General features: G+C 39.6%; 7 protein-coding genes and 1 long non-coding RNA gene across 46 annotated transcripts in view; 2 read left to right on the forward strand and 6 right to left on the reverse strand.

Moving 5' to 3' along the window:
- Positions 1 to 14,932, reverse strand: part of DLG2 (discs large MAGUK scaffold protein 2) — a 1,039,246-nt gene extending 1,024,314 nt beyond the window's left edge. For 3 of the 6 annotated variants that reach the window (XM_027677513.1, XM_027677512.1, XM_027677530.1), the window contains exons 1-2: positions 14,797 to 14,932; positions 13,035 to 14,107 (exon numbers count right to left, since the gene is read on the reverse strand). In XM_027677513.1, the coding sequence (XP_027533314.1) occupies positions 13,035 to 13,053 (19 nt within the window). In that variant the 5' untranslated portion in view covers positions 13,054 to 14,107; positions 14,797 to 14,932. The remainder of the gene's footprint in view (positions 1 to 13,034; positions 14,108 to 14,796) is intronic. The other 3 variants (XM_027677518.1, XM_027677515.1, XM_027677514.1) reach the window with 1 other exon arrangement.
- LOC113964824 (transmembrane protein 126A-like) lies at positions 14,421 to 21,810 on the forward strand. Of its 6 annotated transcripts, none has more exons than XM_027677542.1 (6): positions 14,421 to 14,521; positions 15,390 to 15,549; positions 17,050 to 17,174; positions 20,105 to 20,298; positions 20,848 to 20,962; positions 21,562 to 21,810. In XM_027677542.1, exons 3-6 carry the CDS (start codon positions 17,059 to 17,061, stop codon positions 21,761 to 21,763), a joined length of 627 nt encoding a protein of 208 aa, XP_027533343.1. In that variant the 5' UTR covers positions 14,421 to 14,521; positions 15,390 to 15,549; positions 17,050 to 17,058; the 3' UTR covers positions 21,764 to 21,810. The 6 variants fall into 6 exon arrangements, with proteins under 6 accessions (XP_027533343.1, XP_027533340.1, XP_027533341.1 ...); XM_027677539.1 differs by lacking the exon at positions 14,421 to 14,521 and adding an exon at positions 15,058 to 15,174 and having other exon boundaries at positions 15,385 to 15,549; XM_027677540.1 differs by lacking the exon at positions 14,421 to 14,521 and adding an exon at positions 15,058 to 15,174.
- On the reverse strand, positions 18,049 to 29,022 carry CREBZF (CREB/ATF bZIP transcription factor). Of its 11 annotated transcripts, none has more exons than XR_003533297.1 (4): positions 28,001 to 29,022; positions 27,274 to 27,351; positions 25,855 to 25,925; positions 18,049 to 18,162 (listed from the first exon to the last, which is right to left on the reverse strand). XR_003533297.1 is itself a non-coding variant. In XM_027677537.1 (3 exons), the coding sequence occupies exons 1-2, from the start codon at positions 28,903 to 28,905 to the stop codon at positions 27,303 to 27,305; spliced, it is 954 nt and encodes a 317-aa protein (XP_027533338.1). In that variant the 5' UTR covers positions 28,906 to 29,022; the 3' UTR covers positions 24,907 to 25,925; positions 27,274 to 27,302. The 11 variants fall into 11 exon arrangements, 2 of the variants coding, with proteins under 2 accessions (XP_027533338.1, XP_027533337.1); XR_003533299.1 differs by lacking the exon at positions 18,049 to 18,162 and adding an exon at positions 20,883 to 20,977; XR_003533294.1 differs by lacking the exon at positions 18,049 to 18,162 and adding exons at positions 20,897 to 20,977; positions 23,129 to 23,234 and having other exon boundaries at positions 25,855 to 27,351.
- A 2,703-nt stretch (positions 29,023 to 31,725) lies between these two features.
- Positions 31,726 to 35,548, reverse strand: CCDC89 (coiled-coil domain containing 89). 2 transcript variants are annotated; one of them, XM_027677535.1, is made up of 2 exons: positions 34,187 to 35,548; positions 31,726 to 32,946 (listed from the first exon to the last, which is right to left on the reverse strand). In XM_027677535.1, the coding sequence occupies exon 2, from the start codon at positions 32,927 to 32,929 to the stop codon at positions 31,910 to 31,912; it is 1,020 nt and encodes a 339-aa protein (XP_027533336.1). In that variant the 5' UTR covers positions 32,930 to 32,946; positions 34,187 to 35,548; the 3' UTR covers positions 31,726 to 31,909. The 2 variants fall into 2 exon arrangements, with proteins under 2 accessions (XP_027533336.1, XP_027533335.1); XM_027677534.1 differs by lacking the exon at positions 34,187 to 35,548 and adding an exon at positions 33,966 to 34,057.
- A 114-nt stretch (positions 35,549 to 35,662) lies between these two features.
- Positions 35,663 to 85,939, reverse strand: SYTL2 (synaptotagmin like 2). Of its 9 annotated transcripts, none has more exons than XM_027677503.1 (21): positions 85,858 to 85,939; positions 84,651 to 84,708; positions 71,635 to 72,058; positions 63,039 to 63,187; positions 60,940 to 61,081; positions 56,009 to 56,081; positions 55,350 to 55,440; positions 53,417 to 54,301; positions 49,041 to 52,709; positions 47,494 to 47,595; positions 46,488 to 46,541; positions 44,945 to 44,992; positions 43,759 to 43,853; positions 41,957 to 42,076; positions 40,816 to 40,985; positions 40,275 to 40,377; positions 39,662 to 39,832; positions 38,914 to 38,992; positions 37,906 to 38,005; positions 36,987 to 37,192; positions 35,663 to 35,990 (listed from the first exon to the last, which is right to left on the reverse strand). In XM_027677503.1, the coding sequence occupies exons 3-21, from the start codon at positions 71,733 to 71,735 to the stop codon at positions 35,845 to 35,847; spliced, it is 6,504 nt and encodes a 2,167-aa protein (XP_027533304.1). In that variant the 5' UTR covers positions 71,736 to 72,058; positions 84,651 to 84,708; positions 85,858 to 85,939; the 3' UTR covers positions 35,663 to 35,844. The 9 variants fall into 9 exon arrangements, with proteins under 9 accessions (XP_027533304.1, XP_027533310.1, XP_027533305.1 ...); XM_027677509.1 differs by lacking the exons at positions 84,651 to 84,708; positions 85,858 to 85,939 and adding an exon at positions 80,416 to 80,520 and having other exon boundaries at positions 49,041 to 50,238; positions 50,434 to 52,709; XM_027677504.1 differs by lacking the exon at positions 84,651 to 84,708 and having other exon boundaries at positions 85,858 to 85,934.
- Positions 85,940 to 89,946: 4,007 nt separating this feature from the next.
- LOC113964825 lies at positions 89,947 to 90,491 on the reverse strand. Its single transcript, XR_003533304.1, has 2 exons — positions 90,378 to 90,491; positions 89,947 to 90,067 (listed from the first exon to the last, which is right to left on the reverse strand). It is a non-coding gene; the product is annotated as an uncharacterized LOC113964825 (long non-coding RNA).
- CCDC83 (coiled-coil domain containing 83) lies at positions 90,363 to 112,251 on the forward strand. Of its 3 annotated transcripts, none has more exons than XM_027677531.1 (11): positions 90,363 to 90,403; positions 93,674 to 93,778; positions 96,595 to 96,679; positions 99,030 to 99,198; positions 99,832 to 99,999; positions 102,784 to 102,875; positions 104,042 to 104,110; positions 106,562 to 106,683; positions 107,709 to 107,791; positions 109,239 to 109,420; positions 111,218 to 112,251. In XM_027677531.1, the coding sequence occupies exons 1-11, from the start codon at positions 90,366 to 90,368 to the stop codon at positions 111,401 to 111,403; spliced, it is 1,299 nt and encodes a 432-aa protein (XP_027533332.1). In that variant the 5' UTR covers positions 90,363 to 90,365; the 3' UTR covers positions 111,404 to 112,251. The 3 variants fall into 3 exon arrangements, with proteins under 3 accessions (XP_027533332.1, XP_027533333.1, XP_027533334.1); XM_027677532.1 differs by lacking the exon at positions 90,363 to 90,403 and adding an exon at positions 90,522 to 90,620; XM_027677533.1 differs by lacking the exon at positions 90,363 to 90,403 and adding an exon at positions 90,729 to 90,910.
- Positions 112,252 to 116,614: 4,363 nt separating this feature from the next.
- On the reverse strand, positions 116,615 to 186,623 carry PICALM (phosphatidylinositol binding clathrin assembly protein). 8 transcript variants are annotated; one of them, XR_003533305.1, is made up of 24 exons: positions 186,202 to 186,623; positions 157,576 to 157,718; positions 155,360 to 155,435; positions 154,041 to 154,143; positions 151,762 to 151,855; positions 151,142 to 151,253; positions 149,755 to 149,861; positions 148,506 to 148,547; positions 147,721 to 147,806; positions 146,323 to 146,446; positions 145,836 to 145,972; positions 143,396 to 143,496; positions 138,459 to 138,608; positions 136,478 to 136,558; positions 133,800 to 133,907; positions 132,766 to 132,897; positions 132,646 to 132,676; positions 131,705 to 131,804; positions 129,924 to 129,947; positions 127,848 to 127,907; positions 125,532 to 125,636; positions 119,614 to 119,716; positions 118,371 to 118,666; positions 116,615 to 117,200 (listed from the first exon to the last, which is right to left on the reverse strand). XR_003533305.1 is itself a non-coding variant. In XM_027677544.1 (23 exons), exons 1-22 carry the CDS (start codon positions 186,329 to 186,331, stop codon positions 119,624 to 119,626), a joined length of 2,139 nt encoding a protein of 712 aa, XP_027533345.1. In that variant the 5' UTR covers positions 186,332 to 186,623; the 3' UTR covers positions 117,227 to 118,666; positions 119,614 to 119,623. The 8 variants fall into 8 exon arrangements, 7 of the variants coding, with proteins under 7 accessions (XP_027533345.1, XP_027533346.1, XP_027533347.1 ...); XM_027677544.1 differs by lacking the exon at positions 116,615 to 117,200 and having other exon boundaries at positions 117,227 to 118,666; XM_027677545.1 differs by lacking the exons at positions 116,615 to 117,200; positions 129,924 to 129,947 and having other exon boundaries at positions 117,227 to 118,666.
- Positions 186,624 to 235,464: the final 48,841 nt, after the last annotated feature.

The raw sequence follows: 235,464 nt of genomic DNA on the forward strand, positions 1-235,464 counted from the left end.
GTACTTTTTCTTTTGGGTCTGACAGCTACAAAACCTAAAATACTGTTTGGCTTCAAGAATGGACTGCCTGGACTGCAGCACAATAGTCAAATAAGAACCATATTCCCTGCCACCCAAATTAAATGGAAGTTTCTTAATCTGAATTCCCACATATTCTTTTCATCAAGAAGAATGGGAGATTGGTGGCTTTCAAGAGAGATTGGATCACTGTATGTATGGGATTACAATATCCAATGAAGCACACAGTTAATTTTTAGCAGCCAAAATAAGTCCTGTACCTTACAGTTGGAGTATATCATAAAGGAACCAAAAAATCTTTGTTCTATGATACACTATTCTTCAGTGTTGATACCAAAACCAAATTCAAGTAAGAACATAAATCCACTGAACACACGATTTAATATCCCGAGTGGTGGGGCTCTGTGTGGATACTGAGTAGGTCCTTTGTCTGTGAACAAAAGACCACTGAAAAGTCAATATCAGCTGTGCCCCATGAGATGTGCTGAACAAAGTTTTAGGGCTTTTTTACTGCTTATTATGACACTAATTTTTAAGTGATCCTACTGACTTTGAAAGATGATTTTGTCAAGAACCATTCAGAGGATACAGTCCTACCAAAACTCACACATATTCTAGACAGTAAATGCATTATTATTTAAATAAATCATACTCAAAATATCTTAATATTATTATAAGAAAGATTTCTTTAGGAATAAAACAGCTTTTATGGTCCTACAGTATCTTGTCCAAGAGGTTATCAGTTAACCCAAACTAACTAATAATTCTGTAAATTTTATTGCTTTATCGCTCTATAATTTTTTAACCAGTTCAGGAATGTTTGTGGTTTATGTTACTGATCAGGGAATGGTTAATTGCCACAATACGGCAAATCAGAAACATGTAACACAAACAAAACTGTAGAGCAGTAACTTTGCCTATTGGATTTCTTTGGAAAACTTTTCTTCCTCTCTTAATCTAAAGTTTTACCACACAAGAAATTACTTAATTTTTCTTCTATAGAATGAGTGTCTGCTTAATATAATGTATTTATTTATGTAAGAATCAAAAAAAGGTAGATCCTTTCCTTGGAGTTACTATTCTAGAAGGGGACATTAGAGAATACTCAACATTTTATAGTCTCCACACTGTATAGACACAAACTTTCTGTGATATCAATTTTTAAAGTTCCATAAGTAAACATTTATGCTATAGAACAAAAAAAACTGTTGAGGCAATGTTTATACATCTGATGAAACAAATACAAAAACTGTATAGAAAATCCATTCTTAATACAACCCAAGTTATATTTTAACCAAATGTAGCTTTCAGTATATCTTACAGACAAAAAGTTTTCCAGGGATACTGTCATCAGCAAATGAAGCCATACATACAAGCCTATACAGAGTAAGGTGCACTATATATCAGGAAAAATTAAATTATCACCAATTAAAAATTGTTTCTTAAAGCATTGCTCTTAAAATGTTAAGTTCACATAAGAAAGACTAAATTTGATAATCACACATATTTAAATTAATTCTGCAAATAATTTCCTATCTACTTTAATAAAATGATGTCAAAATCAATTCTATCTACTTCTCAGGGTCCATATCCAAGATCTGAAAGCCCTTGCAATACTAACCAGTACCTTTAAGCAGAAAGATTCCCTTCCTCTGCCGGTTTGTTTCTGGGTCTTTGCCATGCTCTCATGTTTTGCAAGCACATTTTAGAATCACTGGAACTCCATATAGGCAAGGAGACAAAAAAAATTGAGCTTCACTTTTTTCAGTAAGAGTGTAACAGGTGAGCACTTATTTTTTGATGAAGGTGTTTAGATGGCTGGAAATCTTACCGGATTTATGTATACAGAACCTGAGTTAAAGGCTTACATTGTGCAGGTGCTTGTGAGGACACCCATACAACTGCCAAGTAAGGAAAAGCATGCAAATGATGTGAAATCAAAATGTCAGTATTTGAAGCACACTTTTTACACTGGTCTAAAAAACTCCACAGCTGCAGCACTACAGAGGAACAAGTTCTGTGGTGCACTTTGAGTTAGTTACCTGTACATTAGTTTGACTGCAGACCCAGTGCTCAACTAGTTACTTAAGGAAAACATAAACTCCTCTGGAGCTGCACTTGCTTGAAGGTAGCAGGATTGCAGGTCACTTATGTGCTATTTGAGTTCCTCTAACTATACTCACTACAGCATTTACAGTATACCCCTGGTACAGCTGAAACACTGCAGCTCTGCTGGTGTGGAGACTGTGTTGATTAAAAAATCTTTGATATGTACTGTGCCTTCGTATGGGACTGAGGATGACAAAACACATGGCAGGTCACACAGCATGCCATCTATGGGAACAGTTATAGGACACAGGAAACAGTTTTCCTAAATATCTCCCAGATGTTATTCAAACCGTTTATCCTTCAGATGAACTAAAGATATCATATCTGAAGAGAATATAGGTTTATACATAAATTTCAATAATTAATTTGGAAAAGAATTGACTAACAGGATTAATTGAAACTATACAAGAAAGATAAAAGTGATTCAAAACCAGTCTCCTAGCAGCTCCATTTTCAAAACTCCTCAGACCAGGGTATGTTGAATGATGATGACTCAAACCAAAGAAACAGATAATGGAAGTTCTAGCTAATTCAGGCAGATGCTGCTATGCCTATATATATGAATATATGGCTATTTTCAAGATATTGGAGCTCCTTCCAGCCAAAATAAAGCCATATAGGCTGAACTCTATATGGACCCATATATGAAATCAGCCAGGACCAGTCACTGATTTTGCACGCAAATTGTTATTCTTTGAATAGCCACAGTCTGCTGAGATCTGATACTACTTTCCATGGGAGTATGATCCTGTCAGCCAACTCCTGCTATAAAGCAAGGTAGCTCAGAAGATGGAGAGAAAAAAATGAAAATATGATTCCAAACTCAGCAAGTTCAGCCTTCTACTTGGAAGAAATCACAGTCAGCTGATTAACAGTGTCCTGCACCAGCACAAGGCAGTATCAAGCAGCCAGTGGCTCTCGGGGAATCAAGGCTACCACAGTCTGTCAGTAAGTTTAGGATGACATTTACATTTCTTTCCCCCTATTGACATTTGTGAGTGAAAAGACTTTCGGGGTGCAATAATATGGAAAAATGTTGACTTACATGAAAAAAATCATTGTTTCTTCAATGAGAGATGTTTAACATTAGTTCAGATCTAAACCCTAACTGAGTTGATAAGATGAAAGGGTTTGGTATTTCAATTTATCTTTTTTTTTCTTCCATAATTTTATCTGCTCCCTTTCCTAAGACGTGTTTTTATTATTTTCTGACTTGCAAAGTATGCTGCATAGGTGACTTTTAAAAGAAAAACCCACCAACACATTTCAGGAGACCCTTTCTGGGTTTTTGACAACTAGAGTTGGGAAAATGTAGGGCACTGAAGCTGGAAAAGGCATGAAGGATGGGAGAGATAAACCACAGAAGCCAGAACAGAAGTGAGAAATGGAACCAGAGCACCACAAAAGAGAGCAAGGGAAGTGTTCTCAGTGAATTTTGATAACTTTAGAAGAAAAGGATCTCAAAAACTACTTTTGGAGAGTTCACATCTTTGTTTAGATGATCACTGACAAAAAAGCCAGACGTTTGAATAAATGCTGTTCCCTGCCTCTATTTTTAAGTTGTCTTGATTTGATTCTCTGCTCCGGAAAGCTCAAAAAATTAAAACAAGTTGCTACACATAAGCAGGAGGGGATGCAGTAGTTTATAAGAAATTTCAAGGCAACCTGCATTGAGACTGATCCAAGCCAAAGCCATCAGTAACTCATTTACCTTTCCTAATCTTCACACACAACAGCAAACATAACGGAATAAATGTTGCTAATATGCAATGCTCTGTACACACAGAGGAGGTGCAAAAAAGCCAATTAAATGTTAGAAAGAAATGCAAGAAATAGTACTCTAAGACAGTTGAGAAAAACACAAGCTGTAGGCTCCCATGCTTCAAAAGGCTTGAGAACTATCAGACAAACGACAATCATAAAATATTTACATATAAACATCAACATGAGACACAAATTAATCTAGCAGACTATACAGAGGGAAAGCAGGCAGGGAATGTGTGTCCCTGTACAAACCAGAAAGCTCCCAGCACCTCGGGCCCTTCATATCTGCAATAGGACTTTAAGGAACTATGAAGAAAAGGCAGCATATGGTTATGCAACCTTCAGGAAAAAACATAAGGCATTACATATGTGACAATCACCCGGTGTGAGGAGCATTCACAACAAACAAGCAAAAGGGTTAAAAATAACAGCTCCTGAGACTATGCATGACACCTAAACCCATCTTCTATCCTGCTAGGGAAAACAGAGGGACAAAAAAAGGAAGGGTTAATAATTTAAGGGATTACCAGGTAGGCTTGTTTCTGGGGTTTCAGCTTTTAGCAACTAGATTGGCACACAGGGGAGGCCAACACATTGTGAAGATTAATCTTGGGCCAATGGAGAGTCTTTCAAGGAACGATATTTAAAGTAAAGGTTGTATTCTGAGTTGCCCTTGCTTTCCATTAACTGTAAAATGTGTGACATCCCTAAATTAACTGTAGCCTTGGTAAATTCTCTGCACAGACTGCTTTCCTGCAAAACACAAATTTAGGAACAGTTCAGTTGTGGTGTTATTCTAGACCTCTATGCTGTTAGCAGACAAGAAATGGGCCAGACAGTATGAGAGAGCTCCTATGCAAGTACAACAGCAAATTTCTCAGAACAAGGCTATATTATATGTTCAGGTATGTTAAGGGAAAACCAGACATGCAAATGTCAAGGAAAACGGGACTAAAATAAGGAGGACAGGCAGCTGCACTAAACAGTGTTAACCTGCAGTTCTGTTACTGCAGGTCTCTGGGCTCCAAATAGCTCATGCAAAAGGCTGCCACTGAACCACAGAAGTTGCACAGCAGTCTCTTGTTCCAGAAGATTGACTTGTGTAGACTATGCAACGCAGAGGGCTAAATGCTCTGCAAGCCAGATTGCTTTGAAGGGCAGGAGTTAAGCCATGATGTGTCAGCTGAATTCTCTGAGAAGCAGAACAGACAGACACAGGGAGCCTGGAGGAGCCCTAATAGGTTTTCAGTTCACCTCTGTGCTGCGTAGGACCCAGGCTTACACCCATCGCACAGATGCCTGTCTACCTGCACTGATAACCTCTCACATCCACAAGATCTCTCACCATCCGATTTCAGTGCTTGAAGGTTCTAGCAGCTTTTTCTACTACATAATTCCCATCTTTTTTTGTTATAAATCAAGACAACTGCTTGTCTTCCAGATGTCAATGTGTAAAGCAAACCACAATTATTCCCTTTACAGCCTCTTCTATACTCTGTGACTTGTCATGTCCCTCCCCTGCTCAGTCTCCTTTTTCACAGTTCCAGCCGCTGCAACTTTTGTACACTGTTTACATTTTCAAAGCCTCTTATTCTCTTTTTGGAATTAAATTTGCCTTAAAGCACAACCTATAAACACAGGCTGGACACCCAGTACTGTTACAGAACACTGACTGGTGAATGAAGCTGGACAGTAGTACCATCAGTTTTATGAAACACCACACACACACACACACACACACACACACAAATGACCAGGGAAGTGATGATAATAAAACAGTGCTTAGGTTCTTTTTTTTCCTATTTGTTAAGAATCAGACTTTTTATCTAATTTGCTATAAGGAAAACTAGTTCCTTAAGAAAAATTTTAGTTATCAATGATGATTAGCTACAATGTAAGTTTGTTATCCATGTATTTTTACAGTTAGTTTTACAACATATAATCACACATCTATTCTGTTAAATTGCTGCTTTTACACATTTTTTAAATATATTCCTCTAAACTTGACTAACTGTACTTATCCAAGGAATAGGATAACTACATAAAGATCAGTGACTGGTTCAGCATAAAAATCACAAACTTTTCTTCAGCCTTTCATGTATGATCTGTTAATCTTATGCATCATACCTTACTATAATAAGGCAGAGCCCACGTATTATCAGCGGCTCACTCTCAGACTTGGATTCCCCCTACCCTCCTTTAAGGGAGCACAGAAGGGCTTTAGCCAATCATCCCACCAGGATCATTCATTTTTTCCAGGGAGCTCTTTTTTCCCAACTACGTTGAAAGTAATGTGGGGACTGCTTGTTGGTGATCCTTTCTCAAATTTGGTGACCTATCCACACAGGACCAGTTTGTGTTTCAGATATTAGAACGAGCAGCATCTAGGGCCCTGAGACTCCTTCCAAAACTTCAAAAATCCTGCAGTTATAAGTAGCTTTACCTGAACTTCTTCTTTCTGTCTTTCAAGTGTCACGATGTTAAAATCTAGATGTACAAATGCTAATGTTAAATCAACAATGCAAATATGAAGACAGAATGAAATATGAAGCCACAACCCCCAAAATTATGTAGCACCAAATGAAACCCTCTTATTTATACAGCTGAATAAATGTAAATTGACATCTTAATAGTGTAAAATTGTTGGAGCACCCTGCTTTGAACAGCTTACAATCTAACTGTATGCAATACACAAAACTAGTGGAACTTGATGCATAGTGGCAAGAGTAAAAACCAGGAGTTATACACTTAATAAAGCAGCCGTGTACTTTTTTTTTCTTTAAAAGAACATTCAGTATCAAAATTAACATAAATGTGAAAACTGAAATGAGACAGAAAGCTAACAAAAAGATGTCTGGTCAGTAATTAATAATTCCAAACTCATACAAAAGAATATTGTATAACATGAAAGAAAACAATGTGGAATTACAAAAATTCCCATCTAATTCAATAACACGAATGTCTTTTTAATGATGCAAAAAAAATGAAATGGAATGAGATCAAATTATCTTTATTTATTAGCAAAACAGGCATTATGGTCTTACATTTTCTCACATTCACGTTGGAATATTTAATTTAAGAACCTTTGTATTATACTACAGTCTCTGAGTCAATAATCAAAACATGTGCCTTCACGCAACAACATAAAATTAATTCTACATTTAGGCATTAAGCAACTCGGTCTGTAGATCTGCAAAGCTTGGGTTTGAGGTTGTTTATGGTGGTTTGGGGTTGTTTGGGGTTTTTTTGTTGTTGTTGTTAAAAGCACAGCTTAGCAGGCATCCATCTGCAAGGCAGTGTAAGTGCAGTGCTCAACACCTAGGACTGAACTGGAAGGTGACTTGAATTATTCCACTACAGCACAACACAAGATATGCTACACAACCAGGGGAGAGAGCAGCATTCTAAAACAGAATAGATTGGTTTCTGTGTGCAAAACCATAAATTGTCCAGATTCTCTCTTTTTGGGAAACTCTACATGATTCAATTCCCTGATAAGTATGTTTTGAAGGGAGCATTAATCTCTTCAGCCCAAAAGTAAAAAGACAGACTTAAGGACAATTGCAGTAACTTGTTCTGGCAAGTTTACTGCCATCAAAAACTCTTCTGGACCACATCCAATAAAGAGCAAATGTTTTCTTCACAGATTTTGGATGTTGATTACTACTGACATCAGGTCACGGCAGCTTCGCTGACTCTTTCAGGCATGAATACGGCAAGAGAAAACAGCTTTTATTTTTATAAAGCTGTTGTTTGGCACTGTGTTAATCTACAGTAAATACAAGAAGATACCACAGTGAAACAGACATTAAATACTTGTAAGAAGCAAGAACCTAGTATGACCTGACCAAAATAAGCATATCTAAGTAAGGCAGATTTTTCTCATTTTGCTGAAGCAGGGACTTTTATCACATCTGGCTACTAGTTACAAATTCAGCTTTTTCTCCATGGTTACCCTCTGACATCTAACTTGGCCATCTGGAACAAATTCAGAAGGAAAGAAGAGAGGATGAGAAGGAAAGAGATTATGCTTATAATGCAAGACACCACTGCTTCTACTGAGTGCAATATGCACTTAATAGGAATGGAGGAGAGGATGCACAGCTGCCTCTCATGTCTGTATCAACACTATGGTTGCTTCCAGCTCCAGTGACTAACAATACAATAACACTTTTTTGCCCACAAAAATAGTGAATAGTGTTAATTTATAGCACTCATAGAACACACGATGTCAGCTCTCCTAAGTATGTCAGATAAGGAAATACTTTTCCCACTAAAATTTATATAAGAAACTGAGACATCATCTAATTGAGGTGAGTTAATGTGGTTACCCTGTGTTTCATCTATGGAGAGAGAGAAAATGGCAACTGTCAAGAAGGCAATTCAGATCCTAGGTGTATTAAAATGCCCTTTGGAGGTGGACCTCTCTCTGCTGACCAAAGCAACCCTCCAGGACAAAAAGCTGGGCACCTGCATAGATGAGGCAACTAAAATGGTGTAGATCTGCATTAAACATCTGAAATGTATCAGAACAACAGCAGAGCTGGAAAAAGAGTATAAATTTCACAGTTCCCAGTCCTTAGCTTTCCAGCCTGCATGTAAAGAACAAAGACTTGTTCTGTACAATGCCTGCTCCTATAGTCCTTTCGTGTGCAAAATACTTCACTGTTTCCCACAGCAGAAACAATGGCTGGCTGGAAAAAGCTCACTGCCATAAAAGCAGTGACATCTTTAAATCAAAGCTTTGTGGTGAAGCCTGGCACAGTCCAGACAGTAATTTTCTGACACTTGCTTATTTAACTCTTGGAAATCTAAAACTGTTCTTTCCACAGTTTGTAAACACAACCTAAACTTCGCACTGCTCCCATTCAATGAACTGTAAAAACTGAGAGGCGGTCGAACAAGACTTTGAGTGGAAGATGTGGCCTTTTAGCCATGTACTTATTTGAGACTACTCATTCAGCAACTGAAAGGACAAAAATCTTGTAATACCAATTACTTATTGCAAGTAAAAGAGAAACAAAATTTCCAATACATATTGGATTTGTTGCTGTAAGATGTGAGGAGCCTGAAACTACATTCAGTGAGATTTTTGAGCACTAAAAGTTAGGATCCTAAACTTAAATTTTGTTATCTAAAAAGAAGTCGCCAGTTTGAAAGAGAATTAAGGCACGGAAAACTCCAGTGCATTAATGGGAGCTGGCTTTGTCTAGTCCTTTATGAACTTCGCTTTAAAAGTTCATGCTGAGTTGTTTTTAGACCCCTTCCTTCCAATAGACCAGCCACATAAAGTCAGCATTACCACTACAAAATCTAGCATTTCATAAAGTGCATCTGTCAGATTCTTCTCAATGGTCCAGAAGTTGTCCACATGGGATAAGACTGATACTTTTTAATTATTGACACTGATGTGCCGAATAATGCATGGCCTGGAAGGCATTTTTTAATATAAAAGGAATGATGCAAAAAGTTATTCCATGACAAACAGAATCAGTAGGTCTTTATAAACTGGGTAGAAGGTGGAGCAAGATGGAACTAATAGCAGCCCACAGATTTCATCTGGCTAAAGATACAATCCGTCTCACTGTGAATGACAGAAAGCAGGACAAAGGCAATACAAACCCCAGCACTCAAGTATCTCTTACTGCCTAGACACAGCTAGATGTGTAAAGATGATGACAGGGTTAGTCTAGAAGCACATGTGCAGCCAGGCATCTAGAGGAGGGAGTTCCTGCCATCTCCATATGAATCGCAAGTAGGGCTTCAAAACTGGAATCTGGTCTCCATCACAGAGGAGCATGGATTTAATTAGCTCTTTCCATCACTGTGAAAGACATGAATGAATTACAGTAACATTTTATGCTCTTAACTATTCTGTTGATGAATCCAAAATACACGCAATTACAGATCTAAACATAGTTCCTTACAGTTCACAGAAATCAACTCAGCTAAGCAACTCAGGAAGAGAGGGAGGAAAAGAAGATACACAAAAACCTGAATCCACTTAGTGACCTGACTTCACTTCTATATGGTAGTACTACTTTAGTTTGAAACAAAGCTTTTCTCAAGAAGTTCCGTAACTTTTTTATGAATACTTGTATTCATACATAGTCTAGTTTGTGAAAGCAAAGTAAAAATTAAGCAAAAATAATGCATTTATTGACTTATCAAATTTGTTCATCTCATATCATCTCTAAAAGGTACTGTCCAACAAATCATTTTGTAACTAAAGTGAGATGGCTGGTTTGATTTAAAACTTGAAATGTACTTAAAAGTGAAAGATGAGCAAAAGTCAAAGAAAAGAGCCATTTGTTTAATCATGCAGAAATAGTGCCTCATCCCTTATCTGAAGGGAGCACATTCAACGCCACAGGATACTTCGTTCTCCCTTTCCAGCCTCACTTTTTGCTGAGACTGACAGCAAGCATGTCAACTCTGTGAGCATTGTTGGGAATGTGGAGCTTTATTCCCCTTCAGAATGAAGTGAGAAAACAAAATCCTTTCACTCTAGCACATCAGGCAATGGCAATCACGTACTGACACAAACATGATCAGAACCAGAAGCAATCCTGTTTTCCACATCCATAAGAAATTAATGCTTGCTATAAGTTATATGATTTTTATTATTAAGCAAGCTATATTAAACGGGCCTGGACTTTTAAAAGAGAGATGGAAGACATCATATCAAGCAGGAAGGCAAAGTGTAAATTAGGTGCAAAGTTATGTGAAATTTGAAGACTGGTACTGGATGTGAGATCTGTCAAAGGCCAATTCCCAAAATGCATACACTGTTCTTTAGAAAGACCCAGAACCAATCAGTGCCAAAGAAAGCAGCCAAAGAAATCAATGCCAATATCCAGCAATAAATATCAGGATGTTTTAAAGTTTGTTTTCACAGGTTTCTCTGTCTCAATATTGATTTCAGGAGAATGTTTTGATCAAATCCAAAATAGCAACACAAAAATAAGTGCTGAAATGGAGAGGGATAATCCTGTCCTTAATGTTGCTATTGAAATACATACTTTTGCACAGCCTAGAAGTGAGTATCCCACCAAGATTTCTACAGATGGCCTGGGTAGGAAAGACAGTAGACATGATCTCCCAAATACGTAAAACAAGAAAGGGAAAATAAATCACCATCAGAAATATAAAATTAGTTAGACACAAAATGCTGTCAAAAGCATAAAGCAAATAAATGGGGAAAAAAGAAAGGGAAAAAAATCCGCTCAATCTCCTTCGTATTTATGGCAGTAACAGGGATTACGTGTAACAATAGCGGATTTTTTAAAAAACGGTAGTGTGTTTCAAGTTGCCAGCATGCTTTTAATTATGTTTAGAAAGTTAAAATCTATTGCATGAACTAGACAAATTAAGTCATTCAAAATCATAATGAAGTTGCTGATTCGTTACCATTTTTAAACCTGCAATTTACATGCTTAAATACATTTTTAACAATACCCTTTTAATACTCAAAGCCATTCACACTGGGAACTCCAATACACCGATTGATGTTACAGTTTATAGTATTTCAAAGAGCATATTTGGGTCTCTTGAGTTTATATTTTAACATTGTCAAAATACACATCCTCATAAGACAGAAGAAATTCGAGCCTTGTTGTACACTAAAACTGACCCAAACTGCCTGGAAACAAACAGGAAATCCACAGATTTTTAAGGCCAGAAGGGACTGCTGTGATTGCCAATCTAACTTAGGCACAAAGGAGCCTGTAAGATTTCACCCCAAAAATCCTGCAGCAAGTGTTCTGAAACTGAATTACAGATAAACATCCAGCACGGAAACATCCTTAATGTAAATCACCTAAATCAGGATTAAGACTTAAAATAAGAAAACGGTCTCAATTTTCCTTTTGTAAACAGGTAGAACACATGAGCCTCACCAGTACATCAGGGTGACACGTTGACAGCACAGCAGGATGAATTATTAAGGATGTTACTCCTCCATACACGTTCCCACCTTTACTACACATAATTGTAATCACTTATAATGAATGACAGGATGATCCATTAAAATATTTCAGTTTTGAAAATTCATTTCTACACTGTCATGTGTTAAAATATAAACACAAAATCCCGTTTGTTGTTTTTTGCATGAAAATAATTCTAGCAATCTGCATGTTTTATCAATATTTACTTAGTAAATGTTAATTCATAACTAATGAAGGGTTACTCCTACAAGGAGGAGAACCCAAAGTCATATCAACTATATCTTCATTTCTGTTGTGTAATATTCACTTTCTGCTCCTTCCCCACATTTTGTATCATCAGATCCAGGGATATATCAGAGCACGCATCTGGATAGATGAGCTGAATAAAAAAAGGTTCACACAACATTTATTCTATTAGCACATAAAAAAACTTTAGATCAGTGCCCTATCTGCAAGTAAACAGCTATAACCAAAGGTATACAAGTGTTTTCAGAGTAAGAATTTGCCTGCATATATTTCACAATTCTTGTCTGAATACTGGAAATCACGTTTTCCAAAGCTGCTTCTATTCTTGCAGCCATCACAAACTTGAGGTGAGAATGGGCAAAACATAAGGCTGTTCGTCGTTCCTTAAATGCTGCCATACTACAGCCATAATGACAGTAATTTTATATTGTATTAAAGAATGGAAATCCAAGTTAATTAAAATCACATTTGAAAAAACCCACACGTTTAAATCACCTTCAAAACACAACTCCCATAACTTTTATTTAAACTTGGCCTTGAAACTTTCTTATTTATTTATGCTGCTACTAATACCTGAAGTTTATCTGCCAAACGTAATGAATAGATAATAGACTAAACTATGGTTTTAAAATTTATTGGCATTTGTAAGAGAGCCTTCTCACAAAATTAAATGCCAAGCTTTTCTCTTAGTGTTTGTTCAAAATCTCTGATGGTTGATCTTTAAAAAAAAAAACATTTGAAGCCAAATTTGACTAAATCTTAAAACATAGCATAAAATTACTTTTAAAAACTAGTATTGTAAGAGCACAGATTTTTCTCCCATTTTCAGCGCAAGAGAAAAACTATTTCCATTCCCCATTAAAATATTTTTAATTTGAATTTGTAAGTACCAGAAATCAACAATCTAACACAATGAAGACGCAATATGAGATATGAAGCTTCATAGCCCACCTTTCTTCTTGACTGGCATTCTTCTTCCTACTTCTGAATCTGGTTGCAAGCACTTATTTACAGGTACTAACGAAGTACTACTGGAGCACTCTGCGAGGTCAAGAATTGGCTATCTACTGCAGAACACTTTTACAGTTCAGTAAGGAAATGCAGCTTCAATCTTCATTTCTATGAATACTTGCTGTTCCCTTGTATTGGACTTCTGATGCTTCCCACAAATAAGAAAAAAAAAAAGGAGGGGAAAAGAAGCTTTTTGATTCTTTTTTAAGAGATGTTTTCAATTTCTTTAAAATATAACTGAATCTATAAAAATACAAGAGCAAACGTTCCTCGGCAATATAAAACCTTATTATAACTCCTCTTCTGGCAGCAAAGTTTGAAAATTAAAAGATTTTATGCAATACAATTAAGGCACAGTCCATCTCTAGGCAGCTGTCTCAATACTCCACCTGTACATGCTCAAAAACATATCATTTGCAGGACAAAAACGCCCAAATAATCCAAATAAGGAGGAAGACAAAAACAATCCAAAGTGTCTCTTTAACTTCTTGAAATAATTTTGCTAGCTATGTATTAGATGACTACACAGCAGACTGAAAAGGTCCCTTTTTCCTCACCAGACAACAGCCTTCAACTATCACCCTCTTACCCAAGAGAAGTCACTGGGCAGTCACTTTCATTTTTATTATCTGCAAGCCACCCAGCCTTACGGCTTTAATGTCCCTCTGATCCTCCCATGTATTAAAAGAGGATTGAAAACGAGGAAAGCAATCCCTTGACCTGGAATTATTAAAGTGACAGTGCTGCTCACTGGGCACTTGGGCAAAGCAGATTGCTTATACTGGAGCCATTTACTTCATGCCATTCCTTCCCTTGCACAGCAGCAGCCACCTCATGAAAGAGGAATAAGCAGAGTTAGAAGAAGAGCTTCACAAATGGTTCATTTTCAGAGACAATGAAGTATTAATGAAATAAAAAGCAAGCCATGAGATCAGTCCGGAGTTTCCCACTCAGAAGCGCAGCTGGTTGGCTTCAATACGAGCCTCTCTCTCTCTCTCTCTCCCTCCCTTTTTCTGGAAAAAAAAAAACACAAACAAAAAGAGAAACAGAAACGGGATGGATTTTCCTCATCTACCTCGTTAAGGAAATGTACGAAAAAGGCGAACAAGCTTCGTGCGCTTCCTTTCCCCGCGCGAATGAGGACCTGCGATGCACATGCCGGGGCTTTGCTTTGCATCGTCTGTGGGCGATGGGAACCGTGTTTGCGAAGGGGGCGGCTCTGCTTCGCTCTTTCATGTTCACAACCGGAATCTGTCCGTCCCCGCATCCCCAGGCAGGGGCGCCAGGGCTCTCCTCCCTCACCCCTCTCAACCCACCCCTCCTTCCTTCCCCCGGCTCTCCCGAACCCAAGGGGGACTGTGCTGCGTTCTGAGGCGAGACAGGGCACAGAGGCTGGCTGGGTCGGGGGAGAGTGGGATGGGGCGCAGGTGAGCTGGAGGAGCCGGGCTGGGTTGAAGGACGAGGACAATCCCCCCAGAGTTGCCGAAGGACAGGCGGGACGCAACTGCGGGATGAAGGGGGAGACGGCGGTGGGGCGGAGCGACACGCAGCCGGGGCGAAGGGCACTCGGAAGGGCGGGACGGGCAAGGAGCACAAAGGAGCCGGCAGCGAGGGAAGAGGGCGACGGGTGGGAGGGGCGGGGGGGCTGAGGGGGGCGGACGGGGAGAGGGCGCGGGCTGAGGGGAAGGGGTCAGCGGGTTACCCCGAGGACTGGGCCTCCCCCCGCCGCAGGGAGGGGGAGTCCCCGCGTCCCGGCCGCCGGTGCAGGGTCCGCGCTCAGCCCTGCCGCCATCGAGGAGCCGCCGCCATTCGCCGCCCCGGCAACCACAGCCGCGCTCCGCCCCCGGCCCGCGCCCAATCGGCCGCCGCCATTCTGGGCCGACGGACAGCCGCCCAATCGGAGACGGCTTCTGAGGCCCCTGGGTCATGTGAGCGGGCAAGATGGCGGCGCCCACGAGGAGGGCGTGAGGTGGGCGGAGCCATGTTGTGAGCGTCGGGAGCGGCCCGACGGGGGCGGCGGGGCCGGGTGTTCCCGGACAGCTCAAGGTCGGAGCCGGACCTCGGCGGCGTGGTCGGGAGGGTGAGCGCGGTGCGGGGGCGGCGGCTGGTAAGGCTGGTGTTTGAAGGTCGGGGGTGAGGGCTCTGTCCTGAGCCAGGGGCTTTGCAGGGCTTGGGGGCCTCCAGCGGCGTGCGAAGATCAGGGAGAGATGCGTGTGCAAAACGTGTGCGAGGGTCGGGGAGCGGTGGGTGGTTACAGCTCTGTGACGCTGGGTCTGTGCATTACCCAAAGCACAGGTTTGGGACTCTCCTGAGACGGCCTAGAGTGATCCCGGTGAGATCCTGCGCGCTTGTCCTGCTTTCTCCGTTCCTGCATCCTGCCAAGCCTCAACCGGAACAGGCACAGTCCTATAGAAGGGCTTACGACTCAGCCTTCACGTCATAAAAGTAACTTAAGGTAGGTATGACTGGCAAAGGGAGTCTGGGAGAATTTCCTCTGGGGTTAAATATCTAGAAAACAAGCATTTGGATCACTAAACACCAGGTTTAATCAAGAGTTTTTGGCATGGGTGACCTCAGCTGGTTGCCACTTAGCCACCAAGATGCTGTGTCGCTCCCCCTCCTCAACACGACAAGGAGGAGGTATGAATAAAAGCTCATGGGTTGAGATAAGTAGAGGGTGATCACTCAACAATTACCATTATGGTCAAAATAGAGTAAACATTGGGAAAATTTAGTATATTGTCACTCAAATCAGAGTAGGGTAATGAAAAACAAAGCCAGATCTTTAAAACACCTTTCCTCCATCCCTCCTTTCGCTCCTCATTTTCTCTATCTCCTCCTTCTGAGCAATGTAGGGAGGTGGGGAATGGGGGTTGTTGTAGTCAGTTCATCACGTTGTCTCTACCACTCCTTCCTCCTTGCACTCTTTCCCTTCTCCAGTGTGGGATCTCTCCCACAGGAGTTCTCCACAAACTTCTCCAACTTGAGTCCTTCCCACAGGCTGCAGTTCTCTATGAAATGCTCCATTGTGGGACCCTTCAACAGGGTGCAGTCCTTCAGGAACAGCCTGCTCCAGTGTGGGTCCCCCAGAGGCTCACATGTCCTGCCAGGAAACCTGTTCCAAAGTGGGCTCCTTTTTCCATGGGGCCATAGGTCCTGCCAGGAGCCTGCTCCAGTGCAGCTACCCACAGAGTCACAGCCTCCTTCAGGCTCTGGCATGGTATCCCCGAGGGGCTGCAGGTGGATATCTGCTCTACTGTGGACCTCCATGGGCTGCAGGAGCACAGCTGCCTCACCTTTGTCTGCACCATGGGCTGCCGGGGAATCTCTGCTCCAGCACCTGGAACAGCTCTACCTCTCCTGCTCCACTGACCTTGGGTGTCTGCAGGGCTGTTTTGCTCACATTTTCTCACTCCTCTTTTCCACCTGCTCCTGGGCAGTAGTTTTTACCCTTTCTTAGCTATGTTATCTCACAAACACTGCCACTTGTTGAGGTTAGGTTTAGACTTGGCCAGCGGCAGGTCCATCTTGGAGCTGACTGGAACAGCTCTGACAGACATGGGGGAAGATTCTGGCATCTCAGAAGCCACCCCTGCAGCCCCCCAGCTACCAAAACCTTGACACACAAACCCAATACAACTGATGTGGTATATAAGTCTCTGGCTAAGGGTACCAATAAAAAAAGTCCTTATGTGTGGAGTATAAAAGCAGAGTAGGTATCTTCGTAATTTCTTTAAATCTTTACAAAGTATGGATTTATTTGTTTTTTTTTTCCTTTCACCTCTTTTTGACAGTTAAATCAATTTAAACCTGGAATATTGCCATGCAAAATAGGAAATACATTTGTGATTCATGGTGGCAAAGAGTCTAAATGTTTATTTGATTCATACTGGGGCTATGTAACTTTGGGGTTTTTTTGTTTGTTTGTTTTGTTTGTTTTTTCCTTATGATCCAGGACTCCAAAATGACAGGAAGAGAGTTTCTTGAACTAGATTCTCCACAGCAGAGTCTATTTTTGGAAAGACTCAAGCAGATGGAAATCATACAAAAGATGTTAAATGAGCTTCCTAAAGCAGATCAGTAAGTGCTGGTAAAAAAATGAAGATAAGTGCATCAAACATGTCGAGTCGTTTGGAGGCTTTTCTTTTTCCTTACTCTCATATTACAAATTTTCTTTGCAGTTACAAAAATACTTAATTGTGAAGATACTTGTTAGTGCCCAGAAGAGAGAACTTGTTTTATGTTTTTCCAATATGGTTAGTTCAGTGTTAGCTCTGGTCCTGTTTCTAGTATGTGCTCTCCAATGCTTAGGGTTCTGGGATGGCTGATTAGCCCGGACTGGCTGTGAGCATTCACATAGTCCTATGCTAGAACTAATACATTTTCTAGGAAATGAAATCTGATTCTGCTGGAGTCATCTTGTGTCCAGCAGGACTGGCCTGGGGCCAGAACTGAGTGAGTGTCAGCCTGCTTGTTTCTGCATTTCATTCTGCACTGCTTCCCGTTTCAGGAAGGCGAGACTGAGGTATCCAGGTGGTGGTGGAGGAGTCAGCTGGAGTCCTGCAGGCTCACCAGCAGGGTTCTGTGCAACACAAAGTCAGCTAAATGCTTTCTGGGCCTTACAAATGACCTTTTTGTTTTGTGATACTGCATTTCACTGCAAAATATTACTGGACCTGAGCTGGTTCTTTTAGGAGCCATTTGAATGTGTGTATCAGCTTGGATAAATTCTGTATAAATAAGAGGAATTGGAAGCTTATTTTATTTATATATATTTTTAATAGGACTGAATTGCTGGCTAAACAAACTGCTGGTAGTAACACAGGGCCTCCCCACACAGGTGAGAAAACAAAGGGTGCAACTTTGCATAGGATCTGCTGCCCTCACATTCAACTTGCAACACTCCTTCTTCCTCAGGAGAGCAGGGGAGGCAGATAACCTCAGTAGTGATGTGGTAACATCTGGATAGAAACTGTGATACTTAAGGACTTCTGGGCCTTGGAAAGAAGTAGCTGGCAGTCCTGGCAGGACTTTAGGCTTGTATATCCAGAGGGGAGGTCACTAATGGCTGGAAGGGAACGGCAAACACGCTGCAGTCAGACTGAGAGAGTTCCTGTTCACCAAAGCACGTGTTTTTAACACTAGGGAGCTTGTATTTAAAGCAAATAAACAAAACTCCAAACCCCAATGCTTCCATCCTCCCTTTCTTTGCTTCTGTGCAGTGTAGCAGTTCTGTACTTCACCACACCTAAGCAGTTTCTGCTGGTCCTGAGTACATTAATTTGATCTGGTTTGGATACTTAAATATGCTGCTAAAATTTTAATCTCTGTCCTCCACATTTATGGATGTGCCCACCTGCGTTTCACTGCCTGTGACTGTAAACATCCCAAGAGAATGAAATGGCTGCTTTGCAGCAAGTACTCCGTGGACATTCTGAGAGTGATGTCCAGAATTGGGAAAATGGGGATTTGAAAAGCAAATTTCTTTTTAAAACAAAGCACAAAAAAAAAGAATAGCTCTTTAATAAGGGGTAAGAGAAGAGATCTGACAAGTAAAGTTCTTTTGCTCTCTCTATATAGCAGCAGAATTGAAATGTTAGTAGCTTATTTTCATCTTTGAAAATCTAGTATATATTGGGAACTAAGGTATTTTCCTATTCAAAATGAGAAATTATTGGCATCTTTAATGTCAGATGTTTTAAGTTTTGCACATCTCTGAAGTATTTTCTGTATGATTTTTTCAGTGCTTAATGTTATTCTAAGCATTAAAATGAAGAATTTTAAGTAGACTGTTTTTTTTCATTATGTATTCTAATTGCTGAATGGCTTAAAGATTGTCACTTCTGATAACTACAAGTAAATATGACATTTGGCCTAGCATAAAGTTTGTGATCGGTTAAGTAATTTTTTTTTTCGGGGCTTTAGTGATAAATACAATTTTAAAAAGACACTTTTAACATAATAATATTGGTACAGCCTCAGAATCAGAGTGCCTTCTAGGTAATTGCTTCACCTGGCAATAGTTGCCATTCTGTGAATTTTAGATTCGCCGAAACCTAAAGCAAAGAGTTGTTTCCACTAACCAGATAGTGCCAGCTATAATGCTAAAGATAATGCACAACTTCCTTCTGTCAGTCAAATGAAGTTACATAAATTTGCTCATCAGGCCTGTAAAATTGGCACGCTTGCCTGTTCCCTCTCTTGTGTTACCTGCTGGGATGTGATGTACTCAAACGGGAACTGTTTGTTAAGATATTAAATGCTGCTGACTCTCTCTGACTGCTTTGTTCTATTCTGCCTTCACCCTATTACAGATTGCAACACGAGTAGTTGCTCTAAACCATATGTTAAAAATATCGTAGATAACAGAATTCAGTCCCTCTGTTATCAAGGGAGAAATAGAAGCTCCAGTTCTGTAAACCAGTACATTGGACTTCTATAGCCTTTAACTAGCAAGGTAGGACCTTAAATCCACACAAGGAAAGCTTACAGCCCTTCAGCATGCAGGTTCACTACAAATGATCGCCAGCAGCTGCTGAGATCATTATTGCAAAGTCTGAGTTATCCCACCTGATCTGTTCTGTAAGCTCTTATGTTGAAACTAAACCTATACTTTTGGTATGCAGGCTAAAAACATGGCTGATTACAGGAGCTACCTGTGATTCTATATATATATTTCTTAATTTCTTTTCAGAAAACATTCTCCTTAGAAACATGCTGATTAGGAGAGCAAATTTAGCTCAAGCTTCCATTAGCTGTAATAAACTAAAAAAAAATTGTAGAAAAGGCTTCTCAGCCTTTCTGTCATTTCACTCTTAAAGTGTGTGTAAACTCGGGCATGTAACAAAGGATGCTGTGCTGGTTGCTTTTGAAAGTAGTTCCTCTATTTTGCACTTGTGAGAGATTTACCTCTCTTACCCCTTGTTGTAGGATATTCAGAAAAGAATTGTAACACTGAATAAACTGTTTTACGGTTCTCAATTGCTAAAATGACTTTTCTCCTTTCACAGGAACCTTTGTAATCATGGATCATACTTCCTAGCAGCAAATTCAAGCTTATGTGGCTTAGCAGCAAATAATTTCTTCAGGAACATCCTAAATATCAGAAGGGCTTTCTTGGTGTCCACTGTGCCAATGGCTGTTATTCCATTTCTTTCAACAACAGCAGTTTATGAAGTTTTTGTGCGTGGCCCTTTATTTTCAGGTAAAAAACTCTTTATTCCTTGTTTTCAAAAGGGCTTTGCTTTCTGTTCACAACATAACACTAGAGGAGCTTTTCTTCCCTACAAAGCAGTGCTCTTGAACTGTTGTGGTCTTGAAAAACCTCAGTTTGTAAAGCAGGGTTTGAAAAACAATGCATTGGGCAGCAGTGAGTTCTTGAGGTGGAGTGGGAAAGGAGATACATGTTTATGTAGATTTATAAAAATAATTCTGTTACACATTACTTGTTTTTAGATTTTTCACTCAAAGTCATGTAAAAGCGACTGCAACAAAGCAGCTCAGTTTCCCCCGTCTGTACAATTTTATTTGAAGGTCAGCTTTAGAGTGATAAATTCTTTGTGGGTTGAAATGGGAGTTTTGTGTTGTTGGTTTTTTTTTGCAAAAGGAAGAGTCCTCCTTTCATAATTTCTTGCATGCCTGTACAGCGTGGCAGTTTCTGTCAAGGGCCTCTTTCCACGTTCTTGCACACAGCTTATAAATTGATGGGGTGGAGCATGTGTGCATATTGACTGAAATATTGTTTGCCGTGCAGGTCAGCTGAACTGTGAGGTCTGTGCTGTGGTCAGAGGAGGATTAGTAGGGGCTGTTGTGGGTGCTCTCTATCCTGTTGTCCTGGCTCTCCCCTTGAACGCAAGCCTTGCAGCCAGGTACGTCTTATTAACCTGTAATAAGTGAAATGTATTTATTGGTTAAATCTTCCGTTCTCAGAGTAAATTTTGTGGAATTTAAGTCTGTACACACCTGTCTTCTTGTAGGCATGTAGTACATGGGGAGGGGATTTATATTAAGGTCATCTAATTACAAGGTGACGTTCATAAGAGCTACACCAAGCCTCCAAAATTAAACAAGATCTGCAAAGCAATCCACTGTGAAGCACTTGTATTGAAGTGGAACCCTACAAGCCACCCAGGATATGCCTGGCTGTGGGCAGTGGTGGCTGCCATCTTGCCAAGCAGTGAAGATGGCCGGACAGCTGAGAGACCTCAGTGACCCTGGGCAGTGCCTGGCAGCCAAACTCCCTGGCAGGTGTCGTTCTCTGTAATTCAGAGCACAGCGAGGCTTGGCGAGACTCAGTACAGGGTCAGGATGTTTTATAGCATTTATCCAGAGAGCTCAGTACCACCAGGTGAATTTAACTTAGGAGAGGAAGGAGAAAATTACTATCTACCTAAATATTTATAATATTAAATCTTGACACTTGCATGGCAAAAAGAAGTAAGTTTCTACCACTGTTTATGTTGTTTAGGTACATGTCATCTCCCTTGCCAGGGAAAGAAAATGCATTACGCTACTGGCTCACAATCATTCAGCCTGTCTTTAGAAAGACAAGTCTGGGTGTACTGGTACAGGGTCTAACTGGATTATATCTTGCCACTAAACACCACGGAATATATGTCAAAATACTACAGCAGATGCACCTTAGCAGGGATCCTGAAGAGCTACAATAACTTTTCAATTGCCTTGGATAAGTAACCATAATAAACAAGGAAAAGAAGTTGTTGCTTTCTGTCTGTTTTTAAAAGAAAAACAAAGACTCTGCACTGACATTTTTCAAGTTTTGAACTTAAATGCAGGTTAAGATTTTTGTTATGCCCAGCTTAGAGTATACAGCTGAATAACAGCATTATAGACAGGTGTGCTTGTTGGGAAATGGGGGGGGAAAGCATTTATACTGCCTGCTTAGTGTTTGGCTCTCAGGTGATGCTACGTCTTTTAGAAGCTCTTAAAATGAGTATTCTTGAAAAAGGAGGCTTTTTCTTCATAATGCAAACTACTGAGATTTTTTTTTTTTTTAAAAAGGGGGGATCATGGCAAGGGTTTTCTAGATACTCCTCAAAATCTGAGTATTCTTCTCCCTTTTCTCCATTCTGCTAGCACAAAATTTCTGTCACAAGATTACCTCCTTTAGGCTGTTAGGAGGGTCCCACTGCACACCGAAGAGAACACTGTTATCACACAGCAATCAGAGTGATAGTCGTGTCAGGCTTCCCAGCATATGTATCAAGCAACCAAAAAACAATCTAGTCAGAGCACACTTTATCCTTGTTTTGCCTTGAAATTACTCTTTTCCTGAAGGATGGAAGTGTGTCAAGAGGCCTCTGAGGGCTGGTGTGATATCTCAGCTACCTCAAGTTCTAAGATCAGTGGTCTAAAGTAATGCATGTACGAGTCAGGCATGTCTTCACATTGGTGACTGTACTGGTTCTAGAGCAATATAAAGTGCCAGGAGGAATTTCTTCACAGAAGGCGTTGTTAAGCATTGGAGTGGATGGCCCAGGGGGAGGTGGGAGGCACCATCTCTGGAGGTGCTCAGGAAATAACTGGATGTGGCACTTAGTGCCGTAGTCTAGTTGAGAAGCTGGTGATTGGTCAAAAGTTGGACTCCATCTTTTCCAACCTAAATGATTCTGTGATTGTAAAAGCTGTACAGTTACTGGTCAATTCATGTACACTTTAGTAAAATTCTAGTATCCCCTGAGATTCATGTGGAAATATTAATTAGAATTAAAGAATTCAGCATTGAGACTAATTGAATTGGGTTAAAAGTTATGCTGTAACACTGATGAAAAATATATTAAGGAGTTTCATCATGTTTATCTACCTTTTCCTTAACAATCTGTCATTAGAGCAGGAAAATCACCCACTCTATTTCTCTATAACCAGCAGTAGCAGCCTGATTTGTAGAGGGAAGCAGCAAACACAGACTACCTGTTTTTACACAGAGATAATTCAGTTTCCCTTGATTCAAAGTATTGCTGTGTCATATGGGGTTCCCATACTGGTCTGCATCTAAACAGAGAGCTTGGCCTTACCTTAACCACCCTGACTTTGGAGATTCTCACGGAGCAATTATTTTACATGACAGTGAATTGTCATATCTCCAGAAGCCATCAGACTTTAACCAACAGAACCACTTACCTGCGATAATAAAAAACATAAAATAAAGGTGTTATTTTGCAGTAGTATCTTTAAGAATGACTGGCTCAGTGATTATTGCATCCATTTATGATGCTGGATATCAACTTTACAATCTATTCCACAGCCCTCTGCAAATGATGCGCCCATCTTCCTGGTACACACCCTAGCCCTGCTCTTGGCATCCTCCTGCTAATGAGCACAGAATCATTTCTCCACAGAAATTATTTCCCCACATCTACATATCCCACTTCAACTAGGCGTAAAACTGTAGAATCAGCAGCTGGCAATATGCAATTTTGGTACAGGGTGTTCTTTAAAGTGAGTCCATTTGAACAGCTCCCATACCTAACGTATCCTTCAGACATTTTACAGTCTAATAGTAAATAGTAAATATAACCAGAATATTGCTGATTCCAGCAGAAAACCTCTTTAAAAGCTCTAGAAAACACAGGATTTTAAAAATCAGTAAATGTACAAAAGACCTTTATGTTTTGCAAAAGATTCCTCTGTTTCACAGGGAAAACTGATTATAGTTTTGACAAATGGCATGAGAAAGCTGATAATCTGGAAGTACAAAGAGATGCCAAGTGTTGGAACAGGGTTTCCTGCACTTCCTCTGGTATCATCTCTCCAGGCATCTACAGATTGCAGAAGCACTGATTTTTTTTTTCCTGCTGCAAAGCTCTTCAGAAGAAAGAGAGAAAAGTTAATTTAGAGCAGTACTAAGAGTCACAGCACCAGAATCAAACTATAAAGGACTAAAGGAGAACTGAGCATTAAATTGTTTCTTATTTAAATATTTCCAATGCTTCTTTGGTTGACTCTGGGGTGGAGAAATACTGAAAAATGTAGGTAGCGTAGCTACACAGCTGAACACTGGCACCACTTAGTTCTGTGGTACGAAAGTTTAACAAACACATATTCCAGTGCTGAACAGGGTACTTTCTACAACTACAGGCCAAAAAGGCTGAGCATGCCAGTATGCTTTTAAATTTTTACACTATTTTTAGTGAAACGTTCCTTTTCATCAAGCTGCAGACCACTTTCACTAGAATGCCTGCATGTGGAAAGCGCTGTTTTAAACTGTCCTACAAATAAAGCATTTAAGATGAACAGAAATCAAAAAGTACAGTGCATGGCTCACTCTGGAGCTCTGAAAATGTTCTGTCCTTTCAGCAACGTCAAACCTTTTGTTTTAAACACTCACTCCAGTGTTTACTGTGGAAATACAAATTTGATGAGGTTGTGATTTTACAACATATTATTAACCAGTCATCAAACTTCAGTGCCTAAAAATAGGACAGAAAGCAGGAAGATGCCAACAGACCCCGGAAGGGTTTATGTAAGTATTTTACTCCTCCATGGTATGTTGATCAAACATATCCATATTTAAAAAATTAAGAAAAACAACTATAAAATACAAGAAGTGCTGATTCTCAGAAGTACAGCTCTACCCACAGTTCAAGGAATAACACCTTTGTCCCTACCACAAAATTATCTTTCAATACAGATGAGCAAGAACATTTGTCTTGCACACCCTGATCCATTTTATCTTTTCAGTGGATGACCCACAAAGAGAGCAGAAACAGCATTTTCATGTTTTCCCACTTTGTTTAATGAACCAAGACATTAATGAGAAGAAAAAGATGAAAAAACATTTGAGCCCATAAACTGAAAGATCAACAAGTCTGATTTTATTATGATATTGTATTCTTATCTGGATGGCACATAATTACAAGGAAACATTTACAATATATTTTCAAGTATTAAGTTTTTTCATTTCAAGGCTTTCAGTTCAAAAAGCTACATTAATAATACACCATACAGATAGTACAGTCAAGAGTTTCAAATAGCTTCCTCCCCACTATTTGGTTTAAATATGATTCAGTAGGCACTACAAATGCCTGCAGCCACTGACTTTCTTGGGACTTAACCTTGTTCTTGTACCACAATACATCATTTTGCATGTCAGAAAATCAGCTGCTCTCAGACACAGCTCACAAGTCGTGTCACGACAGAGCAATGTGCGGGTTCACACAGAGACCAGAAGAACTGAGTCCCTGACCCTGCCATTTAGCAGTGATGCGACAAGAAAGAATGCATATTTAACTTAAAAACCACTTCTACACTGAAGTAACTGTGAAAATGCCACTGTAACATCCCATACTACATTAATGTTTTTCTTTTTGTCAATAAACTGCAAAATAAAGCATGTTCATGAAGTCTGAGCTAGGCAGGTTGAGCCTAGGTTGAATCTAAATTATTTCCATTTTGCATTATCAGTCAGTGCAGGTCCTGGTGGTTAACTCTGACTCCTGTGGCACGGGTATAACCCATCACTTACAGCAGTTACCCAGTCTAAGACTGAAACTTTGAACAGCCCTGCTGATCCACCACAGAGGTGTAAGGTAACACATATCCCACTAAGTCTCTTTTGTGCTGGCAATATACCCTGAACAGATGGAATTCTACATACAGTGGAGTAAAACCTGTTTGATAGGATATTGCCTTTAAAAAAAAAACTCGAATGACAGTAAATGATCCCAGCATTCAACTTTTTTCTTTTTAACCAAAGACAGCAAAAGCCCTGTTACCTCTTTATTCTCATTTCTTATACTACCTTTTAAAATAAAGCAGGAAATGTGGCCAGCAGCTGGTCCCGTCTCTTCTGCCCCAACACAGCTGAATCCACTTTAGCATAAAGAAAAACAAGGATGCTAAATACACATATACTTTATCACACAGTGATGTTTCACAAAGAAAATCAAACTCCTTTTACACTGATGAACATGTGATAGGGTCTAGCACCAATGAAGCAAATGACAGGGAGAAAACACTTTCACCTACTTAGCCTTAAACACAAAATTTAAGGCTTTAAGAAACAGTATTTCAGAACCACTAAATAGATTTTTTTCTTAAGAATTTAATAAATGAAACTGATCTGGAAAGTATTCTTTGTGAAACCTCACTTTACATATTATCATTTCCACAATCCTTCTTCCCCCAACTGACATACATTTAAACAACCTAAACATTATAATACAACTGAAAAAAGAACCCACTCATCTTTCGTGATAGGGAGAAACACTGACTACTACAAGAAAACACACATTATTTGTTCATCAAACTATTCTTTCTCCTATCTCAGTTAATTGTGGAGCATTTTTCAAATCATTAGCCTCAAGATACATATTTGCTCATCTCCAAACTGTGCTTAATTGTATCAAGTTATAGATTTCTGGATACTGTAAGAGGCTAAATTAAGAACTCTACAGTAAAATTAAGCACATGCATATACACGCAATATTTTTTAGACTTTAAAGCTACTCTGAAGTAACACAGGAATTTCAGTGTGCATGGGCACAGATATTTACTTAAGGGAAGATAAAGTAACGAGTTACTTCGATGCACTGCATTCTTCAAACCCAGTTCTCGTTAGAGGTCCATGCAAAAGACTGACTCCTCTATATGAGGATTCCACTGTACAGATTTAACTAGTGTTCAGGTTCTGTTTAATCAGGCATAACCTTGCATCATGAATTAGAGCAAACTAGAGAACGACTTTTGAAAGGTACTGTGCATCCCTAACACTGGACAGTATTTTAAACTAACAGGTCACAAATTTATTTTTAAATTAATTTAAAAAGCAATGTACTTACACTTTTGGGATAGTCCCCTGTGATTAAAGCTATAAATGCACATCCCCTTTATTAGCATATTTTCCCTTTTCAGCTCATCAGATACTTGGTTTAATACCAAATTTCTATTTCAAATGGCATGAGCATTTTTTTAATTCCAAATGTAGCTGTGTGTTGGCTATGTAGTGAATGTATCAGTTTCAAAAAGGAAAAGGGGAAAACAGCTAATGAGAATGATGTGATTGTAGCTTTCACGATTAGTTACCATTGAGAGCTAGAAACATTTCGGCAGAGTAGGCCAAGGACCAGAGAAATTATTTCCTGAACCAGTCAATACAAGAGACTGGGATAAGCAAAGCAAGCTGTCTGATACCGCATTATGGGAATATATTGATCCTTACCAGGTTGCGAGGTGGAAAACGACTGTTCTTTAACCCCTACACAACGGAGCCTGGCAGGGCAAGCACCTAAAAGAGAAACTGTCAGAGAGGTTTTAGTAGTAATGTATAACTGAGATGCAGTACAATTTTATATGCATGCTTTCTTTTGCCGATCATTACTATTTTCTTAAGTCTGTCCAGTGACGATGGAGTTTTTGGTTTGGTTTTCTAAGCAAGCATTTTCGGCTCCTCAGGAAAGCAGGCTAGACATTATCTGACTCAAGACCGGGTAGTCAGCGTTATCTTTACTGCGAAGCGGAGCCGAGCACACCTTCATGCATCGGGTCGGCATGATCTTTTCACCCAAGTGCTGCGACCGGGCTCTGGCGGCACCTCCGCGTGTGCACCACGCGTGTCAGTCTGCACGACCATTGTCGCACTGCTGCACACAGCTCTGCGCGACTCCTAACGCCAAACAGGCTCACACCACTACCGTCCACACGCCAGATTCACAGCACCTTGAACCAAGGCCACCGTCTGGCTCCCAACGTGCCGTTCGAGAGGATTTTTTTCTGTTACCCTGGCCACTTAAGTGCCAGGTCCCCCTTCTCTGCATCTCCCCCAATACCACCCCATCACCACTGTATTGATTCTTTTCCTCCGCACCATCGCCTGTTTCCTCCGCCGCGACGCGAGGCCCTTAGGGGTGAGAACCCCACGAGTACTTGCAGCAGGTACTTGACCCTACATTTTGAAGGAGGCCGCTGCCCGCCGAGCACAGATGGAGCAGAACTCCACCGACACCTGATCCCGGTCCACGTGCAGGCAGATCCCGCCGGGGGCCGCCCACTCCTCCTCCACCTCAGTCCCCACGGCCGCCTCCTCCAGGCCGCGGGGCTGGGAGCTGGGCAGGGCGTAGTCGTGGTCGCTGCTCTCGCCAGCGGGCAGGAGGTGCTGGTGCTGGCGGCGGGGGCTGCCCGCGTCCCTGAAGAGGCTGGTGCTGAGCTGCAGCCCGCCGGCGCGGGTCCCGGCCAGGCGGCTCAGGAGCTGCCCCAGCGCGCTCTGGTTCGCCAGCACGGCCCGCAGGTAGCTGCTCTCCCGCTCCAGCTCTCGCAGGCGGCGGCTCAGGCCGCGGTTGCGGTCCCGCAACTGCCGGTTCTCGGCAGCCAGGCCCTGCAGGCGGCTCTCCAGCCCCAGCACGTACTGCTTCTTCTTCAGCCGGTTCAGCCGCGCCGCCGCCGCCGCCTTCAGCCGGCTGCCGGCCCCGCCGCTCCGCCGCCCGGGCACCGCTGGCCGCGAGCCCTGGCCCGGCGGGGGCAGCGGCTCCGGTTCCTCACAGAAACAGCCGCTCAGCTCCGCCTCCAGGTCCCAGTCCGGCCGGGCCGCCTCCAGCAGGTCTCCCAGCTCCAGCCCCGGGAACCAGTCCTCTTGCTCCCACACCTCCAGCGGGCCGCTGGGCGCCTCGGCCTCCTTCTCCTGCCGCCGCGGCTCCGAGGCGCCCGGGGGCTTGGGCCGCGCGGGGCCCGGGTCCCCCTCCGGGCCGACATCCCGCCCTCTCGGGGCCTGCCCCGCTCCGGGCAGCGGCCACACGGCGCCCGAGGGACTGGTCCCGCCGGCCGAGGCCGCCAGCAGCTGCGTGAGACTGTGGCGCATGGCGGGCGCGGGCCCGGCGGGACGGGAAGGGACGATGCCCGAGGGCAGGAACCGGCGCGAGGCTGCGGCCCGGCGCTCCCGGCGCGCGGCCTGTCGGGAAGCGGCGGGAGGGGGCGCCGCGCGCCTGCGCCCGCGCGCGGGAAAGCGGCGGCCGGGAAGGTGGAATGGCGGGGGCGGGGAGGGGTGAGGGGAGCCGTGTGTGAATGGGTGCGGAGGGCATTTCAAACTGGGGAAAATGTAAACATTTTCTAAAGAAAGGATGGTCTTGGACGTTTGGTCTTTGTACACTTTCAAGCCTAATCAGCGAGAAGGGAGATTTTAATCAGTGAAACGGATAGGCAGCAGGCAAGCCGTCTCTGAGTGATGTCCAGGTGTTAGAAAGACAAATTACTTGTCGGTAGAATTGCTTCGTTAAGCTTTAGGGCTTGACATGCTTCAAGGATCTCAGACATAGGGGGAGGTTAACAGAGCTTGGGAAGAAGGATGTACCACTGATAGCGGACACAAAGAACGCAGAATTTACAGGCCACAAGGGCATCTGGCAGAACTCCCGAGATAAGAAAGAAACCAATAAACCCAACTAGGCAATTGTGCTGAAATCAGCTCTAATTGGGTAAAAGGTAATTCCAGCAGGAGGCAGTCATGACCACTGGCTCACAGCCCACTGACCCAAAAGAAGAGAAAGACTGCGCATGTGGACTAATTGACATGAGGAGCCAGAGAATCATTAACCAATGGAGATAGAATACCAATTAATAAGAGACCTATGTAACTTGAAGCCAATGAACACTAATGCCTTTGTTTGCTAAAATGTATAAATACTTAAAAATTTTGATAGTTGGTGTGCTTGATTTGTGGAACACCACCAAGCACCCAGGGTTCCGCAACTCTGAAATAAATAACATCTCTCTTGAGTGTGTAATTATTGACTTGTTACATTCCATGAATCCAATTTTTGTGGACAACAGGGTGTGTGAGAGTAGAGGGTGGGTGTGAAGGGAGGCGCATGTAGTTGAGGGGGATGAGAAGTGTGTAGGAGATGGGGTTTGGGGTGTATGAGGTGGCGGGGGGGTGTGATGGGTGAGGGAGTAGGGAGGAAGGTCTCTCGCTCATAGACATCAACAAGGGAAGGGAAGGGGCATGTCCCTGGGGACTGCAGCATTTGGGGGCTTTCCCACCACCATGCACAGAGGCCTGTGGGACTGTTCTGTCACACAGTGAGTGGGTGTCCCCTGCCCAGATTTAGAGTATTTAGGCACCTGGTCTCAGACTCTTTTGCAGTGACCGCGGGAATACAGTCACTCTTCCCTGCCTATCAACTGTTTCAAACAGAGCAGCCGGCTCTAGCGCTGCTGTGTTCCTTCCTCAGACCATGAGTCTAGTGTGTAGCCTGGGTCAGTTGGCATTTACACTCTAGATGCCAGCATTGAAATTAAATGTGCGTGTGGCATAGAAGGGGGAAGTATGGTTCAAAAGTAGGAGGATGTAGTCCATAAAACATGTGGAATGACACTTGTAGGAGCCAGGATCAAAAGAAATGCTGTGGTTTGTCATGCAACAGGTAGTGGAGAAATATTCTCATCTGGCTTTGCATGGGTTCAAGGAGAATACAGGGAAGTTCAGAAGACAAGTCTGTTGGCAGCTACTACTTATGTAAAGTCAGAATCACAGAACAGTTTGGATTGGAAGGGACCATCTAGTTCCACTAGATCAAGTTTTTTAAAGCCCCATGTCCTTGAACACTTCCAGGAATGGGGCACCCACAGCTTCTTTGGGAAACCTGTGCCAGAGCTAGAGAATACATCTGGTTCAGTAAGGCCTTGAGATGAACAGGTCATGGGCTGGAAGATCTCCAGACCTGCTGTTTCTGATCACTTCTGTACACAAGATCAATAGATACCAAGTTTGATGTGATGCTGTGGCTTTGTAAATGCTCAGAACCAAGAGATACTCAAGCCCTTATCTAAATCCTTGAGTTATCTCAAGGTATATGCATGTGGCAAAGAACTTGGGGAACTCCAGAGGCAGCTGCCTACAGCCCTGGTGGGAGATTGGCCCATTATGTTTTGTTGGTTTTTGTTTGGTTTTGGGGTTTTTTTGTTGGAGGCTTAAAGAGCAGCAGATGAAACTCAGCAGCTAAAAACTATCTCCTTGCCTAGGAGACAAGCAAGAGAGAGTGGGAGGTCTCTGTATCCCAGAGTGCTGACAGGAAAGATTTTTTTTTTTGAAAAAACTGCCAGACATGCACAAAATGGAAGGGTGTATCACTAGTTTTCTACAGAAAGCACCTAAAACCACAAAAAAAATCCTGGCAGAACATCCAGAACCTCAATCTGTTTCAGAGATTATTGAAATCACCCAAAAAACTTGACAATTTATTTTGAGGTGAATGGGCATATAAATAATGCTATTGAATTAAATAAGACTAAAACAACTGCAGAAAACTACTAGAAAACTGCAGTACAACTACTAGAAAACTATACACGGTAATTTGCTTGGGCATCAGTTGTGTTTTACTTGTTCTTGTATTTAACCTGTTAAGTTCCTGAATTATGACTGTTTATGATGGAGACATTGCAAGGTGGGATTTCTTTCTTGGAGTCTCAGTGTTGCCTCTTACATGCCCAACCTCTGTTGAACTTCAAGGAAGGATCAAAGACAAAAGGCTAAGAGTTTGAGCTTTTGGCCATCTCGAAAAATAAAGTGCTTTTAACTGTAAAAAAAAAAAAAAAAAAGAATACCTATGTTTCAGCAGAGGTTAGGAGCAACCTGGTAAAATTCCTATTTTACGTTTTCCACACTAATGAATACCCGTTCAGATTTAACAGTGTAGAGATTTACTTAGGTAAAAGTGTAATGACAAAAACCAGTCCTTGTAGGGAGGTTTAAACCAGTGAGGATGTTACAAAGAATCCAGAAGATGGCCCCACGGAAAGGAAGAAAATGCAGTGGTGAGTTACCACAGAGGCACCTGCCAAGGAGAGAACAGTGGAAAACGATGCAGTTATGCAACAAAGTGACGGAGTTTGACATTCAGTGCTCTTTCTTTAGTCAGCAAGTCCATACTGTGCTTTCTGTAAGCATCGAACCGCAGAGAGAGCTCATTGTATGCCTGCTTGCTGCTTTCCAGCTGTCCTTGGAGCTGTTGGACCTTCAGATCTTTGTCCATTGCTGCTGCTTCTTCCTCACAGCACCTTCCTGCTCTCTGCATGGCTTCTTCTGCAATCTCCAGCTTCTCCCCCAGCTGCTGAATCTCCCGTTCCTTATCTTGCAGAGCTTTGCCTCTCTCCGTGGCCAGGTTCAATAGCTGCTCTTTCTCCTTGTGTGCCCTCTCCAGCTCAGCCCGCAGTTTGGTGCTCTGAGTCCTCTGCTGACTTTCTGCCCGCTCTGCCCTTGCAACAGCTTGTTGGTGCCTCTCCTGTAGGAGTTGCAGCTGCTTCTTCAGTGAATCCACTTCCCGAGTGTAGGCACCTGCTTGGTGGGTCTGAGCTTCTAGCAGCTCCTTTTCTCTCTCCTGGGCTCTGCAACTCTCATAAGCATGTTTCTCCTGCAGGGAGTATAACTGCTGTGAGAGCTTCCTGGCCTGGGCAGCCAGCCGGAGCACTTCAGCTTCCTTCTCCTGCCGCAGGCGCTTGTTCTCCTCCCACAGCTGCATGTGCCGTTTCCTGTGTTCATTCTTGAACTGGATCATCTTTTCATGGTTGTTGGCCAGATCCATGAAGCGCCTCTCCAAATGCTGAATCTGCAGGGTCTGGGTTTTAATTTTCAGAGCATCCTCTGTCCTTAGTTTCTCCAGCTCCGTGTTGAGCTGCTCCAGGGCCCTGCAGCGTTTTTGTGTGTCATCTGCTTTCTTTGTCAGCGTAGAGATAAGATGATGCTGCTCTTCTAGGTGTGAAAGCAGCAGTGCTTTCTCCCTCCACTCCTTGGAGATATCACAGAGTTCTTCCAGGCCTTTTGTCAGATCATCCATGTCTTTGCCTGTCTCTGGAGCACCTGTAGAGTTGGCCATCCCTGCCCCTCTCATCCTGAGCCATGGAGCCCCTGTCTCACACAAAAACAAGAAAAAATGTTATAGTGGCTGCTTCTCTTAGTGACACTCAGCATGATTAAACATTACCCAGTGGTTGTGTGGTCAACACCGGTGCTATAAGCTGGTGGAGTTTCTCTGGAAGTCTGGAGAAACTGATGTGGGGGGACAGGACCTCCCAAAACCAATGTCAGCCTGAAACCATACAGCCCTATAGCCCTCCCCACATCCTTTGGTTCAGAGTCAGGCAGACTGAGAAGAAGGTTTACAGACTCCATGAGCAAAAGCAAGAATATAGGCTTAGTATTTATGCAAGCCTATTCATTTGCTGATTTAGCTTTGTTAATTATTCCTTCTCAAAGTCCTGCTGTTATAGCCACAAGAACTACTATCATCATATTTTGGTAAAAAGCTTGTAAGTGATAAAGCTGTAAATAATTCCTTAAGCAATCCTTCTCCTTTGTCTTCATTTTTTCCTACAGACTCTGTATTATAACTGCAAATAAAGGGAGGGTTACATCAGACTTCTAATTAATTTATAAGATTTTAATAGTATATTACTCATTAAAAATAACTGAATAGTCTTATCCCATGCTTAAAGATTTATGAACAAAATAAGAGATCTATACAATGCTAATGATTACTGAATGCCCTGTAATACAAAGACTTTGTGACTGGAGAAGCAGTTCCTCATTTGAGTTTTGACACTGATTTGCTGAATTATTTAAGGCATGTAATTTTAAAAGGCTGGTTCTTCTAAATAAGGGAAATATTTGTATTGCATAGGCACCCAAATGATTATTGGTGCCAAATCACACAGTATGCTACCCAGACATTTGAAAAATTAGCCTAAAACTCATCTACAAGTTTTTCATGTAGATGCAGACCTGAAACTACACAGCACATGAAACAGCATGCTGATAATCAGGTTTAGTGAATTCCTGGGCTTTGACTGGAGATAAAGATAGGATGTGAGAAAGCACCAGTTTAAAGCAGGGATGAAAAATAACGTACAGCAAAAATGGATTAACACCTGTGAAGCAGGTAGAGTTTCAGAGCTGTGTAGTAGTGACAATCAGTACGGACACCAGCTCTGTCTCCACCATCCTGTACTCTCCCACCGCTGTTGCTACCTTTGATCCTGCCAAAACATTTCAAAATAATGGAGAAGGGGGAGAAGGACTGAGAGGTTTAGGCCATCCAGTGGAAATATAATGAAGAGCAGGGTTTAAGAAGAGAAAACTATTTTCTTACCAGGTATTTTCTTTCCCCTATCTGTTTGTTATCACTCCTGCTGTGAGGTTCCGTCTCCATGGAGGTGAGACGCTGAATTCAGTCACCTCAGAGCTCATGACCTTATATGGGCTGGTTGGAGCTGGGCCAGCCCCACCAGGGTGGCTGAAAGAACTGGCAGTGTTTCTTAGCAAACAAACATTGCTGATACTCTCAAAACCACACAGATTTGGAAAAGGAAAGAGAACTTCCACAAGCTTGGAGAACTCCTCAATCTCAGCTTTTAATCCTGTGAAACTGTAGGTCATGTTCAAAGCAACATATGTTTTCAGGTGAAAAATTAATTCATATAGGCAGTGAATACAAATAACTTAGGTGCCTCTTTTCTAGAATCACCACCCTTTCAGGAGTGTCTCTTTAAGGATATAGAATCAAACCAAGTGCTGTTACCATTTCAGAACAAATACATTGTTCTGAAGTGTCATGTGCGCATGCTCCCTAGTCATATAGGAAGTGTATTTGTCTGGCAAATTGGAAGCTGTGGCAGCTACCAATCTCATACAAAACACCTGAAGCAGTAAGATATCAAGGACTTGCAACTACTTTCAGCGTTTGTGAACTCCACAGGCTGCCTTGGTTCATGAGAGTGAAAGTGGGTTCCCCAGCAGGTTGAATAGCACCTTCCCTTTTTCCCATTCATAGTGTATAATAAATTCCAAGTAGCATTTAAATTTCTAAAGTTAAGTCAAGCAATTGAGTTGGAACTGTGAAGAGCTCATTTCTCCCAACTAACTGAAGTTGCAAGATTTCACGGGCTTTTAGACATGCACAGTTGGAACAAATAAATGTGCATTTATTTTCAAAAATGTTTTCTCTCTGCATTTTGTTATATTGCATGCTGAATGGTTAACATAAACCACTGGGGTTTAATGAACATTGAACTCTCTATTTAGTTTTAAAAGGCTGCTTTTTATTTTAAAAAGTAATACATTTAGTACTTCATGCATTTATTTATTAGTAGCATGCATTTCTACAAGTTACAAATTCCAGTCTTATATCTTATGCTGCAAAACTATTTAAGCCAAGACCATCATAGTCCCACCAGTCCCCTAATGGTGGCACTGAAGCACAGGTAAGTTACTTCTTGTGAAAAACCAAGCTAATAGATACAGGTACAAACAAGCACACTTTAAAGAATAAATACCCAACATACTTGCCATCACTAAAATTGGCACAGTTAGATCCTTATGAGTAGCACTAGAAATAAAAAAAAAAAAAAATCACCTTTATGTCTTCATTATTTAAGAGTAAGTATTGCAAGATGATTAACACATATATATAAAGCAAACCTTTTATAACTCTGATTTTTTACAGTACATTGGATCCTAGTCCTCTGCGCATTGTAGAATAGGACATCAACAGTACCACTTCATGTCATGCTTCTTTCACTGGAGAAGCAACTTACATATCCTAGAAATGTACAACTACAAATTTACATAATGTTCTGTGGGCAAATGTTTAATTTGAAATATGAAGTGACATATGACAGCACAAAACCAGAACGGCAACAGAGCAAAAACTGTCAAAACTGCTACTGTGTTCCTCTTCCTAATTTTATCCCCCACACCTTCAATTTCATTCCCAATGTTTCCTTTTACACTAGCAATTAAAAAGCCACCTTATTTTGTCAATTTTGCAACCATAAGCATCCTGAGAGGTAGTGTATCTTCTATCCAGGTGTTTGGAGAGTTCATCATCTTCTCCCAAAGGGCAGTTTCATCTGAAGTGGAATCCATCCAGTCTACTCTAGTTCCATAGCTTTTGCCTAGAAAAATGTCAGTTTTAGGAGAAACATTACCTAATATGCTGCAGAGTTGAGAGCAGACAATCAAATCTGCCTGCTCTAAAATGATTACACCTGCTGAGGTAGCTGACCTAGTGCTTTGGAGATCCAGTTCTGCATTTTTGATCTTGAACAATTCTGTCAAATACAATTAATGACAGTTTCACACAGAAACTTTGTCGTCTTTCTCCAGACTTTTTCCTTGTTATCCTTAGTTTTTTGTCTCAATACATCTGAGAAGATTTAATAATAAAACAAGATACTGATTTTTGTACTGAAATGGAACATCGAGTATTCTAAAATTCAGACTGAGATTTACTATTCTGATTTATAATTTAGTTATTCTGGTGAACTGTGCAAGAAGTTAATTTATGAAAGGTAATTTTTACATTGTATTTCTTGAGAAGACTCCAAAACCATCTTCCCTTCAGACCAGAGAGCAGAACGAAAGGGACAAATAGAAGAACTGTATGTTTTTACTGTTATTATATCTGCACGTCTTATATTCCCCTTATGCTAAAAGCTTATTTGCATTTATAATTTTTCCTATTCAAGATCTTCAAATCTTATCATGCATTCCTCATCTATCCTTTTATTTCCACCCCTTGCTGTCTTTACACCACACACCTAGTTTTTGCATGCATAAGTTTGTAAGATGTTATCACAATTTTGGGTGCAGGAATAGCATATTCTTGTAATCGAAACAATACCAGATACAATGTATGCCCAGACAAAGGTTTATTTCTAATATTTTTCCTTAGTTGTCAGTCATGCTAACACTACTATTATTTACATTTCAGGATCTGCGCTGAAGAATAGGTAAGTTTCTGAATGGAACTCTTCAGTAAATAGATAACTGAAAGGTTATTCAGTGATCTTCTCAAAATGAGAAGAAATGGAAAGGAAATAAGGAAAAAAACCCAACAACTTATGAACTTATTTCATAAGTTAAGTATTAATGTGGTAATTGTCCAGTACCTGTTCCAAGGCCTATCCGGAGACCTCCCAGAAAGTGGTTCGCTAGTTTGTTGTGGTCCCAGACTGTGAGTTCTATGCAGGCTTCTTTCAAATCTTCTGGTCTAAAGCCATCATACACCATGGTGTGGTTGAATACTGGATTTGTAGTTTTTGCAACTGTCCTTGTTTTCTGGCGACTTTTTCTGCTAGTGTCTGGAAGAATGGTACTTCAGAAAGAAAAAACACTGTCAGTTTGCACTTATACACCCTAGCCTGCATTAAACATACTGAAAAGGCAAAAGCTACTGATTAACGTTGTGCTTGGCATGTTAGAACATGACTGAAGATCAGATGCTTTTTGGAGATGAAGACAAGGGTCCTATTCTCAGTTCCTTACAAGCAATACTGGCAGCATATATCTATCCTTGTACTTCAGAGGATGGAAGGGCAAGTCAAGTGGGGAAGAGGTACAAGTGAGTTTCCTTGCTGTATTATACTGACACCAAAACCTTTTGTTGCTGCCAGAGATTTCCCCAACCATCTTGTTATTCTTGTCTCTTTACATTTTTAGTCTGTATATGAAAAGGAAGGGGGAAGAAATACAGCTATGCTTCTCATTTCTGTCTCCTCCCACAGTTTGCTAAGCTAAACCATAGTCTTGCACAAACGCGCTTTGTTTAAATGCGAATAAAAGCAGGCAGAGTTTGACCTGTCCTTCCACCAAGTAACAGAGACAAAACTAAAGTGCAGTGATTACACAGGACCTTCTCCCAGTAACTTTTACTTGGTGGTATATACTTACCATCTTGAAGTTGCAAGCCCCGCAGGAGAATTTGCATGACAGTAAAGGAGAATCAGAAAACAATTCAGTGGGGATTTTTTAATATGAATGTAGAAAAATTATTAGTCCACCATGTTTGATGCCTTCAACAATTCTTACCACTTAATAAAAGAGTTGAGCCTGTTGCCTCTCAGAAGAGGAAGGTTATGGCATTCCTTCACCCAGATGTGGACCTCACCAGTAGATAGAGTCTTCTTTCCTGTAAAAATAAAACAAAACATCTGCTTAAGCAGATGACTTTTAAAGGTAGTTTCTATGATGCAGCAGTTCCTGCACATTTGTAGAGGTGATATTCAGCCTAGACTTATCTCACATCTTAATTCAACATTTCTCTCTGTACTCTGGAAGCTGAAATCTTCATCCCATCAAAGTAGTGCAAGATCACATCATGTCTGGATTCCTACAAAAAATTTGCTTTTATTACAGCAAGCTACTGGTCTTCTCTTTCCGAGCCTTCTAGATAAAGAGATCAGCTTGTCTTCATGCTATGTGATGTTAGCATTTATTGCTGCTCATGCTTTCAAAAAAGCTCCTTTGTGTTCTAAATATATTTGATTCTTATTGACTGACTGACTGTCTGGATTAAAGACCTGGCCTAGCTTCACTCTCAGATCTGTCCATTGTCAGTTGTCAGACAAGATTAAACCAAACAGATCATACTGCTATAAATTTTTGCATTCTAAATACTTACTTCTATTTCCTACATCTAGTATTGCTTCAATTCAGCATGTTGTCATTATTTATTTAGCACATCACAGCCCTGCCTGATGATTTATAATCTCTAAAATTATTGAGAAAACAGAATTTTATTACACATACATTGCACTACAAATCTTAGGTTATAACAATGAGCTAATTTCTTCCATAGTAACCTTAAAAACAGCAAAAGATCCCAAAGTAATCTTTGGGATCCTTAACTGAATTCACAACCAGGGGAACTTAATCCTCTAGGAATAAAAAAAAAAAAATCTACTTTTATGTTAAAAAAAAGATGTCTGAAGTGATTGAAAAGCATTAAACAGATTTTTTTAACTAAAAAAAAAAAAAAGAAAAAAGAACAAAACCCCCAAAAGGCCTGACAAACCCAAGCAAAGCAGCAATGCTTACCTCCAGTGGGGTGTGGGACATACTGGAGTGCTAGTTTCATCTCCCCTCTGTTTTCTAGATTAAGAGCCATTGTGTAAGTCTGAATTAAAAAATTAAAAAAAAAAAAGTAAAAAAAATATCTCTATACCTACAAATCTCAAACTTTGCAGTTCATGCACAGAGAGTTTACCATGCAAATTATTCCACTGGAACCAGCTTGACTTCTACATGAGGCAAGTTTTTTCTCTTGTTTCCTTATCAATTAGTCTTCCCTCAGTTTACAGGACATGAGATTTTAGGGCACTTTTAATCACTTGACAGTGACTCAGATACATAGCTCTTCTACTAAAGCAGAAAACTAGAGCCAGAGGAGACAAACAGGCTTTGAGGGCACATTTTTCCACTGTTGTATGCTTATTTAAAACTAGAAAATATATTCTTCCAGTCAGGAAACTTACCCTTTGTGAACAGAAAGTGCATTTCTCTAAACTCATTTCTTTAGGAATGTTTGTCTCATTTAATCCATTTAAAAATCAGCCTCAACAAGAATTGTCTTGCAGAAAGGCACAAGAATATATCACTTCTTCATAGACAGTCACGGACTATCTATAGGTGGAACGTGGCACCTGTTAACATTTGGTTACATTTGCCTACCCAGAGCAGCTTAAAAATTAGTCAAATTAAATTAGTGCTAAAGACTACCATGTTATCCCTGTTTTGTTCTGCAAATTACAAAACTTGAGCAGAAAATACAAAACAGCCAACCTACCCTTGGCTTGAGGGGAAACCAGTTGATCTGCTTGTTGGATCGATCATTCCAGTCCCAAGTTCCTAAATCCAACTCCACTTCACCAAGGAAGCTGTTCCTCCCAAAGGTATCATTGTGCCAGACAGAGATATTAAGGCTTTGGTCCTTTAGGAGATCCTTCTCAATTTTATACTGCCCAGAGGAAGAAACAAGGACAAAAAATTAAAACAAGATGAATTTTTAATCAATGCTGTGTCTGAAAGTGATAAGGTTAGCAAAAATGTGTCTGGGTTTATAAATCCATAACTGGTCATTCCTTCATTTCAGACAACAACCAGACAACAACCAGACAACAAACCATAAAACCCAGCTCTTTCCTTTTTATTTCAAGCATCTTAAGACCATACTTGGCTTGTATTTGTTTGCAAGAAGTATAAAACAGTCAGTGTTCTCAATGCTATATCCAGAGTTCACTGTAGAGTGAAGGACAATGGAAGGACACAGTCATCTCTACAGAGCAATCCCTTTCATGCTAACATCTCTTTTGAGTGCATCTAGACCTGTGCCTAAAAGTTAAAGTTCCTCATACGTCCCACATGCAGTATTTAATTTCTAGTAGTAGTTTGATAAATACCCGCAGTATTTCATTATAGACTGGATTAAAAGTTTTCTTTTTGACAGAAGTCTTCCGTTTGCCCAACTTGTATTTCTCTGGAAGCAGGTAGGTCTTTACATACCTAAAATTTAGACAGGCTTGTTAGAAGAGAAAAAACTCACCCTCTCCAGCTTCCTTTTCCAAAACACACAAGTATTTGCTTATAAAGTGAAAGAAATCCACTTAGGTAACCATTATGTTGTTCAGCTTGTACATTTAAGAAATAGAACAACAGGGGTGATGTATAACATCACCACTTCCTTATAATACCCTTCTCCGAGGGTATATCTGTTGAAATGTCTCCTCAACACAAAAATACAGAATGTATAACTGTAGCAGGCTCAGATATATTTATAGGCTCTAATCCTACCATCTGAAAAGTAGAATATTAAAAGAGAATTTAATATTCTTAAAATTTTGAATTTCCCATATTAATATATATACCATTTTATAATGGTAATTCTATATTCAATCAGAGTGAAAATAAATCAGAGAAAATAATTATATTCTTTGTACTTACGGGTCTGAGCGCTGTCGCTTGATATCTGCTACTGCCAAGTCTTTACACTGGCAAATAAAAATGTGGAGCTCGTTCAGCTGTTCTACATAATCAATAGCAAACTGAATGTTCCCCTTCACATCAACATTGCCAAAGTCTGCACTATAGATGCTCATTAGACTTCCGCTCACCTGCATCATACAAGAGGAGAAAAGTTTTCCAGGTATTACATTTCACCAGATACTTCAAGATTAGGGTAGAAGTTATGCTCAGAATTCAGACAGTAAAGAAATCAACTGTGTCTCTTTGGATGTAATAACAAAATGTAATGGACACCATTTTACAAGCTCCTCAGCCAGAAGATTAACAAGAGAGATATTTTGAAATCAAAGGTGTTAGACCAAGTTTTCTACAAAAAATTTGAATGCATTTATTGCATTGAGATAGAAGAAATGAAATTATAGGATGCTGTATATCTAGAGATTGCCTGTTATCAGATCCATGAAATATTACTTCTAATTTTCTTCAGCTGATCTTCCTTGCAGAAAGCAGAGCTTAAGAATTTAGGACTTCCAAAAATACCAACAAAAAGACTAGTGGATAAAGTCTATATGGCTGAATTATGCACCTAAATATGTAGCTAAATAAAATGCTGAAAATTAAACACTACATATAGAGAAAGATGTATATGTTTTCTTTTAATGTCAACATCGTTCCCAAAAATTCTACTCTTCCTTACTGAAAGTCCACATAAACAAATGACTTTTGGTTAGCTAATTCACTGACTCAATTACACATCCAACATTCCAATAATGTCTTCTGCTTTCACTTATTTCTCCCCCCTTTCTCCTTTCCTAAATGTTTGTTCTACATAAATTGTTCCTCATTTTCAGCTACAAATGTAAGCTCTTAGGATAAAATCCATCTCTCTCTTCAGAGTCCTGAACAGGGTCCAATATGTTACTGGAAAAAAAAAATTTATTTTATTTGCTTCAGGCAATTTCATGCAAGGAATTACATTATGTTCATATAACAGAGATGGAAAGAAAGAGACAGAAATGCCAAGGGAAGAAAGACAAGAGGAATGAGAAGAGCGATGAAATAACGTTTAAGAGATTAGCAATAGCAAAGTGCCATTAAAACAAGGCTTTGGTTTACATACAGAGGATAAGGAGGCCATGCCAGAAGAGCCGCTAAGATTGGTTAGAGAGCTGGGACTCTTCTTGATTCTGCCAAAGGAATAACTGCTTTCTGATGCTGTATCTGTCTCTCTGTCATCACTCTACAAAAACATCACAGAAAGAAAGTCTGTGTACTTTCTTTATAATCATAAAGAACATTGAAAAAACAAAACCAAACAAGCAGAATTTTAATGCAGACTGAGACTCAGTGGAAAACTGAATTTAAATTCCCTTGTAGTGCAACATGAATAATCTTTCTTGAATTAGGTCATGCATTTAAAGTTGAAAGCAGATTTTTCTGATGAACAACATACACTGATAATTTTTTTTATGCAGCAATGGTTTTTCTGTTTTAAATCTCAAATAGCAATGAAAAAGTACAAAGGTAAGTGTATTGGGACAATTATATTCAACTTCTCTACATCAATTTCTCATGCATAAACTTATGGAAGTGATAGTGTTCAGGTCTCTTACCAGTCCCTTTCTGCTACATAGCAAATGCTATCAGTTCAATGCCTGTATCTGGAGGGCAGCTGGCTGGAAGGTAACATGCACAGAACAGCACTGGATACAGCAAATGAGTTTTGCAAAGTCTTTCTTATAAGAGGCAAGCAGGACCCTGCTTTTCCATCACGGAATTGCAGTTTTGGTTTCCTTGGTCATTATCAGGTTATGTGCTTTCAATCCCATTCCATCTCAATGCTATCTCTGCACTAAAAGATTGATTTACTTCCCATATGTGCCTTGGCATCTTCCTACACAAGCTGTTATGGACAACATCATCTCCCTGTTGCATTCCACCCAGAAACAATTTACATTCCCCTCTCCATTAAACACTTTTGAAATGATGTCATAGATCTTCTAATAAGAGATGCAAGATTAGTAAACAGCAATTTCTACACACATTAAGGAAATTATTATTTATATAAATAAATATATAGCATATAAGCAGTTTGAATAAGTCTTTAAAAAAATCTGTTGATTGTAGCTTCTCTAGTTATGTCTATACTCATAAGTAAAATGAGGCCAGGATTGTTCCCCATTTCAGAGGTTAAAGGTAAGGACTGACTAATGTCCATCCTACCTAGCACAAGGCTTCTTGACAGAAAATTGATTTGGAGAGTGCTATTTGGAACTGTACAAAGTAAATCCAGAGAGTGATGTAACTGTTAAGCAGTGTGGATAATCAGTCCTGTTACATGGACTGTTTGAAAGACAGGAAAATCCTAAGTCCTTTTATAGGGGAGGGATAGATAGTGATTAGACACTTTAAACTAAGTGACTTTAATGGCTTTAAACTGAATGCCTCTCAACTAACTGACAGAAGGTGGGTTTAGGTTAGATAACAGGAAGAAATTCTTTACTCTGAGGGTGGTGAGGCACTGGCACAGGTTGCCCAGAGAAGCTGTGTATGTCCCATCCCTGGGAGGGTTCAAGGCCAGCCTGGATGGGGCTTTGAGCAACCTGGTCTAGGGGAAGAGTCCCTGCCCATGGCAGGGGATTTGGTATTAGATGATCTTTAAGGTACCTCCAAACCAGACTGTTCTGTGATTTTGTGATACAGAATCATAGACATCATAGACCAGACAATTCAAGTTGCTTATCACTTTCAAACTTCAGTGTCATTTTAAGAGATTTGAATATGGCCTCAAGCTTGTTCCAAGGTCCACACCATGATGATGATAACAACTAAAATCAGGAATGGCATGTTGTTGGGAATTTCACTTGCATAGAGTTAACAGACAGGTACCTGAAACTATAATATTTCAGAGATGGAGCTTACCTCTTCCTGTAGGAATGATGGTACCGACTTGCTAAGCCCTTTAAGTTTTTCAGGGTTGGAAAACAGCTTATCAGGCTGTGAAGGCACTGTGGAAACTGAAGAGCAGTAATTCAAAAGGCTTCAAACCATGTTTGTACTTCAAAACAGTGAGATTCCATAACAGGACACGGTTAGAAACAAACCACTTCAGATTAAATACATGCACATGCACAACCAGTTTAAAACTTGGATGCAAGGGGGCTTTTTCCCCCATAGGACTCAGAGGAGCTATCATTAGGAAGAATAATCTGCTTTGATGTCTCCTATAACACTCGCTAAAGAACTTTGGTAGAAGTCTTAACATGATATACAAGCCTGGGTGCTACAAGCAAATTCTGATCAAAAGTAGTGAGGCAAGCATTTTTATCTAGAAGTTTATCTTCTAGATTTTCTTCCTAGAACAAAAATAAGTGCATTCATGCACTAACGATGTCATCATCAATATTAGAATCAAGATAAGGTTCTTAGTAAGAAATTAGAATACAAGCCAAACTGTGTTCTTTTATTTACTTAGTCTATTTAACAGCAATAGGAACATTTGTGTAAATCAAACAAATTTTAGAGCTGACCAAGGAAGTCTCAAGTATTCCTACTTAATTATAAGATGTATATCTCATGAATTATGCACTTTTTTGCAGCTCATCTCTACCACATTTGTATATCTCTACTGATGTTCACTTCTGTGCTCTTTCACTGTACAAAGTATAACAGCACAAGCTAGCTTTGCAAAAATCCAGTTAGCAGTAAGCCCACGATTCTCAGAATTTTCCATGCTATAACCCCACTTACATGTAATCATAAACTAAAGCTGGACTGGATGCATATTGTGAAATGCACCAATACTGAGTATCATGGGACAGAGAATTATTTGGCAACAAACAGCCAGCTGCAGGGGCACATATCTATTGCATAAAATGAAATACTGCACATGATGGGATTGTTTGCAGGGTGAGTGAAGCTTTTGCAAAGCTTTTGCTGTCGAAGCTCAGCTCGTGCTCAACATACCACTTATCATCAGTATGCAGTTAGATGCACATCCAGATGTGTAACTTGTTAGTTGTTAAATCAAAAAGTATTTTTAATTTATTAGTTTAAGTATCAGTGGAGAAGTCTATCCACTGTCTGCTGGAAGAATCCTATTACTCACTTCCCGTTGCATTTTCAGTCCTCTCTGGATGCTGATCAGGTTTCGGACCTGCTCAGTGCAGTATTGACGACAGTCATTCAGTAGCACAGTTTTGCAATGTTATAAACAGCATCAATATACTTTATATGTGGGAATTGTTTTACTTCCCCAGACCCCATAAACTTTGTGGGTTTTTATTCCTTCCAGTCATTTAGTAGTGGTTTAGATATTAGGTCTTTATGAGTATTAGGTGTTTCATTTTGATGCATCATGGAGCAAGTTGTAAGAGTAAACGCAGAACTAGGGACTTAGTGGTGGACTTGGCAGTGCTGGATTTGCAGTTGGACTTTATGATCTTTAATCTATTTTTTTTTCCAATCTAAACAATTCTATGGTTCTGTTTCTGTGTTCTGCATCTCTGCTCTCCTTGGAGGAGCTGGATCATAACAAAGGTAATATGAGTGTGCAAGCTAAACAAAATCAAGCTTTTCATTGTTCTAAATGAACAGCCTTTTCAAGAGATTCTGTCTGTACAGCTATCAATTTGGCTGTGTGTAATTTTTTCCATAACTTCACTCTTAATAAATTTAAGTCAAAAAAACCCTACTCTTTTCAGATAAGTCTCTACACATTCACATTGAATGCAAAACAGGATTTCAGTGGGGGTCTTCATTTGAAAACAGAGTGCAGAATGGTGCTTAAGTCTTGTTTCTTAACTGAATGTTGTATGCATCCTAATGATGCTACTATCCTAGTAGCATCCTGTATCCTAGTGTTATTATTATACTCTTTATACTTTGGGTCAGTAACACGCAAAATGCTTTAAAGCATCTAAAACATGAAAAAAATGCAACTGTGCACTTTTAAAACTGTAGTGCTCCAATGCATTAAATAAAAAATTGTATGTTATATTCCATCTTATTCAATGTTATTTGATGATTTTCAATTCTGTTCATTTAGACACGTTCTTGGAGCAGGTTTGCTTTTTTTTTCTGAGATTTGGAATTTCCAAAGGTATAAAGAAAAACTCAACAGTAAGGCATCTGTAATGCACTAATGGACTGATGGTATCAGCACTAGCTGATCTAGCAGTTCATCTATTTCTTAGAATAATTCTACTTTACAGGACTGAGACAGGGATTTTAAGAAAGGTTCTTTTTCGACTGATGTATTCTGAAGAGTGTTTTGCACTAGCAAAAGTCATCTTGCATCTTATAACACAACAGATGAACAGATAAATTCAATGTCTACTTAGGCCAAGTCTTTCAACTGAGTTAGTGTTCAAAGCTCCCTATGATTTCAGTAATTGTTCCATAGGCTGAAAGACTGAAGGCCAAAATAATACATTGATAAGTGGCACAGCTTCTACAAATATAGGAGGACATAAATACATTTCTTAAGAATAAACAACACAACAGAATTCTACAAAACCTTTTCAGTCATGCTGAGGTTAATAAAATCTAAAAGCACAATACAATTCTTGGTTTAAAAAAAAAACCTTCAGTAGCAAACAGAGGACACTGAAAAAGCAACAAATTTCCATGCAGACACAAAAGATATTTACCATCTTCAGCACTAAGAGCTAATTCTTCCTTTGGATTATTTGTTTTTTCTTTGTCTGTGCAGGAAAAAATAACACATAGTTAGAAACTTCATTGTTGAGTGTGAAATGGATGGCAGTGGTAACCACGGAATTAAGACTAATGAGGACAAAATCCACAAACAAACCAGCAAAGCCATGGGAATGGTTAAATTCAAGAGATGCATTTACTTCACATACTACTTCCAAGCCTACATCCAAAGCAGGGGTCTTGTGTTGACGGTTTCTATCAGCGTGCTGTTGCGACAGTGTTAGTGCAGACCTAAAACCTGGAAACTAGTTAGAAGCAAGCAATAGCATAAGCAGTATTAGAATAACAACTTGCTAACAATAGCCAACATCTTTCAAAAACTACATCTCCACGCTTCAGTTTACTAATGTAAGTTCAGTCTATGTCTTCCCCATTAGACATGAGATAAGCATGAAAAGTCTCAGGGGCAGGGTGAAGGGAAACAGGAAAAATAATTCGAAAAAAGAAATCCAAGGAGGCTACTGAGGGAAGTCCAGAATTCATTTTAAGTATAATATTATCTCACACTTATCTCAAAGTGAGTTTGGTAGGACACACAGGTGAAACATTACTAAACTGAGTTTTCCCTGCTTTCACTGTCTACTAATTCAGCCCACGCAAGAAGCCAGGAGGCAATGGCAGTTGTTGCTCATTACCAATTTGGGTAATTGCCAGTACATTCACTATTGAAAAACTATCGAAGAAACAGTTAATCACTATCAACATAGTGCATTTCTGGAAGATGTCTGCTTCACAGACCAGTGTTGTTTCAAAATAAACACAAATAACTGAAAATTAAATTGTATGAGAAAATAATATGGTTGCACAGTACAAGCTCTATACAGCTTATTGAGAAACAAAAACAAAGCCACGACTTGGCAAGGCTGTGTGGAAGACCGGCATTAACACATTTAAGCTAAACTGGGGGTCATGGGAGACACACACAAGCTTTGTGCTCACTTGAGGTGGCTGATGGAATGTCCTCTAGACTTTTGGAAGGCTTTTTCCTATCTGCACTCCTTTTCAAAGCCATCAAAACAGGGTTTAATTCTTCTTCAGAACCTGTTATGAGACAAAACATATGAACACTGCACACACAGACATGCCACTTTAAGCAAGTCAATGAAGATCCAGCCATGAGTTTCTCATGAGAATCTATTTTGACTCTTAGCAAAGACAGTGAACATTCAATGAAAATAAAAAATAAATTCAAAATTAAATAAATATCTAATTTGAAGTGTCCATTTTTACTCTCTAAATATCCTCAGTCATCAGCAGAGACCTGCTGCTTGGTTTGCCCTGTGTAGGTATCTATCTTTACTGACTATTAATTATATAAGAATAATATAAGATAAACTCAGACTGTAGCCAATTTGTAACCATCTTGTTAGGAATAGGCACCCAAAAAAAAGTTAATAATTTTAGTTTTCTCCCCTCAGCGCAAATTTTTCTGTTATATTCTCTCCACAGTGAAAGTAATTTTGTTTCAATACTTGACTAACAACACACACACAAAAAACCCCCAGCTGTGGATGTATTTGGGTCTCCAAAATTATGCAGTCGTCTCCAAAGGCAGAATCAAGACAGACTTAGCTCCTTCAGAAACATTTTAGACTCTCTCTCCTCCCTATCTCACCTTCCTCTCCCTCCACCAACCAATCACACCTTACAGTGTTCTGTCTGTAATTACAGGTGACAACAAATTATGTTTGATTTTTTCTCATTCGTTTCAGTTTTCACTGACTTCCTTTGGAATCTCACTTTCAAAACAGGCTAAAGTGTAAGTTGTCAGGCCCTGGGAACTTCACATATTTCTCAGATTCTCCAGCTGAAGAAAACATTCCCAGTCCCTCAGTACGAGACTAAAAAGGTTAAATTATCTCCTCTATCTTCAGCTCTTTGATGATTGTCACACACTAAACATTGACTAGAGCTGCCATTCAAACAAATAAATGTGAATCCTAGTAAACACATCTCTTCCTTTATATGTTCACTTTCCAGTGCAACAAGCAGCAATGCTAAATGAAATAGCACAGAGTATTGGTATTGTCCTTATATCCAGCCATTCTACTGATGAGCATTTATCTTTGAAGACTAGCTGGTCAAACTAAAGAATGTACTCAAACAGTCACTGATATTTTTTTTCTCTTTTAATCCACTATATTTAAAGGAATTAATAGATTGGCTGTTACAAATCAACAAATTTGAAGGTGATGTCATGGGGGAGGAAGAAAAGAGTAAATCACGAAGACTGAATTGATTCATGCTGCTAAACTCCCCTTACCAAAAAGGCTTTGCCAAATGTAGTATGTGTCTATGAAACACCTTTCAACTACAGAACTTAATTAGTTCTTCCCATCCTTCCCAAACAAATACCCACAGCATTCAATTAAGAAATAAGTATCACACAAACTTTCTGTTAACGTATTTCAAGTTGGCTATCAAAAAAATATTGTATCCATGTTTAACCACTCAGCACCATGAATTTTAAAAATTAAACAGCTCACGAGTTGAACTTCTGGTTCCAGACTGGGAATCAGAATTTTCATCTGAAAACTTTGATCCCAAATTTAAACTGTCCCCTTCCTCTTCATCATTATCCTCATGCTGAGACATTAGGCAGAGCAGAGGTTCTTTTGGCTGGGGGGAGTTACTATCATCCTTAAGTGGTGTGCTTGCTCTTCTGAAATTCAACAGTGCTTGAAATTCTGAATTCTGTTCAGAGGCCTCCAAGGATGTGCTTTCGTCTCTCCTTCCTTTTTCATTTATCTGAAATGGCTTGATTGCAATCATATTTGTCTTGCCTTCCAAGGGAGTAAGATCAACTGAAACCATGTTTCTCTCTTCTATTTTATTAATAATTTCATTTCTTTTAAGATCAAAAGCTTCAATTTCACTTACTGCAAGATCATTTACTGAAGCTTTGACATTTTGTTCTAGAGCTTCCCCTTTGACAGCTAACTTTATTTGTGTATGATAGCTAGTTAGAACATTATATGGCTGCGACATAGTTGTGAATAGAGTCTCTTTTTCTGAGGGAAATGCAGGATCTCCAAACTTTTCATGCTTATGTAACTCTTTGGATATTGGACATGAAACTGTAGCTGGTTTTTGAACAAGTTTTGCTAAAAAACAACTGAATTCACTGAATTTTGTGATATTTGAAACAGAAGTTTTTTCTACTGTTTCTTGTATTTCTGGAGGATGATCTCTGTCTTGTTGATGTGGAACATGCATACTTAGACTGGTCTGTATTTTACCTTGCATTTCCTTATCCATATTTTCTGGCACAGAAGCTGGTGTTTCAGAGACCTCTTTTGGTAGCTTCTGAAAAGTAGCATCAGACATTCTATATTCAGCCTTGGACAGTGCAGATCTTTCTGTGGTCTCACCCCTTTCCTGCAGCACCTCTCCATAATTTTTATAGGTCATGTCCTTAGCTCCCACCCCAGCAGTTCTCTGTACTATGCTGTTAGCAAGTTTTGCTTTAGGAGGTGATGTTTCAGAGGCCTCCTTTAGCAGCTTCTCTAAAGCAAGATTCAAGCCGCTATTCTTGGATGGGGCAACAGACTTTTCTACCATCTCACTGACTTCCTGCAGCACCTCTCCATCATGCTCATAGGCTGTGCTCTTAGCTTCCACCTCAGCAGTTCTCTGTACTGTGTCGTCAGCATGTTTTGGTTTAGGAGGTGGTGCTTCAGAGGCCTCCTTCTGCAGCTTCTCTAAAGCAGAACTCAAGCCACTGCCCTTGGATGGGGCAACAGACTTTTCTATGGTCTCAGTGATTTCCTGCAGCATCTCTCCATCATGCTCATATATTGTGCTTTTAACTTCCACCTCAGCAATCCCCCATATTGTGCTGTCAGCGTGTTTTGGTTTAGGAGGTGATGTTTCAGCAGCTTCCTTCAGCAGCTTCTGTAAGACAGAACTTAAGCCACTGACCTTGGATGGGGCAACAGACTTCTCTGTTGTCTCATGGACCTCTTCAGGCTGACCAGTAGCTTCTTGGCATGTTGATTCTATGCTGCAATCAGTTTCTGATATGCTATTCATGTCATTGTGTGTTTTCATTCCCACTCTTCTATATTCAGAAGGTTGAGATACAAAGGTTTCTCTGAGCAGGTTCCGCAAACCAGAGCCCTCAAGAGTATCATCCTTGTCTGCTGCCTGATGCTGTAAATGCAAAGGTTCAAATTCCCTAAACAGTTTTCTGAGGCTTTTTTTGTTCTCATGCTCATCTGTTGATGGCATATTCACTTTTCCTGTATTTTTGCCCATTTCTTCTTCTTGATCAGCAGGAGAAATATCATAGCTCTCTTCTACTGTTCTCTCAAAGACCTTGCACTGATTTGAGTGAAAAGTTGTCCCTTTCAAAACATTTTCTTTTAGGTTTAAGCTACATGACATCTCAGAGGCTTCCTTTTCTAGCTTCTTTAGAACTGATTTAAATACATCAAGCTCACCTTTAGGTTGAACAACTTTCTCCACAGTCTCTGCAACTTCCTCCTTAGGGAGACTGATATGCAATGGACTAGACTTGTTCTCCACTTTTTCTGTAGATAAACATAGCCTATCACCTACTGCTGTCTCCTTCAAAGCATTTTTATCACTGGGTGACTGGAGCAACTGCAAGGAAACATGATGATATTTTGATGAAACAATACTTTTTCCTATATATTCTTTAACTGCTTGCTCCGGAAGACTCATCTTTTCCTGGGATTTTGAGATAACTGGTTTTCTGTTCAGCTGGGCAGAGTCTGTATTTTGTGTGTGTGTCACATTCAGACCTTCCAGGGTAGGAGATCCTAGAGACTTTTTGCATACCAGAGAATCTTGTTTCTGTGGGTTTTCTCTCTCAGATGTTTGGGTTTGTTGCTGATTTAACTCTTGCTTGCTCACATTATCTCTACCTTTTTTGTCTTCCTTTGATTTACTTTCATAGATTATTGAACTATTATTATTTGGCAAAGAAACATCTTCCCTGTCAGTTCTACTCTGGAATTTAACTCCAGCATCCCAGAAGTTTCTCAAACTCTGAAACCGTGAAGGATCTGAAATTTGATTCTTGGACTTCTCATCCATTTTTTCTTTTAAAGAAAAAACTTGAAAGCTGGGCTTCTGCTGGGAACAAGCAGCAACTATTCCTTTAAGTGTTTCTTTCTCATCTTTGCTTTTTGGGGAGGCTGAAGTGACACCAACTCTGGACTGCAAGTTACTGGCTTTTGGCAATTCTGTATATTCGTGGACTTCATCAGATGGAAGTGTTCCTTTTGGCTTTTTAACTGCATGGCCGGGTCCAAACTCCAAAGAGTGTTGATGTTTGTTTCTTGAATCCTGGCTCATACAACTCAGTTGAGGACTTAATGTATTCTTGCTCTGATCATGCAACCTATTAGGTAGGTTTACTGCAGTTGGTTCTATTTTGTCACTTTCTCCAAGACCTTTCAATGCACGGCCACCTGATGCACTAGTATCGATACTAACTTCTTTCTCTCCATGATTGGGTGTAGTTTTATCCCTTTCCCAGAATGCTCTGATCTCCCTTATTCTTCTTTTTTCTTGTATTGCCTTCTCTGATTCATATTTCTGAGGTTGTAGCTTGTGTTCTTGATGTTCCAAGAGATTTGATTTTTGATTTTTTTGTTTGATTTCTTGACCACATTCTTTTTCTTCAGCTCCTGTACAATCAAATTCAGTTAGCAATTTGTCATTTTGCTCCTTATTCACTTCCCCTTTCTTAGGCTTCACCCTCTCCTTTATCAGCTGTGCATCTTCTGAAGTAAATGATGTAGATGAAATACTGTTTTGTTGTTTAATCTTTCCAAATGGTAACTCTTCTGTAACTCCTGTTTTTCCATGCATGCTAGGCCCACTGTGTTCTGTAGAAAGAACTGCTGTTCTGGTTGAAAAGTCCACTTCCTCTTTGGACTCCCTGCCTTGGGATCTAGTTGATGCATGTTCCCCATCTTCAGTATCAGAACTTCGTTTAAACCAGTCTAAAATTTTTGATACAGATTCATCAGCCACTTTCACGACTTCATCAGCATGTTTGTCAAGCTTGAAAATAGTTTTAGCATCTCTCTCCTCAACAAGATCAGGCTTACCTTGTTGAAGACTTATAGAATTGGTATTTGACACCTCACGTGCTTCTGTCTTAGCAGAAAGTTGATGTTCATCTACAATGTAAACAAATTTATCAGAGTTATGAATTAGACACGTGACTCTAAAACCGTTTATCTATTTAGAAAATTCTTAAATTTTTTTGTTTTTAACTGTTAGGAAGTAAAGATTTCTCTGTCCTTGTGTTTTTGGAAAGAACCATACTATGGGCAATAGAGAGGAAAAAATTCCTGCAGCGATATATCCTACTGGAATCATTGCTTTTAAGGGTGTGAGCAGATAAAATTACTTAATCCCACTCTAGAGGAAATGCCTACATTGAACAGGTGCTGGGCATCAGACACACACAGAATACAACAACCCAGCATATTTGTGTTTAGTCCTATGAACAAATCCTCAAGTCACAACTGAATTACTCCCAAGGACAACTGACAGCAATACACTAAAATTTTCAGTTCCTGTGCAGACAGATCTACCAAGCCTTATAAAAGCAATTTCATCCAAACGTCATCACTTCATCATTCACAATAAAGGTGCGTATAAAGGCTCTGATGACATTACCAATAGAAGAACCTTAAAAAAAATATTAATTATGTTACAGCATAAAAATACAAAAAGACGATTTAGGATTTAATTCTTCAGTACTTAGCACATTCCTACTACTTCTGTTTCCTAGCTGTTGTTAGGTATAAGTGACCCAAAGAGTAATGAACACATGCTATATGCTGTTGCATTCCATTCTTCAGTTCTATTAGTCTCTTACCAGTAAAGTTTTTGTGTGACTTTGATTCATGGCTCAAGATCTGGTTGGATTTATTTTCACGTGCCTCATCAACACTCAGTTCATTATTGCTATTTGGCAGCATATTGCTGGAAGTCTTCTGTGGAGTTTCAAGTTTCTTAGGAAAAACTGTCTTTGTCTGCAAGCTTTCATTAACCAGGAAGACTGACCTATTACTATTGTCACAAGGGCCGGATGCAGATGTATCTTCTTGTAAACCGTCTATTGTTTTCATTTGTAAAGCTGATGAACAGGTTTCTGAAGGCTTCACAGCAGAAATTTGCTTATCCCCAAATGAATCAGATGGAATAGCATAATTTCCACTAATCTTTTTTTTGTCCGATTCTAACAAATCAAGCTCTCCTCTTTCTTTACCATGGTGTAGCTGTGGGCTTTGCAGAAGCTTTTCTTTACTTGTGCTAGATGAAAACCTCACTTGTTTTAGTTTTTCCATTGAAATTTGTGTGCAGTCTTCTGCTTCGTCCACAAGAGAGTTCTTCTCAGAATCTCCTTCAAAAATAGTTGCAGTAGAAAGACCATTCTTCTTCTGAACGTCTAACATATGACTAACACGAACTTCTGAGTCAGTGGAACTTGAACTTGAACTGCGCTTTAGAATGCCCCTGGGAGGTGTACCAGCACCATTAATCCTCTCAGACTGTTTGTTTGGTTTTGGAACAAAGTCTTCTCTTTGTGATACAGAATCTGTTGCTTTGTGAATTAATTTTCTAGCTTTTGGGACAGGACGGTTAACTAATCCCTTTTGTGATTCATCAGTAAGTTCTACAGAAGGCTTCTTATGTTTCTTTATTTCATCATTCTGTAAGTTTGATTTAGGTGGGCTCCCTTCTGAGAATGAGAAAATTTCTGTAAGACATATATAAAGAAGAAATCATGAGTTTACACAACATTCGCCTGCATAAACAGAAAGAAATGACAGTGCAGGTCTGGGATGCAGTAATTATACCAGTTTATTAAAAGCAACTGCAGTAAAAACACAGGCAGAAATTTAATATACATGTTAAATCCATTTTTCATTTTGATTTGTATGTAATAGAAACTTTCAGCAAATTTAAATCCTGCAGTTATTTCTTATTCTAGAAATTTTAACTATTTGATGATTCCAAAGACAGAGAGCACCCCAAATTTATCATTAACAGTATTCCTGCAAGGCACAAAGTTTGCAGGAAAGAGCAGCTTTTGAATACATATACACGTCTTCAGGGTCAGAACATAAACAACAATCTACAAAAATGGAAACAGGCTATTTCTACGGTTACATGGAACAAAATAAAATGCAGAAATAATCTCCTGGCAGGGAGATGAAGGGCTTTTTATTACTACTGTGCAAGTCTTCCTTTTTCCTGTTTGCAAGCTTTGCAACAAAGACAAGAGAGTAATTTCCACATATGACTCTAAATTACAACTTCAAATGACTGTATTGTGATAAATCATCACTCATCAACTTGCTTGCAGACAATACTGCTGTAAAGGGAGGATTTGAAATTAAAATTAAAAAATCAAATTAAAAACATAAAGATCAAAGAGAGCTAGGCTGCTTCTGTTCAGCTAATAGCAATGACTAGAAGGTCATAAAGGCAGCTATGCCAAATTCAAAGAAATTTTGCTGTCCTCTTAACAGCAATTCTGAAGAAACAGCTCTCTGAGATGAAGTTCTCAGTACTGACTGGAACTGTGAATAAAAGAAAGGAAGCAAAACATATTTATTCATGTAAACAGCCATTTCCTGAGTATATTCACATGTTTTAGATGAAGTTTGAAATAAACTAGTTGATAACTCCAAGGAGTTAAGGGCAAAACAGGTTTTGATATCTTTCAAAAAGAAACAACAAAAGTAAAAATAATTTCCATATAAGCCACAAGAAATTCACATATAATAAATAAGCATATTTACCCTTCTCTGATAGCTGAGGTACAATGGCTGGTCTGTTTTCTGATTCCCCATCATCACCTGATGCAATGGAATTAAATGGATTTCTTCTTTGCTAAAAACAGAATGAATGTCATAATTGTAGTCAAATTGTTATATCAGTACAGCCTTCACAAAACAAACACAAGTGCAGTGATTTCCTCTGCCTCACTCACCTGTCAGCAAAGAGTCTGAAAGCATACCTCTTGATTTGAATACATGAAAAAAACCCTAAACAATATGAATCAGGAACTATCAGAAATGCCAGTGATAGCCTCAACTTGTTCTTTCTGAAGTCACCAACAACAGAGATAAGCTACCACTCAAAGACACTTGAAAATCCCAAGTTGTTGTAAGTTAAATAATTTTATCTCTAGTTCTGTGATATTGGAACACAGCAAGACAATCACTTTCAGTAGCTGAAGAGGCTGGAAACCAGGTCAAGAGCACCAACTATAGATGTAGCAGCACTTCAGTGCTGAGCTTTTAGTGGCTTTCATTATGTCCCTCCAAAACAAAAAAAATACTCCTTTTTTCAAACTTATTTTCTTTCTTCCTCAAATCTTTAATTATCTTTACCACTGAAACAAATAACCACACAAAATGTAGAAGATAATTTCTGCCATATTCAATATCAGTCATACCTTTACTGATGAGACTGCTGCCTTCATAGGCCTTTCCTCTGGGTTGTCTGACACAGAGGTTATTGGTTTAGAACTGCAAAGGAAAAGTATATAACAATTTCAGAAAACAGACATTACTTTAGGCCTTTATGAAAAAGCAAAACAAAGGTTCATTTGATTTATACATTCTCAAACACAACTTCTTGGCACCTGAAGTTTTCTATTTAGCCTGTTGTCATCAGGTTTAGAAGTAAAACTTTTCCTTTCTATAGCAAAGGAGATATTCTTGCTATTTTGTTTCCTTGCAAAAATTTCTTTTTTTGTTAGAGAATTCAATCCAACTTCTACATGGCATGAGAGAAGCCATGTTTTTTGATATGTTTTAGATGTTTGAGCAAGATTTGTGTCAATATAGCTACTCTTCAAACAATAACACTGCTGCCATCTCTATCCTTGTCCCACATTTGTCCTTCTAGGACTGAAATCAAAGAGGAGGAAAGTGTCCAAATGTGATTTAAAAAAAGTTTTGCAAAGTGTCCAGATCAGAAAAAACAGAGGAATCCCATCACCACTACAGCAAAGATGTAACATGGCACAGATGACAACACATCCACTCAGCTTATAAGAAATTCTTTCAATTAAGATCTATAAAATTTATAGTTTGATAACATAAGTGAAGTTATTACTTGTGATAGTATGTATAGTCCAGATATGGCAAAATTAAAACAGCTAGAACAGACATTATACCAAGAATTATTTCATCTATTTGCAGAACGATGCAAGGTTTTTTTCCAATCAGATTTTTACAATTTGAGTTTATCTAAACATTTCAGATATGAAAAAGCATTTGTTTTTTGAACATGAAAGTTAGATGTGGATTTAAATATGGTCTTCATATAACAAGCACATTCAGGATCTTAATTTTGTGTAGAAAATATTGATATTAACCAACATACAAAGGGTCTGAAAATGAGTTTACCCACAATCCATACAGATGAGAAAACTGAACAAACAGTTCCAAGATATGCTGCATTCACAAGGCTAATCTAAGAGTGTATAAGGGCAAACTGATAAATACACACAGATTAAAAAAATTCCACACTTCAATTCAGCAAAACAAAGCACCAAGAACCACAATGAAGGCCCAAACCCCACACAGATTGGAGAGCAACCAAGAGGCAACAAGGCAAAGGCAGGAGCGAAGCTGGAGAAAGGAGTTGCAGATTTGCATGCATTGTAAATACATGGATTTTAAGAATTAGGTCTTTTGTGCAAGTTTTCACCTTGCAGAATTCTAGGACCCACAACTGTCACCTGTTCAGTGTAAGCTAAGAATACTTTCTAGATTAGGGAAGAAAACAACATCCAAATCTTAATTTGAAAGATACCCCCCGTTTTTTGAGATTCAGCATATAGACATATAGCATCACTCAACAGAGGCAATATTGACAGTCTGAGTCACCCTTCAAAAATTCATTCTGTTCGAGGTTACACCTTCAAAGACACTTCACATACCTGCCCTGTAAAGGTTCTGGTATGCAAGAAAATTATCACAGTGATATAACACTCAAGAAAGAAATAACTCATAGAAATAACTCATATTCATTATGGAATTCAGGTATTTGGGGTGTGGGGATAAAGATCACTATGCTGATTTTAAGAATATAGTTGTGATCTGATTTCTGTTCCACCCAGTATAGCAGCACCCTAATTCAACAGCAATTGAGCTGGCCCCAGGGCTGGATTTCATCCTTAGCAATCTACAAACAGGTCTACCAGAACTGAACTTTCTTTGCACTCAGTAAGAATTGTTTTGGTTTAAGAACAGGATCCAGAACAAAAGTAGTCTGAATAATTTGTTATCATATAACTTCTGGCCCCAATCCTCAGGTTAGAAGTTGTGTAGTTTAATGCAAAGACTGGAAGCCAGTCCTGGCCCAAAACACACTCTTAGAGGAAAAAGGTAAGAAAAGAAAAAAAATCCCAAACCATAAACCCCAAAATTCCCACAACCTTATCCTTAAAGCAGCACTTTAAAATGTTTTAAAAGTCCAACTGCTTGAATCACGGGTAGGTTTTGGACACCAGAAGCTGTGAACTCCCTTTATGCAATTCCGAGCTCCAGAATGATACTACGTTTGATCCTCTTAATTCTAGCTATGTTAAGACTATTGCATTGTAAGAGGAAGAGCCAATTAATTCCTTGTGGCTCCACTATATTTACAGTCAAATTACATGTTTGTAGACTTTTCCTTCCTGCTCCAACTGCTGGGGTTGTTTTCCCACTTTTCTCTTTCCCCTTAATTCCTGCTGCCATTAGAGACAGGCCCACAGCCATGACAGACCAGTTTCTTTCAAAGTCCAGTATCAAGAGAACAGAAAGGAAGAGTATTTTAAAAATGCATGGTGCCTCCTGCAATTTTTTGCATGCAATATTGTGTAGACTAACCTCAGTCATAGTGAATTAAGGCCACACTGAAATCACAAGCAATGAATTGCACAGTCGTGCCACATTCACTTGCTTCAGCTTTTGACATTTTAAAAGCAAATGATCCAAGGCATCTAATCAAGTATTTATGCAAAGTAAATGCAAGTAAGCATCCAGCCTGCATATGATAGACCAATTCCAAGGTACACTTCCAATTGCCTCATAAATCACTGGACTGTGTGAACTTGCTTTAGAGAGAAGATCTTGAGCTATTGGTGGAAGTACGAGTACACATGAACAAGGCATGCAGTACAATTTGGAGCAAAAGGCAGGAGAGAGTCCCGGACAATAATTATCAAGCTTTGCATGGCTGTGACCTGAAATAAGTCATCAAATCACCTCAAGCTGAAGACCACTCTCAAGTTGGTCATATTTCAAAAAATTGTCTACATATTCTTAAACCTTGTTATGTATTTTTGAAGAGGCTGTCCTGGCAATTCATGAAATCTATTCCACCTTATCAATCACACATAATTTGTGTGGAGTTGTAATGACAAGAATAGCATTACAAGGCTGTACTTCTTTCAAACTATCATCATTTCTTCCTGATGTGCAAGATGACACGCAATATTAAACAGCAGCATGTCTTGTGCTGTTCATAAAGAAATAACTTAATAGTAATCTCCTGAAGGTAAAAGCCATACTACATTTAGTAACAACTAACTCTGTCAGCTTGGGTTGAGAGGGAAAACAGAGCTCTTTCTTGTGATAAGCAACCTTTATCATCCTTACTGTACAGCTTCATTTTTTGGGATGTCTATAACAAAGCAGTTTATTTGACCTTTTTCAGCACAATAGGGTCAAGACAAACACCTCTGAAAGTCATAAAGGGTAAGAAAGACCAGTAACACAAACCAGAGTTGTTAAGACTTACACCAACCTTTGGTGTCATTCATTGCGAATGCGCATGCCCAGTTTGCAGACCATGGAAGTGAAAGACTCAATTGCTACTAGGTACTGTACAAATGCATAGTAGGAGACAAGCCTTACTGCAAAGAAAAAACAGATGAAGTACAGAGAAGGACTTAGAAGACAGACAAGAAAGTGAAAGGTTACAGAGCTGATCAATGGCACAATCCCAAGTAAAACAGTCCGATAAGAAGTAACTCTGGCTCTTACCTCACTCTGTTCTCTAAAAGCACAAACAATAGTTATCTGGGTTACACCCTGGTTCTTGTTTCCTCAATGGTGTTGAGGAATCTGACCACATAAAGACATTTCACTTCCACCTGCTGTCACCCTAGGTCTTTCAGCACTTTCCTTCTCAAATGCAGGCTTTTGAAAGGCTTTTCACACAGCCAGTGGATTACACATAGGTATTTTAAAGTCTGAGACAGACAAGTCTGTCTCAGATATCAACTCAGGCTATTTCAAAACAAAATAAAGCTGTTTGGGATGTTTACAGACTTGAAATATACTGATTTAATGTCAAATCCTTCGTAGTTCAGAAACTACTTATCATCTAGCCCTCTTTACAACTATAGTAACTCAGGCATATCCAAGCTGACTATCTTATCTCATATGGAGAAGCTCTGAAAGGAAGCTTCTCCATTCCAGAAAGACATTTACTTTTCTTGGTAGAATCTGACTCATTTTTCTGCAAATATCTAAATATTCTATCTCTTTCCACCTGAAATATGTTTGGTCCTCTTAAGAAGTCTCGGAGGTCTTAAACTATTGTACCCAAAAAACTGGAAAATTCTAAACAACATTTTCTTAGTCTCTGATTCTTCACGTGATATGAAGTGTTCAAAGCATGTGTGGATGTGGCACTTGGGGACATGGTTTAGTGGTGGACTTGGCAATGCTGAGTAAATGGTTGGACTTGATGATCTTACAGTTCTTTTCTAACCTAAATAATGCTATGATCCAAATTTAAAATTCAGGCTGAATCAATAGTCTTGTCTCATTAAGTAATTGAATTAAGAGATGCAAAGGTTGTTGTTCCCCTATTACTAACTGCAGAGGACTGATCATGGCCAGCCATTTTAACAAGAAAATCCTAGCCTCACTTCAAGGAACCAAACTAAACTGTGACATGAGAACACGTGTGGTCACAGCACCAAGCCTGACAGAGTTCAAGAAATGTTTGTACAATGCTCTCGGGCACAGGGTGTGACTCTTGGGGATGATCCTGTGCAGGGCCAGGAGTTGGACTCAATGATCTTTGTGGGTCCCTTCCAATTCAGCATATTCTGTGATTCTGTGGGACCATTCTATACTCCATTCACAACTTTTTCTGGGAAAAGGCAAGCTGAAGATTGTTCTGCATTTGAACATAGAACAATTAACAATGCATGACTATGTGCCTTTCACATGCAGAGATTTCTTGGACAATTCTCAGGGAACATTTAATAACCTTTGAAATAAGAGATAAGTACAATATTTTGGGTGGAACTTACAGCTCACAAGTTTCACTAGTCCAGATATATACATACTAGGAGCAATTAAACAGACAGCTTACCTTGAACTAATTTTCAATTGTTGTTGTTGTTCTTCTTGATGTTCTACAATGCCGTGTAAATCTGGTGGCACAAAGACTTCTTTATTAACATTGCTCACCCAGCTGGTCTTTGCTTTGCTCATTTTGTTCTGACTCACTTCAGCTAAAACATGAAATGAGAATATTGTTGTCTCCCATATGTTCATACAGGATTTCTTAAGAAGCAAGTACAAGTATCTGCGTGTAGTCCTACAGCTATTGTAAAGTCTGTTATATTGGAATTGTTTTCAGATGCAGATCTTGTGCCTTCTGAAGAATATTTTTTTAATGCTACTAGAATACTCAAATACTATTCTGAATACTTCACTCTACTATTTCAGATATATCTGTTGATCCTGCAGTTCTTGCACTAGATAGATATAAAAAATTCAGCCTCAGTGTCCTGAGGAAACAAAAATTATTAAACCATGGAAAACTGAAAATGTGCTGAAGTACAGTTAGTCAAGTCAATTATTCCCTTCCTACAGCAGTAAACTAGAAGTTGGTCATAACTCACTTAAGCAGAAGGTTAATCCTTTATGGACAGTATTACCACAAGAAGTTAAAAAGTTAGGTATAAACCAACCAACCAAACAAAAAGCTCCACCTCATTCAACAAATACAAATACATTTGCATTTCTTTTCAGGGTGGGACAGAATCCTATTCTGACAGCCACTTTCAAAGTAAAAACATTACATTATTTCCTCTACTGCTTTTTGCTCTTCTCCAAAAGTTTAGAAGAGAAGAACTTCTTGATGTACAAAAATAAGCAAGATTTTTATTCTCACTTTTGCTATCTGTAAATGTAAGCAAAAATATCTTGCCATCTCATGAGTCATTTAAACCAAGCAATCGCACAGAGTTCCTAATGTACCAATATTCCTCTTTGTTCAAGTAATAAGATTGGGATTAATTAACCTGTCTTTAATGTATTATGGATTTAAGTAGTTTCCTTTAAGCTATAAGTTACTGTGAAATTCAGCTAGAATTTTATAGCTGATTTCCATGACCTTCAAGTCCAAAACCAGCCAAAATCACAAACATACCACACTAACCAATGATAATTTTTTTTTTGCATTCTTTTCTGTTTCAGGCATTCTCATGTTAACTTAAAAACTCAAAGCACTAACTTCAAACTGACTAAACTGATATTATTCAAACTCCTCTCTGAAAACAAGGCTAACTTCTAGTTATAAAACCTATAGAAAGCAGTAAGCTGTAGTCCAGCCACAGTATTGAGAGAAGTATCTTACTTGCTTCCCTAGCATGTAGCAAAATCCCTCAATAGAACCTATAAAACTAAATAACACAAATATCAGTACAATCTGGTAAGCATAACGTAAGCCTTGTCCTTCTAAATCAAAAGGACTTAGTAGAATTAGAGGAGATTAGGAGGGGATGGAGGTCAATTTTTCAAAGAAAAAAAAATCACTTTCTGTACAAAGAATGATAAAATAGACCAGGACTCTTTAGATTAAGAAGTCAGATGCTAAGAGATTTATAATGGAGGTCTATAAAATCCTGTAAACAACATATTGTATATGTTTTGGTGACTATAGATTGACTGTTCACTCTCTCTCTCAGGGATAAAGTTCATGGTGACCAGGGCACTCACCATGATGTGGGCATGCTGGGTGTATTTAAAGTTCATGTGGACACAGGATGCCAGTTCTAGCTGCCAGAGTTTCCAGCACATATATTTCAGTTACTTATAACCACTATCTCTAGCTTGTGGTGCCTACCATTAAGCCTCCAAGGTCTCAAACTAAGCACCCAAAATCTTGCAAATCCATGTTAAAGAGCAATCTCCTCAATCTCTGATTCTTTGCATGTTCCTAAGTAGCTCACAGGGCCTCAGAAATGGAAATGAGAATGAGTCTAGAAGTGCAGAGAGCTTTTAATATACAGCATTTTGGGAGAGGAAAGCTTATGTTGTAAATTACATGGGAAGTCTCTTTTTTTTGCATCACTTTCTGCTTGTAGGGATACCAATATTCTTCTTGGATTTCACAGAGAAGTGTTGGAGGTTAGCTAAGTAAGAACCAGCCTTTCCAAAACAAAATACAAGCCAAATGCTTACCAACAGTGGCAGGCTTCCGGCGCATGGAAGCCCTAATAATGTCTGCTCCGTGTATCTTATCTCTGTGCCTCTTTGACTTCGCTTCATAAAACCACTGCCCACTCATATTCTTTAGCTGAACATCATCTTTGACTTTTTCTGGTAAATGCCTGAGGAGGACAAAAATGGATAAATTAGATATACACACAAAATGTATTTACCTATGTGAACAGAATAAAAGTCAGAGTTGTTTGTTTTGAAGAGCTGGGTTGTGTTTTGCTTGTTGAATTTTTTACATGCTGTCTCAGCATGCTAATTCCATCTTTTTACCTGTTACTTTCCTTATTTATTTATGAAGGATGACAATGATCTGGACAGGGGACAGCCTCAGCCTTCTTCCTTCAACCGATGCTCTGAGGGTAACTCTTTAAATATAAAAAGCTTCACTATGAGAAACACTCAAGCAGAGACAGCTCTGGAGAAGTCTCCAGTAACTGCAGATCTTGACTTCCTGCCTTCAAAGGCCAGTTTTCCAAGATTAAAACTAAGATAAGCTAGCAGAACAGCTTAAGTAGTCTGTACCAAAACTAAGAGCATGGCTACTTCGGGGCTCAGAAGATGCCTCTTCAGGGTTTTCATGTGACACTGCTTTTACACACACACTCCAAATGTGGTCTGGAAGCATGATACCATTTTTTCCATAAGTTACACAAATCCTTATATGAATACAATGAGTTACAAAGGAAGACATCATCCCATGGAAGTAACAACAAAATAAGTTTCTGCCATTTATTAATCTACATATATCCATCATGTGAACTGCAGCCATTTTAAATACTGGGAGACAAATTTTTAATAATTTGATTTCAGGCTTCAGGGTCACCCTGCTTTTATGAAGCACACTTGAACAGAATAAGGAGTTGCTGTGTCCAATTTGAAAACTTGTTTTCTTTCCCTGTTAGGCATATATCATATTAGGCATATGCTTATACATGGCCTGGAGACTAACCTGCAGACCGGGAAAGTTACTACACAGATTTAGACAGTGCTTAAACAAAAAAAGTCAAGTCAAGCTTTACCTTCCCACTTCATTTATGCCCTTTCCTTAAGCAAAACAAGCTAATAACAGAGCCTAAGGGAGAAACCAAAACAACTCCAGTTACTGAGGCTTTCAGGCTAAACACAATCCTCATTGCTGTGGGACAGTACTATCTTCCACAGGCCTGGTGGACAACCATGAATGGTTTGTGTTGAAAGGGACCTTTAAAGATCATCTAGTCCAATCCCAAAGAGGTTCATGACAGTTTTACATTTCTCAGGAGTTTAGGAAACAGAACTTCTAGTGCAATCAAGTAACTATGTTGACAATCCTTCAATTATAGGTTGCAGATTTCACTATCAAATACAGACAAACATTCACAGCAGAGAAACAACACGGAGCCAGTCCCTTACCACTAAGATAGACCGTCCTTACCTGTCACTCAACTATTCCATCTTTGTATGGCCAGAAATAAAAAGCCTAATTTGAATGCATCAGCTAAATTATAATTTGAACTTAAACTTCTTTTTGAAAACGCTGTCAAAAGTTAGTCCCTCCAGGCATGTAAATAACTTGTCTCAAATCACCTACATACAGTTGAGGCTGCCAGGAGTTGAGGTCACCACTGCCAGTTTTAATGCCAAGATTCAACAGTCCATAGAATTACTGTACTATTTAAAATTTGTCCCTCCCTCTTGCTTATAACTCCATGTGTCTTTAAGAGCCAAAATATGCACTTCTCTTATGCTGCAGGTCTTTTAAGTTGGAGTAGGAACACAATAGTAGCTTCACTGTCCTCAAGCAAATAAATTGCTCAGGTATGTGCCAACTCCTCATTGCTCAGACAGTTTATGAATACAGCCAGCAGGAACAGTGGAAATATGGAAGGCAAGAACTTTTTACACAGATGACTGCATCTCCCTTTCACCTTCTTTCCCACTTGTTATTTGCCTTCTCAGAACAGACACCTCTTAGGACGAGGGACTGGCTTTTCAGCTATTTGTACAGCCTGCAGGGTAGCAGAGCTCTGACCACAGCCAGTGCTTCAGGGCATATGACAACATATGCCAAGGGAGGTTCTCTAGTGGGAAGGTACTGAGTCACAGGACAAGTATTCAACGTCCTTGCCCTGTTTGATTCAACCTTTTCACCTCGGACACTGCTCACCCCTTTTCCCTTTGTATTCAGCCACTGAAACTAGGGTGTGGTAGGAGACCTTTCCAAGTCAGCTCAGACCAGATCAAGCTCAGCTCCACTGCAGAAGTGAGCAGGATCACAGGCCTCTCAGCTGTCTCAGCCTACTTACCTGCTTGTTGGACTCTCAGATCTATGACTGACTACATAACACAAGCAGATAGAGACAGAGGCGTGGACTTGTCATAGCTCTAGACTCACTAAATATCACCCATGGCCCATGCAGCTGTCATTTTGGCTAGAAGTGAACGTCAAGCACTTTGCTCCCACCGCTGCTTGTTGCCTATGAAAGTTAGTGTGCCTTAACTGCACCAGCTCAACAGACATTCTAGACTTTGGGAGATAACTGTGCTTGCTAGCAGAGGTATAAGTGTGCTCTCAATTTACACAGTACTTCCTTTACAAATGACCTACCTGATGGGGCTTGTATGGTAGGAACAGACAGATATTCACAGCAGCTGACTTCCAAACAACTTTTGCCTTCTCTTCTCACCTTGAAGCTTGGCTTACTTGTCTCTTCAAAAGAAGTATTTAGCCTCTCAGTCCCATCTTTTGAGGAACTAAGAGCAACATCAGTATTAAAGCTATTCCCGGGCATTCCCCAGCCACAAACAAAGAAACAGAGTTCCATTATCAGAAAGACAGTTAGTTCTAGGTCTTGGCAGGGAAAAAAGTTTTTAAGCCACCCATGTTCACCAATATATCGTAATCTTGTAACCCCAGCAGCTGTTTTTGAGACAAATGGGAATTTTTACAATGCTAGTTGAATTCTCAAGGTTTACTACAAGCAGGCCTTAGCAGTAATATCAAACTGCTTGCACTCTGTGGGCCTGTTTCACTGTTAGGAATTAGATTTAGATTGTTGTTTACCTTGAAAGGAACTGTGGAGAAATCAGACTGCAGCCATGGTTTTCCACAGCTTCCATGGCTCCTAGCACACCACAAGAGGATTAGAAGCCAACAGTTGATTCTATGCCAGCTCCCCAGTTAACAGAAAGGCTAACCAAGTTGTCATTACATTTTTCTCTTTGTGATCAAAGAACTACTAGGCATCCAGATCAAGATTCAGATTGCAGGCTTAGTTGCCAAGTTTGCAATTAGGAGAAAATGCAGTAACAGCTTTACATATGATGTGAGTGGTCTGTTAAAATGCCAGTTAGCCTATACTGCACTTTTCAGAGTGAAACAGCGTAAAGTCATAATGAAGCTAATGCCTATTTCTCCTCTAGGAACATAAAACTCAAGGGAAACTGTAGGGAAAATCATGCTTACTGATGAAGTACTCAATTTAGAGGTTAAAAAGCATTGTAAGTGTCTACTTCTTCCCTTAAGCACACTCTTCTACTATACAAAATAAGCTCTATCTACCCTGCTTCACTAGCAGTCCCAAAAAAGCATCATTCAGTCAAATAATCTATCTGCTACTGGTAGACAAATTATCAGTCAACACTGTGGATAAAAGATATCAGCCCATTTCCCAGTATAGTCCAATGCCACATCTATTACCAAGACCAGTAAAATCTCTTCCTTAATCCCAGTTATCTCATCAGATTAAGATAAAAACAGTAGTTATACCTACTAAAATGTCAGCCCACTAAAAGTTAATCAGAAGTCCTTAGTAAACCACTAGAGGCAAGTGAATTATTTCAGAACTAGTATAAAAAAAGGCTTGAGCTTCAATTAATAACAATTAATTTGTACTTCTCTTATAACCATACATCTGAGCAGTGAGTGAGAGCAGATCCTGCTTGACAAGAGGGGTTGCAAAGATGTCTTACTTTGTATTTTCAGCAAAAGAGTTCAAGCCATCTAATTCTTAGTCTCTTACAATAAATCAACCAATCAATCAATAAATCAATCAATTAAATTATTTTTTATCACTAAAGGGTACCATTATTTTCAGATTAAAAAGATTTGCTCACATTATAAGCAAGCTACTTGTTGACACAAGCATATGACCTAAAAATAGAATTAATATGCCACAAAGAGAGTTTAGGGGTTTTTTTCATGTTTTTAAAATCTGTTCCACAAGAATTGTAGGATGTGTTTACTTATTAGTTGCACTTGCTTACTACTGGACTAATTTGAATTCATGGAGGCTTAAGGATAACCTCAGTATCTTGACAAGAACCTCAGAATCATGTTACAAAAGGTGATGATCTGACAGGATCTTGTCATATCCTTAAGCCTTAAATTTAGATAAAGTTGTTATTTGTGGCATCCCCAATCCTAAGTAAACTTTCAAAAAAAATTCAGCTTGAGTCAGAAAGCGTGTTGGTCAGCTTAAGACACTTCAGCTAGACACAAAGTTCAGTGGTCAGGACAGAATGCAGAGCACATACAAACATATCGTGCTCTTGCCTTGCCTGTAAGCCACACCTCTTTAACATATTGTTTTTCCATTTACAGATGTTCAGACTTTTATCATGAAGTAGTGCAAATGATATAGAAAGGATTTTGTAAAAAAAAAAGGAGCAGAGAACTCATAAAATGAACATTTCTGCTGAGTTCACCTTTGGAAAGAGTCCCTAGGTGTTGTATGACAGGGTGATTCTCCAAAATTCTGAAGTTATAATCAGTGCTTTATTACTTAACTGTGCAGACACTACCAAGCTACCACAGTCATCTGAGTGAGTATTGAGGACACATTTGGAAAATTTCTAGAACATTTGGAAGAAATAATTGGAGGAAGAGTAGGAAAAATGGGCAATTCTTTTCAAAAATAAGGTTAGTTTTGACAGCAGCTCTATCTTCAGTCAATCCTTTAAACTTCATCTCACACCCATGTTCAAAATTGTCTCCATCAAGAGCCTTGCCTGTGTTAAGCACACCCTCAAAACTGTCACATCTAACAGAAAAGTATTTTATGAAGATTTTTAAGAATGTATTCTGGTGACAGTCACTGAGTGTCATTTGCACACTTTAGTGGTAAGTCTGGTTACCCCAGTACCAATATTAAGCTCACCTTGATACCTTAAATATATCCCATCACAAAAAAAGCACCTTCCTTCTAACAGAGTACGATATAAGGATTACTGCCTTGAAAAGTAAATTAAGAGGATATCTGTTAAAGCTGATCAGAATCTAAAATGCATTTACAATAGAGTTTCAATAGCCACCCACTCCCAGCAGAATCAGATCCCTGAAGCTTTCTCTTTTTTTGCAATGCCACACCAATATATGTATCAAAGGGGTTTGGCACACAGCAGTCACCACCCACCCACCACACAAACAACTCCACATCAGAATTTCCCCTATCATTAACCTCTTTCAGTTTACACAGGGAGCAAACAATCCCAAGCACAGGCCACAAGAGCACTGCCAGGAGGTTCTGTAGGGAAGGGCTGACAGCCACAGCAGAGATCCCTGTCACAGAAGCAACCACAACAGCTTTCTGCTTCAGACATGCTGGTGCCAGAGGCCAGCCACTCCACCACAGAAGAGTCACCCAACCACACTCCACAACTTCACAGACAGATATATTTCTGCTCACGTTACTGTCTCCAGAAAGGGCTCAAAATTATTTTAAATCTGAAGCACACATCTGTGAAAAGGGTCCTTAGGGGCTATGCTGAAGGTACTGCCAGGAAATTCAGTTATGCACTTAGCCCACTCACTTGTTCAATGCTGGAACAGGGCATATCAGAGATTCCTGGACAGGAATGAGGACAACAACAACAACAAAATAAATAAGTTGGTAATATGCTGAAAACCAGCTTCTAGTCTTGACAAGCTGTCACTTGACTCTCGCATTTTAAGTCTTTTCCCCCTTCCCCAGCAACACTGCCACTCAGTGACTGGCAGCAGCTCCTGGAGCAATGAAGCAAAGAGAGGCATCTTCTTTTACTAGGAATAAAAAAGGATGCAATGTTTTTTGCTTCCATTGCATCACACCTGCTTGTCATCTGAGATTTCTTCATCAGCCTTCTGCCACTGAGAAAAAAACACCAGTATCCCCTCTCCTTTGAGACAAGCCTCAGCAGAGGTGAGAGAGGAAGCAGGCATGCTGTTCCCAAAGCAGTGCTGTTCTAAACCTATAATCTTGATTCAGCCCAACACAAGAGGAGCTGCAGAATGGGGCAAACACCTTTTACAGTATTCAGCAGGCCAAGAATTAAAGCAGACTGCCTTAAGGAGGCTGCAGACCAGCCTAATCAGTGCAGTTTTACTACAGATTAGCAACACTGGGAACTGTTAGCAGGGAAGTGACTTTATCAGGTGACTTGTAAAATTCCACTAGGAAGTTGCTCAAAGAGGATTTTGTCATGTTACCAGTTTGTCCATGCTCCAGGAACATGGCCCAGATTATGAGAATATCCTTCAAACCTCAAAAGTTTTTCTAGAGGGAAAAAAAATCACATTAAAAGACTTCCATTATATACACATACAAACAACACTTTATCAGGGTGTGATGTTTGAATGATGACAGTTGATCCCAGCTCTTGAATCAAGATCCCATGTGTGCAAGGTTGCAGAATCCAAACTAAAATACTGCATCTCTTTGGCTGGAGATATAATTCAAATAGTGTTTTAATATATAAGATATAAAAAGCAAGCTCCATGTGCCAAAACTAAGCAGAAAAATCCATTTCATATATAAGCTTCCAGCTTCTCAGAAGTTATAATATTCAGAAACCAGAGGACACATTTTATTGAAGAAACAAACAGGCTGATTACAGGCTGCTACAACCTGCAGTCTCTTGCATTTTCCACCACACCCTCTTGAACTAGAATTACAAATGGCAAAAGTGAAGTTACATGGACAAAAATACTTGTTGACAGTCCTTTCAGGCCACTACTGAGAGTGACTTTTTTGAATTTCTGTTCCAAGACGGGTTCCTTTCCCCAAATGCTGTTTTCAAACTCACATCTACAATTACTTTGCCTGAACACTTTCAGATCTGGCACTGATGTAACATTCCAAGACTAAACCCAGTGTTTTTCTATGTAAAGTAAATAAAATGCCAGTTCTATTACAGGAAAGTCAGTTTACTGTTTTTTAAAGCAGAAGACAAAACTATATGGTAAAAACATCGCCTCAGGTTGCATTAAGATGGGGGGGGAGGGCAGGGGTGAACATTGCCCGTAATGATTTTTCCCTCAGCCTTCAGTAAAACAAATGCCTTGAGAGGAGAAGTTTTTTTAACCAGGAGAAGCTATTTACCCTTTATTGCTCTTACACTTAAAAGAAGTAAGAAGAATAACTCTATGAAATGATGACCACATGCTGATAAAACAACTTCAAGGCTTCACAAGCATATGCAGCAAAATGAATAATGCTCTTAGGGCAAGTGGCAGAGTGCTGTTTCCTTTGCAGGGTATAGGGTATGCCTACACAGAGGCCATTTGTCAAAATAACCTTTCTCACCAGAAGAGAAGCATCAGAGATGCATCATGGTTGGAATAATTTCAAAACAATTAAATTGGAAATAGAGGACTTAATGAAGAACATCACAACGAGAAGGAATCTTAGACAAGACTACCAAATCAGTGAGAGAAAATCCTACCTTCACTGAGACCTGTAAACATTTATTTGTGTTATAGCACTTTGAGTTTTCTGCACCTCAGGCTCCCTTTTTCATTATATGTTCACTTATTGTTTTATGTACCTTGTAATAGATAATTTCCTTCACACTGAAAAAAAAAAAAGAGCTGACTACTAAAATCTTCACTCTTTAGGAGGCAGCTATCAGCTGAAGCAACTATTTGACTGATATTTATGCCTGTGTAGATGACTTTTTCAAAGTCATATGGGCAACGCTGCTTTCCTTGCATGCATTTCTACTCACAGCAGTTACCAATAGTAGCTCCAGGAAAACCTCCTAACACATAAAACACTCCAGAGTAACAACATATTGCTCCATCTGTGACACCACAGACAAAATGAGAATTTTTATGCAAAGACTTCTCTTGGCAGTAGGGCAGTGTTGATACCTCTTCTGGACTGCAGCTCCAATATATTGCACCTCATGTATTTGAGGTATAACTTTAGCATTCAGACATATTGCTGACTGCAACCATACTTTTTGTTTATTTGGGGTGCTAGTGCTCCTTTTGAATCAAGTCCCTCTGCCTATCATGCATTAGTTCATTTTGCAGTGGTTTTGACACTTGCAAATTGAATTGTCTTCTGAGGAAACCAAGGCAGATGCGTATCCAGGCAGATGTATACCAGGTGTTCTTGGCTCCTTAGGGAATTGTAAGGGTAGAGGCATTTAATCCAGAGACTACGCTAAATCTAGCCCAGAGTAAAAAAATCTCCAAACCACATATACTGTGGAATACGGGGCCCTTAGCAAAAATTGTTCTAATCTGCTCCTGAGTAACTCAGTGTATGAACTATGTAGGTCTTCCCAGGACAACCCAGGGTGATGGATCCCTTACCTGACTCTCTCTTCTTCAGCTCTTTTAAGTTCTGCATCCCGTTGCAGCACCTTCATTATTGCCTCTTGTTCCTCCTCTGTTAGAAAGCTTAGGTCAATCATCTTGTTGTGTGTGTAGGGGCTGGTAAATCCTGCTGAGGGTAGTCTTGCAGCCTGCTTTAAAGTCAGAGAAGAAAAGTCTTTTTCAGCAGGCACTGGGAAAGCTGGACTGGGTTGTAGTAAGTGTTTTAAAAAGTCCCAAATGTTGCTTTCTTGCAGCACAGTATATGTGTGCTTCCCTAGAAGAGAGACTTTTGGGAAAGTGTTGCATTCCTGCTTGCCATAACAATGATGTCTTCTCAGCTGGTCCTCTCAGCTCTGCTTCCTGAAGTAACAGTTCATTGACCCAGCATATCCAGTGTTTGAGAACAAACAAAACACATCCCCTAAAAAAGAGACGAGGAAGAACAAGTTGTAATATCAGGGATCAGGCAAGTAGATTATGTATGCATTTTTAATTAAAAGAAACAAGTTTTTCAGTGTGATTAAACTACTTTATGAAGTTCAAATGGTCACTTCAAGTCAAACCTGTTTTACAGGCCTCTTGAACAAGGTGGCCATGAAAATATATTCCTTCCCAGTATGGCAACTCACACCCTAAAACACAAAATCAAGTGTCCTTCAAATGGTACATTTTAAAATAACTGCATTTTAAGTTGTCCTTTAAGTTAGCAGAACAATTTGGAGGTGGGGGAAGGGGGAAAACCAAAACAAAACAAGTCAAGAGCACTTATCACATTCATTTAAAGTAAAAAAAAAAAAAAAAGAAAGCCCAATCACTGTCCTACAGAACATACAAAATGAATGTGAAATAATTTCTGCATAACCATCATGAGTATGTGGAACTACAAGTCATGTAGTAACATGAACATCATTGCTTTGTATGAACTAAACTGCATTTGCAAGCAGTAATGTGAAATACTGTTCTGCCTCTGTTTTATAGGCCATGGTTCCAGAGGATTATTCACTTACAAGGCAATTCCAACTGTCAAAGACAAAAATGTCTTCCTCAAAAAAATCTCAGAGAAATTAAGGACGTGGGGTGGGGGACGGGAGTCAGTTGTGTCTGGGGTGGGTTGTCTTAGTGCCTCAGGATTACAGAACCATGGGTGTAACAAAGCGAGAGAAAAAAGAAATAGCTTGAATTTAATGTAAGTCTCAGAAGTATCCCTAGTGCCAAACCTGGTGAGAAACAGAAGAGATGTTTTTACTGGACAGGTCTTTGCATTAGGCAGCTCAGTCACAGCCCTTCAAGGTTGTGGGTGTATTCCTTGGGCCCTTGTGGACTGACACTGTCATCTGGCAGACAGGATGCTGACATCATATCGAGCACTAAAATCAGGCAACAAGTCCTTACGCTTGCTCCCCTGGGCTACAAATGTCAACCAGATTATTAAAACAAGATATTGGCACTGGCAGCACTCAAAGGGAAACTTAATTTCTAAAAATAATGGCATTTCTTGCATATCTGGAAGGCAGCTGCAGCCATGTTTACGATTATCCCCCCGACAATTCCAACACCAAACCACCTTGTGCATGTGGTCATGTTCGGGTGCCATATTTATCTCCATGATTCTCATTGTGATTTTGTTCCATGAGGTTGATGTAACAGTATCTCTAAAAACCTGCTTCTGTAACTTCATTTACACTTAGAAAATGACAGTTTTATAATTAGACAAAAGTGAAAAGTGCTTACTGTAGGGCTACCGACAAACATAACGATCCTAAATTTGTTGAGTATCAACAACGGTATGAACTCCATCTTATGAACAAGTATGGATATCTGTTTCAACTCTTATGTGGAAACTTTCCACACCAAGCAGCATCTGCAGTGCTAATCCAAAGCCCTGGATGCTGGCTGAATGGCAAGGGCACAGCCAACGACAGTCACATAAGTTTATGTTGCAGCTACAAATCATGGACAGCTGACAGCTATGAACTAGAATTATCAAATATTTTTCGTGTAAATTGGGCAAGATTCTTGCCCAAGATCAACCAAGTCTGCAAGAAAGCTATTGTAGGGAAAAACATCATGTCTTTAAGTTAAAGAAGGCTGAAAGAAGTGTTACGCTGTCCAATTATATTAATTTAAAAATCTAAAAGAAAGAGTTGATCAGGCTGCAGACTTCATTGAAGCCTCTCAGTACACAAATCAATTAAACTAGTGGAAACAGAACTTCAGTTCTCCCCAAATGAACAACAGTTTGCAAGGGCACATCCACAGAGGCTGTGAGAGGTCACAGCAAGCTGCACTACTACTAAACTTCTCAGATACCATCACCCTGTAGAGCAGTTTCTTCAACTAAGGTTGCACTCCCACTTTGTTTTCAATGAGAGGCAAGATACCTCCTACCCTGGCAGGCTCCTCTTCACCATTTTTTTCCTGGTAGATATCACACAACAGAGCAAAACACAGCTCTGTGAACTGTGGAACCAAGTTTAACATAGTGACTATGTCTGTCTTAACTGAAGCACATTCTCCTCACAGCTCTCCAGAGGAGAATCCTACATGAACTCTTATTTCCTGGTCTGCTTGCACTCATCCTATATTCAGATTTACATAACACCACAGAAGTTGGTTTCACTTCCACCTTGGATTACAATAAAAAGCTCCTCCAGTCCTGAGTAGTGCAGCTGAGACCCTTTAGATTCCTTTGCAAAGCTAAGAACATAATGCTTCATTAAGCCATGTTTAAGTGCCTGAAAAACTGGCCCCTGATCTCACTTATTACGCAGCTGAAAAAACTAGTAACAATGAGTTAGAGTACTTTCTCCCCCTTTAATATGTACCATCCACATAGTGCAAATTGTATCACAATTAACTATGATAAAGGTTTTAGTCACTGGAACTATACCAATCACAAACTGAAACTAGAGTGGTTTCTAATGTCTTCATGAACAAGAAGAAAACCTCTTTCTGTCTGTGATGTACTTAGCCAGTCTCATAAGACTGGCTGATACAAGTTACTGCAAGGCTGGCTTTCTGCAAAAGATTATTAGCACTGATTCTAAACACAGACGGTAAAAATTGCTGGCTTAAATTGTAGCACCTGTCCTAAAATCTAAGGCTAATTTAAAAATAAAATAAAAGTCAATGCCTTCATCCACTTCAAGTCACCCACTACCATCAACCCAACCTCAATTCTTTTATTTCTTTTGAAAATCTTTTCTCCTAAAAGCTTCTATACAAGCCAGGAAGAACTGATAGTTCTCAACAGTTTGTTTGGTACAACTGCAAATTCAGTGAGAAGCTCTTCTTTGACAGGAAAGTTTTCAGACACAAGTGTCAAATAAGACTGAAAGATCTGTGTCAAACTGATTAAATCACAGAAATCAATAGAAATACCACATTGACTGATTTCTGAAGAAAGGCTCTCGTGCTATAGACTAACATTTTTGAGACATGGCATATTTGGCATGATTTTTTTCTTAAACCTTAAATTCTAGTGAAACCACACCAAAATGTTCCCTTTTATAAAAGACTTCTAATCCCTGTAATAAACAGGAATCTGAAATTATGGTTTATGTTACTCATGCATGAAAGCTTCTACATTTTGTCAATAAAAGAAACAGAAAGAAGACTCAAAATATAGTTTTCCCTACACACACTGTTAAGCCGCTCACAGCTTCCAAGTGGCTTAGGCCAGTCACTCATTCAAAAATTTTATCTTGCAAAATTTCACAAAACCTCTCAGGCAGTTTTCAATTTTTTAAAGTAAGGCTTCACATTTTCTACAACAGAAATCATAACAACTTTATCTGCAAAGACAACTTTATCTGCAAACTCGTTCATCCAACAGAGAGCTCTGTTTGTCCCCCTTTCCCCCCTCAGCCCCTTTCTTCCAAATACAAAATGGGAAGGTTAATTTGAATACTGTATTCCAAACAGTAATGGATATTACAGTAAGAGGTACCACAATAATAGTTTATATTTTAAAGCTTTTACTCAGTGTATACCTATGGGATGTAATGAGAGAGGCAAGGAAAAAGTTGGAGTAGTTTGCCATGGCTGACATTGAGTTCACCAGTAGGATCAGAAAACAAACAGGAAAACCCCAGAACCAGCTGTTCCATTTAAACCAACAAGATTTCCTTTTGCATGCAGAAACTGCATAATATCCTAAATTTACATTGCAAACCTACTTTTCCAAGTGGTCGTTGTACAGTAGACCTAAGTGCTAGAGCTTTGCTCAGAGAATCTGTCTTGCAGCCAATGCCTTCTAACAAGAGGAAGAAGGTGACAGCCAATCCTACTTTTCTCGCTGCTTCACACACCTATTTGTGCCAACTCCTTCAGTTGCACAACTACCCTTCAGGCCTGGCTGATCAGCAACTCTTCGCTGTACGCGTCTTCACCCCGTAAAACATTCAGCTACAAGTAACCTACTGCCTCTTAAAAATAAGAGTGTTTGCGTTTATGCATTGGAAAGCTACACATCTTCCTAACTTTATTTCTCCACTGCTACAACACATCAGCACCAGCAAGGAGGATGAGTTGGAAGTCCACACATAAAGCAACAGGAAGTTGAGGAAGATAGATAAATGGAATTGTGCAATATAACAATTTGCATCTGCAGAGAAACTCATTCTCAGAAGTAATGAAGTTTGGCCTACACCCGTGCTCAGGAAATAATAAACCTTTATTTTGAAGCAAGGAAGCACAGAGGAACACTAAGAGCAATCAGAACTTTGCAGAATTGGCCCCTGAAAACCTGGGAGGTCACATTAGGCAGTAACAGTACCTCTGACTATGAGCCCTACAAGATACAGCTTTGCAACAACAAAGTCATCACAGTCTCCTGAAAAAATGTCATTCTCCAGCGAAATTTAAGCAGTGCACTACATTCATAGGTAACTCAGCACCATCCCAGGTTTAGAGAATATAAATTTTCTGTAAATCCCATTAAGGGAGAACAGCTAACTTGGCTAAGTGCGAGTATTGGCACAAGCACAAATGGTCATGAACATATTTGTGCAGAAGATCAGAGGATTAGGGATTTCAGTTCATGCAGTGGAGAAAGAAAAGCTATTAACTTTGAAGATGGACTTAAGTTATCATTCAAGGGAGTTTTAAACACAGTTGCCCACAGTGGTAAGGACGTGAACTTAAAACAAGTACAAGACCTGTTGTCATTTTAAGTCTTGAAGACACAGAAAGGAAAAGATGAGCCAGTAAGATATGCATGTCTGTAGCCAATCCAGCTGCTCTAACAAGAAGTGTTATCAGAGCATTTCCAAAATTATAGCACTACAGCGTACACAGCATATCACATTTCCAACAGTCTCAGACATTAATTTAGGGAACACTATTTGCCTATATGTATGTTTAGTCAGTGGGAGGTAGAGAAGTTCTTATCTAGCTCGTGAAGTAGGGAGTGTTGGTGGAACAGGAAACTCTGCAGAAGTGGGGGATATCTATGGTGAGACCAGCTCCAATGTTGCCTTATTAACACAGTGGTGCTTCATTTTATTCCAGTAATAAGCATGTCTGTTCTTCTGTTAAGGAAAAGAATCTACTTATCTGCAATTCTAGGACCAGATAACCACTCAAAACAGCCACAACAGGGAAAAATTTAAAAATTATGCACAAGCTTTGCTCACACCTTACCCTTGCTCAACAGTATCAAAATGATCTTTGTTGCTTTTAACCTGTAAGATAGTTGCAGACTTAAGATACTTTCACTGACAGCCTTACATAATGATGTTCAATCAGCTTAAGGAGGAAGAAATTCAGCTGGAGTAATACAAACACTTGAGAAAAGTTCTCTTTTTCTCCAGGAACGTCTGATTTGCTGGTCCACGTGACTCTCTCCCTGTGATTTCATTTTATTCTTGTTTGGTAAGACCTTAAGACCTTCATCACTTTGAAGACTATAAGGACAATTTATTCTGAAGAACAGTTAATAACAGAAAGAGGATAAAAGTTAACAACTGGATATTGGAAGAGAAAAGAATAATTTGCTTTGATTGTGGCCTAATCCCTCTAATCATATATGGCAGCTTGCCATTTCTTTCACAGGTCTTGGATACTGCCAGCGCTGCCTAAGAATGTCAATCTCTATACCTATTATGATATACAGTCATTAGGCCAGCAGTATTAAGAGGATGTGGTCTCTGGAGTAAGAGGCTCATAAGTTAAAGAGAAGCCACGGAGAAACACACTTAAATATTTCTTTTTCCCGTGACCACTGCCAGACAAACTGTAGATGTCGTGCCATTTATTTCACATTGCCACAAATATAAAACTACTAAAAAAAGTAAACTTCAAGAATCTTCAAAATTACAAATTCCACCACATTAATATCAATAACATCAGCACATCATCAAATCAAGTTATATTTCCTTGCACATCATATCATTGGTACTTCATTCTGGTCTAGTTCTGGTAGGTGCATTGATTGAATTAGTTCATTAGTTCATTTAAAAGAACTTCATTCTTCTAGTTGCTAATGCTTTTCATCAAGAGTTAAAAAACAAAGAATATCTTCTCAGGATAAGGGACTTGAAATATAGTTATGAAGGTGACTCAATCCTCTAGATCTCTGAAGGCAGAGCACTGCCATTTGGGTAACAAATATTCTCATCTCCCTTTACAGAGGGACTAGTCTCCTTCCAAAAGCAGAAGCCTGAAGGGCTCACAAGACTCAAGCTCCCATTGTTACTTTCTCATTCTTCATGCCAACATTGGCTTTAGATGCAGACAAGGTCCAGCTTAAGAGCATGGTTTTATGTCTTGTTTGCATATAGATTTAAATAAAACACTAAAACCTTTAAGAGAGATTGGAAGCAAACCAATTACTTTGGGAAGTGTCTCCTCTCCATACATATGATTATCTGACACACTTCTGCTTTTAAAGGCTAGCTCTTTCTGAATGTTTTCCCAACATATTTACAAGACAGATTCCAATTCTAGCAAGGAAGTTCCATAAGAAACAGCCAAAAGATTGCCTGCCCTCTCCTCCTTCACTGAAAAAAAAAAAAGAAAAGAAAAAAAACAGCCAACCTTGAAACTCCTAGTACAAGTAACTGATTAATTCCTTACAAAGGTTTTGTTAAGATGCCAAGGCCTTCCTTGCTTTTTTACAGCAAAGAAGTGCTCATGTTCTTCTTCTGGACACTTGCCATCTTAAACATACGGATTCAGAGTGAAAGATAACAGTGAGAATGTGACAACAGCACCTCCATTCCCTTCTCACAAACTTTTATTGCAGGATGAAAAATGCACCTTCTATTTCTCTCAGCTGAAGCATCCCATAGAGAACTTTTACATAGCACCAGGAGCTGCCAAATCCCTTTCCTTTTATTCCATTACCCCATTTTTCAAAAAGGCTAATGAGCACTACATCCATTATATACTAGGAAGTCCTTAAAAAAAAAAGTGGGGGGAACAAAACAAAAAATTATAAAAAAGGCTAAAGAACAAATGTTGACAAGTTTAGATGTTGGAGACTTAGGAGAGCTATCCTACCTTTACCTTTCTTCCTTGCTGTCCAGCAAGCATTGGGTACTTTTTAGCTAGGATTCTCTTCCGGAAATTGTACTATTGGAGAATGGAAGTGTACAAAACTGTGACTAATTAACAAGTATTTCCTGTAAGTGGCTACTGGGAAGTGACACACTTCCTGCATCTTGGTTAGATAATCTTTTCTATCTGAAAATTAAGAACCAAATTGCAGTTTACAGTCACTGGGTAGTTCTGATTCTTTGCTAATGCAGGCTGTCCAACAAGAGAGGCTAGCAGCACTGATGAAATTCATGTTACAAATAGCAGACATGGATTTGCAGTCAAATACTTAGACTAATGCTAAGTTGAGCTGACAGTAAGATAGTTGGTAGAGCATTTTCAGCCTTGAACACCAATTGGAAGACTGAAGTATACAATTTCTGAAGAAACTTTGAAAGAGATTTATTTCAAAGCCTGTGCACATGACTTCTCTGATGCTTTCTATCTTACTATTATGTGATTCCGTTAATCAGCATCTGTTGCACCCCTGTGAGTCCCACTCTCACTCCTCGAAGTCAAGGTGATGAGTTAGTTGAGCAAGGACAGCCACCATCACTGACAGACCAATTTTCCTCCACTATGTTTGTAAAACTAGGAACTTGTGGGTTAACAAGTTGCCCCTTCTATGCATCTCTTTGATCTGCTCTAAAGCACTGTCACAGCCATCTGCTCAGGTCACTGCTGGTAGCACATTTCCTCTGCAGGAGGGTGCACAATACAGCTTTGTGGTACAGGTTAAGCGTAGAACTGCCAAATCAAGAGGGCAACATTTCATGTCAACTTTGACTCCCCTGGCAGAGGCTACTGATCTCAGTTTCACCAGAGCACCTTTGCCTGTAGCCTAACACAAATCTGGGATCACACAGAACATTGCAAAAAGCGCTCCATCAGTCTCAGACACAATTAACTGCATAAATAAGTAGCTGTGGGAAACAAAATAATCCCTTACCTAAATCACTCTAATTTGTCACTGCAGCCCCCCTACTTTTCAGCTACCAGCCTTGTTATTGTAACTACAGCTCTGTTTAACTGATTACTAATGCGCACAAAGAGCCAGCACACAAAACAAGCCCTTTGGCTGCCCTTTCTCACAAAATGACTAACCACTCACTTTAGACACTCATGCAAGTTTTGAAGGCTAAAATTACTCACCTAATAAAGTATATAATCCGGAGGCTACTAAGAAAGCTTGCATCAATTAATCCGGTCCTTGTCATAGTAACGGAAGCATAAACCCACCTGAAAACAGGGCCTCACACAGAATCCAATTACCAGCAGAAATCAGCTGCTAGAGAAAAGAGAATATTCTTCAGGAGTCCTGCAGTCATAGAAACAATAAGTAAGCCAAAGAGTGAGGTGGAGGGGAAAGCACTATGGCAAAGTTTCCAGAGAAGTTAAAAATTAAAATGGTTAAAAAAAAGTTAGCCTGTAGCCTGCACATAGACTTGTCAGAATCAGATCTCATCTCAGTCCAAAATTAACTTAACCTTTGCAACAAAGTTTTTATTTCAGGGCTATTGTTTGGTTGGGTTTTTTTGTTGTGTTTTTGTTGGGTTTTTCTAATAGATACATTAAAAAAGCTCACTATAGCTCCCTGTTGAGAAAAAAAATCACTCATCTTCCCAAGAACAACAACATTTTAACTGATAGCCCTGTAATAAGAAAATTCCATCTGCTGTCAGGATTGTTCTGGCTAAGTTGAAACCAGCCAGCGGCAACGTTAGTCCTCCTTAATACCAATATTAAATTGCAAGAAAAAAAGGAAGTCTATCAGCCATGAAAACTTCACTTACGAGATTGTTTGCACTGCTGGGCTGGGCTCTATCGTGCAAAACTGTCTTTTCTTTGACTGGTACCAGTTTCACTGAATACTTATGGCCAGATGAGAACAGAGCACTTTGGAACTGAAAAGCAAGGTGCACTGTGATGTGAAAAGCCTAAAAGGGCATGGCAAGAGTTAAACCAAATTGCTACTCATGAGAAGTCTAAAGCAGGGAACACTTTCTGGAGCAGCCTTCAGTTGCACTGAATGAGGTGTGGTGACAAATCGCACTGTGTGAATGGGATTTGCTTTATGAATGCTGCTGAATAGCAGAGGAATAGGAGAGAGGGAGCAAAAGGTTGTGTCTGAATTTGTTTCTCATGCACAGGAAGCAAAATCAGGAGTTTAGAGTCTGTATGAGGTTGGGGCTTGGACTATAAGGCCTGTCCCTGAACAGGTATTTAGTTTTACAGGAGTGGCTCATTCTTTAGGAGCATAGCTATGCAAGGTGTTAGCTCGCTTGCCCAATAGCTACAGCACATACCCAGGAAGCAGCCAAATCCAGAGGCCCCAAGACCACTGAACCAAGCAAACCCTTCAGAGACTGTCATATGTTTTGGTGAACAAGGGGATGTGCATTTGAATTCTCTTGGGTTATCTCTTGACACTTCCTAAGGCTGAACTACGAAGGATTGGACCTCACAGAATGACTATTAAAGTGATGTCACAACCTTGCAAGCAGAAACAGGAAGCTAGGTACGCTCTCTCTCAGTCAGGCCATTACAACTGAAATCAGGCCCTCTTCTGACTTCCCTCCTCATCCAGACAGACCTGTATTCCTGACTACGTTGCAGTCCAGTTCTAGTAGAGTAGAGGGAACAGGAGAGTAATGTGAGGGTATTAATTTTTAATCCAAGTCTCTTAACCTCCAGAGAAGTACTGTAATCGCTATGAAGCAAGGTAAAATCAATGACATTTCCACTAACATAAGTTATCCCAGGACTAAAAAAATGTTTTGTGTGGTCAGGTCAGAATAGAAGGTTAAGGGCTCACTGCTTCTGGCCGTTTGATAGATTTCTGCCTAGGACTTCGACACATACCTTTTGCTTACAGTGCCTTAAATGCAATTACATGGAGTTTTTGGGCCTCACCCTTGTTCTATTTTTAATGTTATTTCTTAATCACACAAGCCACTTAAATTCATTAGAGAAGAAGAGATTGGTGGTAGATTTTAACATCTACAAGCAGATGGTGGACAACCATTTCTAACCCAGGAGTTCTTGATTATGTTGACCTATTACTGGACCACTAGCTACATGGCTGAGATTACACAGGCTAACTGTAGTCCATCCAGCCTGCACAGAAGTAAATCTCTGTCCGTTTATCAGTCGGCCAGAATCAGACACTGAGCAGGCAATTTCATACAGATTTTTACCAATACTGTTTGATACTTTTGTAGAACAAAATCACCTGGCAGTGAATCAAGGACTTTGTTCTGATAGTTACTCCACAAATAAGCATTTCCTTTCTTCTTACCTTTATTCTTATTTATACTCAGTCATATTTAGAGAGAGAAGAAATACAAAATTTCCTTGATTTTCATTCCAGAAAGAAAAATTTACTTTTAGAAGAAGATTTATACTACAGAGAAAAGGAGCACAGCAAGATGGAGGGGAAAAAATTAGGATCACAGAATCACAGAACTGTTTGTGTTGGAAGAGACCTTAAAGATCATTTATTTACAACCCTTCTGCCATGGGCAGGGGCATGTTCCACTAGACCAGGTTACTCAGAGCTGCATCCAGCCTGGTCTAGAACACCTCCAGGGATGAGGAGTCCACAATCTCTCTGGGCAACAAATTGCTAAGTTGATAATTAATTTTGTGTATAGCACAGGATACTGAGTGGGATTCAGGACAAAAATAGTCTGGCATTATCATCCAGATAAAGAACTGTAAAATACAGAAGGGGAAGAAATATTCTTTTCCTCTTCCTTATGTGTATGTTATATCTCTTCCCTTTGCTGCTCTCAATTTAATAAGCAGAGTCAAATTACATACAGAAAGGAAACCTTATAACATGAAGTAAGAATCTAGCACAGCCAGTCGCTGTACCCAGATGAATTGGAAAGAATCCTTACCACAAGAATGAAGCATGAATAAGTCTGCTGAAATCAGCTGTCACTTACTTTATGCCCAAATAAGCCAAAGGACTGGAGAATGCTAATACAGCAACTGCAACGTTACTGGCTTAACATACCATAAAGCATAAGTGTTTTGGCATTGGAAGACCAAAGTAAGGAACCTCCTTAAATTGACTTATGAGCAACCCAAATAAGCTGACTTGAAATGCAACAGCACCAGAAGCACTGACTTCAAGTACCAGAAGTTTGCCTGCTGTTTTCAGTAGTCATTCATTAGTCAGCTATCCTGGGTGAAAAGCACTTTCTGTGCAGAGAAAAAAAAAGTCTTCACTATGGTTCAAAACAAGTCACTATTGAATGAAAAGTGATTTCCATGGGACAGAACCATCATTTTTAAAGAAAAATAAAATTAAGCATTCTTTTCCCTACAGAGAGACTATGAATTGTTTTTATGTCTCCTTGCAAATAATGTTTTCTTATTAGATTTTTGTTTGAAAAATTCCTTTCTGTCATGAGCGCAGGAAACAATACAGAGTAGAAAAGAAGCCATTTCTTTAACTTCATCCTACTGCTTTCCTGGTTAAGCCTTCTTTGTAGATGCAACTGTTAAAATCTCACCTTCTGTGCAAGCATCAAAGGTTTTCTCCAAGTACTAAATTGGAGCAGTATTTCCACTTGGGAATCTGGCCAGTGCCTCCTGCAGAACAACAGAAGTTTGCTCCAGAGAATACCTGCCCATGGTCTCTATCCAGTACTTTACAGAAAAGATGAATTCACTTTTCTGTCATTCATTTTTGGGGACAAGGGAATGTTGTTTACATTGGCCTTTGTAAGCACTGGAAACAAGAACATGAAGACCTATTTCATTTTAAAATGAAACTATTCAATTTTAAAAGTCTGACAGTGAGACTGATCATACGTTATTTTGGGCTGCAAGACATGCTGGAGGAAAGTTTCTTTAACAAGAGACAGGTCCAATGACAGCTTCAGGAAATTCAAGAACATGCCTTACAGTCAAAGTAGAGACCTGCACACACAAGGTAGAAGCAAAGTAAACAAGGTGCTTATTATTTCCTTGCCTTACACCTAGACATAAGCACACTAAAATATGGTAATTGGTAACAGTGTATAAGCATTTTTAACACTGCAACAGTAGTAGTAGTATTTTATAACTTGGTATACATAAAATATACAAATAACACACAACCACAAATTAACAGAGACTTGCAGTATACTTGTCCAAATAGTGCACAGTAAAGCATGTGCAAATAGTAAAATCTGCAAGATAAGAACAAAGGATGTAGAATGGGCAAGAAAGTTGTCAGATGAAACTAAAATAAAACTGCAGAACGAAGAAGAGATACGTCTGATGGAACCAGAATAACCCTGCAAAACAAATAAGAAAGATGCCTAGCAACACTAGGGTAAGCTTACTCCCTCAAATAATATGAACTATGTGAAAGGCTGATGAGGTCACCCCATTTTCTTCCAGGGCAGTAGCAGAGGTGCATAACACATTAACAATTAGGAAAGAAGGATGGTAATTTATTAAAATCACAAAATGCTTACTTTGATTCCAGCTTCTCTTGCCAAGGAGCTCTCAAGTGCTTTACTTGGACTCCGACAACTGAAACAAACCATCAAGAACTATAGTCATCACTGCTAAATATAGGGCATCAGCTCCAGGGCATTGTGTACTCCTAGATTTACTACTACATATGTGATTGCTAAGAACTGTTTGGGAAATGTGTGATAATGACTGATGGTAATTAAGAACTAATAACTGGAAAGCTGCATTGTTGCTGTACACAAGTTAAATAAAGTGGTTTGTTTCATTAGTCTTTTAAACACTCCATCACAGAGAGCTTCAATTCTCTGATACATGTAAACGCACAAATGTTTTGTTGCAACACTTTGATCACTTCTTTTAGCAAAAAAAATCAAGTTTCTTTTCAGAGCATCCTGTCAAGTATGTGTCATAAATGAATGGGGGGAATGCACCACCACAACTTGTTCTAATTCTCCTCCCCTTACACTTTTTGAGGAAGCTCAAAAATACTAGTCACTTGACAGTCTGTCCCCAGATTTAGGCGACCTTCATCCTGCAATGGCAATCACATAAACAGATCCTTCTGCTTACACAGGAAAGATACAACTGAGTGCCTTAAACTTTAGGGCCAGGTCCAACTCTGCAAGTCATTCCAGAGACAGCGTGGAAGATGCAAATAATTCAGTGTTTTGAAATTTAAGTGTTTACTATTTACACAAAGATCATTAACATCTCTCAGCTGAGATCTAAGTGCTCTCTTTAAATAGAGAGAGTCCTTTCATTATAGCAGGCTACAGGAGCTCGGCGCCGGTAAGTTCTGACAGTTACTCGGCTCTCAGCCCCTGACAGGGGCCTGGAGCTCCCTTCGGCAGCAGCAGCGGGATGTCCCGGAGCACGGCATCCCCAGGCGAGGAGCTCTCGAGCGCGAGTCTGAGGAAAACCTCTGGCAAGCGGCGCTTCCAGCAAGCGGGGCCGGGCCGGTGACACACCTGTGAGAGCTCCCCAGACAGCAGGTGAATGGGCCCTGCAAACTGACCACGGCACAAAACCACTCCGGACCAGCCTGGCTGCCTAAGCCTTGGAGCCAGGACTCCTCATGGGACAACGGACTCGCTCTCACGCTATCCCGGCGCGGGTGGTTTCTATGCCCTTTTTTCGACTCCGAGTTACTCCATCTACAAGACACTCCCCGCCTACCCCCAGAGCCCCTTTTTAAGGCAGCCTCACCTCTCCTGCCGCCCCCTCCGCGGCTCCCCCAGCGCTTCCCTGCGGCTGGAGACAGTGCCGGTGACCCGGTCCTCACCGGCAGCCGCAGCCCCGCTCCTCCTCCCGGCTCGTCTGAGGGAAGGGAGGCGGCGCAGGGAGAGGTAGAGCCCGTCCCGCCGCCCCGGGCCAGTGCCGGGCCAATGCCGGCGTCGCGTCCCTGCGAGCGGGGCGGCTCCCCCCGCACCGGGCCCGCCCCCGCCGGGGCCACGCTCCCGCCCGTGTCACCTGCGGCAGCCACCGGGGCGGGGACGCTGCCTGCGGGGCTGGGAGGTCTTCAGGGCCGGTGTCAGCGGGCACCTCTCGTGGAGGCAGGAGCTCTACAGCGAGCAGTGACTATTCCGCACAAAGGCCACGCAGGGAGTATCGCCTCGACTTGACGAGCTGCCTGGAGGGACAATGATCGGTATTTCACTTTACCTGGTGACAGGCAACCCGAGAGGTGTGAACATACGCCCCTGTTTGCAGTAAAGATACGAGCAGAGATAACAGAGGTTTCAGTCATCTATTTACCCAGGAAGCCGCTGTAAGAGCTTTTCTGTTTAATTAGTGGCATAAAATACATATGCCGTCATTTCATGGGATGTCGGGACCTTTCCGTCTCAGAGCCTGTTGCTCAGCAGTCAGGCACCACGGAGGTTTCTGAAGCCGGAGTCCCTCCCTCTGTGAGCAGGGAGACAGCACCGACCCCTGGCACGTGGAGAGCTGGTGTGGTGGTATTTTCCCCTTATGTTCTTCTCGCGGCCCTTCATTTAATTGATTTAGTTCTGGTTTAGGGCAACTGGAGGATTTCTGTCTCTGGCCCGGGAGCAGGGCCGCTGTACCCTGAGGGCAGCCCGTGTGTCACCTGCCCACATCTGCTGGCCGGTGACCTGGCTTGGTTCTCACTTGCAGCAGCTCTGCTTCAAATTACTTCCCCACTGTGTTCCCATTCTGAGTCCATTCACTCCCAAACTCAGTGTGGTTAAAAAATAGCAGGTAATAGATGAAGAGACAGTAATTTTCAGTGAAGCAAATCCACCTGATACTGCTTCACTTCCTCCCGCTTCCTGCAGACAAAATCTCAATCTCCTCTGACACTCAGCCACTCTCTGATGAACTAACACTAATCACAGCTAACTCAGATGTTGCTGATTTAATTGCTGTAGTGATATTTCCCTGGCTGGTGGCTTTGACCACATCACCTCTTGGTTTTCATCCTTCATTTGGCTCCTGGGCCCCAAGGTCTTTTTTTCCTTTAAAATCTTCTGTTAGGTAATGGGGTGAAAAGTTCTCCATGTGCACAAAGGAAGACAGAGAAACAATGGTAGGTGGAGGAGCCTGACAAATACCCTGCCTGGCTGCTCCCAAATCCACCACAGGAGCTCTCAGCACATCAAGGTCCATCTCCGAACACATGATGGAGCACAGAGGCAGGAGGGGGAGCCCCTGTAATCCCATCAGAGGCACACCCCTTCCCAGGGAATCCCAGTACCTTACAGACCAGGGGTGGGGGGAGGGATCACTGCTGGGGTAGGGCATGATGTGGAATCCAAGGGAAGAGGATTTTAAGGTTGCACAAGACCTACCATGGGATATTCAGGGGACCAGCCAAAGGTGTGGAAAAAAGAGGGATGAAGGTTTGGAGAGAAACAAACACATTAAAGCACAGAGGTAAGGGGATAAAATGAGCCAGTAACATGTAAAGAGAGATGGTAAGTTTGCTTATCTTCTCATGCCCTGCACCTGCTGAAGACATTTCTTTACATATTTAAAAAGTAAGTCTTCAAAAATATTTTTAAAATAATTTAAAACTTATTTTAAAACATTATAAGAAAATGTATACTGAAGGTGTAAACTGTGAAAGGGAATGGTGTGGGTAATTTAGGTGTATATAAATCCCTCTGTGGTAAGAAAGAGATTGGTTTGATAATAATGACCATGAAAGAAATGGCTTTAAAGTTCAAATGTGCATGACTAGGGCTTGATCATTTTCCTTCTCTTTTGCTCCCAGCCAAAACTAATTTAAGTCCTGATGCCACTGACCAGGGCATCTTTAAATTTACTCTCCTATGCTGCACTGCTAGAGATTGCTCTTAAATGCCTAGCTGAGGAAGAGACATGAAACTCTAATTTGCTCTTTAATGATTTCTAGGAGGTGAGAAGGATTCTAGGAATAACTGCAGTTTTCCTCAAGGACAGATTAAGATAGTGTCTGCTTTGCACTTGATGAGAAATGATGTCTTATGTTTAATTATATAGTTCTTTGTCATTAAACTCTTTATACTAGGTGCTTTCTGGTCCTTTCAATATGTAGTTCTAGTCTCTGACAATTGTTCTGTATCTACATGTGTCCTTAAAAATGTGAATTTGCCATTTTGAACTTGATCAGAACATGGAGCCAAAACAAATTCCATGTGATAGTGATATACAAAAAATGGCTCTAGCACTGTGCATGGAAATTTCTAGTCTCATGTGGCTTTACCCTCTCTTATCAGATTTCCAAAGTTAAAAAGAAACACAAAGAGAAAAAAAGAAGTTTAAAGAAACATGAGAACTTCTCCTCCAGTTGTAAAGTTAGTAGGACAGTTCAGTGGGAAACTCAGCAGCATTAGGGATGGGATGAGAACAGGAACCAGCTTTAGAGTCAGTTTTATTGTAAGACTTGTCCTCCACTGAAGGTTAGGCAACACGAAAACCAGAGCTGAAACTCCCAGAAGTGGCCCAAGGCTCTTCTCCATCTTCTCTTCCTGGTTCCCTTTAGGTAACCTCTTTATACATATATAAATGCTATATATATTTCATACATAGTATATATTGGTTCCTGATGACCACTAAAGAGCAAATGGGACACCCATTTTCAAGGGCAAGAAGAAGGATCTAGGGAACTACAGAGCAGGCTCCAGGAAGACTACGGAGCAGATGGCGCAATTCTTGGGGTGGTCCTGTGCAGGATCAGGACCTGGACTTGATGATCCTTGTGGGTCCCTTCCAACTCAGGATATTCTATGATTCTGTGATTCCATATTCAAGCTTCTTAACAGAGAGTCAAAGAATAGCTGAAAGCACTACCTGATTCTAGCAGCACTGCTAACCTGCAAAATAAGGACTTAAAATTCTCAAAGTATTTTTAGTCTTTCTAAAAGATGTAAGTATTGTCTGCCCATGCAAATAAAAATTGCAAAGGTTTAACAGTCAGGTTTAAGCACTGTTACCTTTTGGCATAGTGTGATTTAAATATAGTGTGATTTAAAGATCTCATGCTATAGAGTATGAAGTTCACAACTTTGCCAGCTGACTTAAGACTCTCTTCTTTCTTTTTCTCTGCCTTGTATTCAAAGTCTGGCTTATGTGTCAGCTGGCTACTGTATCCTAATAGCATCAGTCAGTCCATAATACAGGAGAAGGAAATTAAAGGGCAGTATTTTTTTATGATTTGGGGTTTTGTTTGTTTGTTTCTTTCTTTTCTTGGCTTTCTGATTTGAACAGTTATGTGGGGCACTGGATGAAAATAAACAGCATTGTCCTACTGTCTTCAATATAGATACATTGCATATTATGATATCTGCCTGTAGGACTTAAAGTGTTTTGTCCTTATTTTAATGAATATGCCTTAATTACAGGGATTGCTGTACTATGTCAAACAGAACTTGTCATAGGAGAACACAAGTTCCCATAGGGACAGCCAAAAACTCTGAACAAAGTTAGAAAATGTGAATGTTCAGCATGGAGAAAAGAGAGACCTGTGGAGCTATGGAGAGACTTAATTGCAGCCTTCCAGTCCTCAAAAGGGACTTGTGAAAAAGAGGAAGGGTGACTTTTTAAACGGGCAGATAGTTACAGGACAAGGGTGAATGGTTTTAAAGTAAAAGAGGAGAGCCCAAAGAACCTGTGGATGCCCCATCCCTGGAAGTGTTCAAGGCCAGGATGGATGGGGCCCTGAGCAATCAAAACTAGCGGGTGATATCTCTGCCCTAGGGGACTTGGAACTAGATGATCTTTAAGTTCCCTTCCAACACAATCCTTTCTGATTCTATGTTGCCCAAGAATGAGGACAAAGGCTCTTTAGTGCTCTTTAGTGATTCACAATTTATTTCTGTGATCGAGTATGGCTCCCAGGGTTATGTGGTTCAGGCACTGGTGTCCTATGAAGGAGGGAAACGTACAGAGCCAATCCAAAGTCGATGGTGGTCTGCTGTCCAGGATGAGAGACGCAGATGTAGTTCAGGATCAGACTCCAGCCTTACTTTCCATCCTCTTGTGCCCTGTCCCCAGCTCTGGGGCATGGCTTTTTGCACTGGTGCATGGGGCAAAGGGGCTACAGGGAGCAGTGTACGGCTGGTGCAGGAGCCATCCAAGGCTCCACCTCAGTGCCTCGGACAGCTTAGGGAGGTTGCTCCTAAGAAAGCAGCTCTGCGGTCATGGGTGACCCAGCTCACATTCGGTGTGGGACTGTATCACTGCGGGGCTGGGACACGCCCTCTTGAAGAGAGATGCAATTTTACCTCAGGATTTCAGTCTGGCACTGCAGGTACCCACTTGAGCGAAATGCGGGCCATCCTACGAGCTTTGCCTCACAGAAACCCCTGTCAGGACTCCCAACCATCCCTGTGCCGTCGCTGACATTTTGTGTTTCCCGTTTCCTGGGGCAGAGGGCGCTGCCGGCCCCCGGAACGCGCCGCGGGGCGGGGCAGGGCCCCGTTGCGATGGCGACCGGTGTTGCTTCGGGCTGACAGGGAACTCTGGCGGTGGGTGCTCGGGGGCGGCGGGCGGTGCGGGAGGGCTTGGGCACAGCGTGACAGGGCCGGCGGGGGGCGGGGGGGGGGGCTCCGGCGCAAGGGGGACAGGGTCGGTGGGGTCTGGGGCTGCGGGCCTCGGTGAGGGGTGGCCCAGCTTTGTCCACTGCTGTGCCTGGTGGTGAAGGGGGTTGTAGGGGATACGTGCAAGGGAAGGGTCGGCTAGGAACGGAGTTGTTAGTGTACTTTGGAGATTGGGAAGCGGATACAGTGTGACTGCACAGTGTCACGGCGTGACTGAGGTAATCAATTCGCCGGATTCTGCACCTGGGACGGGGCAACCGTGGATGTACCTACAGACTGGGGAAAAAGAGGTTGGAGAGCAGCCTCACGGAAGGGACCTGGGGGTCCTGGTCGATGGCAAGCTGAATATGAGCCAGCAATGCCCTGTCAGCCAAGAGAGCGAACTGAGTCCTGGGGGGCGTCAGACAAGGCATCGCCAGCCGGTCGAGGGAGGGGATTGTTCCGCTCTGCTCTGCACTGGGGCAGCCTCGCCCTGAATATTGTGTGCAGTGTTGGGCACCACAACGTAAAAAAGACATTAAGCCATTAGAGAGTGTCCAAGGGAAGGCTGCAAGAATGGTGAAGGGCCTTGAGGGGAAGCCATATGAGGAGTGACTGAGGTCACTTGGTCTGTTTAGCCTGGAGGAGACTGAGGGGAGACCTCGTTGCAGGTCTCATGTACAACTTGTGAGGGGAGAGGAGGAGCAGGCACTGATCTCTTCTTTGTGGTGACCAGGGACAGGACCCATGGGAACAGCCTGCAGTTTTGTCAGGAGAAGTTTAGGTTGGATATTAGGAAAAGGTTCTTCACCCAGAGGGTGATTGGGCACTGGAACAGGTTCCCCAGAGAAGTGATCACAGCACCAAGCCTGACAAAGTTCAAGAAGTGTTTAGAAAATGCTCTCAGGCACATGGTGTGACTCTTGGGGTTGTCCCGTGCAGGGCCAGGAGTTGGACTCAATGATCCTTATGGGTCCCTTCCAACATAATATTTTATGATTCTATGATCGATGGGGACTGAGGGAGTGGAGGCTACTGGTGGTGCAGCTGCTTGACGTACAGAGATATAGTGTGAGTGCAAGTGCTGGTGTGGGTGGGACCAATGATAGTGATTGAGCTCATGAGAGTGGTTAGCTGCCATACAGGTGGTCTCTGTAAAGAGTGTCTATAAAGTGATAGTACTTGGGTTGCAGTGTCAGGAAACTGCCTGCTCCTTCTAAGGATGCAATGGCAGTGTAGTTATTGATTGAGAAAGTGCTGGTACTGATAATGGGGGTTTGTCAAGAGTTATGCCTCATTGCTTATTTGTTTGGGAGAAGTAATAGATCTTTCCTTCTGCAAAGGTATTCCTACTGGTTTAAAATGTGCAGTCGATTCTCAGTTCCCCTAAACATGTTCCCCTCTCTCTCATATGTGTGTGTTTTCTGTGGTTTGCAAAATCCAGAAAATCCTTTATTGTAGTATGGGGGGGGTTTACCTCGTATAGCTTGGAGGCTTTCTTGTTGCCCCCTGGTTGGGAAGAATTTAATAAATATATCACTGGAGCTCATCAGTGTCTGGAGTTGAAAAAAAAAGGCCCTAAACCTTTTCAAAATACTACCGCTCAAAATTTCACATTTGTATCCAGTTTTAAGCGGGGGACCTGATTATCCATTTAGAGAAAGGGACAGAAATTAAAAAATAACCTTAGGGATTGCTCTAGTGATCTTCTGTTTCTGAGGAAAATGAGTAAAATAAGTGGTCAAGTGAAAATGGAATCGATACAAATCCAGTTAATTCTGCACTGAAGAAGTATGACAGATTCTTTTTTACACTTAACAAGTGTAACCTGCACTTGTGCATTTGGGCTGGAAATTCCAAAGGGGTCTAGGAGGAGCAAAGTACCTAATTTCTCACCTTAGTGAGATTTTTTTTTTTCTTAATTCACTTGTTTGGGTTTTTTAAAATCTCTTTTTAAAATACACTAAGTTTAGGATTTTTTAAAGTTTCATGAAAAAATATTGTATTGAATAGGAAACTGCAAAGGTTGTATGTGAAATAGGATAGAAAGTTATTTTGTATTCAGAAAGCTGACCTTGCCTTGCTGCAGGATATGATGAGTGAGGTGAGAAGGCATGGGTCTGTATATAGATTACAGTGTCTCTGTTGATAGTTGGTTTAACTTGATTTTACAGGCTTCTTTATGTGGCTTTCCACTGACTTTTTTTTCCTGTTTACTTGTGCTCATTTTAATAGTGAAAATGTATCCAGCCTGCTTTGTTTAGTCACAGAACAAGTTGTTATCAATTTCAGCTATTATTAGTATGAAGACAGGGTATATACAATGTTTCTACTCATTCAGTAATAAACCTTCCTATACTATATAAACTGTTCAGGTTCATTTGATTATGTGACTGCTAAAAGTGAGGTATTTTCGTAAGTGCCTTTCTTGTGACTTTTTAATTTTATATAATATATGATACTAGTTCCATTACAGAATTATTCATTGACAGTTGAATTCTGAGGTTGGTAGTTGTGACAACATGCCCAGGGAATACTGCTGACATGCATATCCCTTCAGAAAGTGGTTTTGTTCCAGCTCTGACGATAAAAACTGGTATCGGAGTTGCAGTGAAAGGGAAATATTCATAGTGCTAGGAGAACAGAAAGAAAGGGAAAGAGGTGCATATTAACAAATGGACTTGATAAAACAAGTCTGATAAAGAAACAAAGGACTGGATAAAGAACAATTGCTGATTTGATTTGCAAGAATGTACAACACAGCCCACAGCAAGGGATGCAATGAGTAACTGGTGATAGAGAACACTGAATCTACTCAGAATGATACTTCAGGTTGCCCCAAAAACATGGGCCTGAGCACTATCCTGGGCAGGATTATTGTTGTCAAAAACCCAACTAGTTTTATTTCAGAACTGTTAGAAACTTGTCACAAGTGACAAAGGCCAATGAATATATGAAATCTTATACATTCATCTATGTCTTTTTCCCCCCTTCATTTCTAGCACAAGTACAACCAAAAAAATGGAAGAGAACAAGAAAGAGGAGAAGCCAGGAAAGCAAGTTACAGAACCTGAATCAGATATACCAGAAGCCATACTAGAACTTCAGTAGGTTTAATAAATTTTAACTTTTCACTCATATAGAATATGTGAATGAAGGAAGCAGATAACAAAGACATCCTCTTCAATTTAGGGCCTGAGCTGATTTTTTGGAGGTTTTTAAGGCTATTTGAGAAAGGTACACTTTTTAAACTATAGCTGTGAGGAAACATTTAGATGTGTCAGAAATAATTTTATGCCATTAGGCTGTAACTCGGGAAAAAATGTTTGATTAAAAACAAAAAAACCCCAACATTTTTTCTGTTAGTAGCAAGCTTTTGATCAGCATACACTGAAGTTGCAAGATCACATTTAACTGTATTTTTTAGAATTCCTTGGTGTTCGTGGAGATTTGTTGTCACCAGCCAGAACTTCAAGACCTGTAGTTTGCTCCCTTCCATGGTGCAGCTGAGAGCAGAGCACAGTGTTTTATTTTGAAAGTAAGAGAGGGATAACTTAAAGGTCTTTTAAAATCAAGCAGAGAAAAATAAGAGCCAAGTGGGAAATATCTGAAGCAGTTACTAAATAGTCCAATTTATTTGATCTCCAATCACTTGAGTAGATGATTAAAAGAGAAAAAGTAAGCTCCATGACTTATATCAGAGACAGAAATTGGAATAGAAAAGCCTCAGCAACATCCAACATTCAACAATTACCAGTGTTTAGGGAGCAAGAAGTAGTGCCTTGATGTGGAAATGAAAAGTGAAGTAAGTGAACCGAAGAATAGTTGTAGTGACATCTACAGGAGTTCACAGTTTCTGTGGTATTTCCGGTTTCAGTTTACACTGAACAGAATACAATTTTCCATAGGGAAATATCCGAGATTTAGCTTGATCATATCACAAACATACCAACCAAAAAGTCAACAAACCAACCCATCTATTTCATTAAGGAATAAGCAAACTGTATTATTAGGCTGAGAAAAAATTGCACCACTTTCTGACAAAATTATTCTTATGCATATTCAAATATCCAAGCAAAAGACTCATTTGTCTGAAGAGTTTTCCACTGAAATGGGTGCTGTACTAACAAGGAGTATGTAGTTTCTACGACTACAATAGGGAAGAAAGGGAAGAAAAGTATTCTTCTTGCTGTTTTTTCTTTCTCTCTCTCCTCTCTTTCCCTCTTTTCACCTCTGTAATCTATAATTTCTCTGTACTACTTAACTGAGCAAAGCAGCATAATCATACAAGTGCATATCTGTCACATTCCACTTTATGGTTTATCAAGTGCTTAGTGTATATTTACTTCCATTCCTGTTTTTTCTTCCATACATTGAAGGATGGTCACTGTTCATAGGGAGTTTGTTATTTTCCTGTTTCATTACAGTTCTCTGTTTAAGCATAATTGTTAGGAACAACAATCTTATTAATTACTTGCCTTAGTAACATCCTATACATGATTGATAAAACTGTTGCGGCACTGGGAGGGAGTCTTGTTTCTAGATGATTAAATCACCTAGATGAGACCTAGTATACAGAGTTGAGAAAAATAGTGTCAAAGGAATCATCAATCCAGTTGTTTTGTGGCTTTAATCTGACAAATACCATAGAAAAATAATCTAAAGGGGAAAGTTCCAATATGTAGCAGACAAACTGGCAAATTGTACTCATGTACGTTTTGACATTAGCAAGGTGATGGATATATTAATGGAAAATCTTAAAGTAGGAGAAAATAAGATCAGCAGTATCCAAAATACAGAAATGGCTTGAAATGGCTTAAAATGGCAGGTAATTTAGGCAATCACACTATGTGGCCAAACTGTGATGTCTGTGACATACTTTTGCTGTAGTCATGATCACCATACCCCCATATCTCTACTCTAACTAATATCCTTGTACTTAGTAGAAAACCTGAAAAATACTTTGGAGCACACTGATACCAGACGATGGAAATTTAGTAACCTGCAGTTAAAAAAAAAAAAAAAAAAAAAGAATCTTTAAAAAAAACTTAAAAAAAAAGGGAGGGAAAAAAAAAAAAATTTAAAAAAAAAAACAAAACGAAAAACTGAAGGAACAATAGCTGTTGAAAGAGTAAAAGATATTGTGATAATTGTAATACTTGCCTCTATTGTGCCACATGGTGAATGAATTCTGGGAAGAGAGGGAAAGATTACAGAGAATTTTGCAAATTGACATCATTTGCAGCCTACTGTTTCTCATTCTAGAAGAGAGACCACCAGAAAAAAGGACTTATTTTACAGCTGTGGTAAAGAGAATGCCTATGAAAATGTGAAGGCAGGGAGCTAGTTCTTTGACAAAAATGTATAAACAGAGCATACTACTCAGGCTGGAGTCCCTATTCCCTTAATGCTTCTTAAAGGCTAACAAATTCTTGATGTGCAAATACAGTTTATGAAGCTTGACAAACCACATTTTCAGAAGAATTGAATCCCTTTTAATTCTCCAGTTTGGGATTCATCTGACCTATGTCTGAGTGAGTTGCCCACTATGGCTAGTGATGAGTAATATTTCTGGAGCACAGATAATCTTGTCCTAAAAGACACCTGTGTAATTGGTCAGCTAAGCCATATGCACAAAGAGTAAACCAGTTCAAGCCTCTTTAGAGGCTACAAGGGAACAGTATAACCAGGGAATCTGTATCTCTGTAGAGCATGAAATCCAAACTAACATGAAGTTCCAGATGTATATGGGAAATAATTTCTTTATGTGTAGTAAGCAGACAGTGATATCTACCCAAATGAGTCAAGCAATAGGATATGACAACAAACATTTTGGTAGTATTTACATCTAATCTAGCTTAAATAGCATTACTCTCTCTCATGGTTTTGTAAGAATATCTCTTTCTTTATTCTCTCTCCCCAGAATTGAGACAAAAGAAGCAACAATTGATCGGGTTTTGGTTCATCTGGAAGAATTGGAAAACAAGATCAAAGAGTATCATAAAAGAGTAAGTGACTGTGCATCCTTCTCCCAACACTTTTTATATGTGGCATTTTAACTCACAGATTCAGTTTTATTCTTTCAATCCTAATACTACATACAATAAAACTAGTTATTGCAGTGAATTTGTTACAGTCAATGAAAGCAGAGTTAGTGAGTCACTTTATGTGCTAAAAGTTAAAGTGTTACCTGAATTAAATGTGACATAGAGCATAAATATCGTCAATATAACGTGTAAAAAATGAACTGCAGAAGTAAAACATTGCAGAATAGGACACAGCAGTAAAGTGAGTTCAGTGAAGGTGTTCAATAACCACCTACATATTTCATGGAATCACAGAATCGTTAGTGATGGGAAAGACCTCTGAGATCATTGAGTCCCACTGTTAACTCACCACTGCCATGTTCATCACTAAAACACGTGCACAAGTGCTACATCGACATGTCTTTTGAACACTTCCAGGACTGGTGATTCCACCACTTCCCTGGTCAGCCTGTTCCAATGCCTGACCACCCTTTCAGTGAAGAAATTTTTCCTAATATCCAACCTAAACCTTCCTGGCACAGTTTGAGGCCATTTCCTCTTGTCCTGTCACTTGTTACTTGGGAGAAGGGACTGACTCCCCCTGGCTACAACCTCCTTTCTGGTATTTGTAGAGAGAGATAAGGTCCCACACGAGGCTCCTTTTCTCCAGGCTAAACATCCTCAGCTCCCTCAGACATCCTTTTACCAACTTCATTGCCCTTCTTTGGACATGCATCTTCCTCTACAGCAAACATAGGATAGCAAGCCTCCTTTCAGAAGGTACCTTCCCTGCAGTATATTCAGATATGCCTTTTGACCAGTCCTGCAAATATTCCTCAATATTTCAATGCACAAAGAATAAATGGTTTAACTTCATTTTTTTCAGTAGCATTAGCAGACCTAACCAACTATTGAGATTTGCTGACCTCTTTTGATTCACTTCTGAGGTAATGGAATTGCACAGGTTTCTGTGAGAATCTAGTTATTCTTGCAAACTTAGTTACAATAAAAACTGAACAAAGAAAGAGCATCAGGCAATTGACTAGTTGTAATTTTTAGCACTGCTTGATGAAGACTCACTTCCTCGTGGATTAAGAGTTATTTTGGGTATTTTTTTAGGACAAGGTTATATAACTACTGATTGCACCTGAGTGACACTTTAAAGAACTGTGTATATGAGGTGTATGTAAACACCCATAATATGACATCTGGTGACCGCGAGCAGTGAACTTTGAAAGCAGATATATAGAGGGGTCACCTATTGAAATTAAGTCAAATCACTCAAAAATCCTTACCCTGGATCATCTTGCAGCCTGCAGTTGGTATAGCAGTGAAACATTAAAACAATGTCTCTCTGTCTCTCTGTCCTTCCCATGCCCAATGGTTGCCCTGCTTTTGTAAGTATCCATACGTTTAGCATTCTGTGGTGCTTCTTTCGGTGTTGAAGCCTGGATGGTGTTTCATTTGTGTCTTAGCTATCACTGCAAGTGGCATTTGCTCTTCTTTTTACAGGCATCTGAAGTCTCTTATGATTACTTCCCCAATTTACTGCTAGTTCACGGTCTCTGGAGGACTCCATATTTTAGACTGTGCAGGGTACTTAAGGGCATGATTGAAGTGCTATTTGTTTAATTTACCCATGTTTTGACAGCACTTTGATCTCCATTCTTTGTTTCCTGCTTATTGTTTCTGAGTGGTTTAGAGTTAATCCTTCTAGAAGTGAGGAATGCTTGAGACTCTCTCTACTGCATAGTTACTGTTACTATTTGCTCCCATATGGTATCCTTTGGGAGCAAATATACACGATCAATAATCTCTGTAGCACCTGAGAGGGTCATGGCAAAGGGTTATGATCACAACTGTGGAATCAGGACGTATAACCAATTTCAGCTCTGACAAGACTCTTTGCTGTGGTTGTATGCAAGCGACCTGATTGTCTTATGAGTTTTCTGCATGAAGGTGGTGCATTCTCATGAAGAATGTTGAATAGCTCTAACATATAAATATTGTTATTAAATTACTCACAAGCAACTTTCTTTCCAGGCAATGGAGAACTATTGGTACTGCATGGAATACAGCAGTCATTTGTCTCTCATTTCCTTCCAATGGTTTTGAAGTTACTGAGGAAACTTCTGAGATCTAAAAACTCTCCCTTCTACTCTATCCTTTTGAATACGAAGAACAGGTGTTTAGCTGGGTGTTCTTGCACTTCATCTGGCATTAGGCCAGATTTTACTTTTGTTGCTTAAGTTTGTCACTTTGAAAACCATTTTGATACTGTTTTATGTGTCTACTTTGAAAATGTCCTGTGTCTTCTGTTTTTCTTTCTTAGAATGATGTTCTGAAGGAAGAACAGCAGGCACTTATCAGGCGCCTAATAAAACAAATAGAAGAAAAGGAGAAAGAGCGAGATGAAAAGGAGGTTGTAACTAGGGATGATGTAGAAGAGTCACTGAAAGCAATTTTTCAGTATGTGAGAGACAAAGAACAACTTTTTAAAGGTATGTTGTGAGTTGGGGAAGTGTGGTTTGCAATTTACACGGTGGGGATCTTTGTTGTTGTTGTTTTGCATTTAGAGTTTCAACTTCCTTGTTGCATAAAAAGCATAAGTTTTCCTCCTCAAAAATTGGGCTATCTCAATTTGATATGAGATTGTGGAGGGCTTATAAGTAAATCTGTTCCTTCAAAGTGATGTATATTATTGTGCAAGTACAGAGGCTTCCTCTTTTCTCTAAATTTGAAACTTATGAAAACCCTAAGCACTGGCTCCACTGGAAGATTTAAAAAAAAAAAAAAAAGATTGATGGCAGGAAATATCAGTTTTGACTGTTGAAAATTCTGGCTGTCATCCCTGTGATTCTCTGTGGGAGACACATGTGTCTTTGGTTACAATATTTCAGTGAGAACTGTTGTCTCTCCTTGGAAGAATAAGATCAAGCTGTTTTGAGCAATGATGGTGGCCCTTCACACAGTGTGAGCCCATCATGTTGTAATGTATTGTAGTGTGGAAGAATCCCCCTTCCATCTCCAACCCCTCTGAAAGTGCTTTTCTTAAAGAATTTGATGAAATTATAAGAATTATCAATTCAAGAAATCAGTAATGAACTTGTCTTTTGACATTCTTATTTTAATAGAACTGCGCTCCCAAATTGAAGAAATTCAGCAAAGAATTTCAGTAAAGCAGCGTGAGAGAGATTACTGGTTGGAGTACAAAAATGTAGGAAGTAAAATACATGCTGAGAAGATTAGCAATCTGGAGAAAGACATTAAGAAAGTTAAAGATGACCTTCAAAGAACTACAGGTCAGTTTACAGCTAGTGTAATGCAAGTCTTACGGGCTTTTTGCAAATTCCTTGCAGGAATTAAATTATAAATTTAATTTGAGGTCATGTTTCTAGTAATTTGTATCAACTTTCTTAAAACAGTGCACATAAGATAGGCTGTGTAATCCTGAAAAATGTAAGGATACCCTTTCTCTCTCTCTTTCTCTCTATAAAAGTTCCTTTATTAAAGAAATTGATAAAGTTTACAGAAATGATGATACTTAAAGAAACTGATAAGCTTGACTTTTGATGATTTTCTTGTAAAATACAGCCAACCCATTTTTAAAAAATGTTACTGTGAAGGACAGCAGTTTCCTAAAAATAAGTCTACATATATTTAGGTCACCTACACACAGGGCTCCCTTAGCAGTCATACTTGAAAATGTTGACTCTACTGCTGTTGCTTCTCATCATGTTACAAGCACTTCACATATTGAAAGCTTCTTTGACAGGAAAGTAGCATGAGCTCATTCTTGGAACAGTCTTTTCTATGGAGTATGCTGGTTTACAAGCAGAACTAGAGGGAGCTCTTTAGCCACTGGTCTGAACTTTGCCTCCTAGTTGCTTAATCTCCTGTGTGAAGCCCTGCAAAATTGCCAGTGCAGACATATACAGATACTGGGAACTGTTTCAGTAGCATCACAACAGTGGAATGAATTTGAAAGCTTACATATTCTGGTGCTGAGTGATTTTTACAAAGATTTTTTTACTACAGCATTATTTTTAAATTATGTAAATATTTTGCTTTTACATAACCCATGCTTCCGATGGGATAAGGATGTCCTGGTTTTCTTCTTTTATGTCCCTCTCAGTATGCATGACCACAGCCAAGCAGCTGGTAGTAACAGGCAGTGACACTGCTCTAAGTGTCTCTGTATATTCTGTGCCAACCATTACCAGGCATCAACTACTGTGGATAAGAGCCAGCTAGCTATCTTTTTGTCTCCTGAAACATATTTTGCTATGATTAAGATCTGCCCCGTGATTTCTACATTGCCAGATAGCTTGCCAGATATCCATCTCTCTATTCAGGAGAGACTAAGTTTTTTCCTTATGCATTCTCTGTGTTCTTAATCAGTTTAAAACTTTGCTATATAGATGCTGAAATAAGAAAAAGAGAATGGGCTTTTATATAGAATGCCAGAATGAGCCAGTAGGAACATTTACTCTGGCCTCCTGCATGTCACAGGGTACAGAGTCAAAAATGCGTGGTCAAACAGAAGTGTATTTATTGACAGACTGATACAGAGGTACATACTGCAGTTGCCTACTTAACATATTGCAAAATGATGCTGCCAGTACTGGACGTTGGCACAGTATTTTACTTAACTTCCTAAAACTGAACCTGGAAAGTGCCTGGGGAGTACAGCCTTCCAGCAGAAATGCAACAAGCTTTCAGAGCAATGCAGCAACAAATTGGGCTTTTTCACACCTCAAATGTGTAACAGGCTTAGGGAATAAGCTTAGGTGAACAGATTTCTGTCTCTGTATGTACCACTGAAGGGCTTGACACTGGCACAATTCATGTTGTCTGGCGGTGACATTATGAACAAAACAGCTGAAGAGGAGAGGAAGCGAAAGACAACCACAGGCATGGGTGAGGTGTGGGGGAAACAGTGTTGCAGTGAGAGAGTTGGGGAAAATAGCCTCCTCAGGAACTGTTGAGACATACTGTTTCACCTTTTCTTCATTCTCCTGGTACAACTCAGGCTATTTCGCTGTCTGAAAGAATGAAATAGTGAATTAATTATAGTATGGAAGTACTTCTATTTCATTTTGCCAAGTCTAGGTGGTGGATTCCAGCTTCCACAGTGTTAAATTAAGAACTAATGCACAACTAATGAACTAATACACCTTCGATATTTGACTGCCTTTGACTCCACAGTGGGTCCATGACCAGATGTTCATTTACAGCCAGATCAGCAACAAGCTGTCTGCAACACAAGTACAGAGCAAGGCTGAACTTCAAGCCTCTGCAACAAGTAGGAAGTGCCCTCCTTCAAAAAAAATGACTACACTCTCATTCATTCCTTCAAAAGGAGGAAATATCAAGCAGAAGTGGGCTATTTAGAAGAACAACAAAAAAAGAACTATAGGGATAAAGGGAAGGATGAAATAATTAAAAAGCAAGTGATTAGAATGTGAAGCCAAGCAAATTGACTTTGATGTAAGACACACTTTCTAAATAATGACTGCATGTAATGATAAAATAAAAGCAAATCATTGAGGCATTTGCCACATTGTCTGTTTTGTCCTGTTGTCAAATTAGAACCTTAGAGCTTTAGATAAGTAAGAAAATTTATTAGGCTCTTTATAATAAATGTCTGGAAAAATGCTATGTGGATAAGATGATCCAATACACTTCTGTACCTACAAAATAATTTTTCTAAGCAAATGTTTCACACCACGCTAGGAACTGCTATTGATAAAGACAAAATTTAATGTTAAGATGCCAATATTTTAGCAGAGGATTGCCCAGCTCACTGCTCAGTTAGCAGTGAATTGCTCAGCTGTTGCAGTTGTCAGCAGAAATGTGCAAACCACTTCTGATTTCTAGTTTTGTAGTTAACACTACTGTCCTTTGGGTCTAGGAGGATAATTTCTATGGGGAAGGATATTTGAATCCTTTTCTGTGGAGCACCTATTCATATGATGCTTGCTGATAAGTTCCAGTTCAGTAACAACAGGCCAATTATCTATTTGTTGCTAGGAGAAATTGATGTCAAATAATGATTTCTGATTTCCTTTTTTATTGTTTTGAAGAATATTATAGAGATGCTTTGAATGCAGTGAAAGAAGAAAATAAGAGGCAGTTTGACAGGCACTTGAAGTTACTTAGTGAACAGGCTCTTAAGGTATTCCTTCTGCCTTTTTTAAAACTGCTAACTGCATCATAGTTAGGATTCATGTACTCTGCATTAATAACTATTTTAACTCACATTAAGACTTGAAAGTTTTCGAATAAATTGAGAGTAACGTAAACTGTAAATCTTACTACATGTGGAATTGGTCATTGTTATACATACATGTACCTTTTTTTTTACATTAGACTAACAATGAGTAGATGTGAGGGCATTTTACAAAATGAGATATGAGGAACTGGGGCACCATGCACTGACATGACTTGTTCAAGAATGTGTTGCTTTTGCTGTGAATGATTTTGACATTTGCATAGACTTCAAAAAACAGTAACATGCAAAGGGATTGGCTGCATGAAAATATATGTCATTTTGAAAAAAAATGTTGTATTTGTAAAGTACAACATTTTTAAAATGCCAAAATAGTGCAGTCTCGGGAAAATTTTGGTTTATTGATACATTAAACTTTTTGGTCATCTCTGCCAACTCTGATTTGAAACTGTGATTTACAAATAGCTCTGGCGACAACATCTCACTTTCACAAAATGCAAAGCATACTTCACTGTGAATCACTAGGCCCATTATGGGTTTAAATTCCCTGACTTCAGTGCTGGAATTTCCAGTCATGTGAGAACGTAATCCAAAGGACTGTGTTTATGGTGATCTACAGGAGCATCTTCCCTCCCAGTTGTTCCTTTCCACTTACTGACATCAATAATTAAATTGTAGCTTGGGCTCATTAGCACAGACCTCTACATGTTTAGGTCACTTGTCATAGATCAGTACTGCTGCATTTGGGATTTTGCTTGGGATTTTTAGTAGCTAAAGGTTTGATTTTCTGAAAACAGGAAGATTTGAACTATAGTGGGAAGATGGAAGAACTTGTTGGGCAAAAAAAGGAGAAATCTCCTATTTTAATATGGGAAATTATAAAATATTGGTAAACTGCTTGACATATAATCTGCTCTAGGCAGGATGATGGAGAAGAAACATCTGGCCTTGTGAACTAAATCCCCTTGTAATCCCTCAGGGGATGCTACAGTCTGTTATGTGGATGTTTCTTAATTATTTCCTGCTAAAGAGCAGAAGGTTCTTCTTTATAGTCTGCAGGACTGTCAAAGTTCCGCTCTCAGATGAGATGATCTTAAATTGTGTTTTCTCAGAGTGCTGTGGGATACTTAGACAAAAACTGTCGCAGAGAAATTCAAGAGAATGAATGGCTAAAAGAAGAGGTAAGAGGATCATTTGCCTATAGTTTATCATGGTAGTTCATGTTTTAAATGCCATGGCCTACAGCTATAACTGTTTCCAGTGATGGGCCTCTGAAGAATTCCATAGGAAAAGGAGAGCAGTTTTCCAGTAATTAGTCTGTACTCTTGAGCAGTAAACAATGTAATGTGATGAACAAAAGTAAAAGGTGAACACCTGCTTTCACAAATGAAAGACCCCTTTTCCTGCCTAAGCAGTTACGTGAAGGTAACTGCTACATCATGTTCCATACAAATAAGTATGGAACATACTTCACCTCTGTGAAGACTGGGATGCTATTTAGTGTAAAGGCTCAACCATGTAAGTATCTGAAAAGTGAAGTTTTGAATTGCATTAAAGTTCTAGTGTTGCTGTATTGAAAGAAAATGGTTATGGATGTTGGAAATATGTTTTGAGAAATGGCTTGAGACAACTTTAAATGGAAGGTAATAAAGAAACTATGGGGGCTATATACTGAAGAGAGGAAAATCAAAATCATATATAGTTGTAATTGATTACTTGATAGCTTTTATACTTTAATGACAATTTGCAGCTATATATTAGATACTTGTAACTTTTCTTCTCAAGAAAAGACTTTTTAGTGAGCCAGACTTAGAGAACTAATTTTTCCATGGTGAGAGTTTGATTGTGTTTGCTCCAGTCAAGACAGGTTCTTTGTTGCGATCAAATCTAAGCGTGAGATTGGTGGGTGAAATGCCCTTCCCCACCTTTACAGTCTCACAGTTCAGAACTGAGCAAAACTTTTTGGGAAGTTAATAAATGAACTCCTTATTTTTCCATGCCACATCAACAAACCTGGCAGAGGTTTCTACATTTTACTTACTAGTTTAAGATACATGCCAGTATGCAGGGATACAGCTTTCCTTCTTCCCCTTAATGAGCTCTGAGCATGCATCTTTAACTTTCCAGGGCAGGTGTCCAAACCACAGCTTAGGAAGCAATGAGGGTAGGGGTCAATAGGAAAGAATTAGTGTTTTATTCTGTATAAACAAATAGGAGCTCAAATCTATACATCCTATCACTGAATGAGTATGAATTATTTTCCCATCTCCCTGTCTCACTGAACAGTTATGACTTTTACACACATTAGACAGTGTCAACAAGACAGATCCACTTTGGAGTACTCTTATGTTCTGACAGGCTCTCGCCTCAAAGCTGAGGGATTTGGGTTTCTTTCCTCTCAACTAGAAGTTTCCTATGTTACGAATTACTTTCCTATGTTATGAATTAGTGCTTTGAATTTTGGGGAAAACAAAACAATTATCACTAACTTTTCCAGTTCTCTGAATTCACCCATTCATTTTCTCTGCTTTTCTTACATGGATGAAATATTTTCTCTCAGGCTAATGCTTATATGTAGCTGACAGTCTCTTCCAGTAGTTTCTTTTGGGGAGATAAACCAAAAATTTCAGTTTAGTCTTACTTCAATTTTTTTTTCCCCAGTTTGGCCACTGAATTGAAAAATGATTTACCAAAACAGCCCTAAACTAGTTATCTCCAAATTTGAACAGATTTGGAGACTTCACCCACATTTTTCCATGGTTACTGTGTCACACCAAGATGGTGCAAAACCGCATCACCTCATTGTGCCAAGCCACATCCTGTTACTGGTTAATGTCCTGTCATTTTCACCTTTTTAATCCCCGGGAGAAATTGGAACAAGTTTTAACTGCAAATTTGGATGATTACAGCTGGGTTAATTTGGCTCTGATGAGAACAGGTGCTTTCAGGTCACTGGGTACTGCTCTTAAACATGGGCCTATGGCTAAGTTTTCTGGGAAGGTGTCTCTCCCGTACACTCCCCTCTCCAGTGAAGTAGGTAAGAACTTGCTTGTCCTTCAGTAAAAGTGGAATTGTGGAAACTGAATAACTGGCATCCTTTGGTTAGTCTAACTTCATGGCGATATGAGGTGATTACCAGTGCAAGAAAGTAGTACCTGGGGCTTAGCCCATGTTGTGGTAACTTGGACATTGCTAATTCTAGGTAAGAAGGTTTTGTGTATAAGCAGGAATTAGAAAAACAATGCTTGCTGAGAAGACCTTGAATTTAACTCTGCAAAGAAGGTTTTTCTCTCTCAAAGCTCTGAGGTGAAAGCAAAAACGAAAAATTCAGAGCTGCTGTCTAGCAGACCTGCTTGACCACGTGAGAAGGTTGTGCTGTCAGGATTGCATAGCCCAAATATGTGGCTCTGACTGACAGAGCTGTGATAGTAAAAGGGTTCTAATAAAAGTGTGAAAGAACCAGAGAGATCTTCCCTTTGTCTGAAAATGTGTCACTATGTTTCCCCACCAAATGTGCAGTCTTGCTGACACAGCTGCAATCTTTCTAGGTATGTGCTGTCAAGGTAGTTGCTATGAAAGCTTTCCAAAATTCTAAGATTTTCTCTTTTTTTTTTTTTTCTAATTGTCAAAAGGTTAAGATCTACCGAAAGGAAGTAAGTGATTTGAAAGCCTCTGTTCAGCTCCTGGAAGAAGAAAATACCAGTTTAGTGGCAAAACTGATTGATATCAAACTTCACAACTCGATAGGATCCAGGTAAAATGATGCCTTTACAGACTCAAAAGAGATTAATTTTTTTTTAAAAGATAATGATACTGCCTGCCTGTAAAGCTGTTTGGGCTCTCCTACATCAAAGCCAAGATAGTTTCCTAGTTGACGGGAAAGAGGATTTGACTATGTGTGGGACTTGTATCCTTGAAGAGCGACAGTAACATTGTGACCTCCTAAATACCAAAATTCAGGGAAGAAACTTGGTTCTTTAATAGTCTATGAAGACTTAGTGCTACTAACTTCCTCTTAGTGGGGATACTGCTGGGGCTTGGAAATAGTTTCTTTATGTTGTAATTAGATGGTCTCAGCCCCAGCTTTTCAGACCAAGTCTGAATAATAGATTTTTCCTTTACTGTTGGAACAATGTGAAGATTAATATGCAAATACAGCAGGCTTTGCAACCTCAAGTGAAACAGATGACCTGGCACTGAGTAAGGAAGAGACCTTGGGATATGTCTGTCTGTAGAGGTATCTGTGGGATTAGATTCTTTTGTACTGAAATTATTTAACTTGTTCCCCAGAGAAAGATTAATTTAACTACAAAATATCAACACTAACATTATCAAAAGCCTAATGCAACAATGGGAATGATCCATCTTCATTTTCCAGCCCCAGCTCAGTGATTTTAGCCATATTGCATAAAAAGTTCCAAGTCTTAAGAAGTGACCATTTGTTTCTCCTTCCCAAACTTTGGATTGCTTCTAAGTGAGAGCTGCCAGCTGTGGTTTGAATCTTGGACTGACTGGAGACTATAACATTTGTTTTCTTTTAGTCTCATGGACATGGTTGAACTTAGACACTAAAAATAAAAAAGACCAGCTTATTAGCCACTAAGCTACCTGGCTGCCTCCATTGCATTTTTAAACCATTGTGCTGTTCTGCGTTTGTGGTTAAGCAACAAAATGGCTTTCAGAAAGGGTGTCCTCCCTCTCACCCCAAAACATTGCACAGTTTAAAGAGAAATTTCAGACCACTAATATAAGTTTCACTTCGTCTTTTTTATTCCATAGGCATTTGTTTCTTACTGAGGCAGCTGGCTTGCAAGAAGGATTTCCTAAGGATGAAATGGAAGTGGAATATAGAAAATATGCAGGTAATGTGCATGCCAGCAGCTTATAAGAACTGATAAGTTACTGAACATTTACAGACTTTTTATTTCTTAAGGTTTTTATCAAACTGCCTGTTTGACATGGTGAACACTTAATTTCCCACTTGATGGCAGCCACCACAGCAATGACAGACTGTAGTTTGCATTAAGATAAAATCACAATTTACCTGTTATACAGTTTTTAAATTGAAACTGGTGTCTAGATTAATATAATTACTCCTCTAGAGCTAGCCTGGAATGCAGTTAACAGTATTGGCTATTTTTTATGAAGATATGGTTCATATCTTACTCAGTTCTTTACTGATCCATATCATCATAACTTCATTATGCCTTGTCCCTGAGACAATATTCTTTAAACTCTGTGCTGGCTTTCACTTCAAGTCTATGTGCACTTTACGGTCATTCAGCTCATACATTGGAGGTAAATTATAAATAACTCCCTAGCAAAAGCAGATGAAGCTCAGCCCAAAGTGAAAAATCTTATTAAGCAGTACTGAATTTTGGGCTGAATCTCCATCTATTCTGGTAGGTGTGCCCAGGAAAAGGAGATATACCATTAAGCAAGAAGGAGCAAGTGAATGTGTTTATTTGTTTAGGATGGTTTCTGTGGATTCCTTAGTATCACGTTTTATTTTACATATTTGTGTTAGTACAAGAAAGAGGATGGAAAAAATACAAAATTAGAGATAAGTTAAAAAAATTGAAGTCATACAGTTATGGATACATGAAGAAGTCTGTTAAAGTTCTGATCAGTCTGAGCCATAGGTGGGCCTTTTGAATCCATCAGGCACCAGCAAACATGTTAACTAAAATGTCTGAGTTAGATATATGTTTACTTTGAAGACCTTTGCTAGACCTTTGCAATAGTTACTGGGAAGACTAGGTTTTGTTCCAATAAGCTGGGATCAGATCCCAGGCAAACCTGTAACTTGGCATTCCATGTTCAGCATTGTCTGTCATCCTGAGAATGAGTCAACTGCAAATGTGAGCTCTTCAGGGGAGTTATAAGTAGACTAGCTGTGTTTCAGGAACTTGTATCTATATACCTGTAGATATATGGATATAGAAAAAGTTTATACTTGGTTTTGCTGCCTTTCTTATTCTTTTTAACTATTCAGGGCTCTACAGGACTTAAGTTGAACTGATTGTTTCTCCTCCCCCATCCCACAGACCCATTAGTTCTCACTTCCAATCAATTTCAGTTCCTGGTCTTGATCAGAAATTGTGAACAAAAGAAACACATAAAAAAAAACCAGTGAGGAAAACTAACATTTGGCTTGAATTGCCAATTAAAAATCCTACCAAGCTGTTCTTTGCATCACATGGCCCAAGCCATATTAAAGACTGCAGGCAATCCTCATCCCAAGTACTGATTCTGACTTCCATAAGGCTTAACAATTACATACACATCATTTTTCTTCTCTTTAAAAAGCAAAGGCAGATGGAGAAGAGAGCCTCAGAAGTGCCACAGTTCCCTGTCAGAGAAAAAAAGCCTTTCCAAAGGTTCAGTCTAAAACAGAGGATGAGAAGCCTCAAGACAGTGAAGAGCTGCAAAAAAAATTCTTCACTACAGCCTTGGATCGCTTGCTGTACGAAGATGATGATGATTTCCAGGTATGAGTTAGTCATCAGGTCTTTCACTGACACAAACATTATTCAGAATGGAGCATGAACTACTGTCAGGACCATTCTATTCCCAGTGGTGTTATGGCATCCAGTGTCTTCTACCCAGTGTGCAATTCAGATGCTTAATCATAAGCCTCTGGTTCTATTTGGGACAGTAAGGTCACTCCATGTCCTTCAGATGCTGGGCCAAAAGAGCACAGGTTCTCTGTCATACAGGCCAGCCACCCTTGGATGTTTTGGATGCCTTAGGGCATTTCTGGTATCATGAGACATTGTTTTGGCAGTTGAATGGTGTCCTAGGAATCAGCACATAGAGTGTCAGGATGAAATTCCCCCTAGAAAGAATTTCTGAATGCCAACTAGTGACAATTTTCTATGGTATTGCCAGGCTCTTGCTTGGATACTGGTCCTTTAGAATCTGTGTTGTGTAATGGCATTAAAGGATCGACATTCTTTCAGCAGAAAGCTGGGATGAAGGTGTTCCTGGGTGCCAACTACAGGGGTTGAGAAAATAAAAAGGTACAGGTTATATGTAAGTAGCCAGAGTTTGTGTGGTTCTCAGAGAAGGGGTACCTACTTCTGAAGATTCTCAAACCTAGGTTGCAAAAAATGCTTCCTGGGTGCCTTTGATACTCTTGAGTTACAAAAACTTGAATACATTTCTAAATAAACTAATTACTTTTAGAAAATACATTACTCTACATCATTGATTTCTACTCCAAATTAAAGAAGATGATATAGACATGGTGCAAACTGCAGGACTTTGTAAAGATACTTTCCCATAATGTTTCTTTAGTCCTGAATATTCTATTAACTTACTCAATAATGAGTTAAAAAACCCACAAAAGCAAAACAAACAAAAAACCCTCAAAAACTCTTTTTCTAGAAATTTCACTTTAGTTAATACCCTGCAACTTGTGTTCAGAGAAATCATCCTGTTGCCTTGATCAGAGACTAACTTAAGGGGTGGCTCTGTCCTGAAGAGGCATTACAAAGAAAAGCTTTAACAAAAGCCATCTGTCTAGGTGTTTGTTTCTTTGCAGTCATTGCCTGGGGAGAGGAAGCTCTCCTTTCTTCCTGCTGGTAGCACTGCAGAGCCCACCCCACTGAGGGCCATTGGTGCTGCTGACATAGGTGCTGTTACCTCTTAACAATGAAGGTGCAACTGCAAACAGCGGTGTTACACTGGCAACCGTTATGAACCTACTGATTAAACAGAGGTGCTTCAAGAGCTTGCACTGGAGGGTTTCTTCTTTCCTCTCTCTGGTTTGGCAGCTCCTGCCCTCAGGGAACTCATACTGCACATCGGCCTTTTCTGTAGCTGATTCACTCTCTAACCCAGCAGAAAAACTTTCTCTTTCCTCCTCTCCCCCCAAATTAGTTTTCTGTTGAGTTAGTCAACCAAATTGACTCAGAGGTTTGGAGAAAACCAGAGCCAGTGCAAACGTGGCAGAAGCACATGGCTCGTCTTGGACCTCTTTTGGCAGGAATGAGCTCTTGGATTAGTTTAATTCTTCTCACAGAACTGAACTTGAGAGCAGAATTTGGTTTACAGAGGTGGTGTTATCAGTGAAAACACACAGGAGAAGAAGAAGGCAGCAGGGCTGCAGCCTCCTAAGATGAGCTGACTTGTAAAAGAAGCCCATTATCACTGACATTACCAAACAGCAGCCCTAGGGCAGCATCTCTACAGTTGCTTTAAAAAAGGAAAGTTGCTGGGTCTCGTTTTTTTTTTTAAAGGGCTCCTTTTCTATCTAATAAAGAATAATATTCTTTCTTCTTAAGGCATACTTAAAACTGGGTCCTCTGAAGAGAAAGCTGTATGTAGTTGGAAGAGCCGTGCCTACTCATCATAAGGAACAAGAAGAAATGCCAAGCAGGAGTGACAGAGAGGACGGCAGTGTTGGTAAATCAGATGGGCACATCACAGCTGAGATGATCAGGGCCTTATTTAAAGAAAATGTTGATTGAAACTAGACAAGCTGTGCTGTTAACACAGAAATGTAACAATCTCAGTTCCTCAAATATTTGCTCTGTTCTTCAAGGAGTGTATGGCATTGGGCTTTGTGGAAACTTTTTTGAGTGCCTGAATCATGATTCACACGTGTAAGTTTCATGAGAGGTATGTCTGTGTGCAGATGGCTAATTGAAAGGTTCCTTTCCTCACCACTGAGAGAGGTTTTGTGCACTTTTTGGGCTACTCAGTCCACAGAGCAGCACATATATCTACAAAAGGATACGAATTAATATTTAGTTTGTGTGGTCTCCACTTGCAGACTGTCAAATGTGGAATTCCCTCTTGATCGGACACAAATGGGTAAATGCAGGCTGCCATAAAACATAGAACTGTTACAAAATACTTAATACTCTGCTAAAGCAGAATTAATTTGTCCAAGCATAATTCAACTATTGGTACAAATTTAGTGTTGGAATGAATTTTATCTGTCTCCGTAAACTCCCTACTTAAATATACTGAAATAAACAAAAATTAATTTAAAAAATATTAAAACCAGCATAAAAATCTTGAAAGTCTTAAATATTTTGTTTGTTTAGAATCGGCCAAATGTATAATAACCCTGTATCTTCGGTTTGTGACGGGTCTCCATGAACCTATATCCTAGTGCATTGATGCAGTGGGGGGTTTTCCACTGCGCACCCTGGATACCCTCTCAGGAGCACACAACGCAGTTACTTCCCACAGGTAGGCTCTGATGGGTGTATTTCCTAGTTAGAAACTTGTGACAGCACTGAATAATCTGATTTAAACCCTTGACAGGTTAATCAGCTGTTTGGAATAAAGTTTTTAAAAAAATTTAAAACATTCTAAACAACCTGTATTCCTATGAAGTGTCTCGGCTTATCCTGTGCTTCTGTGCCAACATTTTTGGTTTTCCAAGTGAGCTCAGCTGTTCCTGCCCAGCAGGTGTCTCCTCGAGCTGCAAGTGAGTCCAGCTGTTCTCTGGGCTCCACTGAGCTCAGCTCCTCAGGAACCGTGCTCACAAGCAGGCAGGTAAAGGCAGCAGGCTCCGTCTCAGACTGACTCTCACTTGCTTTCCCATGTGTAAACACTTTGTGGAGTTCGGACGTGTCCCTGCTGTAACCTAAGTGAGTTATGGCAAAGGCTGAGGTGATTCCCAGCCCTCGAGTGTCCAGGGAATGGGGATCCGGATGTGTGAGGTGGTCGTGTTTGCAGCACAACAGAAGCCTCCCCTCAGCTACACTGCCTTGCTTTGAGTGCAGGGCAAGCCCCATGAAATGGCTGACTTGGGAGATTAGTTCTGCTCAGTGATTAGTTTAGCTTCTTGTTTAGATGCAGAATTAGAATATGGCTTATGCTGAACAGCTTTTCAGTTAAAGAAAGGTCTCTCCTTCCCACCACTCCCCAAAGGGGATTTACATTTTCTAGTGGTGTAAATGTAGGGCCCATCTCTAGGCTTCTTGTGGCTTATGCCCATCATGCACCACGTGCAGGACATATGGCAGGACAACATAAACCTGCACCTTGGAAAAAAGAGCCTTCACCTCCTCCAGTCTCTGTTTAGCCTTTTTCCCTAAGTGCATGTGTGGGTGAGAGGGAGTTAAAAAGAAACCCAAACATGCTAATTAAGGTACAAGCCACAGGCAGCCTGTACAAGCAACAGCCTGTAGCAAAACATATTTAGCAGAGTGTCCCAAATCCCCTTGATTTCTATAGGATTAGCTTTAAGGCCAGTGCAAGGCTCCCATATGGAGAAAGCTCGGTCTCCAGCACAAGGCATCTGGATTTGATAAATTTGTTACTGGCAAAATCTCAGAAATGAGCAGCATGTTGTAAAACAGAGGGCTGATCAGCCCTCTTTCTGGCAGCATGGCCAGTGCTTCCAACCCCTACTTAAACAATGAGAGTTCACTACTCCAGTTAGGACAAAACTTTCAGGAGGCATCCTTACATTCCCAGCATTATGAAATACCTTTACTGTGGTTGTTGCACAAGACAACTATAGGACACAAGAAAGTGGCCATGTGTCCCCACAACTATAGTCCAAGCAAAACCTCAGTTGAGCTGGTGTTTTTTATTTAACTAGAACACAGCTCTAAGAAACTTGCACTTTTAACAGGAAGAAAAAAAAACTAGTATTCCTTGGAATTAAAGAAATACAAGCACCACTGAAGTTGCAGAGATATAAAAGCTATTTTAATAGAACTGAGGTCCATGACCTGGAACTGAGAAACATTAATCCATGGAATACCTAAAAAGCACAATGGGGTGGGGGGTGCTGACAGCCTGTATCCACTCCAGTGATGAAAGGAGCTGCTTAGCACACTACTGGCTTGAAGCCTCTCTGGGCAACTTCCCCATTGAGTCAAGCAACTGGATTATATTGCTTTATGGTCTGGCTGTGCAAGTATGATCTCCCCCTGGACTGAGCTGCAGGGAATGTGGGTTACTTCACTTTTGGTCTAGTTTTTGAGAGGTTTGCAGCTTCTGCTGCAGCTAGGTTATATAACAAGGCACTCTTTCCACAGGTTCAGACCTGCATGTTTTGGGAAATGAGGGTAAGAGACTTGTTCTGCAGCATTTGTTCTTGTTTGGCTGCTTTCTGAGAGAGAAGTTATTAACCATTCTGCTTCTGTGGGCTAAAAGGAGTTTGCCAGAATAAGGTCAAGGCAGAAATTAATGGACTGAAAAGTTACACTACAGTGACAAGCACAGAACAGAGTCCAATGGTGTTAGCATCTTTAGCCACTGATGTTTTGCAGCTGGATGTTCCTCTGAAAAAAGACTTTCCCTTGGATTTTGAGTCCACTGTAAAAGGAAGGATGTTTTTTTGTAATACCACACTTCAGAGCTCATGTTCTGCACTATCCCACAAACACCATGCTGTTTTAGGACACAGCCTGGTAATAAGATGCCAACAACTATTCCCATATGTGGCCCATTAAACACCTCCACTGAGCCATGGAACACTGGGATTTAACATGGTGCTGGATCTATTCCTCACGTTAATCACTAAAAGGGAAGCAAGGAGTTAAAATTGTATCAAGATACTAAAATTGTATCAAATACTGCTCTTCTGAAAAAACAGTACTTGGGCCATTGCTGTAGCTGGCAGAGGGAAGTTCAGCAGTTACTACCGTGAACAAAGCAGAGATCCACACTATGAAAATAAACCCAAGACCCAGTGGTCCTTGTGCACCACAGCTGCCGGATATTCAAAGCAATATGCTTGCATCCAACATGTTCTCTGTACCATTATCGCCTCACACAACAGAAATTTAAGGAAGTTGGCTCTTTGTTCCAAGGCTTTTTGATCTTTGCCTCAGGAAATTTCATCATCAGAGAAGCAAGGAAAGAAGTAAATGTGTTTTATTCACTCAGACTGAGCTGTTATCTCGGGCAGGCCATCTCCCACAAGTGAAATGGATATAGTATTACTCAACCTTCAGATACAAAAGGGTGTTGCTGAGTGGGTGGCAGCAATGTTACACCTTCAGTGAACCTGCTCAGGGTTCTCTCCTCCTCACTCATTCTCCTGGGCAGGTTGCAGCAGACAGATCAGCCAAGTCCCTTTCGCTCTCCAGTTTGAACATCAGCAATTTTCCTCAAAGACTTCTCTTGGTGGGCAAATTGCGTGGGAGATGTCAAGCCTCTTTCTACTCTCTCCACTGTGGTGTGAGAGCTCCAAAGGTCAAGTCACCAGATTGCTGACAGGCCAAGGAGAAAGCTCTTCCTCAGTTCACATATGTTCACATATGCTTCCATTAGTGCTGCTTTTTTGTCTGTATTTAGCACATTTCTTCACTACCCCTCACATTATCTTGTCAATCTTCTGCTCCCATCAGCATTTACTATCGTTCTCAGTGTTTTTAGCATTTAATTCTAATTCCTCTGCCACAATCTTTATCTCAATTGTGTCATGGCCTTCTAGTTGCAATTCATTTATGTTGCTACAGAATTTGTGTCAGGCTCTGGAAACAGGCACTTTTTGTCTAATAAAAGATGCAGGGTTTCACCCTGTCCCTTCTTGCTGAAGGGCTGTTTGGCAGCTGGCAAAGTCCGTGACTTATTCCAGTAGCTGGCTAAATAGACCCTCTGATGTCACAAAGTCATGCATAGACAGCTTTTAAACATGTCCTGAGGTACAGCTCAGTTTAGTTTGTGACTTTGAAACAAAGAACAGAAGCAGCAAAGGAATTTAGATCTGCCTCCAGATGAAGATTCTACATTTGGGCTTTTAGAAAACAAAGTTAGGAATTATTCAGGTTCTTGTTCTGGCAAGAGTAATGGTCTCAAGAGATAAATCCAGCTGTTTTAATGATATAATTCTCTGATTTAAAAAAATAAATTAAAAATACTGTGTTTATTCTGAGACACCAGTGTCCTACACAAAGCTCTTAAGAGCAACAACATCCCTCCAACAAAGCACTGCATCCTCCCTTGCTTGCTAAGAGCAGGCAGCTTCCCTAGACAGAGTTGGCTCCTCTAGATTAAACAGCCTTTGAACTCAATTCTGAAGAGCATCAGGTTTTCACAATCCCCCATTATTGAAAAGGGCCAGTAATTTAAAAGAAGCATGTCTGTGTGCTACGCTTTTTAAATTAGGCTAAACTATTATTCCAGTGATACCAAAAGCAAACATTGTGAACAAAGTAAATGGAAAGGAATGCTCAGAAAAATTCTCAAGCCAGTTTGTCTCCAAGGAGTAAACCAAAATGCAAGGGTTACAAGCAAGGCCTTCAACAAGAAAGTTTAACCTGCACAGCAGCTGTGTTAAGGAACTCAGAGAAACAACTAGTGAGCAGTAAAGGATAACAGGAATTCGTCATCCCTGCAGAAGAGGTGGTTTAGTGCGTTGGGAATTTTTTGTCACCTTCATGATTTGCAACCTCAAGTCCAGAGCCGCACAAAAGGGGGTCCAAAGGGATCAAAGAGCTCTAGGAACGCAAATCTTTCTGCAGTCAAAAGCCTCAAACCAGACTTAAACCACTCTGCAGAGAGCACCACAGACCTAAAAAGATGAGAAGGGTGGTGTCTGTTTTTATCATAACCCAGCACACCAGGCTATGGAGGAGGAGGAAGGTCTACCTTCCTCCTTCACACAAACTCTGGACTGCTTCAGAACAATCTGTACCCCGGCAGTTACAGATTCAGCTAACAGGCCACAGATGTGCACCTTTTTTCCAGCTGACCCCCAATTCAGATAATTCACATCTTTTATATTCTGACCACAAGCAAAAACTGAGTTGTTCTCTGAGGGCACAGTCCCACACAGAGTCTCAGTCGTAGGAAGACAAAAATTTAAGTAAACCATGTATCAAACTCCCCAGATTGGGGCATACACATTATATACTCTAACAGCTTCAGGGTTTCTTTATTCACGCTTTTAGAAAGAAACTTCAAATCTACCAGCCTGTACCGATCATTTTATGATGTATGCCGTCAGGACAAGCCTCAGGTGGTTGTGAGGAGCAAAGTTCCACTTCTATCAACCCTCCCTGTTTCTAATTAGAGATGATGGTCCCATCAAACTGTCCACACCTTTTCCAGCATTACCTTCTGCTAGAAGATTAGGGAATTTTGGAGGGCATATTTATGCTGCTTGCTCAGTTATGAACAGTACAAGTTTATTGCCATGAATATTTTTAAAAACCAGAAGATGGTAAAATACCATATTAAGTCAGGAAGAATGAGACAACTTGTTACTGGAACTGAAGGCATCTACAAACAGCAGCCCCGGGAAGGTGCCGTATGGATCATGTCAGTCACAGGTTCGTAGTGCTGCACTTCCTGCAATACAATATGCACATATGAAATACATTTGGTATTTTATTAAGTAAACAAAGCAATTATCAGTGCACATTTTAAGCAGCAAAAAGAAAAGAAGCACCTCAGACTTTCATACCGTAACAAAAGTTCTGTGGAAGCTGCATTTTATTTGAAAATCCACCCATTTTTGCTAACATACATTTTAATATTTTAAACAAAAATAGAATCTGCAGAGACAATGCAGCAAGTATGCTTAATTCATGTACAGAATTGCTTTCATATCATTGACTATCCTTCTGAAGGCCCCACTCCACCCAAAAATTATGATGTATTTACACAAAGCACCGATCAACAGTGCTACTTTAATTCTTCGTGAACTAAATACCCACTAGACATATGTAAGGAAGCTACTTCCCCTTTTTTTACTTTTAAAAGGTACGTGATCATAAACATGACACGAGCCAACTGAAAAGGCTTTCCCCCCAACACACAACACCTTGATTTTATTTTTTTTACAGAAAAGAAGGAAAGTCTTAAAGTGAAAGCAATTCCTCACATTCATTTTGGAAAGGCCTTATAATGTCGAATGTAAAAATAATGACATGCCAAGCACAAAGCAATAAAGTTCCTTCCCAATGCACTAATGCTGAATTAAAAATGTAGTGCTTCTTCTAGTCAGTTAACTGTTCCCTTGCAAAATCCTAGGCACAGAATTGACTATAAGGATTAATGCATTTTACAGCTCTTCCCTAATTCCCATATATGCTGAGAATTCATTAGATTCAGACCTTTAAAATATTTAGTGCTCTGTATGTCAGCTGAAAAGCATTCTGACTCAGATTCATTCTTTGTGGATAAAAATCAGACATACTGTATACATCCATACTCATTTTCATAAGGAGGTTTTTTTGATACAATATTAATGTTAAATTGATAATCATAAATAAATACAAACAATAATACATAAGGAATGTCTACTGCAAACTGAATATATAATTTTTAAAAAAAGTTAATTTCCATTACTGCTGTGCCTACATTTGTGAGGACTGAAGAAAAGGTAACTGCAGAATTAAGAGTTAGGATTTGACCCTCCCCTGCCCAGAGTCTTGTTTTGAGTTACGGTAAAGGACACATCTCCACTCCAGACACCAATCTCAATTTCCAGAGTAAAGGCTTCTCTTCATACGTTACCAATTAAGGACATTATTAGAAGCTGAGAGTATTGACATGTTAGTCACCAGGACAAAAAATAGATCTTGGTCTTAATTCATGGCAATTCTTGGCTTTGTGTTGTATACTCATGTCTTCTTATGGATGTGTCCCAGCTTCCTTCATTGGTCTTCATCATTTCACTGCATCACTTAATGGAAGAGGAGAGTTTGAGAGGCTGAAGTTCATTTTTTCCTGGAAGTGGGGGTTTACTGCTGAGCACATCTTTTTGGAAACGTTCCTTTTTCTTCCATCTAATACAGTTACATAAACTGAATCTGGAAAGATGAAAAACCCTTAGGTTAGCATCCAACAGAAGTAGGACTTCACTATAAACCTGTCTTCTTCAAACATTTCCATTCTTCTGATGCCCAAGCTACCCCATGATCTGAAGGTTTGAACGGAAGTAAGAAATTTTACAAAAAACATGGCCAGGAAACAACCAAAAGCCATCAGGATGTTTTTCCAACGACATCAGCCTTTGGAACACCTCTGCATTAACAATAAAAAGCCCCCTAGTTATCCATGCAACATAGTCATCAGTGGCAGCCTAACACAGACCAATGCCATTATGAAGAGAACTCAAGGTCATTTTTCATGCTGAACCAGAGGAAGTGCACAAAGAAAAGCAGCTGCTGTGTGCAATAAGCCTGCTCTTTCTTTATACTATGAACTCTTGAATTTTTTCATGTTTTCACTCATTTTAGGATGTAATTCCCGCCTGCCCCTGACTGATAAAAAAAGAACACAACTCCTCCACTGCACATCTGTACCAAAACCGAACCCTCGCACACATGATCCAAGCATCTCCTCCTGCAAGAAGTGAAATCTTTGGTCAGCACATGTGGGGAAGCGCAGTCTGCCAGTGGCAGTCAGTCTTTGCTGCTAACCATGAACTCTAGTCATTTTCCTGATGAAATGGTGAACACCAGGTAGCACCAGTTCCTTTCTTCCTAACTGCAGCAAGTACCACATGATCTGGCTCCCACCATTCAGAAGGGAACTATCAAACTTCATTTCCAACGGACTGAAGCAAAAAAACTCAATCAGCCTTCAAAACCCTGCAGTTAAATACAGTTTCCAAGTCACTTCCACAATGCTTCCAACTCAACATGACTTGTTTGTATTTCCTTCAGAAACAGTTCTAGCCATCTTAGTAAAAGTTGAATTAGAGCTTTGTTTTATATCACAAATACCAGCATCTCCCCAGAATAATGGACAATACCTAAGTTGTTCTACAAGAAATCCTGGAGAGAGAGCTCTGCAAAGGGATCCTTTCCTGAGGCTCTGTGAGGACTCTGACTGGAAGGGCTGGATGCTGCAGACAGCTAGTAGGAAAGACGACAGAGAAAGGGAAAGAAAAAGAAAACAAGGTCTCAGAATGACAGAATATGAAAGCTGAACATGTAATGAAAGGACAAGGGGAGGTTAAGAGGCAAACTTGGCAGAAATCAACTACTAAAACAAGGTGTTTGGTTATATGGAAAACAAAGCCTCTTCAATGGTTGGAGTAATGCAGAAACAAGCTGGACGTGACCCTCCAGAAAGGAAAAGCCAATCGCATTTGCCAAACAAGCAAATAACCTCACACTTTCACAGCAGCTTTCTTCCAAAGAAGATACAAAACACTCAGCCTAACTTCTGTGAAACAGGTTAGTACTCTCCCTGCTTAACTGGGAAAACTATGGACTGGCAGGGAGAGATGAGGTTGAGGTCTGGCCAGAGCATGGCAGTTCTCCACAACGTGTCTCCAGAAGAAATAGCTCTCAGTATCTTTTCCTGTCAAAATAAGATGCATATAAAAAGAGGCTGGAGAGCAGAGAATGGATAATTCTCGATTTGGGACCTAGAAGGAGAACATGGGATATATTCTGTGAGTAGGAAAAAAAACAAAACAGGAAAAAAGCTGGGTTTGTCAGCTGCTGCTGTTTTAGGTGAGAACTGCGACCAACAGTCTGTACACTCACAAAAGTCACATCCTACAGCCACGTATTAAAGCATCACACTACAAACTCGGCCACATAAAGCACATAATTTAGAAGTGGCTAATATTGGCATTCCAGCTGCTACTGCTGGAAGGGATCAATAATCTGCAGGCTGTACTTGCAGAGGATCTGCTGTTTGTTGATTTATTTTTCCTTCTTTGTCAGTACTTTCCCAGTTATAAATGGTGCTCTATTAAATTCTATTTGCCCTCCTCCCGGATAGAATGTGCATGTTTTTGCAGTTACAAATAAAAGTCAGCATCCTCCAATTCAGGTTCTGTCACTGGAACAGTTTGTTCAGAACCAAGTCACTAATCACCAGTGTATACCTGCACTCCATACCCTCTGCAAAAAACATGGCATGAAGACCTATTTCCTTTGGAAATACCAGATGCCTGCCAACCCATGCATGACAGGGAATGTGCTTATGGGAACTGCTTGCAGAAGTGCTCAGAGTGTAAATACTGCCACTGCACATTTGAATTTTTCACATGAATGTGTATCTCAGAAACCACATGAGGAGGAGGAGGAGTTCTTTCAGGGTCAGTGCACTCTTGATCTGCATTGGAATCTTCATCTCCTCCCGGAACCCCACTCCCAGTGGGGCACTTGGATCCAGTCCCCATAAACAGATTATGGAAGAATCATGAGACAGAATGGAAAATGCTTGAGAAGCAGTTTCAGGATGTCAGATGTTCCCCTCTTAAACCTGGTTCTTCCCTTTGGAAAGCTATAGCCCAACACACCCCACCACTCTCTGGGATTTGAGCCAGACTAATGATATGGTCCAACAGAGTCCTAACTTCAGCAAGGCATGCCTGCTGCCACTTGATTTCAGGAGACATTCTTTCTCTTCATGGTTAAATGACTTGAAGTCACATTTTAAAAGCCTTGTTAAACTGAGTTGGCAAATCTCCAACTGATATCAAGTCCATAATAATGTCCCAGTTTGAAAGCAGTGTGGAAGACTGGTAGGTTAAGAGTCATTTGTGCAACATCAGCATGTAACCAGTAACAGGGGAAATTTCAGGAAGCCTGTTCAGGTTAAAATCTGGGAAAAAACTTGATAATGCTACTACCTATATGCCACAGTCAAATCCAAACAAGACACAGCATCTTATAGTAAATACGTATTTTAACAAGATTCCTCTAATTATTAAAAAGGAGGCCCAAAAAAAAGTAACTGGCAAGTACAGTTAGACAGTTTCCTACATTGCACCTCTCCAGATTACTGTTTCTAAATGGATCTGAAACCCAGGACCTACCTTAGCAGCTTCTGAAGAGAAACATTTAAAACAACAGTGCTGGCCATCAGTTTCTGTAGTGCTAATACACCTGGCACTGTGGATTTAGTGCCCTTACTGCTTGTGTGATCTGAAATGTAACACACCGCACTGCTCAGACAGCTCAGTCTCACTTTCAAGAGCAGTCATCACCTCTCACTGCCTCCAACAAAGACAAAACTCCCCTGAGTCACAGCAAGACCAAAGAACCCATCCATAAGTGAGTGTTGGGTTGACTACCATCATTAGCTACATTCTGGTTTCTCATGGAACAAGTCTGTCAAGCTGTTTTAGCATATATTTTAGGATAATGTGCCAAAGTGAGCATCTGTAAAGTCTACTTTCTGGCATAAGTCTGTCCTGAACTTCATACTCTGTTCTTACAGTTTCAAACACCCCACAAAACAAAGCAAACACCCCCCCCCCAAAAAAAAACCCAACCCAACACGCAACCAAAAAACAACCACAAAAAACACCCACTCACAAAACCAACTTATTCATTTGCACATTTACCTATTCTCCATCACCAGGCAATCACTCCTGCTACTTGGCCTGTACAGTTCAGTGAGTTAACAACTGCAGTGTTACAATTTGCACAGATGCTGGCAGTAGGTTGAGTAATTTATTTATTCTATTTTAAATCCTTAATTTTTCACTAGCCAGCTGCTCCCGCTTCCTAAGGCTATGTCCCTTCTGGGGCAATCACACTAGAACATGTGATGCTTCAAGGAACACCACTGATTTGTCATGACCATTTTATACCAGCCAACAAGATACCATTTTGGCTGAACATTCAAGCTGCACATTGTGACACTTGGGCCCTGTGATGGGCAGCCACATTTCACCCACTGCACATCAGTCAGATCTGGCTTGTCTGAAATATTCTGTGTTTGCTGTACTGTATCACATCTGTCATCCCTCTACTTGGACACTGCTTCAGCCTACCCCTTCCTTAGACATACACACACACTCTCCAGCTAAAATTTAATCAAACAACTCCAACCATTCTCAGTGCTGTGGGCAGCACGATATAACAGTTTGCAGTGTGCAAAGCCTGCTATTTTATCATGATGAAAACTATTGCTTTCTTTTTCAAGTGGGAAATACTGACCCTAATGCAAGATACATGATTTCAAAGATAAAAGGTGCACATCTTTTAAAATTATGTCTTCTGCACCTAGACTGTCAAAGAAACAACTGTTCTAGTCTCACTCTCAATTATTTCAAATTATTTAGCCCTTAAAAACCAAATTACCCTTGCTTTTGACAGCAACAATTAGGAATAAATTTGCAAAGCTGTAAAGAGAACACTTGCAAAGTAAGTACGTCTAGAGATAGGAAAAATACATTTATTAAGTCAAATCCTTAAGAGTATCCAGTTAGGAACAACATCGCAATGCTCATTTTCCCAGTCTGCTTACAGAGCAGGAGGAGTTCTGAACATGCTATAACTTGGCAATGTAATTTTTTGGCAACAACTTCATATCTGTCATCACGCTTTTAAGTACCTTCAGGTTTCTTTACTGTAGACAACAACCAAGATCTATCAGCAGACTAGAGGTGATATAATCTGGTGCTTTAAAAGTAAATATGAAAAATAATTTAGTTTTTGGCAATGATGACACCATAGACAAAACCAGTATTCAAATAAGAGTGTTTAGAGTGATCCATGTGGGCAGTTTGAACTGTGTGCCTCTCAGATAACCATTATTCATTGAAATTTGTTTACTTACCCCAAGAACGCATGTTTTTATTTCTTTATTTTCTTAGTTCTATTTCTGGCACAACAGGAACATTAACTAAACCTAAAATGACAAATAGGCTCTCAGAAGAGCCCCAAGACTAAGCATACAGTAAATATAGTGTGATAATAGTGTAACTCCCCTCTGTGACTATACACTAATAAATGCCACCTCTGCCACGTATGGAGAAGTTCTCACAGGCAGCCTTTGTTTGACTGAAGTTGCTTTATTGATGTCAGGCTTTCGAAAACTAAACAGCAAGACCAAAGCAAGACCTGCCAGCAACACAGAGAAAACCCTTCTCAGTCACACAGCAAATGCTGATTCAAAGGGTGTGTTCTCTACCAAATTAATTCTTACAGGAGCCAAACATGTTGTCAGATAAGCAGAATAAATATAGCTCCACACACCTCACTTGTGACTAATTCTTCTTTCTCCTGTTATGACAGCCAGCTGGGATTCAACCTAAGCCAAGCCTTGCAAAGTCAAATGAAGCAGAAAGGCTCACTGAGCTATTCAGACTCACCTATCTGTTCATAACTGAATCAGGCAGGTAGGCAGATTATTTTTTTTTAAGGATCATTTAAAAATTTTTTTTTTTTGATGTAGAAAAAATTCTTATCCTTGACGATCCTTTCACTTGGTCTTTATTTAAGAACTATCATAAACACTACTTTTCCCCTTGAAATAGTATAAAACCCATGTGAAAGATATTAAATCACTTAAGTGACAGTGAATGTGCAAAGCAGCTCTTGGAAGTCCAAGAGAAAGTCAATTGAGAACTGCATTTCTAGCTAAAGAAATCTAACTGCATCCCTTAGAGATAAAGCATTAAAAAATAATAATAATAAAAAAATCTATCCACAGGGAAGTGTTTTAAGGATGACAATGGACACACTGCCTGTTGGAAGTACACAGAAGAGCCTTTCCTATTAAAGGATCAGACTGAGGCACTGGAAAAGGCTTGAGGCTCTTTTCCCTTCCAGCTTACTGCTGAATTCTCTTCTCTCCACACTTTAGTCCCAAACCCCACACATAAACCAACTATACCTAACTAAGTTATACATGCATGCTTTTAAATAGTCACCTATAGAGACAGAGCTCTTTATAATAAGATCAAAATATACAGGCACAATATATTTCATTTTTGTAATAGAATCATAATGCACAGGGTGAACATCAAAAAGAAGCATTTTATGGGTAAGTAAAACCACACTGTTAATACTGGTTTTCCTTCTGTAAAAATCCAACCAACCAAACAAAAAACAAGCCCCCTCTTCAGATGGTTATTGGATTAAAAAAGTGCATTCAGATAGGAAGTACCCAGTGACAGAAGTTTCTAAAACGAACAATAAAAGGTACATATTTAACTCCAGTATTGATGAAATTATTCTTAAAACTCAGAGTAGCCCTTTGGCACACTCATTGCAGTATGTTAGGTAATGAATCTAGACACAGCGTATCCTGAGAAGCAGGTCAGCGGGTGACTTAAGGAAAACTCCATTTAAGGTAACACTTAACAGGAAAGGCCACTATTGCTATTGCATATCTTCACTATACTGTAAATACTGTCTCCTGCAAAACCAGGAAGGAGGAATATAAAAACTGCTGGAGACTACCATGGTTAAAACCAGATGAACGTGCCATGTGCCTCCCCCTGAGGTGGTCAGGACCAACAACCAGCTGTTGGGTTGAGGTTTCACCAAGTTTCAGAGCCATCTAATACAGCCATAGACATAAAAGGCTGCACACACCCTGTTGGGCCCCTGCAAAATGCTGTAATCCAAGCAGGCACCTTACACTTGGTTACATACTGAGGTAAATCAGCACGGAATTGGATTTTAGGGAAAAGGCCTATCTTCAGTGAAGAGCACAGACATCAACTCTTCTTATCCTTTTACTAAGGCATTGTCACATTCCTAGAAAAACAATGCCTTAGAAAAACTACCCTCTTTGCTTTTGTAACACAAGCTTGCTGTTGCCAACCTGGATACAAGCTGCTAAGAAGCAAGCCTTCCATGGACCACTGGGCCTGTGCAGTACATTTGTCCAGCACAAGAAAATATTAAAATACTTTTAAGGAAACTGCCTCATGCAATTCCTTCCCAGCAGAAATAATTTGAATATACACACCTGTGCTCCTGGTACAGGGCTGAAAGGGTTTGGTGGTCTCATGACTGGCTGACTGTATATTAAAGTTGGCTGTGTCATTACTGGTATGCCTCCCATTTGTGACGGCTGAAAAAATCCAGACAGCATCAAATCACACACAGCAATAATACTTTGAAAGCATTTAAGGAGAGAAAATAGAAAATGGGTGAAAAGGCTTCATTATATGAGATATGCAATCATGTAAGATCTTTCTACAATATTCTGCAAATAAATGAAAGGAACATTATAGCCTTTTCAAGAAATTATCCAACTGAGCCCATTCAATATCTTGCTGCAACGACCCGAAGCACTTGTTTAAGCACAAGCATCTCTGCTGGTCCTCCTGTTCCCAAAACCAAGGTCTGACAGCACTTCCCTGACTGCCTCTGAAAGCACAAGCACAGTTTTACAGATAGCAATGCAGAGCTGACACCATTCAGGAAAAACCGAAAACTGAGAACTGTATCGGCAATTAACACAAAGTCATTATGCAATCAAAGTGTTACCGACACTCTAGCTGAGCCAAATTAGGAGTTCCACATGTAGTAATGGTCTTACAAGTCAGGTTACATTTAAAGGAGATGCCCATCTCTAGCACAGCTTTTGGCACTCCCTCAGGCTTGGATTAACAGCCAGCAGCAGTCCTACTGAAGCAATCCCCATTCCAAGCAGCTTTTCCCTGACTAATACTGGTGGTGGTGGTACTCCTCCTTTCATGCCAACCAGCTGTTTGGGCAATCACAGGGTAAACCCATTCAAGAAACTGACCGTGGTGAAAACACCCTACAAAAAATATAATTTAAGAACAACTGCTGGCCCAAGGAAGACACAGGAACCAGCAGCCAGGGAATGCCCAGGCACAGCACTATGGCACTAACAAAACTGCCTGTCCCAGCATGTCTGCACTGAGGGAAAAGCCTGCCACTTAGAAAGGGCCACCCTTAGAAAGGGACCTAGAACTATGGTCCCTACTACTGCTTTTAGGAAAAACTAAACATGAGGGTAGTGAAAAGTGCCAACATTTCAGAGATTCCCAGTAGCAAATGTCCTGAGTAACGTCTGAATGAGCCGGGACAGTTTCAAGATGCATTACAGAGCCCACTGGTCATTCCGTAATGGCCCATCTCACCCACCTACTCAGGTGCTGCAGGTGTATGAACAAGTAGCAGCAACTCAGGGTAACAGACCCATGGTTCCTTAATTCTAGTTTCCATTTCACACTGGCATTTATACCCCATGATAAAAGCTGCTTGACATAACCTGCAAGATTGCTTCCTGTACACTATGTATGTTACCTTCCCCAGCCGCTGAATCAAAATAACTATGAAAATGCTGCTGGTCCCATCAGTGCAAAGTTGTGTAGATAAAGTCTGAATGACACTAACACTAGTTTAGCCACAACAACTTTGAACAAGAATATGGGAGTTCATGGATATGATACTCTCCCAAAAGACCCTCAAGAACACAGCTGGCCACTTCTGCAGTTCACTTACTGAGCATATACAAGTTATTAGACATTACACTAATTTGGTTATATGATGAGACATTTAACTTATTTTTTTTCTCTAATCCATGAGACATTTAACAGAATAACCCTCCTACTGAAGTTTTCTTGCCTTTTATTCACCCAGCAAAGCTGTGCTGCATCAAAATCATACTAACAGAGTTAAGGGATATAATTTCAGAAATATTCTAGAATTTGAGCTAAGAACAAAAATTTTCAGAGCAACAAGCTGGAAGGTTGGGTTTATATCAAAAGCCTTAAGGTACTGGTGTGTCAATAAGATTCAATTCTCAACCAACAACATGCCACATGGTAGTGTTACAAACTTGTAGTTTTGTAGCATTAATCATTACAGGTACTTGATCCCAACCTCAGCAGAAGGTATTTAAGAAAAGCTTCACTTCAGCAATAAAACACTTCTATTCTGAAAACAGCTATTACTCACATGATAAACTTATTTCTACACCAATAAAGTCTCCCAAGAATAGACACTGCCTTAACTTTCATAGAATGACAGAATGAACTGGGTTGGAAGGGACTTTAAAGATCATCTAGTTCATTTAAAAAAGTTTACAAAAAAACAAGTGAAGTAAGGAAGGGCAGACTTAATTTCAGACAAACACAACTGAAGTAGCTCAGAAAACCAGAGCTTAATGATTTGATGAAGAATTAACCAATGGGAGCTGAAATTCAGTCTTCAGTAAAATAGTTCAGAAAAACAACTGCTACCAAACTGTAGGGAATCAAACGATATACAGCATTTGACTGTTTCCAGTTGTAGGAATTCCACTCACCATCACATAGCCCATCATTCCTGTTGGCGTTGTGGCAGGGTAAGCCATTACAGGAGGTGCCTGGTGTGAAAAACAGTGGTGAACTGAGAGGAGGAAGATAAAACTGTGTACTGGTAAGACATTGCTTATGATCAACTGCAGCACTTAGCTTGTCATAAACACAGCAAAGAATAAATAGGATTTGCAGTCTGGTGTTAAGAGGATATCCTAATTAATTCAGATGGAATACAATACCTAAGCTAAAGTTTCTAGACCATCTTGGCAAATCTTAGTTATGTATTTGGTTTTAACTATCAGGATTCTGGCTATCTGAACTAAACCGCAAGCTACATTCTTTCACCATCCTGTTTAGGGAACACAGTACAGGACACAGAGAAGTTCGAGAGAAAATATTCATGAAGCAGAAGTATTGTTTTAATCCCATGAAGTATATACTTATATTTCAGTATCAGAAGTAATGGTATACAAGGAGTCTTAAAAGACAATTTTAAAGACTGAAAGACCAAATTACCATTGCTTCTGCTGACACTACAGAAATTCTTTTCTCCTTAGCCAGGATGGACATGCTATGGGAATTATCCTACCACGTTTCAATATAAATTAGACTCTCACAGGAATATACAGCTTGCATTCCCTCTCCCACACCTGCTTCATACTGTGAATGTGAACAGACTATAAGTCCTCTTAGTACTTGGTAGATATGTTTATATTACCCTTATATACTTACTGTACTTTTATGAAGGTACAATTGCTGTCAACAGACAAAATCTGGGGTGAAGTTAAGTTTTGTAAACAGCTTGGTGATATATACGTAGAAAAACAGCTGATAACTCTTAGAAAGATGGATATAGAAAGAGTTCATCTCCTAACCATGTTCTTTGCTCTACAGTTCCTTATTCACTTTCTAAATTAATATTAACTCTTACAAGGACAAAAAAGTTGGTTTGTTTCTTTTTTAAGATTCTAAATTGGTGCTTATAAATACTCATATAACTTGCTGTCTATCCTCTCCACCTCCTGTTAGTCTCTCCTTTTAGAAAAAAGAGACTAGTTTTCATGCTATTGCTGTGAGGATTCCTATTCGTGACAAAACAAACACCATTAGCATTTCTTGGTACACAGACATTATTGATACTGAAAAGAGGGAAATGATAAAATATCAATCATACTGGATTAATTAAAGCAGCTAAATTATAAAATCCAGAATAGGACATCAGGAAAGCCGCTTCTGAGTTCAATTCGAAGGTATCAGCTGCTTTTTCTTGTAAAGCCAGTGTAACTGGCATTTCAACTGCCATCAAAAAAGACAAAGAATCATTTAAAGACAGTGTACTATCTATATATTTCACACAGTGGACAAAGCTATCCTGAAAATTACATTTTTTGTTTTGTTTGTGTACACACACACCTACACAACCATGCTGAATAATTTTTTTTTTGAGTGCTCAAGTATGGACCTACCATTCTTTACTTACAGAGTTACCCTGCAATAAAACAGAATATAGGGAAAGACCAATATTGCTGTTGACATAAAGAAAAAAGTCCTTTGAAGTGAAAGCCTGTGTTCCTCAGACAGCAAGCACAGGTTATTGCTTGCCTTTTGTACACTATCTGCATGAATTTTCTTTTTATTAATGACATATTGGTCTCTCCCCACTTAAAAATAATTAAAAAAAAAAAATCAAGATCTACCGTAAATGTGGATTGAGTGCCAAATATAACAAAAGCCCGTGAGGTTTCATGCAGTTATTCAAACACAATATTTTTATCTTCATTCAGAATTCACCAAATGCATTAAAGGCAGCACAGACACACACCCCAGCTCTCTGGCAGCAGATGGTACAGTTTAAAGCAAGGAAAAATAATCTCGGTATTTCCCATGCCATCATTCGAGTCAAGAGCCTGCACACCACCTAAGAAGTTCGTGTATGCTAGGAGAAGCTCAATTTTTGGCACACCAAAGATTTTAAAATGAGAAATGTGTAAATAGCAAGAAGGTTATGAGATTCTGCAACAGCAGTGGTTAATATCAGCATGCCAGTCGATTGCAAAAAGGCTGTGGGTTGTTTCACTTACGTATTGTGGAAAATGCATGCCATTCTGTATTTCCCAGGGAGAACAATTACATAATGCAATAACACTGGATTAGAAGCAAATACTTACACAACAGAATATACACAGATAGCATTTTAGTTCACAAATACATTAAATGTTTACCCCAACACATTCTTGTAATTCAAGTCATTTACTGAGACAACACACACCTGTGATACTGTCATTGTTATTAGGTTTGACATTGGTTTGCATAGTCCATTTATTTGGTATATGCCTTTTTTTCAAAGATTTTCAAAAGCATATCTATTTAGCAAGCAGCAGCAACCCCACAATAAATAGACCAGCAGAAGAAAACAAAGCTGTTTTTTTCCCCTTACATTATTTCTGTTTCCAGGTTTTTATGTTTAGAACAGTTTCACAGGAAGAGAAGTGTCTCAACAGTATCTCTAAATAATAAAAGCTGTTTAATGCAATGACTTATCACAAGAAGATGCATATACAAGATGAGTTATTAAACAGATTCAAGCACACAGGTAAACTCAAACCACCAGTCATTAAAGCAGGTGAGTAGTTACAGTTTCTTCAATATCTACACACCCTCCAGTAAGATCCACGAACATCTGTCCCTACGTAAAGGTAGTGAGTTGACAGGGGACACCTGGTAAGGAAGAGGTGGTGCATGCCGGGAGACAAGTTCTCCCTTTCCAAATCCACAACACTGCAGCATTACTACAGTGAGAATTCAACCTCCAGCTAGAGAGTCAGATGCAATAAATCCTTGAGGGCTGTTTGCTACCTGTTCTGTCCATGTTCAGTTCTCCAGGACACTGATGAAAAGGTGAGTAGGATTCACATGCAAAAATGTTCTGTGAGCATTGTGAAAACTACTTCTGTAAAGTCCTGATTATGTAATTAAGAGCCCTTGTACTACATGCCACTTCAAAGTCCTTGCCAATACTACCTGCTACAATAGACATGAAGTTGATCAGCAAAACTGCCAAGGATTAAAAACAGCTGCACACACCAGGGCAGGAAAGCAGTAGTTATGTACATTAAGAAAGCTATAGCCCACATCACTGCACAGACAGCTCTGCAAGTATCAATGGGGCCAGTTCTCACCCCTAGAGCAGGCTCAGTTGCAATGTATACATATAGGATGTATCAGTGCACCTGAAGGGTGTAATTTCACACTTCTACTTTTCTAGACAGAGAAGTACCCCCTCACCCCCTGGAATTCACAGTTTTATGTCAAATTCATAGAATGGTTTGAGTTGGAAAGGACCTTGAAGATAATCTAAGTTCCAATGCCCCTGCCATGGGTAGGGACACCTTCCACTGGATCAGGCTGCTCAAAGCCCCATTCAACCCGGCCTTGAACACTTCCAGGGATGGGGCAGCCACACCTTCTCTGGGCAACCTGTGCCAGTGCCTCACCAGCCTCACAGTAAAGAATTTCTTTCCAATACCTAATTCTAAACCTACCCTCTGTCAGTTTAAAGCCATTCCCCCTTGTCCTGTCACTTCAGAAGTCCACTGAGCAAAATCCAAAGGCTGCTACCTCACCATGAGAGAGGCTGTTCAAATACACGCTAAACCTGCATGTCTCATCACAAACTATTTACCAGTATAACACAACCAAGGAAAACAAACCCAAGCAGTATACATCTCCAACTGACCACTTCTTCAGTTTTCTATTACCTTTTTACTGCAACTATAGATCACTTTCAAATTCATCCATTATACATCATCCTGCATATCTAAGTTGCAGGGAACTCACTAACTTAAAATGAGTATTTGCTTACCAACGTTGGAGCGTTCCACGCAGTTGTAGGTGCAATCTTGGGTTGCCAGTTGGAACCACCTGTTAGTTTCTTTTCACCTGGCTGAGTCCAGTTTACATCACTTCAAATAAATTTTTTTAAGAATTGTTAGAAAACATTGGACTTCCTTACAAAACTTCCTCAGGTAAACACCATTTCTACTTGGGAATGAGATTTCTTTTGTTAGCTAAGTTCATTTAGCAAAGGAGTTGATAAAAAGGTGTCATGACGACACATTTTGGCTTGGTAAAGTAAGATAAGATGTTCAGCATGAGCCTCTTCAGCTGTATTTAATCTTAGTCGAGTTTCCCAGAATAGGTAAGTTAGTGTATTGGACTTCCTTTGGGACAAGATAGTTTAGTTAGGAGCAACTGCACATTAGATTTCTGAATTATTCCAGAGTTGACACAGATGGTCCCAATAAGCCTGAAATTTGGTAATCCCATTTCTCAACTTTGCTGCTAGAGCAGATGTTCACTACTCTTGAACACACACACACACACACACTTTGCTTCAAAACTCACTTGTCTAAAGGTCAATCTCAAAACAGAGGTTGTCGTTTCACAATCTTTAATACAGCTCTGCACACCCTCGGATCACACAAAGTATTTAAGGTGTGCCGTGATTACCTATAACAACTACAAAGAAACATTTTGATGAACTCATTTCTTCAATATAGATAATGCCTGAAAGGAATCACAGACAGGACACCTTGACTGCTGCTACCATTGTCACTACCACTCAGTCTACAGCCACCTTCCAACAGCTCTCAACAATTCATTTTCCCTTGGATGAGAAGTACAACCCCAAAAATGCTCTGAAGGTTAACATTATGTTGTTATGAATGGGTTTCAACACATACATTCATAACAATTTACTATCATGAAAATCAAAATGCTCAACTTCCGATTAAGCATACTCACTTTTTAGTAGTTCCATTTCCAATGCCCAAATCTGTCACAAAGGAGCAAAAGAGACTAGTGAAATTCTATTGGTTTAAAAGAATTAAATAAGTATTTACATGTTAATGGTTCCATACTTACTGCCTACAAGATTGGCTAAAGATGAATCCAGATCATCTGACACTAATTTATTAGGCGGTACTTTGGCAACTGGAAGACTCTGGTTTTGAGAGGCCACTGTTGGTTTTAGGAGACCACCTAGTTCATCAAAGCCTTGGAATGAGAAACATAAGTGATTTGAATCACAGGCCTTCCACAACTGTCATGACATTTGATTAAATAGACAGTAAGGTCAACACAATGGCAAAAATACAAAATTTAACCTAGTGATGCTACTCTATACAAGAAGGACAAAACTTATTATGCCTCTTTATAAAGGAGATATTTACTATGGAAATGAGATTTCACTTCAGTAATTTAACCTATGTGATATCAACTTTACATGCAATGGATTGCCAGTGACCATAAAACAATCAAAATGTAAACCAAAGAAGGGAAAAAATATCCAAAATACGTCAATCCTGCTTACAAAAACATGTATGTATCTGCTTTTAGCAAATCACTGGTTTATAAAAAAAAAGAAATCCAATGTTAAGAGTCTAATAACAAAAGACCAGAAAATATTTACTTTCCAGATGCTGTAAAGAACATAAAGAGCCTGATGACTGCAATCCAAATTAACTGTGTATGTTTTGATAACTGACCATTTTCTGAACTAATCTTAATGTCAAAAGAATAGGCAAAGAAGTGCCAAAAAACATGTTGCACAGATACATAAAATGAAGATGCCACTTTAACTCTTCCAACCACACTCTACAGACTTAATTTCAGCTAACAGCACATAAAAACGAAGGCTGTTCACTGTGTGAAGTTTTAATGCACAAAATATTTAAGTGAAGGAAATCAGCGTAAACATTTCAGCAGGGTGCATGTAGAAACAGTATGTAAGGAAAAATTACTTGATTAATGCTGTTATTGACCTTTTAAAGTCAACTTTCTTTTTTTCAGCTGAAACTCTGTCCCAGCAGTATTAGTAAATACAGATTAAGAGATTTATACCTCAAGAACAAATTAAGTTAAAGGACATGCGTCATCTATTTTAGCAAGTCTCTTACCACCAGAATCTGGGACAACATTAGAAGATTTGTTTCCAAACACAGACTCGAAGTCAACATTAAGGCCAGCTGATGGCTGTGGTTGAGCAACAGGAGATGGAGTGAACCCTGTAGGGGAAAAAAGAAAGAAGTTGAATGTTTTTATACAGCATTTCCCACAAATCCACCTTTATGCATGACAAAATAAATAAATACGAAGATTATTTCAGTACTGCGGAAAGACTAAGAATACCTCAAAGGTTCAGATTACACCCTGACACTGAGCAATTTATTTGGTCTTTATTTGAAGTTACTCTTCCAAAGAGAGATTTTGTCTCAAACTGGACAGAGAAGCCATAGTAGACACACCCCAGCAACTGCTGAATCTCTGACTGCTGGCATCTTCCTTATTCTTTTACCATATACTTACAACAAAACTACAGAGGAAATAATCACCATGCTTCTCCAGGAAAAGAAGCTGGCTAGGTGCAGAATCTGTTTCAAGATTACCTGCCAGAAGATTATTCCCTCCATGTTTCACATTAGCGCAGTACTTCTCTTAGATACAACTGGAGTAAGATTCAAACTATCCCAAGGTACCTGACTAGCAATGCCTTCGATTAGACACTCTTATAACACTAATCATTTTCATAGGGCTTACTTAGATATTTTTGAACACACGTTCTGCAACTGACCATGTTTTTCAGGTAAGTTTCTAGAAATTGTGGCAAGTTAAGGGAAGTTAGAGCCAAGTTTCAACTCCTATTTCTGTCTAAACTTACTCCATTTGTCTCATATATATCTGTAAAGTAGTGTTCTACAAAAACACAATTTTTTTCAACACTGAAAATTTATTGGAGTACGAAGCATTGCATCTGATGTTCAGCAGCATTAAGTCGATAGTTTAGTAATACAGAGGGGAATACTGATTTGTTTCTAAAATTTTTCAATGTTATATATGATCACACACAAACACATGCATGTACATCACCTTGATATTCAGGCAATGACAGAAGTAATTATTACTTTATGTGAAAAGCACAAAAAAAAATGCAATGCCATCTTGAAAACTAGCTCTTCTGGTTTCTAACAAAAACAGGATCACGCAGAGAAATAAAAGAATCACAAATACTTCAGCAGTTGAACACTGCAGTGGATAGAAATAACTGACAAAGAATACTTTCATTTAGCCTGCTGTGACAGCACTTCATTTCCATCTTACTGTTTTCCCGAAATAAGTCACATTTCACCTAAAAAATTAGTAACTACGTAATGCTACCCTTGAGCAGTAACTTCACAGAAAAAAACCCCAAATACGGATTACGCATTCCTTTCTATTTGTCTTAAAGGAACATAAAACTACTAACTGAAAAGCATCCATCACTAAGAATTTTGACAACATAGTTTTCATTAAAAACAAATCAGAGTAAAACAGCATACAGCAAAACATGGGAAGCAGTAATGTGGGAAAAGATCATGAGTAAACAATCAACTAACCAAAATGAGTATCTTTATGACATGTACACCATCAAGTTGTAACAAGCCATTTCAGAGACTCTGAACTGCAGACAGGAATTCTTTTGATGGGATGTCCTGCAACTCTTAAAACCGTGCCTGTACTAATAGAAAACTTGACTTAAAATAGCTCATATTTTGCTTTAGCAAACAGCCTTAACTGAACCACGCTGAGCTTTTTTATGAAGCTAACAAGATGAGACCAGCTCCAAGACAAAACAATACACAGAACTCCTCTGAATCAGTCTCTGGAAAAGATCAAATCCTACTCCTGGTATCAGCCACCAGCCCAGGGCATTCTGTTTAACATAGATGTTTTGAAAGGTGTAAAGGTCAGTATTTTTAATTTAGTTCCTTCAAGAGAATAAACAGGCAAGACTTGACAGAAACTAATCATCCTGCTTTTTGGATATGGAACAGATTCATTTGTAGTATTTAACCTTTGGTTAAATGACTCAAGCTGATTTCTATTCAAAGACACTAAACTAAAATGTGACTTTATGGGGCTTTTAAGAACTAACCCTTCTACAAATCATTTACTGAAGGTATTCCTCCTAAGCCTTGCATTTCAGCAGTGTTAACGCATCCTATTCACCTGGTTTAGACAGATTATCACCAGTCATAGCCCACAGCCTGTCTAGTAACTGTCAGGACAGTGTTCCAGAACCGGCATCATTATGGGGGTACTACACAGACATTACACAGCTGCACAAATAATTTTTAAATTTTATTTATTAATTTAATGCGGCAGATACCTCTTTTTCCTGTTCTGTTGTAAAGCTTATTTCTAGTTTAGTGCACTGTTTAAGAGTAATATACCAACAAAACTGTCATAAGCAGCACAAACATCCCAATCTCTTTACCTTAAAAACAGTGAGGTAGAGCAAGATGACAAGATACTTATAAACATGCATGTCTTTTGTGTGGTATGTAGCAACGGGTAAACTACAAGAGAACCTGAAATGGGGAGATACTCATTTCATGTTTAGACTAAATAAGCCTTAGTTTAGCACAAACTAAAAAAAAAAATACATACCATTTGTGACCACACACCTGGCACAAGCACAGGAATAACAGTTGGAGCTACTACAACAATGCACTTCTGTAGCCAATAACCTACTAGTTCTAGGCACACAACACATTCAACTTCTGTGTCTGTGGTAAGGCTGGATCCCATTACCTACCTCCAAATAGACCAGCTACAGAAGAAGGCTCATTGCGGAAATGAGAAGCGCTAGGGTAAGCTTGAGGACCACAAAAAGAATCTGATAAGGCGTATCACACAAGAGAGAAAGCCATGAAAGGAGAAGAGGGAGAGTTACAGAAAGAGAACCAAGATATACGGTTTATCTGCTATTCAGAACTTTAATTTCAGGTCAGTCTATAAATCCACATAACAGTCTAATAACATAGAACCAATGGAATGAAATCAATACACAGACATACAGTAAGAAACAAGTTTACACACTCTATAACACAAAAGGGGAAAGCACGGTTTCGAAGCAACAGCTATATTAAGATGAAAACTTTTTTTTTCCCCACCAAATGCCACGTTTTACACCCTTGAAAGATGTGAGCGTAAAAGCTTCAAGGCATTTTTCTTATACCTGAAGTATAAGGATACAGCCCAATAGTGGATTCATATTTGGTTGCCACAAAAGGATTTAGTTGAGTAAACGGATTGTAAAGATCTAAAGAACCAGAAAGAGTTATTTTAAATCCACATTCACATTATCGTAGCACCTTGACTGTGCTACAGCTAAAACTGCATTTACATTTCACATATCAATTTGCCAGGAGGCCACAATTTGGTTCTAGATATATCCTTAGAGCATGAGACACTGGAAGGGGATGCAATGTATCAATGCCATCCATTTCCAATGACTTCGGGGCTGTCGTGATAAATACTACTCAGACTAGCAAATGCCACAAAAACCCACCAGGCTCCTTGTTCACAGCCCTGCACTGCAACTCTTTGTATGACTGCAGAACAAATTATACAGAGGAAACTCATCTGACTAATAACCATCCTACTAAAAAAACCAAACAGCTGTATTTCAAAAAATCACTCTACATTCACGTGAACCATACAAATTTTACTGGAAGCATGGAAAACTAGAAGCATAGGGCAGATTGTTACACAGTAGTACTAACTTAAAGTATTTGTACACTGCTGCTTCAGTCAACTAATCCTCCCTGGGAACTCTGGAGGGAAGTTCACAGCAAGAGTTCCTCAGCTTCACTTACTTCCTTTCTCTTTCCACTAAAGGCAGACAAGCTAGGAAACTAGTCAGCTGATGCGACAAGGTAGAGGTGGTATGAATATCTCTAAAGACATTCCTTGGTTTTATCTCTGTTAACAAGTATAAAAGGTATAAAAAACCCTCTCTGTTGTAAGAGTCTGATTTTTTTTTTCATCAATTCTAGTGGGGTTCAACCAGCATAAAGACAGCCTGTGGTGTACAACTGTCTTTAAACCTAGCTTTCCTTATCAGAACCGACATGTAATTAATTGATTTTTAGTCTATGAAAGCTAACTGAACTTTTCATATTGAAAAGTAATCAAATTACTATACAGCTGCACCAACAGAAACGTTAGAAGGATTTCTAATGAGACAGCCATGCTGAGCCACCTCCAAATTAAGATGTCAACAGTTTTTAATAGGTGAGTTATTAGTTTACTGCCTTGTAGGTAAACAGTCTGAGTAGATCATGCACCAAAACGTGCAGGGCTCTATCAGCTTTGTTAATGACTCGGGAAAAACATCCACTACGAAACAACTCCTTTTTTAAAAAAGAACATTTCAACCTGAGGAAGAAAGCAGCAGCATTCTCTTTCCATTTGCAGACATATGTAGTATTTTACATTAAAATTCTCCAAGTATAAGAGATTGTGTAAAACTGCACTCAAGCAACTCCTTTAACTATAACTGAGTTTCTTTACATTGGTGTAGAATCCCATCTAGGAAGCCAAGCAAAGATTATAACACCATTTTCATGGCACAGCTACTAAATTCAAATTCTAACACAGCACAAAACCAGCCCCAAATGACCAGCGACCAGCTTTTAGTTTCTGAAAGGCCCCCAAAACTAAAATAATGTTAATGTTAACATACTAAAATAATGTTAAATTTTTTAGGAAATTAGTTTAAAATGGTACTTTACCAACAAACATTTCATGTGTGGGTGTCCTACTGGTGAAAGTAGATACATCAGAAGACACAGACAGATGAGCAGCATCGTTAGTTTTTGTAAGGAAAGGATTTAGGTTTGGAATGGCATCATCAACACTATCAACAGTAGCAGAAAAAGGATCTGTTCAATTCCAGAGAGCAAGAGAAAGAAGAAAAGGGAGATGGATTTAGTTACATGCTGCTTCCTAGGTACAAAAGAGCAGAGTTAAGAAGAGTCCAGGAGGTATAGTTTTCTCCTGACACCTCTAAACTCAGGATGACCTAGCTAACTGTTGAATTTTCAAATTATCTAGAATTACCTATTCTCTACTCAAGAAAAATACTACAGATATTAGCCACAGATTTCCTTTTTTTTTAAATTAATAACACCTTGGTCTTATAAACTGCTTCTTCCTGAGTGTGTTTTATATTGAAAATAAGTATGACACTTGCAACAACAAAGTCTCCGGAGCAGAGACTGCCTGTCAGCACAACAGAACCCCAGGTGCTAAGCGAGGATTCGATGCAATACCATCCTCAGGACAGCTTTAAAAATCACAACAAAAACAACTGAGCTGTACTTTTCCTTCTTCAAACTGTGCTTATGGATTTTTCTGTTACTGAGCATCATGAAGTTTTCACAAGCTATATACCAAGGTAGCACACAGGACATAAGCAATTCTTTCAGTACCTGGGGCATCTGGAGTTACAAGCTTGTTGCGGATATGCCATTACTGCAAGCAAGAAAAATCCTGTCCTGCTTTGAGGGACAACAGCCAGACAGCTCTGATGAGGAAAATGTTCCTTACTAAAAAACTGTCAGACCTCACTGGAACGAAGGAAACATGGATCTATATCTTCCCAAGGCATACAGGAGAGTTTCAAGGCTTCCTGACAATTACCAAGCTAAAATACTCCTTTACTTCAGGATCCAACAGATAAACAGGATAGGAAAGGCAGCTATAATACTTATTGACAGAAGGAGCTGTGGTTTAGCTGCCTGGTTTCAAAGCCCATGAATCCTTGATGGAAAACTCAAGAACACGCTAGGTGAGATCAGCAAGGGTCACATCGAAGCCCTATTTGTTTTATCACAGTGCCTAGATCTGCAACTTAACTCTTCTATGCAAAGTCACTACAGAGAAATGTCTGAATAATAATTAGAGGAGAGATTTCTTAAGAACTTCAGTTCCTGGCCATTTCTTCTTTCTTTTTTAAAACCTGGTTAGATTATCAATTTATCCACAACTCTTGTAAATACTACCATGCTGTGTGCTGCAGTTTCGAAGTGTAAGTCATTTTCTCTCCCTGAATCTGACCTGATTCTTAGCTATAAATCCCACAAACCTTGATAACATGTTCAGTAGTACGCAAATTCTAAAGGAAACAAAATTTTAAAACTATAACTGCATTGTTCTTTGCAGGCTCAGTGCACGCATTGATTTTCTGCAAGCTCAAGGTCTCTTATTAGGTTAGACCTGACTTCTCTTCCAAATTGCTTGGCTACATTGCAAGAATGGGCAAAGCACTTTAGAAGACCTTTTCCTAAATCATTCAGTCAGCAAAATGACAGTGTCCAACAGTAAATAAAGGATAAGCAGAACAAGCTGATTTAGAATTTGTAATATATAACAACAATACAAAACCTTGTGTTGTCTTATGTATGTTTTATATAGTGGACATGCCAATCAGCCAGTCACCTGAAACTAAGCCCCGGCTTTCAGGTACTCCTTAAAACTGTTGTCTGCTTTGAATGCTACTCTAAAAGCTGTAGAATAAACAGATCTGACAATAATCCTTTGGTCAGCTCCTCCTTGCTTTTTCTGTTGCTGCTTCACATTCTTCTGATTCTACTGGTTCTCCTTGTAATTGGAAAAAAATTCAAACAGTCAAAACATTCACTTCCACACTGATACATTTGTTTTGCTTCAAGTTTCGGTACAAATTCATAGCTGGCAAATATACCACACACAGCTGGAATAGTCTCCAAGCAATCCCATTAAACAGCCCAGATAAAACAATATGGAGGAAGCTAAGAAAGACAAAAAGTTTTGAAATCATATTTGTCAAAATCTGCTGTCCACTGAAATTATTTTACACATGCACTCATCAGGAAAACTCCTGCATACTGCTTTCTGTTCCCAAATCTCAAGGTTGTATATGGAGTTTCCTGTGTTTTGACTAGTAAGACAATATAATGCATCTTTAGATAATCAAGATTTCCTCAGGAATGTAATCAGCTCTCAGACTCTTTGCTTGTCTGCCTCATTCTAATTCTAGCCAGTGTGTTCAATCTTGTCTGAGTCTCAGAACTTGCCAATGCTAGTGACAAAGGTAACCGAAAATTAACTGGGTTTGGGTAATTTATATTCTTGCATATTCAAGTTTTAAAATTTGCTGTCAGTCTTGACAGCAACACCCCAATGTTTCTAAAGCCCAATTTCATCCTTGAATACACACGGCATCTGTTTGAGTCGATGGAATGACTCTGCACCTACATTAGGCATTAATGATTCAGGTGCATTTAAAAGAGTAATTTGAATTTTGCAAACTTCTATCTTTAAGTTGTCCCACTAGATTTTACCTGAAAGGATAGTGACAAAGGTTTTTCAGCAGAATCTCTTACAGTTTGAAAAAGGTAAACTGAGAACATCCAACCACAGAACCCATTCCCCAGGAGTTTAACCTCGTTAGTTTTAACATTTTGAGAAGCAAAAGACTAAAGGCAGCAACCCAAATATAATGCTTCTGTAACAATTTACTGGTTTATTACATACCTAAGAGCTGCTGCACAAAATTTTTTACAGTAACTGATTTTAGCTGATTGTAGTTGATTTGATACTCTTCTCAAAGTCACCATATACACCAAATACAAACATCATCATGTCAAAAAATTACCTAAGGGAGGGTTGCTGTGCAGTGGTTAGAGCACAGGACTGGAAATAGTTCAGGTTCCATTCTTGGCTCTGCCACTGACTTGCCGTATGACTTCAGACAAGTCAGTTAATTGCTCAGATTTCCCCATCTGTAAAATGTGGAAAGCACTTCTTATCTACCTCACCTGTGTGAAGTGAGTGTTCATGTCTGTAAAGCTGAAGAGTTGGGGTTTTTTTGATGAAAGGTAACACAAAAAATGGTGATCCCAGAATTTTAGCCTAAAATTTTAGCAGACAGTCCAAAACCTTCACAGTTAATTAAGTCTTAAAAATACTTAAAAATGTGTCAACAGTAAGCAAATATATCAATGACTATTAGTGAAGACTCATACCACGAGTAACAAAACATTAAACAAACACAGACTTTCAGGCTAAATTTTCAGGTTAATAAAGAAATGTGATGTGACCTTCGAGAGGAAGATAATTTCCCCTTTTACCTGTCACCCATGAAACAAATAGGACCAGCTGAAACAGAAGATATTTTGCAGAAAGCAATCAAGATGAGCCAAAACTTTTTCTCCATTTCTAAACCATAAGCCTATTAAGAGCTGAAATTTTTATTCCTAACTCCATACACTCTTCACTGCATCTTTCTCAGAAGATGCTCTGCTCAGCAAAACTAAAGGACAAGTAAGCTACTTTTATTTATTTTAGAAGCTACCACATACATTAGCATTGCCTCTGTCACTCAAAATTGTGTCATTTCCATACAAACAAATGTGAGAGGGTACACAAGAAACACAAACTACACAGCAGAAAGTAAATAGGAAAGCAGGATACATACACCACTTATTATGAAGATATATTAGATAACTGGAAAGATGTTAAGAAGAGCCACGGCTCATAAAAAGAAACAGGGAAGTAAAAATTTAGAACAAGGTTGTTCTGGTGCCTACAAAACTTCCTGAAGCAGTAACTCCTAATGTTTTGCATCATAAAAAAAAGCATTTTTGCAAGCATCTAATAAAAAAAAATAATCTGAAAATAGCCACATAGTTCAGGAATTTACTATTTCTTTAAGTGTCATTTATGTAGAAAAGTAAAAATAAAAAACAAAAACCCACAACAAAACCACAACCATCTGTTAAAGATTTTTAATTGTCCACCAGTGTAACCAGCAATGCAAGCAGGCAGTATGTTACTGTATCTGAATTACTCTGCAACACTGCAAAGTAGCCAAGAACTTTGAGTGAATATCTAAATGCTCTAGCACTCAAACTTATCTTGAAGTAACTTTCGTGACTTTCTAGAATGCTCTTGTTTGGCTCACTGTTTGGTGGCTTGCCTGTATCGATGGGATCATCTCCCATCACATTCAATCCACCCTAGCAACTCGGCAGAACAATAATTTGGATGTTCTGAAGTAAACTTCAGAGGGAAGAGAATAAATTTTGTCTCTGCATCTAAGAGATTCAACCACAGCTTTTTGCTAATTTGCTGTTGCAGTTAAATGAAATATAGCGGAGAATTTGTAAAGAGAAGCCTTATTATTATTTCAGTAAGTAACTCTGGCTTTTCTTTCTATCTACAGTTATCACAACTGTCTCCTTTCAGGCCTCATCCAAGTTCTGCTTTATCATCACCAGCAAATTTGATTAAACATTAGACAAAATTTAGAATATTTATTAAAAAAATTCTGATGCAGCACAGGCTACCTGGCAGACATCTTCACAGAACCGGCTTCTCACAGCCAAGTTTCTCCAGCTTGCCATGTGACTCTTGAAGACTGCAGTTATGAGGCTGACAGAGCTGGTCAACAATAAAAGTAACTTTGCTAATAAGAACTCGTATCAAAATTATTTAGAATTACCACATGCTGCTGCATTATTTTAATCCATACCCAGATTTGACTTTTTCTGCTTCCTTCACCCAATTAAAGCTTGTCTTTGTAAGATGTCTCTCTTTAAGACAGAAATAGCCCCCACACTAGGGGAAACATTTACAGGGACACAGCCATAGCAATTAGAACCTTAATCCAGCTCAGAATTCTTACCTCCCCAGGTACTTCCTACTTGTGGAGCAGCAGATATGGGATGTACAGACGGATGAAAAGTTGGCTGCAAATCAAGCAGATCATTTGGCAGCTTTGAAGTGCTACAAAGATAAATTAATACAACTGTTTGAACTACATCACAGTTTTCAATATAGGCAAATGGTAGTGACTGTCAACAGTAATGAAAGCTTTGTTACAAAATGGTTATTACAGAATGAGCAGAACTAAGCCAAAATTATAAGGGCTGGTGAACTCCATATTTTCAGTTCTGTAAAAAAGTGTTAATTTAGCAAGATGAGTTGTATGTTATGCCAAGTGACTTTTGTCAAAGCTGTCTAAGACAGAAAGACTGGCAGTCTTCTCATCTTTCACACAGTCCAACTCCAGGGCTAGAGCAAGTTATGTTCAGCAGTCTTCAGCAACTTTTAAAATCACCTCATGAAAGCCCTACAATATGACAAAAACAGACTGACAAAATGAACTATAACGGGCTGCACCACCAAAATGTTACATTTAAATCCATAACTCACATCTCTCCACTATCAACCATTGCTAAGAAACTGCCTTGCATTTGTGAACTATTAAAGAACTTTGGGGAAACAAAATAAAGGAAGCCTTGAAACACTTGATCAAACCTCAGGTATGTGAATGAAAACTCATTTAAATGCACATTTTAGATCATTCAAAACCAAACTGAAACCTCAGAACATCACATGGAAATGTAGAGTGAAGGCTTATATACAACTGCTGCAAGAATTTAAAGAATCTAACAGGAACAGTAAAATTCATCACTTGCACAGAGTTCATTTCATATTTTAAATAAATCTTGGAGTACTGTGTTCTCCCAGAACTTTTTAGTACACAAAATGAACTAAAATTTGCACATATGGCTACTCCTATGGACACAAGCTGTATCACTATGACATCTCTCAAAATGAGATTGGCACAAGAGCTTAAGGGCTAGTAGCAATGTCCTAGATCTCTGTGTGTTTTCTTGCTGACCCCATCACTTGAATAATTCACAGTTTTTAGTGTTCCATTCCAACAGTGACTGCAATCATATTTTGCCACCACAGCTCCTATTAAAAAGCAGTATGGTCTAGCACTGCCCTGTAATGTGAGCAGTTGAACCAAGATAATTTTCAAGGTAAACCTTGTTCAAGGTAATGACAGGGATTAACCAGACACATTGCATTTAATAGCAAGCAACCAAACTTCTGACCCAGCATATCCCCTTCATGACAGCTCCTGCTGTAAAATCTGTTCTTTGCTCATAGCAGTCATATTGCCAGCAACTGAATTTAAACATGAAGAAACACTAACATTTGGTTTTTTCAGAAGAAAATGCTCTTGTCTTTACTATGCAGCATTTCTGTCTGTCTGAAGAAGCTTCATCAGATGTTTCTCTTTTTCAGACCTCTTAAGAAGCAAGATCGGATATTCAAATTCATACACTCATTACAAATTTTCTGGCCTCTAAAAAGCAATTTAAAAGAAAATCTTTCTTACAAGGAAGTCTTACAGTTAATAACACTGACTGATTCTCTAGCTCCTTATACATGATTCAGCTATTTTCCATGTGCTTCATGTCAAGTAATTTCCTACAATAGCTTTCTAATGGAAAAAGAAAGCTGTCAAAGTGCTGGCTACTTTAAAGGAGGAATAGATTCTTATGTGAGCTCTAACAGAACAACTAAGGAATCCTTTAGGTTTAGGATCACACTCATGGCAAAAATGTGCCTTCAGAGAACCAATTCCTTCTATACTGACAAAAGCACTGTACCTTCTGCTGCTGCTTAATTTGACAGGTATTTTACAGAATGAAGACCACACACTTGCTCACATCAACAGCTCCTGCTAGTCAAAGATCAGGATTAGCGTGCAGTGAGTACTCCTGCACTGTCTTTGCAGGTCCTTGCAGGCAGAGATATTCCAGATGCAATGCAAGACTGCAAAACCTACCTCTCTTATTTCAAACTCTGTTTCAGGCTCCCCTTTCTCTGCAAATCTACCAAGAATATTTGTTGCCACTCTACTTTTCAAGATCTAGAAATGTACTTTCTTTATGACCTCTCAAATGGAAGTTTTATTTGACTTCTCAAATTTACTTGCCAGGTTCTCTGAGGACAAAGCATGTTCTTTACACGGACAAATCTGTGTTTTACAGTTCCAACTGTCTGGCTTACTGACTGAGAACAGCTACAAGTGTTGTCAGCATTGGTTCGTACCAGAAACTATTCTGCAAACAGATGACGAAACACACTTCCTATGTTACTTATGGCAATAGATTATTTTCCCATCAGCTGTACCCAAAACATCATTTCCTATAACATCACTAATGTACTCTACACCCAACCAATCCTCTGCAATATACACTGCATCAGATACTTCGAGGAGACCCTCGCTTGCAGTACATCTCACAGTGAAGCATTCAGCATACCTGTTTGAGGAGCTAGGGGTAGAAAATATATCAATGGCTGGTGTAGTCATTATGCTTCCTGCTGCGGTCGACACAGGAGAAGCTGCAGTTGTTAAAGAGGTATGAGGTTTCTTTGCAAGTTCCTTTAGACGTTGCTCCTGTTGGGAAAGTGAGCTGGCATAAGAAATCCAGAAACAATATTTGTGTATATGACGCTGGAGGTAAATAAAGCAGAACTAAAGAATTGTTCTTATTTATTCTACAGACTAGTATCAGCCACGTATAATTACAAGAATCAGTGCTTCCACGAATCCTTCAGAAATTATTTTAACAAACTCTCCACAAGTTGTATCATCTAGGCACTCACAGTTATACTTACAGCACTTTGCCAGAAGTACACATTCAGTGTTAATCACTCTGGTTTTCCCTTTGCTCCTGTAAGAATCCCAATAAGCTATCAACAAGAACGCGGGAAATGCATTTGCAATTAAAAATTCTGTATGCCTACCTTTAAAGCTTTTAAGCGAGCCTGTTCTTCCTCTAACGCAGCTTGTTTTTCCCTTTCATCAACTTTTGTGAGGGACAGGCCAGTGCTTGCAAGGGAAGAGACTGCATTGGAAAGGGTGGTAGCCCTAAAGTAATTGGACAGGAGAAAAGCTAGCTGTTAACAGATGACACGTGATTGGAGCTTCTAAAGAACACTTTGCTTGTATCCACCCAGTCTCCTTCAGAACTCTTTATAACACTGGTTATATCTTACACTGTACAAGGCAAAGTGGTAAGTTTAAATAAGATACACCACTATAAATGCAAAATGCCCAGAAAGCATGCTATCTACTCTTGCACACTGGCTTTTAGATTTTCCCCCTTAAATGTTTCCTCTCCAAACTGTATCACAAAATTCATGTTTGATTTGCTCCTTTCCCGTTTGCCTAAGATGGCATTATTTGTAGACATACAGGAATCTCCAATAATCTGGGCTCCAATTCAAATTGTTGTTAATTTAACAGGTTTAGCTAACAAACTATCAATGCTACTACTATATCCCAAAGGAAGTTTGCAATTTATCATAATTTTTAAGAGTATGCAAAAAGATTTAAAACAAATCCTTAACTTTTAGAAGAGTAATCTTACCAAAGAAAGCAAATATCCTAAAAATAAGGTAAGAAAATAGTCCCCTAATACTTCACTACCATAAAGAACTTATAAAATATTACTGCCTTATTTTTCGAACATATAATAAAGAAATGCTACTTAATTTTGATGTCACAGAATATTCTGAGTTGGAAGGGACCTGCAAGGATCAAGTCCAACTCTTGAGTGAATGGCCCAGATCAAACTTGCAACCTTGGCATTATTAGCACCATGTTCTAACCAACTGAGTTCTCATTTCAACAATGAAGTTTGGTGTGTAGAGGACTTCTCCAGATTGCATGTTGTGTTTTAGAAAGTACTCAAAATCATTTAATGGCTTTTACCATATACATTATGGCTTTAACCCCCAATTACTTTAAAATCCATTCTTAATTTAAGGACTTCTGGAAGCATTTCCTTGGTTTTGACAAAAAAGGGATTAAAGCTGAGATGTAAGTCTAAGGACATTTATTTATTCATGTTGCATACCTTACAGAAGTCTAATTACTAACAAAAGTAAGTTCAGGATTAAATGTCAAAAGTATAAGTAGGGATGCTAGAGCAAGTCCTTGCGGCTCCTTAGATTCTAGTTTTAAGTTTTAAGAAGCTGTTTTAAGTATTCAGCAAAAGCTATGACAAATTGCCATTCCATAATTGCTCATATTTTTTGTCTTTAACAAAGCCTACTCAAACCTTAGTTTATAACGAAATTGAAAATAACTGATTAAACATTCGATTTGGCAATTGTTCAGAAGGACAAGGACATAAGCACCTGCTTGCAGCTGTGGAATCTTTGATTTTCTTCCCCTCTAGAGAAGCTAAATGTTGTTCCAAAGCATCAAGAAGGCTACTCGGTGCCTGCAAAGACAGACATTAGGGAACAGATTTGAAGAAATCAGTAATTAAAATACTTCCAGAGAATGGAACTGTGCGGCAACAGGTACAACAGCTCAGAATACTTATACCCCATCTTGGCACTCTGTACCTATTTAATTACTTAAAGTATCAGGTGATGTACTCTCCTCACTACATTACTCCATCATAATGATTCATCGGTAAGGACTGAAATATGTCAAGAGATGTTAAAATTAACAGTTAGGAAACAGCAAGCAAACAATCAGAAGCAGATAATATTTCAAGAGACACTGAGAAGAAAATTGCACAGAAAGTCATTTTTATGTGCAAGCTCTGCAGGCCTTCACATTAATTTCGATAGGCATATAGCTAAAAGCAAGGCTAAAAACCACAGCTTCATAATATATAAAATTTTCACTGTGTGAACTCACAGATATAAATTGCATCTTGAAGCATGATAGAAATAAGATTGCCTTAAAATCCAATTAGAGAATGACAGAAATGATATATAATGTTTTACAACAGGATCACTGAATATGAAAGCCAGGTTCTGATAGAGCTTGGATTTAATCACAAATTTAGAAATAACTTGGTGACAATGTATACAAGAAAACCTAAGCGAATGCCATAATGCCAAATTTTTCTGATTATGCAACCCCAAAACCAGACATGCACTAGCAAACACATAATAGGTTTATCTACCTGTGAGAGATCTGGTATGTCTCCTCTGTCAATTCCAACTTGCTGTAATAAAACAAACAACCTTTAGAACCTGTTTGCTTTTGTTGAAGGCTGAGACGCTCAGAAAGTAAACAACATTTAGATGAAGTAATGCAAAAAGCACAAACCTGTTCAATATATATTTTAAATTTCCACAGTCTGAACTCTGTAATGGTTGGTTATAATAAATTCTTGTTAAATGTATACATATTTGAAGCAGGTGTGTTACAAAGATATTTTAACAAATAGAACCTTAGAAACAAGGAAGTAAGAATCTTTTGTTTCAGAACTTTAAGGCTGGAGAAGTTTGCCTGTCTCACAATTTATATGGTAAACTCTCAGACCTACTGATACAAAGGATATATTTGCTACAACAAAGCACCTTTGAAGTTTTGGAAAGAAACTCTTTTCTAACATGCAGATCAAATTTAGGATGTTTTGCAGCAGGACATACACTGTTACAAGAGAAAGATTAATCCTCTCAACTTCAGTTGATAATGTTATCAGCTGAACACTATTTCTGATAAGAAATACTCTGTCAGGACACACAGCAAGTCAAGCTTTAAGGCTTATATTTTTGTTAAGAGAGATATGAATACAAAGGAAATAAAGAACAGGGGCACATCTCAATTGAGGAATTCCATAATACTAGAACATCAATTCAGCAATGTTCAGAAATAAGAATGCAACAGACTAAACAAATTTTTTTAAAAACCATCATGAACTAAACATTTTGCAAAGTAACTTGCTTCTTCCTTTGTGAACACACCTGCAACCAAGAAATCTAAGAAAGAAATCACATGTTCATCTACTTGTCTACAATTCACCTACAGTTAAACTGTAAAACTGTTATTTCATCTAAAATTTATGGTAGAATTGTGGGTTTCAAACTAGAATACAGCCAGAATCACAGAGAGCAGATCACCATGAAGTTACTTTGTTTGCTTAAAGCAAAGCTATTCTTCAAAGAAAGTTGGCAAATATTATGCAACCAAAGAAATTTTAAAAGGCACATTAATACACCCTCCTTAAGCAACAGATAAACCAATAAGTACTCCACATTCAGGTTTTTCAATACAGTCCTCGAATTAATCACCAGCATAGGGATTGACAAGATGATCCTTGATGTAAGGGCAGTTAGGCAGGAAGGAAGAAGCATCTGCTTTATAATAAAATAAGCCCTTTATAAGCTGTTTCAAATAAAGGGCAAAGTTGACTGACTGAAGCTTACCTCTGCAACTTTAAGGAACTCTGAGATCCGCGTCATTCTAGTGAGGAACTTCTTATATATATCAAGGCCTTCTTTGCACTGGTTCTTTTTCATATCAAAGTATTTTTCTAGAAACAGTAAGAATACTTGCATTAAATAATTAATCAAGATTCTGCAAAGGCCTGCAGATCTGTTATGACAACTGCAGAAGACAGTATGCTTAACTTGCACCAAATGACAAAAGCTCTGTCGTATGTAAGCTAATGATTCCACGCATGCAATTACACCTTACCTTGCAGGTACTAGATCTCACAAAAGCATAACCACCCTGAAGAGGACAATCAAGTTTAAGAATAGGTCACCCAAAGAAAAGTAAATTCATCTTCTTGGGAAGAAGAAGAAAAAAAGAAAAAGGCAGTTTTATAATCTGGCAGTCAAATATCTACTCTATTCCAGCAGCCAGATATCAGGCAAGATTTTGATCTTCTCTGACAAACTGATGCCTCTTGTTATGGTCTGGTGCAGTAAGGTACAACTGATTACAAAACACCAGTGCGGAGAGCAAGAGGGTCCCACTCCACTTTTGAAAAGCCCTTTCAAGACCTGTTTCCATATTAAGCTTCACTCAAAACATGAGTGAAAGCAACTGCTTCTAGAAGAAAAGAAGCTGACAGGGGTTTCAGACTGGAAGGCTGACTAACTTGCTCTGGATTTTGCTTTTCATTTTGCAAGCACGGGGTAATGACAGCAATCAGGTAGCTTGACCCAGTCACAGACTACAACCAAATCAAGCAAGTCAACAGATTGCTTTCAACTTAATTATTTTCTAAATTTAGGCTCCCCTTCATCTCTAGTATGTGTAAGTGAAAGGGATGGAACTCTGAATTTGTAATTCCCCTTAAAATATAAGATATGCTCTAGGAACATAGAGAACCAATCATTAAAACTTAGCAACATGGAAGTTTCAACAGCCAAGCAATCACAGATGATGTGACAGCAAATTTCTAACTGATCATAACCTATTCCACTCAAAATGAAACACAACCTGATCTTGTTCTGTAAAAAAAACAATCATTAATATAGTGATTTAGGTTTGCCACGCAGTTCAGTGAGACCAAAAAAAATCTGAGAAAAACACACACAAAAAAACCCATGTCAAGGCAGTGAAAGACAAAAAATTAGGCAAATAAAATCTTGAATGGGCTTTGCTTTCAGATTTTACCAATCCCTGTATACAATGCAATGAAAAATGCAACTGGACAGATAAACATTGGAAATTAACAGTAAAATCTTGATGTTTTACAACAAAACTATTTCAATTTCTCAAAAAAGCAGCTATTTTCAAACATTCACTGAGCTCCCACCCCAAAGCTGAACATTGTAGAAAGCAATATTTAGTTATATTTACCCAAGAGGTTAATAATCCCTTCGTTATATGCTGCAAAGAGTCTAATGGCATCTTTGAAGAGGAGCATGAAGGCAGCATTAATTACACCATTTGTAAGTTCATTGCTATTAACCTAGAAAGATCAGAGAAAAAGTTAATGTAACTGAACTGATCTCTTAAAGGAAAACTTCTAGCTGAACTCCAGTACTCTATCCCAAGACATACTTTCCAATTATCCTGCTGGCTAGTAGTGGAAAGTAGCACCACAACACACCAACACAAGTTCTCTCAGCACAGAATTAAATCATTTTGGCAGACATTTTTGTTAACCAGTGTCAATGTTAACTAATATAACTAGAAGACAGAAGGCAGAAATAATCAGCTTTTAAATGAACACGCAATTCTTACATAAGGTACACAATAAACACAGTAATTTAGCACAAAGCATTCTCTCCAGTGAGCATCATATTTCTTTTTCCTGATTTCTTGGGGGAATGTCAATGAACAAAACTATTTGTGCTCTTTAAGCTGTGTAGGTAACATGGAACCAAGTTCAAGACCTTTAATCTTGATCTATTTTACAAGCTTGGTAGTTTTCTAAGTTGAGTGTATGTTAGAAATGTACATGCTGCTAAACTTACATTAAAGTCAAGAAGTGCATCCATTTGATTTTGTATAATTGGTACAGTTTTTAGGAGTTTTTCTGTGCTCATTGTTCTCATCACTCCATCAGCCCTGTTGTGAAAAAAAACAAAAGAAAATTCTTCACATTAATTTTGAATTCTTGTTAGTAAGAAACAACACAGAAAATACATCAGGTCATCAGAGAAAACATTTAAGTCTTTGTCATTCTAAGCAGGCCTTTTGGTGTTTAGGAATGCTGTCTAGTCAATACAAGTGGCAGAAAGCCAACAACTTTTATTTGGTCAAAATATGAATAGAAGATGAATTTTTAATTAGAGGAAATGAAACTGACAGTGGTCAGAAATATAGGAGAGATAAAATTCATCAGGTAAAAAAATGCTCTGAAGGTTATTTCTGCAGCAAATTTTTACCTACTCTTTTTCCAATCACCTGGTTATTCCTTTGTGTCAGTTTGGATGTTTTTCTTTTCAACTTAAAGCAGTAAGAAAGAATAAACAAATGTGGTAGCATGTTTTTCAAGCTTTTTCAGAAAGATTCTAGAGACTACACAGAGTTCTCTTTTAATTGCTGACTACAAATATTTAGTTGTTTATTAATTGTTCAGATTGAATAGACTAAGATTGGACATGTATTTGAAAAAAAACCTCATCAAGTGAATACCAAACATATCCAAGAAAAGCAACAACTGAGGAAGAGATTAAATCACCTCAGTGACATGAAACAACTGCTTTCTTTCTGTAAGACAAATCAGACAGCCTTGCAGTTCATCAGCATGCACATGGCAAACCAAATGTTTCCTGCAAGTGCAAATCTCACAGTGCATCTGCAGAGAAAAGGCCATGGCTGTTCTCCAGGCTGGAAAGCAGTGAGGAGCACACTTCTTCCATCTCTCTATCTGTGCTGTATACTTGATCCAAACAGCAAACAGCCACTGCAAGAAACTTAATGGGGCAGGACATGGGTGCAAAGGCCCTGAGAAAAACTGAGTGGGGAAAAGGCAGACTGCTGCCACCAGAACAGGTATTCCTATTGGCTCACAGAAGGACCTCCAGGTACACGTCGTAGGCTAAATAATTCAACCCATTAGGCCTAAAACACCTGATAAAACAATTATGCATCTCTCTAGAGCAGCTGCAGCCACCTGGACACACACAGATCCTAAGTGTGGAAAACACTGTTTTGTGTTGTTGGTGCTCCAAGCACCTCTAAAGGCAGAGAGAACAAAAGGAGCCCAAGCATCCCCCTTTTACTTTACCATCACACTTCAAAATAAAATGGACTCTTACATGCTAGCAAGGGGGCATAAAGGATTTGGAGAGTGTTCTGAGGCCCACTGCAAATGCCTTTGCAACATTAATGCAAGATATCATTAGACAGCCCACTACTACAGTTAATTCATTTAACAGTATTAAGCTGGGATTTTTGTGGGTTAAAAACTAAGCTTTTAGCTTCAATATAAACTAACCTGTGTATGGATGACATAGGATGCCCAAATGTAAAACCAATATTATGTTTTTAAACTTTAAAAAGAGGTAACAAAGATGGAAAGACTTTCAGCTGTGATTGGTATCTCCTCTCCAGCCTTCCCAATGAAGAGCTCAAGATTAATTCCATTGTTCCTATAACATGCAATTTACCCAGCTATCGGTGCTCTGCACTGTGTTATTTTACATGTAAAGAGCTATCTAGTCTCAAACAACTTATTTCTTTCAAGTGAGCTCACTTTCCAGGGAAAATTTCAATTCCTGTAGTCAAACTCAGGATAGCATCTACTGCAATGTTCTAATGAAAGTACAAATTGCACTACCTTCATAAAGGTGGTAAGCTTCGTACAGATATTTTGGGACAAAAACAGAGAAACACCAGGAAAGAATGCAAGGTGTTTCACCTCACCTGTCATTTAAACGTTCCAGAGCTAGAAGCACAAATAAACTGCACAGTCCTCTATATTACATACAAGGCAAAGCACGTGACATACTGTGAAAGACTTGCTCAAACTTCTGCTTTTTTTTGATATAGACTTTGATACAGATCACTTCATTTCTTTATATTAAACTGTCAATATTTAAAATGAAAAATTACAACAAATGAAGTAAAATATTTTTGCAATATACATGACTGGGCAGTTGAGCCTTTGTGTGTTGTGAGAGATATCAATTGAGAAAAGGAGTCTTCTTTGTCTGTACTAAGCCTGAGCCAACATCAGTATTTTTCACTTGAATTACAGGACAAAAGACAAAACCTCAAGATAAACAAAATAGAATATCATCCTTACCCTCTTTTTACTTTCGTGAAGTCAAAAGCCACTTGTCTATAAGAAACTGCTTTTTCATTCAGATACCTGCTATACCGCCTGATAAACGTTGACATGTCATAACCTAAAAAACAAGTTTCAGAGGTTTATGACTTTATTACCTAATCAATTAAATTAGTGTTCTTGTTCTTAAGTGAAAGATATTAACACAAGACAGCTCCATTAACTATGCAAAATCAGGCAAAAATATTATCTGATAAGGACTGCGTACGTCATCATATTCACTATGTAAATCAAACAGACAATACCACTATGTAGAAGTTTACACTTCACTTCCTAAGGAAATTGCTTCCAAAAGCAAAACAAAGTAATTTTTATGCAAGTTCTCATACTACAATAGAAATTACTACCAAAAAATTTAAATGATGCATTCACAATGATGTTCACATCAGCTCCACAACACATTCTCTCATTTGCAACCGAACAGAACAAGAGGCATTGAAGGAAACATTAAGATATGACAGAAATTTTTCTGTGTTAAGACAGCAATGATAGGAAATATTTTGACAACTGTCAATCTAGGAATATAGACTAAGAAAAAGATCTGTTCATAGCCTACACTGAGACCACGGAAGCTAAGACTCAATAAAATGACACAATTTAGCGCAGCCTTGATTATCACTGAGAAGGTTTCTGTCCCCAGGTAACCACTTTGGCTGTTTCAGTACACTTGTGGCAAAGATTAGAAGTACATAAAACACAGTGGAGAAAGCAAGGAAGGAAGCACCTTAGGAGAAAAAACAATGACCACTACATGTATGGTCAGAACTGCACTGGACTGCAGCATAACAGTTTGGAAGGGTATGTCAGCTGAAAAATCTGAACCAGAGAAAAGCTTATTTGCCCATCAAACTAGTCTCAAAGATGGATGGAATGGTCTTTAATCAATTTCCCAAAAAGTTAATTTCTATTTTTTTAGACAAAGTTCTTGTCTCACTGATATTTTGTATCTGATGTATGTAAGGTGCATTTTTTAAATTTTAAGTTACTCATCAAAATATACCTCTTCAAATGAGGCAATCTCTTCCGAAATAAAATAGTTGGATCTGTTTCACTAAGGAAGTCAGAAACATTTAAGTAAGTCTTTTCTAAAAGATACAAGTTCCTCCAGCAGACATTATCTGCCATACCACTACAGCATTTTAAATTAAGAAATGCAGTCTGGGGTAAAACTGACAGAAAAGTTACTGCTTAAACGACATCATCCATTAGAGTAACCAAGATGGGTTTACTATCCCCCAGCACATTCACTAACTTTTAATGAAAAAAAGATGCCTTACCTTGCAATCCACTTTTGTCTAGGAAATTGCTCAAATTAAACAATGTGTTTCTGGACGCCAGATACTGGATAAACCGCTAGATGAAAGAAAAAAAAATTGAATGCTTTTACTATGTTGCTAAATGAGAAGAGGCTGAGGTAATAGTACTAGAAATTTTTATCCAACTTATGGAATCAAGCCTTCATGCTTTAAGACTGATTTCAAATCTGGAAACTATTACAAAAACTCAGCTGAACTATCAAATTAAAGTAGTTCTTTTATACGTATAAATCTGTGAACAAATCAAAGTCACACAGATATTGCATGAACGGCTTTGACTGAAAGACTGTTTATTTTAAGACAGATTATGGAACTGTAAACTTCTGAAAAAATCCCCCCAAATACAATTCTCATTTTACATGCTCACAGTTGTTTCACTGACTTCAATTTTATAACAGCTGATTTAATTTTATCAATTAGCAAAGCCATCTTTGCTCATCATGCAATTGTAATGGTACTTAGCTTAAATATGAAAATAACGTGATATGAAAGACACTGTCATCACACCTTAATTTAGCAGGAAAAATAATTTTGTCTTATAAATGATTGTATAGAGCTACTACAAAAATAAACCAATCGTTCACTTTGACAAAAGACAAAGACAGTTCTGATTAGTGTAACGTACTACTTCATTATTTTCACTAGCATACATAACTTACATAGAAAAAAGACTGGAGAAGGGTAAAGGCAATCAGTACCTAGCTATAAATGAATTAAGCAAAAGCTAGAGGACCAATTGCCTTATGGTTTTTCCCGAAGGAATTTACAGCTTCTCCATAAACTTCTAGACGCTTTCCTAATTTCAAGCACTGGAGCAGGCTGCCCTAGGAAGTGGAGGAGTCACCATCCCTGGAGGTATTTAAAAGACATGGGGGACTTCAGGACATGGTTTAGTGAGGGGCTTGGCAGTTCTGGGTCAACAGTTGGACTAGATGATCTTAAAGGTCCTTTCCAACCTAAATGGTGCTCTAAGTACTCAATTTCCATGCTCATTGTTCAAAGTACTTTTTCTAGCTGTGAAAAGTTTCATCTTGAGCAGCAATCTTACTCTCACTACGTCTGTACCACAATCGCCAAGCAAAATTTATTTGGCAGTTCTATTCTTCAAATGGAAAGTATTTCAGATAGCAGTACCATGAAATACCTCTAATTACTATGAACTGCACTGGTATCAGTTTAAAATTCACATGACTAAAAGTGCAAAATGTATAGTGTGTTTTGGAAAATGTCAATTATCCCAGTGATAAAGTTTAAAGCTTCAAGTCAACAACAGAAGTTTGCCCTCTTGTGGCTTAGTTGGCTTCACAGAATAGATTTTCACCCAGACCAGCAATAACTTTTAAGAGAAACCAGTATATGTTTTAAAAACTTAACCTCCCACCGCAATCCAGCAAAATCAGCCAGAGGAAGAGGTTACACAACCTATAAAAACTCTGAATGCAATCTGAAAAGTTTTGGTGATTTTCTAAAGCTATCTCCACAGTTCATATAGCTTACCTTATTCTTACTGTTTGAAGTAAAAAGGAATGTTTGCAAACACTTTCTAAGAAAATCTTAGAAATGCAGTTCTGTTTTTTTTTAAATGCAGAAAATTCAAGCTGCTGCTATGTTGGCATTTTGAACAATAAGGCCCCATAGAATTCAAATTGTAAAACAAAACAAGCTTATTCCTTTCTGGGTAACTGATTGTTAAATTGTTCAATGGTATTTGGTGTTATTTAGATGTTCACACTCAAAGCTAACTCACAGGCACACATTTGTCTTCACTGTAAATGGTTAGGGGGAGATGGTAGAAATCAATTTAGAATCAAGCTATCCAAGAGGAAAGATCAGAGGATTAGCTACAGCATGAACCTAAAAATGCTTCCATTTTCAGCTTTTAGAATCCCATGAGAGTTAATTTCTGTTGGTTTTGTTTGTTTGTTTCATCAGTAGAATAAGAACACTGAAAAAAGGTACCTCTATCATTCGGGACACTTACTTTTGATTCTAGAATTACAAACTTTAAAGTAGAAACAAAGTAGACAGACAGAAAATGAGATCCATGTTAATGCAGAGTTAGACAACGAGGTAAAAATAAAGATTTTCTTACAAAGAGAATTAGTGTAAGGATTTAGCTGATATTTATAGGAACAAAAGGCTGCAACTGTTCTCAAAGACATAATTTTTTGTATTACCTCATTTCCATACACCATTAGATGATGAGTTGTGATAAGAGATTTGAAGACCACTACCCAGCTACTGTTGGTCGTTCTTTCAAACAAACTGTCTGCCAGTTGTGGGATGTTCACATTCATCTCATTTGTGCACTGGATTAAATCTGCAATACAGAAATTTTTGTTGTTATTATTATGAGTTCTGTGAAGGAAGACCAATAATGCACAAAAAAAGAACCCAAACAAACAAAAACCCCACACTACATTCATTTTATATAATAATATTTTCTATGAAAAATCAGTGGCTTTCCAGTAAAATAATTCATTTATTGAAAAGCACCACAGCACTGTACTACCAGAACTTTGTAATACAAACTTCATCCTGCTCACTTGCAAGATTTCGGGTCCTCAACTGCTTTTGCACCTGCCTTAGAAGGCCCTGGAGTAGAAGTACCTTAATGACTTACACTTTCAAACACCTAAAAGCACTAAACAGTAAAATAATTACTGCATGGTACCATTTAATTAAGTTTTACTAGAGGATTATGACTAGAATTAACTGTAATCTCAAATTTCTGGCCTCTTAATGGACCAGTAAACCCTTTTAGACATGGGTTCAATGTGATTAATAGAAGATTCAAATACTGCTTAGTCTTGATGCAACACAATCAACACCTTCAAAAGGGTAGAGGAAACGTCAAGTGAAAAAAGGAGCCTCTAGCAACAGTGTAAGAAGCTGACAGATGAATTTAGTTAAAACAAAGCAGGTCATTAACCAGAAAGATGGTTAGGAACACAATAAAACCTGAGGGTGGCTAGCTAAAACAAAGCTATCCAATTTCTGTTCAGTTTGGACTTGATAGTAGATAAAATCTAGTGGCTCTTCAAACAGTTGTTAAAAAAAAGTTACCCTTTCTTCCAGAGTTGCTATTGTCGCACCTGTATAAACACAGGGAGCCATATTTAGAATACAACCAGTAGAACAATATATTATCATCCAGTAATTTATTTCCAAATGCTGATGAAGAAAGATAATGATGCTATGCTGACAAATACAATAGGAACAACTATAGTAACATCCAGGTATGATATAATACAGCTTGCTATTATTTAATAGGAAGCTTAACTTAATGCAACATACTACTGATGACATTTTACTACTATTATCACCCCAAAAATAAAACAGTAACTTTCACTCAAACTGACAGCACTGCTAAAGGCCATAGCTCAATAAAAATCAAGACTTCAGTAAATCCTATGCCTGCCTAAGGGCTACTAAGACATACTGGAAACATGTATTTAATCTGAAGGCAAATGCTTAACCTTCAAAGACAGTTTTATATCTTGCTATGAACAATCATTCATCTTGAAGGACTGACTCATGAAAGACAGCCAGAGCAGCAGGTAAGCATGGCTACCACATACTCAGAACTAGAACAGTCAGAACTGAAAAAGCTGCTATTTCCATGTTTAAGTACTAAAGGAAGCAAGCAGGAAATGACTTCCACATTCATAAATGTAATGAGATGGAGAGATAAACCATTCCTTTATCTACAAGTAAAACTGTGATGACTACAGGCATTTATGACCTCATTTTTAAGTCACGGTTATCTATTATTGGATGATGATTTGGGACTGTTAAGACAATGCCAGGATATTACTCAGTAAGAGACGTGCTCTGAACTAGATCATTTAAATGAAGCCCTGCAGCTTCTTGATCTTCAGGTCTTCCCACCTAAGTAATAACACAAGCAGTTTTGTTCAAGGCTATCTGACAGGAACACACAAACACAAAGGTGTACACAGCACCGGATGTCAAGTCATACATTTTGGCATAAGAGGTTCAAGTGCATATTAGAAAGTGAGAACTTCTATTCTTAAATGCAACATTTGCCAACAGGTCAACAGTGACCAAAAAAAAAAAAAAGTGGCACCTGAAAATCTACTATCTAAAATAATTCTTAAAAAGCCACAAACACCCCAAATAAATATCCATTGTAGATGGTATTTTGTGTTGGGAGAAATGTTTTCTGAAATGCCACTGAACTTCCAAATCATGTTTTGGTATTTGTTGCAGTGTGTAAAAGAAAAAAGGCTCTGTAATCTAGCAGAACATCATCCTTCACAGAACTGAACTAGCAACCAACTGGGAAAGAAGACAGGTAAGAAGAGAAGCACACAAGCAAGCCTAGCCTTGAATGGAAGGAAGTAAATCTGCAAATGCAAAGAAGGGAAAGAGTCATTACAATACCACAGTTACTACAAACTAAGTTAAGTACAATATGAAGTTTCTTTCTCTACAAAATGCAGGTTGAACAACTCAAACGCTCAATAATCTGGTATGTCTGAATACCCCAAAGTACCTACCTCATATACATCCGAGAAAAGTTACATCTCAAAGCTTCTTTTGAAAGTATTTGCATAAGCAATGCTAAACAGGTAAAGAAATATTTGCAGAGTTAATCCCAAATTAGATCAGCAATTTTTGTGCCAACTATAGCATAAGCAGCACAGTACAGACACAGCAGAAGACAGTACCCTGCATCCCACATGGCTGCACTCTCATATACTGTGTTTCTGCTCATTTATCCTATTCGCACAGACACCCTTCATTAAAGGAGAGGAACAAATATAAAGTTATTTTCACATCCTACATTTAACACAACTTGTCTCACACCCACCTATGAAAATACTAACTATGTGTTTTGAAACCTAAGGGCCCCAAAGCAAGATATCAATAGTGCCAGTTTCTGGGTACTACTATGAACACAGGCTTTGAAAAATAATATATTTGCACTCTCAACCAAAACATCTATAGCCTTTCAGTTGTTTAGTCTCTGTTACAGGAAAGAACCAAATGATCCATTGCTTTACACAATTGGTAGTCATTAGGTGAAAGAAGTATAAAGGTAAAAAGTACAGTAAAAGTAGAGCAAGACTAAAGACTCATACCCAAAAACCAAGATGCAATCATCTACACAAAGCAGTTACTACAAGGCTATGGTGTTGAAGTACAGCACCTACTCCACACTAGGAATCTAAGATGTGGATTAGCCAACCCCAGTAAATGATCATGAGTCTTGACCCATGGCAAACATGAGGCAGTCAGGCTGGATAATAAAGCAAAGGCGTCTGCCCCAAATGACCCCAGAGGACGCGTGTGCTTTCAGCATGTGACTGTGACCCAACTCCTTGTGCAGAACCTCTTTCTGCACCAGGCAGCCTGCTAAGACAAAGCTATGAAAGATTGGTCTTCTTTCCCACACTAAAGAACCACAAGGTATCCTGAACAATTTTTTAATGATTTCTTTTCCCAAAATCTCACTCACATTATTTCCCAGTAAGATTATAAAGAACTGGGTTGAAAATAGCTTTTGTTAACACATTTGGTTTCAGATATAGTTTCAGACTGTATCACTTGCGGTAACTTGACAAGTAGGCTGACCATAAACCGGAATTACACATGTCCTGTACAGTATCCCATTATTTCCAATGGTTTACCTGTATCTCTCATTTTGAATAATGTTTCTATTAATAAGTATCAATCTGAAAATATTTAAAAGAATCAGATCTTCCAGGCCAAAAAGTGTGCCCCACACCCCTAGCTACTCCAAAATAGGTCAAGCAACTGTGACAGATATTGGTATCCATCTTGGTAGCTATTGCTTTTTCATCCATTATACCACAGATGCTATCTAGAGCAAGCAAATAATTGGTTACATCCTTCAAGTTGCTGATAGTTGGTCCAATTTTTTAAATTTATATAATGAGAGAGACAGTATCATTTCAGCAAGCAGGTAATTGAAATATTGATCATCAAACATGAGTAGGCAGATACTGCCAAGAGTTAAACACATCATATTCTTCAGTAAAAAAACAAACCAAACCAACCAACCAACCCACAAACAAAAAACAACACAAAAATCCCTAAAAACCATAAAAGTAGAGTAAGATAAATGACATCCCACTTAACTAATTCTTTATTTATATATTCCCTCAGATACAGATTAAATTCTTTCAACTCCTCACATAATAAGTTTTGGCCAAACACCAAAAAGCTGGAAAATGCTGAACTTTTTTTCCCAATAGTTACCTGCCCATTTTCTACATCTCACTGAATCTGAATTCATGTTCACTAAAACGATTTAAAAAAATTGGATGATTCTGCTGCAAGATTCAGCAGTTGAGCCTTCCCAGGAAAAACTGCTACAAAATAAGTTTTTTAAACACTTATGTGGAAATTACTTGCAAACAGAAATTACTGTAGACTACATCATGCCTCCCTGAGTTGGGAAGCCACAGCAGAGTGAGTGATGTATGGAACAGCGCCTCCAAGTAACATTTGCAATGAAGGAGCTCATTGCCCCAGTGCTGATGACAAAAAATTAAGCAAGAGTACGACAATATACATTTCTTCCAGACTGGCTAAAATTTGGTCTAAAACAGGACCAAAAAAACCTTCACAGCTCTTCATGCACACAGGTATGCATATATTGCAGTTTTATGAGATCGACTCTCAAACAATTAGGAAAAAAGTCCTGCTATCCTGGGAAGCAGTTTGTATGCAATATTCGGACTAATTACAATTAGATGATAAGTCACGGGTCTGCCAGAAACTCAGTAAGTTTTCACAGTACAAATTAGTCCAATTTACTTATTTTTTAAAAATTATTAAAAAGCAGCTCATAAAGAGCTCAACAAGACAAGCAGATCAGTTTCCTACTGCTCCTGTTTAAAGGATGTAGTTTTCCCACTCCAGTATCCAACGTGCGAGCCTCTTTGCTTGGACGGTGTGTCTTCTGTGCCCTGCTAGAGGTACTACCATTGAAAAAACTCAGTGTCCCCCAGAATTGCTTCTTTAAAGAGTCGAGCCTGCATTTGACATCCACCCATGGGTCACACAAATTGGCATCACAAAGGCAGCATTGCAACTCAGTACAAGACTCAATGTGGAAATGGCCTTCTGAACAACAAAAGGGGCAAAATGTGCCTCAGTATATAGTTTAACTTCAGAAACTAAACATTAGAAGCACAAGGTGTGATTAAAGACAGGTATGTCTACCTTCAACACAATAAACAAATACTCCATTTCTCCCAAGCCAACACAAAATCAACATACAAAAGATACTACGGACAATTAGTCAAGTAAACCACATGTAACAGCCTGAGCTTATATATTCAGAATATGCATATACTTAGCTCCAGGTCCAACAAGAGTCTCCAATTTATTCTGTGATCTTCCACAAACACACATTTGCACAGCTATGCCCAGTAACAAGTCCTATATATGAACAGTTCTTAGATTTACTTTTAAAGATTATTCAAGTACCACCTTAAAAAATTAGGTAAATATCTAATTTCTTTCTATCATTACCTTTGGGCAGATGTACACATTACGTATCTCTGCCCTACCCCAAGGTATTGCCAAAGCTTAAAGGTCATTCTGAATCACTTTTCAGATAGTATATGTTGCTTTATTTCAGATAAACTCAACAGCCAGATAAGGAAAACACAATGATAAAAGGATGCATATATAATCACATACAAATTAATACTTCCACAAAAAATTTTCAATACTATACTCTCCCCAGAATCATCATCATCATCATCATCATCATCATGACTAGGCTTCGCGAACGAAGATTTGGGAAGGGCACTGCCCACGTTTGTTACAAGCACGCTGGTGGCTAAAAAGGCCAATATGAGATAGGCATGTCCGGTTGCAAAAGGCACAGCAGAAAGACTCCTTAAGTGGTACATTATGCAGGGCATGATTCTTTCTGCATTGTCTTTTCTCCTCAAGAGTGATCCTGCGTGCTTTCTCAAAGGCATCAGCAGCGTTATAGACGGTGTGTCTCCAGATCTCCCGATTGGAAGCCAGAGTAGACCAGTTATGACGATCAATATGGCCAAGGCTGAGATGTTGTTTCAGGGAGTCCTTGTATCTTCTCTTTGGGGCTCCTCTCTTGCGGCAGCTGATGGCAAGTTCACCATAGAGCAAGATCTTAGGGAGGCGGTGGTCCTTCATCCTTGAGACATGTCCTGCCCATCGCAACTGTGTTCTCAGCAACATGGCCTCAATACTTGTGACTGCTGCTTGTTCAAGAAGAAGATGTATTGGTCACATAATCTGACCAGTGGATGTATAGGATTGTACAGAGGCAGCGTTGATGGAAGCGTTCTAGGAGAAGCAGGTAGTGGCAGTAGATGACCCATGATTCAGATCCATATAAGAGAGTAGACAGCACTATAGCTCTCTAAACACTGATCTTTGTGCTTTTCTTCAAGTGTTTATTTCTCCAAACTCTTTTATGAAGCTTTCCGAAAGCTCTATATGCCTTCGCTAACCTGTTGTCTATCTCCCCGTCAATCTTACCATCCGAGGAGATGAGGCTACCTAGGTAATTAAACTGCTGGACTGATTTGAGCTCTGATTCGCCAACGGTGATATGGGGATGAAGGAAGACTTCCTGAGGTGCTGGTTGATAGAGAACTTCTGTCTTCTTTAAGCTGACTTCCAGCCCAAAGAGCTCAGCAGCATCTGCAAAGCAGAGTTGCTTCTGTGTGGGCAACAAGGGCGGCGTCATCAGCATAAAGCAGCTCCCGGACAAGATGGTTTAAGGTCTTAGTGTGGGCCTTCAGTCGCCTTAGGTTGAAAAGGCTTCCATCAGTACAGTATCGAATGTAGATACCGTCCTGATCATCGAGGTCTGCCGTGGCCCTTTGGAGCATCATGCTGAAAAAGACTGTGAATAGGGTTGGTGCAAGAACGCAGCCTTGTTTCACACCATTAGTTATTAGAAAGGGTTCAGAAAGTGCATTGCCATATCTGACTTGGCCATGTTGATCCTCCTGGAGTGAGATGATCATTTTAAGGAACTTGGGGGGACAACCTAAGTGTTCCAAAATCTGCCATAGACCTTTTCTGCTCACAGTATCAACACAGGTCACAGGTCAACAAAGGTTACATAGAGACCTTTGTTTTGTTCCCTACACTTCTCTTGCAGTTGTCTGAGAACTAACACCATGTCTGTGGTACTCCTGTTGGCTCTGAAACCACACTGGCTTTCAGGTAGAATTCCTTCTGCTATAGTGGGTAATAGTCAGAATCTAAATCCTATAAAATACAAACTATCAGAAGTTCGGCATGCCAAGAGAATTCCAGTTACCCAACAAACTACGAAGAAGTCAGGAAGCTCTTATTTGCCTTAACACTTCAACTTTTCTTGACTGGATTAAAGCTAAATAATATTAGAATTTCAATACATATCAGTGGATCCAATGTATAAGCCAATACGCATCAGATCACATTTGCTCAATTAGTAAATTTTATAACTGAAGTCAAAACATAGAGCAAAGTGGTTTTTAACAGTTTCTTTTTTAAAATCAGAAGGAAATACAAAATATTTCTTGCACGAATGAATATTTATATATCTTATGTCCACATAGAGGAGTTCAATAGAACACAATTAATTTAGTATATGGAACACCTTTCAAACTGAAGAGATAACATGCCAGTGACTGACACTCCACTCACATGAGGGAACAGTTATGGCTAATCATAATAGTGGAATACAGGGCAGTGCCTACCCTTAAGATAATTGTGTTCAAAAGCAGGTATTTCCTTATGATCAATTCCCCTTTCACCTAAGGCCATACAAAACAATTTTCAGATTTGAGCAGAAGTTTTAAAAAGCTATTGATATAAGATTCTTTTGCTTTCTTCTACGGGACCAGATTCTAAAAGACATAACACTTTCATTTTATCATCTCTGTGAAAATCAGTGGGAAAAATGTTGGTGTCTCGACTTAACCCAACAGCCGCAACAACAATAAAATACTAATAAAAAAGATACAGTTATCCACAGTACTAATATTCAAGTTCAATTCCCTTCTCCAGTTGTCTAGATTTCAATTCATATAAGGATTTTCAAACTATACCACTTTCCTCTACGTTAGGGTCTCATTTTCTTATATTAATACTTCTTGTTCTACACAAGTATTTCATCACTGGAACAGAGCTGCTCATTCATCTGGTCAGCAATCTTAATCAAAATGCAAATCCTGAATATAAACATCTGTTAAACAGCTAAAACATTACCAAGGAGTAGGTGAGGAAGTCAGCAGTGATGCGACCATTTCCCACACGCAGTGACACACAGTGTAGCAGCAGCTGACACTGTCATCTTTACAAATTTGGTGGAAAATTTCAAATATCAGAAGTCAGCAAGTTTGCATCAAATTGGTTAATGATCTGAACAATTATTGGCTTTATGCCATCAGGAAGTCAGCCACTAGACAAAAAATTCCTTCAATTTTCTTTTAGGAATACAGTTTACAGCAAGCACTAGTGGTAGTGTAAAGTTTAATTTACTTTTACTATTTCTAAACAAATTTTATGAATTTAAGATTAACATTCCTCCTGCTTCCCCCCCAAACAGCTCATGAACTATATGCCCATTCTGATTTTAAATAGTCCTGTCACAGGTTCTGGGAAAGCACACATATCACATCTTTCCTTTCCAGGAGGACGTAGAAGTTATGGAATAGGGGTTATTGAGGAAAAAACAAAGAAACAAACATGATCCAGTTACACTAATGTAATATTTGTCAGCAGATCTTAAATTAGACAAACGGAATTTAGCAGCAGCAAAGTCTTCCATGGTCAATTTTTATTCTTACTAAATTAGAAGGTTTTTTTTAACTTGAGTGGTTTGTGTGAAAAGTAACATAAAATATTAGAAACATCTAACCTCTGTATATTAGGTATTTTTCTAGTTGTATTGGTTTCTTCAACTTTCTATAAACAGTTCATCTTCCTTCCCTGAATAACTGGCAAGTCAAGATGGTCCGCTGTTTTCAAATGTTCAATATAAAGTATCAAGGAGAAGAGTTTTTCAACTGGCTGCTGATGACAACAACTATTTTGGACTATGAAGGTAATTTTTTCTAGTCACCTTGACACAATGATTATGAAGAGTTCACTCTAATTTTATCCAGTTACTAAAACTAAAAACAAAACTTGAAATTACTTCGCAAATGCATACCAGTTTTACTCTGGTAAACTCCTTGAAAACATTTCTAGAACATTTAACAGACACTGTTGTTTATTATTGAAACAGTAGAGGATTTAACTGTGCCATGAAAGGACACTTACAAAATAAGAAATCAGAAATACTAAAATAAGAACAAAAGAGAAAGGTTGTCTGTAAAATCTATAATTGAAATCTACTTCTTCATATTAACAGTTCTGAACACTGCAAACCCTGACATATTCAAATCTGATTCTACACATTCCAACTCACATTTTAAAATCCGATAACTTAGTGCAAGCATATGGTAAATTTCTAAATAATTTCCTACCTCCTCCATAGGTGATCTCCTTATTTAAACATGTGAAATAGAACTAGAAAGTTCCTGGATGTAAATAAGTAATTTTCATTATAGAATCAAACTATTTTGTCTAAAAATCATCCTCAAAATAGTTCTGAATATTAATGGAAGCAGGTAAAATCGTCAATTTTTTAAGATTTATTTCTTCCTCAAAGAGATACATTTGGTAATTAAAAATTAAGCTTGTGCCAAAACAGAGAAACCCCCCATGACGTACCAGAGTGATCAAGCGAGGAAGAGTGACGTTAAATTTCAGTCTGAGCCACTCACTAAAGGGCTAGAAGAATATTATATAACAAGCGTATATTTGAAAACTGAGTGAATACTTAAGTACTTTCTTAATTAATAGAAAATACCTGTATTTGCAGGTATTTTGTATATGCTAAACCCACTATTTGTTCTAAATTTAGTTTTGTTTCTCTTCTGAATAAACTCACTTGTACCAAACTACTTTACTAGAAGTAGTTTACTATATAATATTTTCCAGTGGCTTCACCCAAGTCCCCTTGAGAGGGTGGACAAAGAAATCTGGATTACACATTTCTAAAATAAAAATTCCAGTTGATAATTCTTCCTCTGCATACAGGAGCACTTTAAGAGCTAGATAACTGACTCAGGAAACAATTTATGGAAGAGTTAAAGAAATCTGAGAAGATCCATTATATTGTGAACTTTCCATGTTTAAAAAGAACTGTGATTTAATCTAATTTATATTAGATAAGCAAGATAAAAATGCGGAAAGCAGATTTATTATAATGCTGAATAACTTGTTCAACGATTTTTATTTTCATTTCATCAAGCTGCATCTTGCCTTTTTCTCCCAATTCAAATAAGACTATCATGTCATGTACTTAAAACTGCTATTTCTAATTGCAATTCTTAGAAATTACTTTAAATCTTTATCAGCAACCCTGTGAACTCCGCATTACTGCCTCGGGTATCTCTTAACTCTAGATTTTTCTCCTATGGCAACACTTGACAGACCTGAACAATACTTCCCTTTAAACTTGCTGAGTACCCTCAACACACTTTAAAGACTAACATTAAAATACAGCTAAATATTGCCTCAACAGCTCCAGCCACAGATTGTAATCATAACATTCTAATTTCAACTAGATTTGTCTCATTAATCCAGTAACAGTTACAACCACACTTACACAAACATTCAGTGTGCCATGACAGCACATAAACAAGCTTGAGCAGTTTAGAAACTGAATATACCAACACCATAATCCTTGTTCTTATCTGCTCATCTAATCAGATACATTTCTCCTTTGAAAAAAATGACAACTTTAAGTTGTTCTGTTCATCCTGCAAAGAATCACCATGTTACTCTTTCAGAGAAGTTGATTCTGCTAAATTCAACATAAGAAAATAACCTGAACTGTCAGATCATCATAGCAGAATAAATAAAATTAGTTATACACACTTAGGATCACCAACTTATAAAATAATTCATGTTGTTCAGAATCTCTAGACAGCATATAAACTCCACTCAGCTACTGTAGGCCCCCGACTGAATACATAGGTTGTGGAGCCTGGATCCCTCTAAGGAATGAGTTTTCAAAGTCATCCAAATGTGGAACCAGTATCAGTGACAACTAGTTTTGTTCAGTGTTATGTCTTTTCCTCTCCTTTTTTACATAAGGAAAAGGCTACTAAGGTCCCAACTGAACAGACTTGGCACTAACCAATCTGGCTTCTGTGGCTATTGCTACAAGGTAACTCACTCCTTCACTACCCCACATTTCTACTCTTCTAACTGAACACAAATCATAGCTTAATTCAACTAGATGTTGAAGAAAGTTTAACACATTGCATAAGATTTTTTTAGACCAACACAAATTCCTAGGATATATAACTCATAGGATACGTTTTCATGACACAAAACAGGGTGGTCCCATTCCTGTCTCTACCTGCTAAGTCACACATTTCTATTGCTCACGTTTTGTCAGCACTGGTGTACTTCTCTGAAACACTAATTTCTCAGAAAAGAAAAAAACCCACACAATAAAACCTAACTTAAGTGGTGGTGGATGGGATAATGGGGATGACACATGGGGTGACACAACCCTCCATAGTTTTTTCATTATCCTACAAGATAAAAAATGGCTCACAGAAGAACAAAACTGGCAAAAGCCACTGCAAGAAGAGGAGATGATGACATGCAAAAGTAAGAAGAATAAGAGGAAAAAGAAGTGGAAAAGTCCTCCCACTTTTGGCAATAATGAGTGATTATGTTACTCAACTCCCCAACTACAGTCACCCTCTGTTCCCCAAAGATGTCTGCATTGGCCTTCAGTGGTTACTGTACAACTCCATAATTCCAACTTTCCTTTGACTTATATCCCAAAAGCCTGATGTTCTGGTGCAAATCAAAAAAGAAACTTCCTCTTGTACTTCTCAGAGGAGTCTGAATTCTCTCCATAAAAAACCTTCAACACAATGGAAAAATCACTATTTTCTTTATCCATAAAAGAAATATTTTTCTTTCAATATTTCCTAACTTTCCAGTCTTCTTAATTCAGGTGATCTCCTCTGGATTCTCTCCAGTTTCACTAATTCATATATACATATTTAAATATAGTGTCCCAGCTGGATAATGGAAACAACTTTCTGTCCCATAATACATTCTTACACAGACATATGGATGGATGCCCGTCTTTCCTGCATTCTCACACTGGTGGTTTATAATGAAAATTAAATGAGCCAAAGCCCCTTGAAGTGCTCCTAGACTTTCAGATAATCCTTTTATACTCAAGTTTTACACCTTCCTTACACATTTAGAACTCTGCACTTGCAAGCAATCACAGAACACTGCTCCAATTTATCAGGGTAACTTTGTTTTCTAATCTTGGTCTGAAGAGCAGCTGCAAACATTCCCAGCGTAATGCTATTCTATGTTGACACATGGTGTATACCAGCATACCAGTGATTAATAAAAAGCATCATAAGAATCAGATATGGACATATTCTCCACTTCAAACATCCTCTAATTGTGGGCAAACTGATGTATGCAGTCTGTATTAAAGCAGCACTCTTATGCTCTATTAAGCTCAAGACTCCTGAAGAAAAAACATGTCAAAAAACCATTGGTTTTACCTGTACTCATTGGTTGTTATAACAGGAGAGAACTATCTTTGTTAAAATATTAAAACAATAATCAGTGCAAAAGTATCCAAAATACATTAGTTACCTTTCTAAAGACTAATTTTCCAGCTACCACTCACTCTTAAGAAAAGATTTTCTTCCCAAAAACAGAACAAATCAACTACTGCTTCAGCTCCCTAATACTGAGAAATATGCAAGACATACTAAAACTACTGAACACTTTTGCATTACATTCAATTCCTACACTACCCTTTAAAAGCATTTTATCGTGAAATCTAATCCAAAATAAGCATTAGCTCCCGCACTTATGCTAGCACATTATTCCCACTGAAAAGTATCTGTAAACTTAGAGCCTTGATCCTATCTTTAAAAACATGCTTAATAATGAGCCTATAAATCATAATCTAAAGACTCTTGATTACAGGATGAAAAATGTCTCTATCAGACAACCAACATGACAATTCTTGCATAAGCTGTACATTCAATCTGAGTATTTAACCCCACTGGCCTATTTAAACCAGGGAGAAAAAACAATATTCTTTTACACTGATCATATGCTAATTTCAATGCATTTATGAATAAAATTAAGAATAGCTTTGTTCAACATAAAGTCAGTATTTTCAGAGAGCATAACTGCAAACACTTGAGGATGCATCCACTGTTTCAGGTTCTGATGAGCTAGAAAGCAGAACCCTTAAGGGTTCTGTACGAGTGCTGCTGTTTAAGAATACATCAGGACAGACGGTCAGGCAGGCTTTGATTCTGAATGACAGCCATTGGTTCAATATTTAAATAAATAATATATTAGAGTATAATATTAAATTACTATATTAAATATTATAATAAATACTTAAGCATCCCATATAATATTTATAGTGTGAATAGTCACACATGGATGGTGGAAGCACAATGAACTGCATTAGGCGGAACATTTTTATTTTGATGAAGACTAATTACTTTGAAAATTGTATAGCTTTAACACTGCTTTCATCTCCTACTGAAAACATGAAGCTGTTTCAAGGGAACAGTCTGCATACATGCAAGTTTATCCTATGATTTCACCTTAAGGTGAATAGAGAAGGCACATAACATGGTTAATAGATAACTGAGAGATCAGTATGTGATGCCAAAGATATTGGTCTCTTCATCACCACGTACACTTTGAATATATTACCATGCTGTTTCTCTACCTTTCTCTCTGACAGCAATAGTGCTCAAGTATACTGTAAATAGTGCCTTTGCATACTGTATATTTTTGGTTATAGTATGCACTTAAAGCCCTTTCCTTCTGCTCCGAAGGAACTTAATCTGTAAATATTCTACAGCTATTACATCTCCATGCAATAAAAAACAAGTTGTACTAATGGATGTGTGTTTAAAACAAGACTTGTGAAACACATATACAAGCTGGTATTGTACTACCAATAGTATGCAATCAATCCTTGCAGATTGCTCTGGAATACCTCCCAGACTCATGCAAAGTACTAGAAATGCTCTTACCTGGCAGCCTGCTAGCAGTGGTAGAGTAACATTACTGTAGCCCAGCCTACTGGAACAAAGAAACCATTTTGTTAACAGCAGACACCACAGAAAAAAAAATCCTCAATGAACACAACTCTACTGTAGTTTTGCAGCAAGATGACTTATTTTTTCAAGAAGGTGAAGCTTTTAATGTAACTAGGGTTCGTTTAACTATCTAACCTCCTCAGTCCTGCCAGGAACTCCTGATCTCAACTTCACCTCACCTGCCTCACTGGCATTCAGATTGTACCTGTTAAAAAGTACACCCACAGGCACCAAAGTACCTATCATAGAACCACAGAATGTTTTAGGTTGGAAGGGACCTTAAAGATCATCTAGTTCCAACACCCCCACTACGGGCAGGGATGCCACTAATGATCAGGCTGCTCAAAGCCCCATCAAACCTGGCCTCAAACACTTGAAGGGATGGGGCATCCACAACCTTTCTGGGCAAGGTGTTCCAGTGCTTCATCATCCTCTGAGTAGAGAGTTTCTTCCTAGTATCCAATCTAAACCTGCCCTCTGCTAGTTTAAAGCCATTCCCCCTTGTCCTATCAGTATCTGCCTGTATAAAAAGTCCCTCTCCCTCCTTTTATGCTGCAACTAGGTCTTCCTGAAGCCTTCTCATCTCCATGCTGAACAACTCCACCTCTCTCAGCCCATGCCACCTTCCAAGACCTGTGGCTGCTTTAATCCTGCATTACAGAAGAGCAAACAGAGAAAACACGCCCAACTTCAAGCACGGTATATTTTGTCAGTTAACACTTCTAGCACAGTTCCTAAATCTAAATATATGTATCTTCTAAATATACAAAGCATTCACACAAGTGTAATTTAGGTGTTTCTTAGATGTTTAGCTTCTGCATCCCTTTACTCTAAAAGATACACCAGAAGTAATTTTGTAGTAGTGATGTACTATCACTCTACACAATAGTGAAACTGAAACCACCATCTACCATTGACAACAGCCTGACCTCCTGCCACCACATCTCATTGAACAGATTCTCAAGCCAAAAAATTCAAGACCTTTGTAATGTTAGAACTAATCACACGCATGTAATTCACATTATTTTCCCTTTGAATAGCAGTGTTGCATCTTTAATTAGACAGTTTAACAGACAAAATCAATGATAAAAAAACAAAGCTATCTGATCTTTCCTACTTCAATATACTTGTCTCATTTCAGTAGCTCATAAGTCTTACTCTGGCAAAGCTGTTTGGAATATCTGTTATTCTTGCCCATTTTAAAATGAGACTTTGGAAATTAAATTTCCTTCTGAACAGAATCTCACTTGGAGAAAGAATAGCACATTTTTCCTGAATGCCTTTGGGAGTTGTCAGGAAGCATGTATTTAATGCCTCTGTATTTGCTGTCTGCTCTCTTATATGGATCTGAATCATGGGTCATCTACTGCCACCACCTACGCCTCCTAGAACGCTTCCATCAACGCTGTCTCCGTACAATCCTAAACATCCACTGGTCAGATTATGTGACCAATACATCTGTTCTTGAACAAGCAGCAGTCACAAGTATTGAGGCCATGTTGCTGAGAACACAGCTGCGCTGGGCAGGGCACATCTCAAGGATGAAGGACCACCGCCTCCCTAAGATCTTGCTCTATGGTGAACTTGCCATCAGCTGCCGCAAGAGAGGAGCCCCAAAGAGAACATACAAGGACTCCCTGAAACAACATCTCAGCCTCGGCCATATTGATCAACATAACTGGTCTACTCTGGCTTCCAATCGGGAGGTCTGGAGACACGCTATCTATAACGCTGCTGATGCCTTTGAGAAAGCATGCAGGATTACTCTTGAGGAGAAAAGACAACGCAGAAAGAATCGTGCCCTGCAGAATATTCCATCTAAGGAGTCTTTCTGCTGTGCCTTTTGCAACTGGACGTGCCTATCTCATATTAGCCTTTTAAGCCACCAGTGCGCTTGTAACAAACGTGGGCAGTGCCCTTCCCAAATCTTCGTTCGCAAAGCCTAGCCACGATGATTTGCCTATCTCCTTCAATGCTGAAATTGTCGATGAATGTGTGTATATCCACCTCTGTGCAGCAAAGTTTCCCGGTCAGATTATGACCTTCTCTATATCAGAGTTTTTCCAGTTTCTGGAAAGCACTCATGGGAAAGCAAATCTTCTACTATGCAGCCTCCCAGACTGTGTAAGGCCTGCAATACACTAAGTGTTCTGGTGTCCTCAGCGAACCGGAAATTATATAGGACAATAAACTCAATTTAGCCATAAAAATATTTAAATGCATGGTAGGACATATTTCTTGGCAGATATCACCCTCTACAGCTTCACCTACAGTAAAGGGCTGCCTGGTTAACTACTGGTCCCCCAAAAAAAACAAAAAAAAACCACCCAAAAAACCCAATAAACCAGACATATAATTTTGTGGAAATACACTTCCTCTTGTCACGAGTTCACTCTAGTATGTTGTATGAAACAGTTGTACTGTCAAGAGATTCTAAGGGTGCAACAGCATCTACTACGGGTCCTTTTGCCCCTACGGTATATTGGTTAGAAACCAATTGCTTTTCATGTAATTACACAGAGTAGCAAAACTAGGGTGATAAAGGGAAAAAATCTGGGAAACTTTTGCACCTAACACCAAGGAAGCTTAAGACATACTATAAAATGGCATGATTATTACGTAATGCTCTTCCAACATCATAAAGATGCAAAAATGACTAAGTAATTTGGGTTCATTTTAATATAGGAAATATCAAAAGCACAATACATAAGCTTACTGCAAATGGTACATTTCCCAGCATATAAGAAATAGAAGAAAGTCCAAATTATTTAGGTTTTTTTAAAATAGTGCTACTTATTACAAGATAGTGCGATATGCTTTTCCTTATAAATAGCACAATGCTCACACATTGGAGAAAACCACCTTAGATGATAGGCTTTAGTCCACATTCTTACTATGAATAAACTTTGCACACATCACGCTACAATCCAGCTGGGCAATATTTCCTATTTTGTACGGATAATCTGTGTATCTTACTTTTCTACTGATCTCTCAGGAAATACATACAGTAGTGTCCTGTCAGATGATCACTTACTATTACAGCTGACTAAACAGAACTTAACAGGTCCTAATTAAAACTGCTCTGATTTAAAGGCTTATAAACAATGACATAAATAGGCCTACAAAACTGGAAAAAGCTGAAAAGAGGGAAAAATAAGGCAAAGACAAAATCATGCTGCTAATAAGTGACAAAACAGATTTCACGAAGGAGCTTTGCTGAGGAATATTTTTTTCCTTGTAGTTTCTATAAAAGAAGCTGGTCAATCCCAAACTAGTAATCCTCAATACTGTAAACTAAAAACACTTGCCTAAAGGTTGCTGCAAAGATTTCCTTACCAAATCTCAGTTAACAGACCAAGGAGGAAAGCAATTTAAAATATTTGCCTATTATATCATACAGTGCATTTTCTTACAGGAAAAAAATATTTCTTGACAAATTATCTAAATGTGCAAAGCAGCAAATCCTCAAACTTCGAATATTTATCATTCAAACGCCATTCAAAAACCTTCTCTTACAAAGTGACTGGCAGAACAACACACAGAACAGCACAGGTGTAGCACGTAGGTACTTGAGGTAACATCTCGGAGATCAAACAGGCCAAATTTTGTACTCCCTGGTGTCATACAAAACAGTCTGAACACACAGTTTTGCAAAATGTGTCTGAGATTTATCTTTCTCTATAGTGAAAAACCAAAATAATAGTCTGTGCACCAGACATTCTTATAGGACTTCTGTCTACTCCTAAGTGGGATTAATCTTCATTTTTTCCTCCCATCGGGAATAGGAGAAAGAAGCTTAACAAAAAAACATGGAGCTGCTCCTTCCATGCCATCCTATTTGGTGACAAGCAAAATTCTAAAAAAGTGTCACTACTTTCTAAACTATGATTTCTTAAGCAACTAGAAGAGTTCAAGATAATGGATTTAGAGCACTTCTTGCAACCATTTTAATAAAAGCTCTATTAATTCCATACCATCTAGTTCACTTTTTGTGCTTAAAGTAGGTGAACTCATTAAAGAAGATTTGTCACTGACAGCCACTTTCATACCTTTTCTTTTGGCTAATACAGGCTCAGATTTTGACATGAACTGTTAGAAAACTGGATAAAGCAAAGCACCAGAGCTCAAAAAAAATTACCTCTCTACCCCATCAAAACACAGGTATCACTACAAAACTGTTCCAACTGACACTCATGTAATGTAAGTGTGCAGTTCTCTCATGAAGGAAGGCAGTCAAGCAAAAGTACAGCTAAATTCTTCCATTCTATTAATAGAAATGTTGGAAATGCCTGCCTAATTTAGCTTTTACTTCCTTCTTCAGTTTAGGCTAACATCTCCCATGAGATATTTGGAGCTCTGACCAAACAAAACTCACTCTGGCTCATCCAAGTACATATTCAATGCACATTTGAATAGCACCTTTATACAACGGCACAACAAAAGCATCCCTCGCAGCCCACATCAAAGCTGCTCAGAGTAATAATTTTAAAATATACTGTGATAGAGTATATATAGATGGAGAAGGAACGATATTCATTTAACATGGAGAATGAAAATGAAGTTGAATTTTTCCAGCATCATGCACTAACCATTACTGGTTTTCAACAGCTACAGTCAAGGATCTTACAATGGAGAACCCATCCTCTTACAGCAAGATTGTTATGTCTGAGTTTCATAAATCCAGATCAGCTCTTTCCCTCGTACCCCAGTTTTAGAGACCGTTCCCTAGCACTTCATAAGTTATCAAGTTTCAAAGTTTCAGAGCAAACACGGAGTTTCAAACTCCTAAGTTTGAAATTGGATGTGTAAGGGAAATTATAGACAGAAAGAATTTCTTAGTATCCACAGCCTTCAGACAGGAATTTCTCTATTTACCCATGCACAAAGACATGTCCCTATCACAAACAGCCTCTAAGATAAACTAAAGCCAAGAGAAGAAGTAAATAACATCTGCCTTTCGGTCTTCAGGAAAAAAAAATACCTTCAGCCAGATTATATCCCTAAAATGAAACTGTTTCAGAATAAAAGCTCAGAAAAGACAAAAAATAGTTATTTAATTTGCTTCAAAGTAAGGTTGGTTCACTGGTTAAAATTTCAGGGAGCTAAAACGAATATGGAGCTGTAGTAAAACTAGGTGTTAAGACATCTTGTGGCAGCCCTACTATATATCAAGACCACATTCCTGTCTACTAAGACTCTTCATTACAGTTTAAAATAAGGACAAAAGCATCTCCTTCAACACACTGTATTTTACTTACAGATCATTAAATATGAAGAAAGGCTCCTCAAAAACTGTGTGTAAACAAAAAGAAAAAAAACCCAAACAAAACAAAACAAAAGAGAAAATCGGTCCCTGGAAATGCATTAGCTTCAAATTCATAACAATGAAAACCCAAGCATCAGAGGCTAAACTAACTGTGCTGTTCCCTAGTATTTGAGAACTAACACAAAAGCTGCTTTGGATTTCCACACACTTGCACATCAAATTCAGCACTGAAACAAACTTCATGTGTGCCAAATTTTTAATGCAGAGTAACCTACTCAGAAATTGACTTAATTTATGTTTTAGCTTTAATTACATTTGACAGGCTAAATGATGATACCATTTTGGCAAACATTTCAGCTGAACAGGTCTGGAAGACAGTTTGGGCTAGCTCCTTATTAACTATCAAGAACCTAAAAACAGAAGTCTGTATCCAGACCACCAGTTTTCCTCAAATCCCAACACAGTGTGCTAGTCCCTGTGTGTCACATAGTTTATAGGTAGGACTTGTTCATCCTGAGCTTTTCCATTCAACATCTAATCAAATGTGGCAACTTACTACGCATCACATATCCTTATTATAAATAACTACAGCCCATGAATGCAGAAGTGGTCATATTTGGTTTCCACTGATTTTTCTTTAATTCATATGATTAAAATCCACTTCACGTGTATTTTTGATACGCTAAGTTTTATTCTACAATGCTATACTGTGACACTCATGACTGAAATGCAAGCACTCTGGGGAGAAATAACTCCTAATGAATTTAGGACAAGTTATTAACATATAACAGGAAAAGTGATTTAAAGGATAATAAATCCAAATTCAGTCAAGAATAAAAATAATCTTATCAGAACATATCAATGAAAGCAGTGATATGGACTGCCATCCTGAGAATTAATTCAAAATTAAAATCTACCTAAGGATTCCAGTGTATTTCTAAAGAGTAAACAAACTTGGCTTGCCAAGAGAAAAAAGAACACAAGGATATTGTTCAAAAAGACATTTTTCTTGTTTACCTGCAACTATGATTTTAACAGTGCTAGTCACGGTTCATGATGAATAAAGAGTAACAGCAAGTAAACCAACTGAATTTCACCCTTAAAACTTACAAAGTGATGTAACCACTTATGTAAATATTAAACTTAAGTGCCCCTTTTAAGACAGAAGAAAAGAATGAAGGCATTTCATGAGTAAGCAGGACTTAATGAAGCCAGCTTTGCATCAATCCAGAAATGAAAAACTGCTTTGTGAACTACAGCTGTATGTAGCTGCAATATATAATCAAGTAGATATTCCTAACAGTCTGATTTTTAATGGAAGTTATTTTTAATCTCTTCATAACTGTATACATGCTGAATTATGAACACCAGTGGCTTCTGGCAAATAGAAAAAGAGACGGAATTAAACCAAATCAAATGACACCATTCTCTGTATGGAGGCTTAACCATCACAATAGTTTAAACAACTTTCAACACTTCACATAAAAAATAAGGTCAGATACAGAATACATAGAATTATGGATCAGAAAAAGTCAAAGTTTGAAATAGGTTGCAATGATGGCTGAAACTATTATGGTCATATTGGGCAGGGAGGGAGGGAAAGGGGATAAATCAAATTCAAGGGTGACCCCATTTCCAACTAAATATTGACCCATTTGTCAGCAAGAGCAGAGATATCAGCCAAATAAACCCAGTGCAACTGCAAACAAATGTAGGTGAAATGACCATGTGATTTCTGAATATAAGGGAAGAGAGGGACACTCTACCTAACAAAACTAAACCCAATACAAAAAGCACACACTTGAACAGCAGAACACAGGTACAGAAATACTGCCATGTCATTTTACAGCTCAGTATCCACCCCAGAAGAAACCAAACACTACCAACAGCAAAACAAGTTATAAGCAACCCTTAAGAATGCCAAGCAACATGAAGACTTCTACTTTTTCATAGCCAAGACATTCAACCTTCTCATCTGGTAGGCACAGTAACAAGTCACAGACAACGAGAACTGCTCTGAGTGGAGTTACAGCCAGATTAAAGGCAAAGAATTTTTTTTTAAATTAAAAACAAGTATTTAAAACACATTTACTTCTGTTTGTAGCCTGAGTTTAGTTTAAAACTTCGTACGATACCCACTCCAGGTCTGGAAATCCAGTTTACTATTGTAACTTCAGAAACTTAGGCTGTACAGATAAATACCACTGGGTTGGTTTGGGTTTGTTGGGGTTAAGGGTTTTTTTGATCAAAAGTAATTAAGGAATGATATGAACCTCATAATATTTTTTCAAATGGATAAAAGAACACCCTTTTTACAACTTATTAATATGGAAAACTTTTTTTATACACTAAATATTTTATTAGGAAACAGTTTTATTAAGGATTCACAATTCATGCTTTAAATTATATTAACTATTTAAAAAATCGACAAAGGTTACAAACAATAGTGATACTTTGTTGATGTCATAACACACAGCCAGCTAGTGGAATAGCTGAGCTGCAAGCTACTGCAAGTACCATATTTAGAGTAAATATGTGAAATACCAGAGCAGTTTCAACCCGTGCAAACTTCTCACTTCCCACATCAGCAAAAGAATCACTCCTCCCAGAACGGCACCACTGCTACAGCATACGGATGTTGTGACTGAAGGACTTGCTTGGGAGGAAACAATAAAGAATATTAAATGAAGATTTCAAAAGTGTTTTTCAGGAGAAAAAGAAAAAAGGGTTGATGCGGAGAACTTCTCCTCAGTAAGTTAACATAGGTCTGGATGAAATTATATAGGAGAGCTCAGAATGAGTACAAAACCTGTATTTTGGGGTTTCTTTCTTTATTTTATTTTAGACTACTTATGTCATGACATGAACTAAAATCTCTGGATTTCCCTTTATGCCACCACTGTTCACTCCAGTAAATTCTCTTATGCTTCAGTCTATGAATTACCATGTCCAAGTTAAATTTTGGTGTAGATCTTGTTATTTTACACATTCTGTTTAGAGGTAAAACTTATAAAAGCTTAATTTATCCTTGTATAATATTGCAAATGATCCAGATAAGCATTACTTTAATAAAGCTCCTTTAGCAAAACAGCACAGGAGATGTTTAGTCACAATCAGAAAATCCAGCGCATTTGCTAAATCTGCATGAAATACTTAACTTCATTAAGTTATTCTCACACAGTTAAATACAGCTTAGTTCCCTAATTTCTCAAATCCCTATACCTGATTTGTCATATATTACTCATAACTTGGATTTACCATCAGCAGACTTGAGAGCACCACACATTAGCTCTGAACTTACTAATACTATTTTTACATTTAGAAACTACCAGCTAATTAATAAAGCTCTGATATAAACCTAGGGGTAAAATACAACCTACAACAGTATTTCCTCTTCCTTATTCCTTTATAAGGATACAGAGTTACTAAGAGTAACCCTGCCCCTTCCTGATCTTTCATAATAGAGAACTGCTACAAGAGCAAGGAAAACATGAAACCCAACAATTTTATATCAACAAAAGCTTCTTTCCACTTGATTGCATATTTTTTTGCCAGTTACTTCCTGCTTACTTCTAATTGGCTGCATACATACTCAGTGATAAAATCTCTCTCCAACCTAAATCTTTGCAAGCTCCAAATTTGCATTAAGCTCCAAATTACAACTACTTCCAGAGCTAAGATCTCAACCAGCAGGAAATCTAAATGGTTAAATTCACACACTCACGGATCAAAAAAAAAAAACAACAAAAAACCACCACACTAAAACCCAAAAAAACCCACCCAGTTCTTCAACTCAAAGCAAAGTTTGCAGAAGAGTTTGCTAAAATACTCAAAAGTAAGAACACATACTTCATATTATTGCTTTAAACTTGTTTACAAACTATCTGGAAACATTTAATAATTGCCCCACTACAGGACTTCAAGATTTTATAATCAAGTCATTTACAATACTTACCTGATTTCTTCTAACATGCTTGAGGAACAGCTACTTCACAGTTTACAGAAAATAAGAGTGCACATATCCTACCAGTAGTAAACCAGTGTCCTATTTTTAAAGTAGTAATTGATGTTTGAGATGTTTAGAGCAAAAATATTTAAAGGTATTGAGAAACTTAAATTTAAGAAGTCTGTTTAAAAAATTAAGCTTTCAAATACATAAGGTGTCTCTGCTTCAGAAAACATGTTGCATTTTCCAGGGGGAGGACAATGCCCATAACATTTTATAAGTGAACTTTCCCAGAATTCTACCATCAATAGATCATGTACTTCACATAAGGCAACATACACAAAGCAAAAATGGGAAGCTTTAAATTCCATGTTGGATAAGTCATCTCTTTTGTATTATTATGCAAACTAGCATTACTTTATGAACCAAGTCATTAGGAACAAACTTAAAACTTTCACATCTACAAATCAAAAACTGATTTTAGGATTAGAAACTGAAGACTCAAATAGATCACTAGGTCACAGGCTGAACTGCATAAGAACGCCTCTCCCAAGCGTCGCTTTTAGAAGATGCAAGAGATGACTGCACCACTAAAAAAAGAGAATAAAAATAAATGGAAAAAAACCCAACAAACCACCACTAGAGCTACAGCTCAAAGTTACATGACACCTGAATAGTCACAGCTGATGGGAAATAATGGCAGTACAGAGATTCACAGTAAGCTGACTGCAGGTGTTCTACAGCTTCTCCTCCTTAGCTCCTGCCTCTTACTTCATCCAAAGTAGAATATCGCTTCAGGCTAAGTAAAATAAAACAACAGCTGCACAACTAAATGGCTATTCTTTCTGCAAATGAGCAGCTGTGGTAGAAAATCGGCCCTCTGGCAGACTAGAAGAGTATGATAGTGCTCATACTCCACTAAAAGGCACAAACAAATATTCCAAAGGAATTTTAATAAAAAGAAAGAAAAAGTTGGCTAAAGAAGAAATGATGAAGGAATCATGGAAGAACTCAAAGAGAAAAAAGAATACTTCAAAAGAAAGTTGTAATAATGCAATTATCTGTATTTGAAATAATTACAGTTACACAGAACATTTCTAAGCAAAAATAACAATGGATTGCCTGCAGAAATTTAGGTCAACTATAAAATGGGAAGCAAAGCCACAAGAAACTTCAGGTAGTTCTGCCAAAACCAGAGACAAAATATGAATTTCTGGAAGTACTACAATACTCTAAAAGGAACGTGGATAACCTGTTTCTACTGGAGAACACAGAAGTATCCACAGACACAAGGAGTTAATTCACCACGTCACTGAAACAACTCAGTTACACTTTTGCATGTAAAGGCAAGAGAACACTCGAGACATTGGTTTTCCCAGCATTTTTACAAATCTCTTGGGTGATACAGGGAAAAGCAATGGTCCTTATCCCTCAGTTCTACAAGTTACCCTCTTCATACCAGTTCATTTTGAAACAGAAGCTGTCTCCAGCACAGACATGAAGCAAATCTTTAGCTGGACTTTTATCTGTGCTAGTAAATAGCCTCTAGACAAAATCAAAACAGCTGACACCAGGGACTTGGGAAATAAGTTCCCAACAAGTTCTCTTAAGTTTACTTTCACTTACACAGCTTCTCACAGATATCCACCCAACACAGGGCAGGGTTCTGGTTTACTGTCTTGCTTAAAAATACACATTTTCCCTCACAATAAGAAGTCAAGGTAGTTACACTCTGGCATAATTAGAGAGATTTCCTGTTAAGAATGGATAATTACAGCATCACAACTTCCTTCCAAGCCATCCATCCACATTCTCCTTTAAAGAGCACCACTCAATTAGCTACCAGCAGATAGGGTCACTATGCCTCATTCAAGAACCCAACCCTAAGTGTATATCACAACACAGCTGTTTTAAGTACACCCCACAACATGCACGTGCACACAAACACTTTTATGCTGCTGAGCTAACACAGCTACAGCAGTTTCACTGAACCAACCTAGCGAAATCTCCTATTTGGCATTAACTAGTTATCTTCAGGTATTCCTAATATTAATTATCCACCACACATACATACACAAGAACACTTCTCCATCATAATCATGTAAAAAAGGAGTGAAATCTAGCAACAAGTTTTCCAGCACCATTTATATTCAAACAAACTAAACCACTTGTTCTTAGCATCACTATACAGCACTCAACATGGCAACAAAAAGCTAACTTGAAAGAAAGGGTTGTATAAATCTCAGCATGCAAGTTAAACCCACAAACCAGTTTAGAGCTCTCACTGCTCAGAGAGGTGTGAAAACTAGGACAAAGTCCTAGTGAAACTGGGTTTTCCATAAAAGAAATTTCATGAACTATGCTTTCAGGGTTCCAAGACTATTAAACCTGTCTGATTTCTGTAAAACAAGGAATTCATCATTACAAAAGCAGCACCTAGGTTACCAAACAGCATCCTTATCCCAGCTGAAAGACTGGACTTTCAAAACAGGACAGGACAAGACAAAAAAAAAATATTGTGAGTTCAAGTATACAACCTCAAGATGCTGGTTTTACCTATCATAAGTCATGTCCACTTGTAATTTAAAAAAATCTTTCTCCCTCAAACCAAACAAGCAACTGATCTTTGTAATGGGAGAGAAAGAGCATTCTTTGAAGTAATTATTTTTTAATCATTACTGGCTAAGAAAAGAATGTCTTTTTACCTGCGATGATTATTATGATAACTGTCACTGAGGGAAATGCAGAGGGAATATACAAACCTAGGACAGGGAGCACTTCAGTTTTGGATCTCCATACACAGTCAAGAGCAAGATAAATAAGGACAGGAATAATCATGTGCATGAGTACTTCTGTTGGATTTCCCCTCATTTATATGAGTTAACATGAGGCTGAGCTACTTAAACATGTTCATGACAGCTCAAGCTTAATGAAGAAAGAATTTCAGTAACAGGACAGTCAGAGTTCTTGAGATATGTACAAGACATAGAGAGACCATGTTAACAACAAGGTGTGTCATGGTAACAGAAAATGCCACAAAACTAAGACTTCATTACAGGGCAGCATAGGAAAACTCAGCTAATCCACTCACCCAGGACACAACAAAGCAAGTTTTAACTGTATTACCACAATAAACAATAATCAGAAAAGCATTTAAGCAGCATGCTGCCTATGAAGACTGGTAAATTAATTGTCATTCACAATGAGATGTCAGTTCATAGGACTTACTTAGTTAAACTGTTGTAAAAGGAGGATATGTACAAATAATTCAGAGGTGGGGCTTGAGTCACAGCCTGGGCAAAAAAATATTTATTTTTAAACATATAACCATAAAGGGTATGAACAAAGAAAATGTTCAAAATACAAGGCCATGTGTCATTTCCTGATGCCAGGAACAGAGACTCCTAACAAACATATTAGGGGCAGCAGACAAAACTTATCTACCCATGATCTATTTTAACTGCTAAAAAAAAAAAAAGGGACTAGTAGTAAAACTAATTAAAAAAAAAAAGTTTGGTTTGCTCTGATAAAAGAATTCTCAGAGAGAGGCAGAAATTAGAACCTGTGACAATCTAGAGTAGAAAAAGGAGACACAGAAATGGTCTTCTCATCCAGCAGCTACCAGACAGCTTTCTAAGGAAGTCCAGCATCCTTCTGCAGCAGCATCCTGGAGGTCTCAATTAGGTTGTCCCCTAGTAGCCCTACTCAGAACACCACCCTCTTACACACACACACACACATGCACACCCCCCCCCCAATCTGCAGAGCAGTTTTCTGGCCAGATTGATGTTCTTTTTCATAAAGCTTTGCCACAAAATAATTCAGCTCCTAAATGCCTTATTACTGAAACTGTACTTTTAGCACTGTTACAGGCTAAACCTGACAAAGTTCGTTTTCCAGAAAGCTTCACTTCTGCTGTGGAAAATCCAGTAACATCACAATTTCATACATAAGCCATATGACAAGGTGTTTTCTCCACATAAGAGTAAGTTATTTAATGCCCAAAGATTTCCTCAGTGTCCTAACACCCCTGGCTCACCAAAAATAACAGTCACTCAGTTACTAACATCTTCACGCAAGAGATTAAATGGATGAGAGAATACCAGAACTAAACAGAGGCAGCTGTTCTGGGGCTACCCTAAAAAATTGATCACATCCCTCCCTGGTACTTGCAGAACAAGAATTTCTTAAACCTTTAATGCAGATGCATTTTGGTGGAAAGAAGAAAGAACTACAGCACAATTAATCCTAGTACTGTCATCTGATCTTCTCATTTGGATACAGAGCGATTCAGAAGGCACAAATTCAAGATGCATGAAGACTCAACCTTCTCCTCACAAATGTGGGTGGGAGGAAAGGAGAAAGCACACATATAAAAGGCATAGACACACATCTCTATCCAGTATCTTTCGTTATATATTGGGTGAAGTGAAGGGGGGGGTGTCCTTAAAAGGCCTAGAATAAACAGATGCAAGATAATCAGGTATTCAAGCCAAGAACTTCCTCAGTCCTGTGACCTTACAGCTTAGCAGGAGATACACTAATGTGAACTTTGGTGCTCATCATTCTATTCATAATCACCTGGGTGGATCGGAGTTGACAGAAAACCTTTGAGGCCTTCCCACCTTCGATTTATTTTTAATAGAAGCTGAAAAATGGCCCGTCCCTGTATGGGATGTTAAGTTCAGGTACTGAAGTTCTAAAGAAGTCCTCTTAGATCCATCTTCCCAAGTGAATGAGACAGACTAGAAAGAAGAACTAGAAGAACATCCTTACTAGGAGAGATCTGCCCTTCAAGCACTCATTTCACATATTTTCCTACGTGGAAGAATTACCTGATTGATAGAGAAGGATTTTTTTTTTTTCCTAGTAGACTACCTGAATAAGAATTAAGATCACTGATCAGCTATTCCTTCCTGAAACTCCTGCACCTCCTCTTGAGAATGGGGGAGCGCTGCCCCTAGCAAGACACAAATAAGATCAATTAGTAAGGAAATTGCAGCCCATTCCCCTGCGTGGCCTCCGTGGTTCTCTCTTCCCAAGGAAGGGGTATAGAGCAAGTCCTGTCCTTCAGAAGCTCACACTGTCCAGGGCCCTGTGCATAGGGAAGAGCCAGTAAGGCCCCTTATGGAGAGCAGATACACTGAATAGCCTCTCCCAAGCTCTCCATCGCCACGTCCCCGACCCTACCCCCCCCCGCGCTCCGGGAAAGCCCGATGCTGGAACGCGGAGCTCCTCCGCCTCAGGAGGCTTCCCGTCCTCACGAGGCCGGTGGGAAGGGCGGCAGCCCCACAGCGGGACCCCGGGACAGCCCCGCTCCTCGGCGCAGAAAGCCCCCGGGCCGCCGTCCCCGCCCGGTACTCACAGTCCAGGTGCTTCTTCTTGGGGCCCATGACCTCGTGGGTCGTGGCCTTGCACACGGTCTTGGAGACGGCCGAGCCGGTTACACTGTGCTGCGCCGCCGTGATGCGGTCGGTGAGGCTTTGGCCGGACATGGCGGGTTCGTTGGCGGCGCTGGAACCGAGCGCGGCTCCGCTCCCTCCTCAGGGGCCGGGACGGGAGGAGTCGGCGGAGGGATGGAGCTGCGCGGGCTCCTCACCCCGCCGTGCCGCAGGCGGCCCCCGCTCCGCCCTCAGGGACGGACCTGTCACCCGAGCAGGGACCCCTCCTCCTCCTCCTCCCGCCCCCCTCCCCCGGCCGCCGTCCCCTCCCCCTGCGCGCCCGCCCGGCCGGGGACAGGGACACGCACTGGGCGCCGCAGGAAAATGGCGGCGACCGAGCTCCTCCTCGGGCCTTGCCGGGCCTCTCCCGCCTCACGTGACCGCCCGGCGCCCCGCCCCGTGACACGCACCGCCCCCCCAGCGCTGAGGGGCTCGGGGGGCGGGATCCCCTCCCAGGGCGGGATCCCTCCGTATGGCATCCCTCCCAATGGCATCACCTCCCTCTGGCATCCCCTTCCCTTGGGCGGGATCCCCTTCCCTGGGGCACGCTCCCCTGGGGAGGGTCGATGGGTCCCTATTTGGATTCAGCGCAGGATAAAGTTTTCGTGGAGGGGGTTCTGTCTCTGAAGGAAGTAATTTTGTATTTCTCAGCCTGGAAGATTTTTGTGGAAACTCCTTTCGGTGTCACCTTAGGCAAGGGAAAGTGTAAAGGGGAAAAAAAAATCTGTTCGCAGACAGCGAGGGGTCCGGAGCCGTCTGGTTGCTGTGATCGGGCTTCTGTTCGGAGTTATTTTTATGTGAAAGCTCACCAGAAATGTCTTGAATGTACATCACAGCATAAAAACATTGGTGGTTCTCAGGTCTTTCACGATTACCTTCCCACTCTTCTGCTACTCTGCTAATACTTCTCAGGGCTCTTGGACTTAGTCAATGGCTCTGTCCTTGGCAGCCAGGGATTTTGTACGAAGTTACTTGGTTCATAAAAGTCAGCTAACTGTTCCTTCAGGTGTATTCTCCAAACCTGATACCTACATCTGTAAACATGGTTACCTATATCCCAGTGGTGGACAGTGAGAAGCAGCTACGTGGAGTCCTCACCTCCTACTGTGCATTGCCGAAGTGCTGACCCAGCCTCCCTCCTATCTGCAACTTCCATTACTCCCCCATTCCAAACATGCTGCAGCGAATAATACAGCAAAACCACAGGATTCCAGCAGACAAAAGTTCTTCCTCTCCCAGAAGTGCTTCCTGAGGAGTTGTCTTGTAACTGTCCCTCATCCATGAAGCCAATGAAATATTTATTAGGCAACTTAAAGAGCAGCAGTATACAAATGATACTTGGCTCTGTCTGCTTGACTGGATGTATAAGTAGGATTATCTGTTTATAATGTGTAAGGAAAATTGATGTCAGAGGAAGGACATCTGGCGAAAACTGAACCCAAATAATGCCATTTGTGTGTGTGTGTGTAAAGAGGGCTTGCACATGTAGAACTTGTTTCCTTCATAATGCCAAGCTCTTTGAAAATACTGTTGTATTTGTATTTCTTAGCTCTGTCTAAACTGCTTTTGGAGTCCCAAGTATCCATGCTGGGGAAATAAATCACTGACATATACAGCAGAGGACTCTGATACAAGACAGGTTTAGCATAAAGCTGCCCACCATGAGAACAGAGAGGCTGCTATAGACTACTGATACAGCAGCACACATTGCTGTGATCATCTTTTTATATTATTTCTAGATTATATGGTAAATCAGAGATATAAACAATTTTGACACTGCTGGTATTTTTTATGCTAACTTCAGCTAGAAGCTGGATTTCAACATCCTAAGTTGCTGTTTGGAGAAATTCCATGGAATAGGTCTAAGTAAATTAGGCTTCATCAGTTCTTCTCTGATGATGTCCATTTTTTTCTTCAGGAACAGTGAAACTATCCAAACAGAGGAAGCTTGTGACTCTAGGAGTTACTGAGACCAGATTTGGACAAAATATTTCATTCCTAAGGGAACAAAAAGTGACCTTGGTCTTAGAGGTCCAAAACCAAAAATAAATTTTGCCTTTTTTCACAGCCCTTCATGCACACAGAAACCTCACAGTTTTACTCCACAGTTAAAAATTCTGCTTGTTATGTTTGTTCATAAGCAGAAATGGGAGATAGAAGTGATGGGAAAATATATTTTGGTAATTGTTGCTTTTTAATTGCTTGGGAGCCACTAGATACCATTCCAGTGAGGAGCTTTAAGCTCGTGATAGATAATATCTGAGCACCTCCCAAAGATTTGGAAATTGAAATCAAAATATTATCTCTTTTCCTTTCCAACCTGAAGAAAACAAGTTTGATTAGTTTATAACTCATTTGTTTTTGTTTGTGTGCCTGGGTGTGCTCGAGAATGAAAGGAGAAGGGAGTATATATCTGAAGAGAAACTAATGCAGATAGGAGTCCTATATTTAGTGAAGCAGCAAACTTAAACAACATTCTTTTCTCCTGTGAAAAGTTCTTCCATAATCTGGACCCAGCTCTTGTGAAAATGCTGAATCTTGTGTTCACAAGCTCCCCAAAATTGTCAGTATTTCACTGGCATCCAGCTATCCTGGAAGGACAAACAAGCTGACAGGGCCGTTTCTTCCCATGTGTATTGTGCAGTGCTGAAAACACTGCCTCAGCATGACCTCTGTAATTTATTATGTATATGATTTTCTTGCAACACTGTCATTTCTACTCAGTGAGGTGCCTGCCACACTGTAATGCTTGTGATCTGCCTGGGTGCTTTGGTGTTCCCAGTGCTGCTGGCATCCATGCCCTTCCTCCACGCTTCATACTATTGCATGCAATTAGGAGGCGTGGGTTGGAGCACTATTAATCAGAACTGGCTTCAGATTTAAAACAGGTGTTTGGGCTGAATTTCAGGCCTATTAGAAATCAGCCCTTCTGAGGCACAAAGCCAGTGAGACATGAAGCTGAGCACATGCTCATAAACTGTCACAGGCTCATTACCAAGGATGAGGGCATATGTCCTAACAGAGACAACAACAAAAAACCCCAGTAACCATAATCTGGGAAGTGAACAGGGCTGGGGAAGAGAAGTTGCAGAGAGGGAACAAGTTTGAAATAGGACTGGAACAGTGGAACTGCTCAAGGGAATGGTAAGAGTGATGGGGCAAGAAGGCAATGGGAAGGGGAAGCAGAGGCAGAGAAGCCACCTCCATAAGGTTGGGAAACAGTCTATCAGTGTTGTATAAATGATTTGGAAATCTGTTACAATCCAGATGTTTCACATGACGCATTTGAAGGATCGCTGTGGTTTCATTTACTCTTAAGGGCCATAGTATTTTCCCCAACTTTTCAGGAAAGGTGAATTTGATGTCAGCCCCAGGAAGTTAGCATCTGAGTTAGAGACATAAGATATAGAACAAGACAGCAGGAAATAGAAAACACCAGCTTCCCAAATGTAGCTCTCTATGACATCTGCCCATGTCCACAGCCACGGTCCATTTTTTCATGCACCTCTGGCAATGTAGAACTCCAGAGCAGCTCCATGGCTAGAACCAGGCCACTCACTGACCATATGCAGCAATCTAGGGCTAGTGATGGACTTTTGAGTAGCCTAAATTTGCCCAGCCTAGTCGAAATCTGCCCATTTAACTCCAGTGTAATAATTTACCCAATATTGCTTTTCTGTGACTATAGTAAGAAGTCAATATAATTTGTGTCACCATAGCAACTTCATCAAATAATTTTATGGACAATAATGATTTTTTTTTCCAGTATCACCTCTAAGAAGATAAACAAAAAGAAACTGGGACATAGAAAAGTTGCAGTTAAAGTAGCATTTGTTAGTGGCACAGTGAAATGAAGCAGCCCAGGCATGTGTCAGCAGAGGTACTCAAAGTGGCCAGATTGCATGGGTGGAAGAAAAGGAGGCAAAATGATTATTGAGGACTGCTGTAATATTGCAAAATAATAAAAAATCACAATGGAGTTAGGATACGTTTTAATTGATATCCCTCTTCACTATTCCAGATGCGCTTGTTCACAGGTTTTCCTTTTGCGCATCTTGTATCCAATTTGTATGAAATTATGTTTCTGATCCTTCAAACACTTACTACTCAGCTCCTCCCTTTCCTAATGGTCATTATTGTGCTCATTCCTCTTCCATCCAAATATCCACCTTGAGCCTATCCATAATTTTCCTGCTGAAACAGGAACATTCAGCTATTGCTCTGCAGTCCTCTTATATCACCCACTTTTCTTCAAACTTCTCACTGTCCTCACATCTAGTCCAAATCTTGTTCTTGCAGATAAAGCCAACTTCCCAAAGTCCAGGGTGAATCAGAGATCTCTTTCCTAATTCTCTTCCCTCTTTTTGGAAATAGTGACAGCTTTCATGTTTCTTTTGTTCCTTTCATATTCCTTTCATACTTCCTCTTTTGTAATGCCAATATCCAACATCCTTCCTCATACGCACTATTCTGAGCTCTGCAGCTTGTGTCACCTTCTCATGCAGCTCCAGTTATCTAGTAATTAATACCCCTTGCTGTTCTGTTCCTCCAAAGGAAGTTGACTTTGTCAAGGAAGAAAGCAGCTGCCCGAGAGCTAAAGTAATTTTGTCTTGAGAAAAGCATGTAGGAAGGGAGAAAAATGAGTCAGTACCATTTCACAGGAGGGGAACAATCAGAACTAATTTTACTGCCTTCACTTAGGAGCAGAATATCTGGGTAGGAGCTCCCATTCCATATGAGAGTATCAAAGTGGGTATGGAAAACAAATATGATGCTTCTGAATTTGTTTGTGTGTTATAACACCTTTTCCTTGGCCTGACATGAGACTTGCACCTTGCAAAATTGATGGTGTCATTAACACTACCAGGAGGATTTTTACCTGACTGACAAATGCATGCAACAAATGTCTTCCAGTGTGAGAGAGGAAGGAAACAAGCTCCCTTACATTTTGTTCACACATCCCAGTGGAACTGTCACACACTGACACCTCTGAAGAGCAAGAGGCCTGCTGTCCCCCGTGTTTTCCATGCACTGCTCATCAGCAAGAATTCCTAATGCACTCCTGCTGCTCTTTGATACCATGTTTTTTTTCTTGGCAGTGGGCACTCTCGCAGCAACTTGCTTCAGATACTGCACAAGGAAAATCAAACCTTACAACACAGCTTTACCAGCATGATAAGTGCACTCATACACTTCCCTAAAATTTCTGGAGACTGTGTATCATACAGGAAAAAAAAGTGGCCCTGTCCCAGCTAGTATCACTTGTACTCATTCCTTCCTCCTAGTTTGATGTTGAAAACTAGGGCCTTGCTGCCAAATACTTCTCCCCATCATTGCAGGCTGGCTTGTGAGACTTAGCAGGAGACAGCATTTGATAAGAATCCTTCTCTGGGCACTTCTGAGAGGGTACTGTCATTCATTTCACTTCCCTGCCAGTTCACAAGCACCGTGCCAGCAGGGTGAGTGCAGGAGGAACTGCATTCCTTTTGGGCTCCTGTAACTCGGAAGCTGCTCCTATAATTTTCTTCAGTCACCTTTGAATCAAAGGCAAGCAGAACACAGTTCAATCCCAAGGGAATATTTTTAAGGAAAGTTACAAGCAAACAAACACTGAGGGTGACAATGGAGCAGCCACTTCAGCCTGCTGCCGAGATATAATTGGTACTTATACTCACACTCTTGCACACACATACGTGCAGCAGAGCTTAATCGATTCCCTCATTAATGTTGAGGCTCATGTGCTCATGCTCTGTGTCTGGGAAAGCTTTACACCCACATGAATTTTGATGTGGAGCTGAAACAAAAATGTTGATGCTGGCAATGCCAACTATAGAGAGTAAATAGCTGGGTTCTGCCAATGCTGGCTTGAATGGGGCTTCTCACCCAGAAGAAAACCTATGTGTGAAAAGTATTCTCATGACTGGGTCTGTGCACCAAAAGTAAATCCTGGTTCCCTCCTCAAACAAATAAATCCATTTATGCCAGTGAGTTAGTTTCAAGACTTGTATAGGTAGGTCCCACTCCCTGGACTTTATGTGAGATCTGAATCTTGCCCACTGAAGTGAGTCAGGCTATTAGTGTTTGGCTCTATGTTTCAGGGGTCAGTGACTGCATTTACACGTGGGCAGACTCCATGCTGATTAAGTCAAACTGCTGCATTGAAAAGAACATTAACTAAATGCTTCCCAACATTCTTATGGTGTATAAGATATTCTGAATGTTAAAATCCATAGAGGATTTATCCTAATTCATTCCAGTAAACGCAAGCACATAAAATAAAATGCTTTCCATTCAGTGAAATGGAGCAAATGCATAGAAAAAGAAATTAACTGGAATTTAAAATTGCCTTGCTTTTCAGGATCTGAGAAGCAAAGAATTACAGGTAATACTGGAATGAATGTTCTCACCTCCTCTGTCATCCTTTCTAGCTTTATTTCTTGGAGCTCAAAAAGCAATACTTCCTAAGTAGCAGTGGTGCAGGCTTGTCTTGGTAACCTACTTCAGCCACACCCCCTCGTCTAGAAGTGATTGGATTGTATGTTCTGCTTGTTTCCTCTGCCAAGGCCAGAGACAGCTGCAGGCCAGATGTGAATGGCAGGGATGCAGTGCTCCCTTCACAACTATGTGTCAGCACCCACCTTTCACCAGCTCAACGGCCTTGGGGAGATCCCACAGTGGAGGGCCAAATGCAGGAGAATGCACACTCACAGTTCCACCTCGGGTCGTGCCTTCTCTGCGACTCCCCACTGCTTGCAGATGCGGTTGAGGTGCCAGATAGGGGATGATGTGATATGCTGGGAACAAGGCAATTGTCAGGACTACAGCAGTGGAGTGGGAGAGGGGCTACAAGAATGCTAAAATTCCCTTGGTAGCCTCCTGGTAAATCCATATGGGTTTAAAGCGACAAGTGACTCTGGCAACAAACTTCTGTGACTTCAGATCATAAGTCGCCCACTGTGTTGGAAGTTGTGTGATGTGAATATTTCCACTGGCTACTGGCTGCAGGCCAACAAATTCACTTTCCATGGATCACAAAATAACCAACATTTTTACTGGTCACTTTTTTTCTGCATGCCTGCATGGCAGAGGATCCATGTTTTCTAATGCATCCACCTATCCAGTTCTTTTTGGACCACTTCTGTGTGCTTTCACTAATCAGTTAAGCCCTCCCCTGCTTTTTTGTACAGTGTCCCTTTTCATTGGAAAGCCAGACATGTTGGCAGTACTTGCTACCGGAGGAATAAAGAAGGAATAATGATCCAAAAGAAAGTATTATAGTCTCTGAAATTGCACTGGGATATTCTCAAGTCAAACACTAACCCTGCATGTCTTGGTATTCACTTGTAACATTCTCCAAGAGAGCCTGTTCATTGCTAAAGAATTTATGCATTGCAGCAGCTGAAACCTAGGAAGAACTACAAGAGCAAGATACTGGTGCAACATTCTGTACACCAGTGTTTTTTAACCCTTATAACCAAAAAACCAGCAAACGATAAAGGGCAAAAATTGATATCAGATGCACTGAACTTATTCAGATTAGATAACACAGTCGGAGGAGGGAGGAGAAGATAAGGAGTTTGTGCAACATCTTGTTGACCTGAAAGACCAGATGCCAAAAAGAACATTTTACTAAGAGTAGTTGTAAAGAAAACAGTAGTGTAGGCAGGTAAAACCACAGATCAAATACTCTGCAGGTCCATATTTCATCAAACACAGTATGACGCTTTCAGATGCCAAGTTCTGTTCCTATTGAATCTGTGGCAAAATGCCCACTGACTTCAAACAGAATAGGTTTTGTCCCTGAAAACTATGAGTATGGCCAGCAATACCAATTCAGAATAGAAATAAATTGTGTAGGTGAGGAGTAGGAAGTTGGTACTGCAAATTTACTGCCTATCTGATCTTAATGCTTTTATTTTCAAATTAACAAAACCCTTTTACTCTTGGGACATCATATCAGTCATTGGTTTTTTTTAGGTCCACAATATTTTAAAGCCTGTTGGCTGGAACGCTTAATGCTAATAAATTTTATCAGTTTATATTAGTAAGTATTAGTAAATATTTTTAAATAGTTAACCTAAATGTTCAGAAGCATTAGAAACATTCTTTTCAAAACAGGGATTTTTGGTATTGCAGCAAGTTTTGTTCAGTAAAGGTCTTTAACCTTGGTATTGCTATTCTCTTTCTTTTACCTTCTCCTCCATTCTATGACATTTTCTTTAGTGAAGTTTATCAAAATCTATATTCTTAAGCCTTATCCTGAAAGTGGATTTGATAAATCTTTGACATCTCTTAGCCTTGTGGCATATGTCTGAGCATGGGTCTGTGCATGGATGTGAAAATGAATAGCAGAAGACAAACTACTGAACTTCTTTTGTAATTAAATAATTTTGCGTCAAAACAGGTAAAATTGCCAGCAGTATATCTGTAGTATTTTAAAATCAGACAAAAATAGGATTGCTGTATTCTTTAATTAACATAGCTGAAAGTTAGCCAAATCGGCTTCGGACACAGCAGGAGACGTAGTTTGTCCTGATTTTGTTGGGAATGAAAAAAATGTAATAGTTGGCACATGAACTAACTGGGCTAACTCATAATGTTAACAAAACATGTTCAACTAGATCAAATATGGTGGTTTACCAGAGATTAGCCCGCATATTTTAACGGAACAGAAGAGCACAGTTTTGAAGTTGTATGTTACTGAAATAAACAAAATCTAGAGAAAATTATTATCAGTGACATGAAAATTTTGGGGAAAACTACTTATATATTGAAATCAGTAAGGTCTTTTGGCAAAAACTGGCATTGTTACTGACACAGAGTAACATCATCCCCTACAAACAGTTTTGTTGATTTGGGAATCCAGTCTTCTATGGCAAATGAAATTTTAAGGTGTTTCAACTGGAGTGAACATTTTCAATTGTCAAGATGTTAAAACCCACCACTTCTTAATTTCTCTGTGCCCAGTTGCATAAGGTGGGTTTTGATTAGGTTAGAGGTATAATATTAACATGGGGTAAATTGGTTATTAAAGATAAACAAACATCAACTGAGTAAACATCTTATTAGTGCTTACAAAATCTAGCCTAGATGTAGTTCCTGCCTGTATGTGATAGAACTGCAGTGTCTTACTAAGCAGACACTTTCTTGTAGAAATTTAAGGGTAGAATTCTGTCATTCTCAAATGCACATCCTTAAGAAAAGATACCCTCAGGAGTCATGAAAAACTTACAAAAAGTCCAATAAGAAAACCTCTGATGAAACTAGGTGTAGGCTTCAAACCAGTCCTGTTACTAAAAGATAAAATGGATTCTTCTTGAGCTAGTGAGGACTGAATCCGGAGAAATTCCTTGAGGAGGGACATTGCTACCCTCCCTGCAAAGTTTTACTGTTTTAAATTGCAGTTCAAATTCCTACCAGTAAGGTGAAGAGAATATGCATTAAATTAGTTCATGTGGCAGCTGCTCTCACCATTCACTTCTCTGTAAACAGCCCAGCTCAGTTTGGGAGTAACACTGGCCCCTGTGCTAGAGGGCTATGTGCAGACAGCTACCAAATTTACATTTAGTGGCCTTTGCAGTCCTTAGAATTATTTTTTTTTCAAGAACGGAAGATTGCCTCATTCCCAGGTATGACATTTTATAGCTTTAGAAGAAACAGTTACCAGAAGAACTTTTCTAAATTGCCTCACAGACTGCATCTCCTAGTGTTTCTCTAATCCGGGTCATTTTGTTTCCTAGAAAGTAGAGCTCATCATTTCATAGGACTGACTTTTCCTTGCACAGATGCTTTGCCTGTTAAAAAACTTTCCTTTAGAAACCACAGTATAACAGGAGCACCCTTAGGCAATAATTCCCAAATTTGGGCTTCTGACCCTTCATGATATTGTAGTAGTCCTGAGTGAGGTTGTGATTATAGCCAAAATTAAGTAAGCTAGATAGTCATGGGGCTGTGAGCCAGCTGGCTCCCTGCCAAGTCTCCAAACCTTACCACAAGAAGTCCCCCCCCCCACCCCAAAACCAAGGGAGAAGAGGGAGAGGAAAAAAAACAACCGAGAAAACTGAAACGAGAGAGACAGCTAAAGCAATATATAAATATATTTACACTTATATTACAGTTATATACAATTGAAATATATATACAATTTCTCAAGGAAAAGGGAAAGGGAAAGGGGAAGGGAAGAACAAAAACCAAAATAATATATATATATATATGTATCCCAATCAATAGCCCAAGGTCTATCAACTAAAAGAATTAGCAAAGAATATCTTACTACTCTCCTTGGGACAATGGAGAGTCACGCTGGAGCGACTGCCGGCAGCCTCCGCCTCCCAAGTTCGACAAGGCCTTACCAGGCCTCGCTCTCCAACCCAGCAGACTCAACAGCAGGGAACCCGCACCTCCAAAGCCACCGGAAGGAAAGAGAGCGAAGGCCTTTCCTCCCTTCTTCTTATACCCCGGCCTACGTAAAAATCATAGGGAATACCGGGTAAATCTGGGCACTTCCTTGGTTACAAACTGGTCACCAAGGAAGGCCTAGACCAAACTACCACAGAAGGGGAACTTGCAACGAGAAGAGGAGTTACTCAAAAGTCACGTGGAGCACACCTTACTCTTTTACCAGCTTCCGTCTTTGGGGAATTTGATGATTATACACATCAGACTGTCTATAAGATGTATCCTACAGTCACAGTGGGTGATGATTATTATAGTCTGCACATTTTACAGACAATAAACACCAAGACAGAAGGCACAAAGACAAGAAGAGCCCCAAAGATTAAAGGGTGATGCAGAAATCTAGCCTTTCCTCAAGTCAGGGCCAGTTATTCACTTTGCAGGACACTCCACAGAGCTGTGACCTCTTTAGATGAGACGCAATTGTTGGACATCCTTCCTCAAAGATCCTCAGATCTCTTTTCTACACTGACCCCATATCCCTTTGGTGGGAGGAGGTAGGATGGCTCAGTCACCCTGCAGGCCCTCTGTCACTTGTCCCTGATACATACTCTCAACAAAAGCAGAATGCATCCATGTTCTTTGGTACACAAAGGGATATGTGGGAGCATTTGTCCCCTTAGAGACTTTGTATGAGTAGAGGGAGCAGTGTTGAAAACAAAGACGTAATTCCAGAGCTCCTGCAAAAACATCTGGCCAGCACTGTCCCTTTAAAAAACAGACTGGAGGAATGTAAATATGTGTTTGGCCAGTAAAGAAGTCATTACATAAATGCTAATTATGAAGAGGATTTCCCATGTGTACAGGGCTTTTAACAGAACTTTGATCCCATGCAGGACACAAGTCTCAGGAGTCACATGCTCTGTCTTAGAACTATGCCGACACTTCTCTGAGCCCTAAGAAGCTGCAAGGATATTTGCTGTAGCACAGGAACAGAAGAAGCTTTGATGATTGAAAGTGAAGTTTGCACAGCATCATGCTGAAGCAACTCTCTGTTTAATTAAACAGTTCCATTGGTCAGAACTGGTCAATATCTAGCTGTGATGCTTGGATGGCCCATGCGTGACAAAACACTGGAAAAAAAATTCTGATGAGCCTCTCGAACTCTCATGTTCCCCATAATCTAGCTGAAACCAGACAAAAGAACCCATTTATCTCACCTGCTCAGCAAGATATTATCTTCTGCCCAGTGCCTGCCTTTGGTCTTCCCTCACCTCCTGCACCTTCCGAGAGGTCTTTATCATGCCAATACAATTCAGGCTACACCTACAGAGCCCACTACAGCAGGTCAGTGTAGTAATGAGAGGGATTGCTGAGTGAGAATACCTACAGTGTGTACTGCAACCCAGCTAGTTTGTTCATTGTATGGACTAAACATACTCTAAGGTCTTTCGTATCCTTCCTGACAGTTCTTCCCTCTTGTCCTTGCTTCCCATGCCTTTCTCTTCCTTCCCCCTCCCCCCTTACCTTCCACCCAAAATTGTTTGCCCCTCAGTCTTCTTGTGGCCCTAATCTTGACCTATACTCTTCTGCTCTCTTCTTGGGACATACTTTTTAAAGTAGGATGCATTGAAAGATGCTTTTCTCTTAATGAACATCAAACAAGATATTTAACAAAGACCATACATTTGCATTAGAAAGGGCAATGGAGTCATTACATTTTTGCTGTTATGGGTGTAAGATTCTTCTCTTTGCTTCCAACGTTTTGAGCTGTTAGGATCTGACTTTCGTGCCTTTTTCCTCCACAGTCAGGAGAGATTCAGGTTAAACTGATCTTTCCAGAGGGATGGCGAGATTCTCACATAGGTAACATGACTCCAGGCTCCCACAAAGATCACAAGAACGGGGGAAACCTTAGGCTTTCTTTGCTGTGAATAGTGCTATTTAGAGAAGGGAATGATTCACCATGTCCAAAATGAAGCATGTCCTCAGACCCTTGAGGTGAAGCCACAGAAGACCAGTTTAATAATCAGCTTGTGGCATTGCTTAAGCAGACAATGTGACACTCCTCCTGCCACTGTGGCTTATGCACTGCCCTTGTTCATGCAGTGTTTGTGCTGCTGGGTGATGAATCTGACCAGGGAACTAATCTGACCAAAAAATACCGCTGGTGTTTTATCAACACTTTTTTTGCAGAGTTACTTTTTCACTTGCATCAGAGTTCCCTGTTCCAGTTTGTGATGTGGCTCCAAAGTCAGGAGAGTAAAGGCAATGAGAGGTGGGAATGTACAGGCAAGAGTGGGAGTTTAGGGATATGAAAACCATAGGTCTTTGGCAGTCCAGTGACAGAATATTGAACCATGCTTTGGGACCGAAACAGATTTCTGTTTGCCTTGCCTGTTAAACTCGTATGTCATGTGGTGCTCTATAAATAATGTCCTTTGAAACTATAGCAAGCCTATTTTAAAAGAGAAACACAGTTACTGAATTTCCACTGTGATTTATCTTCCAGCCCTCCTCCCTTCCCAGTTCCCTGTGGCTGAACCACTCATTAATGTATTTCACAAATGCGAAACAGAATACTCCATTGCTTTTGCCTCCATTCTTAAATAAAATTGTGAGAATCCAGCCTTTCAAAATGACTAAGAAAAGCAACAGCACTTCTGCTCAGGAAGAAAGGGAGAGATCTACATTTGAGGCTTTAGGGGGTTTCACATAGCAAGAAAGAATTGAAGCATTTAAAACCCAGAATTCTTAAGTGACCTTTTAACTGAAGGAGTGTTTTATATATCAGAATTTCTGCCTATATCCAAGGGGCTGTATAGGAGTTGTGTACTGGCATCAGAGAGAGTTTGTAGTCACAAGGTCAATGTACACCTTGACTTAATTAAGATATTAATGCTAAAAATAGCATTTTATTCCAAGCAATAAAATATGAGCTACAGTTCTGAAATTGACAAAATTTGAAGCATATTTATGTGCAGTAAAAATCTGCCTCTGAAGGAGGAAATAATAATTTGTTGATAATATTATTCTGAAATAAAATCAATGGTGTCAGAGGTACAGCTTTTCCAAGAAGATGATTCTGTGAGTGCCATTGGTACCCCCAGAGCAGGCGATAAATTATGCATCCTTGATCTATGGCCTCTAGCCACATTATCTTTTCTTTTAGTGATGTAATAACAAGCTCCAAAAAAGTGTCAAAACCCCAGTTGTATTTCATATTCACTCACAATCTTTTGTCACAGGCAAGCATTATTTTTTGGTGTCTTTGACACCCAGGAAAGAAGGATGACTGAGAGACCTATAAATCTCAAAGTCCTGTTTTAGGCATAACAGAGTGAAAGAGAGAAAATTATGACAGCGCAGCATCTACATGGTCAAAGTACTACAGTTGTAATAACAGCCCAAATAACCCTGTAAAGCTAAGGAGTAAACATTATTATCTCCATACAGAAGCTTGCCAAAGGTGATATGCACTGGAATTTATTTTAAGTAAGATAGAATTCTTCAGCTCTCTAGAAACTAACAAGGAGTTGCAAAGTAAACCTGTAGCAGAATTAAGAATATATACTGTGTGTCTTGCTGGAATTCAAGCCCGCACCACCTTACAACCATCAAAATTTCCTATCCAAGAGGTGGCTGGAAGCTATATCAAAATCCGGAGTTTATTCTGTTGTTGCTGCAGGGTGGACCAGTTGTCTGGAATTTGTCTCCTGCAAATTGTCCTTCCTTTCGCATGTCCCTGAAAAGAAGTAATCTTTGTTTCCATTTCTGATGATAAACCACAAGTTAAAACAAGCAGGTTTTTCCTTGAATGCCAACCAGCTATTATTATACAATTTGCTATCAGATCAAAGCAAACATGACCTTAGCCCTCGGACAGTGCATCATAGCGCCATACCTTTCACATGGAAAGGAGGAGGAAGGGGGAGGAGAATACCTATCCTGCTTTGCTCTCCAGATGTGACTGCAGGTATTTTAAACTGTAATTATGGAGCCAGCTAAGCTTTTTGGCTTTCAGACTGCTGGGATGTCTTGCTGCCTCAGTCTATTTCTGGGCGCTGTAAATATTGCTGTTCATGTAGCAGGAAAATAACTGAGCCACAGACATGCTGACTAATGACTCAAAAATGTGAGGACAGATAGAAGCCATACCCATTTCTAAAGTCACTTGCTCAGCAAATCAGGAGAGATTGACGCAGCCTTTATACCTTTGTAATAGTCCTTGCTGCACCTGAGGATTCATATTGTGACAGGTGTCCTTCCTCAACCTGCCCCTTTCTGTGCCTTGCGAGAAAGACAGACCAGAGCTCAAACTTGCCACCTGCAGGAAGCCTTTGCCAAGAACAGAGGATACTTTCCCAAGCTGATAGCTCTGTTGTGGACATTTATAATTCTTTGCATTTTACATTAAAGCCCACCTTCTGGAATTGAGTGGTTATGGGAGAAATTCAACTTTTGTTTATTTGTTTGGAAGGTTTCTAGTGTTCAGGTTTGCAAAGAAAGGACTTCTGAATTCAGGGCTCAGAAGTTAGAAGGAAGGGTAATCCCTCTCTGCAATTGCTACCTATAGTAAATGATGCGATTTTTAAGCAAATCTCATGGTAATGAAATCTGAGTCATGATGTTTTAAGATCTGGGCTGCTGACAGTGCCTCTTTTAATGTCCTTTGCATAGTCCCACAGACTCTTTCACATCTGGTCATAGACCCAGCACACAGTTTGTGCTGTGTAACAGCAGCACAACAGGTTTCCTGATACCTGCTTGCATCTCAAAAGTCATGTCAGCTAGGCACTGCTTGCACCTCCACAATTACTTATTTTCCTTTTGAGAAAAGGAAGAGCTTTAGGCCAACGTGGATGGCATAGGTGGTGGCTTTTCCCTGCTTTTCTCAACACAGTGTTTTCATCAGTATTAAAAGTGATCTCAGTACACAGTGCTGCTGTTCTTAAATATGGTTCTTTCTGTAAAGCTTCAGCTCCGCATCGTTTGGGCTCTGAAGATGGTCCCCTTTTCACGTGCTGCTCACACTGTCCATCGTAGCATTTTGAGCAATTACAGAATATGTTACAGACTAATTTATCCCTCACAACACCCCTCAGAGCTGCACAAATGTGTTTTATTACCCTTCCTTTACTGACATAGAAAGCAAGACATGGAGATAAAGGTGATATTCTTTCCTTTGTTTTTGTTTTTGGAAAAGAGCCAAATTTATTAAATTCTGGCTGAACATGGGAGAGGAAAGTCAAGATGTGGGGACAAATCTGAGACAAACTCCTACTATTCCTTGGAGCCTGTTAAAAGCAGCTCTGCCATGACCTTTGGAGATCAGGTCTCTGGGAGATCCTGGAGATGACAAGAAGAGGTAAGAGGGGGCTTTGTGATGAGATAAATTTTCCATCATTCTGAGTTGAAGGTTCCAGTTTGTCACTGCAGAAATAGGAGGCAGTGAGTGACACAGAATTTTTAAGGAGCCTGTATTTACAGGGACAGCAAGGTGGCTATACGAAGTGACAGGGCTTCAGAGTTCACTCAATTCAAGTGGACCTTGAGAGGAGGAGCCATTGGTAAAGAATGGGGAACAAACACCATGAACAGCAGAATGGTGGAAGGTTTGCTGTGACGCCTGTTCTGGTTTAGCTAACAACACCAGTGAGCCCTCCCTGCTCTTGCTGCAGCTGAAGTGTTCCTGGCTCGCAGAGGGAAAGGCCAATCCATTAGGAAAGAGAAAATTGAATTGATTAAATCAAACAGAATTTGGAATGCATTCATAAAGACTGTAACTCCCAGTGAACAAGATATGTAATCCAAGTATGGGGGGGCAAAACAGGGCTTTTAACTTAATAGGAAAACTATATTCTAGTGGGAATGTCAGAGTGATAGAGAGGTATCATCCCCTCGCCTTTAGGACAAGGCATTTCTTGAGGGATCCGGATAGGATTCCCCAAGAGAATTATGAATTCTATGTTAGATGAAGCAACTCCTATACTTAAAAATCAACTAGTACCTGGCAAAAAAATTGTGTTCTTTCACTTAAATTTGTGCCACAAACTGATCTTCCTCCGTCCAGCTGCCTGTCCTAGGCTCCAGTTTCTGGAAAAGGAAGGAGATGCCTCTATCCATCACCTTTTTAAGACTCAGTTGACCTACCATTGTCATTCCAGAGGAGCAGAGAGAAATATGTTGTTCCTCTGAACTCTGTAATTCTGTAAATTTGTTTGGGATTTAGAAAACAAGGTGATAGATGTCTTCTAAATGTCAGAGACAAGACAGATAAGTGTTCCCTCCTTAACCTATCATTTTCTTTTAAAGTTTCCCCATCCGTTTCCTGTCTTCTTATTCCTTGTTAATTGTGGGCTTTAGAGCTAAGACCTGCTGGTGTATACAGCATGGACAGCCCTGTGGCCAGGATCCCTGACTGCTCAGCACTACCAGAACTGTACTGGTCACAGCGTCAAGCTCTCTTGAACACACATGCAAAGAGAGTCCAGTCATCATTCATGTAGCTCTATGTTTTCACTTCCTATATCCAGGAGAGTCATTAGCCAACATGTTCCATCCTGAGAGTGATATTTCTTTTTCTCTTCCTGTTTTCTTGTTCACTGATTTTAGTTAGCCTGGTATCCAGTCTTCCAATTTATATTCGGATCTAATCCCACTGATTAATGTAGACAAAAAATGGAAAAATCCTACTAAGGCAAGGAATTTTTTTACAGTAAGGGTAGTGAGGCACTGGAACAGGTTGCCCAGAGAAGTTGTTCTGGAAGTGTTCAAGGTTGGACGGGGCTTTGAGCAACCTGGTCTAGTAGAAGACATCCCTGTCCATGGCAGGGAGCTTGGACTAGAGGTTATTCAAAGGTCCTTTCCAATTCAAAACATTCTATGATTCTATGGTTCTATGACAGGAATAAGTTCACAGAGCAGCTCATAAGCATAATTATGCCTTATTGCAAGATGAGGGCTAGCACGCATTTGGGTAAGGCTTGTCAGGCTGCATTCCCTCTTTCTTCTCCCACAGAATCTCTTCTTGAGGCTGCACTTTTCCCCTCACATTTTTATTTACTTTTGTCCCAACTAAGACCCCACCAACACTGTGGGACCTTCTCACCTACCTCCTTCTGGCCTTGGCCAAGCCAGTCAGTTGTGGTAACAGGAGGACTGAGCTTGACTGATCCCCCCAGTTGTGAGGTTTCTCTTCGTTTGTCTTTTTGACCTTGTACAGAATAGCACTGCTGTTCCAGCAGCTTACCAGAGTATTGCTACTGTTGGGAGTCCTTCCCTCTTTGTGCCTCTCCATTCTCAAGTTTTTAACCTTTTGTTGTCATCTCTTTCCTTCTCTTCAGTCATTGTTCCTTGTAGTCCTTTGGCTTCTCCTTTTCTTTGCCTTCTCTGTTTTTTCATCCCTCCTTAGTTTCTGAGGGAGTGCTTTGATGGTGTTTCGGAGCTGGGCTAATTCCCATCCCTAAGACCCAGGGACAAAAGGTACAATGGCCAAGCTATATTAGGGTAGCCCCCCAGCCTAAACCACTTAATTCTGGCTGCTTTTACATTTGATATCTACCTTCAGTCACTGTTGGAACCTTATCGCTTTTCCAGTCACTGCTAATGACTGATGAGGTGCCCAAGATGAGCTATTCCCTGGGTCATATAACTCACAAACTGCTAATTGTTAACATAAGATTTTGGTGAGTGCAGTTGAATATGCTGCCTTGAGATCTCCAAAATGTGTTTTTCAACAGATGCTAATCCTGAGCTACCAAAAAACTCATAGATACAGGAAAGGCAGATCATGTTCTGCAAATCACATACTGTGATGTAGCCAAAGTACAAAAGAAACTAAACAAAAGCCTCAGTCAGGCCTTTGAAGGTAAAATGTGCAAAATATTTGCTCCTGTTAAAAATACTCTGACCGCTTTTTTTTCATGTGTCAATCTTCCTGCAAAATCATTTGCCTCTACAGCCTTTTTTCCTCTAACTTTGGACACAAAATACACACTGCGGATGGCTGCCAAAATGGTGAGGTAGCTTCTCTTAGAGAAGCTTCTCCTCACTAAAAGAGGACATCTGGGCATTATCAGTTAGATTTTGTCACACAGTGAGAGGAATATAAAATTTTTCTGCTTCTCTAGTGCTTGAGTCTTGTGCAATACTTCAAGCAAACTTCATTTTCACTGCTTTTTTTCAGAAGGGGCTGCATTATGAGCTAGCCAGAAAACTAAAGCCAGGCTGGTTGTCTCATACAGCTTACAACATTATTGAGGAGCCACTTCCCTTGTGGCTAAGATTTTCCAAAGATATGGATAATCTGAGTGTACTAAATCTCTAATATTTGAGTGGCCTCCACAAAATATCTCAGAAAGTCTGGTTTTGGAAAAACTGTGCTCCTCATCTGTAAAACTGGGTCTTTTTCAGTTGTCCCAGTGTAAATGGGCAGTAACAAAAATCATAGACTCTTTTGAAAATCTTGGAAAAGTTATTCTTTGACCTTATAGTTATTATGCATGTTTTAAAAGACCCTGCAAACTTGTTTGTATTATCAGAATCTACGTGCAATAATCCTGAACGCTCCTCAGACCTGTCTTATTTAGATGTGGATTTATGCAAGCAAATAAGAATGCATTTATTATGGAAATTGGGAGCACTTCAGCAGAATTATCAATGCTGACTTTAGCTTATTTCCTGAGGTAGGCATGAGTAGTATCTTCCCTCCCCCATTAACTTTCTAGCTCCTCAATAAAACATTATAGAGAATTAGATTCTTCTCTGTTGCCAATTTGAACAGGAAACATTTAGCGCTAGTGAATAGTAAGTATTTCCCACATGCAAATTTGCTCATTTGCTGCCCCTAACTTCTCATTAAGGGAAAGGGTCATTTACTTTGCTTAAAGCTTTTCCTGGGAGCTATTAAAATTAACAAGATGCTAAGTGTTTTACTGAGGAGGGTCTGTAATTTCCTCAGCTGGTACAGCTGGAAAATCCACATTTATTTATTCTCTCCTCAGAAATTACTGGGACAGACATGTACTTGCTATGTAAATACATTGTTAGTTTCTTGGCATGTGTCCTCATGTGGGTCAGAGTTAAGAAGGTTAATGAAATATTTAAAGTGAATTTTTGCACAGTATTTTTTTAGCTCTGCAATGGATAAACCACAAAGCTAAGAGCATGTTTGTATAAGATATTTAATCAGTTGTTTTCATCCTACAGAATGTATAGAGGCTATTATCAAGATGTTCTTATACCACTTGAATGAGATTATGGTCTTTATAAATACTCTTTAAAAGGCAAATTTGAAATTCACTTGTAAGGTTGTATTGCTCTAGTAATGAGCAGCAGAGCTGGTGTCTCTCTAAGTTTGCTTTGATTTATGCTAGAGGCCAAATGCTATAGTTGCTCTTGGGCTTGAACTTTTTAGAAGAGATACATCTGTGTCACCCCTGTAGGTCCAAAAATCAGTGGAGCTCAAAGAGTCTGAGTACGTCGTGTATAATAAAGACAGTATTTCTGACGAGCTCCCCTGGTCCGAGACATCCAGACCAAGGCATTATGTAATGTTGACTTTTTTCTCCATTTCCTTGCACAAGTCCTTTAGCAATGGAATTTCTTGAATGTCATCAAGAGAAGTCAAACCCAGATGTGGACTGTGCCTGCTCAGTATGTCAGAAGTGGAACCAGCTTTCTGTAGTTTCCCATGCTGCAGTGAGAGAAGGATTAAAAACTAAGGTATTTGAACACCATGAAATTACCCACAAATGGAGCAGTGGATGTGTTCACAAGGACTCTTTGCAAATAAACAAAAAATATCACCACTTGGATACAACAAGGCTTGAAAATAAAATGCCAATATCAAATAGCAGCTGTACCTGCTGGAGCTGGAACTGAAACAATCTGATCCACTTAATTTGCTACTTGACAAACAAGAGTTTGACTGATAAAAATGCTCTTAAGCCTTTCTAGCTTTGTGGCAGATACAAGATCACTCCAAAGTGGCTTTACAGGAGCAGGTTGTACTGGTGGAGCATGGCAACAGTTTGACTTTTTTCTAAGGAGTGGGTTTGGCATCTGCTGAACAGGTTGTACAATCATAGAATCATAGAATGGTTTGAGTGGGAAGGAATCTTAAAAGATCATTGAGTTCCAACTCCCCTGCCATGAGCAGGGACATCTTCCACTAGGCACGTTGCTCACAGCCCCATCCAACCTGACCTTGAATGTTTCCAGGGATAGGGAATCTACCACCTCTCTGTAGCAATCTATGCCAGTGCCTCATCACTCTCCCAGTAAAGAATTTTTTCCTAATATCTAATCTAAACCCTCCCTCTTTCAGTTTAAAGCCATTTCTTCTTGTCCTGCACTACATGCCTTTGTCATGTCTCTCTCCATTTTTCTCCTAAGCCCCCTTTTACTGGAAGGCTGCAATAAAGTCTCTTTGAAGGCAGAACAACCCCTTCTCTCAGCCTCTCCTTACAGGAGAGGTGCTCCAGCCCTCTGATAACTTTTGTGGCCCTCCTCTGGTCCCACTCCTATGTGGTCATGTCTTTCTCCACTGAGGACTCCAGTGCTGGACACAGTACTTCAGACAGGGTGTCACCAGAGTGGAGTACAGACATGAGGCTCACCACTACAAGCCAAACACATAATCTGAAAAACACCATGGGGTTTAGATTTCTGTTTTATTTCCATCCTGCATTTGGAGGCAGAAGCTGCTGTCTTCAGTGAACTTGTCATTAACTTGTTGAGAATGATATGGGACAAGCCTCTGACTCCATTTCTGCTACGGTAAAGCTGAAGTAATTCTGACTATTGGGATGTTTTGCTATGGATGAGCACTTTTGGGCATTTGACTGTTTATTTAGTCCCTTCAGCAGAATCACTGATATTAAGAGCAACCAAGCATGATCTCAGTTGGCCAGTTATTAGATAAAGAAGATAAGATTGCAGTTGTGGATAAATTTCACACACACAGTACCACTGATCTTCTCACAGCAATACAGTGTAGAAATATAACCTGTCCTGGTTTTAACAGTATAGGAACCAGGCATCTGAGACCGAGATGGTTTCACTTGGGTATTTTTAGAGGCATCGCAATCTATTTGTTTGGCAATTTGTTTGATTGTGGTTTAAATTTTAAAAATCTGGAAATCAGCTTTGTTCTTTGTGGCAGCAGAGAATTTTTCATCATTTTCAGCAAAAAGAATATAAGGCATGGAATCTGGAACAGATTTGGTTTTCTTTGGGATATGTGTCAGAAGTTGGAGTTAATGGGTAGCAACAACGGAAATAAAATAAAATGCTAGCTTAAACAGTGGACAAAATGCTTTGTCCTGCTAAGATTCATCTTTTATTCACTTTTTGTAAGACTTTTGCAAGTTCTCTAATCTCTTTTCCAGGATAAAAGTAAACCACATTTTACAGACAGACATAAACTCCTCTTAAAGCTTCTGCAGTCATCATAAAAATCCAAAGAATGACATCAGCCTTAAAAATATCCACCTAGATTGTCAGCTGAGAAACACGTTGTTAAGACCAAAAATTTACCCAGCAAATTTGCAAATTCTGGTGATTTGTATTTACAAATAATCCAGCCATGCTAGTCAGGGCATTCAATATTTTTTACACTGTAAGTGGATATGCTCAACAAGTCAGTGTGTGCCTCAGCAAAACTGGGTGACAGGAATCTACCAGCTTAAAAGGAGGATTGCATTACACACGAAAGGGAAAAACCTGTTAAAGTAAACAGTTTCATTTGTATCTCACAGCAAATTAGGTTCCTTCAAAATCTCCTCAAGGGAGTGTGGCATCACGAAGCCTTTCATCGGGGCCCTCAGACTGGGCTCTGCTTCAAACTCCTTCAGAAGAAGAGAACAAACATCCTCCTTCCACTGAGCCGGATGTTTTCTGAAGGTGGAACAAGGTATCCTCTGTACCTCAAAGGGAGGAAGGATCACATAACACCAGGCATAAATGTGGAATTATCCGTTTTCATAGGCTTTTTTATTATTATTACTTTTTTAAACCAGGAAGCTTTTCCACATCCCAGTTAGAGCTATGAAGTTCTATGGGTTTCCTCTGCTTTGGATGTACTGACATTCAAATCCCAGGCTTTCAAACAGCCATTATGTGCCGGGCATCTTAGCAGAGAGGGTGGATGGTAGAACATTTCACTCTCATAACAGCCCTATGACAAGTACAGAAATGATGTACGTGGAAAAATATTTACCAGGAAGTATTTGTTGTATTTTTAGGTTCTCCTTTAAAGCAATTAAGTGGCCAGAAAGCAAGGGAGAGGAGAGCAAGTTCCTGGCATACTGCCAGTAACTTCTCTGTAGACTTCAGCTTTGGAACCTGGTGCTGATCAGCTACACCTGAACTTTCTGGGAGTTGTCAGCAATTCAGATTAGGGTTGAAGCATCTTTCTTATGGCACCATGCAAGCAGTGATTCCTGCTGTTTTCTTCCCTTAATTCAATATCCTGTTAATCCTGTTTCAGGCATTGGAACAGGCTGCCCAGGAAAGTGGTGGAATATCCATTCATGGAAGTATTCAAAAGGTGTGTGGATGTGGCACTTTGGGGACATGGTTTAGTGGCCCTGGGTTAATAGTTGGACTCTACAATCTTAGAAGTCCTTTCCAGCCTAAACCATTCTGTGATTCTAATCAATAGAGCAAAAGTTATTTCTGTAAACTTTTTCTTATATGGATCACTCTAGAATGAAACAGGTTTGTATTCCTGCTGTAGAGTTCTCCAGGAGGATGAAAAAAAATATAGCAAGGGTCTGTTTCTCTAGCAAAGTGATAAGTTTCAAGAAGAAACCTCTGTGACATCTGGTCATTTAAAACAGCTCACATTCCTCTGGACTTTTCTTTGTTGTTGCTTTAATTATTTTGCATGGTTTGCCCACATATGCAAAAATACTTAGATGGAGATGTTGTTAAAAACATTCTGGAAAATTAATTTTTTCATTCATGCCCAGGAGAGGAAAGGGCGTGATTAGCTTAAGTGATTAGTAAAAAAGGGATTTGAAGTTTTTCATCTCCTAGAGACTCACTACTAGGCTGCAAGTTGCAATGATTTCAAAACTGGCCAATGTTTCACACTTGCAGTCCCATTTCCCTAAGTGGGAATGTCTGTCACAAACCTCAAAACACCTGGTGTTTTCTATAAATTTGTGAATGTTTCCAATCTAATAGACTAAAAGATGAATGTCAGAGAGATGACCTACCCTTTTATGTATAAAGGATCTAAATCAAGGACAGAAGAAAGTAGTTCTATAGGTCTTTGTGATTGATTTATTGTCTTGATTATGAGAGTTATTTTCTCTTTTACACAGTCAGGTTGTCCACCTTGTAAACTCATGTTTATGGAATAATGGGTCTTTTTAAACATTATTAGAAACAAGAACTGCATAACCAGCAGCAATGGAAGCTTTTACATCTCTTTCATCACATGTTTATACTTTAGTAAAGCCTTTGACAAAGCATTCTCCTGGAGAAACTGTCTGCTCATGGCTTGGACAGGTGCACTGTGGGTAAAAAATTTTCTGGATGGCCAGGCCCAGAGAGTAGTGGTAGATGGAGTTTCATCCAGCTGCTGACCAGCCACAAGTGGTGTTTCCAGGGCTCAGTGTTGGGGCAAGTTGTGTTTAACATCTTTGTCGATGATCTGATTGAGGAGATGGAGTGAACCCTTAGTCAGTTTGTAGATGACACCAGGATAGGCAAGAGTGTTGATCTGGTGGAGGGTAGGAGGAATCTGGACAGGCTGGATTGATGGGCTGAGGCCAGTTGTACGAGGTTCAACAAGGCCAAGTGCTGGGTTCTGCACTTTTGTCACAACAACCCCAGGCAGTGCTACAGGATGGGAGTAGAGTGGCTAGAAAGCTGCCTTGAGGAAAAGGACCTGGGGATGCTGGTCAACGGCAGCTGAACATGAGCCAGCAGTGTGCTCAGGTGGCCAAGAAGACCAATGGCATCCTGGCCTGTATCAGCAATAGTGTGACCAGCAGGACAAGGGCAGTGATTTTGCCCCTGTACTAGGCACTGGTGAGGCTGCACCTCGAATGGAAAGAACAGAACAGACCAAGAAGCCCTGACAAAGAACAGACTTTTGGCTCAACTGGCTTCAGAAGATAATCACAAGCTTTCTGGAAGCCAATTTAAGTGCCATGCCAGAACACAGTCTCTCTGTTAAGCCCTTTGCCAGGAAATAAACTATTTCATTCAAGAGGTTATTGCATTAAGCAGAAATGACTAAGGCTGAGATTCTGAGGTCCAGTTCAATGCTGAATGTCACTTCACTTGACAAGCAGACCTTAAGTAACAGAAAAGGCATTCAAAAGTGAGCTTTTAATTCAGTTATATTTTTAGCTGGACCTTCCTGCTTACTTCTAGATATCTTGTTTCTTATCAGAATGAGTTAAAGCTTCATGGAGCATAACATGAAGGAAAGCTAAGCTGCTATGGTACATGACTGAGTAGGATCCTACTGAGTGAGAAACTGGTGATGCTGGATGGGAAATAAGATCCCCTTCTCTGCACAGAGCAATGCCCAAGTGTGGTACTAAGCAGAATCTATTGAAAAAACACAAAATACCAAATGTATTCACAAGTACTTTAATCAGTTTGCTTTATTCTGACTTCTGCAATCAGAATTATTTGCAAATAGTTGGATGACAACCAGATATTTTTGCACAAGAATGCCACTTCATTGTTCTGCTTAAAAAATTTCCGTCATTCAATTAGGGATCCGAAACAATGTCTTGAACAAAAATGACATGTTTGCTGCAAAGCAAACAAAAAACAAACACAAGCCCAGTGGTTTTTTTCCATTAAATAGCTGTCTTTCTCCAGCTGGTTATCCCAGTATAAATCCTAATGGAAGCAAGGCTCAGCAGTTTCTATCTCTGTAAACTCAAGGAAAAATGCAGCTGCAGAGAGTAACGCTGATCTGGCCCAGGTACCTCCAAGAGAAGAATAGATCCCTTTTGTAGTGAAGACAAAGACTTAAGCAATCGACCACACAACATGAGTAATGGATAGCAAAGTAAGCAAAGAAATGATTCACAAATAAGCCATTGGCTGAGAGTTATTAACTGATTTGCTCACTGGATTCTGACACACACCACATTTTTTAATATTTCTTAACCAAAAAAGGTATCCTGTTTGTTGCAGATTTTGCTCAGAACTTTAGAGTGACTAGAAAGAACAGCATTGCTCTGAATTTAAATTTTTTTAAAATAGAAGTTGAACTGAAAAACCTTCCTTTGTATGAAACATGAGGCCTTGACCACTTTTTTATCGTTACAACTACAGCACTTTCCACAGAAGTAGGGTGTTAACCTCTGAGACATGGCTATGTTCCAGCTCAGATGTTTTTCTTTCTTCCTGAATTTTCTCTGTAGTTTCAGCTGGATGACGTATTCCTCACTTCCCTTCCTTTGTGTAATCCTGGTGGTACAGAATGGGAAAGGCTGCTGTGTTTCCCACCACAGAGATCGCCTGCTGCTGAAATGCAACTAGCAAGGGATATCTGTACAAAGAGAACCACATCTGTACTCTTTGACGCATTTAAGAGAAGGTGCATATCCACAAGGCAGAATTTACCCCCGATTTATTAAGCACACTGTCATCCTCCTTAGATAACAGTAGCGCAGAAGTGGGAGTGGTGTTATCCTGGGGATTGCTCATTGTCCACTCTTCACCCAGAAAACACAGGTTCTTTTTTCAAGTCTCAAAAATGACAGAGAGGACCATGATTAACTGAGCAAAATTGGCAATTCTGCAGCATAATAAAGGACAAAAACTCCAGAGGAACAAACAACCTGTAGATGATCCAACCTTATAATACATAAAACTCACCCTGAAGAGTTAAAAAGGAGTCCCCTCTGGTGTCCCTTCCTCTCCTTCACATTAAACCTTTTGCTTACACACGAGTCAAAAAATCTTCTCTGCCATGGTGTCTTGTCAGTAAGTGGTGCCTTTTGGAAGCAGACATATTTCTCACATATTCCCACAGTACTGTTCTAAAGTGAAAGACTGCTTCTCTTTTTTATAGGCAGGAATCTGAGACAGGCCTTTCTTAAAGGTCTCTGAAAGGTCTGGGCTGGCGTTTTTCCACTGCACCAAAATCTCCCCCTTAACATGGCTACATATCTGGGCCTGGAATGAGCTTGGTTGATATTTTGGCAGCCCACAACTAAGTAAAGGAAGAAGAAGAACTCAGGATGCTTTTCTGAGCCTAAGAAGCCATTTAATAACACCAGGACAAAGTCAGTCTTGATATTGCTAATATTCCATAGGAAATCCTCCTCATCCTGAGATCTTACTTCCATAAACTTTCAGGATTTCTTCACATAGTATAAAGAGAGACACAGGCAGAGCTGACATTTGTGGCTGAGACCCATCTCTGCTCTGAAGGTTAGAAAGCCATCCCCCTTTCACCGGTGTGATTTTATTTTTAAAAGCAGTTCTCCTGGCCGGCTTCTCTGCCCTCAGCCGATTACGTAAAGTAAACTATTGACATATGCAGACCAGTTGAAGCCATTTTTTCTGTTTAATTCAAACCTTGTTTTAAAAGTGAAGTTTTAACATGTTGTTCTTTCTGAATATTCCACAGTATGTGCTTTCACGTTTGGTTATATAACATTACATTCTTTTACAATAATAAAGCTGAGTGTATTTTGGAATTGTTCACAGACTGAGGCAGTTTAGCAAATGGGACACATCCAGATGTGAAAACGTTCTGTGGCTTGGCTAGACATGTTACTAAACCATTTCTCAGACATCCAAATGATGCTTAGGATGAATTTAGATTTCCTTTCTGAAAGGGACCTAGCACTTCCTTAGTATGCACAGGGAAAACCATCCTATGCATGATGCTGGGATTCTGCAGTTAAACACAATTTACCATATATTTGACTTAATTCACTAATATGTTAAAACTGCTCATGAGATTAATTTAGGTACTTATATAACCTAATGGCCTTGATACAGGAGAATATATAACTAAATAATAATGATGTATTGAATCCAATGTCTTCAAGCTTCAGACTAGGGGAAGAGATGACTGGCACTAATGTGTCAAGAAAACCCTCTTTGGTAGGTTTTCATGTACAGTCAAATTGCTATGATTTTTCTAGATTCACAGGTGGGTACTTAAACATAAGCAACAAGGGGATCTACTATTCTAACAGAAAAAATAAAATAATTTGTAAGTTTGTGGGGCTTTTCTGTTTCAAGAAGCTGATGAAGGGATGTGACATAAGCAGGGCTATTGCTGTACATCACCCTATTGGGTGGAGGTGGGCAGCCTATGTGCTGCAATGAAACACCTCTTTCCTCTGAAGGCATTTTCATGATCCTGTGGAATAGAAAGTGACTCAGGCCAAAGCTGTGGTCTGCATCCCCAAACAGACATTTGAGAAATCCTCCATACCTCTGCCAAGAGTGTGACATTGTTGACATGAGTCTTGGCACAGGGGATCCCTTGCCCAGATACATCCATTGTCTCTTTCTGCATTATCATGTGTGGCCATCCCTGCTGCAGCTACGTGATCTGCACATTCAATTACTACAGCATACTGCTTCACCCTGGCCCTGTACTGCCATCAGCATAAGTTTAGGCTTATAACCTTACAGGATAGATCCCACAGGACTTACATACATTGGTCTTGTATTGTCTCTGCACAAGGAAAAATTCTATGGACTTCAGGGATTTCATTACAGCCTCTGTGTGCCACATAATTATCTGGTCACTCAGTGTATCAGCTACCTGGTACTTTATTTGTCTATTGCCTGGGAAAGTGAGAGGACTAAAAGTTCTCCACTAGGATCAAATAATCTGCTTCAGTTGGCTTATTCCAATCTCAGATTCTGGTCTGAATCAGTCAGGACCCATCCTGTTAACTCAACAGCGTTTTTGCTGGTATGAAACAATGGGTCTATGTCAACAGTGTGCTGGTCTGGCTTTACATCACATTGAAATCAAAGCAGTCATCATGTCATCAGCCTGTAGAAACCCAGTGCTGAGTTCATCCACAATAGTTATTTAAATCTGCCTTTTTTTTTTTTTTGAGCTGACTTTGATGGAAAACTCTGGGCTGACTGCCTTTGACTTTGCTATTTTATGTTGTTTGTAGTTTTGCTTCCTGGTTATTATTGATATCCCATCATTACCCAAATACTTTCTAACCACAGGAATTAGTGCAGCCACAAATTCTCTTTTTTTTCTTTCTTATTTCTTCCCTTTGCTTGTAACTTATGAATATTTATTTATAGAGGTCAAAATCACAAAGTGTTTTCATCATTTCCCTGCATATAGGCCCAATACAGTGATTTACCAAGCGACCAAAGACTTCAGATTTATTACCCCACAGCATTTGTTGTTTTTTTAATCCACGGAATTCTTATTTATCCATTCAAAGGATCATCCTGGCACATTTCAGTTTATTGCAATGGTGAGATTCTAATTCAAATGTTGAGCTTTGGCTTTCTTTATCAAAGTTACTATTTTCCAAATATGCTTATCTCCAAATACCCTTCATTTGCAGCTGCAAGATATCTGGATGGGAAATAGGAGACAACTTAGAATCGCGTGCCAGATCTGCTTTATGTGCAGATGTGCCATGTACACAGAACAGCCATCTGTCCTTGCCAGCAGTAAGAGATGTATAGTAATGTCTGCACTCAGCTTCGCAATGCTGAAAGCTTTCTTTCCAAGGAAAAAAATCTGGACGTTTCATGCACTTATATGGTGTTTTGTAGCCCTAGTACTTTAGAGCCAAAGGAAATGTACATGTCCAAGAGAGTTTCTGGATACACAGACAGTATTCTTGGAACTAGACTTAACTGCAATCATCGGGGAAATGACTTTGTTGCTCTCCTTACACTAGGATAGCCAATGTGCAATGCAGTATGAGCCTCCATACAGAGCAGGAACCTTTCTATTCTTTCTGAAAGCAACAATTTCATACATGATAGATTGATGAGCAGTACATACAAACAAAAACATACAGAATTTGATTCTCTTTGCAGTTTATCTCTGGGAAGCCTCACACTCATATGTCTATTTATCTACCAGGTCTATTCTGGAACCTTACAGTTCTGCTCCAGATCTGCCTCAAGGGTTGAGTCATCTCACAAACATCAGGCATCTGTAGCATAGATGTCTACAGCTAAACTAGGCATCTGAATTGCCTTTCATAGTCACCAGACAGAAACAGGCATTTGCAGGGACCAAGGTTAGGGACCTTTTTATTCAGAACTAGCCTGTGTTAGAGATTTAACCTCCATGAAATGGAGTTTGTCCTAAAATCCACTTAATAGATCTTTATTGTCTATTGAGAAAGCTTGGGTAACTGGCTCAGATATATACATAAATGATATAGTGTCGTCCGAGCCCTATCCCTTCTGTTCAAAGTAAAACTTCACCCTGATTTGACATCTCTCGTGGATGTGTAGTGTGTTTATATTCCATCTAACTAAGAGAGACATTTCAGCCTTCACTACCAAAACCTGTTAATCACTCTTCTCAGCACTGTGTACTATACATGATCTTACTTGTCAGTCAGCCCCATACACTGGGTATCAGTTTTGATTTCTTTGACCTCTTTTGATTTAATTTAAATACACACTGTCTCAATTGTTTAGGTTCCTCTAGGATAAAGCCTTTCCTATGCATCTCACTGGCAGACATTATGTGCAAGCTTTAGGTCTTTTTCATGAGCAAGCTCCAGAAACTGTCTAAAATCAAACTACTTAAGAGTATGAAACTCATTAATAACTTTACTTAGAATATGGATAACTCTTAACTATGTACAATCCACATACTACGTGCTTAGCCACATCTACACTATTATACAACTTCCCCTTCAGTGTTCATCAAACCTCAACTGTATCTCCTCACCTTCACTGAGGTCCACAGCTTTTCTGTCCTATCTCTTCTTATCATCTGTATTGAGAGAGTGGCTCCTGCTTCTCATTTTTCACTTTTTTTTAAAATATATTCCTGTTAATTATCTATCAGCCCTGTTCATGGTTCTAATTCAGATTCCTTCTTGCAGCTCTCCTTGGCCCTAATGCCTAGAAAATACCTGGCAATACAGGCTATCTGACTGACTAATGCAGTTGCATTGTTTCCTCCCTCTCCATACAGGTCTATTTGATTTTGTCTTGGATTTAGATTCTAAAGCTATTTGTCCATGTGTGTACAGTTCTTAGCTCAACTTCTGCTGAACCACTATAGTATAGCAAGTAAATAATAATAATCAGAGAGACTTATTTTGTAATATTCAGGGTAAATAACATTTCACAAAAGCTTTCCGGTGGAGATTTCCACTGTCTTCTTTCATAAACACTAACACTGTGCTTCTTTTGTTAGAAATTCTTCATTCTTCCTGTTTTGATTCTTTCATGCTTCTAAGTTTGAAAAGCTTCAGCTAGGTTCTGAAGCCAACACACTGTTGCAAACATGCACTTCTTTGGTAAAGTTCTTGCATTTTGTTTGTGTCTGTTAAATACCAGTTTTAGAATAAAAGATTACCACTCTTTTTGCTCAAGTAAGGTAGAAAACTTCCAGACTGTAGCAGGTTTCTACCATTCTCCTAAAACATAAAGGGTTACACTTCAAGTGGACATTGGTGAGACAAGATTCATTGGTAGTTTTGTTGGATCAGCTGGTATAGCTTGAAAATTAGACAATTTTCCAAAATACATCCCTTTTTATGTCCCAAATACGTCCAAAACTTAGTGTATATAAAATGTCTAACACATCTCACACCACAGAAACAAGAAACAGATAAGACACAGCAGGAAAGGTGTAATACAGAGCCAAGCCCTGAGATACCACCTCATTTGGTCGAGAAAGAGCACAATCAAGGCTACATCAATAACATATGGATTATTTTTTCCAAAGGATACCATTCTACTTAACTAGGTGGAGTTTTAGGAAATAGCTATTTAAACACCCATAAGGAATTACTTCAGAAGAGAAAGAAAACCTCCACTGATTCTGTGGAGTAGGTGACAAGTGCTATCCTAGCCTGGAACCCACACAGAACAGTTACAGCTGTGATTAAGTCTTAAGAGATAAATATCCTTCTTTGAAAATGTCCTTCTAGACCTCCTATCCTTCCCTCAAACAACCCTCACCTTTGAAACTAGGGTGCTATTTACAGAGATGCAGTTTCTTCAGGTCTTCTATTTTGTATGATGTCTCATTTCTGTGCTATCTCCAGTGAAATCTAGGTGAGGCATAACAGGTGGAAAAATTAAACTGCGGCATGTCAGTAACTAATAATGCAAATATCTATGAGATGCAGGAATTAATTATTCACTGAACTTATTTTTCCCAAAGGTATGAAAGTTGAGCACTGTCAGGAGGCAAAACCAGTCAACTGGAGAATCAGCTCAGGTACCTGCCTTGTTAAAGCATTTGGCAACACAGACTGTGGCTGAATGGAGCTGCTCAGAAATGGATACAGATGGCTATAGGTGCTTCATCAGGATAGAAATCCAAAAGCTCCGTCAAAAAAGACAAAGGTGCATCTCAGTGAAATCAGTCAGCATTCCTTCTGAACTCTGCCAAGATTTCTGAGGCACCTCAACAGCTTTGCCTTATCTTGTGTGTCCTGTTCCTCTGGATAACTGTTTTCTGCTCTATGCTAAACATGCCTTATGTGTTGAGAAATGCTGTTGATCTGGCATGGTGCCTGAAAGCTTTTGCAGATGGGCAGGAATGTTTTATTCTGATAAAGAAAGGGCTGCAGATGCAAGAATTGCAATTCTCAAGGAAAAGGGAGGAGAATATCTGGTGGAATGGGAATAACCCTTCTTTTCTCACAGACAAGGCACCAGCTTTACCCACTATTTCGTCTGTGAGAAGAACCTAACCTTCAGCTCAGTGATTTATCATCCGCATGAGTAACTTTTACAAGAGACAGTGAACTTATCTGATGTTAGTCATTTGATTGCAGCGATTGCTGCTGCTTCAAATCTGTTGATCCTGACATTTTGGCAACATCTGTGCACAACTTGCTCTATTACAGCTCCAGTACTGTCACTTTCCTTCTCTCCACCAATGTCTTGATTTGATGCAGTGTCTGTGCAGCACTGTGAAATCTGTCACCTTTATGTAACTCAGCAATGTTCCAAAAAGCAAATCTTTTTCAATTTATACTCAAAAATTTCAGGCTTTATTTAACAGGATCCACTCCACAGGGGCCTATTCACATTAGGCATGAATGTGGTCTGAGAGGAAATAAAGACTGTAATATTAAGCCCTGAGTTAACCTTTTCTTTTCTTCTTTTACAATTGTAAGATTAATAGCCTTGGGTTGCATTGCATCCTTTTACTACACTCATAGCAAGGCACACGGGACCAAAATCAAACCATCCTAAAGTAAATGTCTAAAACAGAGTGGATGACTGCTGCTGCCTCCTCCACTGATTGCATGTGGACTCCGAGGGGATTAGCTGAGACAGTCACCTTTGCTGTGAACATGAGGCACTGGGGGCAATGAAGCCCATCTAAATTGCTTGAAAATACCTCAAAGTACTCAAGCAACTGTGTTCCAGCACAGAGTACCTATGATGACAGTTGTAGGACAAATGTCTCTTTGTTCTGCCAATGAATATAGTTTGTCCCTGTAGCTCAAGCAGCCTGAGCAGTCAAGCAGATAGGTCAAGATTCAAGATGGTTCTACGTGGGCCATATTTGTTTCTTTCTTCATCCCTGAAAACCTAAGGAATATGGGTACTAGTTGTTCAACTAGAGCATATATGTTCATATTACATCCTTATTTACATCATCACATGTTATTTTGTCCCACAGAACAGGGTATAGGAAGATTTCACAGGAGGAAGGAATTAGGGCAACCTTCAATCTGGCATCTGCTTAGCTTTCCAATCTATATACGGGATGTTTTGCACAGGATATATAGGAAATGTAATGGTAAGTTGCCTGAGAATCCTGTTTGTGGTGCAGTTAGGAAATAGAGTGGAATGGTAAAAGATGAGAAGACAGAGCAAAGAAATAAGATTACTTTTTAGCATCAGTTTCCTTCTCAAAACATGCTGGAAAACTGCAGAAAAAAATGAGGTTGTCAGCAAAGAATAAGGAAGGAAGTTACAAGAACATAGAATAAATGGTAGTATGACTCAAAATCTGTGTATATTCACTGTAAAGCTTTGAAAGAGTTTAAGATTCAATGAGATACCAATAAAACTATATAGCACACTTGTCAATGCTCATCCAGTGTCTTAGTGTTGAGAGGACAGGGGAATTAAAGTTTATGTCTGCAAACTTTAATACTGGTCTCTGAAAAGGATCATCAGCAGTGTCTGTTTCATTTAACCTTTTACTGCTTTCTTAGGTGTAGAATAGGCACTGTCAGCGCTGTGGTTGCTCTAGTAGCAGATCCTCGCTGGACATAGATCAAGCTTCTCTAGCTCACCCTTTCCTCCTGAGTGTCTATATCATGCAGATGATAGAACATCATGGAGGACATCCTCTAGTGTGTGCTGATTCATACTTGCAAATCTATATAGTAGAGCTATTCCTGATCTTATCCACTGTAATTTTTCTGGAGCAGATGGCCTGTATGCAGAAAGTAGAAGTAGAAAAATGCATTCTATATGAAAGTCATATTGGTAGAAGAGATACCAAGTTTAAATTCAAAGTGTGATGCTTTATGTTCCTTGCAAAAACCTATGTTGGCCTTGTCAATGGTAAGTCTAGATAGCCTTGGAATGCACATACATGTCTAATTTTTCACAGAAACATCTTTAAGTATTGGTCAAAGTGATATATACATTGTGACTGTAAGTGTTCTACCCAGAAATGTGGAAAGTCAGAAAGAACTTATTTTGCCTTATTTGTTGTGAGTGTTGCCCAGTTCTCATCCTCCCAGGTAAGAACTGAGAGTCTCTGTGCTACTCAGAACAGCAACAAGAATTCAGTGTCATTTCTGGATTCTTTCTATGTAAGAACAAAAGGAAAAGCTCTTCAAAAGGATAAAAGTCTCTCAAACTTTTCTGCTGCGGAGTCCTCCAAGTGCTAACCATATCAAATTGCTTCCTTTACCTAGCAGCTATCTCCTGGTGTATGTTCCAGGATAAGTATCTGGCAGGTACATAGGGCCCACTGCACTTGAGTCCTGTAAGTCCACTTTTAATTCCCCCTCCCTGGGGTCTTTTCTCTCAGTCCCAGACACACACCTTACTGTCTGAGACTCCACAGGCCAGCAGCCCATTTGCCTGATAGTCTATAGACAGATGTTCTCTGCCAGACCCAGCAGCTGGTGGAAGAAGTGGCCATTGCTGCCTGTGTCATCATGTCTCCCCATCAAGATGGTTATTCTTTCTTCTATTTTAAAGTACCAACTCCACGGGTTTCTTCTGGCGAAGCAGTAAGAATGCTACCTAACTTATTTGAGTGAAAAAGAGACAACTTGGCTTAAAAAGTTTAAATAATTCATTTTCGCAATCTAGGTCACTTTGCCAGAGATGGGTTTGGAAGTGCTTACATGAACAACTCAGATGACAGATATGAGGAGTTGGGAATACATAGAAGAGAGGCAGCAAAGAAAATTTGGGAGTGATAATTTTTTCCAGTGTCACAGCTGAATCTAGAGGAAGGTATCAGCTCATGGACTGAAACTGTGGGCCACCCAGAAAGAACTGACATACACAGCTAGTAGTGAAACCATGCTTCAGTGTCTGGGATACTGATTGAGCTACAATTCAAAATCGAATGACATACTAAAAAGAAGATTAAAATATGACAGATCCTTACACATCTTTTGAAAAGGAAATTTATGTCTCACCCTTACATTATAGTACTCCGAAAGAATCCATCAATAAAATGAATCAGGAAGTATCAGGAGACAGAAAGTTGGACTTGAATGAGCCTTTGAATAAGGAATAGCTTAGCTATCCAAGAGAAGTAAAATACCGTCACAGGCCAGACTAGAGAAATCAGCAATTACTCCACCCATTTTCATCACAGCCAAGAATTAACAATGAGTAGCCAAAAGTTTGGAGTAGAAGTTGCAATACTCAGCACAGCGTTGCTGCGCAGCTAAAAGACAGGCAACATCCCGGTCCTGGCAGCTTGGTGTCCTACTACAGCACTTTTCCTGTAATAATGTGTTATACAGACCTGGCAGTGATGGTGGGGACAGTATCACCTATTCAGTCACAAATGCCAGAAGCAATGCTGTTCCAAGATCTGTTCTGAGGAGAAGGATTAAATGAGAGAACAAATGCTCTTTCTATTTGCCATCATCAAGGAAGACCATCATAAAACACACACACCAATAAAACATTTTCTACCCAAACTAAAGTATTGCTTACATAACAAGAAAAAAACCTTATATTACTATCTGAAAAATTGCCATCTGGGGACTACTCATATTATATTCCTTGTTTGAAGTGAATATATTAATGAATGTTCATTTCTGAGCTGGAAAGAGGTGGGAAGTAGGTAGGCAAAATCTGCAGACTAGCCAGTATTATTTAAGGAAGGAGCGACCTGGAGATAGAGCAAAGAGTTTCTGAAGGAATATTCTGGAATAATGTGCTCAGCTTGGCCATGGTGTCTAATAAAGGATATAGCTAAAAGGAAAAGGTTGAGAGATGGGAAGTAAAACTCACATAAGAAAGGAAAATCGTGGGTGTTAAAGAAAAATGCTGAAACTTAATTTTAGAAGCGGGACAATGAGGGAAGACCATGATGAATTGCATTTAATGAACACTTAAAAGAGGCACATTGGGATTCTTCCATTCATGTGCTTTTCACAAGAAGCCATTCACTGGAACAGAATAGCAGTGAGCATGAAAGGAAGGAGGGAAATATTATTTCAAACACTGTACAACCCCCGTTGACTTACAAGGTGAGAGATTAGCTGGGCTGAAGAAAGTATTTTCTGATTTTTTCACGAGTATTTTCCGTATATTCTCACGAAAAATGGAAACATCCTCATTTAAAGGAATAGAGATGAAACTGTGGTATGGAAGAGATAAACACCCTAAAATTCCATTGCATGAATGTAGCCAAACTGTAAAGTGATACTGTTGGGGAGAAACAACCAACCATAAGTATTCATGCATCTGGTTTTATACAATCTGGCAGTTACCATGGGTAGGATGCTTGGCTAAATAGATCACAATTCCAATACAATATGATAATTTGTAAGTGTAAACCAACACTTTGGTGGGCATCATGATTAAAGATGATGTCAGAAAACTTTAGACATCTATACCTTATTTACCTTTGAGTGCCAACAGCATAAGCTGCTTAATCTTGATCCAGTGTTTGTAATTTTTTTGTAAAAGACCTTCAGATCCTCCCTCTCACTACAGTGACAGATGAAGTGTCTTGTGCTATACGGATTACATGGGAAAATGCATGTAATAAAGTCCTTGTCCTCAGATGTCTCCAAAACGATACAGTCTTAATATGAAAAGAGGCTTCTACTGAAGGCAGAATTTGCTGGGGGTTTTTGATTGTCTTCTTCTAGACTTTTTGTCTTTGCAAACTCGGCACAATGTTGGACTCTTTGATAGAATTATGGTATGTAATTTCACCGAGAAGGTGCAGAAATCCCGTGTGTATAGTAACTGTGTGTGTATATGCATTTAAAGTTAGGCATATCTGTAATTGCTGTGAAATTGTAAACCCAAGCACAATTTGGCATTAGCACTGGGCACACTCCATCAACTCAGAAACAAGGTAAATAACTCTGTTTTGATTGTTTGTGGCAGCTGGCTGTATTCCAACATCTATTTAAAAAGAAAGCCATGCCAATATGAGCTAGAATAATTCCTGGTATTATATGAGAAAACAGAGATATGTGAACTATTTTCTTTACTCAAGAGCTTTTGAGACTTCTCCTTCTGGAGGATGTGTCACCAACTTTTGGTAAGGAATTTATCACTTTACAGATTGCTATGAATCAGAACTACAGTGAATATGAAATGAACATGCAAAAGGGGAAGACAGATGATCATCACCAGCAGCCTGACAGCCAGTGCCTGTTTAGCTGCTGTGGGAATCTGTGTATGAGCACGAGTATCATTAAGATATTACATTTTCTTTAACTGTGAAACGACATTCCCTGGGTAAAACAAAACAAAAGCTGGATTAGCTGATCACCACTGTAACAAGCCTCAAACCAAAACAAAGCAGTCTTTCTTTTCTTTTCCAGTATTTAAACATCTCATTGTCGAGCCAAGAGTAAAATAACACTGTTCCAAAGAAGTCTATACATTATCCTGATGTGCAGCAGCTGAAGATTTAATCAAGGTTGCTAACTGAGACCTGCTCCCTAAACCTCTGGCCTTCTATTCGGTATTTAACACAGTGGCTGCATTCCAGCTGGTATGTTCAGGGACCCCGAAAATATGCTGATCTCCAGTTTTCTTTGTAGTCTGTAGTCCAAGATGTAGGCTCATCCAATGACAGTTTGAAAATGCATTCCTAATATTATGTCTTCCATGTGTCTGTATTGTTTTGACTTTATACATTTGACTTTTTATATATCAAATGGTCAGCTTTGAGGTAGCTTTAGGTCTACAGATGAATTGTGAGGATGGCATTGAACTGTGGTGTTTTGCTATGAGGTCAGAGAAACTTCAGGTTGTGACTCACAGTCACAGGGAGATTAAAAACGGCTGTAGGGGCTGACACCTATAATATGAACACAGATTTCAATGTCTTCCATTGTGTTGACACTGGAATTTGTCCAGACCCTTGATGAGCTGGTTCTGGGCACCAAAGTGGTAGGAAACTGCTTTGGGGGAAACAAGTGAAAGTTTTCTTCAGATTTATTGCCTTGGAGAGGGTCCTCAAGGCTCATATGAGCATGAGAGTTGGCACTAGGAACAAGATGGGATGATATAGCTAGGGATTAATCAGGCTGCCCTAAACTGTCACCGAATTGTGACCAGAGTTGGACGGCCACTGTGGATCAGAGCCTCATAGCTGTGGATGGAGACCCTTTGCTATGCTCAGGAGCATTAGCTGCTGCTCTCCAGCTTCCTCCTTCCATCAAATGGTGTTGGTGCCCAACATCTGCTCATAAAGCTGCCCTGTCGGGTCACAGTGAGCCAGGACACTTCCCATTGAAGGAATTAGGCAAACCAAACTATTTGGGACTGAAATGGGCTGGGAGACAGGTCTGCAAGCAAACACGGGACAGTCACCTCCAGAGGAAGAATATGGCAAGAGGTCTGATGGGCTGGGCACACAGGATACTGGCAGCAAGCACTCCTGCCTGTGGTCAGAGCTGTTTACAATAATCATGCTGGTTTCTACCCTTAAAGAGCTGGCAAGTTTCATATTTGAAAAACAAAAAAACTAAAAAAACCCAAAACAAAGCACACACATAAAAAAACCAAGCAACTCCCCCAAACAAACAAACAAACAAACAAGGGACAGACCTGTAGGTGGCTTGATAACAACATTTATTCCTACAGGGGAGAAATACCAGGTTTCTCTAATTTAGTGAAGAGAGACATACTAAGAAGTGATGGTAAGAGCTGGAGCCAGGCAAATTTCACAAGAGAAATAAGGCACAATTGTTCTACTGTGAGAGTGATTAACCAGTGGAACAGACTACCATGGGAAGCAGTAGATTTTCCATTTCTTCAGGTCTTCAGCTTAGGACTGGATGTCTTTGTGGAAAATACTTTTAATAAACATGAGATTTTGGGCTCAACACTAACTAATTCAGTAAAATTCAGTTGTGCTTATTAAAAAGGAGGTTAAGCTGGAGGATATAATACCCTTTTCTACTCTTAAAAATCAATGAGGTGTAAATGAAACAGCTATTGAACTCCACTATGGAACTGGTTAGCAAACACATTCCTATGCCTTCCTTGTCAGTGGTAATGTTTTGGCTGGAATATTGCAGCGCCTGGTGTCCAGGACACCATCTTACTCCTGCTTAACCCTCCTCTGAGGTCAGCCTGTCTCTGTCTGAAGCCCTTTAGCTATGATTATCTCCAATTCAATGTTCTTTCTGTCTATTTCACATTGTGTTATATAAAAGCAGAACTACAAATTATGGGAAAAAGAAGTATGCTTTAGCTCTATGTGAAAGGTAAATAGAAAGAAGCAAATTTAGTTAGATACAACAGATGCTACATGTGAATGAAGGCTGAGTAACAAGCTTTCTATGCAGTCTTAAATCTGGAATTTTCTCAGCAACTCATCTCAAAAGCTCTCTGAGCCCTTAAAAACCTGTTTTTTTTTCTTTCTCCTGAAAATAATAAAGCAACTCTTAAAAGAGCACTTTTCCTCAACAGGGTCCAAAGTCCATCAGTGAGGAAACCATGATTAGTATTTGCTTCAGATTTATAGATGGAGGTGACAAAAGTGAGTTGTCCATAGCTAGTCAGAAACTAGTGAGGATGATCCTGCTGTCTATATCTCAGACAAGTGTATGACAAGATTACAAGTATACACATATCTTTATTTTAGTTCAAGAAACCAAATTTATTTTCCTAAAAGGGTTTTCTGTGGCTGTATTTGGATGATAATCCTGAAGGAGGTGGGCTAAGGGATGCTCTTGCTCATAGTTGGATCTGATGATTTCTGCCAAATACAGTTGAGCAACAGACAAAATACAGTTAAAAGCTGTAAACATTTCTGGCACCCTCTGGAGTGCCATTTCCATCTACTGAACATCTTTAGATGTAGTTAAGATGTTAAGAGTCAATCCCTAGCCAGCAGTGTGTGTAATGTGCATCCCAATAGCAAATGAAAGAGATCAGGTGGGAGAGGAGTAGAAGCAAAGTGCCTAGTGCTCAGCCTGAAACTCAGGATGCAGCTGTACAGCTGCTCTGCATGCACAAAACTGATGTCTGTGTGCCACCGGCATATTTACATGAAACCATGATTAGGAACGGTCAGCATGTACGCACTTGGACTGTCTGTGCACTTGGCTACACATTTTAAGAGCAAGCCTTCAGTCTGAAGATGAACTAAAATTTCTACCATTGTTTTACAATATTACAATACTTTTTTCATCCATGAAAGAGTTACAGTAAATATCCAAGCATCGGCGATGACACACAGAAAGGATCTTGAAGGCTCCACAGTTTTCACAGTCATTTTTTTTTCTACCAGCCAACTCTATAAACCACTTCCCAGCAATAAGCCAACATATACACTGCATGAAAACATTAACTCTTTAGTTTCTCAAGGGTTATCAGAAATATGTAGCTACTCTGAGCTTAAATCTTACCTTGGCCCTAAGGGTGAAGGAAACGGGTCAAGAAGACTTTCCCCTGATTGTGATGCTGTGTAATCTGTTGGACTATTTAGTTCTCTACTGTTCATTCTTTCTTCCTTCTTATCTGCTCTGCATCTGGAACATGTCCATATAGAAGGAACTCAAGAAGCCATTAGCCTTATACAGGATCAGTTATGCCTAAAGTATTCTTGACTGACATTTCTCTAACCTTAAAGCCTCCATATACCATCCTCCACAACAATCTATCCCTATTAATTATCTATCCTTATATTTTTCCTATGCATATACTGAGTCTTCATTAGTGTCATTAAAGCCCATTGCTTCTTCTCCTGTAGAAAAGAATTTAATTCTTCAATGACCTTTCATTTTTTTCATGTTTGTTATCATCTCTCTTCTCAGTTTTCTATTGTTTAGGGTAAGAAGTTCCAGTTTGTCTTATTTTTCCATTGCAGGTATAGTTTCAAATCTCTCATCATTCCTGCTGGTTCTTCTCTGGACACTTTCCAACAGGGGCAAATTATTCTTGAAGTGTAGTGCCTGGAACTGAATATACAGATAAGACATTAGCTGCAAAAGTTGACATTATTCAAGTTTTTATCTGTTATAATCCCCTCAGTCTCCTTCCTGAGGCCTGGTCTTTACTTCTGTGTTCTCTGTCCCATGCTTGTGCACTTGAACGTTTCTGCCTAAGGGCAGTACCTCGAATTTACCTCCATTAAAAAGCTATTTTCAGACCCTTTTAGAAATATGTCAAGAGCTTTTGGAATTCTAATTCTATACCACAGTGTATTTTCAGTCCCCTCCCACCTCTTTATCACTTCCATGTGGAAAGTGTCCATTTTCCATTCCAGCAGCTAAACTATTATTGAATAGATTGAAATAGACTTAACGAGGCAGAGTTCCACTTGGTAATGCTGTTACACTAATAAAGGATGGCAGCAAGGAACAGTGCAATGCAATCGTGGCAGCACTGTGCTAGTTTGGTAATACCCAACACAGAGACAGACCAAGTTTTCTTCTCAAACATTTTAAGGTCTTCAAGTGGAAAAGTGGTGCAAAGCCATCCTGGGCCATAGTTTAACCTGTTGTTTTTCAAAGCAGCATCAGTTTATGTCTTCTGTTCCCTACATTCCCTTTGGCACCTGTACCCCTGCACAGCCTCTTCTGTCAGGCCAACACAACTGTTCATGTGGCCTAGTGGTAAATCAGGTTGGGGGAAAACTAAAACAGCAGAAAGAGAAGAAGCGTAGCTCACAGATAGATGCCTGCTCTGAACCAGGCCACCAGAGAGACTGTGCCCACACAAGGAAGGGGACAGGAAAGCGTGGCTGGAAGCATATGCTTACAAAGGGTTTAAGAAAAACTCAGCCTTTGTCGCTGCTTGGAGGAATTGCCCATGCACCTCTCTGCTCTTGTTTTTTCTCTCTGATGCTGGCTGTAGTACTTAAAACTACACTGTTCTTTTTGGCTTGGTTAATTTTCACTCTGGTCGGATCCCTGATTTGCCTGACCACAAAACAGGCATTGGACATAGGAAAGAGGTCCCTGAAAATGTAGTTTCATGACTGGCTTTCATTGAGCTAAAATGATGTTTTGGCCCAGAAACGTTTCCTTTACTGTGCCTTACACAGCTCAGTGCGAGGCTGTGTGACTGATGAAAGGACATGGCAAGTACCAGCAGCGTGTCCTGGGGCTGTTGCATCAGTACCTCAGGTGCTTTCTCTTTTACTAAGGGCCTTTCATCTGCAACTCCAAACCTGCCTTCCGCCCCCAGCTCTGTGTCCTCTCACCCTGGCTGCCTTGGCAATTTTCCCCAGAGCTCCTGGAGCAGTATTTTTCCCTTGTTTTTCTCATGCTGTTGTTCTCATGCTGTTATTCTCATGACCTTGCACCTGCAAACCCCTGATAGTGTTCTCAGCAGGTTCTCATGGGAAGCGACTGCCTCCAGCGTGAGAATCATCCCTTCTTCCCCCCTTTTCCTTTCGGTTTGCATTTCAGGGGGCACACAGCGTAACAACCACCCAGCGTGGAACACCCACAACATAAGTGGTTACAAACAATAGCATTTGTGTGTGTTCCAACAAACATTATATCATTGCTATGGTAAAAGCACTAGGGGGGTCACCTGGAGAGAGTCCAGGAGAGGATGCTTTCTGGGGACCTTCTCCTCACTTTTTTCTTAGCTGCCCATGTAGAGGAGCTCTCACCTTCTTTTCTCTCTCTCAATCTCTCTCTCTAGCTTATTTTCACTCTTAGATTCAATGTATACCCTCAGCTATGAGCCCCACTAATAAATCTTTGTGCATGTGAACTTGACCCCACACCCTATGTGGGATAAGGGAAAGGTATGGAAGGCAAGAATTCCCCTGACAGCCTCCTTGCTTTAGCAAAACCACAGTCCTAAACTAGTTCTGCAGCATCGTACAGGGAACAGTGCAGCTCCATGCAGTTTAAATGAATGGGTTTAACTGGTGGGTTTGGCATCTTGGAGGGAAAGGGAACACATGGCTGAGGCAGGAGAAAGAGTAACAGTGGAATGGCAGCTACACTGGATTAGAATAGCATGAAATCATACTCTAAGTGGGAAGAAAAAACATGAATACCCAACACTTTCCTCTTTGTAGAGAGATAACAAGTATACAAGAACTGATGTGACCAGAGGAATGGTTCCAGCACTGAAAGCTGCCCATCACCACAGAGACATGCAGCTCCTGGGGAGCAGGGTTCTTGGGAAAAGAAAGAGCAGGAGCAAAGTGATGAGGTGATAGGACACAGGAGCTGTTCCAGCAGCTGTTGGTGTGGACTGTCGCCCTGTTAGCACCGCTGGCAAATCTGCCTGCACCCTGTTATGAGGTTTCACAGCTACTTTGGAGTTTTTCCAGCACAACTACTGAAAAACGAAACTGAAATATGAGCTGAGAGAATAACCCATTTATTTAAATATAGATTAACCTTAGGTGTTGGACCATTTTCCCCAGCAAACAATTCCTGCACCATGCAGCTAAGGAAAACCTGAATTACAACACATAACTATGTCTCTAAGGCATTTCTAAATCATCACATTTTGTTGCAGTTAATCATTCCACTGATGTTTTAGCACTGTGAGTAGCTTCTGAAGATGATGTCAACACAGTCATCACGGCTGTGTGAGTTTCAGTGGAAAATATTTTGGGCTAAGTCTTGTGCATGGCTATTTCAACAGAAAAATATTTAAGGGAAAGTGTATTGCCATGGTAAACTCTGTAGAAAAACTAGGGTGCTGCATGGGAAAACAAGCCAAAGTTACATACAGAGGCAAAGGTAAAAGCTGCATTTTGCAAAATGTTATTAAATTATCCACATATTTTTTGCATTAGCTGCTCCTTTAGTGAGTGACGCTTTCACAGAACAGACAATGTAGCACAGGGCCTGAGTCTGTACTATCTTCTGCACAGACTGGCTGTGTAACAGGGTGATTTATCCAGGAGGATTCCCCGGTGTTAAGGAGAGACCCAGGCCAAGAGCTCCCTGCCGAAGGGGTGACGAATAGTAATGGAAGCATGGGGCTTCCCTGGATGCTCCTGACCTGTTGCACCTTTCCCAAGTTGAATGCAAATCTTTGTGGGGATCATCCTTCTGGTGTTTTTGGGAAGATATGGAGAAAATCCTAGGGAGGTAGCTGCACATCTGCTCACTATACAGAAGCCAAGTGAAATACAGTTTATCTGAACATTAGTTTCTTATCCTGGCCTTTCAGATTCTTTGATGTTATGGTGTTAATATCCATGCTTCTCCAAGTTAGTTCTAGGATGGCCCAAAATGTTGGACAGCAGCCTTTAGCATTTAGGACATTTTTAACTGGTGCTGATACAGGCCACACCACCAGCCAAATTCCTGTTGATGGCAGAGGCTGCATCACAGAATCATTATTGTACTTTGTCACCGTGTTGGGCTGCAGTGTGGGGCTGCAGATCCCCCCATTTATTTCCACAAACTGGGCTCTAAATTCCCTTTGCAAATATGCTTCATATACTGGAATATGCTGGTCTGGTTCAGTGAGAGCTCCTCCACATACAGAACAAGCTATTCTGGAAGAAAGGTAACTTTAAACTAAACCAAAGGCTTTGTTCACATAAGCTGTGTATCCATGAGGATTTATTTGGTGACAATACTGGTTTTAGTAATTCTGGCTTTTTTCCTGCCACCTCCCTCTCTTCCCACCAGTTGTTCTTGACCACTCCCTGCACTGTGCCAGCAGAACTGTTTGTGTACTTTGTGAACAGATAAGAGAACTGATCTAATACAACTAGGCAAAATGGAGAGGTGCTGTTTGTTTTCTTCTGCCAGTTCACTTGGTTTGTGTGATTCATTACACAGCTATGTAAATCACTGCTTGGCAGAGAAAAAAGGGCAGGTGGAAGCAGGAGACATTAGGTGGATGGGGTGGGATGGGACTGACCATGAAGCCACAGACTGAGATGATACTTTACTGACACTAAGTGCACGTTGCTGCCACTCTGTCATCATGGCAGCAGAGCTGTTAGAGTAGCATAGAGAGTCCTACATCTTGGGTCAAACTCTTTCACCCTTGATGACAAACCATGAACTTAAGTGGCAGACAGGGAGATTTCAGGAGATTGCTGACCTATGGCTCACCACTACCATCAGGATGAGATCTTGTTTCTCAGCCATCTTTCACTCCTGGCTGCAGCTTCCTTTCTGGTGGTCATCGGAGAGTTTGCATTAGTCTGGTTTTGCCCATTAGCTAAAAGAGATGGGACCAAGTTACTCTGTGCTTAATCAATTTTCTTCTGGGTTAGTGAGCTGAACTGTTTCATTGATAGCCTTTTGAAAAGCAGAGCCCATGGAAGTGTGCTGGTGGAAAACCAGAACTAGGAACATGAAGAAGGTTTGGAAAGGGGGGTGGGTGAGATATCCTTCCTTCAGTAGCGCTGAGCTGTTAGATCAATTCAGCTGTCTCATCTTCTGATTCAGACACATCTTCCATTTTTATGCAGGTTGTTAGCTCCAGCAGATGGATAAAATATCTAAGCTGTATCCATATCATCTTGAACTTCTGCAGAAAGATTTAAATGTGTGAGCTGTTCCTTGCTTTCAAAGCATGAGTCAGCTCAAGGTCTGACCCATTAATCTTTCAAAAGTGAGAGAGGGAAAAGACTGCAGCCTTTTCTGGCTGTTGCATTCCTCTTATGCAAAAGGATGCTATGGGTTTCTGTGTCGATGCTTTTTCTTTGGTTTCTAATGTTGCTGTTTTCCTAAGGCAAAAACTATGTTAGCTGTCAGACTTAAGAATTCAACTGGTGTTCTGAAAATCCAGCCATGTTTTCAGAATCCTAATAAAAATACCAGTAAAACAGCCTCTGTAATTGAGGATGAACTGACAGGGCAACTGAGAATACACGGAGCAGAACAGAAACCACCTCAGTTGCCATGTCTGTGTTTTCCCACTGAGCTAATAGAATTTAAAAAGATACTTTTTTCCCCAGTTAATTCAGTACTCCTGAAGTATACGCGCACAGAAAACAGTAACAATAAGAAACACTTTTTATAGAACAGCTACCAGTATCAGGTAATTTAGGTGCAGGGCTATCACCGTAGATAGCTAAAATAAGGGTTACCTCAGGCAGCATAATATTGGGGCAGCACAAAGGCCAGGGACCCACTGTAAACACAGAAGCTCTAAAATGTCAGACTCAGCTGCTTCACTGAGTAACAGAAGAGTTTGAAGGCAACAGGTATCCCCTGGGGAGAATATCTCTCTGCACTCCCTGTGGCAGTGGGAACAAGAAGTTTGTTTTCCAGGGCTCTGCTCCTTTATGTCTGCCCACTAGCTCTCTATTCCATGTATCCTCCTTTCCCAGCACAGCACAGCCCCTTCATCTTTAAGACAGCAAAATTCAGTGCTACTCACATAGTTAAGAAACCTCAAGCTCATTCTAAGACTCTCTCGACCATCACTATCTCTTACATTCTTTCTTACATATCCTTTACTGAGTAGTCTTCGATATAAAAGTACTGGGCTATCAGTGCCAGCTGATTGCCAAAATCATCATCAGAAGACAGGAGGGTGGAGGTCTTTCTGTTTTATGTAGACTACTTGAAGCATATCAAGGAAGAAAGATGCCAGGATGTCTTGATGAACTTTTTACAAACAAAGGTGTGAAGGTGCAGTCTTGGCTGCAGCTGACACAAGACTGTAGAGATGAAAATCTTGAGAGAAATGAGCAAGTAGTAGAATCACAGCCCTGGACTTGAGGAAAGTAGGTTTTGGCCTACTTGGGAATCTTCTTGGCAGGATCCAATAGGAAACTGACCTAGAGGGCATGAGGCCAGGGCAGCTTCTTCAAGAAGAACCTCCTCTAAGAAAACAAGCAGTCCGTTCTGATGTGCAGAAGATCAAATAAGTAAGGCAGGAGGCCAGCACGGATGTATAAGGGACTCCCAGCTGAGCTCCACCACAAAAAGGAAATGTGTGGAAAATGGAAGGGCAGATGAGCTGCCTAGGAGGAATACAGAGACATTGCTTGAGCATGCAGGGCTGGTGTTAGAAAAGTCAAAGCTCAGCTGGGAGATTAAACTCGATGGGGAGGTGAAGGTTAACAGGAAAGGCTTCTGTAGGTACACTGGCAGCAAAAGGAAGGCTGAGGAAAATATTGGTACGCTGCTCCATGGAGCAGTGGGCAGACACAGTGACAAAGGACACGGAAAAGGCTGAGGTACACAAAGCTTTTTTTGTAATGGTTTTCACTGATATGGTCTGCCCTTAGTCTTCCCAGTTCCCCAGGGTTAGTAGAGTCCCTAGGAGTGAAGTAGTGCCCAGCACAGCAGTTAGGGAGCACTGAAGCCAACTGGCCATATTGAAATCCACAAGACCAGATGGTGTGCTGGAGGAGATGGCCAATGTCATTGTGAGGCTCTATCATCTTTGAAAAGTTATGGGGATTTGGGGAGGTTTCTGGTGACTGGAGATGAGTAAAGGTTACACACCTGTCTTCCAGGAGGGCAAGAAGAAAGATGCAGGGAATGACAGACTAGTTTACCTAACCTCAGTCCCGGGAAGGTGGTGGAGCAAATACTCCTGGAAGCCATGTCCAAGCACATGAAGGACAATAAGGTAATTGCCAGCGTGTATTTACCAGGTCAAATTGATTGTTTTCTACAATGTGATGACTGTGTGGACAAAAGGGGAGCTCTGAATGCTCTAAAGGTTTTGCAAAGGTTTTGATATGTCTTTCTATAATGTTCCTACACTCAAATTGGTGTCATACAGCTGGATAAGAGGATTATAAGGCAGGTGGAAAGTTGGCTTGGCCCTTGTTTCAAAGAGTGATCAGTGGTACAAAGTCCAATTGGCTGCAGGTTACTAGTGGCATCCCTCAGGGATTGGTACTGGGGCCAGTACTATTTAAGGTCTATTATTGATGACCTGCATGATGCAATGGGGGCAATCACAGCAAATCTGCAGACAACCCTAAACTGAGGGTGAATGATTGATACATCGGAGTTCAGGACTTTTATGCAGTGTCCCAGACAGGCTGGCAGAATGGATTCACAAGAACTTTATGCAGTTCAACAAAACCAAATGCAAAGTCCTGCACTAGGGGAAAAGTAGCCTTATGCAACAGCAAAGGTCAAGGGTCAACAAAGGAACCCAGAGTAAAAAGACTTGGAGGTCCTGGTGTACTGTGAGTGGAACATGAGTCAGTAGAGTGGCCTTGAGGCAAAGAAGGTAAACCACACATGGGGCTGTGTTATGGTTTTAGCAAGGCCCAAAATCCAATTCTGATTCCTAGCCCCCCACCCACATCTCAACCCCATGTGAGATGGGTTTTCCAGACAAAAACACGAGATTCAATATGGGGGAAGGAATATATTACAAAGACTATACACATAAATAAATACTATAATACATTACAAACAATCTTAACTCTATATCTATCTTTACCATGACAATAATATTTACAGTGGGCCAAATCTCTTCTCCCTCCAAATAAAAGTCTAGGAGAGAAGAAGAAGAAAAGACCCCTTTCAGTCTCTGAGCAACAGGTCTCTCTCTAGGCAGTAGGCTTTCTTCTTCTCTTTCAGGCAGCAGTTGCAGCTGGATCTTTGCTAATACACACGAGGGGGGTCTCCAAGCCCCTCTCGGCCCCTCGACACCAAACGAAGGGTCTTTCCGTGGACTACGTAACCCCAGACAAGGTCGTTCCACCACGGTCATATCACGAAACACGGGGGTCTTCGTGACAGTCTGGTATCTTCAGGGGAAATCAAGCCCCTTCACAGAGCTTCTGTGCTCTGCTTTAAAGATGGCTGCCAGCTTCTCTGAAGCTGCAGCAAAGGGGGGAAAGCCCAAGGTCACCCCCTCTACACACATTCCTTTGGCCATCCTGGCTGAGCTCTCAGGAGGCCGGAGCTTCTTAGCTCCTCTCTGTAGTGCATACTGCACTTTAGGACTCCACTCAGTCCACCACCCCCTCCTCTTTCTCAGAGGGGTCTCTAGCGAGTTTGGGGGGTTTGGTTTGTCCAGTTCTTACC

The sequence above is a fragment of the Neopelma chrysocephalum genome, unplaced genomic scaffold (genome assembly GCF_003984885.1).
Source record: "Neopelma chrysocephalum unplaced genomic scaffold, ASM398488v2 Primary Assembly neopelma1_43, whole genome shotgun sequence".
Classification (NCBI taxonomy): Eukaryota; Metazoa; Chordata; class Aves; order Passeriformes; family Pipridae; genus Neopelma; species Neopelma chrysocephalum.

Excerpts from the sequence above, each read along its gene's own strand:
- LOC113964824 (XM_027677542.1), top strand. The coding sequence starts at position 17,059 with ATGACAGGAAGAGAGTTTCTTGAACTAGATTCTCCACAGCAGAGTCTA. Across the intron at positions 17,175-20,104 it reads GAGCTTCCTAAAGCAGATCA|GAACCTTTGTAATCATGGAT; the intron begins GTAAGTGCTGGT and ends CTCCTTTCACAG. Across the intron at positions 20,963-21,561 it reads AACGCAAGCCTTGCAGCCAG|GTACATGTCATCTCCCTTGC; the intron begins GTACGTCTTATT and ends TATGTTGTTTAG.
- CCDC83 (XM_027677531.1), top strand. The coding sequence starts at position 90,366 with ATGCAATTTTACCTCAGGATTTCAGTCTGGCACTGCAG. Across the intron at positions 99,199-99,831 it reads CAAAGAACAACTTTTTAAAG|AACTGCGCTCCCAAATTGAA; the intron begins GTATGTTGTGAG and ends TTATTTTAATAG. Across the intron at positions 102,876-104,041 it reads TTAGTGAACAGGCTCTTAAG|AGTGCTGTGGGATACTTAGA; the intron begins GTATTCCTTCTG and ends GTGTTTTCTCAG.
- CCDC89 (XM_027677535.1), bottom strand. The coding sequence starts at position 32,929 with ATGAGAGGGGCAGGGATGGCCAACTCTACAGGTGCTCCAGAGACAGGC.
- CREBZF (XM_027677537.1), bottom strand. The coding sequence starts at position 28,905 with ATGCGCCACAGTCTCACGCAGCTGCTGGCGGCCTCGGCCGGCGGGACC. Across the intron at positions 27,352-28,000 it reads GCAGCGGCCTCCTTCAAAAT|TTTCTCTTTTAGGTGCTTGC; the intron begins GTAGGGTCAAGT and ends CCTCTCTGACAG.
- PICALM (XM_027677544.1), bottom strand. The coding sequence starts at position 186,331 with ATGTCCGGCCAAAGCCTCACCGACCGCATCACGGCGGCGCAGCACAGT. Across the intron at positions 131,805-132,645 it reads GGAAATGGAACTACTAAAAA|TGATGTAAACTGGACTCAGC; the intron begins GTGAGTATGCTT and ends ATTTATTTGAAG. Across the intron at positions 129,948-131,704 it reads CGTGGAACGCTCCAACGTTG|AATGGCATGCATTTTCCACA; the intron begins GTAAGCAAATAC and ends TGGGAAATACAG.
- SYTL2 (XM_027677503.1), bottom strand. The coding sequence starts at position 71,735 with ATGATTGACCTAAGCTTTCTAACAGAGGAGGAACAAGAGGCAATAATG. Across the intron at positions 39,833-40,274 it reads TCTATAATGAAATACTGCGG|TATAAAATTGAGAAGGATCT; the intron begins GTATTTATCAAA and ends TCCTCTGGGCAG. Across the intron at positions 35,991-36,986 it reads CCGGATAGGCCTTGGAACAG|GCAAAAGCTATGGAACTAGA; the intron begins GTACTGGACAAT and ends ACATTTTTCTAG.